Here is a 271,413-nt window from a genome sequence, read left to right on the forward strand (position 1 = left end):
AAAGCAATCAATAGAAACTGACCAAAGTTCTTCTCTGTTTTGCTGTTGTACTCATTTAATCCAGTAGCAAAATCTTCTGGGAGATCATTACGTATTACCTAAAGAAAAACAAAATTGACATTTCTGTTTCTGAGCAGCCAGAAGAAAACATCAAACAGTATAATCAACTCAAATACAGTAACTGAAGATCAATATGATACAGCCAAAACAATCTAGCCAGTGCAGCTGCTGAGGAGCAGGGCCACTCCTGGCCGGTGGCACGGCTGAGCTGGCAATGCAGGGCAGAGCAGCAACCGTGCTGATGGGCACAGTCCCACTGTGCCAGAGGCCAGCAAGTGGGGCAGGGTGGTGACGGCAAAGGGGTCAAGTCAACAGCCCAGTCATCATCGGACAAAGTAAAAAGGCAAGGTCAACCCAGGAACCCCACACAGTAACTCAGGAACAAGGCCACAACAAGCCAGCTGCAACCAGACAGGGCTTAAATGGAGCCCCAGGGTTGGGGCAGAACAGGGGAGGGCTCCAGGTGAGGCTGGTCAGAGTGATTAACACCAATTGGTACACTCGGGTCCCTGACACTATCTGCCCTTAGGCTGAATTACTTTTCAAGCAAGTTTCAGTCTCTGTGTATTAACCTCCAAGAATCAAAGCTGACATAAAGCTAAGATCCATGTATTTTGCAGTTTTGAAGCACAGAATTTCAAAGCAAATCCATTCATCAGCTTCAGGATTATGCGGACACTTTTTTTTTGGTACTGTTTCTGGAGCTTACACTTGAACATGTGAGTTGGTACCTTCCTGACCTTGCAAATCTAGCGAAAGAGTACTTCAGAAAATGTGAATGTGTCTTCTATGCTGTGTGTTTCTTACTGATTACATAGGGAAGATGTTACTCCTCATTTCAGAAACTTATCATATGCTCAGTGAGAACAGTGTTAGACAGAATATCTTGGACTATGGTCCCTTTGTCATTGGTGATTGAGTGCTGGGAACTGTCTGGATTTTTAGACATTGTGTTCAAGAAAGCAGAAAGACAACACAATGGATCTGTTCCTAATATTACTTTCCTTATCTTATCTTTACAGATAAATATTTCTTACAGGAAAAAATCCTTTAGTACATGAGAAAAATCCTTAGGCTGTTGTCCATATTTTGTGAAATTTTGGCACGGGCTTCTAGCTGTTGTAGAAGCTCTTACTCTTTCAGAAAAGTGATATGCTTTCAAAGGACTCAAATACCTTCAAGGGATCATCGACTTATATGGTTTACATCTGAGAATATATTCTGAATCAACAGTTATGAGCACAGTTGCTGTCATGCTGACACTCTCAGTGATAAAATAATGTTGGATGTCTCTTGTCAGATTTCCAGCTATCATGTACTATCACGTAATCCACCTCTATTTGCTTTCCTTTATCGTAATCTTTAACACACTGTTAAAACATAATGGTGGTGTTAGGATGGTGATATTACAACTTACTGTCTATCTGATAATGTGGAATTCCTGACCTGCAAAGGAAATACAGCATTAACCTTAACCTTCTTTGAGAAAGATGTCAAATAAAGCACATGGGGGGGGGGGGAGCAGGGGGGGAAGAAAGTGCTAATTAGTAAATATTTAATCTCTATTCACCATTCAGCATTTCTGATGCAATTGAAGCACATGGAAAGTGACGTACATGGAAAATTTGGGGCCTGAACATCACAACTGGAAAGCTTTTGGACAGTAAAAGCAGTAACAACCAGTACAGCTTGACACGCAGTGATACAAGCTAAATGGCATAACATATTTGAAAAGGAATTAACCCTGCAAAGAACTCTGCATGATAGATATTTGTGCACAGATAGTATGTTGGGGCCACAAGAGTGTAAATGTAGAAATAATCCATTTGGTTATAGAAGAGAAATATGATGAAGACTTACCTCTTTCATAAAAAAATGCACAGAAAACAAAAAAGTAGTTTTAACATCTCTAAGCCTTTGGCTGTTTGAAGAACATAAATGAATGCTTCAGCAGTGACAAAACCTTGGAGAGAAAAATGCCTTAAATAATCTATCTCTAAAAAGTCTAAACAGATCATCCGCTAGTAATTAGCTGTTAGTTGTACAGTGATGATTTTCAGATGTCAGGGGAAAAGAAAAATAAAGTGAAAGATTGGGAAGGAGTGTCTTTTTTCCCTCTTCTCTTTCTATTTGGAACAGGGAGCATTATTCTGCAAACATAAATGAGATGAGAACCTCATGGATGATGGTGGTATAAGCTATACCACCTTTAAGCTATAAAGACAGTTATATACTTTTTTCTTATACAGTAGAAACCACCTTATCTTTTTGCCTAGCATTACAGTCTTCTCCCCTCCTTCCTCCTGAACAAGTAACTGAAGATATTTTTCCTGAATAGAGCTCTCGGTGAGCACTTCAAGTAAATAATAGAAAGCAAACAGGCGTGTTACACAGAATACAGAATGGAGAAAGAAAAATATAACCATTTTTGATCATTTAATGTATCAGGAATGCTATTTTTTATCTGTTTACTGAAAACAGGATGCATATTTTTCAGTTTGCCAAAAATATAAACACATTTATTTGAGATTTAAAAAATACATTTAGCTAAAAGATACAGAATCCATTCTCAAAATAAGAAACAAAACTATACCATATACTTTTGCTTTTGCCTCTGCCTAGTCATTAGCTTTGGCAAAACACAGCATGAGCCTCAGTACCAACATGATACTCAGCAGAAATTGGCCTGCCAGTGGCATACACTGGATTTTACAAGTTTTCTTATTTGGGGCAGTGGAATGTTATAGAAAATCATATTTCCCATCATATCTAGTCCATGCCGTCCAGCCCATCCAGATATCTGAAAAGAAGGGTTCAAAAATACAATTTGATTTCATTTTCTATCCTAGCAAAAAGTCATTTCAGTAATATTCAGGACTATGCCTTAAAGTGAAGTGTGTTGTCAGAAGGGTCTTGGGTACATAAAGGTACACTGAATCAATGAGACGACAGTGTAACTTATGGATGTTAGTACTTCCAGGAGAGTAGATAGCATCTGAGACATCAATGAAGTGGAGAAAATTTTGGCACTGTTTGACAGCACCCCAAGATTATAGTCCAGACAGAAAAACAGACTGAGATGGAAAAAGAAAATAAAAAAGTGTTTAAGTGAATCAAACTATTCCTTCATCAAATTTTCTGTATTAGATGTATTGATATTATGCTACCTAGTATTAAGACATTTTTAAATCAGTGCATTACACATCTCTTCTGACTCTCAGACAGCCACCTCAGCTCTGGTCATTTGGGATGCGACTAGGTAAAAAGAAAGACTTCAGAGATGTGAGAACCCTGTGTTATGCTACTTTCCTCCACATCAATATTTTACTGTGAGATGCCTCATGTTATAATTAAATTAAACCTTTTAAAACAGTCAGTCAAGAGAAAAGCAGAGGCAAACCAGTTCGTGCCCCTATTCAGACTGTATTTTATGCTGTGCAGAGTAGGCATACAGGACCATACTCGGTTGTTAAAGGAAGGAAGCATAAAGAAAGTATGTTGAGTTTTTTCAAGTGTTTCAAATAATGATGTTTTGCCACTTTCACTAGCTAAACATTTGTAAAAAATCAGGATTGGAGATGTGAAGTGTAAATGGAGTTTACATGCTGTTACTGGAATAACAGGAGTTTACATGTTGTTATTGTAAGTATAAATTGTTTCTTAAAGGGATGCTTATTCTTCCAGTGTTTACGACAGGACACAGCCCTTTGTTCCTCCTCTCTGTTCATACACTTTTTATCAGCAGACCACATCCAATGTAAAGACTTAAAATTCTCTTGGTTTTTATGATTTACAGATCCATTTATCCATGCCTAATTTTCATCTATCCATCCAGTTCTACATTTCATCCTGCCTCTGTGACACACAGGAAAAATGTCAGTTTCAGCACTATATGACAAAACTAATGAACCCAAGAATTGCAGTTTGAGCTCTTTTTACAACACAGGCTGCAGACGTGCTTACCCAAGGCAGCCAGGGAACCACAAACCTCCCTTTATATTTTCTGAACATTGGTACATGCTAGGCTGGGTTTTCTTGCTTGTAACCAGGCAAGTATACATAAGAAAATATGTTGATTTATAACTGTGTCTAATATGTACACATTGATACACATGAACTTCATATGTTCAGTATGAGTGTCATGCTGCTTGTGTATTTCCTACCTGTCTTTCGTTCAGACCATCCAAGTAACAGAGGTCTGTAAAAAGACAACAGATTTACATGCACATTGATTACTAAAGCCAATGTCTTAGTAGCTGTAACAATCTAAAAAAAAAAAAAAACAACCAAAAAATGGTGCAAATTTATCTTTCTAATCAGAAATTTCCACTTTGAAAATCAAAATTTTTGAAGCACAAAATTTACAAAATCAAATGTCTCTTTTCCTTAATCTCTTCAGGTGCAGGCAAGACACACAAGTGCTTCACCCCTAGAACAAAGGACTTGTAACGTGAGATCTTCCACAATCAAGGTGGTTTTTCTGTTTAAATGATGAATGTTTTAGAGTGATCATTAAAATTCTACATGTCTCTTCATTACAGTTTGGTGTGACTATTTGTTCCACTTTAGTAAAAGCTACTGGAATACCTCCCCCATCAACAATAACATCTTTACTGCAGCTAACAAACCCTTTTCAATTAGCAGTCAGGAAAAAGGGGATGTAAGATAGCTTATCATGGTTGTCTTCATATGCATAAAATCTTTGAAAGGAAAAGATCTGTAGAAATCCTTTTCTGAACAGCATCTCTACCAACTTACACCTGTCCTATGAGGAAAGTCTGAGAGATTTGGAGCTGTTCAGTCTGGAGAAGAGAAGGCTCTGGGGAGACCTTACAGCAGCCTTTCAGTAGTTAAAGGGGGCTTGTAAGACGGGAACAGACTTTAGCAGTGCCTGTTGCAATACGACAAGGGGTAATGGTTTTAAACTAAAAAAGGGTAGATTTAGATTGGATATAAGGAAGAAATGTTTTACAGTGAGGGTGATGAAACACTGCAACAGGTTGTCCAGAAGTGTGGTAGGTGCCCCATTCTGGGAAACATTCCAGGCCGGGTTGGACAGGGCTCTGAGCAGTCTGGTCTAGTTGAAGACGTCCCTGCTCACTGCAGGGGGTTTGGGCTGGATGAACTCTCAAGGTCCCTTCCAATCTGAAGCATTCTATGATTCTATGAACTGTCTTCCTTCGTCGTCTATAGCATCATGATGATATTCAAATCCTCTCCACATGGGTGTCTGAAGTGATTTGTTGCATTTCATTGACTGTGTTCAATCAATCAACTTCTGCAGAATCTATGCTAAATAATAATTAAAATAAATGGTCTTCTTCCATATGACATTTGCAAGTTCAGTGCCAAAATATCAAAATTATGTTTAATAGCCTTTGAGGACCATGGCTGACAACCTTACTGGTTAGATACAGTGGTACTTGACAATGTATCAGTAAGAATGGAGAATAGACAAATTTCCCAGGGGGTCAAAGAAAGTACAAATAGAGCTAAGGAATGTCATAAACTCCTCATTTTTACTTAAAATTCATTACTTTTTCTTGTGTCTTACTGTACAGAGGAGAAGCACATATCCAAGGATAGGCATTGTCCAAAAAAAGAAAACACAGAACTGGAATAATATCCTGGATGTTTCTTTTTTTTTTTTTTTCTCCTGTAAAGAGGAAAATTGTAATTGCATATGATGGATATTAGTTCTATACCTCAGAGCAGTACCAGAACCTGACAACATATCATGGTAGTAAGAACAAGAGAAAACACATGTAAAATAATATCTTTTGCAAAGTCTTCATATAATACAAAAAGAAAGCATCGGCAATTTTTTTTTCTCACCTCTGTATTGGCAGCTTGGCAGTTTCCCTATGTGCAGTCAGGAACAATTCTAGTAATTCTCAAGTGTTTGCTGCATGTGTTGCTGTTCAGCTTCGGTGACTGTCCTTTTTATGACACTGTACAAAGTCAATATGATTATTAGCTTGAATCTTTACCTAAGAAAGCAATGGACTGAAAATTTCTTGAGTTCATTAGAATTTATATTGGTATCTAATTTCTTTTTTACTTAATAAACTTCTACCCAGACAGCTCTCCTGACTCACTCTATCTAACAGGGCAGACTACAGAGAACATTGTTTCTGTTGTTCAAAACTGGCTTTCACCAAAGCTCATGGAAGAAGTCCTACTGATGTTAAGAGAAGATCAATGAAAATAAATACCTTCTGGTATGGCTTTTCCAACTTCTACTTTTTACCCAACTTAAGTAAGACTGTGAGCTTAAAACCTGCTGACCACTGCAGACAGGTGAAAGCACTACAGTCTCTTGCGATTGGCTCACCTTTAGGTCTAGTATATACACAAACTATAATGTGTTCGTGGCAATGTTGTCATGTATGAGTAGGGGGAAATAAATAATGGGAAAACAGGATTCTTTGGCCTTAGAAAAGCAGCCAGGGACTTGGGGAAAATGAGACTAATTCTTGTTTAGAATGAACAAAAGAGTTTTCCATGTGAAGTGATTATTCTTGGTGGTTCTAATCACAGGTCAAAAATCTCAGACAGATCCTGGATGCATGAGCACATCTGGATATTTAGCCCCAGTCAAGTAGCCATATTATAATGCTTGGCAGAGAAAAGGCAGATTGGAAAAGGGAAGAATAAGGAGGAAGGTATCTGTAAGAATCCCTGCATCTTTTGAATCTTTTTTCTGAGATACAGAAAAATGCTTTGTGCTCCCGGCGAATGGAGGGGGAACCATGGATTATTTATACTTTAGAAAAGTTATTTGTATCTGTCGTCACCTAAGACCTGAACTTGGGAATATTTATGTTTCAGAAGAGCCAAGTGCAAATAATACTTACATGGTCTTCGTTTTTGTACTCTCGTTTTTTCCCATTTTGTTTGATAATGCTTTTACATGTTTATGTTTTGGCATTTGTTTACTCTTCTGCATTTCCTCCGGGTAGTTGTTTACATTCTCACCCCCTTGTTCCACCTTTCTAAGTTTGAATCTGAAAACAGATTTTGGAAATGAGCCAAAGCCAGATTCTTCAGATGTATTGCCTTGCACAGCCATCGATGCGATTTAAAGACCAAGTCTCTCTTGCAATTTCCAGTTCCAAGGTTTGTAGCAATAGTATCACAACTGATCTCCAAAGCAATGTAGTTAGGGGGTATTAGTGGAAGAGCCGAAGGCAGAATCTTCCACTGAATCCTGTGGGATCATTGTGGGATCTCATCTGCATAATAGTGGTTGGCAAGAAAGTACCTAGGAGTGAGGAACTTCATGAGGGACTTACTGAAACAGGAGGCTGTCAAGGAGTGATGACCACAGCCATTAACTGTAGCTTCAGTATTGCACAAAAAGATGAGGAAGCAGTCTTAAAACTGGACCAGTTCAGTGGACATATATATATATATTTTTCAGTAGCCCTGCATTTAGTCCTAGCTACAGTATAAACTTTCTCAGCTTATAACTCAGACCTTTACCTGATATGTTAAACAAGATGCATCATACATTCCAGTGCCACCTACAAGTTTACATAACAGCAACTACTTCATGTATGTTATATTCAATGTATTGTCACTCACAGATGTTCTGAAATTGTGAGGAAATGGAAGTTTTCCTTTTAATTTCAAATATTTCAGATTAATGAGACCTACACTAAGAATTGCATTTGCTATAAGATGTCTTAGATTCCAAGACACTTTGATTAAATGCAATACTCCTATATTCTAAAAGCTAGAAATTTTCTTCTTATTAATGTTGTAACTTACATAAAAATAATACAAGTAATTTATTAATTTCTCTCAGCTTTTCAACGAAGAGTAGAAAATGTCATTTCATTTTCTGAATATGCAATGACACAAGGTTGTAGCAAATCTAGCACCTTCTTAATCTAGAAACAGAAGAAATAGCTGCAGAAGAGTGTGGAGAATATATTCGACATGTTTTTCAATGACTCCACAACGCTCCTTCATCTAAAACAATACCCTTTCTCATATGCTCTTATCCTTAAGTCTGGAAAGTAAAATGAGTTCTTTGCATCTTTGTAATGAAGATATTTTGAAAGTCTTTTAAAACATTTAAAACATTTTAAAACATCGGTGGGTGTCAAGAAATGGGGCCAGACTCTTCAGTGGTGCCCAGCAATAGGACAAGGGGCAACGAGCACAAACTGAAGCAGAGGAAGTTCCATCTGAACACGAGGAAGAACTTCCTCACTCTGATGGTGATGGAGCACTGGAACAGGCTGCCCAAGGAGGTTGTGGAGTCTCCTCTGGAGATATTCAAAACCCACCTGGACGAGGTCCTCTGCAGTCTGCTCTAGGTGACCCTGCTTTGGCAGGTGGGTTGGACGAGATGATACACAGAGGTCCTTCCAACCCCGAACATTCTGTGATTCTGTGTCACAAGGAGAATGTAAGATAAAAGGAGATGTACAATACATACATGTATTTTAGGAATCAGAAATGCAAATAATTCCTTGTAACAACTGTTAATCCTAAAGAATTCATCATAAAGTAAAACCATGCTTCTTAAAACTGTTGAAATTACAGCTAGCTGCTTTATCTATATAACAAGATCGCAGTGTGCTATTGTAATATATTTCCTGATCTTTTTTTTATGATGATATTTGTCTCAATATAAAACTCAAGATTGTGTACCATACAAAAAAATATCAGCAACGTTATCATTATTCACAAATGAAGCAAGGACATTCTGCACAATTCTGTACATTTAAGAAAGGTTGTCATCAGAGTACAAAACCTTAAAATTAGCAGGAATCATATACATTTATTACCAAAAGAATGTCAAATGATGTCAAAATGTTGTGAATTAACTTTCTTGCTAGCAGAAGTAGACTTAATGATTTTGTATAAAATCTGATTTTCTAGTTTTACCTGAAGATGCTCACAGCAATTAACAAGTGCAATTACTTCTTCTTCTTTATTATGTGAAATCCAATTTTTCAGTTTCTCTTTTAATTAATTTTTATATTTGCATCTGTCTTTTTGATTACTGTGTTATTTTTAAAGCAGGCAAATTCCTCAGGATTCAGTTCCTTAAAAATGTGTAGAAAAGGTGAATGTGAAAATTCACTTACAAAACACCTGCTCCAGCTAACTGTAGAAATAATAGCAATGTCTACTTACATGGGTCCTTGGCCAGTTTGTTCTGACTTTTACCATTGTGTCATACAATAAAAGACTTTCTTGTGGTGACAAAACAAGGTCTGAAGGGAAGCCATATTTTCAATCTACTATTCCAAAGAAAAAACGGCAAAAAAAAGAACAGAAATACTTTTTTACTATTATGATTTTTTTCACTCTTATGCCTTAAGAAATTTTTTCCAATCTGATACTTACACCTCTGGCTTTGATGCCTGCAATTCAGCATGCATTTTAAAGTAGGAAATAGAGAAAATTTCTATTTAATACTTGTGTCCATCAAAATACTCTGATTTTGAACTCTGCTCCAAATGATACAGGAATGTTCATCATTGGGAATCTTAACAATTTGTTTACATAACATTCCTGCATTTGACAATCTAAGCAGGAAACCTATTTTGGTCATGAAACGACTTAAAAATACATTTTCTAACCTTACTACATTTTAGTTCTGTTTACTTTTGCTATTTAACTTACATGCTTCACAGTTAAAGCCAGTACATGGATGGTAGTGGTGGATGACAAAATTACCATCCTCCAAGGAACACACACCCTTTACTAAATCACTGTACCTCTCTCCATAGTGCAGTGTGAACACATTTAGGGTTTCAAATCTGAATATTAAAAGCCAACATTTGAATACAGACATGTTTAAATATATAGATTACCACCTAAAAAGCACTTCTTGGGCTTTGCTCTGACCTGGATCACTGACCAACACAAAGTTAAACATAAGCAGCCAAAAGAATAGGATTATTTTCAGCCTGGATCATGTCAGTGATCCATCCCCACAGTCTCGTACTGATGCAAGCCTGTGCAAGTTACACTTGCAGCTGCTGAGGACGAACAGAGCAGCAGAATGAGTGGGAGCCTCAATCTATATTCTCCACTGTACACCATGTATTTTGTAGTGAAGTACAAGTTAGTGTGACATGTGAGCTGATGACAGCTCATTGCAGCTGCTGGGAATATTTCCTTCTCTTAATACCTCTCCTTCAGCTCTCCTCTTTCACTCCTTTTCCACCCATTGCTCACTCTCAACCACATAGCCTCATCCCTTTCCTAGTTTTGTTTGTCACTCATTTGCTGATTCAGATGACTCAGATGGTAGAAAACTACTCACTTCTTTCTCGGCTTAGTTCTCTCCTGCATTGTCTCCATAAATGCACTCGCTGTGGAGCCAGACAAGTACCAGAGCCAGTGTGAGATGGGGTAGCTCACACAGCTGTGACAGGAGAGAAAAGAGAGTGGAGAAGGGGAGAAGGAAAACTAGGGTGGCCTTTATTGCCCCAGCAAACAGTTAGATCGGCTTGACTCAGGGCCTCTAATGGAACTTTTCAGAAATCTCCATATTTGCAAAGATGCTTACTTTCCTATTTATATCAATTGAATAGTACTAAGGATGCAGACGAACATGCCATTCAATTCTAAATACCGAATTAAGTGCCTAAACTTACATGTCTACATTTAAAAAACATAACTGTATTTTAAAAGAGACTAATATTTGAATTAAAGGTATTTTAGTTTCCCCTGCTTACCCAGTCTTCGTAGTTTTCTGTTTTCTCCTACCTTTTTGTTTGGAGTCTGTTAACAAACTGGAGGTTTCTTCTTTTTTCCTCTCAGCATGTTGCCAGCATCTCCTTACTGTCTGCAGCCCTCTTAAAAAAAAATTAAAATACAACGCATTGTATCACTTTTCTAGCAGATGTACTACAACTACACAAACTTGGAAAACTCTTCAAAACAGCAACAAGAACTAGTGCACAATCCACTGGTAAAAGGGCATGATTTTAGGTCGCTGAGGAACACATCTTTTATTTCCATTTGTCTAACAGCCATTGGGTGGCAGACAATGAACAGTATGTAAATGGCCTGCTGTGGGCCTAAGGGACTTCCTCATTTATGCAGTTTGTGCCTGACCACCCGCAGATTAGGTAGATCCATTGGCTTCTTGTGAGATGTACAGTTAGCAGCGCAGCAATATCCGAGAAGTTGCTGAACGGCTTTTTAGATAAAGCCCACAGATTCAACTTCTCAACTTTTTGAATACAATCCCAATACTGATTTGTATTATTTTACACACTTTTCCCCCAGGATTTATCATGATAGGCAATTTCTGACAAGGAGTTCCTCCTGGAACAAGTAAGTGGAAACTACAAATAGACAATTAGAAAGTAAGCAAACCTAACATGGTATTGTAGCCAATTATATGTATTTATTCATTTTCATAATACATAGAATGATTTTACTTTGTGCTTTTCTGTGCACCTGCATGTATATGCACGTATGTGTAGTTATTCGTCCACATGTGTATGTTTGGGTGTGTAAGTGTATGGATGTTAGTGCAAGAGGAAGGAAATTGCTTGCAGCAAAGCTCAAGACCCAGAACTCCGCAGGAGACAATGCCCAGTAACTTACATCTCCAGTTTCTGGGCTGGAATTCTACATCTTCCAGCTGGCACTTCAATGAAATAGTTACAGTAAGTGCTAAATCAGTGTCCATATGCATTCCTCAGTGAGACAACTGTGATGCTAATAACAGCATATTTTTCTACAATGTCAGCCTTTGTCCAACAGTGTCAGGTTTTGTATGTTCTTATTTCTTTGGTATTTCACAATTTAGAAGTAGAACTTTTTAATACTGATATAGCCACAAGTTTGAATAATCATATTTCTAAAAAGTAATTGAAATAATATAGCATACCTGACAGTCGAGAACATCATGGTGAAAATCCCATCTGAAAATGCCGTCCACTTCTAAGCCATCTGGGAGTGTTTTATTAGATCAATTACAAATAGTTGCCCATACTTGGTTAGTAAGAGCCTAAGATTTGAGAAAATGCACTATTTCAATAAGGAGTAAACAACAGTAAGATATTAAAAAGAGTAGACAAAGGTCTTGGTTCATCATCTGCCAGACGACACAAAACTAGGAGTGGCTGGTACATCAGAGGGTCATGCTGTGAGGGTGACTGAGCACTGGCACAGTTTGCCCAGGGAGGGTGTGGAGTCTCCATCCTTGTAGACACTACAGGTGGCCCTGCTTGAGCAGGCGGCTGGGCCAGACGACCTCCAGAGGTCCCTTCCAGCCTCAGCCATTCTGTGATTCTGTGATCAATGAACTGCCCACGCTATACTACTCTAACTACAGCAGTATACTACTGTATATTAAAGTCAGTTCAAAATACAATTTATAGAGATTAAGGATGTGGTATAATAGAAAACAACTCGGCATGCTAACTGTATCAGAAAATAATGATGACAAAAGGATTATACTGCAAGCAAGAAAGATTGCTAAAAATCAGATTAGCCCCATTGCAGAGGCCATATTAAACACCTGTCAACTTTTTTGCTGATTTCCATGTGAGTTTGGTCTTGTCTTTATTACATCCTGAAAACTAAGTATTTAACTCCAGCTAGCTAGATCATCAGCCTGCACAGGTCAGCTTAGCTTCAAAAAGTCCAATGTAACTGCACTACTACACACGTTGATGATACTGTAACACTGCAGTGAACTACTATTTTGTATTAAGCTACGCAAAGTAGTAAAGTGATACCTTTGTGGGAGCAACATACACAACTACCCCTTCATCACCTTCCTTCAGAACTTTTTCCATGCAGCAGTATGATGCATAGATTTTCCCTGATGAAGTACGGACAACAATAGCTGCAGACTTACTGTTATCATCTACAATATCAAGAATCTCTTGCTAAAAAGGGAGCAAATGGATGGCAGGTTAAGAAAACTTCTTGTGATAAGTCCAGAATTACACACAATTACAACGTTTCACTGATACAAGGTCAATTTTTTCTTCTTTTCTTCATCAATATTTTCTTTAAGGAAAGAATTTCCTTGTTAAAGGAAATTAATCTTTCCTTAATTGACATCATCCTGAATGTAGTATTACTAAAGCATGACACTGTGAATAAAGCTCCTAGTTCCTTCTATCAATCCTCATCAGTTTATCAGGTGTCACAGTACCTAAGCTTTAGAATATTTTTGCTTTCTTGTTCCAGAAAAAAATGAAGGTTTTTCTGAGATTGGAAATCCCTATTTTGTTTTTAGGTTCTCACTTCTGGTAGAAAATGCTTGAAAACATAATCTAGATATATCCCCAAGTTCTAAATAATATAAAATTAGGAAATTAATTTTAAAAATTGTTTTGATCTGATTATTTTTCATCCAATCCCATGATACTTGAGACCACTCTTGGTTTGAAATGAACAATGCTGAAATGAGAAAGTAGATTTCACTTTCACTCCTATCTTTGTTGAGCCTATTCAGATAACTATTGGCTCAAAAATGTCAGAGTACTTTTGTATCAATATCTCAAGATTATATTTGAATTTGATTTATTTCTTATAATACCAATGTCTTCCTGTGCACGCCCATAAACATAAGCATATTAAATAAAATTCACAGTGTATGGTATTACCTGCCATATATGTGGATAAAAATTTGAACCCTAGGATCTCTATCTCCCTCTCTTCTCATAACAAGTAATGGCCCATGTGCTGCAGTTGAAATCGAGTCATTCCCAGACCAACAGAAAATGTGGAGACCTGTGACTGCACTGAGGATACTGTAGACATTTAGTAAATTTTTAAGTTGCATCAAAGGACCCAGAAAATATTCTTGGCAGACTTTAATTCTTAAAGAAACGAAATCTTGATGAAGTGGGTAAAAAGTGCTAGATGCAAAATACATCCCAGCTTGACACAACTAACCACTTACTTGGAGAAATGCCATATAAACGATGTGGACATCTGTGTAGGAGAAGCTAAGCAAAATTTAAAAAAATAACTGCACAAACTGAGTGGACAGAAGAACAAGATGTGGCAGCAACATAAAGCAAATACTAATATAGCAGAAATTACCTGATACTCTGTTAAGGATTTCAGTTCACAAGCTTCGTACTTTTCCCAAATATGGATGCAGTGGCCTGCTTTCTTTTGAGAGGTACACCTACAAAATGCAAATTAATTCAAAAGGAGTACAATTTTTGCAACTTCAGACTGGTCTTCAAAGCAACTCAAAAAGCTATTAGGACATCACAAAAATATTGACATTGAAATTTGCATCCTCACAGGAGAAAAGAGACAAGACAACCTTCCATCCCGAATGGGAACCCCTAAGGATAAGATTAGATGATCAATCAGCTCAAACCTATTATGACCCGAAATTGCTGAATACCATGCTATCTAGTCTCAATTAAGATGCAGTGGCATACAATAACCCCGTGTATGTATCTTTATTAATAATGTTTGTCAATCACAAGTTTTAAAAGATACAAAAGCACAGCGGATGAGGTTGCCTTAAATCATACCTGCTTATCACTTCAACTAGCAGAAAAAGAATTTTACCACTCATTGACTGGAACAGTCTTAATTAGGCAAAAGAGTAAAGAAAATCACAGTTGGTCTGATAAAGTGGTATGTGCTCTGCAGAAAAAGAAGCATAACTTAGAGTATTATTGACCTCATAAGCTGGAAGTGAATGGGATTTCCCAAGAGTCATTTAAATCTGAACAAACTGCTGGAGGACACTGAGAAAGAAATTGATTATGAAAGCTTACACACTTCACAGAGAAAGTGCTTCTTAAGGTATCAAGCACCACTATCTCATATGCAGTCAACCATGCTGTGCTAGGCATTTGAGAACATTTGTAAATGGCAGCGATGTCACCGGTCTAGGTGTTAAAGCCTTGGTGATAATGTGCCATGGAGTCAGTCCCCTGTAATAAAATTTGTTCTTGCCTTTTTCCTTGTAAAGAATACAGAATTACATTTAAAATGCAAATCTTGCACTTTTCAAGCTCAGGAAAGACAATCTTAACTTTCACCCCATTTGCTTTCAACAGGTAGTACAGGCAATTATAAATAGTACCTCTCTGAACTTTACAGTTCTTGATTTTGCAATGTAAGTCACTGCTAATATTGTTGTTGCTTTAACTTACTATTTTGAGAAAAATAGTACCTACTATGCAGCAGCAAATATATTGGGGAAAAAATAGAAAAATGAAAAATTTTAATTATAGACATAATCTGTGGACAGTCCAGACTGTTTGCCAAATTCTGAAATCCAAAATATCTAAGGCATTTTGCAATCCACTGATAATCTGTTGTCTCCAGTAAATCATGTTATTTATCCAGTAGAGAATGGATTCTTCTCATTGTTTCAACAGCTGTTCTTAGATCTTTCACACTTCTGCATCGGGAAAAAAAAAAAAGCCAGTTGTAATGATTGTCACATCCAGTACCTATGCTTTTAAGAACCTTTCCCCTAACAGAATAAACTTCCAAAAATCAGGAGCCAGTGATTCTCACAGATTTCCCCATATGTACAGAAATCAGCATATGCCATACATGTACTCAGAAATGAAAATATACACATATTCTGTATGCAAATGTGTGGCATGCATTTTTCCCTAGTCTCTTGTATCATTCCAGACCTCCAACCCTGTAAACCTTAGAGGCACCTGCTGATCTGGGTTAAATAGTTACTGATGTCAGCCCACCCCTGACTGTTATCACCACTTCATTGCTAGGTGTTACACTCCCACTCATTCTACATTAACTGATGATATGTCAACCTTTATCTGGCAGGTGATCCAGCTTGAAAACAAAACAAAAATCAGCAATAAGAAGCTGTATGTGCAAGAATGGAAATGATTAGCCTCAAAAGGGTCAAACCAAAGGCTACTGCAAGATGCTTACAATTTCCTTTCACTCCCGGAGAGTTTATCAGTGGGCTCATCAAAATAGCTGAAATTGAGCAGCCTCAACATCCCAAACTAAATGGGTTGTGGGTCTGGGCAACAACAAAATAGCAATGCATCACCTGACGCAAGTACCAGAGTCCCTGGTTGACACTGTGGAGGGAGAGTATTAAGCAGAAGAGAGCCCATTACACCCAGTAGATGCGTACCTCACTCATGGGCCTTTTTACACCTTATGGTTTATCACCACTGCTATGAATTTAGTGGAAACAGAAATCAACTAAGATATACAAGCTTGACATAATAAAAACACCCTAAAAAGCACAATATGGGTCTATTGTGTGCTTCAGCAGGTTTCAAGCATTCTTTCCTCTTCTGTTACTCAGCTGGCCCAACCTAATCTGCAATACACTTTTCAAAAACTGCTTCTTGCAAAACTCAGATGATGCCAAGCTGATGAATTACTGCAATGCCTAGAAAACTCCTCAAATACAGAATACGCCTTTCCCACAAACTAATTTTGATGATTAGAGCTGCACACAAAACTCCGCTGTTAGTATTGAAACAGTGTGCCATTACAATAGGCAAAGTTTATTAGGATGTTCTTGATACATTTAATTCCTGCCATCCCCTCCAAAGAAACCACAAAAATATGTACGCTTACTTTTAGCTCGGGATTGCTCTTTCCACCGTTGAAGAGACATTCAAACCAGGCATTTCTGCAGTACATTTCACAGAATTACTTTGACATATTTCCAGGAAATCTTTCAACTTATTTATTCCAGACCTAAAATTCTGTTCAATTTGGTTGCCAATGCAAAGGCTTTTCCATTGTTTCCACTCTTTTTTTTCCTCTTTATCTTTCATCCTTTTCTGGTTTTCTTCAATGATTTTGTCTGCTTTTGAATTCTACCAATAAACCAAATTACATATAAAGTATTTGTGAAATTTTAGTTAAGAAATGCTAAATATCTTCCATAAATTCCATGTTCGTGGCTTTATAAATTTGATTTACATTTTGCATTTTCTCTCACATAAAATATTTTCAAAACAAAATCATAGTCAGTGCACATACCACTAGTAGTAACCCAGTGGGAATGAAACATACCCACATACAGAGAAGAAAACATTAAGGTTTTGAAAACTCGCTAATCTTTGTTCAGAGTAAGGGACACGTATGTACTTTACCATACATACAAGTTGGTTAATAAACAAACATAAAAAACAGCAATGATACTCAACTGACTACATCCCACGTTCAGACTAAATGCAACCTTTTTTTCTATTGTATTAGTCAAACTTTTTGAAACAAATTTATTTCTTTTCACTGTGTATCAGCTACTAGCCAAAATTATAATATTTCGAATAAACCACCTCTGTAAAAGAGTAATATTCACCACTCCTTTTCTAATTAAACTGTCTAATAAAAATACGAATACCTAGGACACTGATACCCTCATATGCCTTTGCCAGTCCTCTGCCCTGTCCCATTTTCCGTGTATTAGCCGGGAAACAAAATAATTGTTGTACACACACAAACAGTGTGAATGACCCTGCTTTTAGGCCTCTGTTCCCCATAAGAAATGCTCAAAAAAAGATGTGAGGGCTGCAAGCTCAATAAAGGACTAGTACCGACCCTCTATTTTCACCATGCATCACTAAACAAATGGCAGCTTGAAGAGATTTATCATGAAGTCTTGCTAACATTTTGAACCCATATTTTTGAGGAAATGTGTGTCTGAGTGTGTTAAATAACAGTCACTCAGATGCCAGTGTACTAGGCAGAACCTAAGAACCAAAGTAAACTTATAAGCATACATCGTATGATGTAACACTGGGCCATTCAACATACATCTGTGCAATTCTAAAAGTGAAACTCCAGAAAATCTTAGCAAACTGTCACAGGGATTATGCAATAATATTCACGTACCCCCGTATCCATGATGCAACATACAAGAATAACATTAACGCTGCAAAGCCAAGCATTCAGAGACCAGATAATAACAAAATGAAGTCTGCTAGCAGAAGGAAAATGAAAGCACATGGGAATTTAGGACAGGAATGGATGAACTACGTTAATTTCCTTCTGTCTTGTTCTTTCACAAAGTACTATGTCGTGTAAACCATATGCAGCCTCTATGAGACCCTAGCAGTAAGGCAACAGCCTGTACAAATGTGCAGTCTGCTTTCAAAGCTGTTACATTTAGGAACTCCAAAGCCTTGTGCAAAGACCGAAGTCTGTACATGAAAGGCATCAGTTCCTACTTGACTTACAGCTGACCGAAAATTAAGGTGTTTGGTTAAAACCAACATTTCCTAAATCATAAACTGTTACCTATCCATGTAGAATGCCGCTGAAGTATAAAAGCATAATAAACTTAAAAAAAAGAGAGTTTAGATTAAAGTACCTTCCTCAAACCATATGAAAGTTTGATAAACGCAGGAGAACTAACTTCTTACCTGGATTTCTGAAATCTTTTTTGTTAAACTCATTGACTGTCAATATCTGCTCTATTTCCTCTTTCTGAGAAACTGTATTTGAAAAAATCTCTACAGTCACTTTTATTTCGTCCTTGATCTTCAAAACATAGTAACTTTTCTTCACAGCTTTCAGCTGTGAGATTGTCATTATCATTTCCATTTTGAAAACAAACTGCAGATACCATCACTGTTGCCTTTCAACTTATATATGCCTACTAGGCAGAGGTGTTCTACCTCCATATATTACACTTCTGGATATCTCTAAGAAAAATAATATTTTTATAAGCTTTATTAGTTAAATAACTGTTCAAATGAAGTCAATGGAAGTTTGAAAGATGAAAGCTAACTATTGTTATAAGCTTTATTAAATCATATTTATTCATTTACTTCATTTTATTCATTTACTGGTTTCAAGTCAATGGACACCAACAACCCTAAGCATAGTCTCTACCATGCCTTCTGTGCAACTCCCAAAACTGCAAAGTCTCACTCACACCAGTACAAATCTCCAGGAAAATGAAGAGCGTCAAAACTGGCAATACAGCAAACCCTCTAGGCTTCACTGCTTGCTGGAATATTACACCATCCACTTAACATGCAGAAGAAAGGTAAGAAGAGTTCTTGGTCAAACATACCTAGATGTCTGCGAAGGACAGGTGGTAACTTCTATGGGCTTCTGAGGTAGTTCACCATGTGACTGAATACTCAGAGAGATCACGTCCCAAGGGGAACCTTTAAATTTCAGTTCCTGAGGCTTACTCACAAGACTGCTTTCAGTTTAGGATTTAAAACACATACTCCAGAATAATCCTGTTAAAAACAGAGATAAGAATACTGCAATGGCTTGTTTACATAGAAATTGTATATCCACTGATCACAAAACTGTGCAATATATATTCTCATACAGTAAGTGCAATTACCTCAAAACAATAAAACTTTTGTGTTAGCTAATTCCTCAACATTGTGTATCTACATACTGTAGTTGTACATGTATGTGTATCTTTTCATTTCAAAATACATAATTGTTACCCCAATTCCATATAAAAATTATCAAATTCCTTCTCTAAAACTGTCTGTATCAGCATAAACTTTCTAACTCTCCAGCCTGTTTGGATTATTTTAGGATTTGGGGGCAGCAACAAAGTGAATTAAACAGCCTGTTGTTTGGTTTGGTTTGTTTAGAGCACCACCCTCCCTCCCTCTCTTTATGGAAAGTAAAATGTAGATTGATTGGTTCTATTGGATCCTAATTCTGCATACCAGACCTGCTTCTATTGCTGTCTGTGCCACCTGTGCAATAACACAGTCAACACTATTGCAAAAGTTTTTCAGTAACAGATTTATTACCTAAATTCTGTGGGTTATAGCCAGGTTTTTACCCTTGCTCAGATTTCAAAGCAAGTAATACATGTATTAGATTGCTTATGTGGCATTTTAGAATTTCAGAGCCTTTTGTGAAAGTACCACAAAAAACTCCCATCTTTCATCTGCGGATTCTTTGGATCAAGTCAAGTTTTGATGACAAAGCCGGCAGTTGTATTCCAAGTAGTCTGAAGGTGGTGTTTCTAGTAATCCACTTGGGTGAATCACTGATTCAGTGGCTCCCTCAGCTGTCCCACTGACAGTTTTTAACTCTCACACACATATTTGCATCATCATTAAAGGGTGGCTGTCTTGGCTCTTCAGACTTGATTCCTCCCAGGTCCACATTCTTCCTCTGACTGGTTGAATATTTTGCATGATTGTCTGTAATATTTCACCTTTTAAAAAGAATTTTTTAGTTCAGTGATCAATTAGTCTGAGTCCCTTTTCTAGACTAATACTATCAGCTTCACATAAGGACCAGAAAGCCACTATATAAAGTATCATTGAAACTCAAATGACATTTCATTCAACAACTATGAAACACATGAATTTAGAACTAACTGTCCCTTCTTTGATAGGGGGTATCCAATACAAGGTGCACATCTGATGCCGTAGAATTTAAAGCATACAAAATACTTTAAAAATGCATATAAAATGTAGGTAACTGCATACTTTTCCTCTTTATCTTGATTCTATCCAAGGTATAAAACAGGGCAGGAAGGGAGGTGTGCATATCTTCTAATGCAATTTTCATGTTTGGCAGTGAATAGAACCTATCACGTTATGTCTGGAATATATTTTTACATAGCTTTTCATCACTGCCTTCTAAATGTATTCAAATCTTCTCTGCAATTTCTTAAAAATTTTAAGAATTTTGGACCTCCATTTTGCCAGTCCATCACAGTGGGACTGCACCCCCACAATATTTAGTCATTTGCTCTGAAGCTGTAATGCCTAAAGAGGGAAGTACTTACAAGTACAAAGTCAATACTCTGTCAAAACTCTAACTCTTGCTTTCGATAGAACCAGTGGATTCAGTTTGGGGGTCCAAGCTCTACAAATTGACTCCAAAGTGAAGAAATACAAGGATTCTCGGTGCCACCACACAAGCTTTCATTGACACTGAAAGGGTCCTGCTTTCTCCCAAGTTCTGAGGCTTACTTTATGTCATTTCTCAAATCACTTATTTTTAGAAGTAATTTGTTTGCTACATGATTTATCTCTAAAAGTAAATGATCCATTTATAATGCAAAATACATTTCTGTGTGAAGGACAACCGCACTTTAAACATAAAACATGTATTTGTAAATCAGAAGTATGTAGAACACTTCATCCTGAAAGAAAAAATATATGGTTTTACTTCTAAGCCACTGAACATGTGTTATGGCAGAATACACCATACTCAAACTGTAAACACACATTGTTGTATTCTCAACCAATATTATTCAGTGCTTTGTCTGACCTCTTCTCTTTTCACATCCCAAAGAGAGAAATGAAAAATTCTGTTACATTTTCACATGATACAGCCTATCATAAAACAAAAAGTAAGTTAACGTTGCCTGTCCATATGGTATTCACCATGTCTGGAATATTTCTGCCACCTCCTTTTTCAGCACCTGCCTCTTGGCCAATCAGAAAGAAGCAAATGGCCTGAAGTCTCTCCAACTCTACGGAAACTTTCCGAAAATACCCCCAAGCTAAGTGTCTCCCTAACAGAAGCTAGTGACTGACAAATCTCTCAGCAGTCCATTCTAAATAGCCAGCTGTGCTTTAACTGTTTTTTTAAATTTAGTCTTACTGAGGTTAACGGCGGAAGTAATCAGCTGTTCAGTGTTCCTCCTCCAGCATTCATTTCTCTCTCCAGAAGTATGGATGTCACATTCTTGCGCATTTGTCTTTGTTTAGTGCTCTGACTTCTGGCAGCAATACACAGCTGTCTACCCTTATCTTGCACCAGACGTGTTTCTAGGTGGCAGGCTGAGCCTGCTACAGACTGCAGGAATACATTCGGCGTAATCAAAAGACGGCTTGCAATAGCTGTTAAAAAAGTAAAGTAATGTAAAGCTGTATTATGATAAAAGGAAAGAGAGAGGTAAATATTTATTTTCCTAGAGATCAGCATTTCGCAGTTTGTTGAAAGAGGCACATTCCTTTTTCAAAGTTAATCCCCTTGTAAAGAAAGAGGCTTTAATCTGGTGTTGAACTTCAGCGCTGTCTGTGCCTGTTCAGATCAAACACATTTCACATGCCAAGAAGGAATCTGAGTACGTGACTGGCTGTGAATATAAACATGTAAAATATGCACTATAAGCTTGCAGCTAAAATTAATCTAATGGAGCTCATTTTCGTTATGAAGAGGAAAGTCTAACTGAGCTGCACTGACAAAGGTTTAGTACACACAACATAAAAAGATGCCATGTGATGCTATCAAGCATTTTTCTCACTGTCCAGCTATGAGTGTTTTAGGAGTGCAAACAGTTTTTATTAAAAAAAAAAAAATCTGATTTGCTTGAAATATATTTTTCACAAAGGTATACAGGTAACAGCTAATGTGGGTGGGACTGAAGCACATACTTAAAGTTAAGCAGGAGTTCCATACTACAAAGGGCATAGCGGCATGGATAGCTTTCCAGATATGGTACAGGGAGTGACAACAAGTGTAATTAATTTACAAAATAAAAGAAATGGTAAAGCCACATGAATATGACTAACATCTACAGAATACTGAAAAAAATCAACTTGGAGAAGAGTAACAGTTGAAGAAATTAAGTTAAACGAAACTAGACAAAATTACATCTAAGGTTTTGTATATGGACTCCTTAAAAGAAAACTCTTAAGAACCAGACTAGTGTTAACTCTGCTTTGCACAGCTGGGACACTGAAATTAACTACCTAACACTTAATGGTTTGCTTTTCTTCTTTCAAACAGTATGAGGTATCAGTCTGATTAAGTGAGAATGTTGCTTTTTCCCACTAGTGTTTTAGTTATAATTTGCCATTCTTACTTCCTTAGAAAATTATGTCAGACTACACTGAGCTAATACATTAAAAAGGGTGCTTAAACTTCTTCAATGTATCATATAATCTGAAATTTTTACATGCTAGACCACTACTCAGTTATATCGCCATGTGCTACGCTGCCAAATTTTACCCTTGCTTTGTCTACCTTTGTGAGATTGCATCAGTCCTGTCCTCTGTAACTTCCACTCCTTTCCTGCGTGTTTCTTAATTCAACATGAAATGGATTTCTTGAGGGTTTGTGCTTTAACAATATCTGCTCTATTACAGGCTTGTTTAAACCCTTATTTGTATACATTCCCACATACTAAAACCTGGCATAGCCTTCCTACTTAAACCACAGAAGGCTGACAATTCCACAGTTTGCCGATATCCCTTTTCTTGTCATTTAATGCTATTATATTATATGCCTTCAATATTTTGATGTGATTGGAAAGTGAAAAGGCCTTCTGCACAGATGCGAGCCTAGCCGATACAGATTTTTAAGGACTTTAATTACAAAAATACCAGTACCTGTAAACCAGATTGTCTATGTGTGTTCTCTGTTCTGAGGAAGAATTTCAATGCGAAATGTGTCAACAGCGCAGAGCCTAACGCACATGCTGCGCCCCTCGCCGAGAATTTTGACGGCACGCTCCACAGCCACACGCCCTCACAGCCGAGCCCGTCCTGCGGGCCTCCGCCGCGCCACCACACCTCCCCGGGGGTCGCCGCAGCCACACCGGGCGGTGGCTCCCCGCCCTCGCCTCGCCCCGCCGCGCCTTCCTTCCCCCTCGCCCGGAAGGGCGGCCGGGCTCCCTACCCCGCCGCACGCCGCCGCCCGCGACCTCTTCATCTCTGCCAGCGCCGCCCCGCCGCCGACCCCCTCCTCCCTCAGCGCCGACTCTGCCCCCCCCCCCGCCCTGCTCCCTCAGCGCCAGCACCTACCTCCCTGCCCGCCCCGCTCCCTCCGCGCCGACCCCCCCTTCCCGTCCCGCTCCCTCAGCGCCGGCACCGCACCTCCTTGCCCGCCCTTCTCCCTCAGCGCGGACTCCCCCCACCTTTCTCCCTGCTCCCTCAGCGCCGACCCCCCCTTCCCTTCCCGTCCCGCTCCCTCAGCGCCCGGCGTATGTGGGTCTGCGAGTGGAAGGGCGTCAGAAGGCGCAAGGCCGGCTCAGGCGCCGTGGGTGTGTGAGTTGCTTAGTAGCCTGCCTTTCCATTTTATGGTTTCCTTTCCTACTCACAGCTGTGGCAATTCTGGAAAGTTGTGATATTTTTAAGTTTATTGAATTGTTGTTACTTGCAGCCCCTCAGTGTCACTTTGTTGATGAAGTGTTCTGTAAAAGGCGGCTGTGAGTTATTACTGTCCTTTTAACAGTTTAACAACTGTTGTATTTCTTCCAGACCAAGTACCGGTACCACTGCTAGCAAAACTGAAGGTGTATGAGCTTTTCTGTTGCACTTCTACAGTTTCCTGCTAGGGAAATCCTCAGAGAAACTCTTCCAGAGACTTGGAAAAATGGTGTTTGGCTACCATTGACACTGCTTGACTATTTCACTATGTTTCACGCTTTCATATGTATACAACAGGTAGGTACTTCCAATGCACTCTATAAAAAACACAGATTAGCTCTAGTTATGTAACAAATTTATTTACAAATATATTTAGAAGTAAAATTAAGCATGTTTGCATGCTGAGGAAAGAAAATAAAGCTAAGTATGAAGAAATAAAGCTATGTATGGCATCAAACTACAGCAAGGCAGTGACCCAGTATTTTTAAGCACAAGTGACAAGATTTTTAGGGTTTTTTTAACTTTCAGAGGTGGACAAAAATGTCTGTTAGTGACTCAAAATAACTGGAGGATTCTGTGGCAACTGGTAAAGGGGGTTGTATCTGTCTCTGCTGGTTTAAACAGAAGCTCTGAAAGATTCTTATTTGAAGTTTACAGACTGGTATTTGACTTTAGCTCTTGGAAAGCAGATTGCGTATCTAGTTGTATTTTATCCTGTTGCTGTTCAGGCTAAGACACAAAATAACAGGGACCATAACAGGTTTTCTGCTTTCTCAGGTAAGTACATGAACTACTAAGGTGAAGAACCATGCTTGTTTATTTTGGTTTTAGCCCAATTAACAATGAAAATCTTTTGCACCATGTAACATCTTCATCAGGTGGAATGGAAAGCTTGTACAACCAGAATAGCTTTATAGCTTGTTCCATGAGGTTTTGAATGAGTCTGGCTGACTAGTATTAGAAAACTGTTATTAAGGTTTTGGGGGACCAGTCTAGCTATGCTTCATCAAATTTATTGGTAAAGTATTATCTCTGTGGAGTTCTGATCATCGGTTGAATTTGCCACAATACTGCAGTAGGGGTGGAGTGAACATATCAGGCATGATATCCTTTATCTTGTTTGTATGTTATTATTAATTTTTATATTTTATGTGTAAATGCTAAGTTGTTACATCATTGCAAGTTATTGCACATGTTTATCATTCAAAATGTCTAATTGTTCCAAAGTTTTGGTCTCTCTGGCATTTGCTTATAGTGATTTGCTTCTCTCTACCACCTTTGTAAAGGAGCATACACATTATTTTTGCAACAAAAATGGGAAGTCTTGGTCAAAAATTAAGTAAGTTTCCAAAAGATTCAGCATAGGTCAAAGAATGTAAGTATTCCCTAAATCCTATTAGAATGACATTGGGAAAAATTGTTCGTGGCTTAATACAGCTGTATAAAACCTTACCCTAAGAAGTTTGCAAGTTATGATGAGTATTTCATTAACACTTGAAGCTACTAAGAATAAGCTGAACACAGATCTTTCACTTTCTGGGCAAATGTTTCTATTATGCTGTACAAAAAGTAATAGGCATACCTGATTTACGCAAATCACCAGTGCAACTTATTCGTAAAAGATCAGTTCCTTTAAAAATTATCTTTGCAGGTGTCTCCAGGCAGATATATTTTCTTCCTAGAAGTGACAATTTAAACATACTATTCCGAGAACCAGGATTTCATCCACCCCCTCTCTGTAGAAAATGCTGAAGATAGCCCAAGGCAGTTTGTTGCTGTTTATATGCAAGCTATTTTTGGCTCGCATTCCAAGGTGGCTAACCCTTATGCATTTAGTGGAGAGGCCAGTGCCTGACACAGGGCCTGGATTCCACTCTGTGGGGTAACTGCTTAAAAATTAGGCATGCAGCGGTTAACTCTTCTATTACCAGCTCCTTTTTTTGTGTACCGTTGTAAGCCTGGAAATTTTAGAATGATGAGTCTGTTCTTATTTGACACACTGAAATTACTGTAAAATGACATAAATTAAAATCCTTTTTATTAATTTCATTACAACGTGGTAAGGATCCCAAGTCATCAGAAGGAAGTTTGTATACATTGTGAAGTGAGTAAGTGTTCCTACTCTAACAGTGAATCTGTTGAAGCTCTGAGTAGGGGATGGTAATTTCCTGTATGAAGATGCAAAGAAAGATACTTGATTAGTCACTGGAATAAAATGTGTGATACCAGCACTTGGTAATACCTAAAGATGCTCTGGGACCAATAGGGAGCTATGAGTCTCTTGTGCACTTCGGTCACAACAGTGGGTCTACTGTACTTCTGTTGTTGCCAAGGAATAAACTTCAGTAAAAAATGCAAGGCAGTATCTAGGAGACCTTGAGCTAAGAACAAGTGCCAGCCCACAAAATGAGATATCGGAGAGCAGATATAATGGATGCTGGCAGAAGGGATGGAGGTCCATAGCACCTATTTGGAGCTACAATTTGTCCTATGTCCTAAACCAGGACTAGACTAGAGAATTTGATTCTCAATAGGCTGCAATCTGGCAGAAACAATCTTACCCACATATTGCTTTTGTTTCTGGAAATTATGTGATAAACTCTGTAGATCAAACCAGCAGTATTCGTGTTTAGTTCTTCCTGTCGCTGATTATCAAAAGAAATGTTGTGCCTGAAAAGGCCCGAGGGTGCTCTTGGACAGAAAATTTTTCTTCCCTGAGACAAAATTCTCCCAGTTCTTAATGAGGTGAAAGCACTTCCTTAGCAAACCCTGTAAAAGAGAGTTGACTCATTACAGTCTACAAGGCTATTGAAACCAGAAATGCATTTTGATTCTTTCAGTGTTAATACATGTGTCAGAGTTGTGGGGTCTTTTTAAAGCATACATGTTTTCCAGGGATTTTGTGTGTCATTTCTGAGGGAGATAGTTCTTTTCTGATGATAGGATTGCTTCATATGAGATGTGAAAATTCAGTAGGTAAATGTATTTATACAGTGTAGTATATGATTACAGATTAGTAACTATCTATTCTTATGAAAAGATCTACCATTTCTGCTGACAACTCTAAAAATGTAAAGGGTCTTTTCCAACCTAAATGATTGTACGTTTCTATGCTTTTTTCTTTTCCTGGGAGATTTTAAGGTACACAAGGAAGCTATTAGTTTTAAACTACTTTTAGTAGAAAAAGTAAATTATTTTATTTCTTGTCATAAAAATAGTTAATTTTGTTAAAAAAATAAAAATCTGCTAAGACAAAAAGCATTTTTCAAAAATCAGTTACACACAGTGTTTTCTATGACCTGTGCAGGCAGGCCCTTTAATAATGATCAAAAATTACATCCTAAAATTCCAGAGTAAGATTTTAAAAGAGCCTAAAATGCTGTGTTAAATATAACAAAAATTGCTCATTTAGACGATTAGGTTCTCTGAATTACTGAGTAGTAAGTGCACAGAACTTTGTGCCACTTCCAGGCCTAACGTTGCTTCTACTGGAATTCCAGATAGTGGCAGTATGCTGAAACATGAGTTCAGTTACCAAATATAGATGAGTGGGGTAAGAATTACATAGTCACAGAGGACAGATGCAACGCACGGGCCACAGTCTTCTCGATGCTTACTGAGGACCAAGCAATCTGTAGTGAATAGCTGGAGCAACTTTAAGCCTACTTAGATAAAGAAGGAAAAAAGCAGCTTTACCTCCTGTTAATTATACTTGAGACTCTTCATATTGGCCTGTTTATTGTAAGGTTTGTTTTACATTTTCTACTAAATATAATTATTGTTCATTGGGGAGTAATTTTGCAGGATTTCAAAATTCAGAGGAAAAATATATGCCTTTTTTGTTTTAAAAAAATCTTACTAGATACATTTCTTCGTTCATATTATTCCTTTGAACAGATTTGCTTTAGGTCATATTTTTTTAAGTAATAATTTTTCATTGGACAGGTTCCACAAATTCAGGATGCTTATAGTTTTCCCAGAATGAGTCCTTTGATTTTCTGTGGTTTTCCATATTCCGTTATTTGTGACTTGAATACATTAATTTGATTAATTATTCAAATGTTTTCTGAGATTATTGTAATCCAGTACATTTTGAATTTACTATTTAATGTATTATTCCTTAGGGCATCTATATTATTTTCTGAACAAATATTTAAACAGTGGTGATATTAAAATGTGTGTTTACTTGTGAGTAATTTTAAAATATATAGCAAATATGACCCCATAAATAGTTTATAAGCAATAGTGCTGGAAGTATAGCTAAACACTGATCTGCATACAACATTGTATTTTATGTTGTGTCTTTAAATGATATAGTATATGGCTTTACAGGTTACCTAATGAGTAATGATGATGAAAACTGTTATAAATACATTGTAGTCTAACTTGGAGAAGCTAGAAATAGCTAATTATGATCTTATATGCTATTTGATAGGGTTACTGATACTTCACCTCCAGTTCACTGTGGTTACAAGTTGCTCTGAAAGAATGGTGGGTTTATGTATTACAGTGTGGCTGAGAAAAAGTCTTTATACTGGAAGCTTCCATTCAGCTGTCTAAAGCTAGACATATAAATCCATTTTTAGGTACCAGACCTTTCTCACCAAGAAAGTTTGCCAGCATTAGAAATTACCAATAACCAGCACATGTTTAAATTCATTGTCTTTGTCTAAATACCTAGGTACAGATTGATTTACCTTAATTTAGAAATTGGGCTTTGAAAATTATGACATATTGCAGCTATTATATTCTTCTAATGAGTGATAAAAGAGCGTAAAACTGAGTATTAGGAGATATGCTAATTCATAACACATTCATTTTAATCATTGTGTCACGTGGCTATCAATAGGCGATATTGTCCTCTGACCCATAACCCATTGAAACACCAGAGCAGCTTGATGTTGCAAGTCAGAGAAGTTTATCTGAGTATGTAATCTATCAGTTTCAGATGTGAGCCAGCTAGGAACTAGTGTGAATCAGACTTAAATAAAGATATAATTTGAAGCACAGGTATTTACAAGTTATCTAAATAGTAAACTAGAACCTTTGTTCATTTGAATACAAAGTTTTTTAAAAAAATTAAGATTAAGGAAGCAGAAACTCTCCAGGTTTAACCCTTGCTCCCCGGCATTCATCCAGTTTATGCCTTAACAGCTGAGCGTCTAGACCAACTGTTTGCTCGGCTTCTCAGATTCATTCTTTAAAGCTCCTATGTGGTAGTCAGTTATACTGTATATGCTTTTTTAGATTTTGTTGACAAGAGACTGGCACAGTTGGTAAATTTGTTGTCCTGTAAACACAAACAAAAGGAAAGAAAGATGTAATCCCAACAAAGAATATGCCTATCACTGTATTCTATAAAAGCATATATCAAATCCTAAAATGCTTTGGTTCACTTGTACTTCTCTTTTATGTGTTAAGTTGTAATCTATTGGCAAGACAAGCAGGCATATCAAGAGATGTGTATGTCAGGCCAAGAATTCCAATAATCTGTCAGTCAGTTAATGACTACATGCCGGGTAAGCCCTGGTGAAGTGACTAAAGGTAATTGGAGCTTGCACAAACTGATGTAAAATATATCCGAGTGCATCTCATGACTGCCAAGCCACCTATCTATCAGTGGAGAAATACTTTGGACTTTTAAAAGAAAATCTAATGTTTTTAAAAATATTGTGCAGAATTAATCTTACAGAAATTATCATAATAAGAAGATAATTTTCAAGGGTAATTAAAAACACTGATGTTCAGCTTAATTAAATGCTTCACAGGAGCAGCACTTACTATTAAGATCAGTTCACCTGCAATCCAGTGACCAGGAGGACAAATACATTTCAATAAGGAGAGTTTCAGGCAGATACTTCCCTTGGGAGAAGGGCGGTTTCCCTAATGTCTTGTTTCTTGCTGGCTTTGCAGAGGCAGAGCATGCTCATCCTCATTCTAAAATCACGTGGGAGAACTGGAGATGTATAGATTATTCTGTACTTGGTGAAACTGGTACAGAATATGTATTACACGCATGGTGCAGGATGATATATAGGTTGTGAAATCTATTTCTTTAGTATTTTACTTTTAGCATGTGCTAGTTTGATATTCCACTTATCAGTGTTGGGAGAAGTGCTACTAAATTGTACTGGAAGGTAGCAAGTTAAAAACATTAACCCAAGAAGTAAACTAATGTTAAAGATAGTATCAACAGTAAACAGAAAGGATAACTTAGAATTTCTAGTCCAAACATCCTTGTGTAGATTCTCCTGGTTTCAACTAGAATAGTGTTTTCCTCTTGAAATTTGATGGTTTAGTGTCTGAAAGGCAATGTTATGGGAAAGAGGAAAGTAAATGCATTCCCCAAATCACCATAAGCGTAAAACTGGAAAAAGTGAAATGTAATAGCATTAATGTGAAATAATAAATCGGATGTGAAATAATGAATCAGATTGGTCCAGTGGAATTGAACTTGTGCTAGGCAATGTACAGACGAAAGATGTCTTCATAGTTCTGAAGGAAGCCGCATGAGAAAAATGACTCCTAAGTGCTCTCATTTCCACCCAGACAATTTGTAGTCCTGGCCCATTCTAATAGAAATCAAGGTTTACAGTAAGTATTTCATGCACCATTGGGTTCTGCTCTTCTCCCAGTTTTGCATCTAGCTTATGGGAGCCAGGATATAACAGGATTTTTTTTATTGACAAATGTGTTTTTGTTAAGGAATTGTATCTGTGTCTTCCAGGATGCAAGACAGAAGCTGTGGCCAGGCATTGCCTCTTTCTTTAATGCTGAAGGAGGCTTACTGCGCAGAGAGAGGCATGAATAAGGGGTATCCTGAAAATATGTCAGAAGCTTCATCCTACCATAACTCTTTCTACAATTCCCTATCAGACATACAGAATGGGGAATTCTCAAATGAACTTTCTGCCTTTCTTACCCAGGAGGAGATATGTAAGAGCCTTGACATAGCTCGGGATGCCATTGCCAGTTCCATGAAGGAGGATCAGAATGTAGCACCAGACTTTACTCATTTCAACACCTCTCTTTCTAGCACTTCAGAAAATCCTTCTTTCAGGGATACTAAACTGCATGAGCAAGATGCTTTACAGAGGCCTCAAGCAAGCAGTCTGACTTCATCTGCTGCAAGTCATGTTCTCCAAGGGAATCAGAAAGAGCAATCCACTACACCTCAAACAGCAAGTAGTTTTGTCACAGTTTCCAGGAGGCAAGCAAGCACCTCACCTTTGCTAGCTGCTAGTCCCAGCTTCATCAGAAGCCTAAAACATTTGGAGAAGGATGGTCCAGCTGTGCCTAAGACAAGCCCAAAGTCCGAATCGGCATCCCAGGGAGAAGTTCCTTTCAGGAACAAGCTGTGTGACAAAGCTGCCACATTCATAGAGGAATTGTCATCTATATTTAGACAGGCAGCAAAGACAAGAGGCCGAAGTCCTGATGGGGACTCTTCTTCTCCAGACAGTGGATACCTGTCTCCTAAAAAGAAACAACCAACTTCAAGTACCTCAGTGAACCGGGAGTTTAACAAGCCATGTCAAGAGACTAAGCCTGAGGCAAAATTACCTGCGGTTCATCTGAATGGAGAACACTTTTCTAAAAGGGAGAGCGTCACTCAGAGTGAAATGGACCTTTGCCACCCCTTTATCAACATGGAAGAGAATCAGCCTTCACCACCTCAGTTCACTCAGAAGCTCCGGAGTCAGGAAGTTGCTGAAGGGAACAAAGTATTGCTGGAATGCAGAGTTGCTGGCAACCCAGTCCCTGATGTCAGGTAAATGTGTGCCTTTTAACTAAGTCACTGGGTATCATCATCTTCTGATCGTGGAAGGTACCTAAGGACAGGTATCACAGTGGACCTGCTTAGAAGTAGTCGCGTAAGAACGGTGGATCATGCAGTGGTTAGTAAGCATATGGAATAACAGATTCTGACCTCTGTAGTTCTCTTAGAGTGTTTTGTTGTTTTCTGCTTGGGAAATGAAGTTCTACTTGATTTAAGAGTGACATGGCACATTTCAAAACAGAACTGGCTCTAACGACGTTCTGTGTGACTGTTACCTCATTAATCTAGGTGAAAGAATTCCCACTTTGCCCCTGAAGAGCATGTATTGGGCAGTTGATACAGCTTTTACTGTCAATTAATTAGAATGTCTCCAAGCCCCATACCAACGGGTTTTGGGATTTATACTATGTGATAACCTAAATCAAGCCAAATAGCCTCGTGTAAGTCATTTCCAGAAGACATTAAGATGTTCCCCATTTCAAAATTTCTTTTGATACTTTGTAGTGAAATTTAGGTGCACTTGCTTTTGTTCAAAGACAAAACATAGAAGTAACTGCTGCATAAGTTTGTTTGTTTTAGGTTCCTTATTAACATGTGTTTATAACAATTATAAAAGCTACATTCGCAGTATCATTCACAGGGCTGTGTAACTCAGAATACTTTCCACTGTCTTCATTTCTTTCTAAAGTTGGTAGAAGTTAAGGTCAACCAGCACTGCATGGACAGTGTTTGCCACTTCACAGGGCTGAGCCTTACTGCTAATATGATTGCTTAACACACACAGAGATAGATTATACCTCTAGTTTAATAGTTCTTCACAGCTTACTTTGGTTTCAAGTCAACTGAGCATATTTAATATTCTCAAAGGACCATTTTGTCTAAAATGTCCTGTTTGGACAGGATAGGATTTGTAGTTCCCCATTCAGAACTTCCTGTAAGGTTCTTTAGTTACATCTGGAGACTACACAATTCTTTTAAAGTTCTCAACATTTACTTAAAGGAATGTAGCAATCACTTTTCTGTAATACTTGTTGTGCTTTAAATATGTTTATATCTTTTTCTGTGAAGTCTTTCAACACTTTAAAATTACTAATATTTTGTATTAAAGTACCCGTGATTGCTTGCAGATAGTCACATGTATAGGCCTTGCAACTATGCAAGGTTTGGAATTCACATCTGTCAGTAGTGTCTTCATACATACCATAATTGAACTTCTCCTTTGAAATCGGTCTTTAACGTACTTTTAAAATCTGTACCTTTTGGTACAGCTTTGCGGAGGGAATAAACAGAGCTTTCAGCTAGAAGATTTTAGATCTTTGTCATCAAGATGAAAAAAGTACAGCTTGAAAAGTGGTGTGATGGCTATATGTGCTTGTATAGGCTTTCATTCCACAGTGAAAAGTTACTTTGTATAAAATACCTCCAGAGGGTTTAATTTGTGACTGTTGAAGACAACAGTATTGCCTTTATCCTTCTCTGCATGTTCAGTGAAAATGTATCCCAGACAAGCTGAATGTTGAGATACTGAAATTTTTACAGGGTCAAAAGATCATTTATAGAGACATCAAGTATGTTCAGTTATTCTTGTATACAAAGTGGAAAAAGTTGTACCTCAACCCACTGAGTACATTGGTTATGTACTCAAGTTTAGGTTGTCGTACAAACTGAAGCCAACTGATCTAAACCAAGGCAAGCTGTGGATCTAAGTATGCTAAACAGGAATTACATCATGAGCCTTGCCGGCGGGTCAGGAAGTTTACCCCAAAAATATAATTGTAATGCCTAAATTGTAGTGCCTATCAAGCAATAAGACAGCCACATCATGTCATTAATAGTTGTTTAGTATTTTTATTTTTTTAAACATCTACTGGGAAAAAAAGACAAGAATCACAGTTAAGCGTGCAAAAGCCTTCCAGTTGTTCATTCTACTTCAGACTTCTATGAAGCAGGAAAGGGGAATTGTAGAAGTCACACAATTATGACAGCCAGGGAATCCTCCTCTTGTGCTGCTTCTCTTAGATTCTTCCTTTCCCCTCACTAAGATAATGCAGCCTGCCAGTGGTACTGATGTGGACACTAGTGCAATACAAGGTGTTAACTTCTATTAATTCTTTTGTTGTTGTTGGGTTAGGTAATGTGACAGCTAACATACTGTTACTGATACTTTTGAGTTGTAAAATAGAGTAACAGCAACAGACAGAGGCACCACCATTCAGGAAAATAAATAATTGTTATTAATTCATACTAAAGACTTTTCACCTTATTTTAACCACCTGTAGGTTAGGTATCTAACCTGACCAAGTCACCCTAGACTCCATCTGCAGTCACTAGAGAAGAACACCTACCAGGGGTGACCTGTTTGGTACATTGACAAGACTTTAAGCCAAATACTTCAGACTAAGCATATGTGAGGTGAGTTCCACCCATTCCCCCATCTCTATACAAACAGATGGCACAGGGAGAAAGAGTTGCTCTGCCAGCTCGTATCGACAGGTAATGCAGCTAGAAGAAAAAAAAACTAAACTGTCTTTCATACAGGTGAGAATTCATTATGATACATATTGCCTCAAAGACCTTATTTTTCCTAGTATTTTAATTTTAAAAACATCCATGCTTCCGTAAGTTGAACAGCAAACTTTCCCACAAAGTTTTTTGCTGAGAAAGCAAGAGACAATTTTTTATTAATAGAGTACTACTTATCAAGTCATTAATGAGACTACTAAGATACTGAGAGTCAGTCTATAGACAATAGTGTTTTACTAGAATGAAACACTGTTTCTGTTGGCAGAAGATATAGTTTAACCTACAATTTAATATAAAACTCTGTATGTTAAAGCATAATAGACTGATGGTGGTATCAGTCTATTATGCTTTGACATTTCAGTCCTACTGAGTTAAAAAAATCTGTTTTGTGGGGTGAAAATTATCTTGGAATAGGCAGCACACAGGCATGGAAGATCTCTAAAAACAGAATTATGAAACATCCACTACATAGAGCTTAGGGTCAACAGGCATTTACTTTCATAACACAGCAAAAAAACCTCACTGGTGCCATCAGACTCACATATTCTGTGTTTTCTGCCGTTGGTACAAGTACAGTTCTGTTCAGAACTGATTAGAAGTTGTTGATTTATTTTATGAGACACGGCATAGATAGCTTAAGTGAGTTTGACAGCAGCAATGAGGTTGCAGTGTTCTAATAGCAAGATGTGCTGCTGTAATGCTTCCGTATCTTGTTGCTCTGACTTTATCTGGCAGAACATCAGTCTACTTCAGTGATATGACTCCAGAACTATACGTAAATGTCAACTGAACTAGGAAGTTATGTACAAGCTATGGAGCTTTTTTTGCTTAGGTCTTTTACATCGTTGTTGTATTCATTTCAGAGGCTGCTAAGATCAAGATGTTTACAATAAATCTAGAAAAAAGCTTAATGTTCTTTAAATTTCAGTGCAAACTCTGCTTTTCTGAATCTTAACTCTTGCAGAATCATTAAATGAGAAGCCACATCTTAATCACTGAGCAGAAAGATTCATGAGAAACACAGCTGACATAGTAGTAGATGATTTTAAAATCAAGTCTACTTTTAAGTAATCTCATCAGTACCAATTAATTTGTAACTTTTGGTTTATTTCCCTTTTTGAAACCCATAATTGTGCTATGTTAATAGTCTGCAGATACAACCATTGCTGAATCACAGCAAATACGCTTCATGTCAGCTTCTCAGTCTCTTGCAAAGCTTGTTGGCAGTCAGTTTAATACACTTTCATGATCCAGCCTTGAATTGCTTTTATTTAATAATTAATAATTCTCCATCTGGCAACAACACACATTTGTGACTATACTTAAACAAAACAATTTGCTTACAGCAAATTACTTTTCCAAAGTTGCCACTAAAAATACATTTCCCCTTTAGTCTCCATTTCAGTGTGGATCTTCAAGAGAGGAAAACTATGACAGCTGTACCTCTATAACTATTCATTTTGGAAGTCAATACAATTTTGCACCGTAATTTTTCTGTAATGACGCTGACTTGGCTGAAGAGGTCACTCGCACACAACACGGGCAGGGTTCTCGCAGGCTGGATTTCTTCTGAGGGCCCAGCCGCGCAAGGGGGAAGTATAGAGCCCTTCGGCTACTGAGCGCTGTTGGGGAGCCCATACAACAAAAGCCAAGACTTACTCAGTGGTCAAGAGACTGTGCTGACTGTGTAACGACACACCAAGTACCTGCGTGCTGTTTGCGTGAGGCTTCAAATTCCCGTCTCAGAATCTTGGGGAAAGGAGGGGGTTCTGTCCTTTAGAAGATAAGAAAGCATGCAGAAAAAAAATTGTAGTGTATAGTAGACTATAATAACGTTACTAGGAACTTCTAAACAGTTTCATAATATCACCTATGCACATCACTTCCCCTCTTTCTGGAGCTGAAAGTTTTATGGTATGTACTGAATATCCAGTAAATAGCTAGTATACTGCAGTGGAAAAAGACATCCGATTTAAAACCATTGATGTATTGCAGAACAAGTGCAGAATGCTTGATGTTTCTGCCACTTTCAGGAACATTTCTGTAAATTTGAGTTTTATATTGTTTAAAAAAAAAAAACAAAAACACACCAGTGATACAATCAATACTAGTTGCCCATTTTCTTCTATTTTGGCAATAAAAAGAATCTAGTTTTCTAAAGCACTGTGCTTAGATAACTGTTTCTTTAGACTGAATTTCTGATTTGTAATACCTTTGAAAAAATCTTTGGAGCACGGTCATATGAATTGGAAAGATTTAAATACCTACAATTTTCTGAAGAAGCTGGCCAGCGGGAAAAAGGTGTAAATGTTATTAAACGTTTTGTGAAAACTGCTGAATAGGTAGAAACCAGAAATGGGTATGAATGTTATTGCCGAAACAAGAGCTATACAACAAGCTGAACTGTTACCCGGTCTCTGAGGCATAAGAGCCATCCACTTAACACCTGCAAAACTTCCTGAACAGGAGATGCAGACAGGGGCATGAGCCAGGATTACCATGATCTGTACATTTGCACATAGCAATAAAATCTGCAGAAATCAGGCTTCAGTTGTTCTGATTTTTTCCAGGAAAGCCAGTTTCAATAACATAGCCATTGCAAATAGTATTTTTGGAACTCTATGTGGTAAGAAAGAAGTAGAGAGCAACTGGGATTTTCATTTTTTTGTCTCATCTGCAAAGAAAATAAGCACAAACCATAGTTCCTAAAGTCATGATGAAATAACAATAGTTTAATAGTGACAAGAAAAGCACTCACAAATTGTTCTTTTTCCCAGCACCCAAGAAGTTGTCCAGCCTAGTAATGAGTACAGCTGAAATTTAGGCAGAATCAAGTACTGCTAGCCATGAATTCATCCAAGTGATCTACAGCAGAGCAAAAGACCTTCAAAAGAAACTACTTTGGTATTTCTGACTGTTTAGTGTGGTGGTTTTTTTTTTTCTACACATCACATATTATTCTGGATCCAAATAATCTTTATAACTGGCTTTACTCCCTTTTCATAGCTTTTTTTGGAGCTAAACTTTCCAAAATCCTCAACTTTTCCGAATTCCAGCTAGAATCCTGACTTAACCTGCTATGCTTCTTATAAGGCTAAGGATAACAAGGTTGTAGACTCTTATTATAAGCAAAGAAACCATCTAATGTGGTGTAAGGACAAGGTTTATATTTGAAGGTTATGTGACTATGAAGACCTTTTAAATTTTAAGTTCCTTGGATGTTTATAGCTGTGTCATACAGAAAGTAAAAACTGTAAGTATTATGGTTGGAGTGACAAAACTTGACCAAAGTAGCTTCGTTCTACAAGAATAAAGTAAATAACCTTTCACAGAAGGACTTATAACTAGAATCTTAGGGTTGAATCCCAAAAGATAACAATCAGTTAAATTTCAGGAACCACTACATTTCCTCAAAATTCAATGCCTAACTCACTAGTTCTACTAGCAGAAAATTAGATATCTAACAACGAAGATGTCAGTGGTCAGAACATTTGTAGCATTGCTGAACAACCCAAATTCTGACCTAAGAGCTTGCAAAGTATTGAATAGCTTGAGAAGTGCTTGATTATCTGTCATCTTTAGAAGGTCTAAGGCATATGAAATATAAGTTGAAACATAGATTTTTCTGTATTACTCTCAAAAGCATTGTATCGGTAAGTATCTCTCCTTCAAAGTGCATCAGCAGTCCAGTACTTAAAATACACGAGTTAGGACTGAGCTAGCTAAAGCAAATCCCTTCTGGGAACGACTTAGAGCTCTTCAGCATTTGCCTCACTACCTGAATATTTAAATGTTTCTGAGGTCTGCCCTCATCTGTAAGCTATGATTAAAGTATTTACAGATATTCACCCAGATTCTGTAGCACAAGTATTGAAATGTTTTGTGCAAAGTATATTCTCTTCCTTCTTCAACAGCAAATTGACTGAAAAAAAGAAAAAGAAAAAAATCCACATACTACATGGCAAGAACAAGGCTCCTTTCCTTTAAGGAATCTATTTGCTCTCATTATAACCCTTTTCTTCTCATTAGTGTTCTTTATCTAAATTTCACTGTAACAAGTACCCAAAATCCCCACCTAGAAACATTGCCTGCATATGTAATCCAGAACTGTTCTAAGACAATATAGAAACAAATGCGAAGTACAAAACTTAAATTTATAAAAAAAACCAAACTACCTTGATTTCTACAACTTCACAAAACTTATCTAGTTTTACAGACTTTAAAAGCTTTGAAGTCTAAAAACATGCAATAAACTATGCCTCCACCATACTCTTCCTTTATAGGAAGAGTATTTATTATTTTTTATTTATTATTATTTATTATTTATTATTTATTATTTATTATTAAAGGACATGGTCCCCCAGTACTCTGATCAAGCACAGCGGCAAAGAACATTGGGCATCAGATGAAGTAATGCTTAGCAGAGATCTACACAGCTGGGTGGGAATCCGGGTGTACAGGACAATAGTGACTGAACTAACTAGACAGCTGTTGGTAGATTTTTAAGTCTTAGGAATGTAAAGAGTGTTACAGAAGTTGTTTCTGCTTCTTTACTAGGCTTGACTCCAGGTAGGAAAATTGTGGTTTAGAAGTAGGATTTAGTTTTATTTCTTAAAGTCTCTCATTGTGTGAGTTTTGTAGTTGTAATGAAACAGTAGTGCCTTGGTGGGAGATACAGGTGTTCTACTAGATCTATAATGGCAAGACTTTAATACTACTTATTTTTTTATAAAGTATGAGTTTCTGTTTATGTATATGGGTTTATGGAAGCTATTTAACAACATATTTAACAAAAATGTTCCAAGAAAATCTGTTTCTTGGGTGTGTTCCTCACTGTTTTATATAAGCCCTTTCATAGTCATCTTGAGAACTGTTACTTACCCATTTGTAAAATCCTAACTGTTCAGGTTAGAGTTTAGAACCAGGTGGTTCAGGTCCTGCTTTTCAAGTATTTTCATAAGCTTAAATACATGCTTATGTTATTTGAGATGGAAACTTTAGTGAAGCTATTTTACTTGTTTAAACTGTTTGTTAACTCCATTCTTATTTCCTAGCCCAAGACTGAGGAAAGGCCCAAGAATTACACTTATTTCTCAACAGTGAGATGCTTAATGTGTCTTAACAACAGACTTTACTGGATTATAAGCATTATGGTAGCTACAGTGATTGCAGAAATACTTTATAAATTATTAAAAAGATTAATAGGTGCTTGTGTGGCAGGAGAGGGCCCTTGTGACTTGAAAATCATTAACAGCCACTTATTAATGCCACATCTATTATTCTTATACGGTAAAATTAAATATTTTATTGAAGTTTAATATGATTCTCATGTTGTTTCCTGTATGTGTGCTTTCAAATGAAGCTCACTAGTTTTTGAAAAAGGATAGAAACAGGCAACAATTCTGTTGCAGAAACTGAAGTTCTGCTTTGTTCTAGAGATAGTATTGACTATGTAAATGTTTTATTTCTGAATTTTTGCAATTTTTATTATTGATAATTGTCATTTAAATTTGTCAAGATTCATTACTAACACTGTAATTATAGCAAAGTTCCTCTTTTTTTTTTCTTTTGTTTTTTTTTTAACACATTCATCCCCTCACATGTTTCTCTAGGTGCTCTAGCATCCTTACAGCTTTATCAGAGGCCTGCTTGCATTAGTGGGTCTCTAATAGCTTTTATTCAGGTATTAATAGTTTTAGGATGAAGTGAAATTTTTAATTTAAACTCAAATAAATTCATACACAAACATATTTTAATAACCTTTAAGCACAGCAGTTCTATCATGTTTCACTTTTTCCTTTGCTCTGGTGGTCTACTGGACTTTCTATTTATTTTGTGCATTTATGGTTGTTTTACTTTAATTTCTTACCAAATGCAATATTTTTCAGTAAGAAACACTCTAAAAGACTTCCCTAACTTAGACAATAGTTTTTTATTCCATTAATTCACAGTGTTGTTATAAATGTTTATTAATGTTTAGAACAATGTGACAAGAAATAGTAGTTCTTTTTTGTTATGCAACCTTTTGTAAACAAGAAGTGTTTCCGGAATATTTTATGTTTATTTCCTAAGGGAGATAGTTTATTGAGTTAGTTGTTAAAGTGCTCCCAAATACAAACATTTTTCTTGCATTCTCCCCATAGTCTCACTGGTTTTCTTTATGAAACTGTTTTGCCCAATAAACATTTATTCAGGAATCTACAACAGTCTTCTATTAATCATTTCAGAGTAGAATCCCACTGATCTGTCTTCTTACTAGTCTTCTGCAAAGAGAGTGTAGTTAAGAATGGAGGATGATTTTTGCACAAAACAGTTCCTTGGGTCAAAAATGTTATCTTTGTAGATTTGGATGTTTTTCTGTGTATGGAGCATGAAGATCATCTGAAATTATAAGAAGCATGTGTAATATCGCTAAGTGTAAATAGAAAACTTGTTAGCCATTTTAATCTGGTTGTACATTCATTTCAGAAATCAGCTCAGCAGTAGCATGTTGTCATTTACTATTTTATTTGCATTCAGATCAAGATATAATATCTATGGATATGAAAACGATACATCAACATCCTCAATATTTTTGTCACAAGGATATTTTTTTTTCTTATACCTCCGTATGTCAATAATCTCTAATTTTGCCTTTTTTTTCCCTTTCATTTAGAAGTCAAAAGAATAGCTACTTGCAGTCTTGACCTTGTTATTCTTTTAGCCCTTCTTCCTTTCTAATTTATTTCCTTTTGTACTCTTGGTTTATTCAACAATGCTATGCTGTTCTTACGTCTTAAATTTTGTTTGCTTTCACGAAATTGAGATAAGGCCTGTCCATCTCCAGGCATCCCTGGAGTTGCATTTTCCTTCGGGTTGTATCTGGAATGTAATGTTGAAAGTCACATCAGTGACTTGTGAAACTGCTTCTTAATTCTGTTTGTCTTATAACAGTGCTCTGGACCAGTGGACTTTATTGGGGAAGCAAGGGTTTATACCCTAGCACAAATGGTTAAACTATTGCAGTGGCCTCCTGTAGTAATTTGTGCCCTGCATTTTTAGGTAGATAACATGCATCTTTCAAATATTTTCTTTTCCATTCTCCATTCATTTTGTGGCAATGAAAGTCCACACCGTCAGGATTTTCTGCATCTGGTGGAAAACTTACAGTGCAGTTAAGGCCTATTTGGATCATGGACCCATCTACTTCAAAACATAGCATGGCATGTCTGAGAAATGCTAGTAGTGCATGAGTTTTCTTAACTCGTAAGTAATACACCTTTTAGCTTAGAACCACAGGGATGTTAGAAAGAAGATTATTATTTGTCATCATGCTACTTAAGAACAGCATTTAGGAGACTCAGTGATAACCAAATGTTCTATTTGAATGGGGTTCTTTTTCTCTTGCTTTATTGTCTAAAACCATAGAGTACGGTATTTAAAATGGCTATCTGGAGAGCCACACTCTTTCCTAGGAGGTGGCTGGGGGGGGACATGAACTGTTTGCTTTTTTTTTTTTTTAAAGCCCCAAGGAGGAGCTATAGATCCTGGACACTGAGGTTATTCTTACATTTCGTGTATTTCTTGTCTCTGTAGAATAGTTTTGACTACATGATGTATGCATTTCCTCATCTTTGTTATACAGGCTCTGTGCATCACAGGCTCTCTTTCTTCAGAGCTGTGTTTAGTATTTTTCATGAACGCTGAAATAACTTTTGTAGTTTTTGTTTTAGAAAACTGCATACTTTCTTTTTGGTTTTCCATCTTGAAAACAGGAGGAATAAAGCCTGTTAGGTGCATGAAGACTGGTGTTATAAGAAGCAATTGTGAAAACAATGGGATAGTTGTTGAAATTAGGACTGCTCTTTCAAATTTGATTTAGGAAGAGAATTCCAGCTCTTTATTTTATACTTTATTTTTATTATTATTTATACTTTATTTTTCTCTGTCTATTCGTGAATACCAATATCTGTTTTGTTGTATTTCTGATTACATTACTGAAAGTTTAAAAGAACCTCAGTTCACTTTATTCTTTTGTTCTGCTTTGTCTGCCTGTCAGTAAAAAAAATGCAGATATAAAGTTCATTGTTAATGCTCCATGAATAAATAATGTATTAACTAGTGTTTATAAAAAGACTCAAAGGTTAGATGGAAATGTTATCAAAGTACATTTTAAACTGATTCTATGCTTGACGGCTAATGTGAAAAGCTTAAAAGTAAATTAATAAAAATTACTTTTCTAAAACAAGAAAAATGGTGCTGCTATCTGCATAATGAAAAGATATATATAAAGAACTTTTGCCTCTTATTTACATAGGAATTTAATGAGACTTGGATAAACTCTAAAATAACAAGGCACCACATGCCTTCAGAAAGCTCTTTCACTGCACTAGCTTTGTCCATGTTAAATATTTTTAGTTTAAAAACTAAGTTTAATTGAAGTAGTTTTAAAATACATATTTCCAACAAAAGTGGTGCTGAAACAGGGCCACAGGCAGTATTCTAAGAGGCTGCTTTTACTTCATGTTTGAGCATTTATTTGTACAAATCTTATATACTGTCTCTGGGCCTTTCCAGTATTATAGAAAGTATTAACAGCCAAGAAGTCTGACAGTGAGGAAATATATTAGCAATGTGCTTGTCATGGAGTGACTGAAAGTACCGATCTGTGAAAGTTAAAACTAAATCTAGAGGCTAAGCCGAACAGAGGTGGGAACAAATCCACATGTTTTAGGAGTGTGCTATTTTATTTATACTGAAATGTGAACAGCAATGGAGTAGTGACACTTTTCACAGAGAGGAGTGTTTGGAGTCAGTAGTTCTGGCATCATTACTTATCAATGCTCAACAGGTATGCAGTGCTATTCCAAATCTTATATAAAATATTATGCTTAAAAGTCTTTGACATGTTTGCTTATTTGCCTAAAGGCAATACCACATATTGGATTGTTTAAATTTCTTAAGAGTAATTACAGCAATTTAATAATGTTATTTAAACAGGACATACATTTTTTATATTTATTTTATAAATAAAAATTAAGTAAATACAATTACCACTTTGAAACTTGATGCTTTCAAAATTCTTTCCTAATACAAAACTTTGTCATGTTTGAAATATGCTCTGTAAATGCATTCTTGACAATGTGAAAGCTAACTTTAGAGATCTGGATGATGGAATTGAACAAATAGGACTTTTCTGCAGTCATAGCTGATGACTGAAAAAGTTAGACTTCAGTTCATGCAGTTAGAGTTGACAGCACTTTGAGGGAGGTAGAGAAGGCTATGGGCTAAAAGCTTATAATAGACCAAACATAGAAGAAACATTGTTAAACAGCAGTGAAAAATAAGCTTTTTTAAGTAGTTCTAGAACTCATCTGGAAAATGTGTTCTTTCTAATAGGTGTTACAGTTTGATAGGGCTTTGTTAAGTGAACTATAAACATGGGTCACTTAAATGCGCTTTAAGCCCATGGTAATGCAAGGAGTAAAAGAAATACCATTGCCCAGCTACTCCCTGTCACCTATAAAAATAAGAGAGTTAATCCTTCCCGTAATATCTGTATTTCCTTCCCTCAGCACGGAGATGTAAAGTGAACAGGAAAGTTAAGGAATTAGCAGTGCTTTGGTTTTATACCTTGTACAATTTCCTTACATTTTGAGGTAGACGGTGCAAGAACGGCAGGAAATAGACCTCTTATTTCTGTGAAGCCTCTGAAAAACATCCTTTCAGTGAAACCCGTCACTGTGATCAACAGTGAGGCTGGTAGAAAGAAAGAAAGAAATGGAAATCCTGGGTAGCTTTTTAGGGTATGTGGGAGATATGTTCAAGGGATATAATAGTGAAAGAAGCCTGTTGTTCCTGCTTTAGGCATAACTTTACAAAACCTCAGAACAGCTATGTTGTTTATGTCCAAGGCATTATAGTCGTTTCTCATCATGTTGCTTATTCACAAAACATTTTGTGTTGTCACAAGTTTATTTCTTGTCTCTGTAGAATAGTTTCGACTACACAAAGTATACATTTCCTCGTCTTTGTTATATAGGCTTTGTGCATCACCAGGCTGTCTTTCTTCAGAGCTGTATGTTTAGTATTTTTCACGAACATGTGCTTTAGGAAAGAAATAAAGATTTAAAGATTTTTTTTTTTTACACTTTTGGATATTAAAAATCAATCTACAGTAATGTAGTAAGGAGATAGCATTTCTTTAAAGATAGCAAAATGAACAGAATTTGGAAGTTTAGCTTTGCGCAGAATAAACCTACACTGGAGTGTTGCCCCCTTAGACACGTAAGTGTTTTTTAGCCTTTGTCCTCTAGAAAACTTTTACATGAATTAATGTAAGAAATAGACTTAATTGCTGCTTTGTGCCCCTGTCAGTTGCCGCATCTGAGGCGATTCACAAAAGGAGAATTGATCAGCAGGAATAGTGAAAAACTGCGAACAACTGAAATGATAAGGGATTTGACTAAGTGTTGAAATCTTGAATCAATATCCATATGACATATTTCTGTAAATCAGGAAATGAGCAGGCTTCTTAAATATACACCTAGGTAATCTGAGTAGAGATGCTATTTTATGAAATAAATCAAGGGGAATAATTCAACTAGAAAATTTCACCTGTATGTACAAAGATACATATAAGTTGCAGAAGGGGAAAATGTCTGTATAGAAGTATCTTATCTGATGTAGTGAAGTACTGCATGTCAGTGCTGACTATAGACCAGATACCAGGAACCTTATTTTCCTTAAGTAATATGCTACACTTAGCGTGATACTACTCAGTATAGATGATTACGCAACTGGTGATTAGTAGTGTGAACTCAAATAAGTCCGACTTCCTGTAGGAAAGGGTGGTAAGTTAAAATGCTTGGGGGTTGGAGGTAATTACCAGGTAGAATGACTCCTAAAACACTTGGGTTTCTTCAGCTACCTGCAGGTCAAAGCAAGTAGCGGACTAAAATTTTTGTGCAACAAGTCTGTTATGCAGACATGTTTCTTTTAGTCTGACACTAATATGCTGCTTCAAATCAAAGTGACTCATTTTTCCGTCTTATTAATAATGTATGCTTGCAGTGCGTGCATGCATTAATGTTTTAAAAGTAATTTATACTTTGCGCTTATGCGGTGCCTTTCATCTGAGCATTTCAATGGTTTATAAACAGCTTGTATAATATATGAACAGGTTTTGTTTATCTCCTCTTATTTGATAAGGTTGTGCTTTTCAGGTGGCCAAGGCAAAAAGATTAGACAAACAGAATCCATCTCCCATTTATGGTACAACTGACAGGTAACCATAGCTACGTATGAATTCTTCTAATATCACAGAAAATACGGCCACCAAGATAACACATGGCCCAACAGTAAATCAGTGCATATGGGAAGACCACTTAAATATTTGCCCTGTGAGTAACCGAGGCATGTATTTAACTGAACTAACATGAACTGAGGGCCTCCTACTCCTATAGACTAGTCTTGACAATTGCAAGTTGATAAAAAGCTTCGTAGAAGACTGTTTAACATTTGGCCATAATCTAGCATCCTTAGCATTTCACTCTTCCACTATCTGTTTTTTTCACCTGTGATGTATTAGTAAAATTTTTAAAGTATTAAAACACTGATAATTAGGGGTCACATATAGCATCAGATGCTGTCAGAACCTGTTATTCTTGTTGTATACTTTCCTCATAGCCATTTCTGAAGGGGAAGGTGGGTGTCTTTGGTCAAGTGTGTCCCTCGGTTATGACAGCTTTGCTTTTAAGAGACAGGGAAAAAAAACCCCACTCTAAAAACCTACAGTTGAGGCACACTTCCTCATGTAGGAAAGGAAGCTGTATTCAAATAAACTTTTCCAAGGGTGCTGCCTGCAATAGTCACGCAGTTTCCTCCTGGGAATAAGATAGCAAAGTGCAAACCAGTTCAACAAAAATATAAATTCTCTGTTGATTAGTTTAACAAGTACATTGACTTAACCAAAATGGGGCCAGTTACAATACAATGGCATTTTCTCAAATATCTGCAAAATCAATAAAATTCTTGTTCTCTCTTTTGTATATAGGCATGTATTCCTAATCATTGTCAAGTCAGAGAATATTGCAAAAAGAGATCTTGTGTTATCAGTCAGGCAAATAAATATTTTCGGTGTCTAAGACAAACAATCATCGTGTGATGTATAGAGGGAAGAAAAGGGGTATTTTGTTTGTTCTTTCATTGTTTTTTAAGGTAGAATTTCTCACAGTAACTCGTTGCTACAGTTAGATATTCTACATGCCTATGTTGGACTTTGAAGGCCATGAGTGGGCACAGAGATATTGTTTGTAATATCATACTTAAGCCCAGAGATAAGTAGAAACATGAATCTCTTAATCGCAATTATCCATAGTTAAAGCTTGAGTGTGAACTGACTTATTTTCCACCTTATTCTCCAAAGAAAACCCAAGTTATTTAAACAAAGATAATGCATTAAGTGGATTGACGTGCTTATTTTCAGCTAAAGCATAGTTCTGGATAAAAAAGAAGTAATGCAATATGCGTAGTTAGAGTTGTGTAAGTTAATTTTTATAAATTTTAAAGTCTTTGAAGAGTGAATTTCTGTTATTGTCCAGTATAGTCTGATTAGAAAGTGAGCTGGCTTGGAATTCTTGTTCCAGTATGAGATGTCCCACGTAGTAGAATGTGAAGCTCAAAAATCTTTTTCTGATTTGCTTCCTTCTTCCTGAAAATGTGTTTCTCTGCTAGTTCTGAATGTAAATACTTGCTGAAACAATTAGTTCAGAAAATAACAGGAATGAAATTATGTAACTAATTAAATTAACAAATGCAATGTAAGGTATAAAAGTGGCTTTTCATTTTTCCTGTTCTTAATATATAAAATCAGCTTCTTCTGTTAAATACTTACGGGCAAAATGCATTCTTAGTTCCAGTTAGATCCTTTCACTCAGAATTTTCTGCTTTTTAAACCGTGAAGACTTACATCAAGATAACTGACATAGCTATTTATCAAGTAGCCTGTTTACAAGCAGTATAAACCAAACTCTTAAAACCTGCAGTGACCAGTTGATATGTGCCTCAGGCAGATAATCAAAAGTTACTGAATGTATTAGTGTTTTTAAAAAAGAAAGAAAAATCATCCATGGAAGTTCTTATGGAGAATTGAAGATATTAGTAAAATGTGGGGAAATATGACTATTTTTTTTGGAAGGTCCTACCTTAATTCTGAATGACTAATCCACACATAATATAATTCTTACAGTTGCTGCGTGGACAGTCCTCAGAAAAATGAATTCCATGATAATCAATGAATGTGGTTTATGTTCCTAAATTCTTTGAGATCTCTCATGCACAAAGCTGAGATATCTAATTTCAATACTATGTATGATATAACACAGTTGAAAATTGGTATAATATTTCAAAATTATTTTTTAAAAAAGAGGAAATTCTCTCAATTTCTGTTTCTGCACTTTAACGGTTTTCTTAATTAGATGTGGATTTTTGTGTCTCCTAAACTGTGATTATACTTAACCAGTGATCAGTGAAGCAAATTTGGAAAGGAAAAAAGTCAAAGTGGAGAATATTTATTCTCTCTGTATTGGATAGTTTACCTAAGAATGCTTGTGAATTGCTGCTGCTAGGAGGAATTCTTCCGCAGATACTAATTTAGGGAAAGCCTGAATCCTAGTTAAGAGGCAGTATAACATAATCCCAACTAGAATGCTGACCTTCATTTTTTTAATGTGTCTTTCCCATACACTGCAGAAAGCATTTGTATGGTACAGTCTTTATTATCAATTAATATCGATATTAACTGGATCTAAAGATTTCAATAGAGATGGACAACGTAATTCTCAATTTATGATTTGCTTGAGAGGTTGCTACAGTGAATGTCTTGTGAAGTGAAGAATAAGGGAAAACACTTGTAGCCTTACAGAAGAAAACGTTACTGTATGTTTTCTGCTTTTTTTCCAAAACAGCATTGCTGCTGGTGAGGGCTTTCAAGTTTAATTAGGGAGGGTTGGGACAGAAGGAGAGTTGATTCTATCTGAGCTTCCTCAGGCTTGCCATATGGCCAGAAGGAATCTATAAAATTCTGCTTTCCACAAAACCCTTGAGAGGTAATTTTGAGGGACTTTACCTATAAAGGAAGTAGGTGGAGATGGTGATTTGCAGTTAACTGGGGAATTGTTACAGATGCCAGGCACTGCAATACTAGAACATGATACTGACTGCAAATTCAGAGTCTGGTGATTCAGAGTTTCGGCCTAGAATCTCCCTTTATTCTCAGAGGATTTGTAAATCACTGACTAAAGCCTCCCCTACCCTTTTTGAAAAAAACAAAACCAAACCTAAAACACAACCTAAATGACATTAATTTAATTAATCTCTTGTTGTATAGAGGAAGCGCCACTGTTACTGTAATCCAGGTAAGTGGCAACCTGAAAAGTGGATGCATGTGACCTTACATAGTGTGATATTACAGCCAAAGTCACTCCAGAACCCAGGGCTGGCAGAAGACCCACAGCAAATTCCTGTATAAACTGATGCAGAAACTGGCTTTCAGTGAAGGCCTTCCCTAGTTTAACAGTTACAGCAGGCCCACTGTATTATGTTCCTTCACAGCTTTTGTCCTCAAAAGGGCTGTTCTTCAGGTGTATGACATGAGGATAGAAATTACATGCTTTTGATTGAGAAGGAAGATGCAATATTCAAGTTTCCCTAGCCAGATGGTGTTGGATAGGTAACCTTTAGCTGAATGTAGTTATCATGCTTCAAAGCAGACTGTCTTACTCTGCCTCCTGCCTGCTTGAAAGATGGCTCTACTACATCAGCCTTCAGCAGAAGGTTGGACTGGACTTCTGTACTTTGCATTTTAAATACAGATCAAATTCATTAATTGCCACTTCTATTAACCATACAGTCTGCTCTGCTGATTTTAGTGTAGTGCAGTTTGACTGACTAAACGACATTATAGGTTTTTGCATGCAGCCTCTAGTATAGGTTTGGGTATTTTGCTTGATATTATATATTTAAAGGCTTCTACATTATGTAATGTCTAGATAGTTCAAGCCGCAACAAAAATGCGGCATGTACCTCTATGGCCATATTGATCCCAAGGATGATCCTGATTTGCTGCACTATTATTCATAGTATGACAACTGTTCACTTTTCTCTTGTTCTGGCATTCTCAACGATGAACTTGCTCACCTACAACTTAAATACGCCTTTCTAAATAGGGAACAGGAAAGGAGTTAAATGTTGACATGAAAGTGGATATTGCTGTCCCAACAAACATCTCTAGACTAAATGTATATAATGCTGTTGATAACATTTCTGCTTGCGGAAAGAACATTTATGTGATTTTGTGCAAATTTATGAGAATTTAAGCTTTAGACCCTTTGGAAAATGAACCAGTGCAAATTATAATAACCTCTCGGTTTAGAAAGAATCTGCAGTGGGTCTTCATGCTTATTTCAGACTTCACAGCAATTCTATAGGGTTTAGAGTGCAAATGAAAATTTTGACTTTAACGAACAGAGTTCTTCAGGAGCTTTGAAATTTGCTACTGAAGTCCAGTTGTCTATCTGGTTTTGTTGTACAAATGCGGGGTTAAGACAACTCAATGCTCTGCACGTGATAGAGCAAAGAGAATAACCAGGAGAATTTTGTTTGGCAGTCCTTTGGTTCCTCTCTTCCTTTACTTAATTCTGTAAAAATCTCTCATTTGGTAGTTCAGGTAATCTTTGGAAAAGTATCTATTTCTCACCTTTTTGTGGAAAAGGGAGTGTGAAAGTTGGATTGAAGGGAGGTATTGTCTCTAGTCATGTATTTTTATATTGCTGATGTAAAATGAGCATTGTTTAACAGTGGATTAATATTTAAGTTATAGAATGAATATCCAAAATCACAGGGGATCACACACTAAGAAGCGGGAAACAATCTACAAAAAGCACACTTGCTGAAAAACCTTCTTTGTATTCTCTGATTCCCTTCTTTGCCTTAAATATCTTAATAGAAAAACTGCAGTTCTTTTAATCTAAAAGGTTAATTTTTCTCCTAGAGCAAGGTATTCAATCTAGACTACTGGTTCTCCATTTTTAAGTGAGAGGAAGATAATTTATACTAATCTTTAAGAAAACAAAGTTCAACTTTGTTTTTCAGGAAAGGACCATCTTCACATAATTTCTGTAGTACGAGGTATGAATCTCCCACGAACTTCAGTGAAGTCTGTTTTCAAACTGAGACACATTGCCTGGCAAATCTACTGTTTACTCCAGTTTGTACAGCGCCTTGCCAATTCCCCTTATTCTGCACCAGCAATGAAACTAACAATTGCAGTAATCTCAGTTGACCTAAACATTTTCCATTTTTTTTAAAAAAAGGTATAATCCTAAAATTTGCAGCAGGGATTATTACAACCTGAAACCTGACTCAGTGTTGTAATAGGGTTTATACACCTAAAAGAAGCATGTGGCAAACCACAGCATAGTAGTCTAGATACAGAAGTCCTCACTTAAGTTTAAATTCTATTTAGACCCAGTTTACATGGTGTTCTATTAAGATTGCTTTTGCAGCCAGCAAGAATTTGAGACAAGCTGGAAGCAAAAAACTGTTGTTCTGGAAATAGCCCGGTTGCCCTTTGCTGCCTTAAGAAGTGCAGGGCTATTTCTAAGGTACGTAGATGAGAATAATGTTTTATCTAATTTACCACAATTCAGAGTGAAATGTCTGCTTTTAGTATTTACTGAAATTTGCATAGTGGTAGCTGGCAACATTGTAGCTGCACTTTTGGCAGCTTATCAGTGTTTTCCAATGAAGAGTACTGCATCAGCTTCCTTAGATAAGGAATGTCAGGGGTGAAATAAGAAGCCTTTGATTCCTTAGAAAGGCTCTCTTGACACACCTAATAAAGATTCTCGGAATGCAAATGTCTAACAGTGGAAGACATGAGGATCCACTGACCCTGTGCGTGGATCTTCCCATATATGCCCAAGGTATTCTGTGAATTGGCAGTGCAAGAAAACTACAGTACATGCAAACATACTATTTATGGGTGAAATGAAAGAACTGAAGAAACAGCCACTACTTAAGAATGTTAGAGAGGGGCCTTAGGCACTGCCCTTACTGGAATTTTTTTTTTTGCCAGTTCAATCTGGTTTTGACATCTCTTTAAGGACTCCCACTACTGTAGACAAAATCTTTTTCTTATCTCATGCTCATAAGTGACGAAACTGAGGTGTAAAGCTTCCCGGGAGAAAGCTTAGAAGCAATAATACAATCTGACTGGCTTTTGTGCCAACCACACGCTTACCTATTTTCTTTCAACAGAAATGTCCTTTACTTATTTCTACTAATTAAACTACAGCTAGAAAATTGTAGGGGAAGTGTGATGAACATCACATACAACAGAAGAGATGAAGTTGCTGGTGTTTTATCATATACTTTTTATCTATGTTTCTAAAGGGGAATTCTGCTTTAGAAATCAATTTTAGTAATTTACCTAAAAAAATCAAGTGATACCTGTGGAAGAACATTTAACACTACTATCTGTGCCTATCCCCTTTTCCTTTTTCTTAAAACCTGTATTTCAAGAAACAGCAATTTCTTTTCTTAGAAATGCAAGTATCTCTTTGAGAAATCAAGTGACTTTGTAATCCTTTGCATCTGTCTATGAAGAGTCTTCATCTCTCCCTACTTTTTCTTTGAGGTATACAGAAAGTTTTCTCTTTCACAGTATAAGATAGTCCCACTCATGAATAACATCCAGAATCTAACTGTAGGGATTTTTTCTTCCTCCGGTTCAGTCTGGTTTTAAAATATAACTTGGAGATCAAAGCAGGCTGTGGAAATGCAGCTGCAGGAGTGTCAGTTAGACAAGGGAAGTTCCTCAATGTGTTGCAAGGTATTTTACCAAGATGCTTATTATTCTTCCACTGGAATACAATGAAGAGTTTTGACTGGTTGTACCTCTTCTTTAGCCTCTTGCTATTATTGTCTTTTTTTTTGACTGCCTCACCTGAGCTAGTACATTTAGTTGTATGTAAGTTAAACTGTACTTCACTTCCATAGAACAATGCTCATTTATTGTCTTCCCACAAGTAGAACACGTCTGCCCTCAAACTGAAGTTCTTAACACATGAAATGTGTTAAGTCTTTCATCAAATTGCTGTTCTGTTGTACTTTAGAGTAACTCATTTTCTTTCTATTACTAATTAAATTTTCAACCTTTGAATTCTTTATTGAGTATTGTTTGGTGAATCGTACACTGGGAATAGATTCATACTTACCATTTTATTTTTGCCTTCCATGTTATATTTGATCTATTTTCTTATTTGATCATTTATGCTTTTTGAACAGTACAAAAACTATTTCTTAGTACTTTTTTCCCCCTGTACTCAAAATTGAAACCATCTAGTTAGTTATATAATCTCCTTCAAAATTGTTGGTCATGACCAAGTTAAAAGTCAGTAAAAATTAAGAGATTCAAGTGGGCATTAAGAATGGAAGTAGCAAAAACTTTGAATATTTGAACTTGAATCTCAAAGATATTGGAGTGTGGGGGCTGAGGGGTTTTTTTAACAGTATTCCATTACCCATTCCATGTGTATTAGGTGCATCTCTAAGATGGAAACATAGCACTGAACTTTTCATTCAAGTCTTGAAAAATGTAATGATAATTCTTTATACCTGTTATCTGAACTAGGAGGGGTTTCATTGGCGAGTTAACACAGATGTAAAATTTGATATAAAATAATTCTGTGCACCTTTGTTTAGGACTGACAGCAGGCTACTGAAAATGGAGTTTCTTTGTTGATTTCTTTGTTCTGCAGTGAATCAAGAGCTAGCATAATCTTCTCAGGAGGAAGGCACATGACTGTCAATCTAAAGGAATATCACTTGTGGTACCATAAAGAACTGTGCTTTGCTTTTCCTTATGTTAATTCAAATTAAAATAAACAGGAGTAATGCAGACAAATTGCATGACATATTGAACATTACTGAAACATACATGCTGGAAATTAAAATACAAGAGTAGTGTTTGACGTACTTGGGCATTTTTCTGCTAAATTTTGAGAAGATGCTATTTTTCCAGTTGTAAGACTCGATGTTTTTGTAAAGTCTTTAATTAGCCATTCTTCACATTTATTGCAGTGAGTGTAGGTTTGGTATTGTACTTAGTGTATCACCTATATTATTTGAGGCATTGTGCCTGTAAAACAAGATGTATGAATAACTGTGAATTAGACAGTCATCTATTTGAAGACCTGCAAAGCAGTTTCAAGAGCTACTGTGTTAAAAAAAAAAAAAAGTGAAAATGAACAGAACTGTCTAAACATACAGTATCAAATGCTCAATCTGGCTTATTTCATCTTGACTCCCCAAAACTGTGGGCCAAAGGGAGAGGGAGGAGGAGAACAGCTGAGTCTTCTGTAATGTTGCAGGCATCTGGTATTTTTCTAAAATTAAACTTTCTTGCATAAACTGAAGCAGGATAGTTTCAGCTCTAAGATCAATTAAATCAGTTGCTCTCTTAGGTTTCAGTGAATCCTACAGAACAAAACCAAATCGTTTCTCAGCTCGCTGAAGAATAAAATGCTAAAATCCTTCAGATTGACCATTTAGGCTGCAGGGAGATTAATTTCTGACAGATGCAGTCTTTCTACATAATAGCTCTGGGAAAGTTTTAAATTATTCTTAACATCACTAGTTTTGGGGTGGGACAAACATGGAGATCACGGTTTTAGTACTGCCCATAATGCAAGCTCTTGTACTAAAGTATTCACTTAAACCTAAAGTCCTGAATAAATAGAAAGGCACAATATGTAAAAAAGGACTCCATTCCAAAGGAAGTTGTTTAAAGCTGATGATAACTCTGTAGTCATATTTTGAAATTGCTTGCAAGTGTCCAATTCTCATTTGTTAGTTAACTGAAGCAAGAGGAGGTTGCATGTAAGCTGATTTTGAAGCACATCAGTGTTCAATGACAGCAAGCCAGGGACAGGAAGGCTCCTGAGTGTTATTTCAGTATCCTAACCATTTGTTAATACTTCTAAGCTTCAAGAAAGCAAGCATTTTGCACAACCAGTTCCGATTTCAAAGTACCCTTTATCATAAAGGCAGTGCACTAAACAGGAAGCTAGGAGACTGATTTCAAGAGTCTGACATATTAATGTACTTCCCACTTACTTCTCAAGTCTTAAACCTTTGTAATGAAACATGGGCATCAGTGAGAGATAATTGAGAGGCAGAACAAGCTGCTGGACAGAAAAGAGCTTGGCCTTCTATCTGATGTAACCAGGTTACAGAACTAAAGAAATCTGTGGTACAACAGACCTCATGAGATCCTTTGGTGACTCACTCTCCTCATACAACTCAAAGGTATCCTACGATGCAAACAAGGTGAGTATTGGTCAGGGATGTAACCGCAAGGCATATCTGAATGGATGGAGCTTAGAGCAAACTAAAAATATGATGATGATGATGATTATTATTATTATTTCCCCTGATCTAGTGGGAGTTTTGCAGTTTTCACTGGACTTGAGTTTTACTGCATTTGTGTAGCTCCACTACACCCCAACTGCAGCCACCTCTTATATGTTGTATAGATTTTCATGAAGTCACTCAGTAGTAGAGAATGACTGTGACAAGTCTGTACTTGGCTGTGGTGGTTGTAACCAGAGTATCATGTCCCATTCCAGAGCTACCATTAGAGTTCAGAACTCCTGAATCCTCTGTTCTGTTCCTTGTCAGCAAGTATGCATGTACCTGCTGAAATCTGTTCCACACATACAAACAGATATGGATTCTGAAAAAATGATAGTCTACTGTGGTTTCACAACACACCATAGCTCTCATGCAAACCCCTCCATTGGCTACGTAATGATAAAAAAACCCACCGCATTTCTTCCAGGAAGACAATTTATACATGCACTGTGTAACTTCAGTAAGGCCAGCAAGTCCTGTAGTGGTTCTCTTACCTTGTTTTGAAAACAGAATGGTGCTTTTTTTTGTTGCTTTTTGGTTGCTTTTCCACAGAAATCAGGAGAGGAATTTGAAGTGAGAAAATCAAACAGCAAATAATTGTTGCAAGGTTTTTAAATGTATCTGAATGTTTTTTCTTATTTGTATGTGATTATGTAATTTCTGTAAATGGCTCTTCTGGTATGTCTATTTTGGGTTGAGAAAAATAAAAGTATCCTTTCACCTAATATCTGAATCCTTTTCACTTTTCTCATTTTATGCTTCATGAAACCTTATAGCCTGAGAACCCTTTGAGGGTAGTCATCGTAGATCTAACAGAATACTTTCAATTTTTATCCCAGCATGAAGGCAAAATGAAGAAATGCAGAGATTCAGTGATGTTTTATTTCAGAGTAGCTACTTAAAAACATGATGGAAAAAATGTTGATTTGTGTTAGGGCCAAATATTGGCTGGAAAGGAAGTATTTTGATTACATTGTAATAGTATGAAATATAGCCTAGATAATGAAAGGCAAAAGGATATGGCCTCTTACTATACAATCTCTTTGGCCATCAGCCAGAGCAGGAAATTTTCTCTGGGAGAGTGAAGGTATTGGGTAACTTGAAAAGTAATATATTTTTAGAGACACTAGCTTCACTTCACACTGCTTTCTAGAATTTGATTGTCACCTTAGAGAACAGACTTCTTGTTTCAAAAGTGGTCTACAGTCTAACTCTTTTTCCGTATTTATTCAAAATATGCTTTAATTGGATGGGGAGAGAAGGGACAAACTACAGAATACCATTGTTTTAGGAAAGACCTTTATTACTAGTGAACAATAGTATAATGGAATATATACTAGAGAAATGCATATGCTATTCAGGACTTCGTAGTACAAATGTGTCACCGTAAAGGCAAACAGTAAAAGACAGGAAATTTGCAGTATTTCACTTAACAGAACTGCCTTTTGGCACAGTCAATGTCAGTAATAAATCCTGAAAAGTGCAGTGATGGGTCCTGCAATGGTAGTCTTCTACTCCTGTTTGTTATACCGAGCGAGCTTGTTCATTTTTTTCAGTCTTTGTGGGGATACCATTATATGCTTCTATATAGCACCAGGGCCGGTGGGGGAAGGGTTAGATGACTGGAGGGATTTCAAATCCCTTCAACCTTGAAATGATTTGGGTTACTTACAGACCTTTAAAAGAACCGTTATTTATTGTGCAGAGAAGGGTATGCTGCTGAAATTTGAACAATGAAATATGTTTTGCTCAAGATGATTGCAAACTGTTGATTGCCATTCTATTTGTGGGGGCAAAGCTCTCACAATATGTTATTACATACTAAATAACTACTATTTCAGAAAGTCAACTTCAGTTTATAATGCTTTTGAGATGTCACTACCTGTATTACATTTACCATATGAATTGTGATATTGATACTTCTTGTCTAAGTGAACGATTCAACAATTGCAATATTCACATAACTTAAAAAGGCACCAGTAGGATCCAGTGGGATGGGGGGAGCTGAGACTCAGACCCACAACCATTGTCTCCCATCAAGACAGTCTGATGCCATCTCTTGCTGGAGTAGCATGGATGTTGCAACAGAAGGTGTCATTGGAGGGAATGTGGGATTCCTTCTTTCTGCCAGTCCCATGCAGGAATTCTACAATGGATAGCATGGGAGAATCAGCATCAGTCATGTTAGTACTGCGTGGATTCTGATTCTTGATGCCAGATACTGTAATGACATCATATAGTAAATTATTTCTTTGGGGGCATCCGCACCTCCCTTAATTGTCTCTATCCTTTGAAGACCTGCTGACTACGGCTGCATTATCCGTTAACTTCAAAAGTCCCAACCAATTAAAAGGTTCTGGGAAGGATTTTGTGACAGCTAAGGGTGTGGGATTGTATTTTTTTTTGTCTTTTTAAGAGAGGAATGAGCGGAAAATTAGGTGTTTCATTTGCCTGAATTAAAAGAAAATGCTGCCCAGTAATATATGTATTATTGTGCCAGTTCTTTAGGGCATATTTTGAAATTTGATACAGGGCAACCTTTGTGCTAGAGATGTGCCTTTTGCCACTCCTATGAAAATCCACCAAGAGCTGTCCAAGTTGCAACCTGCAGTTCTTCCTGGGTTTATATGTGGTTCCATGATTGAGGAATTTTGCCCTAAAGCAAAGATTATGTTTGCACTGGCTATGTTCATCTTTGAAGCATAGTCCAAGCAGCCTAAAACCTTTGTGGGCTGGCAGACTTCTATGCTCTCCATCTCCATAGAGAGCATAGAGGCAAAGGAAACTGAGACAGTGTGAAGAGGAGCTTTGGTCAGGAATGTAGGGCACTTAGGATCAGCACTGATTGACCAAAGAGGTCACTCTTGGATGCTGTGAACAGACTGGGAGCTGATCAGACAAAAGCCCTTGAAAACTGGGGGAGGAGGGAGGGATGCAGTGCCTGAATAAGGAGTCTGCAGCTGTGGTCCAGTAGGGTTAGGTGGAAGGACTTAGAATACAAAGAAAACTAAATGAGAGGTCAGGATAACACTGGTCCTGTGGTGAGAAATATAAAGAACGTGGATTAGGGCTGCCTAGACAGAAAGCTGTAGATGTAGAAGGGATGGGACCAGGATGGGTGAGGACAACAGTGTTCAACTGTCTCGCTGGACATTTAGTAAGTCAGAAATTCTCATGGTAGACCTAAAAGGTTCTGATGCGATTCCGTACCTGTTTGTGATAGAACTTACCTTGTGAGCTTGTTGTAAGAAATGTAAAAATACTTTCCATTATAAAGAATTATTGAAGTTATAAAGTCAAGGACTCAAAATGTAGGAAATAAATTTGCACTGAAACAGTACGTGAGAGTATGTAATTATGTAATCACCTTTGCCTCCCACCACCCCGTCTTATTCATGAGATGAGGGGTACAATCAAGAAAGGATTTTTGTGGGATTCTTATCTTATTTTTGCTGAAACTGGAAAACATAATATCATACTAATATTGAAAATTAAGCATGTTATTCGAGGTGCTGAAGTCAGTGTTTTCAGCTGCAACTGAAATTAATAGAAATACTGTTCTAAATACATGCAGCACTATGTATTCTCTGAGAAAAACCTGCTCCTAAACATTTCAAAGTGTATTTTGCAATCCCATTTGCAAAGCAATGATAACACCTTTTATCTCATGGTATTAATTCTGAAAAGAAGTGGCTTATGAAGTATTCGTGTAGAAGGAAATAAAAAAGGCCGTAAGACATTAAAAATTGTCTGAAAAGGAGGTAGGCGTTGTGTAATAAAGAAGTGCAAATGTTGTTTGATGAAGGCAAGGTTATGGAAGAGATGGAACTAGAATGGGCATGGATGTATCAAGCTCAGGACAAATGAAGGAAGAACAGGTCACTTTCAGACTCTCAGATCTTTACTCTTGCCCTTCCTGTGGCATTAGCAAAGGTTGGTGAATCCTGCTAACAAACAGTCCCATCCTTGCTTCTCCCAAACACCGTTATCTGCTCAGTGAATTCTATCAAGAGTAGCTGTTCGCTATTAAACATTTCCCAACATTTGAGTGCTTAACTTCTTAGCAATGCTTTTTAACATATTAGACTTGTATGTAATGTCTTTTCTTTCCAAATATAATACTGAAAGCTCAGACCTCTTAATCATTATTCATGAGATGCATAAAATCAGCTTGTCAGACATCCAGCTGCTCCAGCTGACTTTAAAAAAAATAAATCATAAATTGTAAAACTGTTTGAGAATGATTATTTAACTCGTGAGTTGAAATGATTAAAATACTCAACAAATTCTGTGTACCCCTTGAAAAACATGAGGAATCAATCATTCTTCCAAATCAGCCAAAAAGCAAGACTCGCAAAGATGATATATAAATAAAAATTTCTGTTAAATGAGTGGTTGTAAGGCATGAGTTTAACATTCTTCAAGCACATAAAAACTATCAGTTTTACCTGTGGGGAGTATTTTATCAGCACATTTTATTCAAACAATAACCATTCTTATCAACCAGAACCAGGTTCAGTCTTGTTAACGGGATGAATTGGCAATGACTTCTGTCTACATAGCAACCAGCAAATATTGTTCCAGTGGTCTGGAGTGGCCAATGAGAGGCAGGGCACATTGGGGCAGTTTTGCTCATGCCAATAGCACCATACTGCAATTCCCCCTCCTGACAACCCCCTCGCCATTTCACTGATGTGAACTTTTTTAGAGTATGATCTCATCTGCAAATTGTAAATACTTGGCACTTTTATGACAGGAAAGTATTACAAAGTGCTGAGGCTTGCTTCATGAAGAATTTAGGTAGGAAGCGTTTTTAATTTTCTGTTATTAATGACTTACACATATTTACAAAAAAATTGTACTCTTAATTACGCTAACTTAATGGTAATTTCAGTAAGAATTCAGGTGTGCAGTATTTAGCATTTTATTTAAAGTCCTCGCTGTCTTTAGGGCCTCTTAGTGGAACTGCACTCAGCTGCCTTTTGTTGCTCATAATCAAGCAGTGACTGGAGAAAAAAACCTAAAACTCTTCACTACCCTTGTTTATAAGTTTTTAACATCTGCCACCTAATAACGCCTCTTTTAATTTTTCTTTTTGTTGCTAACATGTCTTTACTTCACTCTGGATAGAAGAATAAACTGTGAAAGATTATATTGCCTGCTTTTCCTTCTACATTTTCTTAATGTAGAATATGCTTCTTAATATAGAATATACTTAGAGCATCCAAAGAGACGAGCCATAGAAATATGTCATAAAGTATTTGGAATGTTAAACATGGGGGTTTTTTATAGGTGTCTTTCTTGTTTAATAGTGTTTTCTATGTAAATAGAATTTCTACTGTGGACAATTTCCTCTTCAGTTTAAACTCAGTATAATATATTTTGAGTAAATGTTGTAATATGTGTGTATTCCACTAGTGAATATGATAAAGAATAATATCTTGCAATTTTTGCATATATATTAAGGAATCTAGGTTTTAAGTGCTTGTTAATCATAAATATTACATTATTTTAATTTAGTTTTGTTTTTAGGAATAGGGTCATCTTAGGTTTTAAAGGTAGCGTTTCTGACTTGCAGAGACAGGTGAGATGACAGTATATGTGTCTAGTAACAAATGTCCAGAAATATCAAATGTCCAAAAGTAGCGTTTCCTCTTACATCTAAACTCAAAATTTAGTACAGCTCTTTTGAATCTAAAGAGCTACTAAAAATTTAAATTTTTTAGCATTCAGCGTAGCTGTCTGACTTTAAATTCAAGAAACAAAAAATGCCACTTTTTTTATATAGATTAAAACCAGTAGGACCATCTTTTCAAAAGTTGTAGACTGTAGACCACTTGGAAACAATATTGTGGAGTTATATTCTATCAGATCTAGTATCTTGAAGTCAGAAAGAATAGTTGTTCATATGTGCAGTGTTCATACAGAAATTATTGTTTATACAAATTGTTGATGCAAAAAATTGTTGATACAAAGCTATTTATTATGCCATAAACTGCTGCACTGTATATAGAGTATGTTCTTGTTCTGATTCCTGCTGATTGTGCAGATTTCGTAATGATTTCACAAGGTCACTTAAAATAATCTGCCACCTTCATCTGAAGACCAGAAAGGTCAGTGATATCATGGTTTCTGCACATGGTCCTTAAAGGTGAGCTGCAAAGTTAAATATAAAATTGGGTGGGATCCAAAAGTCTGAAACTCCAGTGCCCATGCTGTCCTCCTGACAAAGAATATTAAACAGATTTTTCAGTAAAATTTAAATGTTTGTAAGTGCAGGAATATACACATTGATTTTACTGGAATCTCTTGCCTGAAATGAATACTTCCCTTAAGTTTGATCTTTATTTGCATTGCAGTTTTTGCCTCTGTTGGTTCTATTCCTGATTTTAAAGTGAATCTGTATTTACCCTATATAGAAGCTCTTTTGTTTCAGGACTTGCCAACATTATTACACGTTCTGTGTAAGAGGAGTTATATAGATTGAAGCATTTTTTGATGCTTTTAGAGAGCACAGAAGTGGCAGAAAATTTAGGGTGTCTAAGATCTAATATGTATGCTTGCTATTTATCACAATTCAGTCATTAGACATTAATTCTCTTTCATAAGTTTCCCCATAATGATCTTGGCTATGTGGAGACAAATGAGAGAAATGAGTGTTTAAAGGCAAAGAAAATGAAGGATATGTAGAAAATGAGTCAGTAAGCTTTCTTGCAGGTAGAGTAAAAGCACTGGTCACAAAGCACTTTGTTCTTTCATATTCTTTCCTGGAGTACCCCTGTGAGGATAATCATGCTGCAGGTTATTTGTACCAGAATTGCATAAATACGGTCCCTACAAGACAGATGTTTGAAATAGCTCGAATTAAGTGACAAAACAGACTTAGTCTATGTGGTAGCAAGATATCAAGTGCTTCGTTTCATATGAAATGGGTGTCATCTTACAGCGGTAATTCTCCACCATTTCACTATGGCTATACAAAAATGGCATCATCGTATACTGCGTTTATACATGTTTGATCTTGACCTTTCCACAGAACGCTTACAGAAATTCAAGCCCTGAACTTCATGGCTTCCTTTGGCTACAAACTGAATTGTGTCATTTTAATTAACATTTGTAGTCTCTGATTTCCACATCTTGATGACAGATTAGCATACCAGCAGAGTGATAAAATGAGATTAAAAGGTAGACAAACTTCTATTTCTATTAAGCCTTGATGTTACGGAAGAAGAAAGGAATTTGATCATGGAATGTTCCTAGATTAAGTATCTTAATAACAAACTTCCATGGTATTTCTTTTAAGTTATTCATTGTTTACCTCTGTATTTGGATGCATTAGGAACTTAGATTATTGGCTTGTTATGAACCATTATAGTTTCATAGCTACAGAAAGGTCCAGCGCCATTGAAACCAAAAAAGGCAAGTCTCATTGCATACTTAAACATTCCTACTAAAGCCTTTTATGTTTTTTTTAAGTGAAAACATTCTCATTTGCTTTTTTTAAGCAAAGGCATAAATAGGGCTTGAAGGACTGCATCATTAAAATTGAGAGTTGATTCAGCTTATAAATGGGTAGTAAATTAACATCTCCCCTAGGCTCAGTAGAAACTACTAACAACTTCAGTCTTGGAAAAGACATGCAAAAGGAAAAATCCATAGTGGCTTCTTAGGTCTCTGTTTTTTAATGTAGTTTTTTACTTTCTGATTAAAACTATTTGTATTACATGCAATAGCGTCTCAGAATAAATGTTTACAGTCTTATAAACTAATTCAGCCAAACTAATTGCAGTGAATAAACTCAGCATACTTGAAGTAAACCTGTTGTTTGGAGCTGTTGACATTTACATGATTTGAGCATATATCATACTGCCATATTTGAAAATACAGGGAAAGCAGTACTTGAGCTTGAAAGGGAATTGGCAGATAGCTGTTATTATTTCTGGATATCCCCTCTGAGTAACGGTAGTAGCAGGTGCTAGTGAGCTCCAGTGATCTTATTCCTAGAAGGGCCTACATTCGTTGGGAAGAGCTGACTTACAGTCTCTGTGCTTTTGTTGGGAAGAAGCAGCCAAACACCACTGTTTAATATTGCTATCTAGGTGTTTCTTGCCTCTAATTTAGAAACAAGCAAACAAAAGCCTTCCTGTGGGGAGAAGTACGAGTAAACTTATAAAGTAATCTGAAATCCAGCTGATTATTAGAGGATATGTGGAACAGGCATTGCATGTCATAAAAATTGTCACTACTTTAAATTCATTTTTATTCCCAATTTTTGTTCTGTTGAAGGGAGAGCAACAAGAGATTCTAGCATCCACTTCATAGGATGCAGTCCATTACCCGAGAGGGGCCTAAGGCCTCACCTGGAAGGACGCTGCTGTGCCTTTTGTGTGTGTGATATTTTTAATACCAACATCTGTTATCTCTACTGAATATGTGAGAATTGTCTATTTCCTTGTTAGCTTTTTCGAAGTAGTAATGTGCACCTCATAAATATATCCCTCCTTTTTTCAGAGGAGATTGGAAGTCCCGCAGCATAGCTGGGCCTGAGGGGCTGTTTAAAGCTCTGCCTTCAGAAGGCCGCCAAGGAGGAAAGGCCACATCAGGTTCTGTGGGAGTACAGGGAGTAAGGGATATTGTTGACTTGGTTAACAGATATCGGCCAGATGTTACTTGCTTCGGCACTGTGTATTCATAGTAAACTGGATGCTCCTTTGTATGGATATATGTGTAGTTTTGTCTGGTAAGTACTTTTATAGTACAGTAAATGGTGTGTCAGATTCAGTGGCTGTTATATTCCTGGTCCTGCCCTGGTAATACAGGCTAGAAGTGTTTTCAAAACAGACTGCACAGACTGGTTGGGAAACTATTAGTCAGCAGTAACCATATCAATAGGCTTTTGAAAGCAGGTTTTGTTTTGTTTTTTTACCAATCCTACTAATCAAAATGCAATCTATGCAATGTAGGACTGGGGTCTTCTCTAGGGGTAAGAGGTGGCAGGAAAGTGGAATTATCAGCTATGGAAATAACTCTTGTAGAGACTCGTAACAAATTTTAAGATTGTTATGAATGAAGCATTTATTGAATGAACATTTGATTTTCATCATGCACAGCTGAGAAAAACATACTGAAATTTCATCTCAAGAACAAATGGAAAGCTGAAAAAAAGTGTTAATATGGTGCACTTTCTTCTGCAGTCGTGCTCCTATAGTAAGGAGCAAAAAACCCAAACTGTACCACCAACTCCATGTTGCACACCCAAATCACTGCAGCCAGGGTGGGAAAATACGATACTGTTTTTAGAATGGACATTATTTCAAACTTTTGAGGTAAAATACATTAATAAATACAATTAATATTGCAAATCTTAGCTAAGCAGGTCTTCTGACCATAGAACAGGATACATGACCTTGTTCTGTTATGGTGATGTATCTAATGCTTCACTGAAGCATCTCACAGCCTACAGCAAGTCACTGCAGGAAAAAACTGATTTGCCTATGCTGTGAATTAGTGAAGAACCTGTCTTACACTGAAAAACCTAAACACTGATGAAGAATAGGAAAGAAAATCAATAGACAAGAATGTAAAATAAAGTTCTGTTGGGCAGACTGTAGAAAAAGCTACATTGATGTAGCTGACCACTCCAGACAAAATGCATTTGAAATACTGGTTTGTATTTTATTTGACTGCTTTCTTGATTGTCACTTCTGATACTTCTCAAATGAGTATTTGAAGGTAATTCTAAATCCCTCACAAATTTTTGTTTTAAGATACATTTCTTTTTACATAATATTTTAAGTTTAACAATTTCAGGTGGCATTTTGCTCTAGTAGATTTAGGAGGATTCTTTCTCTTCCCTCCTTGAGTGAGCCAGGAAATTATGTGTTTTGAATATTTGCAGTTAAACGTTGAAATAATTTACAGGGCAAAGCTTATCAAGCAGATACACATTTGTGAATAACTTTTGTTGTCAAATTCTCCAATTAGTTTGCTGACAGAAGAAAATAAACCTTTTGTTTTAACAAATACCGTTAAATAATTGAGGTTAAATATAGGGTGCTCATTGCATCTTCGTGCACAGTTTATTTTCTTTGTGGGATAAGTAAGAGCATCTACCCAAAGTGACACCAGCAGAAATGAAATGCAAGTTGGTTATACTGTAATAACTGCTTAATGACCGTGGAGTTGCTTATTGTGAATATCATGGAGTCACACTTAACTGTCGAGGTTACAATGCTGTAACTGCTTCTTAGCCTCTTCTTAGGTAGAACTGTCATGTGTGCTCATAATTCAAGCAAAATGAGCCTGTGTGGATGGTTCCTTTGTGGGAGTTGAAGACACAGTTCCCATATCTCTTGTGGAAGTAGCTTACAGCCGGAGAAGGTGCCACTAATCCTTCATCCTCTATTTTTTCCCAAGGGTTTAGATTTGTCCTTTTTTTCTTTCAGGTATCCTTTGCAGTTGAAGGTGGTTATCTTTAGAGTCTCAATTTACAAAGACAGTTTACATCAGGGACAAATCAACTTGCTGCGGAGTTAGCATTTATGATGTAAGAACAGCAGATAACTTATGTAGCATTCTGATTTAGTGCCAAAGAATTTGTTGTCTGTGTCTTTCTCAACGGTGACATCTTTGTTTGATTGTATATTAACATTAGCAAGCCCCAAATTGCTACTCATTCCTAAACATGAGAGCACCCATTTCAAGGAGTACTTCAAGGATGTTAAAGAAAACTGTTGGTGTTCAATCCACAAGTTTAAAAGAACTTGTACAATGCACTAATTATTATATGTAGGTTCCACCACCTTGTATTAGAAAAAGAAGTCATTATGTGTTGTCACATTTCATATGATTACGCTTCTAGCTGATGTGGTATCAGCCTGTTTTCTTTCGGGCGATGACTGGAAAATGATAGTTCAAACTCTAGAATTATTATTGCCATTAGCTCATGCTATGAGAAGTACATGTACTAGATGACACCTCTTAGAAAGGAAAGCTACAAGCAGGTGTACCGAGTTTAGTTCAATTTTTAGTTTCATCCCGCTGTGTGTGTTTATTAGTTTATGTTCATTACTAAACTTGTGGGGAAAATTTTAATTAAAAAAAAAAGGAAAATGGAAAATGTCAGATTAGATTCTTTTGGTCAATTGTAAGAAGTCTTATCTTGGATGCTAATAGCAGAATATCTTAGGCAGAAAGCTTCTCAGCCCCTTGCAGTTCACCTATGCTCCTTATAGCCTTGATTTTGTGTTCTGCTTAGTGTATCTGTAGACATACTGATATCTATATCTAACCCCTTTTTTTAATTTCACTTGACTTGACTTTTAGAGACTTTTTGATATGATTTTGCCAGGTTGAAGGACTTGAGGCATAACACCTACATACCATACTGTTCTTGTTCAGCAGCAGGACACTACCTCAGATGCCTCTGTACGGTACTCTAGTGTATGGTCTGGATATTTCCCCTACTCTACTTTTTACAAAGTCCTTCCAAAATTCTGATGACTTTTGGATGCCTGTAGTCTTCCTCCCCTACACCCTTGGTTTTTGGTACAAAATGACAAGTATTAAAGCAAAATGTAATACTCCATGTTTTGCTTCCTCCTTTGGGAGGCACCATAGCTTGAAAGGAGGTTTTAGTGACTTCATCTGTGTTAGTAACTGGAACTTCGAACTTACTGTTTTCAGTTGTATGCTGATGCTTTCAGGAATCTAAAGCAGCTATTCAGAATTAGTCACCTGGAAGAAGAGTTCTCTATCTACCTACTTAGCTTTGAGCTAATGTTTGCCTGTACTTAGGTGCTTAGAAGGATCTGACATTTGGGTAACTTACCTGTGTATTTCTTTGACTAGGGAATAGTGCCGACTTTGCTGTGATGTTGAGCTGGGTTATCCAGAACGTTTGCATGAGAATCCATATTACAAAAGGGGTGCAAAATCTAATCGAAGACTGTGACTTCCAATGGAGATGGCTTTATGTGTGCCCGCAGTCTGTGTCAATCAATCAGGCTCCTGTATTTGTGAGCAAACTCTGTCCACAATGCAAAAAGCTGTTCAAAAATTAAACTAAATCCAAAGTAATCCTGTCTTTTCTCTAGTGGACACCTCAGAACATACATTTCTGTGTTGTAGCTAATTTTTTTTTCAGGTAACAAAAAGTGGGATTGCAAAAGAGAAAAGTTAAAGTTCTGTGTCAGCAGGAAAAGTCTTTATGCTCTGTTCCTGACAAGCAATGTGAATAGAAAGCCAGTGTCTTTTATTCCATATAAATATTTCAATCTTCTGTGCAATTTTACAAAGTTTACACATATTTGAAGGAAAAGTCTTGTCCTCCTTTTAAAAAGGAATGCAGCATTAACTATGAGCTGCTACCAAGAATTTGCTAGAGATACCCATTTTGCATTTCCATTTCAGCAGTTGCCTTGTGCAGAACGAATGTCAGTTGTAGCTGTAACATGAAACAAGTTCTTCAACATCTGACTTCATGATACGAGTTTAATAATGGATGTGAACTATCTGTCTTACCTATTGGTTTGCATATGTTCTGGTTTTTTCTGTTCGCTCTTTTCTGTTTTGAAGAACATGGAAAGGAAACCAGAAATGTTTCTTTGTTTTAAATGTATGTTTAGAGGGAAGGCCTGTCATATCTTAGTACACAGATGATATAAAGCTTGCAAAATTGAGACTGTGCAATTTGAGGTGCTTTACATGGATCATATAATGAGCTCTAAGTAGTTCAAAGTCTTTGTAGTCTTTTGTGCAGTACTTCAGTCGTACAGGTAGCTACTCTGATCTACTCTGATTTACCCAGCCAGCGTTGTATGTTGAAATGCATCCATTTTAATATAAATATGATTTTTTGTATGTACTAGCAATTTTTAGAAAAATACTGTTGTTCATGCTTGCGTTTATAGACTGCTTGCTCTTTAAATTAGAATACTAGTTCATGTCCCCAGTAACTTGTATTTTTAGCATCTTTCAGTTGACTCTCCTTGCCATTCAGCAGCTTGCCACTCTTCTGAAGAGCAGTAAAGTAAGTGGATATACAAAGTGATTGTCTATGAACCATCTAGATATGGCCAGGCTCATCCCCTCTTCTCAGAGTAGAAGGATGAATGCAGTTCGGCAAGTATCCTGGTTTTGGACCACGACAGCAAGCTATATGCTTGACGGGTTGTAGTTCTTTTTAAAATCATAGAATCATAGCTTGGAAAAGACCTCTAAGATCATCAAGTCCAACCGTCACCCCAACACCACCATGCCTACTAAACCATATCCGGAAGTGCCACGTCTACACATTAAAAAGGCCAGGTTTTCTTCCACAGACACTTCTGTTGACAGGTAGGTACTATGCAAGTCCTTCTACAGATAACCCATAAAACAAGACAGGTAATGCTTGCAAGATGCTGCCTTTGGAACAGAGAAGCTGTTGATGGAACCATGGTGGCACAGACAGACTTAACTTATCTTATTTGCACTTTTGACTATTGTACAAAGTAGATTAACTGCCCATAGACAATGGAGCACTGTTATCTAACAAGTTCTAATTTCTTTGTAAGGCTGGAGCATAGCAATATCTCTCTGCCTCCAGAAAGTCATGGTCCCCAGTGTTTAGAATTGTATAAATATATAGCAAGCGAGTAGGAGTAAATTTGTTTCTGTTCCCCACATGCATGGATCACTGTAACAAGTAGTAAAAAACCAATATTAATCATATCTATTATAGGAGTGTGCAGGGGTGAAGGGAAGGGAAAGGAATTATAAGTTTTGTGGCAATTTACTGCATGCTTAAAATAAGATGTCTTCCATTTTAAATAAGGAGTTGGCATTTTCAGTGGTATCCAAAGGGGAGGCTGTGAGTGAACTTTGGTAAGCACAGATGCTCTGTCTGTGTCCTGAGAGCTCTGACTGGCTTGTGGCAATAGGATGTTACTTGTGGCACTGTGTGGGCTTGATGATCTGCTGAGTCCCTGGCACACTGATCTGTGAGGCAAAGATCTGTGAAGACATCAAGGACTTGGCAGCACTGTGTGTATCTTAGCAATACAACAAGCCTCGATTTGCCAACAGGTATCACTGCATGAGTTCATTCACTGAATGCAGAAACAAAAGCCAGCTTTTCAGTGAGAGGGGAAAGAGAACTTCTTGCCAGCTGCATTACTCATTAGTCCTCTTAACCTAGCTTAACCCTTTTGTGCACAGTGAAGCTGTGAGGGATCAAGGAGTGTTCGAATGCTTTGTGGATGCTTTCTGCATTTGTTCATCAGCTGCTATAGAGCAGCTGGCCATTCTGCAAGAGTGAAACTTTAAGAATGTGTTTCCAGATCTGCTTGGGCAGTTTGCCCTCCAGTTTGTGAGGCTATTGATGAAGGTATGAAAAGATCACAGATATTGGACTGGAGAGCATCAGGATATCTGCTTAAGACATTTGGGATAGTGTAGGCATGGAGTATCTGTTCTTCACCGTAAATCCTGTTTGCCATGCAATTAGTTCAGAGCTTTTACTGTGGAATGATGTGAAATGTGATCAGGTTCTACCATGAAACACATATGCAGTCTCTCTGCTTTTATGTTTGTGTGCTGGTTAGTGGTGCTCATACCATACTGAGATATTTTTGCATATAAACAGAGTGCAACTACCCTGTTAAATAATATTGGACTGAAGTAAGAGAACATATCACTTCATCTCCAAATGCAAGCTGAAATTATATTTAGTATGTAGGATAGACAGTTAAAGAGCAGACCGTGGCCTCCAGGAGGGTACCTCCATTCTTCCTGCACAGTTCTCAGGGTCCCTGCCCTGGCTGCCAGTAGTGCTGTAACTTGCTCCCTAGCTCTCTACCAGGGCTGAGGAACAATCTTTAGGAGGCAGCATTACCTGCACTTTAGGTAAGCCCACCCAAATGAGGAAGTACCTTGCTGGGGAGTGGATGTGAGCAGGCGAGGAGGGCTCTGGGCTCTGTTTTAAAGGGCCATACTCTCTGTTAGGAAGAGGGTGCAGAGGGAGGGCTGGGTATGCTTCAGGCATAGCGCACTACAGCTAAGGCGTCTTGTCTTCTCCCAAAGCATGATCTCGTGCTTAGCCCTTGCTATGTCTATGACTGACTTCCAAGAAGTGGCCTTCTGTGGAAAAGACTGTCCTCATTTAAAAGCTTCATTTCAAAAAGCTCTTCCGATGTACAGTGTATATTAACTGCCTTTCCAGGTATCCTGAAACTTCCTTCTGTGTAAAACTTCGCAAATTCAGCTTAGTCATAGAGATACTTTACATGCAGTGAAGTTAGGAAAGCTTATCTCTTCAAAATGCAAAACCTATAACAATGACATAGCACTGTTCCTGTTTAAAAGGTTTTGTTTGTGGTTCTTTCATCTTGCCACCACCAAATATAAACACAAAACTCAAGTGAAAAGCCTCAGTTAAAAGAGCATGGAATTTGGAGTCGTAGAATCATAGAATGCTTTGGGTTGGAAGGGACGTTTAGAGATCATCTAGCCCAACTCCCCTGCAGTGAACAGGGATGTTTTTAACTAGATCAGGTTGCTCAGAGCCCCGTCCAACCTGGCCTTGAATGTTTCCAGAGATGGGGCCTCCACTACCTCTCCGGGCAACCTGTGCCAGTGTTTCACCACCCTCATTGTAAAAAATTTCTTCCTTATATGCAGTCTAAATTGCAATAAGGTCTCCCTGGAGCCTTCTCTTCTCCAGGCTGAGCAACCCCAAGTCTCTCAGCCTTTCCTCATAGGAGAGGTGCGCCAGCCATCATTTTTGTGGCCTCCTCTGGACCCGCTCCAACAGGTCTATGTCCTTATCGTGCTGAATTCTTGAATTTCAAGGGACTGGTAGAAAAAACCACCCCCAAGTTGCTAGCTCAATGTGAGAAAAACACTGGAAGTGTTTCAGCAGCAGAGGGTTAGACAGCCTTTTTCTGTAGAAGCCATGAGCTTGGAGAATCCCAGCTGTTCTTGAAAGCTTGCCTTCTGGATGTAGCTCCACCTCATTTGAAAGTGATCTCCTTGCTGTGGCCACACTCCAGTCCTGCTTGCTCTTCAGCTGAATACTTCTGCCTCTTTCTGGCATAATAACTGTTGAACTGGAGGCCAGTTTCAAACAGAATTTATTATAAGTAGAGATTTCAAAGCTAACTACTGAAACATTCTACTAAGATAAGAAACCAAACTTAATATATCTACTGAGCTTAAGGCTTCTTTGTTGATGCAAATCATTATGCAAAAGTATTATTTTGTTTGCCCAGCTGCCTGTTAAGTCAGCTTGTACGTAGCAGAGTAGAAGTATCGATTTCAACGCGGTGTATAATGTTTGGTAGCTAGGGGGCACAGAAGGGATTGAAAGGTGCAGATTTGAGGGTTGACACTGATGCTCTTGAGAGGAAGAGAAAGTGATTTGTGTAACACAGCTTTGTAACATGTTGAGGTGGAAAAAACATAAATTGTGCATATCTGTAAGAAATCATCCCTGAAGAATAGCCTGAGTTTTATTGCTTGTAAAATTAAAAAGTTTTATGTGTTAGGTTGATTGGATAGAGATAAGAAATCACTCCTTGAATTGGCCCGAATTAACTGGTAATGTTTAGGAAACATTTATAAAATAGTACTCTGTGCCACTGCAAGCGAAGTGAGCCTGAAGGGAAACTATATCCAGAATTTGGGATAATGTGGCTTTGCAAACAGGCACAAACTTTTTATGTGGAGGGCCTGGAAAGAAAAAAATCTCGAACCATTAGTAGCCCAGGGGTAGAGATAATACTTTATAAGCATAAACATTGTTAAAATTACTGCTAACTGCATGCTGGTGTTGCTTGGGAAAGGCAATATGCACCTGAAGAAGGGGCAGTGCAGATACATAAGTCTTCAACTGCAAATCCGTGTTCTTTGGGATAGTGGATTGGAAACTAGATATAACGTTTAAATGGCAAAAAATGACCTGCTATAAAAAAAATAGCTGTTTTGGAAGGTATACACAAGAAGCAGTCAGGTTGCCTAATACTCCAAATCAAAGCTGGGAAGATCAAAAAGTAATGGAAAAAAGTTGGGGCACAAGGTAACAACAAATAGCCTGTACACTGGAATATACATTTAAAATAAAAAAATGCAACAAACATAAGAATATCTTTTCCAAAACTGCTAAATATTTTATATATTTCAAAAATACTGTTTTGATGAGCAGAACCTTCTGGGTACTTGGTAACATAAAACATCTGAAGGTCTACAGAAAAACCTTGATTTTAAAATCCCATTAAAGACAGCAAAAAAAAAATCTTTCGTACAGCTTTGGTTACTATTGGCTAGAAACACTACCAAATCCGTGCACCAACGTTCACATGCACTCCCCTTTCTTCAAGGTTTCAGCAATGTGTTAGAAGGGGAATAGCATTGCATGTTAAGCATGACTATTTCTAGGTTTTTTTAATTTTATTTTTTAATCTACCTATGAGCTCATTTCCTGAACTGATTTTCCTCCATACTCAGGAATAGAAATATGTGGTTTACCTCAAGTTACTTTTGAAGAATTACTGCTGCACAGTTAATCTGCCTGAATAGCATTTTTAAGATTTTTTCAAATCATGAAAGGGGATTTGTCCCAGAAGTAGGTGAAGCAGGCAGCCTGGTAAAACTCAGCCTGCACTCCACAGCTATCCAAACAGCCAAAGCAAGCTTGATTCTATATAAAAAGCATTGATTGATGTTCAAGGGAGGCCCATTCCAGGCGATGCGTGAACTGGGACCCTCTCATGGTCCAGTCAGCAGTCTCTGCTAGGTGATCTATTGGGAAGTTTTCCCCCACCCGTCCTAATGCTCAGTGTTTGTGCCAAAATATCTTTTCTGGAAATCATTCTTAGAGACATTGCATAGTCTGTTTTAAAAATTTTTCTGTGTTGACTCGAAAGTGGAAGAATGTGTAAAGAAAATGTAAATGAAGAGGTTTCATAAAAAAAAAATTCAAGAATTAGATATACTTTTGACAGATTGTTTAAATGTACTTTTAATTTCATTTTTTGCTGATAACAATACTTCCTTTATGACAAATGTTAATTCCTAAGTTATTGCTAGTCCTTACTCTCTGTATCCAAATGTAGTTTCTTTTTTTCTGTTTCATTGACAAGAAGAATATTTTAACCTTCCAGAAAATTATAACTTTATAACATATAGTATCTCAAAATATAATGTTACAAAAGTCTGAGAGGGAAAAATTGTGGCCACCCTTGTAACTCGCTTATAAAAGAAAACACCTATAGTGATGGAAAGAGAAGATCCCTTTTTAAATAAGTAGACATACATATTGTTTGTGTCATCAGAGATGGACATGGATTTTTGGCTTATTTATTGCTAGTCTTGTCTAACATAAAGCATTTGTGCAAACAATGTACATTTTCTGTTAGCAGTAAACCAAAGAATCATAATGGTTTTTTGAAGACCAAGTCTCAATATCATGACTGTAAGAACTTTTCAAGTACTGATTAATTTAACATCAGAACCCAATACAAGGGTTTGTTTCTTCAATTTAGCTGCTTTCTTGATAAGAATTTATAAATGCTGGCTAACCATCAACTCTGCTGAATGCTTCTACTGCTTAGTAAACACATCTTGAAAAAATGCAGCATTTTTCACTTGTCTTAAACTAATCACTGTGTTTCATTTAAAGGAGGCTGTTCTTTCCTTTTTAAAGCTTTGTGGTTGCTGTTCTCAATCTGCTGTTTGCTGAGAATATAAGGATTAATTGTATGATGAGAAGGGCAGGATGGTTATAGTTTTGCATGGTTTGGTTGTAAAAAAATGTTACTTATTTTTTAATAACGGCTTTGTGGCTTTCAGGCGATGGCAGTTGCCTTGCTGTCAGTTAAAAACTTCATCAGAGTTCAAGAACTGAATGTTTAGGACACGAGAGAAAATAGGGGCTTTCCTTCCCAGCTTAGCTATACTTTATTTCATTCTATTTTTTTGCAAAATACTTGTTTCAATCTTAAAATATATTTTTATTTAAACAGAAATTGAGCAGTAGCTGGATTGCTTCATTTAATACTCCTTTCACTACTGGAGGCTGCAGAAATCTATTCTTTAAAAGCTCAACTTGAATGGGATAAGGTGATGACTATACTTTTAAAAAGCACTGTGGTTTTGAAAATAAACAAACAAAAACCCCCACCTTCAGAATATGAAATACATGGCTGGGCCCCACAACCGTCTTGTTGTATTGCTACTTTTTATTATTAAGCTCCTGATAGTTATTAGATCATAACATAGGATTTTGGCATTGTTGATATTAAAAAACGTATGTAAACTAAGCTAAGAATTAATATAAATAGTTCTTTCACAGACTGTGTTCTTCACAGATTCTTAGAATTGCAAATGAAGTAAGAAAAAAAAGTGTGTTGTACAGGATTTAGTGATTATGATGTTACTTTATGGAAACTGCCTTCTCTAAGTTTAAACTGACAGAAAAGTGTTTATGAGCTTCTTCTATCATTACTCTTTGACTTCTTGTTTCTTAGCTAAAATGGATTTGGTGGTCTGGCAGTAGCAGTGTCACCTGCTGACATCCTAGACATCAGTTTGCATAAAGAAAGACGTACTGGTAGTGCTGGAAGCTCAGTTTTAAGAATTAATAGCAGTTGCTCTGCTTTTTCAGAACATTAGAGTTGCATTGGTACTGGAGTCTGGTCAGTTGTCCCATCCTTTTGTCCTGTTTGCTTGGAGAGAAAGGCTGCTAGACAACTGTGGCTTCAGTTTCTTAAGTAATGTGGCCATGCTTTGTTAGAGCTTGCGTTTGTTTCTGGCATTCCTCACAGATTTTCTGTAGTAAATCTTAGCAGATAATGGCATGATATGAAATCAAGAAAAGAAAAAAAAGGAGAGAATAGGGGCAAAACTAGAAAGCATTCATAATGAAAATTATGTTACAAGAGTTGCAACATATTTTAGGTGTAGTTTGTTATTTTTTACAACTAAAACTGACAACTTTCTTTAGCCTTCTTATGAAAGGAGGAGTGTAATTTTCTTCAATAGCTTTCAAAGCATTCGCTTATTTGTGAAAATCTTCAGTTCTGGCTGAGAATATGTGCACTATCCAGAAACAATTACTTGGGTTTTACTTTCTGGCAGAATGTAATGGAGGATCATTACCCATTTCCACACTCTGGGTTTGTGTGTTCTCTCAACATGAGAATTAATGTGAACTGAAACTGCAGATAAATATATACATCAGAGGAGGCATGAGGTTCTCAGACTTGCTGGCAATTAAAAAGAATAATTCCTGTGAGCTATAGCCTCAAGCAGAATATTCCTAGAGTATGAATCATATGGGCAATACATGAATTAAACAAGTGGATGAGTTGAGTTTTAGAAATATTTGGTTCCACTCATCTCCACCCTACCATTATCCTAGTCCATGCATCCTTTTAAGGTGCTATTACATTTAATCGCTCAGCAATTTAAATGGAACCTATTTCAGGGCTGATTATTATATACTTATGCTGAGATTACAATGGATTCAATAAATAAGTAAAAGAAGTAGATGATTCTTTAACTCTGCGAACAAATACTTCAGCCATTTGACTTGTTTGAGCTTGGGATGCCTGCATGTATCCTCCCTAAAAGTAAACAATCTTTCATTGAAATCAGATGTAGCAACTGATTTGGAAAGTAATAGTTATTAAAATGGTTCTTGGGCTTTTCGATCTTTGGGGAATTCCTGTTGGCATCTAAATGAAAGATGCATATGCTGCAAGACTCCTACATTCTTCTAGCACTCAGGAATATCATTCACGTGTTTTGACTGACTTTCAGGCTTAAGTGCAGATGAGGAGGATTTTTATTTGTGTAATTGTAACAAATATGTATTTCTATCAGTTTGTGTTATGATGCAACTATAAAACCGTTGGAAAATCAAACATGTCTGAACGCATACTGTCAGTATGATACAGATACTGTATCTTGCTTGCTCTGAAAGGTATGATATTAATTCTGACCTTGGGTTATGTGGAAGAGATCACTTTAATTATTCTGAGATATCTGAACACATCCTTTCATATACACAGCCTATACAGCTGTTTCTAATACCTTGTTCTTCTGCATCTCTGCTGCTTTTGTATAAGTGAATTACGACAATTTGTAAATAGAAACACTAGAGACTCAAAAGACAGAATTACATATATTCTTTTTCCTTTCACATAAGAAAGTTTTGATGCAAGGAAAGAGTTATGAAAATTATCATTTCCTCTGATTTAGATCATATTTTGTGTAAAAGTTTATTCAAATTTTTTTGGGGAGGGGGGAGGTTCTATATCTCTTAAATACTGACTTACGTTGTTCCTCTAAGAGACAGAGAAGACTCTGGAGATATACAGTAAGGCTCACTTTCAAAAATGTCAACATGCTCTTTAGGCCCTTTTGATAATTAAATTTTGATATTAAATAATTTCAGAGCAAACAAATACTTCACACATTGTCTTTACAGAGAAAAAGCTCATCCCTAAACCTAGGTCACAGAACCACATACATTTTTTAAAAGAACACAAGTCTGTAGGAGCACTGGAGAGGGCAAAGGAGATCAGGAAAGAGTGTGCTTTGGGTCAGTAGTCATAGAAACCATGGAGAGGCTGTATGGACAGAACAAGCAAAACCTGTAAATATTTTATGAATCAAAGATAACTCAGCATGGTCATCATTTGAACAATTAGGGTATACTAAAACGAAAATGTTTGAGTTACGAAAATACAGATTGTCTGACCTCAGTGTTCTAACATTTTGCATTTTTCACTAGTCTTGTTTCTTTTATTAGATTACTGCCCTTGTCTTGCAAGTGCTCCCTACATCCAGACACTGTGTGACCTTTACTGCTGAATGCCAAATTTACATAGGCTATATTGGGAACACATTCATGTGTACAGAATACACGACACTGAAGTCGTTCAATGGCGTAATCTACCACAGCTTGTGTCTAGCAAGTGTTCAAAAGAAGCAAGTAAAATTTTTTTTCCTCTTAATGCATGGCTATTATTATATTATACTATTATTATATTATACTAATGTTCTGGAGAGAAAAAAAATTGAAATATAATGACTTCTTCACGTGAACAGTCCAGGAGGGTCTGCCATAACCTCTCTGAATGGGCCTTACCATACAGTAATATGAGAAAATCTTGCTTTTGAAGCTACTACCTGTAGTCAGCTCTGATATTACTTAGAACACTGATCACCCTTAAGGAATCTTTTAAATCTGTATTATTTTTTGCTGATTATAATTTCTGATGCATTTATCTAGTGCTTCAGAAATTACTGTAGCCATCTTGTCTGAGCAGCAACCTGTTTATGATGGCCATATCTTACCAGTCAAAGCATTACTCCCACAGTGTCTCATTTTTGTATGTAATGAGAATGAACTTTCAGTGAAAAACACTGTATCTTCTTTTCCTTCCTTACTTAACTAGAAATCAGAGCATCTGGAAAACAAACTGAATTATGATAAATGTTCATCAGAATTTGAAAATTGCAGCTGAATTGTTTGTGCACAAAAAGTAAGACATGTTACTTGGAGCAGATCAGCTGCAAATTAGCAAATGTACAGTTGTCATAAGTTTCCTAAATGTGACATGGTTACATTATATTTGAGTTAAATAAAAACAATATTAGTGTAGTAATTGTTTATGCAACTGAGACCCCTGAAAAAATAAATTTTTTAGTTCACTAATTACACAATAACAAATAATTCCAGGTATTTTTTTGGTGCTGCTTGTCTTTTTCATGTATGTAGACATCAGAGAATAACAAGAATGTAATATCTGTGCTAGTAATGATTTATTTGATGGATAAATGTTGTGGAATATCAGCTACTGAAATACTGAACCACTGAACCTTACTTTAGCATATCTTACTTGAGCTTTTGGTTGTCTGGGTTTCAAATTTTCTGAAGGTAGCATCATGGTTTGGGGTCTGGTTATGACAGCAATGTTCAGACAGAGGAAACCAGGTGACAGCTGCCCATTACTTTTTTGTTTGCTTCCTTTTTTTGTGTTCATGTTGTAATTTTATACTTTTGCTGAATTTGAATAATAGCAAACAAATTTGAATGTCTGGACTAAGACTGGGTTTTGGACTAAGTTCTTCCATCTGGAGACTCGATTGCAAATGAAACTACATGTGGGCTTATTGTTGTCCACTCAAGGTGTATGTTTTTCAAGTTAGAACTGTAATTAGCCAATTCAGCAAATTCAGTGCAGCTGATGTTCAAGACGGGATGAGGTGTGGGCTAAAAGCCCTCAGGTAATCTGACGTGTTCTTGATCTTTCCTTGCATGTGAAATTTGTCAGGTTAAGTTTGGGCTGGCAAAACTCAAGACAGCAAAGGAAGCCAAGCTCTATAATGCTAACAAGGAATAAAGTACCAGCAGAAACGTACATCACAGTAGGGCTCCATGAACTTCCTGATACAGAACGTGAATTTACTGTAACTTTTATGGCCCTACAATATATTGAAATTCAGTCTCTAGTGAATATGCAGGAAGGCAAACTTAAATCATTATAACTTCCTTTCATTCCAGATGGTTTCTATAGGCATCTGAGATTTACCTTCAACACAGAGTGTTTGTAGTTTTAAAATTTATCATAACAATTCTTTTTGCTACCAGCTTTGGAAAAACACTGTAATGTCTTTAATGTAATGGGAATATAGGGAAGTGTATTGTATCAGTTCTATAAAACCTAAGCTCCTATCCGAAGCTCCCTTAGTCTTACTAAAGGATAAAAAAAAAGGAAGTCCAGAAAAAGTATTGATCCTGGATATGGAAATCACTAGGTCTGACTTACACTGTCTTCCATACTGAGGAACAAAGTCTTGTGTAAACAGGTGGCTGGTTTATGGTGTTGCTGAAACTGGCACACTGGAGTCTAATTTCTCACTTCTTTCCCACTCTATTTCTGTTGTAAGAACTGGTATTTCAGAAGCTTTCATTGTGGAAATTGACCGGTTTTGCTTTTCTGAAATACCCAGTACCAGGTAACATACCTCAAAATCTTGGACTAAACTATTCTACACGAGATGAAATTAAATCCAAAATTGCTTTGACCTTCTTTATATTGTCATGTTTTAATTAAACCTTTTAAAAATTAATACTGCTCTCTGCGAAGTATTAGTCTTCACAGAGAGTAGTATGATAAAAGTATAAATTGTTTTGTGTTAGCTTGTAATATTTTGAGGGCACTTGCTTGAGCTTGAAGCCCAACTGGATACGATAAAGATGCTCCAGAAATGTTAATTAATCACAGAGACTGTTCTGGGTGTATAGGTAGTTTTAGTTGTCCTCAAATTTGTATGACAGAGTCCAGATTAAATACAAGTAATTAAAAAAGAAAGAGGCTATAAATAAGGATTTATTATTTTTCCTTAAATTTGTTTTTCACTTATTAATGACAATTTTTAAGATTTTTAAAAGCCCACAATTATTGGAACCGATATTCTAAAGCTTTTCACAAAAAAAGTGACAATAGTAGCTTCCGGATTATCCAGGAAGAAGGCCTTGATTTTTTTCGTTCTGTGGTGTTTTCTCATTTGTATTGTGTTGTGGGTGTTGATTTTCTTTTTGACAGAGTACTCTTCTGAATGTGGAATTTGTTTCTGAAAATTTCTGAAAAAGTAGGGCAAAATTAAGCTATATAGAGATTTTTATATCCCTATTTCTGCATTATATTGTAAACTTGCAATATTTGCTATTTTAAAAATCAACATTAATCAGTATCTATAAATACCTAGGGCTGGAATTTTGAAACTTCTGGAAAGGCAAATGTGATGCTATTTTTTCTGACACATAGTAAACTTCAATAGTAGTTTCTGTTTTTTCTCTCCAGTTTGCGAACAAATGCCCACAGTGTGAAATGCACTCTGGCTTCAGTATTATCAAGTTGATTGCTACTAAATCATGTGTTTCATGACGTGTCCTTGTAAGTGTAGAGCTCCTCAGTTACAGTTTAATAGCACAATCAAATGAGCTGCAAGTCACACTGGAATTTTTTCTCTACCTGCTTTTCAGATCAGAATCTTAGGGCAGAGACACTCAGTACATGCGATAAGAGGAGAGAACGAGGGGAGACGGATCGCTACGCTACTTCCTTCATGTTATTTTTGGATACGACTAGCATTCCTCCCCTTAAACACACCCTCTTTTTTCCCCAGCCCCCATCTCTTACATGCATTACAAGCTCATACAAACACTCTCACGTACTCTGAAGCAAAAGCAAGAGCAACAGTTGGACTGAAGCCAGAGGACTTAGACTCCCGCTTCCTCATTGCCAGCAGGCTTTGTTCTTTGGAATCGGTCAGAACTAGGGAGAACGTCTTTGTCGCCAATCGTGAGTGGTTGGAATTTGGCAACTCGGCTGCCTATTAATTTTTTCTGTGCTCTTCTACGAACTAGGCTGAATTTAAAGCAGCAAAGCTAAGAGCTGGGGATAGCCAAGAAATTAAGGATCCAGAGACCATCAGCTTCTTTGTGGGGGGCGGGGGTCCATCTGTTCTGTGACGGTAAGTGCCAGCATTAAATGTGTATAAAGATGCAAGAAACAATAAGGTACTTTAGCTGGTTTACTACAATAGAGGAGGGGAAAAAAGTACGTGAGTGAATCATACAGTGTGTGCTCAGTTACAGTGGTCTCGGAACAGTGCCTAGCAGTAAAATGTTCATTTCTCTCTTTCTGACAAACACTGTAAGAATGTATATATTTTAGCAAAATTCCTAACTACCTGTACAATTCCAGAAAGCTTTCCAAATGGCTTCATTATTGGGTTTTCTGCAAAGCTGTTTTGTTTTGAACTGTGTAGTATAGAGTAACTTTAACTAGCACGGTAACTCATTTGTTTTAAGTGTAAGAGCTGAACCTGGGAAGTAAGGATCTGTCACAGAGGATATGAAGAGAACTGAAGTTCAGAAGGATGGAGGAGTGAAAAGGGATGAGATACTTCCTAAGACTAGGTTATAGGAACCCAGAATAAATTTGTTTTAAACGACTGGCATTCATTCAGAGCACCCCGTCCTCCCCCTCCTCTCCCCAGCACCAGGAGCCAGGTGAATCTGTTTTCAGATTCTACAGAAGGCTTTGAGGGTGTGCTGTTCTGACGCATGCAAGTGAAAGCTAATGTACAGTGGAAAAGAGTGTACATTTGGATAAATGACTTGAGAGAGGACAGGAATTGCAAAAAGAAACTTCGTTTTCTACCACTGAGCAACATGATTTAGCTGTTCTTGCTTTATAAAAGTGTTAACGCTGCTGCCTTTGAAGTTTACTAGCAGAATGGATTGCTTTGTTACTAGGACTTTTTTCTTCATCTCCCTGTCCTGTCTTTAGGAAGAGTTTTATAATGATCAGCACAGCGGCAAGTTAATCCAAATGCCTTGCTTTCAGAAGTGCCATCTAGCTGTCAAAGGAAATTCACTGTAGGGACCCATTTGTTTTCAAGCTACTGATAAGCCCTGCTATCAGCATGCTATTATGTCTTACTACATGGATTGTGTTAATAATGTGATAAATAAGAAACCTTTGAAATCCAAGAGTTCACCTGTGTAATAAATTTGAGAAAGGGGGAAAGACCAAGTAATTGAATGTGCTTATGTACTTTAAAAAAAAAAAAAAAGTTGGGACAATACAACTTAAAAGAGGAAAGCTTACATTTCCCTTCCCTTGACTCTGGCTCCATCAACTACTTCAAGTGGTTATTCCCATATTTCTTGTTGACAAGGTGAGCGGTCCCTTCCCCCTGCCCCCTTATTAACTGCTGGTTAGCAGGGATTTGTGAAGGTGAATCTAGTCACAGGAAAAATATGCTGACTGGGCAAATGGGTAATTGTGCGAAATGTGCAACGTATAGCAGGCACGGTCAATTAACTGTTTGTTTGAGGTCTGTAAGTTTGTTTTTTCTAATTCAGAAACTTGTAACCAAAGCTCTCCCGTTCTGACTTCCACCATTCATTTGGAAGAATACTCGGCCTGGTGTGGTAATTGGTGAAAATGATCCGCTAAATTCTGTTACTACGGAATGACTGCAAAACAGTGCTCAGCAGGATAGTATGCAATATGTTAGGATGTTGGGGATGTTTAGTACACACTTTGTTTGCCATGTACTAAGGCACTTCTTTGTATAGCAGTTACTAGCTCTATTTATGGCAAGTTATTCACTGAACTGGAATCGCACACTAGAACTAGCAAAGATTCTTTTTCAGAGCTAAAAATGGAACAGTGTTTTCCTGAGTTGGGCTCCCCCCTGCCGATGGCACCACGTCAGGTTGCCTCAGCAGCTGCTTTCAGTTTCACAATTTCATGGGTGCTGTAATTACATTTTTTCTCATTGATGTGGTGGAAAAATCTGACATCTTTATGCTGTTTTTCCTGCTTTGATATGTTAAAGAATATTTTCTACTGACCGTGAGGTTTGGCAATGAGTGTTGAGTTCAGAGATGGGCCTGTACCAAAAACCTCTGGATTCCCACATCCATGAAGTATGAGAAGGTTAATAACTAGATCCAAACGTCTTGGCTCTGGTGTATTCCTGTTTTAAATGCACGTCACTTTGGCCACATGTTTAAATTGTTTTTTGAGGTGATTAAGACTGAAAAATCTTTCAGGCTGCAGACAGCCTTTTAAAGAGGAAGTGGCATTGAAGAATCTTACAGTTAGTTAAGCAAAGCTTGCTCATTTAGTGCTTAAACTTGACTTTTAGGAGCCCCCAAGGAATTACATTCGCTTTCCTCTATTATATCTTTAGATGTAAGTAATATTTTAGAACTCTTTCTGAGAAGTGCTGAGAAAGCTAAGGTGCTTTGTGCCTGTTTTTCCTACTTGCTTGAGTGGAGCAGTGGAGAAGGCTGGCAACATGCATCCAGGTAATGCAGGTACCTCAAAGGGTTTTTTTGATCCTAAGTGATCTGCCTAAAAGCTTTTAATAAAGTGCTATACACATACTCATCTGTGCAAAAAATTGTGGTAGCCCATGGTACGAAATACTGTAGTGCAGTGTAAGGGGGTGCACAGATTGTTCATGGTTGTTCTGCTTTTTAAATTGATCAACTTCTCCGAGTCTGGCTAGCTTAATAGCTTCAGTGGCTCTCTGTGAATATGATTACATACACATCAGCCAGCTGCTTGTGGTATCTCTGCTTCAGCAAGAAAAGCTGTTATTTGGCTGTGTTGGCTTGCTGTGGTTTGTGGCACACAGCACTGATTTATTAGGCAGTAGTTGCATTTTTTTCCTTTTTTCCTTGAATGATTGAACTGTGATGTCACCTTGCAAAGAACATTTTTTTTTTTGCTGCAGACTGTTCTCTTAACACTAGAGAAGTGGGAAACATCCCGATGTTCATTGCAGAGCAACTCTGTCTACCCTAGCACATTCCAGGGCCACCGAATCATTTGTGGTGAGAGTGATTCAGATCTGGTTAAGATGATTTAAAAGAGAGGTTATGGGCATACTGCAGTTGTGCATTTAAGAAAATACAGAGAGTTTTTTACTGCCTGATTGAGACCACATGGCTCCAACTTAGACTTTTTTTAACATGGAAATTGTTGGCTGGATGTACTCAAACGATTTTTTTTTTTTTAATTGCCTAGAGGCTAAGAGTTAGGATCACAGCATTTAATGGTAAGGTCAGGGTTAGAACAAATAGTTTTTAATGTTCCTTTGAAAAGGAGAAACGACTTCTTTGAATATTTTGCATAGAATACAAACATGCCTCTCTTAAATGAGAGCAAATGTATCTCAGGAATTCTTTTGGACATTACAGGGTAATTGGTGACCTGATTTGAGAGAGACAGAGAAGGACAGAGATAAGGGAAGATCCTCTTGTCATAAATCACAGTAAATATGTTACATTCCAAATACATTTTGCAAAGTATGAAAAGTGAAAAGGAAGGACAATGACCTTTTTATTGTATACAGTTTAATTGCTTGTTCTCAAAGTTAGCGTTTTGGGCTGCTCTTAAAAGGAGTGAAAAGTTTATATTATTAAACACTTTATTAAACTGTTGTAATTATTTAGAACAAAGTGTATCCCTAATCTGAAGGATGAGATTGTAATAATCTATATTGTAGGCACTTTCTAGTATTATATTATTTTTATGCATATTGTTTATTCTGAAATAGATACTCTTAATCAAATCTTGTTCTTCCCTCAGTACTCTCATAGTTCTTTCTTCTCAATTATATCCTTTCTCCCACAAACTGGTGCGTAGATTTTGATATAAGATTTTCATCCAAATCTCCTTCAAAACCGAGTATTAGATGGTGAATGTTTTTATACGGATGTGTTCTAAATGGAAGAACAAATCCATGGACTTCCAAATTTAGAAAACAGATCAAAAGGTATAGCATTGAAAAATACTGTTTATTCTTGCCTCTGGCTGGAAGGTCAAGTAAAGATGAAGAACAATTTCTACAGTAGTTCTGCATACATTGTAATTTATCTAGAAATAATATGTAAGTATTATTCTATGACACCAAATCCAGTAAACAATAGTTATAAGCTTTTTGCTATCTTCAAATATTGGGGTAGTAAATTTTGCTGGCAGAAATTGGGAAAAAAAAAAAAAAAGGTAACTGGTTATATAGCTGTGTACATCCTTTTGAACTAGTTTCGTCCTTAACATTAATTCTCTCTCTAATTTCCAGGACAAACATGTGCTTTGTTCTTAACTTAAAAAATGGATCAAAACTGAAAAAAACCCAGCCTTTAACCAGGATTCACAAATCACTGTTAGTTAATTTCTGCCTCATGTAAACTACAATGTAAATGTTTAAAAGTTATTTGCAGGTTTTTTTAACTTTGAAATGCACAATGCAGATGGTAAAGCTATTAGTATTTCTGAATAACTGCTGCGAGAATTAATCACAGGTCAAAATGTATCCTACAGCACCTTGAAATTCCTGCCTCTGATATGTTGGTGTTTTGTCAATGTTCAGTTTTACTGTGTTAATGCATACAAAATATGTAGAACTAACCTGAATTTGTTTTATACTAGACAATCCTAATTGTAGTGTAGATAAAACAGTACAGGTTTTCTACCAAAAAAAAAAAAAAACAACAAACAAAGGAAGCACAGACTTTATGGTGCCCAGTCTTAAAAGACGCATCTTGTGCCTGAAGTCTTTGACAAATTCCAGAGCCCCTTGGTGTTTTACAGATTGAGTGAAGCAGAGGTGGTAAGATTCTGCTGTGTAATATAGGTGGGAATATCTCTGTGTCTTCATATAAAGACCAGAATATTCTGTTCTTTGAGACATCTCTAGGTCAGCTTTGACAGGGCTGCTGAGGGTACACAGGTATTAATCTGTAACTAGATTGACATTTGTCATTCTTCCCAAACTAAATGACTACTTACATCTTTTTTCTGACTCTAATGCTGGTGCAATCTGCGTTTCACTGCTCATGTGTAAAATAGAACCCCTTGCTTTAGTTGGTGTTTCAAAAAGTGGAGAGAGGCATGATGGAAGAGGGCTGGAAATAAGGATCGAGGAATTCCAGGGTTTACATGGGCCACAGCAAGCCTATATAAATTCTGGTCATTGCGAGAAGGAGCAGACCTTAAAGCAGTCTTGAACGTCGACCCTGAACCTGTTGGATTCCTATGGAATTTTTTATTTTCCAGTAAAACCTGCTTTTGGTACTGCTTCATATTTCGGTTTTCATAATGGTTGTGAAAAATAAACACAATATGCTTTGAGGCATGGCTGGCTAGGCCACTGCATGTTGTTAGGTGGGAAGAATCTTGGAAACAGTGAACATTTGGAGCAAGCAGGCATTGGCCCCAGCTACGCAGATAGTGACCAAAGCACAAAGCAGGGGTACATGCACGCTGTTGGATCTTGCCATATTGAGGCTGGCAACTGTGCGTATAAGCTTGTTTCAGAAGGCTGAAACCAAAGTCTCAAGTGAGAGCCATGCTGTGTCTTTCAGCTAGTGAGAATGTGTGAAGGTGCTTTCACTGATGTCTGAGCAGATAGCAGAAGTTAATCATTATTTATCAGGCGAAGGTGATGCCTAGTCCTCAGATCTGGCTTAGGTGGTGAATGTAATCCTCCTCTAAAGAGAGTCCCTGTGGGTTTTGAAAGGCACAGTGTTCACAGAATCATAGAATAGTTTGGGTTGGAAGGGACCTTTAGAGGTCATCTAACTTCAAATAGAGCAGGTTGCTCAGAGCCCTGTGTTTCCAGGGATGGGGCATCTACCAGCTCTCTGGGCAGCCTGTTCCCATGTTTGACCAGAAATGCAGCAGTTAACCCTAATGACAGGTATCTACTTGAATAAACCAAGTAACTTGGTCAGATTTTGCCTTCTTCCTTCCCCACCCTTTCCTTCCTCTTATCTGCTCTTTCAACTAGACCCTTTCACATAGCACACTCTAAATCTGTGCTAGGACACCACAGATGTTATCTGGGAGTCCAAAGTCTTGAATCTTATTTTAGCTCTTTTAATGGGTAGCTTTTTGCTATGCCTGTTATTGTACTTACCTCCAAGATAGGATATAAGGAAACAGCATGCCAAAGAAAAGTGCAGTTACTTGTAAAGTTCACAGCTGTTACATAGAGATCAAGCCTTTTTATTTCCGCCAGCAACTGTGAAAAAAGTCTTTGATAATATTACTGTAAGAATCAGAACAGGTGTAATCAGTATTGCTGATGTGTTGTTTTGCTAGTTAATGTTGGAAATTAGTTCAGAAAGTTTCCAGTTTCAGTCCAGACCAGTAGGCTTAGAAACTATTTGTCATGTTACAAATGTGTGTTTGCAATGTGTCTGAAGTTCTCTCGCTCTTCTGGATATTAAACTATTATTGAAAGAAAGATAATTCTTAAATTGTTTGCTGCATTTCAATGTTTATACGGGTAACCTCAGATCTAGCTTTAATAATTTGCTTTCTTGAAGTTCTTTTTAAATAGTTTTCTCAAAATTTTCCTATTGTCCTTCCATAAAGACAGTAGTCAATGTCACTGAGTCTGAATTGCAAATTAAAGAATGCATGCAAGATAGCAAGCATTAGCTGTATGAGTGAAGGATACTTCATCACATTTGGCAAAGACTGCATCCATAAGTTGTGAACGAAATTTGACAAGAAAATTGGCTATTTACAAATAGTGCAAATTAGCTGCATCACTTCTGGGACTTGGTTATTGAACTCCTGTTGGCTTCTGGGATGTCAAGCAAATGTGAAAAATAATTTCTGCTTTTGCTCGCTGTTTCAGGCATTACTAAAGAAAAACATTCAAACCGCAAAATTGTCAAGACCCCAAAACAGCAGAATAATCTCAATTTACAAAGTTCTGGTTTTATTTATGATTGAAAAAGCAAACAAACCAAACCCCAAGAACCAGAGTATAAGTCGTTATTAATGATTTTATTTTTTTTTAACAGAACTCATGTGAATTTTTCAGAGATTTTGTTTGTATACATTGTTGGGTACCACACACAAAAACCACATTTCATTTTCCTGAGGGCACTTGCATGTGTACTTTGGTTTAGGTTTAGGAGATGAAGATTGTGGTGATCACTATCAGAAATGATTACATAGAGCTTTAAGCCGTATGCCACCAACTTCAGCCGCACCATCTCCTCTAACTATACGATTGCCGCTTTTGTTATCTGTAAATACATGAAACAGACTCAACTGTTGCAACAGTCTGTGAATACAGGTCATCCCAAGCTTGAGTGCTTCAGTGGTGGCGGTTTCCTCTGTTGGCATCCCAGCCATTCAAGACCTGCTGCTCATATTGAAAACTGTAGTCACTGGGCTGCTGAGGTGCTTGTTCTCTATATCCTGGAGAATCTAGGATGTAGATCGTCTGCAGAATGATGCTGATCTCTGCAGGCTGAGCGTCACTGAGTAAATTTGACTGCTGCCATACTTAATGCAAGGCACTGACAAAACTGCTGACAGCTTTCTTCCTTTGTTCTCAGCTACTAAGTTGCTGACCTGAGCTGCATGAATCAAGTGTTTTATCTTCTGGTCAACAAAGTTATATTTACTGACTCTACCTTGGCAGTGACTGGGAAGTAAGAAAAAGGGACATGATAGTAGGAACAGTGTCCATACAAGAATGAAACTGTTTTGTATTGGTTACGTAGGGTTTCATTTTGTTTTTAATCTGGTCTAGTTTAGCGAATGTTGCAGATGCAAATAAAAAGGTTTATCTATTCAGCTACAATAATATAGATAACAGTGTTCTGTAGGCATCACGTAATTGTGCGTATAAAAAGTACAGTGATTGCGATATATGTCACAGTTGATTTAATAACTTTCTACCTTTCATAACTCCAGAAAGATGTCTGCCAGTTTTGAAGGTAAACCTACAAGTTCCATAGTTGCCAATTCTGTGTTTTCAGTATGAATTAGACTACACACCCTGGGTGAGGGTTTCTTTTCACTTATTGTTGATTTGCAAGTTATTAGTGTTTCGTGACTGAATGTTCTTGTGGGTTTTCTTCTGCGAACTGGTGTGAGTGGTCTAAAATACTTATCAGCTTCTTCCGCTTTTTAGGTATTATAGTTCTGAGAAGTATTACTGCTTCATGTAAAATGTGTGTTGCCAGCCATCAACTTGCCACTAACTCACCACAATCATATCAAATGCAGTCTACCTTATATATAGAATTTAAACTGCATAAATGCAATTTTATCCTTATTCCGTCTTTTTCTTTACTTTTAACTTTTTGCAGTCCTTCCCTCAAAGTTCAAAATGTTATTCCACTGGAAGATTATGCCTGGCAGTTCTGGAAGAGATTCCCCTCCCCATGTAGGCAAAATAATGACAGCATGCTAGTTCAAAATCCGTTTCTGGTCAAAGGAGTATGCAGTTATAATGGATCACTAAGAGCGGCATTTCAGTTATAGATGGTATGCATTCCATTTCAGCTAGACAAGCAATCATGTTAATCCTACAAGCCTCAACAGTTCTTTGGGTCTGAAAAATGTTCAGCATTTTACATGTGATTATTAAATACTTAAATTTTTTAACCCGCTGTAACTGTCTTCACTGCTTTTAATTTTCTTTCTTTTCTTCCCTTCCGTGATCATGTTAGTTTCCTGTCAAATACCAGAAGTGGCAACTTGATGTAAGGCTAGGTCTGCGTAAGCCAAGGGATGGTATCTGCAATTTAAGTGGACATAGTTACAGTTATTTAGTGCAAGCACTGGAAACTGAGGTGCATAACTGCCCTTGGAGTTAATGGAAGGTGGCCACATAAAATCCTGCTGCAACAATAGGCAAACAGACCTCTGAGAGTGAAACTCCAGTACTTCACTGGCATGCAGTGCTGTGTAATAATTTACATCAATCTCTTCATTCTGATCTGCTAGCTTTTTGAAAGATTGAAGAATAAATTTTATGTCTAACAGTATGTGTGGTAATGCAAGGTCAGGATCTGCTCTTACTCTAGAGACCTGGTCAGCGCATGGAAGGTGATCTTAGAGTTAAGGTGGTGGAAGCTGAGTTCTGACCTGACCCTTGCCTTTCTTGGGTGACAGTGGACAAAGTGCTTAAGCTCAGTTTCAGTTATTTTCAATAATAAAACGTATCTAATTATCTCATGTTCGATTGCTGTTTCAGTGCTCACAGTCCTATTGATTGAGCTTTTCTTTAGAGAAACATTTTTGTTCAGGTACCTCAGACACAAGAATGTTCATTGTGCTATTGCCGACATTCAATGCAGAGCAGTGGGAACTGTTCTGAACCATTAGATCCTGTCTAGACTGTTGTTTATCAGGTGGGCCAACGCTTATGCTCAACAAGATGTGCCATGTGCTAGGCGCTCCGGAAAATTATGGTGAATGTTCTCACTGAAAATACACATGACGGTATCCACACCCTAACAGAATGGGAAAAATGGACGGGGGGAGGAAATGGTGGAATAAAATGAGGGAGACATAGTATGCTGCTCTAGTTGGCTCTTCCAGCGTGCTCTGAGGCAGAGAACAGTCCGTATGAAACCAGCAATGTTATCTGTGATACCATATGGGTGTTTTTTTCTGAAGCACTAAACTGTAACTCTGTTCTCATATGCTTCACCCACTGCCAGCTCTCAGTTACAGGGCTGGTTGCATTTGAAGACTACTTCTTAAAATGTATGGGATATCTTTCTATAACTTCGTTTAAACAAATATTTGAGGATATTCAACAGAAAATACAACAGGCAGAGTTTCCTGGATTATCTCTGGAGTCCATTTGGGAGAGAAAATTTGTGTGTATGTATTTCTATGTGTGGCAAAGCGTTCCTTTAGCCACAGGGTGAAAAATGTGGAGTGGCATCTCTACTTTGGAAATCTAATATTCTGATTTTTTGGGAAGAGATTATAATCTTTGCATGAAACAAAACAGCAAATAAATCAATTTTAGCTGGCACAACTACAGACACAAGCAGAAGGGGTCTGCCTGTCTTACTGACAAATGAATTAGTGAAACAATCAGAAATGCATATAATGTCTACCATACTTTGACTTTAGGGTAAGATGTTCCAGGCCCAAGAAGGAAGTTGTACAAAACCTGTCAATTTAATTACCTGTCGGAAAGAAAGAAATTATTGCTCAGTGTCTGGCATTTCATGCCCTTAGACTGTAGGGGCTCCTATATAGTAGCTAGTTAAATGCAAAAAGTACGTGTTTCAGGTGCTGGGTTTTTTCTTATGTTCAGTGCCGAATTCTGTGAAGAATGTTTCACAGTTCTGTGATAATCCTCTGAGAGTATAAAACTCTAAAAGTGTGGAAAATGAGGGGCTATATCTGGTAATTATTTAAACCTGAATTACATTAAAAAATTAATGAAAGCATCTACAATCATATTAGGGACAGAACTGCAGAGTCAGCTATTGTCAAGTTTCTGATGACTGCAGTTCCTCATTCTTCACATTAATAAACTGTTCCATCTTTGTGCTTTGATACATGGAACCAGCTTCCATGTTTATTGGCATTGGAGGCAAGCTGTTACTTGTACTGCAGTGGAGACTGAAATGTGTAAGCTATTTCAAAAGAAAAGAAAAATCTTCCAGCGAAATATGAAACCTAACGAGACAAAATGAGAAAGTTATATGGAATGTTAAGGAATTAAATCAATGTACTTTAGCTGTACGTACTCTGCCTGTTTTAATTTCAGCTTTGCTTCATTCTTCCTTTCACTTACTGCTCATAGCACCTAGTAATTTTAGCGTAAAGTCTGGTGAAATACCGGTAAATGTACCACAAAACTACTGCATGAGCATTCTTTTTCTGTATCTACTGTCCTGCTGCTTGGCTTTTGTTTAGTTTTTACTAACCCATCATGGAGAGAATTGCGTTTGTAGAGAAGTAAGAAGGCCAAAGAGTTTTCATTTTTAATGCATTTTAAATAATTTTGCAAATTGCAGACTAGAGTATGATCCATTAGTATTCACAGGTTTGGGTTTGTAATTTTTTTTCTTTTTTTGTTTCGTTTTTTTTTTTTTCCTTTTTTTAAACTCTCAAACCCAGGGAGGTTACAGATGGTTTTACTACTGTATTTATGAAACAAACAACCATTTTCCAAACCTAAGTGGTGTCATTTGGGGGCTAAGAACAAGAGGAAATTTGCAACCAATCTATTATTTTGCCATATCTTGTATTTAAAGATATTGAAAAACCTTATATATATATATTATATATTTTAAAAATGTATAAACTGTTGAGTTATTGCAGCTTGCTGTGATTTCCAGTCCAGTCTCCCTTTTCCCTCCTGATATTTGCAGGCTTTGATGATTAAGTTTTGGTGCCTTATATCTGAGGAAAATAGTTTTAATTGGAGGGAAGAGATTTTTCAGTCTTGGCCTTTAACAGCTTAGCCTCCGAAAGGTGAAGCTATTTTGTTGTGAGGCAGTATTGGCTTTGTTTTGAAGGAAATTTATTTCAACACGTAATGAGAGCTTGGAAAAATGACATATTGTCAAGCGCAGCCATCCAAGTTGTTGAGTGATTGCTTTCATTACAGAAATACAGAACTGTAATTGTAGTGGAGCAAAGAGTTCTTGTGACGCTTCAGTTGTGCCAGGAGGTGCCTACTCTGACTTTTGAGGAGAGTAGTAGTTTTCCCTGTGATTATTCCCATTTACTCTTCTTCAGTCTGGCTAACCTGTGAGACAGCAGAGTTATTTCTTAGGCACCTGCAAAAAAGCTCTAGCCATGTTTGCACAGACTGCACTTGATCTCAAAAGCCACTTTAGGAGATACATCTCAGATGTATGGCTGAGTTGTAAGTGGCTGTAGTACTCATGTATGTGCCAGCAACTCAGGCTTAATCAAATAAAAGGTTGTATAAAATATACTCCTGTAGACTTCAAGATGTTAGGTACAAAATAATGCTCCAGAAAATAGTGAAATGTGAAGAAGCTGTCCAAGAAGAGACGATGTAGGGAAATTGTTACATTAAATATTGTTAATCACTTGTTCTACAATAGGATTTCTGAATTTTCTGAAGACAATGACTGCTGTAAAGGATCTCATTAAATTAACCTGCAGTTGTCTAATGAGTCCAACAGCCCTCAAAAATGTCTTACAGAGCCTTAGTATCCTAAATTGCATACAAATTATTCTTGTTTTTTTATTCATGCCTTTTATTTACATATATGAACATGAACACATAATTTGTAAATTTATATATGCCTAAATTCACTAGTTACAGAAGTTACTCAGTGCAATGAGAAGGCATAGTTATTTTTAAATAACTAGCTGTATGAGTGGCAAATAATCAGCATGCTTGTTGTAAAAGGTGCTTTGCAGTTTGCACTACGTAATTGGTCCTTAAAATGCACAGTATTTTCTCTTTCTTGATTTGATGATTACCCAAATATAGAATAAACTGAATTATCTATCCACATCTATTTGTCAGTTAAATTGCTGCTTCTGAACGTGACACATTTATAGCACGGGCTTGTGCCCAAGTACGGAAAAGAAAGTTCTGTGTAAGGTTTCTGAAACTGTTTGTGAAATCCATGGGTTACACCTACACCCGGTCAATGCTTTTGTCTTCAGAAAACCTGCAGTTAGGATCAGGAGTAATAAGGTACTTTGTGTTTTGGTGGTGGACAAAGATAAGGAAGAAAGATAAATCTTTTGGAGCAAAGATGAATCAAAATAGGATATGAGGTAGATTTAAACTTTGGACTTCAGAAATGGAAAATAAATTATTCAGTGTACAGTTCACCATTCTGTTATGAAGGTTGACTAACGGAAGCAGTATTTTTTTTAGAAGAAATTTCTTTGTAAGCATAAGATATTTGTTCATTCTGGTTAGAGAAGAAAACATACAGTTTTTTCCTTTAATGTTGACTGCTTCTTTGGCCAGTTAAAGAAATATGATCTCCTTGCTGCTCTTTCTGAATAAATACAGCTGCACAGATGTCTGTGTTCTGTGTGATGAAACAGGATTACCTGAAATGTGATATCTCATTTGGATACCATTAGATGCATTTGTGAAATATTGTTTGCCCCAACACACAGTACTGTCAATAACAAGTCACTTCCCTGGTTTCTTTTACCATATGCTGTAAATGTACCTATGAGGCATTGAAGCCAGTTCAACTAGAAAGTTGCTAGATGCTTTTCGTTGTTCTTCTATTAAATATTTAGAAAATTTCTTTATAATCAGAGTTCTAAAAAGTAATAGTGATCATATCCAGTTTTTTAAAAAGTTACTCCTGCAAGAAGTGAGTAGCCAGTAGTGAACATTACCTTAACCTCCTGCACAGCCTGTTACGACAGAGATGTTTATTAATCACAAATAAATAGCTTTGGATTACATATCCAAATTAATCATACTGCAGGTGTCTATTTTCTATATGATATATTATCTCTAGTTTTATAAAGGAAGAATTAGCATTAAACTTCTTCATCATAGGCATGGAATGTAATTCAGTTTTATTAATTCTTTAAATCTCACCACTTTTTCCTTTATATCCAGAGATTTCATTGCTCCATCACATCACGAATATCTTCTAGACTTTTATAAGAAAGCAGGATTAACACAGAGCTGTCCAATTTATAACAAAGAAATTTTACTAATTTACAACATTTTTGCTTTATTAATTTATTCTTCTCTATGATTTTTGATAGTACGTAGTAAAATTATGATAAATGCAAAAAAAAATATTTGAATGACTGTTTATGCTTCTCCCACACCAAGGCCACACATCTGTAAGACTCAAAAAAAAAGTATGAATCTAAATTTAGATGTGAGCATTTCTTTGAAAAACAAACAAATTTTCATTTAGGGACAAATTTGTCCAGAACCTTTAGTTCAATGGAGAATTACCAAGACATGTAGTCAGTAATGCAAATATCTTTACTCATTTAGCTCATGTTATAATGCGCACAATTGTTTTGACTAGGGTGCTCCATTAAAGATAGCTTGTAACAAAAAGCTGAGGTAAAGCAGAAGAACCTTAGGAAGTAGGAGGTAGTTGCCTTGGTGGTAAATTTGTAGTAGGAGTAAATTTCAGCAAGTTCAATAACTTCAGCAAAATACACTTTGTGGCAAAATTTCCTATTGTGCCCAAGAATAATTTAGCAAGAACAGAGTTTAAATCAGTGGTGTGCATTATAGCACTGCCAGAGAAACGCAAAATAAGCAATGGTAACTGTCGAGCAAATGATTTAAAATTCTCTTTATCTAAAAAGTAAAATGAGCGTTGTCTAAAAGATTTAGTGTATGGCAAGTTAGACAATTATAAATCTTTGCTTTGCTCAGTGTTGTATTCAATTTCGTACTCTCTAGCATCAATTTTGTGTTTTCTTACATTAATTTCTCTGTCATTCAGGTAATTAAAAGCCTCCATCATAAATATATTTTTTCAGAGCTTCTATACTTGAAAGCTATTAAGTGAGGCCAACAATTGCAAAAACAGAGACAAGATACAATCTTAAAAAAATTTAAGATTTTTAAGCTAATCTTGTGATTTTAAGACAAAACAATTAGTTTTTAATCAAGTGTGGCAATACTGTTTCTCTTTTGTAATTAGCTGTGCACAGGTATGTAAGTCTGTGGGTCATTGCAGTACCCAGAGAGAATGATAGGAGCTACAGGCTGTAAGTCGGAGTGTCTTGTCTGCAGCTGTCAAAAGCTCAAGCTACCTTTCAGTTTATTTCCCCAGCCAAAATGCTGAAGCAGAGCAGAATCCTTGTCCCACAGGTAAAGTGAACGGAAAGAGACTTGGAAAACCTACACAAGAATGTATGGAAAGAATTTTCCTAATGACAGGAGTAAGCTAAAAAGATGATCTTTGGAGTTACTGCAGCCTGCAATCACCAACAGAGGCCATTGCTCACTGTTCTTGGAAGCTTTGTAGCCCATGGCTCAGCTGACCACATCTGTGATCTTCTGTACCCTGCCTTGCATCCTTGCACAGCGCCTGATTCAAAGCTTGACTTCAGAGGGAGCAGAATTAACTTGTAGGAAATGGCGGGCTCAAATGTTGATGAATGTCTTGAAAATACAGTCATTTTGGTATTCTTTTGCCTTTTTTTTATACTTTGAGAAGGCAATTTTGGTCCCCAAATACCTAATTGTACAATTTACTTAGCTGGATGTGAAGTCCTCATAGACATTTGTGAGAGCTTGGAGAACACCGTGCAATGCCTGAAGGATAAGTTAAATAATGAGTCAGTATATAATGTATACTGTTTATAATGTAACACACTTTTTCTTATAAAATCAGCTTCTGTGGTTTTCATCATATAGAGACATTTTTAAATTGCTTAACTGGAGGTTCAGGCAAAGGACCATCATCTATCATCGAATCATAGAATGGTTTGGGTTGGAAGGGACCTTTAGAGGTCATCCAGCCCAACCCCCCTGCAGTGAGCAGGGACATCTTCAGCTAGATCAGGTTGCTCAGAGCCCGGTCCAACCTGGCCTTAAATGTTTCCAGGGATGGGGCCTCCACTGCCTCTCTGGGCAACCTGTGCCAGTGTTTTACCACCCTCATTGTAAAAAATTTCTTCCTTATATCCACCCTAAATCAACCCTCCTTTAGTTTAAAACCTTTACCCCTTGTCCTGTCAGAAAATAACAACATACATATTTTAAATATTTATATTTTGTAATCTTAAAAAGAGAACGAAGATCTATATTCAGATCTACATTCAGATTTAAAGTATGTGTGTTGTTATTGGTAACTCTTTTATGCATTGCCTACAGAAATAATGAAATTATATAGAAGGCATAAAAATATTGCAGTTACGAGTTGCACAAAAATTGAGCAGTGTGCAAAGAACATAAGCATCTGAATAATGTGATTACTGCAGTGTACTCTAAATCTTACAAGGTGAAGTTGATTTATTTTAAAAATCAAGTTAAATGATTTAAGTATTAATGTTTTACAGTCTGGAAGTGTTGGACTGCTTAACTTGAATGGAGGAAAAACAAAATGGGAGTTACACGGTATTGTGATGGAAACGCTGACTCTGCCAGTGCAGGAACATCAGAATGTTTAATTTTAACTTTTCTTGCTGGACATACTTAACAACCACCAAGGATAAAATTACTTTTTAATTTACAACTTATCTCTCCACACTTTTTGTAGTGGTCAGAATTCCCTATTATAATTCTTCCCTAAGGCTATATCTTGAAGTTTCACTTCAGCTGCCATTTTAAATTAACTTTTAAGAGTGTGCAGAAAGGAAAACCTCTCTATTCCTCAGTGACTCTCAAAAAGCACAAGTTCCAGCAGGATTATGCATTAGAGAGAACCTTGAACTGTTTTTGTTAAAGCCCTGGTGCTTACTCAGCCAGTACTGTTCGACTCTGTTTATATTTTGTTCACAGTCATTAAAATCCCAGACACACGTGGTCATATGTGTTTCCATGCATGGGGGGTTCTGAGGGCATAAAGAAAAAAGAAAGATATATTGCATGAATTGCTACTTGATGTCAGTGTGCGTGAACTGCTGCTCGCCTGGCATCTGACTGTCCTTTTTTGTTTGCTGTTCTGCTTTTGCTGCCATACAATAATGTAGCCAGTGGAAAAGCAAAGTAGGCTTTGAGGCGTGAAAAGAGAGTATCTTAACCATTGTTCCTCTGCTTCCAAAATGCCTTCGGTTTGCTTCCTTGGGGTATTGACTTTCCAGGCCAGTGATTGTGTTTCAGTGTCTGCATTAAATACTTAATTGCTATTGTTTTAACAAACACTACATACAGTGTAGGTGAAAACTACGCTTAGTTGGAGAAAAGGCAAGGCAAAGAGTGGTACAGCGGAAACGCAGGCAGGAAGAGAAATTGAGGAAAGAAAATGAAGAAGAAAGTAGGAAAGAACAGAAAAATTCAGTGTAATTTGAAATTTGGCAAGATACTTAATGACTAATATCATGAATTATGGTTACATAAAATGTATATTCCTTTTAATTTATTTTTTTGCCAACCTTCATCTGACATCATTGCAGAGGTTTCTCTTCTCTTTGAAGGGGACAGTTCTCTACAAATTTGCATGAACACTAGCATGGCCTACAGAAATGCACCTAGGATGCAAGCTTGAGTTTTTATTCTGCGGGCTGATACATACACATGTATGCAAAACCTTTTGTTGGTCTCTCTGCCTGTTTTGTTTCTATCTGCACACTTTATGCAATATTGAGACCCTACAAGAAAGGGATAGGGAAATGAGTATATCATTTTTGTACTTTCAGTATCCAGAACCTGCAAGATAGATGTATTTTTAAACTAATGTTCTCTACACAAGGATTTCTCTTTTTCTCAAAGCATCTACAGTGCGTTTGTTCCATTGTGTTACTCTCTGTCTTTTGGTTTTGGTTTAGTTTGGATGTTTCTGGCTCTCCAGAAGCATTATTACCTACTCACAGCTAGACAGTAATCCTCTTTTCCCCAAGAGAATCAGTAGGCTGGAATAGACTGGATGTGAATTAATGCTGCCCCAGTTAGCATAAAGCTGGAATTTTCTTGTAAGACTTGCTTTGTGGCTGTTTTTCTGTGTCTAGCCATGAGTCTTTCTAGTTTTTTTGGCTCAGTCTCCATTTGATAGTGATTTGTTGCTTGCTTTGGTGATCCCTCTGCAGAAAGAGAGAATGCTTCAAAGATTTGACTTTGAACATTTTTCAGTTCTTAGGAACAGAAAATCCTCTCACCATGACTGTTCCAAGTGTAATGGCAGTAAGGCTGATGGGGCCTGTAGATAGCAGTTTTGTGCTCTGTAATAGCCCATACTATATAAAAGATGGAAAACTAAAAGTCAGTCTTTATTTGTGCAAAAAAACCTGCATATAGTTTTATTAGCAGGCCCTTTTTTTAATTCACAAACTTTCTTGAACTGAACTGGCGACTACCAAGTTATTGCCGGTTAAGTATTTCAGTTGAGTATGTTCTAATTCACTTAATTTTGATGTAATCCAAAATAAATTCATGTTAATTTATCCTCTCCTTCTATCACCATGTAGATAGACAAGAACAAAAATACAATTAGAAAATGAAAGACAATATGACTAAGTCTGTTCTGGTATTATTCATTTTAAGTAACTTTCCTCTTGCCCATTGTGAAGGTGAGTGCTTCTTTCCGCATTAAACAGTGCAGTCCAACATCAGGCCTGTTTACCATTCATCAAACATCACCTTAATGACAGCTGAGGTAATTTTGTATTGAATTGCTTATGTATGTCTTTTTTTCTGTGGCAGACAGTGTCTGATGTAGCAGGTCGGGACTCGTTTTCAGTGGTATGTCACTGATGGGATGCAATCAGTCTCAGTCCCAGCCAGCACTGAGGAATTGCTTCCACTGCTTGAGGCTGACTGTGTCTATGCAGAAATCAAGGGACAGTGTAGTATTTGTCCTCCTAGGAAAACAGTTTGCTTATTAAATGTCATCTGACAGAAGAATATAAATGTTTTTTTTTATTTTAGGTTCATATGTTTATCACAGTTTCTTAAACATTTTGTGAGCATGGAATTTGGGAGACAGTATAAAGCCATACAATTTGCACAAAACTAAAATGGGATCTATCTGAAAAAATAATTAGGCTTGGAGGAGAGGTTTTCCTTTGCAGGATGTTTCTGGAAAGGAAAGAAAAATAGAACTAATGGTTAAGTAGAGCCTCATATTACAGGCTCTTGTCTGTGATTGTCTAGAAATTGAATTAACCTCTCTCTTGTGCATATCGTTTAAAATGTAACTTGGGAAAGGCTGTACAGAGGTTAGGACTCTGAAGGGCTAATAAGCAGAAGTAGTAGCAGAGGTCCTCACACCAGGAGAAGGGAGGACTTGTGACAAGAGAGGAAAGGAGGGGAAGAAGGGGAAGAGAAATGTTAATTTTGGCAGTTGAGCTGACGGAATAGATTTGTCTCCAAGCCCAGTAGTTGTAAAAGTAGGCCAAAGGGGTCTACTGAGTAAACAAATGGAAGTTTGTTAGTTCCTTCCAGAAATGATACTTTCTGTGTGAAGTGTATGGGCACAACAGCAGGCGAAAAGGAAGTTGCTAGTCTTTCAATTACAGAAGACAATTACATATGGTTTTAATGCCACTATCAACATTTTTTTGCCTTCAGGAATAAAAAATCTATTGTTCATAAACACAGAGGGCTTGCCCACAGTTCTGGGTGTTATTAAGGGGAATTGTCTCATGTGTAAATCTGTTAGGTTTAACTCTGCATTCTGAAATAAGCATGAAATTTCAGTTTTACAATCTAATAGTTTCAGAAGAAAGTTTTGTAACATTTTTTATTTCTGTAAATTTCATGTAATTTACTAATAAGAAAAAACAGAGATAAAAGTGAGGCAGTTCATTTCTAAAGACTCCTCACTGATTCTTATCGTGCGGTATCTGTCGTCCTGTAGTGTTGCATGCTTGACCTAAATAGGTAGAGGTGTTCTGTAACTCTTTGGGGTTACTTTGTTTTGGTTTTGGGGGACAGAGGAAAGTCATCTGATAAGGAGGAAAAAAAAAAAGTTTAATTCTGAAGTACTACTGGTATGTAACTACAAAAAATTTTCTCATAAACATCTACAAACTAAAGGAAAAATACCAGGGTTTTTTGGTGGCAGATTTTAAGTCTTTTAAATTATTTTCAAAAATACCATCATCTTTTAATTTGAGTTTACTTTCCATAAATTTCTGTTGTTTGATTTTTGGTGTTTTTGTTTTTTTTTAATCCTAACTACAGTAGGAAACTGAAAGTGTATGGGGGTAAGAGAATGAAAGATCACTTTTCAAGCTTGCTGTCAATAATTGCTCATTTTGTCTTTATCCTCACCACAGCAAGATTTGAAATTTGGGGTGGCAGAGGAAGAAGAGGAAAAAGAGGCCAGAGAGAGAACATGGAAAATTGCAGATTAAGATTATGAGGTGAGAAGAAGGGAAGGAAGAGTAAAAAGACCAGAGTGAGTTTGTAGGACAGGAGCTCAGAAAGACTTGGCAAAATTTGTTTTCAAGACATAGTGAAAATTTGAGAATGGAAGAAGGCTGTTCCCTAATGATTTTGCTTTAGTGACTCACCGATCTACCATCCCTCGCAAAAATGCATAGCAGTCCCTGTAAAAAAAGAATTATCCACCTCTTGTACTTGCTGGGCTGCTAGAGATACACGTCTCAGGGAGCAGCCAGTGAGGTTAGGACTAGCTGATATGAGAAAATCAATCAGAAGAAAGATGGGAGCTGGTACCTTCATGGAAGCAACGTGGACTGAGAACATGGACTAGCTCTTCAGGCAGCCTGCACTGGAAAATGCTTGACTGACCCGACATCAACAAAAGAGGCTATACTTTTACCTAGTAATAAGTCACCCAGAGAAGTGTCCGTTTTGCCTGTACCTAAACCCAGCCCTTTTGTTGGGGCATACCTTTTGGTTAGTGGAACAAATATTATATACATACATAAATATCCAGAGCTAGAAAACCAGTTTATGTTCCTGATCTGAGGTAGGAGTAAACCTATTTAAAGTTTAGCAATATTGAACGTGTACCATGAGATTATATTAGGTTGGCTGGGCATGACAGACAAAAATCAAACATCCTGTGTGGAGAATCGGTGAGTATTAGGAAGAAGGGAGTAGAAAGTTAAACTGAAACAGATTAGACTGTGGTGAGAGCAAGCCAGTACATAAGATATGCAGAAAGTATTAATTCTACCAAACCGGGACAGGGAGTAGCTTTAAATGTAGGTGTGTACAATATTCTTAGCATTCAGAAATGTCTCACCACCTTTTAAAAATTTTATTCCAGCAAGCTTTTTCTTTGCGAATGCCATCAAACACTTCAAAGCACCATGTGCTGATTTCAGTAGCAATTTAGATTTTTGCAGCACAGTGTAATGTCTTCTTGTGTGCGATGAGCCCGAACCAATCTATTATGTTCTTTTTCTCTTTGTCTTTCTAAATGTGTGTGGGCTGCAGATGGTTCTGTGAAGGGAAAGAACTCCAGAATACCCCTGACATTCAGATCTGCTCTGGAAGTGGAGGACTTCATTCACTAATTATAGCAGAAGCCTTTGAAGACGATACTGGACGCTATACTTGTCTGGCTTCAAATTCCGTTGGTTCAGATAGTACATCAGCTGAAATATTCATTGAAGGTAAGACGTCAAATAATAAGATACTTGAAACATACAGGAAAAATAAGATGAAGTTTACTTTTGGTTCTGTATGTTAAGATTACACTTGCTTTGGTGGTATTTTTATGGTGTTCCTCTGCTTCCTTTTCATGCAGCACGTTTTGAACATCACATCATATGAGTTCAGGTGTTTCAAGGAATGTGGGTAGATTGCTATTTATTTATGGGACAAGTAAGACAAAGAATGGAACAGGAGGAACAAGCAGAGCCTTTGGCATATGGTTAGCTTCTATGTAGTACCCTCTGTAAATCAAAGATTTGGCTGGTGATACCAATAATGATTTTCACGATAGCAGTAATCCCCATCTCAGTTCTCAGCTTCCTTCTAGTGCAGCTAAATGTTGCTGCCCAGATGATTCTTCTTCAGTCATGGGTAAATGTATTATAATTCTTCATATTTGGTACGCTGACTTTAAGTCAGGTTAAAATTCAGTCATACTGGTTTTGTCCAGAATCTACTACTAGTAATTGACAAACTATTTCTTAACTTCTAAATCAGTCATAATTCAAGTAGTATTTTCTCTGAAGAAAGTTAATGACATGACCAGGAGTGAAATTACTGTAGACATTATCATGTTAATTGAATACTGATTTTTATTTTAATTCACGCACCTTTCAAACATTATGGTAATATGTATTCTTTTACCAGTTTAGTTTAAAATTAATTTAAATGGCTAACTGAAAGCATAAAACAAATTAATACAAGAAACACTCATAATAAATCTAAATAATACCATACCAAAATGATTAAATATCTTTTGATTAACAAAGCAATGAACTTTTCACTATAAATTAGCTAAATCGTGGCATAAGTGCATTTATAGGATTTCTTTCATTATTTTTTTTATTCTCAGAACTTTATTATCCCACAGTGGGATATAATAGCAAAATCCCCAAGGTTTTCTGAATCTTATGGACTCTAGGAAGACTTTTCTTTACAGAAGTAAACATGAGTTCAGAAATACTCAGGTATGGTACAGATATATAATACTGTGTGAAGTTATTATAACAGAAGCAACACTAAAAAAGAACTAAGTAGGTAGAGAGATACAGTTAATAAAACAATCACTTTTTTGAGATCTGGCAAAGTCTTGCTATGTGGAAGTGCTATCTTGAAGTTTTGCCACATGTAACTGAAACAGAGAGTTGTACATGTCATTAGGCTTCTCCTCTACAATCTTTAAAGAAACCAGATTGTCACACAAGCATTGCTTTGTACATTAATAGTCTTGATGACACTGATGCCCGCATACTTTCTTCTGTGCCGCAGGCCCAGCCACACAAGACCTGATTATCCTTTGCTCAAGAGAAATACTTCATGTAGACCCATTTGACTCCCTTGACATTGCTTATCTCTTCTTAACTTTTCTGTGCTACTGTTGCTTTGATTTTTGTAGTCTAAACCTTCTAAATAAATAGGGTACTTGGGTGCCTCAGTCCAGGATTTGCTTCATTGTAATCAGTCTACGCTATACTATGCATATTGATTATGAATTGAATATGATTTGTATTACAAATATAGATATGCGTGTGTATGCACAAACCCTTTGATGTACTGCATACAAGTCTAGAATAAATATTGCATGAAGTATGAGTTGTTAGGAAAAATTAAGACAAAGGGAATAAATGCCTTCGTATTTTTTTCTGTAAGTGAGTTCAGGGTATTGCCAAACACATACATTATATCAAGACTTCCACTGGCAAGAGATACGAGTACTAAATGTTGTTTATAGGTTTATATAAGTAGTCTGAACCATGGAGATGTGGGTAGCAAGTTTAGTCTGAAAATGTCTGGCTATACTGAATTGCTCTTGCTTAAGACTGAAGATTTGTTATCTGTGTATAAGCCATATATTTGCTTAAGCTTTAAGTTTTAACTTTCAAGTAAATAAAATTATACATTTCCAGTAGAGTAGTAGTAGTCAGCATTTTTTTTACTTTTTTGGCCATATTTGTTTCAGTATGAAGGAGGACAGCTAAGAGCCTAGGGAAAACAGTTTGTAGTTAAATTGGCATGGTTATGATTTCTGTAACTGTCTAAAGTACAGAGTTACAATCTTTTATCAGATAAGAAAAACTGCAACAGTTTATTACAGAGAGTTCTCGATTCTTGAAGTGAAACGCAAAAGTAGTGCTGTGTTTTCTTTCGAATGTAAACATTAAATCAATCAGTAAAAGGAGATGACTTTATTGAAAATGTTTTCTTTTCCAGGTGCCAGTTCCACAGATTCAGAGAGTGAAAGTTTAATTTTCAAATCAAAATCTGGAGCTATGCCACAGTAAGTGTGCAAAGGAGAACCACTGCTGTGGAAATGTTAATTAATGTGCTTATTCTGTCAAAGAAGTCTCGCCCTACCCTCATAGCTATTTTGTTGATATCAACTTTTCATATTCAGGAGTAACTTTAAGTTAACGAAGTCTTCATTTGTAATCAGCCAGCCCTGTGCCTCAAAAAAACCATGCAGAGGCCTACAATTAAAGAAACAAAATACAATTTAGTTTGTTTCTTAAATCATACTATTTATTGGGTGTGAAAGTGTAAATTAGCCAAAGATTAGATTCTACTCTAGCTTTCTCCAATGTTGACCTTTTTAGCTGATATTGACGTATTATCAGCTAAAATGATGTAGAAATGTAGATGTAGAAAATATAATGTGGCTGATCGGTTACAAACTAACGTATTCTGATTTCAGATCTTATAAAGTGCTTGCTATTTGCTTTTTTTTCAGGGCCCAAAAGAAAACCACCTCTGTTTCCTTGACAATAGGATCTTCTACACCGAAGTCAGGAGTCACCACAGCTGTAATTCAACCTATCTCTGTGCCCAGTCAGCAGGTATTTTTAGACAACAATTTTTAAAACAGTATAATTATTTTAAATTTTATTTCAAAATTTGGAAGTCCTGAAAACCTCTGCCATTCTGAGGAACTATATTATTGAACTATAAATTTAGCTTATTATGTTAAGAATGACAATTTTAAAAAATTAAGCATATGTCTAGTGAATGGGGCATAAAAGTAAACATGCATACAGATTCTTACACAGTATTTATCAACACAGCCTGTAAGCAGCTGACAACTCTGTTGATTATGAAAATTACAGAATATATCACTTAATAGTGACTGGGTCCAATTCCAAAACAATGTAATACAAATGAATGCCTACAATATATTTTAGCAAAAGTTTTAAATTTTATTATTAAATTAATATAATTAATTTAATTATCTGATCTTAGACCTAACTTCAAGTGCTTTGCTGCATCAAGGCCTAAATTTTCTCTGGGCCTTTTAGAGAAAATTAAATTTTACTGTCTAGAAGTTAAATGTAGAAAATCAACATTGATTAGTTTATACTAAGTTTTAATGCCACTGTGGATGACTCTAGATTTTGCATATAAATCATATAAATAAAATAAAAATTTCTGTTAAGCTGTATATGGTAAATTCTTTTCTGTTCCTTTGGCTAACCTTGATAAGCTTTTAGGTACCTGGATTTATTTGTTACTACATCAGTCAAGGTATGTAATAACAGGAGATGCAAAATGCTTCGGTGCAACAGACTTACCTGAATGATATTAACAGGAGTCAAACTTTCAAAACACTTCAAGGCAAAGACAGTCGGATACAAAATTCTCATGGGTAGTACAGCAGCCTTTACAGCTTGCATTTTGATTTCAGAAATGTAACAGATGTGAGATAGTGATGTCAGTAAAGAAGCATGCTAGAACGAGAACACCACAATAAGGCTCTGCATTTGAGAGTTTGCGTAGATATATGCAGGCCATATTATTGAAATAATATTCTTTCCATTTTTTAGCATGGTTGCATTGCTTTGCAGGTTCAAAGTCCTACTTCATATTTGCAACGTCTGGATGGACCTAAGCCTATCTCTTCTGCACCCATTTTTACAAAGGTATGGTTTATCTGTCATGGTTTTTATATCATACTCCTATAGTCCAGAAGGAAATATAACAATGATATATCCGAATGGAGGAATGTTTGAGTGTATTAAAACTTTTACAGTTTTCATTATCCTTTTCAGTATTAATGACTTCCTAAGAAAATAGTTTTCCACTGCAACAACTAAGTTCTTATGCCTTCTACCCTATTAAAATCGATAGTGGAATTACTTGAATATCCTATATGTGTTTGTCTTATGCCCGTGACTGTCCTGCATTGAGAAATCTTTATAAAATAAAACAAGGTAGGCATCAATTACACATCATAGTCATAATAAAGCCTCATTCACAATAATTTATCTACTGACAAGAACAAATAACACTTTTTTACTTTGTTTTAGAAAAAAAATCCATGCAAGCATGTTAGTTAGAAAAGCAGTTCAGATATTCTTCATTGGGATGTCTTGTAAAATGTAAGTCATGGACTTGCTGGAAAGGAAACTTTTATTCAGTAATTCTTAAGTAATTGTTTAAGTCAATGTTTATCCTGAGATTTATCCCAAATGAAACTTTGAAACTGGAAATTAGGTAACAGCAAAAAGAAGGACAGTGTATTTCCCTCATCTCTGAAATACACTTTTAATCAAAAATATTATTTTCGTTTTGCTTCAAACCATTATTTCCATAGCAGTAATTATTATTTAGTCACCATTTGTTGAAGTGAAAATGAAGAAAAGACAATATTTCTTGTTATGACTTCAGAAAGTCAGTTGCAAGTAGTTTTGCCTGGAGATAAGTGGGAGTAAGTCCTGTTCTCCACAACTGTCTAGGCTGGCTCCATCATATCCCTTTCTCATATCAGGAAAGGTCTGATTCTGTCCTTCATAATTCTGCACTGATACTGCAGATATCACTGGAGAGTGAATAGTGGAAGTACAAGGGGTTAGAGAATGTGATTACTGCACGGTAGGGAGGCAGGCAACTTCCTAGTGAGACTGGAAAATAGGAGAAATCCAGCCCTCATTCAGAAACTACCAAAGCAATCAAAACTCCACTGCTCTTTCTCAGTCCTTGTATCTCTTGTCCCTGAAATCCAACATTAACTGACTTAAGCCAAATCAAAACAACTTTAATTACGTAAGAAATGAACCAGATATGAACACCAAGAAACGTACTTATCCGGCTTCATGACACCAAATTCTTTCTATGCAAACTTCAGCGAACAACCCAAAGATTTTTAGGCTTCTGTGTAACAAAGTTCTTATGTATTTGGTTAACTAGAGATCTATGAACAGTAGCTAAGGATAACTCTGATCTTAGACCTAACTTCAAGTGCTTTGCTGCATCAAGGCCTAAAAGTTTCTTAATAAACTGGAAAGGGAATGAAACAGCCAGTACAGTTAAAAAGACTCTTTGATTTATAATTTTAAGATGGATAACAAAGGCAAAAATAGTGTCTGTCTCCTGTCAGTTCTGTTACTTGAAGTACTGTGCTCCTCTCTCACTGTAGTGCTTCATAAAAGGTTAGACTCATCCTGAATTTTTTCAGATGTATGTAAGAATTTATTACAGCTATAACACTGTCGCAGAAGCTATGCATATACAAGCTAATATATCCTAATCATGTTTGTGTCATCTACTTATGCCTGATTGGTTTTAAATGACTCAGAGGAAGAGCAACTCCACATTCTAGAGATTGACCTGAAAGCAGCCCAGCTACTCTCTCAGGACCAGGTCAATAAATGTGTAGCTAGCTGCAGTATTTTCATTTTATTTTGTGGAAGAAGGATGAAAAATCAAAGGTCAGACTGCAACTATCTGCTTGTGATCATCTGAGAAATTAAATACTAATATACCTTTTACTTTTTTGGTCCTGTTAAGAATGTATTTGAAAATAACCTACTCAGGCATTTTTAACTACATAGCTGATATTTGAAATTTAATCAGAGTGAAAATAGAGCTCACAGAAAATGTCTATTGCAAAAATGTAATGACACAATAAAATAAAGTTGAAATACAAGGGGAAGAAGAGACTATTTTTCAAGAATGTAAAATGCTCCTCGTTCACATGCATTGTGGTTGTTATATTTCAGGAGCTACAAAACTCCACAGCATCTGAGGGACAAGTCGTGGTATTGGAATGCAGGGTCAGAGGACCCCCTCCCATTCATGTTAAGTGGTTTCGACAGGGCGTTGAAATTCAAGATTCTCCAGACTTCAGAGTTCTCCAAAAGAGTAAGGCAATAATTGGAAGTGGCTACTTGTGATACAGGGCAGGGAAAGATTATGATGTTAGTCTGTCAGGGTTGAGTTTTGGATAGAGATCTCTCATCCTCACATTTCAGTGATTAGAATGGCTAGAAATAATAACTGAACTACTGCTACCAACAGGCAATTAAAGTAATTATTTTGTAATGTGTCTGCTCAGGCTCTGTACTTGTATACAGTATTTCAAAGTAACATGTTCATTCAGTATACTGTTGTTTATTGATGTGATCTCTAATACCATTTTTCTTGGTTTTTTCCCCTCCTTATGATGTGATATGCAGAGCCACGATCTGCAACTGAACCTGGTAAGAATCATATGAAAAAACAATTTCGTGATTCACTAACTCTTTGAGTTTGTGCTGGAGTCATAAATAGAAAAGTGTTTCTGCTGAGCATTGGTAATGTGAAACCCCCTTAAAGACAATGTTTCTTTATCACACCTTCCATGCTCTACACTGTCCTTTACATCAATTCCTTTATTAGTTAAACAGTAAATTCCATTTAGACCAGCAAGGAGAGTCTCACAGCTTAAACATTGAAGCAAACTTTGTTCTCAGAAGATGAGCAATTTGCATGCTACTGAGGAAAAAGAACAAATCCCACAAAATTCCATTACCCAAACTGTACTCATAAGAGTTTCACAACACCCAACCACTAAATGCTAGTTTTTCCAATTTAGCTTGGCAGATGTGAAGTGTCTTAAATGCAAGTAAAGGCTGATCCTCAAAAACAAGGGCACATCACTGAATTTTTCTAGCCTATTCACAAGATAAAAGTCCTGGATTTCACCAAGCAAAAAGTGTTCTTCCAAGCACAGGTTTTCTCTAGCTGCTTCATTTTCCCATTATATATTGTTACATGCTGTGGTAGTTTCCTGAATAATAAGTGGGTGCTAAAAGAGACAATGTTTGTTCTTTTCTTGAGTGTTACAAGCAACATGTACAAGAGAAGACTGAGCCTTGCTTTACGAGGGTGGCTGGTTGTGCTTGAATATGCTTGAATTTGGAGTGAGTTTTAATTATGGAGTAGGAAGATAAAACAGAAAAGTTTTCTAAGACCTGGATATTCCCAAAAAGTGTCTCTGAACTGAGGGACCTCAGTGATGGGGGGATGTTTCAGACTTTGAGGGGTCGTATTGGCAGTCTTTGACTCCTGGCAAAACAGACTTAACAGCTGAGTGTTGTTTGTAAAGTAGCGGGGTGGCTATGAGGATATGGAGTAGGAAAAAGCAGTGAAGCATTAATCCTAGTAGAAAAGCAGCTATCTCTTAGCTTTCATGGGAAGGTGAGGAGGTGAAGAGGGGAAAAGCTTCTGCTGTTCTTTGTCAGTTATTCACTAATTGTCTTACTGCTTCACAAAATTATTATATATCTATTTTACTTCATGACCATTATACATATACATACACACACACGTGTGTGTGCATGCGCACATACACATGCATGCTCTATCCTGACAGTTAATATTTTTGTGGTGTGTAGCATTACCACCTCTAGTAACAGCTGATGCCCAGAATGCATGTACCTGAATGATTTGATATATGGAGGCTTGCAATGTGAGCCATGTGAAGGAAAAAAAGAGTGCTTTAAAACTAAATTAACCTCTAATGAGGAATTAAAACATGTCTGAATGCTAACAACAGGCTATTGGTAGTTTGTAATCATAACCCAAACTTTACGGTTTAAAAATTGTAAGTTACAGTACAGAACACTTTGAGAAGAGTTTCAGTATTGCATCATGCCTTTGGATATGCAAAGAAATAAAGAATAGATTTGTGTTGAAATATGTTCAATTCTGTATCTTTCTTGGAACATTGTCCTGTAATAAATATCATAAAATAAATCTCCAACTTAGCTGTTTTCTTGATATCTTAGAAAAAAATCAGATCAATGGGTTGACTTTTTTCCCCTTCCCAAAGAAACTTATTTCCTGTCCAAGTAGTAACATCTTTTCTAGATTTAATCTACCAACACTATGAGAATAGTACCTAGTATATCTAGCTCACTGTTACTAGGAGATTCTTTCCTACAAAATCACCTGAGCTGCATTTAATCTCTCCTTTAACATGATAGACAGCATCTGAAAGGACTGAAACTTTATGCGTAAGCTTCTATGAAGTCTAAATTTACCAGCATATCTTAGGATTTTTCTTTTTAATATCTAATTTGAAAGTGTTCTGTCAAAACTCACAATCATGAATAATGTTTGCTTATTTTTGGTAATCTTTTTTTACACCTTTATGCTCTTTAGGCAACAGAATGTGTATAATGCTAGATCAATAAAATATTTAAGAGTAGGAATGTGGTGTTATCTGGTAGAAAGGAGAAGCACTTGTCTGCTTGAGACAAAAGGTTCAAATTCCACTGTGTAAATAGTTGAGTGCAAAGGAAATCAAGTATTATGCCTCTCGCTAGAAGATTTTTTTTTCATGGACAAATAAGTAATTTTCAGTATTGTTAGTTGCAAGTTTATATAGCCTATCTGACAGATATTGCTGTGGAATGAATGAGAATATTCATGATAGTTCACAAAGCTCACAATTACCTTTCATAGCTACTACCTGAAATGGGAAATAGAAGGTGGGATTCTGAGTCCAAAAAGATCATCACTTTGCCAGCCCTCTCACACACGTGTGCCATCATATTGATGGTGCTGAATGCTCTGCTTCCTGTATCTGGTTAGCTTGCAGACCCTGGGAGAAGATACCTGAAGCCTTCTAAAGAGTACTAGGGAATGGATCCTTACATGAAAGGTGCATTTCTTGAATTTCACAGGTAGAGAAAAGTTGTTTAATATCACAGTATCTCATACCACTCTCGGAGCAGGTGGCAAGGCAAGAGTAGGAAGGCACCTCAAAATACTAGTTTGATGTCTGTATTGTTGCGGTTATCAGACATAAGAGTAGTGAATGCCTGACAGCAGACTGTCTTCTTTTTTTTTCATGCTTGTGATTCTGTTGTAATATATATTTCTAAGCACCTTCCTGCTACCCAAAACTGATGAAAGAGTTTGAGTTTGGTATTTTGTTCTCCGTGGATTCACTGAGCTGAGTACTATCCCTGTAAGATTTGTGCATGTATCAGTTCCTACTAAGCCCTATTAAATAATGTGCAGTATCTTACTCTCCACTAAAATTAATGACAGTACACTTACTGGCTCATTTGTGTAGGAATTGACTCTGTGCATGCAAAGGGAATGTAAATAAAGTTTGGGCAAAATGTAAATATTTCCTGTTGGCATAAATGATGAGCAGTGTTTTGTGTATTAGTAGAAATACTGGTAATAAGTAACACTGTTTTTTAGGATGTCATGAAGGATCTTTAAATTTCTTCAACAGGAAGGTGGATGGGTACAAGAAACGTAATAGATAAAGGACTGGTTTGTGATGTAATTCATACTCTAAGGAGCCAGACAAAAGAAGGCCTCTGCCTTCCCGCAGAGGAAATTGTTCGTAAGCAAACACGCTACTGCTGTTCAGTGCAGATGGTGAATATGTGTGCAAGATTGATAGGGAAACCAACACGCCTATGCTAGAGAAGTATTCAGAATTTTGAAAGATGGGCATGATTTCTAAAAATTTTTCCAAGTGTACAACTTCCATGGAATTTTACATAAAGTGTTACAAGTTGTAGTGTGACCTTAATTCCTGGTTGTCAACCAAAGTCCAACTGTCACTAAACACTTTATAGTGCTCAAAAACATTGGCTATCCTTTCCTAGGTCAGTACTAATGATTTAAAAGAAAAACATTCCATGAAGTCACACAAGTAAAAACTTAAGAATTGGGGGGCGGGGGGGGTGACTACTTTTTTTGGGTACGTTCTATCTACACTAATGTGTTTTGCACTCCTTTTTCTGTCTAGACAGAAATCGGTATGCATCACAAATCTCTCCAGACTGCTTTGTGAATTAATAGCTAGTCAGATTACTTAAAGCCAACATCACAGTTTGTCAAATTACCTGCTCTGTACTTCTTTCTTGGATGTTTTGACTTTATACTGATTGAATCCTTCAAAGAACAGGCTGCCTGAAAATGAAAAATCCCATGGAGTCATTTGCCAGCTGTTGATATTTTGACCATTACTCAGCTGTCTGGAGGCAGCCACAAACTGTATTGAATTACGTTAAAACAATTGTCTAATAGCATGGAAGAAGAAAACTATATGAAGTAATTTTTCATAAATTGCAAGGGAATTGCCACATACACATGCTTTTTTTTTTTTCCTAAGCACAATACTGTGTATTTTCACTAAAACCATTGCAATAGTCATCACTTCTCTTGGACTGCGCTTTCTTGTTCCCTGTTTGGCTGCTGTGTTCCAGAGTTTCAACTCTAGTAAGTAACTCCCTTAGAAATCCCCCCCCTATTTCAGCATAATGTTTGAAACTGAAAATATATGGCAAATGTTACAGAAATCCTTACTGCCTCCCCGCACCAAGAAAATCAGCTTTCTGATAGCTGGTGAAATTCAAACACAGAAACTTCAGTAGGTCAGCACAGCATGTTGGACCCTTGCATTTTTTAGTGAAAACAAAAGAATTGTGACGAAGAGTCTGGCTCCCTCTTTCACTGCTGAGCAGCAAAGAAGAGCTTGAAGAGAGCAATCTCCAGTAAGCTATAGCTCAAGATGCCAAACGAAGATAAAAACTGAAAATAAGCTAAAATTATCCTGCACTAAGGTGGTCTGATCAACCTATGTGCTATTGCTTGTCAATCACATTTTCAGTTGTACTCTGCACTCCCAAGGTACCTACAGAAATCCGGTCCTGTCAGTGACCCTGTCTTAACTCTGACTGCTGCAACTGTCCTTGCCTGTTGATGCTTCCAAATTCAAAGTAAACCTCTGATCTTTTTTGCACTATGTGATTTAAAAAAAAAAAAATGGTGCTATTCCTCTTCATATTTATAAATATTTAAAGCTTATTGGGGTACATTAAGCATCACAGTTATGTTTCTGAATATGTTGATTTCAGCTTCATTGTATACACCTGACAACCTCAAACTAGCTGGCTTAGGCATCTACAGCATCATAACTGCCTTTCTTCTCGAAGCTGAACACTGCTTTATGGACTAAAGTCCTTGCTGCCACAGCAGTATTCCTATTTCTTGTGCCTGAACTGGCTAGACAGCAGCCATCTTGGCTATCGATTACATATGCTTAACCTAGGTTCTGTACCCTAAAACTGTATTATTTTGCCCACAATCACATTTGCTATTGTTCAGTGTTCTTCTCAGTATTTTGTAAGTGCTGTGTATTTTGTAAGTTCTGTATATTTTTTAAAAACTTGTCTTTTCATTTCTTGAGTGACATAAAGCCTATTAAATAACCCAGAATTGCTGCCTGACTGGGTAAAGGTGTAGACAATGGTGATCATCAGAAACAGGTAAACTAAATACTTTTTTCATTGTGTCATTGCAAATTAAGGCATCTACAGGTCTGCCATACTACCATCTATTGTGCTACTGTGCATATTCAGTTCTTCTCTACTTTCACACTTCCCCATTCTTGTTATATAAAAGATACAGAGATACCTAAATGAGCAGAAGTTACCTGGTCAGCATAGTGCTTTGCCATATAGCAGTAGTTAAACATCTGTTGGCTAGGGGAACAAGAGGGAGAACAGGAGACAAGTTGCCTGCAAGATGGCAGGGTTGTGTTTGGTTGGATTTTTACCAGGAATCCACTACTGTGACTACCTGCTGTCTTTGTGCAGCAGAAAACTTAACAGCTTTGAACCTACATCTACAGAAATAGCCCTGTTCGTTGCATCACAATGAGCAACTGCTAATAAAAGGCGGTAGTTGTTTCCCAGGACTGTGTGTGCGTTACAGTGGAGGAAGATAATGGTCACATTGGGAGATGAAGGTGCAGATACAAGAACTACTTTACCATTAATGTAATACATAGAAACATTCCAAAGAGAACACATCACCAATGATGAAACTTGATAAAATGCAACAGTTTTCTGTCTTACCGAAGATTATTCTTCCTAATGGACTCATGAACCATAAAGGGAAAGGATTACTCTGTAAAATGCAATCTTTCTTTCTAAATAACTGACAAAATAGTCAAGCACTTGCATGCCTAAGCATTTTACATGTTTCAGTGAACAGAATGCTTTTGTATTCATTTAGTCAAGTGTTAATTATGTTTTAAGGCCCTGAGAACAGTATTTCAGATCTGCTTTCTGGAAAGCATTTTTGTGATGAAATTATTTGTCAGCTGATGATTGCCAGGAAGTAGAACAGATGTTATTTACTTCAAATCGTCAGATTCTACTTAGCACAGTAACAGAAAGAAAAATAATTACGTAAGTCAGAATGTAAAGCTACAAAAATACTCAGAGCGCTATGTATCCAGAGTATGTTATGGAAATCTTTAAAGAACATTTCTTTTGTCAAAGTAGTGTTTTATTTCTATGCTTTCCACAGTAGTAAGCCTTTTAACAAGGACCTGGAGGTCAGTGATTCTTGGTTTGGGGGGAGTAAAATGAGTAAAGACAATGGGAGTGTGTTGCTCACACATGCTTTTGCCCAAGCTGCCTTTTGGTTAGTTCTTAGGTTTTTTTATGTTTTCATTTTAGCCAGTTTTCTCAGGAGTGGTCACAAATGTGTTGTAGTTTGCTCATCTAGCTGGGAAGACTGAGTTTTAAACTCTGGTTATTTTAATCACTAATTTATTTTCCATTTCTTTTACAAGGATTACTGCAATTTACCACGTATAATTTTCAAATATACCGCTTCAGTAAACAAACCATATTCTGACAGAATCCATTAGAATTCTTTTATCACTGAAGAATAAAGATCAGCTCTTCTCATATGATTGTTTTACATACTTAAAAACCTGAAAGAACATTATGTGTTAATCAGCTCTGCTGTTTGTTTGAAAAATAGGAATTCTGCTGCTTGTTATATTTTGTAGTACCTTTGCCCTCATTCAAGCAGCCATTCTCTGCATGCTGGCAGTGATTTTCTTTTGCAGTCCTGAAATACCTGGCTTTCAGAATTCTGCTGTTAAATGAACAGGAAACTGGTATGCTGCGTGTATCAGATTGCATCCCCAGAGTCGGTTCAGTCCAGGAGTACGCACGTGTGGTTAACAATATAGCTTCAGCTGCTTACGACACACCAAGACTCTAAAAAAAGCTGGTCTCAGTAGTTAAAAAACTAGCTTGTGTTACCCATTACTTTCCTGATAAGACCTTTCATGAGTCATTAATCTTCATCTGGGTCAGATAAGATCCAACGTGCTACAGTGTTATCAGACATGCCTCTTGCAGCTACACAGAATGACTGGTTTGTGTTGCCAAAAAAAGAAGCGTGTTCTGCTGTCTGAAGAACAACTCTGTGCCAAATCTTTAGTTAGTCATTCATTTTTAGCCCTTTTCCAGTACAGGAAGTTTTTTGATACATTGTCATATACAATTGGAAAAATTCTGTAACTTTTTTACTACCTGTTTAAATGAGATAGTAGTCTGCCATTCCACAATGAAAATTAAGAAAGAAAAAAAAATAACTATTAGAAAATGTTTTTCTTCTTTGACCTAAAAGAAGTGAAGCTTACCATACTGAACCTCTTCTACAGAATCATTTTCATGTGAAAATTGTTGGAGTCTGAAATATTTTTCCTCACTTTTCAGTTTGTTTTTATTAACTATATTCCATTGATTTTGTGATAATATGAGAGATTCTGTGTAAATGTCCAAAATGCAAAATGTTGTTTGGTTTTTTTTTAAATGAAACTGAAATCTATAAAACTTCCCTGGTTTTGAGACAAGAAAATGAGCATAATCAAAAGATACTCCATATTAACTAATGTAACATTGTCCAGGTCTAAAATTGTTTAGGTATGTTGTATAAATGCTAGAATTATTTACATTAGCTATCTTATGAATTTTTAAAAATATTAGAATAGTATCAAAAGTAGAGATAAAGTGACTTCTTTGAAGAATCTGTAAAAAATATGCCTAGATAATTAAATAGGCCCTTTATAAATGGATGGGATTGATTTAGAAACCATTACTGTGAGATACAGCATGAAATATGAACGGTTGAGCCTTCATAGCCTTCATACAATTTTTCTGACTGAGTCCCTGGTGTCATCAAAGCATATACTATGGCATATCGAAGTAGAATGAACAGATTTCAAACAGCCACAGAATACACCCATGTCACAGCATTCTGAAGAGCTTCTGGGGATGCTGTTTTGTCTTATATTTTAAATTTATCCATTCTCAGTGCTGTGCAGAGACAGAAATTATCTTCCCAAACTCTGCACAAGGGGAATGTTTATGAACCCAGGGGGTTTAATTCTGGTCAGTTTATACAGAAAAGTGAACTGGAAGGGATGAAAAAATACTTTCTGATGTTACTGGGAATGGGATTTGAGATAAAATGTTGCATTAAATACAGAAAATTTGAGGGAAAGAAGGAATGACATGACATTCATATTGGTGGTATTATTTAGAGACCCAAAAAGAGCTTGCAAGTATTAATTGTGTATGGAAACCAATACATTGATTTGTATGAATTAGTACTATCCTGCATAGAAATGAAAATATTGACTATGTAAAATGACTGTGCAGACTTCTGACTGCAAAATTACTGTTCAAGACAGGCCCCTTCTGAAAACTTTGCTTGGTGGATTTACTTGTTTTTGATACAAGGTGATTTTCATTAAAGCCATTTATGTTGGAAGCTCTTCTGCAGTTCTGCCAGCATTTCTTTGTATAAGGAGCACTTTCTAGTGTCCTTCTAACATACAATGCGAAAATATTGCCTGGTACTTTAAATAGTTTATGATGCACGTTATTTTTCTGTTTATTTCCAGAAGAGATATGTACCCTTGTAATTGCAGAAACTTTTCCTGAAGATTCAGGACTTTTCACATGCACAGCAACAAATGAACATGGTTCAGTAACAAGCAGTGCACAGCTAACTGTCTGCTCAGGTACGTGATGAAGGGAAATGGGAATTTTTAATCATCGATCTTAGATAATTCATTTATCTGTGAAGTTATCAGTCTACTTCACTTGTAGAAAAGGGCTGCTGTAAGATGGGTTTTCTCAACCTCAGAACATTCATATAAAGCAAACTGAATGTTTTTATTGGCTCATTTCCTAGTTTAATTTTTTGTGTGTGTGAAATACGTTTTTAAAGTGTCTGCCACAAGCCTGGCAGATTTTTAAGCATTAGGGTTCTAAGACTAGATGGCAGCAGAGGCAAAATGAAAGCAAATTAAAATTATGCTACCAAAGGTGGCATACGCCTTTTGTAAAATAAAAAACTGTGACACGGTATGTTTAGTTTTGTAATGTGTTTGCATACAGATTGTTGTGGAATGCACTAACCCAGCTGCCACTGCAAACATACCATGTATACATGCATCCTTCAGCATTTTTAAATGATTTGTTCGTAAATGATGCTGAGACTCCAGGAAGAGGAAATGCTGTTTCAGCGGTTGTTGTCTGTACTTGCCAGTCTCAGTTACTGGCTGGATTCCTGAATTAGATTTAGAGGGATCTATAAGATTCCTTAGTGTGCCTTTTGCATGGGGCAAAGTCAGAAAATGAATAGCCAGTCATGTATCTAATTCAGCATAAATTACCAACAAGAGGTCTAGAAAAATGTCTGCATGGAACCAGAGATGTCACCTTTAACAAACTGAAAATGCAGCATTTACGTACCATGTACCATGTGCTTTGTTTAAGACTTGTCAGAGAGACATTCTTTTTGACTTCTTTTAGCCAACTCAGAAAGCTCTAATCATGAATCCCTGACAAGAGAATCCAACAGTGATGATTTCCATCATTTCCCACCACTTCCTCCAGTCGAAATGAGCTCTCTTGAGGTTCCTCCTAAGAAACATACAGAGACCCACCAAGCAAATAACACTGAGATGAGATCTGGTTTTACAGCCCTTCAGCTACAACTCAATTCATCTGAGGAAAAAACAAATGGCATCCATCCCATTCATGGAGTAAATGGAATGATTAACAGCAAGCCAAACAGTAGTAAATCCATCCCACCTCCAGCTGACTTGCTTTCACCCACAAAGGAGCCACCACCTGTGCTTGCCAAACCAAAGCTGTGAGTATTTTTTATTTGGTTTTTTTGTTTCCTATAAACTTGATATTTGTTGAAAGCAAATTTTTGCCTGGAGCAATATAGTGTTAGACAATTAATGGGCAATGAATGTGCCTGTCCCTTGAACAGTCTTCTTACTGCTGTGATTTATGTCCCCGAGAGCTGAACTCAAGAGAGAACTGTGTTCTTTCTCGTAGTGCTACATCAAAGGGAGGTACATTATATATACCAAATTCTATAGAAAGATTTAAGATAAAGTCACAAAAAAGAAATAGGTGGTAGCGGCTGTTGCTCTGCGCTTTTTATTCTTAGTCACTGTACCTAAATGTCATAGCGGCCTGAGATTCTTGCATACTATTCCTGTTTAAACACTGTTAGCTATCTTTATTCTGAATATTCTAGGTTGTGTGTAGTCAGCAGATATTCTGGTGTGTGATATTTGTATTATTTCATATGTTATGTTTCTATGTAACATGTAACTCATTCTGCTGTCAGCCAGATTACCATGGCTCTTTTATAACTAAAAATCTGAAAATTAAAAGCATGTGAGAGGGATGCTATTACAAGAATCCTTTCAGTTGCTGATGTCCAGATTGATGACCTTGGAATTCCTACCACAATTACACTTGAATCCTATATTTCGCCATTAACAACACTTAATGTGCAAGAGACAGATCTTGATTGCAGTCAAGATACATGTTTTGCTTGGCCAAAGCCAGTGTAAGTCTATGCTGCTGTCAGAAATGGAAATCATGCCTTCCCCTCAGCCAAGTATTTTGCTCCCAAGCATAGTGATAGCGGAAGAAAGGCAAAGAGTGCTAACAGGAGGAGGAGAAGAGTGTCTGACTGCAGAGATTTGCAATCAGCTTTCAGCATTTGGGAAACTGCATCCCAAATCAAAGCTATCAAGATAATTGCATTAAAATTAGCTAAGTAATAAAGTAGCTATCATCTCAACCATGAAAGTGACTCCTCTTGAAGAGAACTCACCTATGGAGTTGTCTGTCCACAGAATATTAGTATTTGGTGACAGAAGCAGCATATATTAGCAGTGACATAACAGCATACTTGTTTATTGTAATCTTGATTTTTTAATTATTTAAAAATTTAAAGTAATGTTGGTTATGTAGGGAGTTTGAAGTTTCTGAATATCTTTAGTGAGTTTAATTTTTGATTAAGAATGGCTCCAACTTAAATTTCCTAAAGAACCTTTTCTTTTCTTTTCTAGCTTATCTTAACTCAGAAATTACTTAACAGGTTTATCTGTCTGTGAACTCTCTGAAAATAGTTTGTTCAGCCAGCATTGAAAGTAATAGCAAAGAATTTGGGAATGATGGGCTGGTTTTGGTTTAGTGGTTTTTTTATTACTCTTATTATTATTAGTTTAACAAGGAGAGACTGAGTACCTTCTTGAAGTATGAAATACATTTGTGCCATGGCAATGCAGCTGTAACCAATACCTATAAATAATAATTTACCACAATTCAGTCTAATGCAAGAGCTGGAATGCTACAGAGAGTTCCTGTAGTTGTTTTCAGGCTTGAAAAGTGTTTTTAAAGTCCTACAAAATGCTCAGTTTGTGGTTACAGACATTTAAGTAATCCTTAAGTCATAATATTAGTTGATGCCTCAGTCTGGTGTTGAGAATATTTAAAGCAGAGTTTAATGTGATATACTGAATTTTTTGGGAAAAGTGTATATGGAATTAACTGGGAAAGCTGTCAACAGCAGATATTTTTCTAACATGCAGTTTAGAAGACAATAATGTTAAATATGGTTAAAAGGCATAATATTTTATCGTGCCTTATTTGCAACATGAGTTTATGAAGACAAGAGAAGGACTGTTGAACTGAGACCAAAAAAACCCAGATTTCTGTAATTCCGATCTATGCTGCTGTCACCTATTTAAGGAGGCTGAGCTACTAGTGCGCATTGGAGTTTTCCAGGTGATATTGGTGTAGTGCACAGATGAGCTTTCAGAAGTGTACCCATAAGTGTATGGTATTTTCAGATACTTTGCATCTCTCAAAATTAGGCAAATAAGTGTTAATATTAATTTCAGTGTGTAGCCTGTGTGTGAAAGTGCTGCCTTAAACCCGGCCTGTGTGTGAAAGTGCTGCCTTAAACCCCTCATAATCCTTAGTCTGAATGTCTGCAAAAATTGCAGGACACTGTTCTGTAGAACTGTATATAACACGTCCATGGTTTCAAATGAAGAACTTCCATTCAAGTGGCTTAGTATTACTATTATGTTTCCATGTGTCTGTTAAGGCAGTAACAGAAAAGAAGTTGGTGTTCATATGGTTACTGGATGTAGCTACCTATGTGATGTTAGTTGTTTTTGCTACAGGCCATTGGTTCAAAGTTCATAGACTTCAAGTGACTACCATGTGGTACCAGAATTTCCTGACTGGAGAGCTTCTATTCACATAGCTACTGTCTTATCTTCTTTGTGTTGGAGTATTCTTCCAGTCTGTCATATACAATGATCAGAAGGGCTGTTAGCTTAGTGGGATGCTTCTCCCTTGCAGATGCAGAGAGCAACTGTAGGTATCAATAGCTTTCTTTCTATAGTTAATTCATTAACATAAAGTCAAAAGAAGCCAGTAGGAAGTGACATGTTTGACACCTTTAAAATTAGCACAGAAATACCTGCCCCTGTAGAATGTTCAACATTTTTTTCACTGCATCATCGTGAGAAGTAGTATTTTGCATGGGCATGCATCACACATGCTGTGAAGAAGATGAGTGGGCAGAATTCCTGAATTCTATCGATCATCTAATCCGATTGTCTTAGACAATGTTTTTTTGCAGTGAATATGAAAGGCAGGTATTAATTTTGTAAAAATAATACTTCTTAAAAGGGAAAAGCGGTAAGATATAATTTCTTGCAGTTTATGAAGTTGTTGATAATCGGTATTTCCTTCAACAGACATAACTATATTGTATCCTGTTTTTTCTGAGATTTGGGGTTTTTTTGAAATGTATTCAAAAAGTCTTAGTTTTTAAATAACACACAGAAGAAATTAATCATAAACATAATTTAAAAGATATGAATCAGTTTATCTGTAACATCAGTAAGGAAAATCTGAGATTATAATTAAAATTATTTCTTAAAGATGAGGAGTTAATCTGGTTGATATGGATCAAAATCACTGCTGTGTGAATTGATAGAACTTCCTTAACTAAAAACAGTTGTGTTCATGCTGGTTGTGACGCTACTTCCTGCACGGAGTTATTTGCCACTTCAGCCTCCATTCCTCAGCAGCCAAGTTTTCCGTCACAGTTTCTCCTGTTTGTAATTGATGCCTCAGACATTTGCAAAGATGCTAGTTCAGTCGTTTCTAGAATGTCTCTTACGCCCTTTATTAAAATGTTTATTTCACTGTTTTTCACTCATCACTGAAATTATTCTTAACTTGATCTTTCTGCTAGCAATACTTGTACTTCTGTCGTGTATGAGTGGTTTGGACTGCTTAAAGAATCGCTCTCAAAGGTATTTGCAAGGAGTGATTTTAATAGGAATTTATAAAAATGTGATTTAACAAAGTTTGATGGCAAGGTTCACTCTGTTACTTGTTAAATGCATGGAATACATAAAGGAAAAACTGAGATAGGATTGAGGTAGAACGATTTGTACAGAGATTGAAGAAAGAGGTAAGGGGTAAGGGAGACCCTCCCGATGAGTCACAAGGTTCAGAATGGATCCCCTTACTTTCTAAACTCTTTCTCAGAGAGGAGCCCGGGTGTGGCTGGATCCAGACCTGGCCTTAGACCACAACGGTTTATGTCTAAAGGACATGTCTAGCAGCAGTGTAAGTTTGCTCACAGTTAGAGAGAGAATCACAGGAACTTAACAGCAATTAATCGTTGGTTAATTTAGCATTTACAAAGTGATTAAAAAGGATTCACTACAATCACAATAGTAGGATATTATGATTTGAATCGATTCACACATATGCACACACGCACACAGAAAATATGCATATATAAAGATACCTGTTAAAAATCCCCCTCGAGTTCAGTGAAATACCTCAGATGACTTCTCAGTGGGTGAAGGTGGAGCCTCAAGGAGTGAGGGATCCCTGTAGTTCAGCCCAGGGTAAGTCAGCAGTGGTGACTTCAAACTTCAGAGTTTGCAGGCTCTGAGAGGTGTCCCGCTCAGAGGGAGATGCTGGTCACAGCCCGCTGCGGTCCAAGAGAGCTCAAAGGGCCTCAGTACCGCTGTTTATAGGGTCATGAGATGATTGACTTCAGTCATCGGTGGATTTCCATCCTGGCCACAATCAGTATGAGGTAGTTCTGGTATCATGAGAGCAACCATACAATTCCAGTACTTCCTAGAATGTACAGTTCTGATATTTACCAGTCAGGTATGATCCAAGCAGCAGAAGTTCCAGGTGCGGTCAGGGAGTGCCTGATCTGCCCAACTCACTGCTCTTCAACAAAGACAAGAACAGTGCCAAGTTGTCCCAGCTCACTGCTCTTGCAAGAAAGGCAAGAACACAATGTTGGCTCGTTCTGAGATTGCCAGGTGGCCCAGTGGGGGGGGCGTCCAATCGTATACATGCTATGATATTTGTAATGCTTATCCTGCCAGGCACCAAGTTTTAAAGAAATGGCAAGAATTTATTACTTCCTTAATAATTGTAGTTCATACATGCAAGGAGTAAGTCACTCCTTAGACAGTATTAGGAAGAGCTGGATAAAAGAGGAACTTATGAGAATAGCCAACAATCCGGTGATTAATGCCTTGGAATATATAAAAGTCAGGTATAAGTCCTTAGTCTGCCTAAGAAACCCCAGGCTGCTGAAGCCCAGAGAACAGACTCTTGTGCTGGGAGCTTTGAAGGCTTTGCATTTGTTCTTATGCAGAACAACAACATTCTAGAAATGTAGAGAAGACACGTGACATAGGAAAACTGTTTTCCATACAATTCTGCTAATGTATGTGTGAATATTATTTGCTTTAGCAGCCTAAATTAGGAAAGACTGGCCACAGAAATGCTGAACTTGAAAGTTAAACACTGATTTATGTAAGTATTTGCTTGAAGTTATTGCATCTCTTATATGTGATTCAACAATGAGCTATGTGTTAGGGGGTTTGCCATCTTTCTCCAAAAGTTAAGTTAAAAAACAAAAGCAGGTATTAATTTTGAATTAGAACTGTCAATCAGAAATATATACAGTCTATATTCAAGATTTATTTGCTCCCGCAAAAATGTGGAAAGTCAAAGCTTTGTCATTACAAACGTGCAAAGAGAAAAGGAAAACATGGCTATTGAAAAAAACCGTGAAGTTATGCAAACAATAATTTAAATCAAAAAGCAATAATTTAAAATTCCATGGAGTCTGAAAATTCACATTACAAATGTGTACTCTTATAGAGAGTAAGACACTGGTCAGCATCCCCTGTAATACTTTATGATCGAAAAAAGGCGTAATGTGTAATTGAGTTCTCATATTTCGTAAAGCTGAACAAAATTCAAAGTTGTAAACATTCATAGCATTTGATTTGGAAATGAACAAGACAATCTTCATCTGTATAAGAAAATTGTGACACACTTGTTTTGTCTAGGAGTCAGTGATCACAGTAAATATGGAATTTTGCATTCAGGAACAAAGGTCCATCCAGGTCCACTTCTTTAGTTTCATTTGCTGTGCTCTTTCAAGGTTGACAAGGACCTTTGAATCCCTATCTTGCTAATAAAGTCTACCCACAATAAAACTTTGATCTACACATATTTTCTACTGTAGTAGAAGTAACTTATGCTAAAAAAATTTGGTAAAATGTAAAGCAGAATAACGGCACACAAAGTTAATCACTTGATTATAGTACAAGTCCTGAGCGTTTTCTACATATTTCCACAATGAACTGTTCGTTCGTAGTGCTTTTGTTTCTCTCTCTTATTTCACACCAGTATTTTTTTAACAGGATTAGAGATAAACCAAGGAAAGCTTTTGTGAAGAATTTTCATTCCAATGGCTACTAATCAAACAGGCAGTTGTTGTACAAGGACTAGGATTTATGATTTACTAGTAACAAGTAATATATAAAAATAGAGAGGGCTTTATGAGAGAGTATACTAAGAAATAGGGGTTTGTCTCCATTTTCTCAGGCTGTTTGCTTACGCAAAAGTTGCAAATCCTGAGAAGGAACAAGAAGTATTTTAATGCCTCAAGGCATGCCTGTGGACTGAATGCAGTAGATTAGGCTAGTTTAAACCAAGATATTAGTTGACTTCCTTACTGGTCGTAGATCACTGTGAAAAACTCTGAGACCAATGAGAGATGGAGGAGAGGAAATGGGAAGTGTTCTGAAATATAGGTTGAAAGTCGCATTTATTTATCATGCTCTGTATCTCAGTGTTTTAAAGAACAAAGGGGGTATTGTTTAGTTTTTACCAAAAAAAGATAGATCAGTGGAACAAAGTTTCTGACCTTTTTGTGGTATATCTGACTGATGTTTGCAGGAAGGAGGCATGAAAAATTTCACAGGCGATAGGATGTTGCAGCAGTAGAGATAGCTACCTGTTGAAAAGGTATGCAGGGAAACCCAGTGAGAGGATGAGAATAAAAAATATCACTCTCTTTTCTTCAAATTATAACGATGCTAAATCCTAAATCTTCCTACAAATCTTTAAGCTGTTGTATCTTCATATCCTTATGACTAAATGACACTTCTAAAAGCATGGCTCTTTCTAGTGAACTGCAAACAATTTAGTCACCATTTTTCTCATGAGAGAGAAGACCCAATTTTGCTGAGAAAAGTAGATTGTCTGTACTTATTATGCTTAAAAAATATAACTATAAATATATCATACTTGTGTGAAAATGATGTAATTGAGTTGTATGAAGTTATATAAATTCTAATAGAACTGCATGAAGAGATATAAAACTATTCCAGTTCCACCTCAAAATTCTCTTAATTGCTGATCCGATGGATCTGATGCTGCATATTAATGATCCATTCATTCATATTATCCTAAATTCAGTTTTATGAGACAGTTCTAATCCCAGTAACTTTCATGATTCCTCATTGAGACACCTGCATTCACATGAAAATGTGTCAACAATTTATTTCATATTCCTCAAAATAGTCACAAATAACTTGAATATTGAAATGATGTGCTGGTAAGTCTGCTGTTAAAGGCAGCCTGCTCAGGCAGTAGAATATAGGGTTTTTTTCCAGTTCCTAAGGTGACTTTAATGAAAACTCAAGAATAGACAGTAACTTGAAAGTGAGTAAAAATTGTAAATAACTGTAAATAAAAATTAATCTGTTTTTTGTGCATATTCTGCTGTAATTGACTTTAAGTGCCTATGTCAGAACAAGGAAAAGCATGACCCAAAAACAGTGGCAGTTATTGCTGAGAAGTTTCCTTTTTACCGATGCCTTTGTTAACGTAATTTTAAAGGGTAATCATAAATGAACTTTAAGTCTTTTAAAATCTGCAGCAATAGAAGTCTGAATCTCTTTGTAACAATGGATATCAACAACAAGAAAGGTTAAACGTAGGTGAGAAATGCATTTTGTAGGTTTTTTCTTTCTTCATTTGGCACTGATGTTTTCTGACCTTTAGTAGATAGAGACAACTAACTGTACATCCTGCTTACATAAAAGCTAATCAGTATATTAACAGGAAAAGTCAAACATCCTTGAATCAGTTATAAAATATGTGTAGTGTGTGTGCCACCAGCATGATATGCACACAGGACTGCTGTGTTTTTCTAGGTTTTTATTTTAACGCTGAAAGTACTCCAGGTTGTAGGATAAGCAGGGAAATGGAGGAAAATGACCACACGTTCAGCCATTTGTTTGAGTCTGTGCATTTGAAGTTTTTAGTTACACACATGCTGTAAGCTTGTAAAAATCTTTAGTTACTCCAAGAGTGTTCTCCCGCTCTTTTCTGCCTGACTGTTGCTTCATAGCTCTGTTGCCTCTCTCATTCCTTTATTGCCAACTGTTACCCCCTGTTTTTATCAAGAGTAAGCTTTTTTCTAAGAAGCAAACAGAAACTAGAAGCTTGGCCTAAGTGCTAAGAACCTTCTTCATTTTCATTTGGTACTGGAAGTATATGGAATCATGCAGATGCACAAATAACCAGACAGTGTCACAGAGTAAAGACAGCAAAGGTTTAGGGAGTATGGGGCAGATCACGCGTTCAGAGTGGTTCGATTTTTCTTAACAAGGTTGAGTACATCAGTATGCCAGCAGTTTATGATGCACCTTTGAACCAGAAAATACAGGAGGAAACGTTGTACCATCCATCTGCAAACAGCTTATGGGAGTCTTATGATAATCGTAAACTAAAATCACTGAGATGAAACATTTTGACTTTTGAAATGTTTCTGTTGTTTTTTTGTTGATTTCCTTCCCACTGAAATAACTGGATAGTTTTAATGCTTGGAAATGATCAAGCAAAGCAAATCCAAGTGTTCTGTCCCGCTAATACGTAGCATTTTCTGAGAGGTTCTCAGTGTGGTTTTTGGATAGGGAGTCCCTGTAGAAATGTTCAAGGATTCCCTTGGTATCACAGGATAGGGTTCTCAAACCAACTGGTTAAATGCTTCCCTGCATGCTACTCCTTGCAGACTAATCATCATATGTACATACTCCATATTTACATGGCTTTGAAAGCGGCATGCAACAACACTTGCCTTGGTATTTTTTCATCCCTGACCTCGTAATTATCCAATCCACACATAATTTTGAAAGTGTAAAAACACCATCTTTTGCTGAGTAGAAGGAGGAAGGGGGGTGAGAGGGGGTATAGTTTTTGTTTTGCACTACCTTTGTGTTGCTCCGCCTCAATGCAGACAAATCCATTTTCCAGGACTGCTCACTTTGGCTGTAGCAGGTGCTGAAGCTTCAAAACTGAGACAGGTGCTGTTCATCATGATGTGTTTGGTTTGCAGGAAAGAGGAAAAGGGAAACGCTAAATTTTAAAACACCAGTAATAGTATGTCTGTCATTTTTGCCTTCTGAGTGACTTCCTAGAGGAAGGTCCCTTCTGGTTCACGCTAAGAACTTTTAACTAATGGGACAGAAGATCGCACTGCCACTTCCTCTGGCACCCAGGTCTATAGAGAAACAAAAAAACCCTCTGCATACAGCACTTAGTAGTCTAATTCAAAATGAGAAACTGGACATCCTTACTCATCCGATGACATGAAAGTTGAATAATATTAGAAAATACAATTTGCCTTTGAGAAAATCTGCTTGTACCTTTTGTACAGGTTTTGACGGTACTTTTTATCATGTTCTTTGCTGAGTATAAGATTGATCAAGAAATTGAAATGAAACCTCAACCAGTATCAGTTTAAGAGACTGAGAGAGGTCCAAAGCTAGTTCTGCCAATACTCATTTTGGTTGGAAAATGTGTGCGGTAGAGTCAGTGTAGATGAATACGCAGGTATGAAGTTCCTTTTGATAATACAAACTTTGAAGTATTATAGCCACTTGAGTAGTCCATGATAGGCACAAACATAATTACGTGAATGGTAGCTGGGGCAAACAGCAGGTATTCTGTTTGAATGGAATTTGGAATCTGTTTGACTTTGGCTTGAAATCTGTAACAATATGAGGACTGATTAGTAATTGCTCTATCATTCCTCCCTTTGAGAAATATGAAAAAGAAGGTAATTTGAGGATTCATTTAACAAGGATAGTTTCTGAATAGCTAATTTACTGCATACCTTTTTGTTTAATATATGTGCAAAAAGTAGCTAAACTGATTACAAGTTCAAGTGCTGGCTACTCTCAGACTCCCAGTATCTACTGTTAGGGTGTCGTTTTGTTTAAAAAACTTCTTGCTGGAACTTACCTTATCACAGAAACATCTAACATCTGCAATTAGTCCTACCCATCTACCTGCAGTTGGTCATGCCCATGCTTTAAAAAATGCTCTGCAGAAGTAAGAACTCACACTTGGGTAAGGAGAATTGTTGGACAGGATGCTACAGCTTATGAAGTTTAATCATAAACTCACATAGTTACAGAGCTACTTGTTTTTATTATTCTTCTATTCCCTCCTGACATATGCCAGAGGTTTTTTTTATTGAAGTGATATGATTGTCTGGTGGTTTCCATGCTTCTTCCAACTGCGATTATACTACCAAGTTTTCCTTGTATGTTATTTCAAGTTTTCTTCCTTGTCCTCAGGTTTATCTTCCATTATCTTTTGCATTTACTTACATTAACTGTGTTTTCATTTTCTGCCGCATGTTAAGAAATGTTTTCTGATGATAAAAACAGGAGGTTGGAACTCGGTGGTATTTGTTTCTTCTGGTTCAGTATGTGTTCCATAAAACTTTGGATAAAGAATTTCCATGTGCTAATTTTTTTGCTATATACAGAATCAATAGAGATGCCAGGTTTTAAAGATGCTAATATGTCAGTCAGTTAAAGCCACATTCCTAGTTTCTGTACTCAACTAGATGCCCAAACTAAATAGATTGGAGAAGACCTAAAAACTGCACAACCGCTGCAGATCCTTTTCCGTCAGCCTTATTAATGTTATCAAATATTTCTTGTCATGAGAGGCCTAATTGCTCTCACACAGACTTTTATGAAGGTAAGAACAGAAAAGTCTTGCCCAGTGGAGGGAGCTGTGTTGCTTGGGTAGATGTCTGTCAAGGAGACAGCTTGATGTTTTGTAGAATACTGAAAAAAGAATGTGATAAGAGCCAGGGGGGTGGACAACTTTCAGAGTCATAGAATCGTTTAGGTTGGAGACCTTCAAGATCATCGATTCCTGCTATTAACCTAACACTGTCAATTCCACTACTAAACCATATCCCTAAGCTCCCCATCTGTACGTCTTTTAAATACCTCCAGGGATGGTGTCTCAACCACTTCCCTGGGCAGCCTATTCTAATGCCTGACTGCTCTTTCAGTAAAGACATTTTTCCTAATATCCAATCTAACCTCCTCTGGTGCAACTTGACGCCATTTCCCCTTGTCCTATCGCCCGTTACTTGAAAGAAGAGACTGACACCTGCCTCCATTTGCTACAACCTCCATTCAGGTAGCTGTAGAGAGCAAGAAGGTCCCCCCTCAGCCTCCTTTGCTCCACACTAAACAATCCCAGTTCCCTCAGCCACTCCTCATCAGACTTGTTCTCTAGACCCTTCACCAGCCTCACTGCCCTTCTCTGGACACGCTCCAGCACCTCAATGTCCTTGCAGTGAGGGGCCCAAGACTGAACACAGTACTCGAGGTGCGGCATGATCACTGCCCTACTCCCACTGCCCACACTGTTGCTGATACAAGCCAGGATGCTCTTGGCCTTCTTGGCCACCTGGACACTCTGCTGGCTCATGTTCAGCCAGCTGTCAACCAGCACCCCCAGGGTCCTTTTCCTCTGGGCAGCTTTCCAGCCACTCTTCCCCAAGCCTGTAGCATTGCGTGGGGTTGTTGTGACTGAAGTGCAGGACTTGGCACTTGGCCTTGTTGAACCTCATACAGCTGACCTCAGCCCATCGATCCAGCCTGTCCAGATCCCTCTCCAGACCCTTCCTTCACTCGAGCAGATCGACACTCCCACCCAGCTTGGTGTCAGCTGCGAACTTACTGAGGGAGCAATCAATCCCCTCATCCAGATCATTGATAAAGCTGTTATCACTTTATCAGTGTTACCAGCTGTTAACACTGGCCCAGTGCTAAGCCCTGGGGGACGCCACTCGTGACTGGCCGCCAGCTGGATTTAACTCCATTCACCACCACTCTTTGGGCCCGGCCATCCAGCCAGTTTTTTACCCAGCAAAGTGTACAGCCATCCAAGCCATGAGCAGCCAGTTTCTCCAGGAGAATGCTGTGGGAAACAGTATCAAAGGCTTTGCTAAAGTCCAGTTAGATAATGTCCACAGCCTTTCCTTCATCCACTAGGCGGGTCACTTGGTCATAGGAGATCAGGTTAGTCAAGCAGGACCTGCCTTTCATAAACCCATCCTGACTGGGCCTGATCACCTGGTTGTCCTGTGTGTGCTGCGTGATGGCACTCAGGATGATCTGCTCCATAACCTTCCCCAGCACCGAGGTCAGGCTGACAGGCCGGTAGTTCCCCAGATCCTTTTTCTGGACCTTCTTGTAGATAGGCGTCACACTGGCTAACCTCCAGTCAACTGGGACCTCCTTGGTTAGCCAGGACTGCTGATGAATGGTGGAAAGTGTCTTGGTGAGCACTTCCGCCAGCTGCCTCAGTACCCCTGGGTGAATCCCATCCGGCCCCATAGACTTGTGTGTGTCTGTGTGGCATAGCAGTTCACTGACCATTTCCCCTTAGATTTTGGGGATTTCCTTCTGCTCCCCATCCCTGTCTTCCTGCTCAGGGGGCTGGGTGTCCAGAGAACAGAGACCTTGTTCATGCCCTAGCAGGAATACCAAGTTGGAAGCATGAGTCTAAAATTTGACTATGGAGGGAAAGTTGGTTATTGGTTCAAAACTAGTAGTAATGAAAGCAGAAAAGAGCTCAGTGCTTAGGACAGGACTCTAGCAGTGTTTACAAAGAACAGTTCAAAGACAAATGCATAAAAAGTCTCCAGGGGATGACAAAGCGCCGACCTTTGTATCAAGTACAACAGTTGTTTACTAGAGATGTAATCACCTTTTTGTCTTCTGGTAGACGGGATGATGTATAATATACATATATTTAGTGTGTGCGCATAAAGAAATATACTCATGAGAACCTAACAAGGTTGAGATCTGTGATGTTTTAAAACTCCTGCCTGTTACCTTGTGTCAGGCCTTTAGATATCCTCACCAACTGCTGTGGTGTATTTAGTCAGAAAAGTAATTAGCATATACGAAGCTAATGGAATTGGACCCCTAGTAAATGTCTCAAAATTTTGCTTCCAGGATGAGATCTAGGCAACGCTCAAAGGTGCTGCATTTTTGTTTCTTTTGACTAATTCTTTTTTACTGCTCATCACAGATTTAATAAATCAGATCTGTGTGATGTTTGTTAATATGCACTGTATAAAATATCTTCAGTTTTCAAGAATGTGAGGCCTCAGCTCAGTACAACTGGAAATCTGTGTATTTATCTTTACTCCACATGCTTTTACACAGGCAAATTATTAGTTTCTTGCATGTGCTTTGAGATTTATTTCTCTTATCTGCATTATCTGGATTCTGGAGTTCATCTGTGTTGAACTTGAAAACACTTTCCAAGTTCTTGTGCCTGTGTTTGAAAGACAGTTTTGCAAATTTTCAGAGTTTTTTCCTTCCTTCTCCCTCTCTCTTTGCTTCTCCCTTTCTCTAACTGTGTTGACCACTGTAGTGTTTCTGCTTATAGTTTCTTTTTGCTTTTGTAAACTATTTAAGAAACGTACACATTTTTTCATGTTTCACTCACAAGATTTTGTCCATCAAGATTTTGCTTACTATCTCTCTGTCCCACCTTTCTCACCTCTCTGTGGTAAATCACGTAAGCAATAGAAGTAGAACAGTCTTCAATTGTTTTATGATACGTAAGTTTTTTTTATTGCAGTTAGAGTCAGATAACTGGTGTGATAAGTGAATGTTATTAAACAGTGAGCTTAGGACAAAGTGAGATTTCCATGTGTATTTTTTTTTAAATATTCTTCCATTTAAAATTGTCTGTGAGACCCACAGAGCTTTCTGTATGCACTGTTCTTCAATAGCTCCAGCTTTTCCATTAGTAGTATACGTAAGGTTTTTAAAAAATTCTGTGTGCCCGTTTGTCAAAGGCTGATTGTTGCTGTCTCCATCAGTGAGTTCATAAGTTCTTGCGGTAGGAATGTAGCTTTTGTAGCTTTTTATGCCTTGGTTTTTTTGAGTCCAATTTAGATTGTATTTTCATCTTCTCAATTCAAAAACACTGGAGTTCAGGTTCAGCAGTGATGGGTTGCTTACTATAGAAGTGTGGAAGATACAGATTTTAGGTCCATGTTTAATCCCAATAAAGGTGTTTGATCCATCACCAACCGTGCTTGTAAAGATCATCAGCTGCTCTCCTTCTTCTCCACCTCTATGTCTGGCACAGCTGGACAAAGCAACTCCCCTTGAGATGGTCTTTCAGGGCCACCAAAATAAGATTCACCCCAAAATTAAGGAATCCCTTTCCCTTCAAGCCTTTTCAATAGGAGTGGTCCTTGGCTATTAATGATAAATGTATATGGACTCCTGAATTTTGCAAAAGAGACAGACTGTTGCTGTGTCAGGAACTATTCTAACCTTTGCTCTACTGTGCTTTCTATGAATCTTCATTTTTTCATGTTATTTTCTGATGGCATGACAAAAGCCATTGCCACATCATTTTCTTCACAAGTATTCTTGTACTGCACTGTATTTGCTCTCCAGGTTCTCCTTAGTTAGCTACATCACAATATTTAAATGTCACAAAATCCTTTCCTTCTAGTTCTATAGATGGGCTCACCTGTTCCTTTCTTACTCCTGTGTGGATTATGAATTTAGTAAATCATCGATTAGAAGTATCAGTCAATTGTTTTGTCTTTTATCACTTGCATTTGAAAACCTTATTTTGAGAATGATTGTAGTTTTTCCTAATTATTTGTTGTGCCTTCACTTTACTGCGTATATGTGTCTGTTAGATTTCTGAAGCTGTCCTTTTGTAGTTATTCTTAAACACATTTATGCAATTTGATATTAATTCTTCAAGACATCAGTTTCTAAATACCAAGCATTATCCTCTACTTTTCTGCTTCTGCTGTTCCATCTTTGTCTGCATTTATCTCCTATTGTCTTGTTTTCTACAACTTTTCCTCCTTTCCTAGCACCTTCGACATTCTTACTGTTTGATACATTAGATCTTTAGTCAGCCTTATTAACAGTAAACAAAATAAACTGGCTATCATGTATTAGTTCAAGTTGAGCCTATGCTCTAGGTCTGATTTCTTCTCTCTAACCTGATTTCTGGCTCACTGTAATCTACCTATAAGCTTAGTTACTAGCAGCTGTTGTTTGTGAGCTGAATACTAAGAAAAAACTGCATGTTTAGTTATTGACCATGAAAAGGTCCAAAAATCATGCTCGCTTTTCAGCAAGAAGGGGGCAGGGGTGCTTTTCAGTCCTTATATGATAACTGAAACACAAAGCAATAATATGCCTATGCAAACAAATATATTTTTTGGTGACTTCAGAATAACGGAAGCCAAATTGATCAGACGTAGAGGTTATCTGTTTCTCATGTGACTGAAAACACTGAACTCATAGGCATATTTTGAAGGTCACAGGTCCCAGATATGTAAAATATCTGGCGGCTGCAATGACATGTCAGAAAATAGTCTTACGTAAGTTTATTTTGGGTTTTCACTAGCTCTCAGGATTCATCAGAAATTTGAAGACTGTCTATAAAATTACAACCTAGTAAATGATGTGAAATGTTATAAGGAATATAGCGTCAGATGAGAAAAACATGTTTGCAAGTGAAAATATAATGAAAATAACCTTTGATTTGTTGACTCTCTACTCTCCAGTTCTCTATGGGACTGAGTGTCTGTATTTTTGCCTATTTTATACAGTTGATAAATATTAATCCATTATAATTATGCTGATTTGACATGCAGAGAATGATGGCAGCAGCTGAAAAATGTGTTTAGGAAAATGGGTAGAATGCCATTAAAATATGTTTAATATTTTCAGTAGCATCTGTCTTCTGCCTGTATTAGAGACTTTTACAGATTAGTCTCCAGAAACTAAGGGAAGGATATCACTTATGTTTAAAAAAACAGAAATATTTAAGACTGGGTGAAGAAGCTTACTCAGTTAAAATTGCTTGGTGAAGTTCACAACAATTTAAATTCGTAGTATTTTTAGTATATTAGTACTGAAAATTTACAAATATTTAGTATTTTCTTTCTGTCATTCATTTCATTAAAGTCAATTCTGTACAAGGGGTAGTAGTTTACTCAAATCCTGCTGCAGTTGATATATTCCTGCAGTGAAAAATGGAGATGGACAGATAGTAACAACAATCCAGAGGAAAAATTTCTCTTGCTTAGATTACTGCATAAAAAATCTTTTGCTTAAGAATTTTAAAAGTGCAATTAAAGGAAAGAGTTTCTTTATGTTACTCTTTTAAAAAGACTTTTGGTAAAATAATTGTAATTAAAAAAAAAAGTTAAAGTAACTAGAGCTCGAAGTAGCTTTTCCTTCATTCCCTTTCTCTCGCTTGCTGTGGCTCACGCACGCTCTCGCTCACATTTGCTCTCGCCTTCTCTCTCTCTCTCCCCATTTCTTTCATTCTGATGGAAAGCCTTCACAGTTCCAACACATGAACCACTATTAGCATAAGGTTCATCAATTCAGGCTAAGGACTGTTTTGCGTTAATTGCACTGTCAGGTTTTGACCAGGCCTCAAAGGCCTCTGAGCAGGGTCAGAGGAAAAACTCAGCAAATTTTCCATTTCAAAAACAATAATGTAAGAGTTGCTGTAGAAACTCCTTTTCTTCGCTGGGAGTTCTGGTTTATAATGTAGCTGTTGCATTCATTTTCCTGCTTGGAGAAATTAAATATTTGGGTGATCCTGACAGATGTATAAAATGCAGATCAAACTGTTTAAGTTCTCTGTGGGTGAAACCTTGCAGGGAAAGGCTAGAAGTCTGAATTTTTAATTTAAAAATTCTTACTAAAGAGGTTTCATTAAAGACACTATGGAAAATGTTTCTAGTGAACTGACAAGTTTTCCCATGTAATATTAAATAGTTATACAGGTCTGTTTTAACGGTACTGACATTACAAGGCTATATATTCAGTTTTCTAGAAATAATTGTGTTAACAACATACTTAGAGTTTGAATAATTAAGTCTTTTTTTTTTTTTTGTAGATTTGAGTGGGTAATGTGATATGTTTCTCGATATATCCCATCTATAGTGTTCTTACATAATCACATTCTGTTTTGTTGTTCTGATGTTCTCAGTTTGTGCAATTGCTTATAGTTTATCTTAATATTACATTTTTAATATATGTCTGTGAAACAGTTAATGTGTTGGCCTTCTAAAAAGAACCTATACTTGCAGCTTCAGAATTGATTGTATTCTGTTACAATTGCCTAGTATAAAAAACATCATGTAGCACCCATAAACTCTACTGCCTTTCGGAACTGCTTTACAGTGATTAAGACTTTGGCAAATGCAGCTCTTCCTCCATGCAGAACTGGATGTGATCGTAATGTACATACACAAAAGTATACCAGCAATTCTTATTTCATTGAATACCAAGTGAGACATTCTCTTGTTGATAAACTAGCCATTTCATCCAAGGACCTGCCATGCAAATGGTAAGCTGACAATAATTTGTGAATGTAGCAGAAGTGAGTTTAACATGCCAAGCCTTGGTTCTAGTTTTGGATATATGTAAATAGAGGTATTAAAATATTAGAAACATGTCTGAACCTGCAAGTGGTCAGTGGGATAATATTTAAAATTTCTGACTGATTGGAGAAGGATACTTTCTCATTATGTAATTCTCTGTTTATTCTGTGTGCTAAAGACTGGCCAGGAATCTGGAAGAAAGTACTCTTCTATAGTTTCCTACATGTGCACTATACTTGCCAAACATTAACAGGTAGTGATCTTATGGCAATTTATCTGAGTTTAAATCATGAACTTTCATAAAGTACTTTGCCAGTGAATGCATTGTGCAAGTCTTTTGGTGGTTTTTTCCCCCTTTCCTATCTGTACCCATTTCCTTTTTACATTTCCACCTGTAGCTGATTTCTTAAACTAAGGATTTCTGTGGTTTGTATTTGTGTTGGCAACTACAATCCATGTTCTTATTTTTTTTAGTTTGGAAGAGAATGAAGGAAGTGAACAAACTTTACTAAGTTTAAAGCCTCCAGAGTCCTATTGAGGACCTCCATTCAGAGTATTTGAGTGCCACCTCTTTCTAGTTCAGCTTCTGTAATACGAATTGGGTAAGCAAATCTTGTATCGCAGCAGAATCTTCTCAGGTGTTCAAGAATAGCAATAGGAATGCAAGTGGTGATCTGGTTGAAGAACCCAACCTTGTGGTTCAGTAGCAGTGTATTTCTCCCTGGTAGCTGAATAAATTTGAGCATCAACAGCACGTGCAGTTCCAAAAGGCAAAGCAGAATGGCATGCATTGCTGCTGTTGTAGTTTAGGGCAAGTTTAATGAATGCCAGGTAGCACATGTACTTTGAGAAAGTGACCTGCTAATTAAATACGGAGAGAAAGCTCAACCAACCCCAAGTGACATCAATTTTAACAGTTTTATTGCAGCAGTTTGTTTCTGGTTTTACCTAAAGGATGGAGGTATTTTATTTTCCATATTTCTGGGTTCAATAGTAACATCTTCTATAGTGGCACTTTTACAAAAAATGGTTTTTATTTTATTATAAATATTCAAAACCTGCAATACTGAAATCGCAAACATTATTGGAAAAGTCTGGATTTATTTTCTGACAACTGATTGCTGCAAAGATACATATTAATTACTTCTTTTAAAATTCAGTAAATTTTCATAACTGCTTACAGGATAAAATTGTCATTGGAGATTACACGGAAGTGAGAAGTCTTATTAAGTGCTTCATTTTATGTTTTTTTTAGATTAATTTTTGTGGTATTTTAAATACTTAGGAAATATTTGTATTGGCTTAGATGTTACTGGCTTCCTGAAATTGCTTAGAATCTTGAGTTGGATACACTTCAACTTTCGTTTACTTTTATAATGCTTACTGGGAATTAAACTCTTCCTCCCGAAAGTAATACAGGATAAACAGTGTTTTCTGTCAGAAACAGAAATTCGTAACTGCCCTTTTGGCCCCTTTACTAATCATGTTTACTTAACTCTTAACACAGTCTAAAATGGACTTCAGTGACATTTGCAGACTTTGTTATCTAGTAAATGCCTGAGTGAAACTGGCAAGTCCGCCCCTGAAGTCAGAACCATGTGCCTTCAGCTTCCATCAAAACACATAAACATGGTGCCAGTTATCAGCGAACACATAGCATAAAATACTCAATAAGCATGAACATCCTATCAGCATCCAAAGCTATTGGGATTGTGTAATAAGACTCATGCTGGCTTTGTCAAAGTCACAGAAGATTTTGACGATGTGCCACAGCAGAGGGCTGCATGTTGTGCGTCTAAAACACCTGCCTCAAAGCAAAATATTCACCATATAGGGTGGCGAGCGGGCAAAAAATCTTGCAGATGTCCACCCTGCCTGTTGCTGTAATCTAGGTAAACATATCTTCTTTTTTTTTCTAGTCTGTATTTTTGTGTAGATGAGAGGCTAAGAATTGCTAGCTTAAAGATAGCAGAGATGTTTAAGTCACTGAGATCGGACTCTGGAGTTCTAATCCTGATGTGTGTACCTTTTGTTCTGTCCAGCTTACTTTTCCTATGTGAATTCTTGTCCCTGGCATTAGAAAGACAAAAGACACAAAAGAACTTGACTTTTTCTGTCATTAATTCACAGGATTTCATAATAAACTGTAGTTGTAGTAATGTGTTCAATTGGAGAAAGCTAGACATGACTTTTTGAATTTTATGTTGTCCAAATATAATTTTTAATTTCATTACATCATGAAGTGCTAAATACCATTCTCACAATATTCCCAGGTTGAGGAAGATTGGAGGAAAAAACCCTTCTGGTCTTTGTAAGTGTAGGAACAGATAAAACAGCTTATTAGAGATACTGCTGCATTATCATCATCTACTTAAGGTATTCCACAGTATTTTCATGGCTAAGGTAAATATTTAAATTGTAGTCGTTCTGTGTTTCATCACACAAAAAAATCTGTAAAGCAATGGATAGTCCAGATTTTACTTGCACTCGGAATATTGCAGGGCTGTCTACCACGGCTTTTATAAACAAGCACGTTGCTTGTTCAAGTTTCCATATTGCTTACTAGTCACATTAGTTGCAGGCAGCGTCTGGCAGCAGATTCCGTTTTCTGTCAGAATCCTCTTACAGTAGGGTTATTAGCACCTCATTTAAGGCTCTATGCTGTAAGCTGTGGAGAGAAGACAGTTGTTAAGAGCTGTAGGACCATTATAGGAGAGTCATGTTTTATCCTCAACGCAGTCCAATTGCCAACATGTTATCAGCGTATAAAAGGTTCTGCAGCAGGACGATTTCATGAGAAGAACTCACCTGGGAATTTCAGGAAAACATGTCAGTTTAACTTCAGTCAGGGACAGAAGTTACCCAACACAGGGTAATATTCTGTGCTGATTGGTAAAGAAGTATTTTAAATATACTTGCCAATTCTCTGTTAGTATTAAAGATAAGACATTGAAAGAGGATCTGAATCGCCTTGCTATGTATTGTTCTACTGACAGAATGAAAATAGAGTTAATACTAGCAAGTTACTGACAAAAATAATTCTGTCTTTTCACAAAAATGTGAAAGACAGAATTAAATCATCTTAATTTAGGTTATCTAGCTGCTTTTCATAAATTTCTCAAACTGGAACTCAGAATGTTTGATATTTTGGATTGAAGACATGCTTTTGAAAATGAGCATGGGAACTTAAAGAAAATATTGAGACATGGTGTACTGCTTGGTTACTGTCTGTAAAATCTGCAAGAAATGTTAGGAGACGTAAAGTACAGTTCGTCAAAAGCAGCCAAAGGACAAGGAAAAGGGTTTCTAAAAAAAAAGCAAACTAAATATATGAGTGAATAAGCTTGCCGGGCTTTGATGTAGCAGGCTTTTTATTTGAGGTTTGTTCTGCCAGTTCTGAGCAGGAGAGAGCATGCATGTCAAATCCTTTTCCAAACAAGCCTTTCTGATTTCTGCCAGAGAATCAACCTTATTAAAGCAAGGCGAAGTTAACCTTTATTTAAGAAAAAAAATAGCTTTATGTAACTTGAAAGAAAGCAAAACATTGTAGCTCACTGGAATGATGCTTCTAACAATAGACGTGAATTTGGGCTGTTCGATAATTTACGTCATTGTTTCCAAAATGAGATAAGGCCAATTCAGAACAAACTTTCAAGTCACTAGAACAAATGGTAATTTCACAAATCATCAATTAACTTTTCTGAAAAAATATGTTAAAAATCAGTCAGCTATTAATGAATTTTGTAGCTGAACTCCCCCACCCCCAACTTGCTGGTAAAATGTGAGGTAGAAAAATGTGTTTCTTTATATTCTTTTACTACTACCATACAACTAATACTGGTATAGGTAATGGCATAAGCAGTAAAACTAAGAAAATAATTACCTCTTTGTTTTAAATATTGGTATAGTATGTTATGTCCTTTCTTTACAGCGAACAAAATTCAGAACAAAAGAACAGTTTTGAAAGATAAAATCTGATCCTCCTAAAAAAGGCATGCACATACTAAGAAACCCTGCTGAAGCCACATCTAAATCCCCACTTAAACAGTGAGAGAGCAAGCTCTGGACTTCCAGGCCTTATCAGGCAATATTTAAAAGGAAACATTGAGAATTGATGCTTTGGATAATGGTATTCTGCAAAGCTTTACAGATAGACATTAAAATGTAATAACAGATGAGTACTAGTACGATTTTAGTGTCTTATGAAACAAGTGACTGGGGTTTTGGACAACATGAATGTAACTTACTAAAGGAAATATTAAGGATAGCAAATGGCTGTTCGTATTCAACTTGTTGCATGCCACTTGTACATTTTATGTTTATGCACCCGTGGAATGTTTCAGAAAAACATTGGGAAACTACATCGACTTTTTGCCAAGGGTAAATGCAGTACAGGATTATTTAAGGATAGAATAACATTTTTAAGAGTCCAGATTTTAGACAGTAATTTTATCAGCTTTGTATGTTGGCTGTTGGTTGTTGACCTTGCTGAAAATATGTAGCGAATTCTTTGAGTTCTCTGTACCCATTTGCTCTTGCTTGTATGGGAATCCATATGCTTTTAAACTTTGTAACCTGTTCTAATTATTGCTTTTATACCACCTAGTATCCTCCATAAATCAGAATCTATTTTTAGATATGGTCAAAGGATTTGTCATAAGCCGTCAGGAAGAAGCTGGTTTACAGACCAAGTATTTTGCTTCTTTAATTTGTGGTTAGAAGGAAGGTTATTCTTCTTTCCCAATAGAGGGAGAAACACTTGAACGTCAGAAAAACTGAGTCAGAGAGAAATACTCTCTCTAAAACAAGAAAGAAGTATTATATACATAAAATACTGAGTATTCTGCCTCTGGTATAAATGCAAAAACAATTCTGAGAAGACAAAGGTATTTTTGTAAGTTTTGTTTTAGTAATCAAAATTTATAAGTAACCAAACCATAAACTTTCAAATCCCCATTTTCACTTGCAATGACCTGGCTCGGGTTTTTCTGGGCTTTACTGGAATATCCACTTAATACCCTTTGTGTGTGTAGCTTCTTGGAAACAGATTTTAAAACCCAGTAATACTGTAGATTGTTTTAGCCAGAAATTCAAATGGATTTTGCTCTTGTTTGATACCACTAAATCCTTTTCTGTTTTTGGCTGGAAAGGGATAGATTTTTGAAAGACCCTTTGAAATGAGCAATGTATGTTAACATGAAAGCAAGGAGAAGGGGTTTTTCAGATGCTAATAATTTCATCTCTTCTGAATATGTGCAGACCATAGTAATTATCTTTGTGTAAGTTCCTGAAATATACTTTAGTCTTGTGCTGGTTGGAGTAGAACTCAGCCACGTTCCTCACCAGTCCTCAGAGCAATGATATTTGACACATCTTCTAGAATGTGGAAATAATAGGGTTATCAAGTCCTTTCTTTTATGAACAAAAATTATGTAAAAAGTAAGTTGGTTAGGTCTGTGGGTAAGAGTGTATGGATTCCTATGATAATCCTTTTAAAAGATTCCTTTGCTTAAAAATATTTTCTAATACTCAAGAGGAAACCTCGATCTTACCAGTTTAGAAATTATATATGATAGTCATTACAGTAGGCATATGATATGCTGAATATAAGTTCACTTTTTATTTTGTGATATTTACCTGGAAAAGACTTTAACTGTCATTTTGGTTTGTTAAGGTCATTTTTGGTTGTTGCTATTGTTTTTCCCTTATTTGACAGTTGTGCTGAATATACATCCCTGAAGCTGGTTCTTGGTTTGTTGATGGACTAGATATAGCATACTGCTACTTCAAGAGTATTGGGATTTTGTGTGCCTCTAATTCTTCACAAATTCAGAATTATTGGCACTTGAGCTTTCTCTCTTGGCTTTGATTGCTAAGAACTGTGTTTACAACTACCTTCTTGATATCACTGTCTTCCAGGAGCAAACCTGAAGAACTCGCTGCGTCTCCACTCGGGTACACACAGTATCAATTTAACTGTACGGCTGGTTGATCAGGAGACCTACTAAGCTAAGGCCCAGACAGACTTGTTCCGTTAAATTATCAAAAATGGCTATATTCCTCCAGTGCAGGAAAATACTGGTTCCAGGTCAAGATACTGTTAGTTGCCAGATTAACTGCACGGGTTAGTTCCATCCTGTATGTAGGAGGAAACTGGAGCATCACTTAGAAGTCTGACACTTCTTTTGACGCTTCTCATGAGATTTTCACAGCTCACTTCATTTGATCAGTTAAGCTTTGGCATTGTTTATCTTCAGTGTGTCTTGAGTGTGCGTCTGACTGATGAGGCTGGTTTCACACGGTGATTTAGAGGTCAGTCTTCACACAGTCTTCACACAATCTGTTAGAAGTCAGTTTGTCGTCATCTAATGTAAGCTTGCTGAACTGGAGGCAACTTTTTCTTTCAATAAACATTATCTGTGACAAAATAAGGCTGCTAAAGCAGCACAAAAAATAGAAAACTGTGATGATGCATTTGCAATTTCTGCAGTGAAGTTACATTGTGTTGAGGTTTTTTGGCAGTGCGTAGTTGCAAGGTCACTTTTGTATGAGAATATTCTTAAACAAAACAAAAAATCTGTAGCGCTCGGTGCAAACTACATTCGATACACTCTCATTTTACCGAACTGTCAAAAGATGTTTCAGGTAAAGTAAAACTGTCCCTTTTAAACTGGTTTGTTCAGCCCAGTCAGTTTGAGACAGCCTGCTCACTGTTAACACGCCCTGGGAAGCAGAGAAGACAGTAGTTGTTTCTTGACCAATTAGTTACACGCTTTCAGTTACTGTTTTTAGTGGGTGGTTGTAATAACCCAATGACCCACAAATACTCCATGGAAAGCTTAGAAAAGTATTCTGTTTCAAGAACGTTTTTACTGTACAATATAGCTTTGTTCTTTTATAGAATTTTTAATGCTAAGAGTAATTTCAGAGCAAGAGATCCTGATCATGGCAAGTGAAGGAGGTGCTTTTAACCTAGCTGTAGCAAACGCATTTTTCTTAGATGGTTGGAAGCCTGAAAGGTTTCCAGCCTTCTGTAGCTTATATTGCTTTTTTTCAAAGGCTTTTTATGGATTCTCAGGAGTAGATAATACTAGTGATACACACTCCAGGAGTCCTCTTCTGCTTTGGCCTACTTTCAACATGCCAGTACTGAAAGATGAGAGAGGATTAGTTCAGGCTGTGGTCTCATGTATGCGCTTTCAACAAGCGTTAAGTCACTGCTGCTGTCCCCCTGTGCTGGCCGCCCCTCAGCCAGCCTAGCCCCATGGTGCCGCTTCCCTTGGAGCGGGCCAAGAACCAGCCCAGGGTGCCGTGCCGGGTGAGGAGGACTGAACGCAGCAGATGCCTGCATAAATGCTTGGGCTGGCATTAGGGTGGGGGCAGCGAGCAGCAAGTTCGTAACAGTAACAATTCAACTTCAAACATCTGTGTGTGAAGCTGTGGCTTCAGAATTCCTGCGGTTCCAGTGATAGTGGCCTCCTGCTCAATAACCCTACGGGGAGAAATCTTTCTGTGCTTTTTTTTTTTTCCTTTTCCAGGACAGTGCAATATAAATGGGTTTTAGTTTAACAGAAAGCACTTTTGGCCCAGGATCTTTGTCCATGAGTTCATTTGCTCCTTCTGTTGCTGTTTTTTATTTCTCATTGTGGATTTACAGTCCCTTGAGGTCACGTAAATGAAAAGACAAAGCTGCTAGAGTGAGTATCCTAGGAAATCAGACTCCAGAGAAACACCTGCAATTGATTTATACTCTGCTAGCGAGTTTCACCCCATGGAGCAGAAAAATACGAGGGAACGCTCACTCATTTGGAAAGGAGAGCTGTAGAAACTTCCACAGGGACTGAGCAGTGTAACCGCACTGTTCCTTTCCACTTTGTTGTCCTGTGTTGTTCCCTTTCCTGCCCATCCCATGTCCTGTCCCCCTCCCCTCAGTTCTTGTGTCTTCAAACATAGTGGCCTCTCCCCAAATTCCTTCGATTTTTCCACTGTTTACTCCAAGCCAGACAAACGCCCTAACTATGAAAATCAGCAAATACGGGTCTCTTTCGGGGTAAATTTATCTTTCCTGCTCTTGTACAGTGATAGTGCTAGTGGGAATCTTGCATTGTGTACTTTTAGTGTCAGTTATTGATCTCAAAATTTGTCAAATGCAACTGTGAATTTTGCTTCATAGATCAACTAGTAACTGATTTGGGAGAGAAGAACAAAAGATAAATTGTGTGTCTCTGACAAGACAGAAATAAATATTTGTCATTTAACAGAAATATTATTTCTGCCACCTCAGAATCTAGTTTCACAAGCAATTGTATTAGCAGAGAGGTGGGAAACTGGAGCAATGGTGCCTAGAGGGATGAAGAAGTAACCACATAGGAGGGGAAAAGACAAATTCCTAAAATTACTGATAGAAAAGGTTTCTGTTCCACTTAAAGTTTCCATCCTCTGTCAGCAGCCGCATGTTCATCTCTGTCAGGTTGTACCAACATCAACTATGTGTGTCTGAGACACAGAAACCTCTTTACAATGTAATGAAAACATCATCATCTGTGAACATGATACATGATAATAATTGATACAGAATTACGATGATTTCAGAGCCAGAAAGACACTTCACAAAATTTGTCACTGTTTTCAATTAAGGCTATTCAATCTTATATAAGGCATCAGATTATAAGGTGGAAATCACATCTAACAGTATAATTTACTCTTGATGTTACAATTCTTTTCCTACAACTTATATTTGGAGTGTTTTTCTCAGAATTAGAGAGAAGTAAACTAGATTGGATAAAGCAAGAATGCAGCCATCCCAGCATTTGATTGAAAGCCTGAAGCATGTGCAAAAATGTTTGGATTTTTTTTTTTGTTAGCTCTCGAAATTCCATCGCCAAGGGAGTTTTTGGTTTTAATGTCCGACACTGATATGCAATATCTTGAGCTTTTGAGGCCAGTGTCACAAACAGACGTGTATCTGTATCTGTTTTTTCTGATCATAGTTCTGTTTTTGGAAAGAAGGTACCAAATTTTTAAAAATTGTATATGTACAATTGCGTGTGGTGTTTATATCAGCACTTAGTCTAAACATCCATAAAAACGGTTGTAGGTTATCTGTGTTTGGATATTTGTGGGTGGCTGCAGTATGGACCCATGTGCACTGATACAAACTGTATACTGCAGCTGGTTTTTCTCATTTTAAAGATACGACCCTAAAACTGTTTACACAAAGCAAAAAAGTACAACTCTAAATACTCTTCCACAATGGCTTTCTTTTACTGAAGTAGCAATGTGAAAAAGGATTTTCCTGGGCAGATGAAGAACACTGGGTGCTCCAGACAGAATAATCAAGCATTTCAGAATGAATTATACCAACTTGCTGAACCAGACTCTTCTCCCTCTGGGCATGTATCTGTTTGCATATATTTATCAGTCTGCTTGGAAACAGAATGAGGAACACTCATGCATTGCCTTTTAGAGAAGAATCTGAATGGAACTTTTTTTTTTTTTTATTGTGTTAGGGAAAAAAAGCATCCTGGAGAAGACTGTAGCCACTTACTGTAAACTAGGAAGAGTCTTTAAAGGCTCTTCTTCCCACTGATTTTCACACAGCAGGAGTTGTTCATCTTTCCTTTATAAAATTCCAAGCTCCAGTTTAACAGTGAAGCATACTGTAGTTCCCTGTCTCCTAACTTAACCTCCTAAGGGAGGTAATTCAGGAAGCCCATACTTTCTTGTAATTTCTTCATTGTCAGGCTATTTTACTTCTTTATTTTTACTCATGACCACCCATGAAGCTCTTTAAACTTGATGTGATTGCTAGGACTTTAACAACAAGTTCAGATGCTTCCAGAATTAAAACAGTTCTCAAAATAATGGGCCGCTTACTACATTTAATATTTTAGTAGCCAAGTTCTCATAAAAAAAACTTACTGATTTGTTAAAGTCATGACCTCATGGCCTCAAAATCAGGTTAGGTCTGGTATTAACAGTGGCACTTCGCAGAGTACAGGTCTAGCTAGCAAGCACCACGCAGACCAATTACAGCTATTGACAAACTACTGGAATTCTTTTCCTTTGTGACAAGCTCTTTGTCCAGCAAAACCTGTTCCAACATTTGACATAAAGCAAGTGCTTACCAGTCACTGTGAAGAAGGTTGCTTGCAAAGAAGTATGGGTTGTTCACACTGCTTAATGCACACAAAGCAAGCTATATTAGGAGGCCTGGTGGGCATCATCTCCTATGTGGTTAGTAAGGGGGGAGCTCTTATAGGGGTTGTTTCAGATTATTGGTCTGCAGAACCCAGGAGCACTTCAATGTCCAGGTGGTCCATCAAACCATGTTATGATTTTATCTCATGAGAAGACTCAGGATGCATCATCCCCTCTTCTTAAATTTTGTTTCCACATCAAGGAAGCCTGGTTTTCTTTTTTTCCTTTTCCTTTTGACATCCTGGCAAATCAATGCTGTTGATCATTTGCTAGTTTCTAAGCTAGGTTGCTTATAGCTCCCACTCTTAGAATTCTGAACTGAAGATCAAAATACCAATACAGATAACTTTAGCATAGCTCATATCTCTCCTTCAAACGGTAATGATGTGAAAAGCCAATAATATTGCTGAATATGGTGAATTCATTATCCACATTTTCCATAACGAGGAAAATGTCATACTGTATGTTCTTTCAACAGTGTATTCAGGATCGATCTAGGAATATACCCTTTTCATTTAAAGCTCCCTTTCTTTTTGTGAAAAATGTATTAAGCAACTAGAATGGCAGTTCCACTGGTTTTGCTTATTTATGCTTACTTTCTAATTAATCTGACATAACCTACACATTCAAGATAAAGCTAGTGCCCATCTTGATTTATTGTGAATGTCTGCTTATATCTTCCAAGCATAAAGATTTAAAACAAGGCTGCTTGCTTTCTGTAGCTATTGAAATATATTGGCAGGAGTTTGGAAGTCTTGGGAAGAATCTAACCAATATGTCACAACCTCTTTTCAGTGAAAGCAGTCATTCACTTTCACCCACTATCTAGTAGATCATAAAAGCTGGTAGAACTTTTTAATAAGGAGCAATGCCAAACTACTAATTGGTGGAATCAGGTAATTAGGGAATAGCACAGTTTTTTAAAACCTCCACATCTGGATTTATTAACACTTTACAAACTAATCTGCAAATTTGCATTACAGGGAAATTGTAGATGTTTATTACAAATGGCAGTTGTAACCATAACACGCCATGATGATTTTCCTCTCTGTGCTTTGACTGTTCATTTTCAGGGCCACAGCAGTCTCACGACCATAACCTGTGAAGCATTTGATTTATTTTCATGTATTTCCCTTTCACTTTTTCCCCAGACTTGTTCTCTATACTAGGGATCAAGAAATGGTTCAGACTGAAAAGTATGAATCTGAGCTCCAGGAGAATTACAGAATCACAGAATCACAGAATGGTAGGGGTTGGAAGGGACCTCTGTGGGTCATCTAGTCCAACCCTCCTGCTGAAGCAGGGTCACCTACAGTAGGCTGTAGAGGACCTTGTCCAGGCGGGTCTTGAATATCTTCAGAGAAGGAGACTCCACAACCTCCCTAGGCAGCCTGTTCCAGTGCTCTGTCACCCTCAGAGGGAAGAAGTTCTTCCTCATGTTCAGACAGAACTTCCTGTGCTTCAGTTTGTGCCCATTGCCCGTTGTCCTGTCGCTGGGCACTACTGAAAGGAGCTTGGCCCCATCCTCCTGACACCCACCCTTCAGATATTTGTAAGTATATATTAGGTCCCCTCTCAACCTTCTCTTCTTCAGGCTGAATTCAGAGATTGGTGTTTGTTTCAGGCCCATCTTCAGCCATATGTAAGAATGACTAAAATCTCCTTCAGTTCTTTTTCATTGTTTAAAAAAAAACCACAGACATTTTGAAATTATGTAGCTCAGCCACGAGGTGGAAAGAGAGGAGATCTTCGGCTTACATCAGACAGAGAACTGAAAGTTAGGAAAGGAAGAATCTAAATAAGACGAGTGTTTGACAGTGTCCTGCAAAATATCAACACCTACATCACATCATTCTATGTTCTAGACCGAGTATGAAGCAATATCCCTGAAATTTATTTGTGGTCAGAATTACTCTCATGAACCGGCCCAGTATCATAATTTAGTCTTAGTATATCCTGAAGGGTTCTTTGCCAAGTAGTTGGAAAGGCTTGGGGAAGTTCTTGAAAGCCTTTCAAAATAGCTTCCCTTCCCCACCTCCCTCGCACTGAGACGTAACCTGTCTCATGGAAATTTAGCCAGACAGACTGCCTCACAGATCCCTTGGTCCAGTGACTTGAAGCTGAGATAACTGTGGTTTAGATTTAAGGCAGTTGCACACAAAGGAGCTTAGTTGCATGGTGGAGTTATATTTTTAAAGTTGAGATGAGCACTTTCAAACACAATCATATGTTTTAATTCATTACTGCATTCAGTAAGGATGGATTACAGACACAAGAGACTCAGTAGTGACTCTTTCTGGATGGAGCCTCCTGTTGCCTTATGCAGCTGACATTCCCAAACCTTGCAACTGGACTGCAAAGGACAGAGCTGGTGGTGCTGGTTGAGTAGAAAGGCAAGCATATATGTTGGGAGATTTCTCGCTGCCAGTGTAGTTAGCAGTGCACTCCCAAAGTGAAGGTCATTGCCAGTGAGGAAAGTTTGTTCAAATAGGTAGGGTAGTGGAAATTACCTCTCCCTCCAGTGACAGAAATGCAGAAACCAGGCTGTTTTGCCAAGTAGGAATCTGCTTCTACTCCTTGAACTGCTAGCTGAAAGATTAAAAAGTGAATGGTACCTTTGTGCTGCCCATATTTCACCGATGTCTTGTAGAAACGACAACGAAAATGTAGTATTTGAGAATATCATAGCCCTTTTTTTGGTATCCGTGCAGAGAAGAGTTTTAAAGGTACTGCTTATTGTTGTTCAAGAATGGCACTCATCCATGTTAATTCATGTGAGAAACAGTTTATAGAAAACAGTATTACTTAAATTCATATGTCTTCAAATGCTATTCATATCTGTCTCCCAAGTGTTATATATATGTGCTCTTCTAATCTTGACTTGCTCTGCTGTTTTCAAAAGTTCTTCTGAATTTTCACAACCATCAACATTCATGTAAGCATCTGAAAAATATTATCTACCTCTTTGGTTTTGATTTATGAATTGAATATATGATTAGTAACCTCTAATGTTTATTAAGTAAACCATTCTGCACCACTTCAGGTGGCACTACTAGATATAATGGAGCATGCATGCCCTTGCTGTCAGAAGGGCTTTATTTAGCTTTGCAAAGTAGGAACAGAGGGAAGTTGTATCAATACAGAGAGAAAAAAGTGTAAGAGAAGCATGCTCTGCTTGAGAAATTAACTGGCTTTCTTAATTAGGTGGAGTTCTGTCCTCTCGGTGAAATACCTGTAACCTGCTACTCAGTCAACTCACTATCCATTGAGTTTCACAGTTTCTTCTAAAAAGCATTTTACATATTCTCATTATACATTATTTGTCCAGTGTTGTTAGGTATGAAAGTTTATGATTTGTAACTCTCTTCATCTGCAGTCTCAGATACCACATAGGCCCTAGGCAGACAGGCGGATGAATTTAGTATCTTCATATTGTTTTTAGTGTGTAGTTTGTTGACTGCCTCATGCTGCACAAGGGCCATATTTTACTGCAAAAAGCATAAAGCTGTCTTTCCCAACCCTCACCTTATGACTTCTTCCCCTGTGAAGGCACCAGCCGTCATGCAGCCACATGGCCAGCTGAATTAGGTAGCTGATATAGTTGACAAGTAAGCAAAAAAACCCCAGTTTTTCAGTCAGATCACTACCCTTTCAGCATTAGCCCAAATTTAGATCAGCTTAAACTAACAGTGAAACTTCATGCTTCATGTGGAAGATGGCTTCAGTACACCTTTGATAAAAATCCTTTAAATGTTACGCTTGGTGTAGGGTATTTTAGACAAGGGGTTGTTGAAATGTAAACCTGTATGAGATATGACTCACTGTCCAGTGCAGTGATACAGAAGAAACCTTTCTTGTAAGAATGGCTCACTAGCAATACTTCATGGTAAGATTTACTGTGTTGATTCTGACAGGATTCCCTGCAGAATAAAAATCCTGACATTGATGAATGTCTTGAAAGGTTTCCAGGAATTCTTTAAAATTTGCACAGTGCAAGAAACTATACCAGAAAATTTAACCAAGATACATATTAGAAGAAAAGCAATGGGCAAAGAAACAGCTTAGAATTTCCCATTGTATTTTGGGCAGTGGTTTTCTGCCCAGTTCGTGGATGTTGACATGCTAATGTTACATTATTATGTGAAGGATTTACTGATCTTCATTAGCAAGTCTATTTGGACTTACGTGAAATATAACATTATTAAACTGATCAGAAGTATTAATGCCAGACTTTCAGAGTAGCAGAGTATGTTTTCTGTAGTACGGCTATGTCTAACTTCACTTCTTAAAGCCGTTTGTTTTGTAAAGCGCTTTCATACTTGGAGAATATTTTTCAAAGTTCCACTATCAGTACAGATGCACGGAATTCTTTCTTTGCATTTCCAGCTGCTCTATAATAAATTCCATCTGGTTTTTATCTATATTTGTATTGATTTTTCAGCTATGCTAGCTTATGTCTGTCCTCTGCCTTAGTGACCCTGAAGTCAACCAAAGTGGTGGGCGTACAGCCAATTTCAGATGGCATTTGGTTAGTTTACTCCCTTTTAAAGTAGTTTAGGAAATGTAACTCAAATATTTCTGTTATTTGACAAGCTTGTTTAACTTTTCCAGTTTTACCCCCTTTACTCTGAATTTCCTCCTTCGTAACATTTTCCAGTTCTAGAGAAAGGGGTTAGAAATGTACCTCACCTTTAGCTATTTTCATTGTACTTTTCTTTCTAAATTCCTAGTTTTGTTTGTCCAGCTATGGATTTTTTTCCTAATCCTGGGTTCATATATATTTTTGCTTTGTGCTACTGTGCATTTGTCTTTTAAGACATGGTTATATAACCCTGGCACATAGCCTAAACTCGTAATTACTTTAAAGGGAATTAGGGTGTGCAAGGTATGCAAGATGAGGCATATGGAAAATGGTCCAGTGGAGTTGCTTTTTTTTCCCTGTACAATAAGTATTTATCTTAAACAATTTCCATGACTCTTGGAAACTTATTTCATTTCTTCTCAGATAATATGTGTTCCATTAGCATTTTTTGGCCTGAAACCAGTTGATTCCTTCAGGCTTTGTTGAAGTGTGGGTTGCTTTTTTTCTTCTTTTTGTTAGGGTTGTGGTTTTTTTTTTCTTTTACCAGTTCCCTGTCTGAAATGATTCAGCTTTGACTTAGTGGCTATTGTGGTGTTGGGTTTTGGTGGCTTTTAGTCTCCCAGACCAGTGACTAGAATTGCAGTTCCTTGTTTCAAAAGTCCAGAGCTTTATTTATATGCTGTTTTATTGCAGAATATATGGGATGCTGTCCAGGTAATATCTGATTAAAGTAGGATAAAAAAGTGTATTTAGTGATCAGACTTATCAGACTTTTTCTATTTTTTGAGAATCACATCCCAGACTGTATGTCAAACCATACTACCAATAATACCATTCTACTGGCAGTATTATTTAGGGCATGTTTTTCTCTTAGCTTACTGGGAAGTTTAAAAAAATCCCACTGTATTACCTTTTACATATTCGTGGGACTGTTCCCTCACTTGACTGTGTGTTGTGTTCTTTGGAATGTGTACTGAAGTGAAGGAAGCTGTATAGTATTTCTTAGAGGAACAAGCCAGGAAATAGTGATGCAAGTAAGTCAGTCAAACAAGCACAGCTTTTTGAAGGTCCTAATAAAACATGAGCTAGTATAATTACCTAGCTGACTGTATCCAAAAAATAATTGCCTATTTTTCTGTAGGGTGGGCTGAGGGGGGCAAAATATCCTTAAAGCGTAAGACAGAAGATTCAAGAACAAGAAAGTAGCTGACGATAGTAATGAGATGCTGACTTCCTTGTGTACCAGTGGCAAGGCCAGCCAGGGGTAAGGGGAGGTTGTGTGCAGCAAGTAGTTCAGAGGTTAGTAACCATGCTAGACTTTCCTCCTTTATTCACTGAAAAGGTAAGACTCGTTTTGGTGTGGTTTGTTTTCTGTTGCTGGAGTTGTTAAAACATGTTTGGGTTTTTTTTGAAGTACAATACTCTTTAAGTACTGCGACATAAATCACACTTTGTTTTGAAGAAGCAAACGTGTATTGCGACAAACTTCTGAATTAGTCACAGGTGACGCTTCTTCTGATCTGAGTAGCAGCGTGGGAATAATCAAACTGGGGAATTTCCCTCTCCTGTTCTGCTACCCCTCTAAGAGTTAAAGGCCTGAGGACTTCCTCCCTTAGGGATACGCCTAATGGGATCCTAAGAAAGGACATTGGTACAGGTAGTGAAGTGGCCATGGTTGAGACACCTCTTGGTAGAAATCTGTTCATGTTTGTGCATGGCTTATGCTGAACTGATTCCAGTTGTCCCATTTTTAGAGATGCTGAACTGCTGGTTAAAACTGGTTCTGCAAAAATTAATTGAGGGAATCCAGCCTTACATGTCAACAAACTTTTAGCTGTGTTGTTACATCTGGATTGCCGTTCAGTTATTTTACAGCAGCATTCCCCACTAATTCCCCACTAATAAAGACTGCATGTGCTCAGTGAAGATATAAAATGTTTCTTGCATTATAAATAAAATATTCAATAAATAATTAGATTATTAATGTGACGCTGTTGCTACTTGAAATCTGGAAGCCTCTTGGGACAAACCCGAATGTTGAGTCTTTTTCCCTAGAGCACCCTGAACAATACCTGGGAATGAAATATGAGCTTTTCCATATTCTTCACAGCAGCAGCAGTTCCATGCAGTTCCTGGCTAGGCAAGGACTGCCTGCTGCCACCATAATTTTTCTTCTTTGAATCTTCTTACATTCCCATCTGTTTTAGTGGTATCAGCAAGTTGGCATAACAACCACACATCAGCCGGGAGCTCTTCCCCTGTGAGGCTAGAACAGTGCTGGGGGCATGTCATGAAGAGATTGAGCCATCCTTCAAAGTATTTGCCCAGCTACCTATAAATGAATACAGCTAAACCTTTTTCCATGACCACTCCTTTTTCCCCCCAGTGTTACTTATGTAAATGAATTCTGCAGAGGGTGATTGTTGTACAGCCATGGGGTGATTGAGCAAGAGATTTTGGTTATTTTATTTTTAAAGAACAAAACATTTGTAAAATATTTCTACAATAAAAAATAAAGTATTTAAATAATTTATGGGAACTGCAGTAAATCTAGTGAGAGGCTGTACAAAAAATATCATTACAGCTATAGACAACTGTTAGTTGGAATGCCTTTTTATTTTTGTAAGTCTATAAATATTCTGTTAGAGATACTTATAGTTAAGTTTGTTACTTTGAACAAGTCATCATAATGGGAGTTATGCTTAGAAATTTCTGTACAAGAAAGAATCATTCAGTTTAGAGACAGTGGTATTTTTCCTGGCCCAGACACTCTCAGACAATGGTCTTGACAGTATACCTATCATGTTATGAAGTATTTTCTGTAAGTGCTGATTTCGTATGTTAAACAATGTATTTTTCCAAAGTCTTCTAGCATGAACATCCTATAGCAAAATCCTGTAAACATCCTACAGCAAAATTCTAAATACTACACAATTTCAACTAAAACAGTGGAATATCTTAGAGAGAATTAAATACCCACTCCTTTCCTCATAAGAAGCTGCAGGAAGGGTAGGTTTTACAGAATGGCAGAGTGTAAAGTTGTAAAAGGAACACAGTGGTTCTTTCAGAACAGACTCTTCATGAACTGAACAGACCCCACAGCAACATAAACAGTGTGCCATTATACAAGATACCTATAGGGAGTTCTCATTATGCCAAACCCAGAAAACGATTTATTTTGGAATTGGCAAAGAAGTAATCCAAGAATACGTTTGGGGAACTGTCTTATTCTCCCCCCCTCCACCACCCTTATTGAATTCCTAGTGTTTGTGATTTTTTTTCCAGAAAAGATTCTGCTAGTTCTGTAAATTCAAGATAACCATAATAAAATGTAAGCCAACATATGTTAGTATATATTAATCGTAAGGGCTGTATTTTAACAGGAGGTGCCATGTTTCTCCAAATATGAACTATACATGTTACATGGTAGTGTAGCAAAAGCCTTGCTGCAAGTATATTATGTTTTTAGTTTAATCAAAATAGTAGAATTTTGAGGGAAAATATACAATCATCAGTCATTCTTTATTGGCACCCACGCATTGCTGGGGAAAAAAGAGGCCAAACTTGTGCTTAAAAGTCCAGTTTCGGTCAGTGAGTAAGGATTGGTTTAATGAATGGGAACTGTATGTCTCCAATGCAGTCCTTTTCCAGCCAGGAACATATTGTTCTTGTGATATGGAAAAATCCTCATTTGCTATGGGTTTGGGGGCCAGTTATTTTTTCATTTGTTTGTTTGGTGGTTGTGTGAGGGTTTTTTTTTTTTTGCTTTTCATCATACTATATGTAATAAATGGCGCTGAACTGCTTTTAAAATAACTCCTCTGGATAAGTGCAGTTGTTGGGCTATAAGATAAATTCGCTTCAAGAAATTTAAAAGACTCTCTAGTTATGCTTCCTAATCAGAGTAGATAACATCCATACTGTTGAGTATGAGTAGAATTAGAGAATATGCAGATGATCAGTCACCAACATAGCTGGCAGTACCATGAATTAAACTTCCTGCGCAAGAACCGCTGTCTGCTGCTGCTGCACTTCCTCTCACAATGGATACTTGTAGAAATCCACAAACCTTTTGGCATCCCATAGATTCCTGCCTAGGTCTGGCCTGCAATACTGCTCCCTTGGCACATCTCTCAAAGGAACTTTTACCTTTAAAAGTTACAGCATCCCTGACCATGAAGCACTTCTCAATCAAAACCTCACGTAACGGTCTTTGTCATGTTGCTCGAATACAAAAGTTGTGTGTAGTTTCGCTTTGTCAAAGCAGGGCTTTCTCCTGGCCTAACTAAAACTGTAAAAGGGAAAGTATCAGAGGCTGTTAGCACCTGTGTGTCATCGGTTAATAGATGTTATATGTCCACTCCATCCACATTCTTTTAGTCCACCATAATTTTAAAGCCTAGTTACAAGTTCAGGTAGGCTCTTAGAAACTAATACAACCATCTGAAAGTAAAATGTTGTTCATAAGGATTCATATAAGACAAAAAAAAAATCAATATTGTGATTTTTTACAGAGCATAGTCTTTTTAAACCACGGAAACTGCATACTTACAAAGTTGTTGTACCTATTGAAAACCTATGCAGATAAATAGAATTTCAATGCTTTTTAAAAAGTCTGTGTATCTGCTGCTTCATTGATTTTTCAGAATGTTTTATCACTGGCCATGGTACCTGTTGAACTTTGTTTTTAAAGAGACTTCCAGGATATTTTAATTTAGTTTTCACTTTTAATGATCAAAAATCCTCTTTTAGAAAAGAAAATTAACTGGAGAATGCTTCAGAATCTTCTGGATATCTGTGGATTGGTATTCTGTCCTACAAGAGAAATGTGGACATTTCATTGCATGTTTTAACTGAGTTTAAAGTGAAAACCACTATGTTTTTAATAGAATTTCATAGGGAGAGGGGTAAAATTTTAACCAAACTACAAGATGAAACAGCAGAAGTTTTGTTTTAATGTATGGTACAATCTGTTTACTGGTTCTTGTCCAAGTAATGAAAAAAATGAAAAAAATAAACCAAACCCCAGCATTCACTGGAAATTAGCAAAAATGTAGTGATAGCTGTGAAGTAGCTGAAGTGAAATGGCTGTAGTAATAGCTGTGAGATAGCTGGGGGTTGGACTAGATGTCTTTTAAAGGCCCCTTCCAACCCAAACTATTCTACGATTCTAAAAGTATTTTAGAGTAGAAGGTCATATACATCTTAGGGATGCATCAAAGCATGCAGTCTTTTATTACCCATCCACTTGCCCTGTCATCATCTTGAGCAAACGTCCTGCTCAGTCAGTAACAGTCCAGAGATCCAGTGTAGACCATCCTACATGTATGATCCATGGATTTCTGACTTAGTGGAAAAAAATCTGGCTGGAAATTCTGATGTCATACTGAGCATGTGCAAAGCTGAATTTTTGGTAGGAAGGGGTTTTGTTTGTTTACTTTTACATAAAACAGCTCATGATCTAGCCAAATGTAGGCATCATTTAGTGCAGAGAAAAAAGGCTTATTTCTGGCACTAGTAAGATCCTCTGCCAAGTAAATTAATTCTCTACAGAAGTGTTCACATGCTAGAACATCTTTAAGATGTAAGAAGCACATTCCCTTTTCATTAATTTCAGCTTCAAAACTTTAATTTCAAAGGCTCCTAAAAGTTCTTTGTGTAAAATTTAAAGAAGAGACAACAAAAATATTCTAATCAGATGTTTTCCATGGATTATTTCAGCACAAATGGAAATTTTGCAAAGCTGTAAGCAGCTGATTGCAGGTTCTTCTAGCAGTGTGCTGTGGACATCTTTAATGTTAAGACGATGCTATACTTTGAAAAGCATATTACTACTCACCAACAAACTGAACGTTTTCTCCTCTAACCATGGAAAATGCCCTGGTGGGTTTCACATGAACGTCTTTGGCAAAGGTGAGGGCTGTGTTGGTTTAGTGTCTCTTCGGCTGCCATACAGAGAGGACTTGCTGATGTGAGAAGTTTTGCTCTGCAAACAAAGTACTATACAATGGTGAAAAAGCTCTTTTAAAAAGCATTTTGATACAGGGTACAGTGTTGGAGCAGTTCGTGATCCACCAAGTAAGGAGAAGTGCCAGTCAACAGCTTTTCTGTGTACTTTAGAACAATTGCATTCCTTTTTCGAAGCCAAAACATAGCCGTCACCATTATATAAATGTAAATCTTTCTTGAGAAGTCTGGTTCTCTTCCTTCATTTCCTGTAGCATGTTAGATGCAGCCTATTTCAGACTGTTTTCTCTTAAGCTCCCAGAAAATGTAAACAGAGCATAAAAATCCTGTCCACAAATCTTCACACTAAGTCATTCTGAACTCCCAATAGGAGTACGTTACCCATAAGATCGTTTATTGCAAATTACTATTTAAGTCTTTTATTTTTCTTTAAATATGTTGTAATGTCTAGGAAGAAGAAACCTGGTTTCGAAAGGACAAAATAAAGTCTGTAACATGTTGTGCTTTGACAGTCCCACAGTTCGTGATGCATGTCATTTTGCTATACATTATAGAGGGTCTGGGTTGCTCAAAAGTTCTGTTCTTCTCCTGACCATCCGATAAACACGACTCCTACAAAGAAACAAGATCTCACTAGTACGGTGCACCAAGAGAGCTAACATAAAAATGATTTTGTATTGCTGAGTTAATTTTATTACAGTGCTGCTTTGTTCTCTGTTTAGCACTGTCTGATCTGTGGATCTCCTGTTTTGCCCAACAGACTGCGATGCGTTAAACTATGGAATAATGCCACAAAGTCTTCCATTATAGCCAGCTTCATTTTGTCATTTCTTAATTTCATTCTGCCACTCCTTACTGTAGTCTGTGCTTATTTACTATTTACCACTTGCAGGTATCACTAGTTATCATTTAACAAAGTAGTGCACCATATATTTCTCTAAAACCAGACTGGAGAGCGGTCATCTACTTGCAATTGACAGTGATTTCTGCTGCCAATCTGTGTATTATTTTCTCCAATTTGATGACAACATGTTGGCAAATGTTTGCCAGGCCTAAATACAATACAATGGGGCATGTCAGCCATACGCGTGCACATACCGCAGCACTTCCTATTCCCATGAATTTGTGCCCAGCTCTCTCATGCACGAGCATTGTCCTTGGCTGCTGCTCTAAATGTAAGTCAAATGTAGAACTTTTTACCACTCATAACTGCATTATATTTCAGAGTAGCTTTCATCCAGGTTTCCTCCAGGGTATATTTTAGTACTTCTGCACTGAAAGTTCTGGCAATACTATTTTGATGTGAATGCACATGGTTTTCATTCAGAGATATATATTGTTAATGTTGCTCACATGGGTCTGTAATCAGAAAAAGCACGCATTAAGATTAAATGAGAATTCAATTCAAACAATAAATTTATGTGCAGTAATTGGATATTGTCGACCAAAGTCTTGATGTTAAGTAAATGGTTTTGGTTTCAGTAAAAGATGGCATTTCTTTCGGAGTCCCACTTATATTTAGTAGAGAAAAATATGTGATACTTGGAAAAAAATTATTTTTTTTAGATGTGATAGTTAGAGCCTCATGAGAAGCCTTTCTGCACAGTCATGTTTAAATATTTAATGCTACACGGTAAGCTTAGGGATGTAGAGCATGGTGCAGAGTTCTTTTTCATATCAGCTGTCTGTTTTTCGTGGTGAAAATGCCAAGGTAGAGATGTCTTGTCTCCACCTTTCTTGTGATTCGTGCAAAAATATTTTAATGGTCAGCTAAACTGCACAGATTAATTTTAAACTGGGTCATAACCATTCTTTGCCTGTGTTTGTGTGGCTGCCTGTGGGCACCTATACACACAGATGTGTGCATTCCATATCTTTCCATGAAAGTTCTGGGAGAAATTTGCAGTAAGCAGTACTATCTTGGCTTCAATGCAGACATGTGTTTCTTTCAAGACCATCTAAAATGTTTAGAAAAAGAAAAATGTAGTAAGCCTACAGATCATATATTGGCAGAACAATTTGGGATGATACTTTGAAATAGTGTGTTTAGCTGATAAACGGAAGGCAGCAAAGATAGCACTGATTTTTAAAAAGACTCTTCAGGAAGTTTCAGGGAATTCTTGACTGATGAGCCCAGTATCTTTCAGGGGATTCTTGACTGATGAGCCCAGTATCTGAATAATTAGTAGATAATATAGAAATAATAGTTTGATCTAGAATAAAGAAATCAGAATAATAAGATCATGAACATAATGTGACACGTTGGAGAAAAATAATTTTGTAAATAGAAGTAGGACCTCACAAATCTACTTAAAGAGTCAGCAAGAACCACGTGGTTGAGTGAAGTCTGGTTCATACAGTCCACTGGATTTCCAAGGGTTTTCAACATATTCTGTTTTGAAAGGCTTCTGAAGAAATGAAGTAGGCAAGGGATAAAGGCTTGAAAACAATGTATCTTCTTGCCCAACTAAAATTAAGCATTTAAGTGAAAGTAGCCAAAAATAGAAGTAAACTGTCAATTCTCAAAAGAGCAGGAGTTAACCCGCTGAACTCCACACAGAACTGTGCTGAGTCTGGCACTGCTTGTCATATGTGCCTCTTTTTCTAGATCTCTTATGTTTTAAAAAACAAAACAAAACAAAGATTCCGTCCTCCAAAAAAAACACCAGTGTTCAGGTTCTGGGTTTTTAGGTACAATAGATCTGTAAAGAATTATTTTTATCAGTTAAGTCAATGTACATTTTCATACTTTGGCAGGAAATTTGTTGAAGTTCTGTATTAAAATATGTTATTATCAGTATGTGTATCTATACATCCACAATATTTTAAGATGTTAAGTCTGAGAAATAGATTATGAGTTATTGAATACACTTTACAATATTACTAGATGTTTAGCACTTATGTTACAATGCCAGTATTCTTATTACAAGGGTGAACACTAGTACAGAAATTCAGTTTTATTTTACTGAATAAAATGCTGAGGATTTGTGATTGTTTTCCTAATTCCTTTAGTAATAGTAAAGGATCTTGTAGTTTATGAATTCAGTGTTCTCCAGCAGCAGGTTGAAACAGTTGTTGCCAGTACGCTAAACCTGATAAATGGTTGTGCACCGGTACCTAATACCTTCATATTCAGATGATAAAACTACTCAAGCCCATTGGGTTAATGACTTGATCTTTCCTGGCACATTTCTATTCCACTGCTACTGCAGAGCCTGCTATGTTCTGACTACACGAAACTGCCTTAGTGTTGATGTGGGGCTGGACAGGACGAGCATGCTCTGTCAGAAGTGCAGGTGGGACAGCGTACAGTGCGGTTCTCTGAGGGCAGCGCTTCAAGCCTGTGACAAGGAGGCTGCCAGAGCTCCGTCTAGGTGCAGCTGTTGATTTGCTGCGTGCAGTGGAGTAGTTTGAGTGAGCAGGTTCGCTGGGGGAGGAGACGGAAAGATTCAGCTGTGGAAGCTCAAATTGGCAGCTACCAAAAGGAGAAGATGGCGTGGGGAACACATATGCTTTGCTTGTTGAAAGATAGCCACTGGGGTCAATGGTAGCAATTTAACTATGTGGAGTATTTAGAGAGAGAAAACCTGTATTTTGAAACCTGTTTGACCAGACAGAGAGAGGTCTGGAATTGGCATTGAAAGTCAGCTGAGTAGTGACTTCCAGATCTCTGGGAGATCATCCTTTCTGCAAGGGTAGAAGCCTAAGCTTTCATACACATTTATCGAAGTTTTTAGATAGCTTCCTTGAGAGCATTGCAAGTTCCTCATTCAGTAGAGACATACTCAGGTCAGTAGCCTGAACACCTGCTGGAGATGATGGATTTGTTCTGAAATAAACCAGTGCTGCTGGAGCCTTTAGCAGTGGAGAGAATGACCTCCATGAGATGACCCATTTTGTTTTAAATTACTATTTGACAGTCATGTGTCCTTTTGTTTATTTTTTTTCTTAAAGCATTTCTGTGTTTCAGATTTTAATTTTAGCATTTTCTTTGTTAGTTATGAATGTTTTAATTACATTCATCTCAAAACAGATAATTTGAAACCAGGAGATTTTTGTGGACATAAATTCTACTGAATTGTTCCTATACGTTTCTTATTTGTTTTAAGTTGTTTGGGTTTTTTTTTTTTCTGAGGTGAATTTTAGCGTGGTGGTTTATGTACATAATGTAAATATGATGTATTTCTTATTCTGCTATTCTTGTTATGCTGTTTCCTTAAGTTTTTTTTAGTTTGAGAGTTTCTCACAAGTAAACAGACTTGTTCAGGCCTCTGTTGACGGCAAGAATGCAATATAAAAATACCAGAGTCAGGTTTCTGCTGAGCTGAAAATACAACTGGCTTAATATGCTGGGTGCAGCTGAAGGAAGTGCTATGGAAGGTGATTATAAATGCACCTTTGTGCTCTCCCTAATTGTTTTTTTTCAGGCACTTGTGCCCAGGAGCAGTCACTACTGCCCTGCACATCAGTGATTTAAACCAGTGCTCTCTTTGTCCCGGTCTGCTGCTTGTTTTCTGCTTCACCCAGACATCCACAGGAGCTTGCAATAACGGAAGAACTTTCAGCATTACCTAAGGATTTCTTTTCACAACTGAATACTAAGGAACCATATTGAGGAATACGGGAATGCTCCCAGACTCCCAGACAGAGTTAGAAAGTTAGAGGTTCAGCTACAACTTCTTTAACTTGTTGCAAAATACCGTTTCTGGTCATGCTGCCTTACAGAGGGCTGTCTCGCAAGACTTCTACGAATTTTGAATCATTGCTTCGTGAAGGGTTTTCCTTTTAAGGAGTCACAGCTCAATAATTTCTTTAGTCAGATAGAGATATCTCTGCTCTGCATATCAACTTTCTGTTATGATTTTCACATTTAAATTTAAACATGTAAATCAGGATTCTTTGGTATTTATTTTCTGTAGGATTCCTTGGTATTTATTTTAAAAATGGCTATTGCGTGAATGCCTGTGATATTCCACTTCAGAAAGACTAAATCCCAAAGATGTGGACAAAACATACGGTGACCAGCAGGGCTCATTCTGTTGCTGAGGTGTTGTTGCTTGCTCGCTGTTGGGCTTGCACGTACACGTACAGTTAGAGTGTAAGTTCTTCCTTGTGAAGTACCTGATGCGCTACTAAAACTAGGTGTCCGGCGACAGTAGTAACAGTAGGGAGTGTTCAGCTAGCAAATTTACACCGACTGCCAGCAGGTAAGCTGCTCTTTGTGGTACTACTGAAGAGTTAGGGATAACCTGAGAGTAAAACTCGTCTCGCTTGCTTGCTTCACGTAGCGTCACGGAGCCGTCGCGCTTTAAACATGAGGCAGCGCTGCCGAGGGGCTCCGCTCTCTGCGCAGAGAGCGCCGGCCGAGTCCCCAGGGACGCGCCGTGACCTGCTCGAAAGAGCAATGAAAAACACGACAGGAATCCCCGAGTTCGTACGGCGGAACGCCGTAACTTCATTTTCCCTTGCCTTGTTGTGGGTTCGCACACCCGGCTGCGGCGGCTTCGGCAAAGGACCCTGCGCGGGAACCCGCCGGCTCTCGGCACGGCTGGAGGCGCGGCCGCTGCGGGGCCCGGGCCAGGAGCCCGTGGGTGGATGGATAGATGGATGGGTAGGTGGGTGGGTGCCCGCCGGAGGAAAGCCCGGCTGCCCGAGAGCGGCCGTGTGAGGGCTCGGCCCGCCCCGCCGAGCGCCCGGGAAAGCGGCTCCTTACATGGACACGGCCGCCGCCGCTCGCCCGGGTCCCGGGGGGGCCGCTGGGGCCGGGCTGGGGGCGGCGCGGCCCGCGGGGTTCAGCCAGACAAAGAACAGTCCCGGCAGCCAAATAAGGAAGTGGGAGCCGGCGGGTTTCAGAATAGGAGCAGGGCGGGGAGACGGTCGGGAAGCAGCCGTGCTGCAGGGAGCTGCTGTCTGCTGTTAACGGCGGAGGGGTGAATACGGGGCATCAAGGCTCGCGAACTTGTCGTTATCCTCCTGTAATCTTCTGCCAGCGCAGCTGATGGATTCAAGCTGTGTTTGTCATGTTTTCGCGTGTTTCTGAAAGCTTTTTATAAATTTTTGTTTATAAAGGAGGGGTCTCTGGCAGCCCTGTTGGTTAGCGCTTGAAGATAAATGAGTCTTCCTCTGCCAGGGGAAAAAGTCCCACTGTAGATAATTTCAAGTATTACAAAAATACATTATGAATTTTCGTCCACTTCAGTGTTCTAATGAAAACTTGGACATTCATCTAGAAAGGGCACATCTGCACCCCTGAGAGACGGAGGTGGCTTTGCAGTTGAGAGCCGTACTAGAGAAAGAGGGAGAAGAAATAAAATGAGTACTGAAAAAAACATCCTGACAATTCTGGCAGAAAAGCATTTAATAACAAATTGACTTGGTGGAAGAACATTCCAGGAGATCAGAAACGCAAGTAAGCTACTGTTTGAAACACAGGTATGGAATTCATACCCTGCGATCCTAATCCTTAGTGTCTTGGGCCTTTTTTGTTTTCTACTTATATGGGCTGAATTTAAAAGGTCTTGTTCCTGGTGGGAAAAGACACAGAACACCATTCACTTTTTCACTTCAGACATACTCAGAGCAGAAAGAATCAACACAACAGAAACATTCAGTAGATGAAGGAGCAGCTGTGATCTCTGCTGACTGTGTGAAAGCTGGAACAGAGAAAACTAAATAGCTGTGGGCACAAACTTCAGCAGTAATGTTTAACATACCGGCCTGGTTTGCTCTGGTTTCAAAACATTAGCAACAGAACGTCTCCTAAATTCACAGCCTTTATAGCAAAGAATTAAATGCACTATGAGCTTGACATCCTGATGAAAAAAGGTTAGTTATGCCTTGATCTTGAAATTGCGACCAGATCAGCTCATAAACAGCTACTGAAAAACATTTTAAATATTGTGGGGAAGCCTGACTCAGAAGAAACAGCTTTTTTATCTTTCCTGACAGGCCTTACAATTACAGCAGCTGTAAGTTACTAACGTGTAACTAATTGAAGATACAAGACACTCAGTATTAGCGTATCAGGAGTATTAAAGAAGAGAATGTAGTGTTGATATTTGGGTTGGAAACTGGGAAGGACTGATGGGTGACATCTGAATTGCTGTAACCACCTGTGACTTTATATAAGCCTACTAACAATTTAAGCATCTGAAGTGTAGGTAGACCTGTCATAGATCCATAGTGATGCTTGCAAATGTGATTTCAGTATTACAGCTGAAAAGCATTATGCCAGTTTTGCTGTGAAGTAAAGAAGAAACCATAGATACAATACTAACAAAACCACAGAGGGTGAGCCTTAGGCAAGGTTATTTTGCTATAGATGCTGGTATGTTGATTGAAAAAGAGTAGTATATTACAGATGCCTTTGTAATTTATTTTAGTAATAAAAAATAGAGAATCTGAGGAGAGTAGTAGAGTGAGGGACAATGAAAGTGCAAGGACAAGCTGCAAGAGCTGGGAAACAAATACAGGGCAGAACCAGCTGTGCTGCTTGGGAGGGAAAAGACATTGGACAAAAGCTTACAAAATAGTTGTCCTTTGTGGAGTTAGTGAAACTGGCAGCTTAACACAGGTGAAAATCCCTTTGAGTCTGAGGAGTGAATCGTTTTCCAGGTTATATTTTGTTATATTTAACATAGCTATTTCCAGAGCTCATACACATTGCTACACCAGTAGTTGTGCAGGCCAGGAAGTTCTCATGGGTTACTCATGGTCAAAACAGACTGAGAACGTGGATACCAAAGTATTGAGGTACTTTGAGAAAGCTATTGGGATGCTTGACTCCTCTGTATGCTCGTTGTTCAACCATCACTGTTCGGTTCCTTGTTAGAAAGTGCCTATGTAGTAGACCCACATTTTCTCTCCATGTCATCATAGGGGTTACACGGTAAGTCTAATACCTTTTAAACAGTTTTGTACCTGAAGACCTTTGCTATTTTGCTCCAAAAGGTGAAGTAATTAGTATTATAACAAAGAAGACTTAAGTAAGAGTCACTTCATCACCCTGTATATACACACGCATGTAAGTGTAAACGTATATGTCCATTAAAATGGTAATTGCCTTCTTATGAACATTGTCTCAGCAACAAGAACTTTTCGTTTTTGTTTTCCTCTATGTATAATTAGAAGTTTGGAAAAAGGACCTGTTTTCATTTTATTTTTGTTGATCATGTTTTAATAGATTAGAGACTTTGCAGTATGATTTGCTTTTAAATGTTGTCTCTGGCAGCAATGGTTTCTTCTTTGTAAAACACACAACTTTGAGGGAGCATATTGGCAGAATTGCAAGTGATGGGAAATGTTTGCTCAAATAATCTTGCTTGTAACAAGCATGTGATCCTTTATTTTGCAGAAGTGCTAAGAAAAACAGAAGCCACAAACAACTTGGTACTCCTAGTTTGGCATTGTGAATTTCACCAACAGGAAATAATACCAAACAAAGCACTTAACAGTTATGGCCTCAATGTCTGCCAGCACTGGCAAAGTAGCACAGGGTGCTTGTAATAACAGGATGCAAGAGACTTCTGAAATAGTGCTAAATGCTTGTCACTGGTATATGTTTGGCAATTGCCATTTCTGAGATACAGTTAGTCCCTTTTGTTTTTAGGAAAACCAAACTTTGCATTCTGGCTTTCTAAAGAAATCTCGAACTCTCATGCATTCCAAGAAAATCTGTGGCCTGTTCTGGCTTCGTAGTCCGCATTCAGAGCTTCTAAATGTTGTTGAGTACACTAGGGGAGGGGATGTGATTTTATTCAGATTTTTTTTGTTTCAAATAAAAATTTGAAAATCCACAATAGTTGGCATGTCAAACCTTATTTTGCATAGCTAGCATAAATGGGATGCGTTTCCTTTATGTAATTAAAACAGGGAGATTGATGAATTGGGCTCCATATATCATTGAATCCAGTCAGCTGCATATGAATCGGTTCGAAAGTTATAAACTCTTTCAGTTCCCTCTTCTACTCCTTCAATGACTGCCATTCCCATCTGAGCTTAACAATGTTTGAACTGTAATATGATGCAAAGCTTCATTGTGGCTAGCTGAATACTCTTTGAGTTGATTTACCGGCAGGCCTATGTTCTTGAATTAATTTCCAGTTTTTGAGCCCAGAAGAATCCCATGTCATGTGTCTGCCCCACGTAGAAAACACCATTCGAATCTCAATCACAACTTCTTAGACCTCAGAATTTTTTGTTTATCTGTTTTGTTTTCTTTTTGAAAAACATCATGGTTTGATTTAAAGAATTTGAGAGATCTGGTCTTAACTAGCATGATCAGAATTGCACACTCCAGTGAAGCTTTTAATGTCTTTGTTATTCACCAGCTCGGAGGCTAAAATTTTGCATATCATAATGAAGAAAAACCAAATAGGCGAACAGAAGAAAGGAAATAGAATTGTTTGTAGTATAGTAGTACCTGGAAACTAGCTGTTGTGGATGACGGTGTATGTACACTCAATTAAAACACACTTCCCTCCCTGAATATACGCTGGCATAAAAAGTGAATCTTCATTTTGTGATGATTCTCAGACTTCAAGTGAATGCTAGCCAAATAAGCTCACACGACTTCACGCAGTTTGGTGTTTGCCTGTTTTACTAATGGCGTTTATCATTACCTCCATTAGGTCACAGAAATTAATTGTTGGGTTTTTTACGGCATTTTTTCCAAAAACGGTTTGTTATAATTGTCATTACATTTCGAATGTTTCATTCAAATACTAGGACTTCATTGGGGTTGTATGCAGTTGTCTTTTTACATGTAAATTAGTACCCCTCATTTTAGTTTGCCAGTCGTGCTGTACATGTAGTTGGAAACTCATGAAAGTAGAAACAAATGTTCCTGGAGCTGGAATGATAGGCAAAGTTGTTTACAAGAAAGAATCACAGATCATATTAAGTTTTAAGTTAAGCATATGGTTTTGTTTCCTTGCTCTTTGGATCTTTATCTCACGTTGTGCCTCATGTTTGGTTCCCAGTAAGCTGAGCTTCATTTCACTTTCCATGCCTGGTTATGCTTGTGGAGTCACAGTGAAGCAAGTGTCTTGAGCTAAGCTGATGTGCACAAGCTGTCTTTTTGCTTTCATATTCCATCCCCATGAAATGAACAGAAGCATACATGCATAGACACAAAATTCTTCTCCAAAATTATTGGAACATGTGTGCAAAATATGTGCAATGTAAGAGCTGTGACAGAAGAAAATGTCAGAGAACTCGGTTTTCTTTACTGCAGTACTACCACTCTTATAATCAAAGGAGAAGGTGCAGTGAAGAGACGTGAAGTCCAGGTACTGTTGTTCTGTAATTCGCCTGCCCTACCGTACATCAGTCTGTTCTTTGTTGTGTCTGTGAGATTATCTGCAGCTGTTACTGGCTGAACAGTGTTCTGCTCGTTAGGTAAAGTACTATCCTTGACCAGCATACGTACCCGAAATCATATAGAGACGTGATGAGTGATGAGTAATACTCTTTTTTATCTTTGTGCCATCTGAATGCTATGTGTATGAGCTACCGTGCTTCTTCCCCTAGTCATGTACCAGCACTGGAAACTAACAAGTGTTAGTGCAGTGCCAGTCTCCTCGCTGCCAGGGCCTGGCCTGTCACTCTCTGTTCCAGCCGTGAGGAGACGCTGTATTTCCCCTCCCTTCTTCCTCGTTGACAGTCTTCTGCTGTTCTCCCTGTTACGTTCTGGGGCGACTGATCAAGCGACGTGGAGTGAGTTCCGAGTCCAAAAGAGTGCTGGATGGTGAAAAGGGGTGGAAGGGGTTGAGTAAGCAGGGGAAGTTTCAGTGCCGCCTTGTTCTGCATCATCCATCCTAGCATGAAATTTCTCAGGTACAGGTCCTGCTCATCTCGGGGGTTTGTGTCAGCTGCAGAAGTAGTCAGGATGGTGGTCTTGTGTACACCCAACAGCTCCTAGGCATCCAGAGCTGGACTATAACACACACTGGTTGGAAAGCAGAGCTAAAAGAAGAGAGAGGAACATCCTTACTTTCAGCTCCCCTGAAATCTCTTAGCTGTTGTCCGGGATGTTTAACAGTAATGAGATGAAAGGCAGCATGTTCATCCACATCTTTTGCTGCCCATGCTGTAGAAAATTCCAGTGATAGCACTGGTCACCTCTGTGGATTAACATGGATTTGAGGATAGAGGTCTTAGAGATGTGTCTTTTGAGATTGTCTGTCTTGTTTTAAGCAGGTGTTTAAATGGATGTTACTAGTGATTAGTTGCGTTCTGTGCTTACTTGTAAAACTGGCACGTAAGCTGTAAGGAAGCGCTGGATCCAGAGCAGGTGGGTTCCAGGAGGAAGGGCATGAACCAACAACAGAAAGCTGTTCTTCAGTCTTCAAATCCTTGTGGAAGAAAGAATTAGAACCAGAGGCATCTACCTCCAACTGATGCCCTTAGTGGAATATGCACTAGTGATTTATGTACTTGCAGTCACTGTTTGGCGCTCTGGATGGTTTTGCGTAATTAGACTGCAAAACAGCGTGATTTTTGTAACACGTAGTAAATGTTCTGCGGACTCTGATGCTGTTCTTTGACAAATGAAGAAGATGCAAGAGACTGTTTGCAAAACAGGTGACGAAAGTGCGCGATGAGCGATACAAGAGTTTTAAGTTCGGTGTAACCTGAAAACTCGGGGAGTTGGTAGCGATGAGTGCTGCCACAAGCGTTAACTGAGAAGGACAGAGAGAGGCACCGGGAAGCCTGGAGGAGCGGCCGGGGCCGCCGCTCCGGCAGCCCCGTGCTGAAGGGTGCAGCCGTCCCGCCGGCAGCCGGGGGAGCGGCGGAGGGCGGCGGAGCCTTGGGCTGCGGCCGCGGGGGGAGGCGATCCCGCCGGCCGTTGGCTGCGGGAAGGGCCCGTTCCCGCCGCCCCCCGCAGCCCGGCAACGCCTCCCGCAGGCGCCGGGGAGCGCCGGGTGGCCGCGGGACTCTTAACGTGAAGCCGCCGGAGTGGGCCGCGCCGGCGGAGGCTTCACGGAGGGCCGGCGGGCCCGCCCTATATAGCGGCGGGTACCTGCGGGCCCCGCTCCCGCCCGCTCCCGCGGCCCCTGGAGACGCGAGCGCTGCCGGGTAAGGTGGCGGGGTGCTCGCCTCGGTCCCTGCGCGGCAGAAGGCGGGATCGGTGGCGGGAAGCGAGCGGTCGGGTCGGGCTCTCTTTTCGGCGCGGCACTTGGGTGCCGTCCGCGGTCGCGTTCGGGCCCGGCCGCCGCGCTGGGTTCGGCGGCCCCGCCGCCCGCCCGGGGCTGGCGGATGCGGGAGGGATGTTGGCGGGGCGGCGGCGGCCGGGTGTCCCGCTGCAGCTGCGGGCTGGCGCGGTCAGCTGTGGGGAAGCGTGACAGGGCAGTGAAACGGGAGCGCTTTCACAGCCCGCCGCGTGGGAGACCGCTGCGGGAACCCGGTGGTGCTCCTGGGCGAAAAGAAAGTTGGTGATGGGCAGGAAGCGTGGAGGTGTTAGAAAACTCGCTGTGGCTTCTTACCAAAATTAAATCAAAATCCAACAGAAGATTGTTTTGGGGTTTTGTTTTTTTGTTCTGTGGAATTCATCAGTCTGTAAAGGAGACATATTTGGTGACCTAGCAATGATGTACCCCTGTAGCTAACTTTTTTGCCGAATGTTTATCGTTGAGTGTTGAAAGGAATTTGGTGTTACTTAGTAACTCTGTGACTTACAACAGTAACGGCTTTGGAGGTTTTTTCTTTTTTAAATTTTAATAGCAAAGACCAAAAAAAAAAAAACACCAACAGTGAAAGTTTCCTGGCAGCAGGCACGTAATTAGAAAGAAGGCTGGGAAAAGTAAGGCTGGCCTTCCTTATAATGATGTGTTTACAGAAACTTGGAAAGCGGAGATACGCATTGGCTATCAAGAGAAACCAATGTCTGCTGTTGGAACATTTGGGTCAGCCTTGTATTAAGGAATATGGCACTGCAGAGCATACATCTAAAAATAGGAGTGGACACATTTGATGTTTCATTAGGCTTTGAGGTCAAGAAACTCTTTTTCCATGTTACTCTGCGGCTGTATTAAACTAAAACCATGATTCCTGGGGCCAAACCTTGTATTTCTGAAATGAACTCCGTAAGATGTATTACATATTGTATGGAAAGTTTTATGACCACTCACAAGTCTGTGTGCACCAAAATACACTACAGTTCTGGGGTGGGGAAAGTCATGGTGATGTTCTTAAGGAAGCCCAGCAGATTCCAGGCATCCAGAGCTGGTCTGTGATTCACAATGCATACCAGACATAGAAGGATTAAGATATAGAACTGATAACAAGAGGATGGAAAAAAACATATAAAAGTTAAACGGCTCTCAGCCCACGTCTGTTGATTGCATCTAAACCACTTCGCTATGAAAAAGGGGGCAAATACTTGTGAGAACAGGATTCTGAGAGAGATTCTGTTGCATCCTGCTTTTGGATGGGGAACAAAACCTGCAAGAACTGACTGTCTGTGAAATAATATGCTAGTACTAATTTTCCTGGCCAGGAGGAGAAACCCTGTGGGAAAAGGTGGGGGCAAAGGGCAAAGAGTTTGAACAAAAGAAACTGGGAAGATTGGGTAGGAGGTGTACAGATATTCTTACAACTTTTGAAACTCTTAGGAGTATGCACGTAGGATTTTGTTGGAATTTGTACTGTCTCATTTGGATAAAAACATTTTTCTCATCTTTGAGACAGCAGAAATCTGATAATCACAAAGTCAGAATTTACCAAGTTGCCGTAGACTGCAGTCTGACATAGAAGTTTTCCTAAAATTGGAACAGCGGATGTATGGTAAAGGTTTGTTAGCAGTTGGCAGATGTATGTCACAGCTTTTCATGTAGCTTGGTGAGAGCCAAGCAATTTTCTTTTTCAGTGAAAAAACTATTCTGAAAACTTGAAGTGTGTTTTAAGTAACAATCAGCAGCCTGATGTATCAGAATTCCAGTAGAAAGCACTGCTGTGTTTATGTTCTCATACGTAATGAAGTCCTAGAAAATTCTCTATTGTCTTCAAATTGTTCTTCAATTTCGCTTTTTTTTTTTTTTTTTTGGTAAGAGCAGAACATTTACGTGTATTGTCCTGGCCAACCTCATCTTGCTGGACACTCATGCACCTATTATTGTGGGCCTGTTATTTTTGACTAGCCTCAGCCTACTGCTTTCTCTCTGCAGAGACTGCGTGATGATTGCAACATATAAAACTTTGCAAAGTGTTATTCTACAGTAATTAATGGGTTTGTACAATTACAATTTTTGTGAAGTAATTACTGAGATCTGTGGTTCCAGGTAACAGAAAGCAACGCGCTATTCTCTGCCCAGCACTGAAGAATTTTTTGCGCTTATGCAGCGGTTGTGGAGGGCATGCTAGTCTAACCGCTCCACAAACAGGAGCCGGGCTGCAGTTTTGTCATCCACTGTGTGGTCTGCATGACTGCAGCAGCCATTCCTAATAGCTATGTTAGAACAGCATGCCTCCATTTCTGTAAGCACGCAGTGGTAAATCTGATGAGTAATGTTCAGCTGTTGGGCTTTGGGCACTGGAAGACAAAGGAGTGGTCTGGCTGGAAGTGACCTGTGGGATGCTGGTCAGCCCACTTACATGGAGAAGTCCTTCTTTCTCTCCTGTACAGGATTTCTTTCTATTACTCTGTTTCAAAATGATCCGTGAGAGACTCACCTTATTTAAACTTACCTGGTTCTCAGCTGGACAGAGTAAAGTGATCTGACTTGTAAAATCATGTGTTTGATGGGAAATTACTGCATTCTTCGAACAGCAAATGAATTGCTCAGCCAGCTCTGCTATAAGTAGCTTATTTGTGATTTTACTCATGCCAACATTAATGTGGACCAATGTGCCTGGGAGCAGAGTAGAGCATCAATCAGTGTGATGTCATGTATATAGATTTTCTCTGTGTGTATAGCATCATTTCCCATAGATTATGAATAGAGGTAGGCACTAAACCTGAAAGATAAAGACCTTTGGTTTTAAAAAGCTGAGTTTCTAAGAAGAAAATATGTAGATAAGGGAACTGCATGGGGTGCAGTGAGGAGAAACTGTCTGAAAGATGAAGATAAGCACGTGGACTATTAGTTACATGAAATGTTTTATGTTATTGTCATATGTCTTTTCACTTGCTGTTTACTGTCCAAGAAAAGAGTTTTCAAGTATTTGGGGATCTACTGGACCTTGACTGACCTGAGAGGAGTTGGTGGCCCTAAGATTTTATTTTCCCAATGAAAATTTCAGAGTTATGTAGAACATATTAATTAATTGATAGTCCCGTATATTCTTGAGAACTTAATCATTGGCTGGAAATCTTTCATCCTGGGAATATTCTTTAATCAAAATATACCTATGGAATTTTGTATGCATGAATCATCTTCCGTCTTGGAAATATTCCCGTTTTCTTAACAGACAGCATTTCAGTGCTAGATTAAGTAATAAAGTTCCCTTTGTAGTGAAGCTCCCACTCAGTAATAGCAATACTGAGCAATGATTTCATAGTGACAATACATCCATTTGGAAGAATTAGGAAGAATACATACAGAGTAATTACTAACCAAGTTATAGTATGCTGAGAAGACTCATGTTAACGTCTTATTCTGCAGAAAGTGGAGAGTCTTTTGTGACCACAAGTGTCAGAACTTCTTGGAGATTTACAGACCATATAACATTTTGGTATTCATATAATTAAAAAAAAATTGCTTCCTGTGCCAGTGTAATTATCATAGAAGGAGAACCAATAATTAAGGCAGTTCTTTTTACATATGTGAAGGATACTTTCTGGATTAGCATACGAATAGAAAACTTAAGGAATACTGTTCCTCTGCATTGCTGTCTAGACACTTAACGTGGTCCTTCTCCCACCTGCTTGAGACATTCCAGCCCTTGCCAAGGCAGGAAGTTTGTATTTCCTTTATTGAAGCAGAAAGTGATTGTAATGAGTGTATTGTGAATGGCACTCCCCAGCACCTTCCTTTTCCACAAAGGGAAGGAGTTTAAGATAAACAGCATTTATTTTTATATAAATAAATAAATACAATGGGCTTAATTTATTGCTGGGCCTTCTTCTGCCTGGTGTACCTGTGCGGGATGAGCCAAGAAACAACCGAATCTGCTTTCCTTAGTTTGTATAGTGTCTGTATCTCTCCGGTGATGATTTGGGTAAGAAATCGTTCATTAACTTAGATTGTCTTAAACCATCGTTTTGCAGCAGTTACTCGGAATTCATTCCAGTCCTTCCCAGGGCATTCTTCTGAGACTGGGGAATTTTATTCCTTCACGTCACCAAAAAATGTTCCTTTTGAAATTCTTCCTAGAAATGGGCTCTGGGTTTTGTTTGTTACCAGTTTCAGAAGATGGTCTACATTATATGTGCTGGTCTAAAATAGAGGAGAAGAAGAAAACAATTCTTGTAATTCTTCTGTTTGAAGAAGCCAATCTTATATCATGGCTCACTACAGAATATTTCAAACAGAAAGTGGCATTGTGGGCTTGAGTTCATACTTCAGCCTTAAAACTGTGGAAGAGTTATTTAGTTGAAGGGTTGAGTCTGTGCGTCAGGAGATGCTATACTGCATGGCCACAGAATCCAAGTTTTGGTAAATGTTCGTAAGATGGCACATGTCTCATTTGTTCTTTTGGATTTGTGTAAAGTGAAGGCTTTCTAGAGAAAGACGATTATTTGCAGACATGGTGTGTCAGCCAGCAGAAATGTACAGGAGAAGATATTTTGGTTTTCGTTGGCAACATGGTTACGTTTTTTTTTCCAGGCTAAAACGTGAAAATAGATTGACACACAAAAGTCTGTTTTAGTGATGTTAACATTTATACTAACGAACTAACCCCATCATATTCACAGTGAAGAGTGATATTCTTGTCTTGTATGCTACTGTACACATTAAGGCAACACAGTACCTGAAGTGTGCATGTGAATAATGGGAAAACACAGGGAATTAGGTGTACAACATCAGTATTTAACTCCTTGCTTTTACGATCTTGGACGGGAATGTTTTAATCTCTGCATTTACAAGAAAATGACTGAATTTTGCTTTAAAAGCATTGAATTTACATGATGATTCAGTCAGCTGGATTTAATTTTTAAATTGCTATTTAAAAAGAATTCCTCTCCTATGAAGAAGAAGAATCCAGTTCAGAGAGCAAGAAATGCATGCAGGCAGTGTCTGGTGGGCTGGAGAAACTTCCTCAGGAGTTCCTTCCTGGGCTCTAGTGAATAGAAAAAGAGTGGGAATATTATGATTTTTTTGTGCTGCTTCTGCTACAGAATCATTTAAAAAGTATGACCCCAGTTCTTCAGCCACACTGAACATAGAAATCTGGTTTAAATCATGACCTGCATGTGTTACAGCAACTTTTCTCAGGAGAGCCAACCTGCTGGTTTTAGGCCGAGCTTTAAGCTGGGCTTGCTCGTACCCATTTTTGCACCTTATTCACAATTTGGAAGACTTATCCTTAAAAAGTACATTATATTATTTTTTGTAGCTGCATTTTTTTGTCTTTTTACTTTTTTTCTCCATGACTGAATGCATTCTTCTGAATAGTCTGAATCACAGTGTGAAAGTAGTCACTAGAAACACAATTGTTTCTTTCAGTTCTGTTTCAAAGACCACGTGCATACATACATGCAGATGTGTGTAAAAAGTATATTTCTGACTGCAAAGAACAGATAATGCAGATTTTTTTATAAGAGGAGATAATGCAATTCTGTTTCTGTGTGCATGTGAATGTAATGGTGTGTGAATATGTGTGTGTGTGTGTCCATACAAAGCATAAGTAAAAATCTGTATCTGACTCATGGGGATGGTTTGTTTAAAGCAGCTATTAAAGTGCAAACCAATTTTAATAGCCAACTTTGGCTAGTGGAGGAGATTCACCAAGGCAACATAGAAAGTTTTGCTCAAATGAGAGTTTCCTTGTGCAGAAACCCCGTTGTGCTGTATTTCCTCCAGCCTACCTCAATGTACTTGATTTGGCTCTGAAATATAAAGCCTTTCTTTTCAGTGTTTGAAGGTTTCAGCAGAACACCCTGATGTATGGCTGTATTTTGTAGTGACCGAAGATCTAGTGAATTTTTCAGTACAAGTGAGGCTTTGAAAACCCCAGAGGTGGTTATAATATTTTGTGGATGGAGTACTTTCATCTACTCTGTGTTTGTGTGTGATCTGTGTTTCCTGTCAAAACTTTTAGGGAATTAAATGAAAGCGTGAGTTACTTGGTATGGCGTTACTGATGGCGAGTCTGTTGCAAGATGATGCTGTTTAGTTCTGTGCAAATTTGAGGTGCCTAAAATCAGAATTACTTAAAGAAAATTTAAAGGAAGTATTGATATCCACACTGTCAGAGGTGTTGGTACGTAGCTGCTAATGTCTTTGAGACCTTTGCATGAACAGAGTGGCTGGGCTTCAGAAGTGTTCATCAGTATTACTCAACTGACAAGCCACCAGACTGTATTTTGGTCCATAACGTGCAGATGCTTTTCAGTGAGGAGTCAGAGACTTTTGTGTTTCCCATAGCAGACCTGTTTCCTCATCTGACATGGCCAAGTTCTATTGTTTTTCTGTTTCTAAGCTACCTGGTAATTTTCATATATCCATGATAGTTCTCACACGCCTAAGTTCAATGCCCTCACCAAATCACATGATTATTCTTTCATGTGTGACCTTTGTAGCCTATTTTTTCACGCATAAATAGTTTGCCATACTGCTTGACTATGTTCTAGGGGGGAAGTCTTGATTTCCAATAAATCTTCATAGTTTTTCTGTTTTTATAAAAATTTAGAGATCTGTATGGAACGTAAAAAAGAGAGACACCTCTTCTATCAGTTTCTGCAGACATATGAAATCCAATTTATAAAGTGAGACTACGGAAGTTCAAACTATATTGAAAGTACATTATGTTGTCTTATGAGTCTCTAGGATGTTACATGTGGTTTCCATTCTTTTATCTTTAGTCACTTTTGGAGTTTCTGCTGGAGATTCTGAGGTTATTAACTGTTTAATATTTTCTTAAGTTGTTCATCAGAAATTTCTCGAAAATGATTGCTTCCATTTTCTGCTTTGTATTAAAATACTCTCTAAACACCTTCTTTCTTTTTAAAAAAAGAAGAAAAAAAATTTTAATATCGATTGTGTTTCAGGAACATTTGTGCTTGTAGGACACAGCTTTCAGGGGATAAACACCCAATGTCAGAAGCTGCTTTCAAATATGTGCAACTGAATTAGATGAGTGTTGCATGCATATTTGTCCACATAGATGGAGAGAAAAAAGGAGTGCCTATTAACATAAAACCAAAGTCATATGTTAACATTTTCTCAGACAAAGAATGAACTTCCAGCTGCTGACTCTGAGGTTAGTTCTGTGGTTGTCTCTGGCCCATAAAACACAGCATCTTGAAGTGTTTCTGAGACTTTAGAAATAAGAATTATACAACTGATTCTAAAACTCTAGGTTCCTGTGTCCGGACTCTTTCGACATTTAGTGGTCGTGCTAATGGATAGGTATAAAAAGCCAGTTAATGTGAATGACATTTATCTGAATCTTGCGAAATACCCAGAAAAATGAGCAGAAGACTCAGAAATCAGGATCTCTTTGCCACGTTTCTTTGCTCTCCTACCAGTTGTATGGCTGCTGTCAGCAACCAGCTGCAAGCAACACGGGCCCTCTCTGCAGCCCTAGCTGGAGCATATTGCAGTAATCTAGTCTTGATGTCAAAGGCGCGTCATGTGGTACGCGGACCAGTCTGTGGTGGAACCATTCCCAGGATGGCGAAGCTCAGCACTGACCACATGCATCACAGTTCACCCAAGATCAAGGACCCGATTTCAACTCTGAGGAATCTTTTAAGGAGGGAAGCAATGCTTTCTGGAGCATGAGCTGTCATTTTAAAGGAACAGGGTTTTGCGATTGCCTGTCTATCTTCAGCATATCCAGCTGGTCTGTGATACCTCACTGGAAGTTTTCACAAACAAATCATAGCAGGGATTCTGCAGGTTCGTAGAAGTATCAAGAAATTCAGACCCCAGAAACATGCACTGAAGTAATGGATGTTTGTTACAGGCTGCAGTAATAAATCAGAGCAGTAACATGTGAGTGCAAATGTTATAAATTTGTTTCAGGTTCTTTTGCCACGCACATCTTGATATGAAGCCAGCCATTCCTACACTTTTTGCAAGGATCTGATTATTATCTATGGGCATGGCTCTTTTTGTGGTGAAATGTCTGGTTCAGAACAAGTATTGGTATTTTTAATGCTAGGTTTAGCATGTTGTTTTACTAAAAGGCAATAAAATAGCTCTGGTTTCATCCATGCATCTTCTGACTGCAGTCTGCTCCTCTTACTAACTGCCAGGCCAGGCTATTTCATCTCACTTTGAACACTTTGAAGACTGTTTTGTAGTACTTCTATGAATTTGTAAAGTTAACATTCCTGTTGGGTACAAACGTTGGACTTTTTTGGTGGTGGTGTGTAACTAGAAAAGAGGACTGACCTAGGGACAGTGATTTATAATGAATTACAAAAGAGCTACATTGGCCACTGAGGCCAGTTATCAGTTTGCAACTAAAACATGTTTGTGCTTTAGGTATTAATGCCTACAAATGCAAAAGACGGGCCCTGTTTACTGAGTGAGTTCTTGTATGAGTACGGAATTAGGGGAACTGTTTGCAATGCTAGTATTTGAAGTAACGTGCTCATTGCTAAAGAGCAGAGAAGAATAGAATTGGAATGCGTTTAAGCAGGAAGCTGATGTGTAGTAGATGAAAGTTTGGGGGGGTTAAGTGAGTTTGTACGAACGTACAAAGCTCTGGGATGCCTAATATTTTTACTAAGTATCCTCCTTTTTTCCAAAAAGGTTTGGCATGGCCACCAGAATTTCCAGTCCTGGCAGAACAATGTTGGTTAAGCAGAGTAATAAAGGATTGACTAACTAGAGTGAAACTGGGGTGTTTGGGAGACGTTTCTAAAACATGTGAATAGTACCTTTTTAATAAAGGGAAATGTTTAAAAAATGCCAGGGCCTCATATCGAGAGCGATACAAGACAGAAGCGGCTTGTCCAAGAGATTAAATTCTTCACAAAGCCATAATTAAGTAATATTTAATGTGCTTTTTGAGTTAGGGAAATTGTCTCTCTGTCATCATTGATGTTTTTTGTCATAGAGGAAGAATCACAGAAATCTGTTGTCAAGCTTTCTGAGTTACTGATACTAATCTTTGTGGCTGGTTGTTGAGATTATTCTCAACTGCTTCCTCTATTTAATTACCTCAAATTCATCAAGCTTTTTGTTATAGGTTGTCCACTGTTTTCCATGAAATTGAAAATGTCTTTGAGAAGAGTCACTTAAACAGGAGGGGCGTTACCAATACGATTAGTTTCTCAGTTAATTGCCCTTCCTTCGAGAAATGTAGAGTTTGCTAAAACCACTGACCACTGGCGAAGTCTGTAGAATAGTTTAAGCTGTCATGTGTGTTTCGTAGTTGGTAGAGGTAACAGCAGCACGCTGCATAAAGGATAGGAAAGAGGTGGTGAAGGCATCTTTTGGAACATGTGGGACTTGTGAAAAAGCCATTTCCCATTTGTTCCCCAGTAAAATTAGGATTACATTTACTGTTGTCGATCAGTTTACACACTGGCCTGAAAACTGAAGGATACGTAAGCAATCATAAATGATAGTGTTGTACATCATATTCAGGCTCTGCCAAGTCAGGCTGTGGCTGGGAATAGCATAAAGTTATAGAAGTCTCTAGGAAGTGTGAAGTTTAATTAGTTATACCTCATTAGCTCTAAACTTGGCTGTTTCTGTTCCAGAAGAAGTGTGTACACGTAAGTTGTCTGGAGTACCTGTTGCAGCAAGAGAATCTATTCTGGTACAATTCTGCCTATAGACCAGCCCAAATGACTCCTCCATCTCTAGTTTTCTAGTCCAAAACAGAGGGAAAAGCAGCATTTTTAAACTGTAGTACTGTAGGATAAGACTGCTGCAGGAAATTAGTACAAATGGTTGTTAACTAAAGCTGGTAATGGAGGCGATACCTTTTGATACCTTCAAGGCCAGGTTGGACGGGGTTCTGAGCAACCTGGTTTAGTTGAAGATGTCCCTGCTCACTGCAGGGGGGTTGGGCTAGATGGCCTCTAAAGGTCCCTTCCAACCCACAACGTTCTAGGATTCTGTTCTATGATTTCTATAGTATTTCTAGACATTTTAAACTGTTATTCACCTGATGGTGGTACAGTTTCTTCTGAAACTTCACCATGTGAGCTTTCTCAAGATCTAATTTATTTTGGCTTGCAGTCATCTTATGCTAGTTTTGCAATGCAGAATTCATATTTTAATTTAAAATTATTAATTTTTCTACAATTGTCTGTACAGGGAAGAGTTGGTATCTTTGTAGCTTTTCTGTAGCTCAGACAATCAAATCGTTAAGTAGCAGTAACGAAGTTTAGACAGTGTAAACCATAAAAGATGCCAAAATACAGCAATAGTACCTGAAACTCAGCTATTATAAATGTGTGTGAATCTTTGCAAGTTGCATATTATTGCCTTTTCCATGGTCATTTAGCTAAGAGGTTATTCTGAGCTCCTGAGAAATTCTGCCACACCCCTTAATGAGAAGGTTTTTCTGTTCCAATTTTTGAAGCAGATGATGTCATTCCTCACTGGTATTTGAATTACCTGGACTTGTATGCCATGATAAGTGTTCCCTGTGATCTGAATGTTTAATTAAAACTTGGAAAAGGCTCCAGGGTGACACCAGGGCACTGAGTTAACATCCACAAAAAACTTTCCATGCTCCTTTATGTATAGGAACATCTTCCAGGCATGAAAGAAATTTCTGTGTTTTCACTGCTAAAAACTGCTAATAAAGGTTGACATGAGAAGCAGTATATTTAGACTTCATGACAGCTTTTTCTGGTAAGAGAGTGGAGATTGACTCACTTCAATCACACTACCAAGTGCTAATCAGATGTTCTCCATTTCTGTCACTACTGATTGGACTTAACTGGGTGTGAAACCTTTGCAATCTCCAAGCATTTCTGTGCCATTTAAGTAAAGGCAAATTACCGAGATACTTAATTCACCTCTAAAAAATTACTCCTAAAGCACAAACTAAAATTTGAAACAAATTATTGTAATACATGGATGAATTTTCAAATGTAAATTTTCAATTTGTTTGAATGAAGTTAAATTGGTACAAAAAGTTGCCTGGTTTTCAGAGCTACTAATTACCGTTGCTCCCATTAGTTTCAGTGAAAAGTCTGTCTGCCTGAACGAATTGGCTGCTGGTGTGAATTGCTGAATTCATTTACACAAGTTTGGAAAGCTGTTGCAGCTTGTTTTTTCTGTGATAAAATAAAAAGATGATAGATTCAACATGTACATGCCCAGCTAGCATATCAGTTCCTCTTGTGGCTGCTATATATAGTAGGCTAACTTGCATAGTAACAGTGCTAGGATGGATGAGCAAGAGAGACTCGCAGCTGAATTTTTTCCATTACAGCTCATTTTAGCAGATGTTTTCTCTGTTTTCAAAATGACAGTGCAACACAGTACAATAGTTGAAACTTAACAGAGAATTGTAACTTATTTAGCAGGAATTGTGTCATCCAGTCAGCAGATTTTGGTGAAGTTTTATTGTAACTACGATTTGATTAATGTTAGGTAAGTATAGATGCCATATTATTTTAAATTGTGGTTTGAGTCTAACTTAATTCCTCTGCTTTCCCTGACCTTTTCGGAAAACTAGGCGTCAATTGAAACCACTGCTAAAATGATATTGTAGAAAATGAGCACTGGCTGATGCTAATAATTCTGCATATATTTGTAGAATAAAGAAAACCTACATATTTAGTAAGTAGTCAATTCACTGATCAACAAAAGTACACAAAGAGGAAACTGTTCAACAGAATATTGTTATTTATACCTTTGTCATTCAGGCAATCAAGTCTTAAGCTACATGTCTTCATTTTTAATGAAAGGAAGGCCTGCACTGTGTACTTGGAGAGTGTGTTAATGTTGCACAAATACCCTCCATTTGAAATCTTTAGATAGTTCCAGCAATGGAGGTGAAATTTACTTCAGTTATTCATTGTGCACACTAACCAGTTTAAAATCACTTTTCTCTGCTGTAACCTAAAAGTTGGCTTTACTTCCATTAAAGACTTCATTAATTTTAGGGCAGTTGAACTAAAACTGTCTATTAAAACACAAAGATCTTGTTCTTACACTGCCGTTCAGAAATCGAGTGGACATAGATGTTCCTTCTTATCCTTCACAGTTACACACTAAAGGTATGGCTTCACAAACCCTGCCTTGGAAGGGACTTCCTCACCAGCAGCATGAGCTGTGGGAAGCCCAGCTTGCAGGTGCTTGTTCCTGGACAAGCACCAGCCTTCTGTTGCACCTGCAGAACCCTTTGCATGACTGCTCTTTAATCTGAAGCAGTGAACAGATCCAAGTATAAAAAAACCCCAAAAAACCTCACCTGAAATCCCCCAAAGAAACCGAGAAAAAAATCTGACCGACAAACAAAATCACCAGTCCACTCAAATTCTAGGGTTACTTTCAACTTTTAACTCACTTGCCCCTTCTACTATAAGGGTCCTAAGTTGTTGTGCCGTCACAACTGGATGTGAAAGAACAGGGAGGGGCACACAGAAGTATTTGGGGGTGTCTTACTGAGTAAGGGAGACAGAGAACCCATCGTACTGTAAGACCATGTGATTCCTAAATCAGAGCAGTCACAGTGCTGCTGTTCAGTGTACTCCGTCTTACATTTATGTGCTGCATACCTTAACTTGATTAGCATTTTCTTTCCTGAGGGTCACTGATGTAAACATGGCAACATTTACTGTAAATTTTCAAAGAGAGTACGTTGCACAGCTGCAGCTACAGCGGTAGGAGCCACGCAGTGAACTCCTCTCAAACTTTTTTGGAAAAAGCAGAGGACAAAATGACCTACCCTGACTTTTTGTACTGTGGTAAATGCATTTTTGTGTTTTTGTGTGTGTGACAGTGCCTAAATAAATTGTGCTGTCCATAAAATTCCATGCCAGCAAATGCTGCTTGGAGACTTGAAGCAGGAGTTGGACTATTGCTCAGCAATTGCACATTAGAAATACAATAACTGGAATTTATGTTTACATTAATTATAGCATGGACATAAATTTCTCCAGACACTTTTATTCTTCATGTACTACGTTGATTGCTAGACTTTATTGTTTGTGTCATATACTGAGAGACGAAAAGCAATCTCAGTTACAGATGCAAAAAATTGAGTGCAAGGATTGTCTTCTTCTGGGGAAAAAAACTTGTATGTCCACTGGGTTTTACTCCACATTTAATTTATTTTTACTGTGTGCAATCAAGGAGTCCTATTGTTTCTGGTGAAAAGCTCGACATATACATGGGTGGTGACATCTGGCTCTTGGTAAAGGAATATCATATAATATTTTACAATAATTAACTAATTTCTTGAAAATAATGTCATACAAGAAAGGAGGGACGATACTGATGGTACCATAAAATAGAGGGTTTGTCTTTTTCTGGATCACGAAGAGTAAGCAGCAAATAAAGTTACAGTAGATGTTTGTCTCTCTGTCCTGCTTTTCACCAGTGGATTAAGCCCTCTCTTTTTAACTTCTTGCTTTCTGCAGTTCCTAGAGGAAATCCCGAGACTACTGAAGTCATAGGAATTAGAACTTCATCCTTTGCTTTTTAGTGGAATTATGTACATCTCACACATATCTTTTATTAGAGATTGAGACTCTTGCTCTGCAGCTGGTGACAACTTAAGGGTTGTTTTCATTAGCGGTTCTCTTTTCAACGTTGTAGCGGAAGCTCCAGCTCTGTGTTCTAGTCCTCTGGCCTTATATGATGATCCTCACTGAAGACTTTGTGGACACTTCTGAGTGTTTAAAGCAAGATGTTTAGTGGCAGAGAGGTTTCCTATTAAGGAAAAGTGATGTAATGTCAGTGGAATACTGCCAACTCCTCTCCACTCATTTTATTTATATTAGCTGCATACCAAAGAAAATGCCCCATAAAACATGAGTGCTCCTTGCTATATTTAGCCAAGCTAATTTACTAATACCAGAAGATTATGTTTATATGCAATGGAAATAATTATAAAAAGATTTTGGGGCATTTTATTGAAATAAAACAAGTTGAACTTGGGAAAAGTAAATACCATCTTTGCTCCATAGAAAGACTCTAGAGTATCTTTTAACATTTATACTTGCAACATATGTATTTCTGTGCTGAAAAGCATTGTTTAACATTTTAATTGAACTATTTTGCTGATTGTTTAAAGAACACAAAGTACAATCACGTTATTTACATTGATCTGAGTCTTTTTAGACTCAGCAATGCAGATGTCCTCACATTTAACCTATGTGACTAAAACCAATCTTACCATACACATTTCAGTCTGATCTTCTGGTCTCAAATGTTTGCATTCATCTTCACCCAGACTACAGTGCATTCCTGTGCTTTTGTTGTGATGTTTGAAATCAGTTTGGTATCTCTTTTGTTGATTACCTTCTCTGACTTTCCTTTAGGACTACATTTTAAATGTGTAAAGGAGTCCCTTTTTTTTTGCCTGGTTTATGTTCAACTCTTTGTTCTACAGCTGATGGTGTTGATAAATAATCACAAGATTTCTTCCTGTCTCTAACAATGTTACTTCATAATGCTGTTGAACAGTTTGACCTTTTCTGTTAATTTTGCTCCTATGTGGTGACCCTAGCTGGGCGTGGTAGTGTTGGAACTATGGATCCTCCCTGATACTACGTCCGCCTAAAAGAATATTCCCCACCACGGGTAGCTGAGTACAGTTGTTAGCTGCTGATCAGTAAGAGCTGTCATACTCATTAACTACATAATGCATATGAAAAAAAATGGTACTTTTAATAAAATAAACGTTAAGTCCAGTATTACTGTGAAACAGTGTGGTGTATTATGAGATCTGCATGTTGACTCATGAGCTACTAAGTTGTGGGCAGGGGCAAGAATTTTGCGTAGTGTTATTTTTATCTGCATTACTGAGGAAGTGTTGAACATTTTATGTGTGTTCTGCTCAAATCTGAGTCACCTGTCTTCATTTCGAAGCCTTTGCTTTACTGGGATGACTTCTAAAGATGCTTCTTTAAGAGGGTCTTCATACATTCTGACATTTAACATCTAATTTACACACTCTGAACTGCACTCTGGAGGTTTCACTGTCTAGGAGGCTGTACTACTACTCCTGTAAGTGAGATGCCAAAGATGAGATGAGAACATTTCCCTCTGTGTCTTCTTTCGACTAGAAGAATTAGAGCAACAAGACAGCAAACTGAAGTGCTGCAAGGCCAGAAGAAAAAGGCAAAGGATCTTTTAGACCTAGCACAAATCATGTGTCATTGTTTTACACAGCTGGAGCTTGTTTTGAAAATATAAAGCTATTTAATATATAGAGGATTTCAGAACGATTGCAAGATTCTGTTGCTATTTCCAAGTATGCAGACCTTTTCTCATTTGTCCTGAATGATTCATTAGGGAAGTAGATCATGCTGCTAAAAAATCATGAGAAAAAATTTTGAGTCAACTAAGGGTTGAAAAACATTTCCTGCAATTATGAAGTATGTTAATCAGGCTGGTCCTTCTGCCTTGCAGATTCCTCTTAATTTCAAATATCGGATTTTAAACACAAGACAGATTTAACCAAAACAAAAAACCTTGGATCATGAGAAGCCATTTCTAATATTAGGCTCTTGAGGACAAAAGTTCTCCCTAGTGTAGAAGATCAGACATAACTAATCTGTGAAGTATTGTTTGGACAGTGTACAGCAAGAATTATGTGCTATCAATTCTTGCTTAGCAAAGTTTATTTCCCTATTTTTAAAACTAAGGCATGGTGGATTAGTTTTTATTTAAATAATATTGAAGTCTCCAAATCCATTTGGAAAACTGCAGTCTCTGAAGGTTTATGAAATGACCAAAAAACGGACAGCTTCAGACAACATTGCCTTTAGGGCGTGAGAATGTAATTAGTGTGGTAAGTCTAAGTGTCTTGGCATGCAAAAGAGGATGACTGTAGGGAAGCGAACTTATTTTCCTCCAAACAAAAAACACTAAGCAGCTCAGTCTTTCTGCAAATTTGGGTGCTCACTTTTCCCTGATATATGGCACAAATCGTCACAGAACTTAAATGTCTTTGCCTTATTTTGCCCTGTAGGACGAAAACTGCAATATTTTAAGTGTTCTTTGGTGTCTCTGGCTTTCTGACTTCCATTTAATCATTCCTTGTTCTGCAAAAAATTCTCATCGTATTTTGTATGAATTGTCTAATCAATTAGCTGACCTCAAATAATCCATACGCTTTCGTTATTGTGTAACAATTCAGTTCCATGCTGTGAGGCTTCTCCCTGAAATGGAAAAGGAATAGAGGAATCCTTCCAATGAGAAACTGGATCAGTGTACTATTTAAGCTTTATTTGTGACTACAGAGTAGCTTTAGTAAACTGGCCCGGAGACACAAGGGTCTTGCTGGTTCTGACACCTAGAATAACTACCCTTTAGTTCACAGTAGAAAACTGTAGTAGACAAGAGTATTTTAGGCCAGTGTTTTCCAAAGAGTGAAGTATGCTTTTCTAGAGAAGCTAGCATATGAAGTGAGGTAGAAGGTCAAGTCATGAATTTTGGTATCGTACACCCTAGGTAGCCCTTCTGGAGCTCACAAGGGTTGGTGAAGAGGTGGTGATAGCCCAAGGGAAGAGTCAGGGAGACAGATGAGAAGGCAGCAGTTAGAGAGAGGGAGGTCAGTGAGAAGAAAAATGGAAGACGGAGCTGCATTGTACCACGATTTGAGTATTGCTGAGAGGAACAGAGGATCACATGGAATCTCATGGTTCACGGAGGAAGAATCATATGATCCATATGATGACTGTAGTACTACCAATTTTGGTATTGTCAAAATCCTTCTTCTTTAAAGTAACCTACGAGTCCAAAACTACATTTTCGATATGGAGCTATGGGGGTTGTATATTAAACCACAGCCAGATAAGATTTTTCTTTTTTCTCTCTCAGCTGTTTATGAGGTAGAGGATAGTTTGGAGTCCAAGTTGTTGTGGTACTTGAAGAGAAGGTTTTGCATACAAGTGCTGCTGACCTCAGCGTGAAAGATGTGTATTGCTACTTTTACATCTGAACTAAATTGACTCTCACTGTAGGGACAGATGAGCCGCTTCTCATGTCATCCGTTCTGGAATGTTCATTTTAACATAAATCTAATCTTAATAAATAAACGTAGGAAAAAAATAATTTGGGACCCTCAAATCAGTCAAGTGCTATTTCTAGGCCAATATTCCTTCTCCAAGAGTGTCCATTTCCAGGCTAAGAAGGTGCGTGAGTCATCAAAATAAGGAGTCTGTAAAGAGAAAATCTTCCTTCATAATTGTCAGGGTTTAAATCTTGAGGAATACACTTTTATTTGGAACTAGGTTTTTACGGACTACCCTGTGATCACACTGAAGACACAAGACATGTTTGTTTTGTCTGGGAGGTTTTTACTGCAGGGCAGAAGGAAGGAGTGCAAATAATTGAATTCTGGAGGTCAGCTGCAGGCAATCAAATAGTAAAATCTGTACTGCAACATAAAAAACAGTAAAACTGCTGTCTAGGATGGGTCCACACATTGTCTCTGAATGTGTAAATGTTAAATAATATGCATGATACCTTATTTTTTAATATATTATACGTCAGTATGCTGTACACTTAAAAAAACATTTCAAGAAACTATAAATAAAATGAAAAGATTAATTTTCAGCATATTTGTTTAGCAAGGTATGTGTTTAACTTGCCAGAAATTGAGACTTATGGAAAATATAAAGCCAGGATCTCTTGTGGTATACACTGCTGTTTTTAAATGCCTTCTAGCTTCCGTGGTTTAGCTAGACACCTCATGCTGGTTTATACATCTACTCTGTATGTACGGCCTATGTTAGCAAGTAGTACACAGAAACAAGAGTGGCCCTGAAGAGTGAAAAAACGTGCTGAGGGCATGATATCTACGCTACGTATTTCAGAGTCACTGAGTTTGGGGATTTGTTTTTTCACTTTGGACTAGCTCTAGCCTGCTCCAGCGGACTGAAGCCCGTTAGTGGCTGGACACTGTTACATTCGTTTCACCTGATGGGAAGTCAGTTCATGTTCTTGAGAGGCTTCTCCAGGAGGAGAACTGGAGAACAAGCAAGTGGGAACAGTTGGAGGTTTGCTTCAAAAGCACATTTCTCATCCAAGCTAAAGCACAAAAGCAGATGTGTCCTTCGTGTCCTCTTAGGAGAAAGGCCAGTCTATGTGGTTCCTTGTTTTTGGCCAGTCACCATGTTGGTTACGATTTTACTTGGGAAAACTGAAACTAGGTGCTTCCTCTTGTTTTCCCTGGGTAAGCAGGTTGACTCCTTTCAGCTGAGAGCTAAGCAATATTCAAAACAGTTTTAGAGAAGGGACCAGCCATTCAGAATCACTGGCCCAGTTTGTGGCTGTAACAAGTGTTTGTCATTACACAATTTACCCATTTGATTTCTTCTTTTTTATGATATAATACATCACATGAGGCACAGCTTAAGTCAGGGAAGAAGTCCTTACTGTATAGGTCTTTCACACTTGAGGTTACTTAATGTATTAAGAAATAAATAGTACTGGAAGTGAATCATCTTTATGGAATGTATTTTCACTCAAAAGTACAAAAGCAATTATTTGCTTTGTCATTTATATGTAAGGTATTCCATTTAAGCTTTTCAGCACAAGTGCAGAACATGTACTGTACAGTTAGCTAGCAGTTAAAAAGTGTTAAATTTTCACTGTAAAATCACTTTATTTACTAGGGAAATACTATTTAAATTTACGTGTTGCCAGCAGAAGAAGCTAATTCAAGTTGAGTGTCTGTGTCCCAATGTGCGTAATTTCAGGATACGTTGTTTCTCTGCATGGTGATAGGGAATGAGGTTAGTTCTGGTCAGGTCTGTTCAGTCAATTCAGGAACGGAATATATTCTGAATATTTAAAAATGTATTTTGACTGCAGTGACTTCTGTGTACTGTGGGTGGATTTTGCCTTTGCTCAGTAATTCTGCTGATAGGTATTAATTTTTTGTTTTATAACAAGCAATGGGGAAATTATGGTGAGATCTAGAATTCAGTCATGGAGTAAGGCTGCAAGTCAACTTAGTCCCTAGGACTTGCCTAAGATGTCTTCGTTATAATTATGTTTATCATGCAGTTGTAATAAGCAGTAGCTCTGCATATCTAAGGGTGCTTTAGGAACATTTTGAGTATCATAATTTTTCTTGTCTCTTTTATGCTTTGATGAAGATGACTTTTAAAACCAAAAAAACTGAACCCCCAAACTCACACTGCTGAAGTACATGTTTAGCTAGATAAGAACTGACAGTGCCCTATAAACTTTATTTTATTGTCAAAATTAGTCCAGCAAGATCAATGGAGATCCACATCTTAAAAGATTTTTCCTGATACAAAATATGTCACAGAGTTATTCCATCAGGCAAGTATCACTGCAATCAATGCAAGCTGCTGATTGGAAAAAAAATGTTTTAAGCTGATAAACCAAAAAGATGTTATCAGCCTATATGAGCAGATAAAGTTATGTCTACTGTTACAGCCAAGTCTACAAGGAGTTCTTTTCAGTCTTCTAAATGCAATAGCTGACATAAGGTACATCTGCCACACTGTCAAGTGTTTTCATTTTACTAAGATTTTCTGTTGCCGCTGTTTTGCTGGTGCTGCTGGAGTTTTTATTCTGCTCTGTGACGAGTATCGTCCACAGAGAGTCTGCTGGGCATGAAGAGATTGAGCATTTGCCAACTCTTTGCAGAAATATTTATATGCAATGCTACAACACGTGCAAACACTGAGACACTTCAGCTATTTTTTTTATTTCAGTTTCTTTGCAACGAAATGAATATTTCACTTAACCAGAGCTTTGTCTATCAGCTAGCCTGTTTGGGGAAGAAAGTTGAAGCAGTTTGTCCGTTCCTAAACAAGCTCTTAGCTGCAGCTGGAGCCAAGCAGCGGTGTAACGTGGAGGGGTAGTTCTTTGTTCCCTGTTTCAGGTGCCAGAGAACAACAGCAGGGAAGCAGTGAAAGGCTGTTGTTTCTTCAGTTAGTGCACGAGGTGGGCTTCACCAGTGCTTTTAAAAGGCAGCTAAGAGCGCATCTGGGAGGAAAAATTCTCCCAGTAGTTCTGGAAATGTCTCTGGATGATACCAATCCCTAATACGGCAGAAACTTCACATGCCCTGGGAAGTCTGCAGTGTGCAGAGACTACACAGTTATTCATGCTTTGAAGTATCTTTCTTTTCACTGCCGTGACTTTCATTGAGATTACAAACCTGGATTGCATGACAGGGATAGAGCATCCTGCACTGGACTGACCACTAGATATAATTGCGTTAGGATTGCATTAGTTGAATAAACATCACAAAAGTTGTGAGTAGTGCTGTAGTGTTATTTTCACTTTCTAATGCTCTTGAGAACCAGGCTGAAAAATTATTGCTGTCCTTAGCAGTTGCTGTTACTTGCTGGTGCATCTCCTTGTTCTACAAAAGTTAGCGTATGTGGTTGATGGGGTTATTTTTGCTTGTCTAGAAGGACTTCAGAAAGAATGGTATAGTACTAAAACTTTATGCTGCTAAGATGGTGCTGACACCTAAAGTAAGTCATATTGTCGTAGTGGGAGAATCTCAGATGTACATATTTATTTCATATAAATACCAGTTTTTATATATTGATTTCCAGTGGTTCCTTTTCATATGGTATTTTAAGAAGAGGATACCTCCAGTGAGTTTCAGTGACATAGACTATTGATGGGTCAGTTGGTAATATCCAAGCTTTACATGAGTCAGCGACCTGCTCAAACATTAGAACTGTTTGTGAATACAGAATGGCTGGTAAATGAGCCTAGAATTTAGGCTCAGAAACTACATAAATTTCTCCAAGTAGTTTTAAAACTTAGCTAAAGTTTTAATTTTCCTAAAACCACACTGACAGCACCTGTGTGCTCCCTTTAGTATCATGGCACCCAGTAGCTACACTATTTTTTTTTCTTTTTTAGTATGATATTTATTCTCCCTCATAATAATATCTTTTTCAATAGTACAAAGCAGTCATCTTTACGTATAACCCAACGAACAGACGCTTGACAGATACTGGAATGTTAATATTGAAAGCATGGAGGTCCAGTTTTATGCCCAGTGTGACTATTGGTGGGTAGGCATAAAAAGAAGCAAATCTCCTAACTTTGATGGCCAGTGGTAGATGAAGTGTGATGATTTATAGAGCATTTTGTTAACCAAATATATTAAATGTTAAATAAATAAATAAATAGACAACTGTGCATGCGCTGTTCCAGTGACAGCACTGAGAAAACGTATCCTACTACATCTAGAAGAAGAGGAGTGGCCATCCATCTTTTCTTCTGTTCACTCTTGATTTTAGGCTAGTAGTGTTTTTCAAACTTTGATATATATTTTTTCTCCCCATATTTTCTTTGAATATATACCAATCAGCACAGAATATAACTTGCCACATGGTACAGCACAATCAGATGCAGAAGACCTATTTGTCCATTTGCAGGCCAGTTCAATCCTGCATTCCGAGTCATGACTTCCTGCACTTTAGGCCAATTCAGCTGTAAATTGGAACTTGTGTTGCTATTAATGCCTTGTTACAATTTACCTCTTAATAATATAACACTTTTTTGCTTCCTTTATCAATAAGACTTGTTACCTGTATCATTTTTTTCTGTGCGCTAGTTATGTACTGCTATTGCTTTATTAAGCCAGACAGATTCTTGACTACCAGACTAATTCGTATGAACTAACCAAACCAGATACGAAGTTTAGCCTTTTTGCTAAAGCTGTATTGTTTCTTTATGACTTTTGGGAACAATGAATGTGCACAGGAGCACAATTTCCTCTCTTTCTGTACCCAAGCTAAATGTGTTATCTCACTGGTGCATATTTTGAAAAATGTCCCTGCAGTGGTATAGAGAGATGAAAAATGGTTCCTGACTCTGAAAGAATTGCTTATGTTCTCTGAGTGCTGGCACTATCACCACTGTTGGTTTCCTTAGTACAGAACTTACCTTGATGTCTTTGACAGATAATCAAATCATAATGGAAAATGGGCACAGGTACAACTGCCACTTTTTAGTGTTTCCTCATGTTCAGACGGAACTTCCTCTGCTTCAGTTTGTGCCCGTTGCCCCTTGTCCTGTCACTGGGCACCACTGAAAAGAGTCTGGCCCCATCCTCCTGACACCCACCCTTGAGATATTTATAAACACTTATTAGGTCCCCTCGCAGCCTTCTCTTCTTCAGGCTGAACAAGCCCAGCTCCCTCAGCCTCTCCTCGTAGGACAGATGCTCCAGTCCCCTCATCATCCTCATAGGCCTCCGCTGGACTCTCTCCAGTAGCACTTCATCTTTCTTGAACTGGGGAGCCCAGAACTGGACACAGTACTCCAGATGGGGCCTCACTAGGGCAGTGTAGTACACTCTTGTATATTAACCTGAAACATGAAAAATATTATTTGTCCTAAATCTGCGTTCTCAAACTGTTAAGCTTTGGAGGGCAAATAAGAAAAACATTAAAGGATTGCAGCTGGTGGAGATGGTTCCTAGTTGTAGCGCTCTCATTATTCAGCATGAGGATTAAATTGTAGTGACAACCTGCATCCTCCCTGAAATCTGTTACTATAGGTGAAAAATATCTCTGAATATTTGCAGGGTAGAACAGAAAGTGATGCTGTTTTTTTGTCGTGTGTTCCCCCCCCCACCTCCAGTTTTTATGTTAACTGATAATTCCAGTCTTACATAAGCGTGAACCCTTGCAGGATTTAAAACAGTCCACATTTCTTTCTCACAATGTGAGGGATTGTTCATCATCAAGAAATTTAATGCTTGAGTAAACATATTTGTATTAATACAGCCTGAAGGCTGTCTGTGTGTTGAATACATTGTGGCTTTTGTAACAAGGGGCATCTGTTCTCCCTTTGCTTTATCTTCTTGCCTTGTCATACATGTACATTTTTAACATTTCTAAAAATTAGTAAATATTCCTTCAGTGGACAGTTTAGTTGGAATTACTTTTCTATTCTGAGTATATTTTTTCAGTACAGCTCTGAATTGTGCTAGCGTAAGTTGTGGTTTTCATTTTTAGCAACTCTCAACTATTCATGAATCTGGTGGAGAACTTTAAAATATATTAGGAATTTTGCTGGAGTACAATTCCAGATACCAGTGACTACTGTCAAATTTCAGATGAGTTGGTGTGTGTATTTCAGTCTCTTTAGTAACAATCAGAAGAAGTTTAGAAAATTAGTCATTTTCAACAGTACCATTTATACCAGAAAAATACAAGTATTATGGTTGTAGAAAGCAAATTAAATGGTGTGTTTAAGAGCTAGCTTAACAGCTACCTGGCAAGTCTGCAGTGCTAGCTCCCTAAGAGCCACAGATGCAGAAGTGCTGTGAATCTTACCTCGTGAGGGAACCACAGCAGCTCCCAAGCTCTCACCGCTTCCTGTTCTCCATTCCGTCTCTGCCTTCCTGCTGTCCAGTTGGGCTGCCAAGGAGCTAGAGATATAACTGTATGTTACAGATTCTGATTTGAATAAATTAATAAAATAGGAAAAAATATTCCATCCTGGATTTTATTGTACCAATACCTAAGTACACATATACATATATCTAAATGTATACATATAAAAATATATCTAAACATAGATGCTTGCTGACATGGAGGTCAGTGTTACCTGAGAAGAGCCCTTGCCTTTTCATGCAGCATGATGGTGACTGTTTCCCTTTTGGTAGAGCTCTGGCATGATTCTGAAGCAGGCATACGGAGTTAGAAGCTAGGCTTTCATTGGAAGGTAGATTTCATGGAGGTGAATTGTTACCCCAAAATACAAATACAGAGGTTTTCTGGCATTGGTTTCAAATCTGAGTTTAGAAAACTAGCTCAAGCTTTTAAAGTTGTGGTTAATTCTGATTATTATCATTCAAAATATTCCTGTACTTTCATTTCAGAGGTATGTTTTGTATATTGCTGTAGAACTGCACCATCTGTTTCTCAAAGGGCAGATTGCTGGTAGGATTGTGAAGGGGCTAGTCTGCTTTTGCTCAGGAATGACTTGAGACAGAAATGAGCCCATTATTCTTCTATACATGAGATAGAGAGGACTCTTTCTTTCAAAGAAAAATTGCTTTTCTTTGTCTGCTTTCCATTTGCTCCTTTTGTTTAGATCAGGAGGGCCAAAATCAGGAATTTAAAAAAAGTTATAACATAGAAAATGTCATTTAGTCTTGGTTCTTTATCTGTGGCGATTTATTTCAATCTACTTCGTATATTGTGTTGTAAAACACTGAATAAACTTCAGTGCCCTTACCACACTTTGTGGTAGACCCTGCCTGGACAGGGTTCGTTTTGTGTATGACATATTCCCTCAAGGCTTGGACAGCGTCCCCCTACCTTTGGAGAACCTCACCCTCCAAGACAGGTAGTCTGGATAGAGGAGCTTCCATAAGAACCTTTGGGTTTAGAAGGTACGCAGACTGGGTTATACTGAGGAGTTGATGATTAAACTGCAAATAATAGGGTGGTTCCCAGAAGAGGGACGTTGTTCCTCTAAACAAATTATTTTTATGCTCTTCACAAACCCAGAGATATAAGAGAAAAACAAAGCTGGTACATATCCTAATACTGGGAACTTGCGAGTGAGCCTGACAGAGACGTTTCAGTATGAAGGATTTATTGCACCCCCGAAAATGCCATCTGCTGTAATGTCCTCTGCAATCCAGTAGCCAGTTCCTATTGAGACTTTCAGAGATGTGGAACCATCTACCCGTCTCTGCTCCTCCATAGAACTGTGTGCAGGCACTTGGAGTTACGGTTCCTGATAGTGGCTTTTAGAAGTTCAGTTCTCAAAGTCGAGGACTGCTCTGTTAGTTTTTCAAAACAATGTGATACAAAGAAGGTGACAGGAAGATAAAACATTATGAAAATGGGATAAAAAGATAAAATAGCCTATTATAATCTAAATTCAGTACATAGAACATGAATTTTTGAGTAACTAAAATATGCTGTGTGTATTGGCATCCTTCAAGAAAATTGTGATCGTCTTTGTCCACGATTTTCTCATATTATCAGCGTGGTTTGCTTTTGAAAAGATAGTATTCTGTAGTTGCCCACCATGAAACGCAACATCTCTAGTCTTCCCTTCGAACTTCTGTTTTCAAGTGCTTCTCACTATCATTTAGCTCTGAAAGTCGTCACCCGACTGAGCAGGTTCCACGTGCCCAGAACCAAACCTGTGCACACAGTGGTTCTCACAGGCAGCGCAGGCCAGAAACCTCACGTCTGTTGCAACTAATGTCTGCTTCCATTAAAATATTACTGCTTTATTGTTTGCATTTCTTTAACTGTTTTAGCATACCTATTAGAACATCTGAAAATGTATAGAAAAATCTTGGTTAAGAATATCTTGTATTGAAAAAAAAATCACAAATACTGAACTGGACATTTTGAAAAAATTTATGTGCTACTAGGCCTGCTTTTCACAGAATCACAGAATAGTAGGGGTTGGAAGGGACCTCTGTGGGTCATCTAGTCCAACCCCCCTGTCGAAGCAGGGTCACCTACAGCAGGCTGCACAGGACCTTGTCCAGGCGGGTCTTGAATATCTCCAGAGAAGGAGATTCCACCACCTCCCTGGGCAGCCTGTTCCAGTGCTCCGTCACCCTCAGAGGGAAGAAGTTCTTCCTCATGTTCAGACGGAAGAGTTGATGAAATTTCTCAATATTAGCTTTACCCTAGTTATGATGTTTTTAATTTCTTTTGCCATTTACTGACTGAATTTTACTAAAAAATTACTTTAAAATGTTCATTCTTACATTGTTACATTTAATTATTTGGCAAAACCAAAAATTGTACAGGAGAAAATAAGTCTTCATTTTCTATTGTTTAAACGAGCTTGATGCGTTCCCTGAAAGCATGTGTGCCCTTTCGAACACTGGGATTACAAAATGTATTTCAGCTAATTGGAAAGAGGATGTAATTACAATTAAACTAATTTTTCCTGTAATCTCATCTAAAACCTGAACTCTTTTTAGTTCCCTTCTTTGTTTTCCTACTGATGAGGGCAACACAGCTGACATTTTCTTGAATAGTTTTGACTGCTGGGTGCTCTGTATCTGTAGCACAGCAGTGTTACCTTTCAGGGACCTACCTATGTGGAGCTTCCACCACTGTCACTGTCATTGCAAAGGAACATTTGTGAATTGACTGTTCTTTTTGTTTCTTCTTCATAATGACGCATCCCTAGGATACACCTGCTCAAGAAATTAAAAAGTATAGGGCAGTATCTGCTGTTAAAAGAATAGCTCTGAAGTGGAGAACATTCCTTTGCAGACAAGGATTGTGCATTTCTACCACTGGAATGAAAATTTGCTCTGAGAAGGTCTTTATGGTTTTTTGCTACGTGGACTGATGTGATAATGATTATGTCTGTATGTTATTTTTCAAGCAGACATGCAGTTGCTTTGTCTAGACCCTAAGCTGATCAAAAGCTTTGCAAATGGAATTAGTGCTGTTGTGAGCTAATGAACCCTGACTTTCAGGCATGTATATTCCTGTGGCCTCAAGTCAAGCTTAGTTTGAGAGCAGAGCAACCTTGCATTTGCCAACCTTTTGTAGAGATCTCCTGAATCTGGTCTTCCCTTCTGCCTGGCTTGGTGCAGCAGCAGTTCAGTGGCAGGCGCTGTAGTAGTATGCTTACCGTTGTCAGGGCCATAGATGGTCATTTGTGCTATGCTGCTGGCTGGGCACGTCGCCGTGTGACTTGGCAATGAAAATAAAAAGTCCCAAGACAAGACACTCTGACAGCACATGTTGGGTAAACACAGGAGTGTTGGAGACACCTAAGTTTCTTCTATATTCAACACACCATTTACAATACTGAAGTTCCCCCACTTTTTTTTTAACCCTAGCCTCCCTGTAATAAATAAAAATACTATTGGGGGTGCTTATGAAGGAAAATAAAATAAGCATGAGTTGTAAATAATTTTAGATGTGTTGGACAGTAAGTCTGCAAATAGTCAGACTAAAGATACAGAATAAGCTGAAAGCAGTAATCTTGCAGGATTTTGTCTTTCCAGTTAGAGGTGACCTGAAGTATTTCTTCATCAGCCAAGAAATTCAAATGATGGGAACTAAAATTGTGTTGCTTTAGCCCATTTAGGGAAAGCAGACTTTTATGTAATCTAGCAAAAATCGAAGAATAAGGTTCAGCCCATGTCCTGTGGAGTGAAAAGTTGAACTGATAGGGATTTAGAGTCTCTATTGTCAACATTAAAAAATTAATTATAAAATCTGCAAGTGAACTGCAGCATTTCAGTGTTCCTGTTGCTGATTTAATTAAAAAGGAAAATGCAGTCTCCTTTTAAATACTGAAGTGTGTATTGTTGGTGAGATGACTGATGTTGCTAGAATGGAACCATCTTTATGACAAAAAAAGAAAAAGCAAACTGTTCAATGTACATAACTGATTTTTCAGTTTTTCTGTCCTAAACAAGCTTGCTCCCCTTTTTTTTTATCTAAACAATCTCTTTTGGCCTGAGATCATAAGCAGAATTATTGTCAGAAAACATTTGCTGGGAAATGTGGATGGTTGGAATATCAAAATTAATCTTAGAGTGGAAAATATGATAATATTACCATTTCTAATTTTGTTGCTACCAACAGAAGTATATTGTTGTGCCAAAATCATGCACTCATATGCCATGCATTAAGCAGACAGCTTCTAAAATTTCTGCTTAAATGACGTGAATTATATATAAACAATGACACACTTGTATATAATGAAGTATTTATATATTAAATATACAGAAAAGGTATATGTTCATATGCTGAAACTTTGTGGACATCTGGAGTATTGAGATAAAGTTATGATTTCCAGCTGGAACACAACAATTCTTAAGCAAGTCAGTCTGATGTATTTTAAGATGATAGACCACACAGTTAATTTTTATCTCAGTGTGATTCAAACAACCATATTGTGGACAAAAAAAAGCCAGTGCATGGTCTGGTTTGCTTCACTGCTAAAAGTTTTGCTTTTTTTTTTTTTAAAAAAAAACTTAATTAACAATTTTGACTTTTCCTGCATATTAGTTTTTTAGTCTTTATTGTTCTGCTAGCGAATGTCTTCATTTCTAAAAGAAATTCTCATTTCCAGTACTGCAATTAGTAATTCCTCAGAACTGTATTCAGTATCTAAGATATGTCTCAGGGCCTACAGTTAAGAATAAAGCCTGGAAAAACAGGTGGGACTAAAGACACGTGGAAGCTCAGCTCACCATTTCCTTAGGTTACAAATGTTTCTTGGAAGTCTTTGCTTATCTACACATACATGGATGGTTATAACACATAAGTTGGTCCCTTGTCTCCAAGTACCTTGTTACAAGTACAGCAGTAATTAGGTCCCTCTGATCGGCCCACAGAGGCTACAGCACAAATCAAGGCAGAAGTTGTCACTGGGTAAATATCTGAGGCTTATTATTGAAACAGGACAATTGAATGAAATAGGCAAGAAATGAAAAGAAACCTTGTTAAGAACTTACATTTTTACTGTTACTTGTATATCTGGATTGCTCCTTTAAAATATCCTAAGCGCTTTGAAATTGTCTTATAATTTACTTTTCCGAAGAGTTGAAGATTCTGTTAACTTCTATTATGCATATACTTTTTTTCTCCCTTCTTGAGCTCAGAAAACAGACTCCTGTAGCAATGTTTTAACTCTGAAGAAATAGGGCTATTCAAGATATGCAAATGCTTTGGACTTTCCCTGCCTTCTGACTTTCTTAGACCGTAGATCAGTGGAACTTTTACCTCATCGCCAACCAGCACTGCACGTCTGATCATCTTTTTGTCTATTTTTCCTTCCTGCAGGGACCCTATAAAAATACAGCAGCTGCAGAACCAAATTCGTCTGGAGCAAGAAAGCGGCCAGTGGTATCGTCACCAACAGCAACCTGATCATCAGCAGCACCATCCCCCTTCTCCTTCCTTTCCTCCTCCCCCCTCCTTCCAGGAGCTTGAGTCCAGCCAGTCTGTCACCTCTCCTGTGCCAATGAGTATTCTTAATTCTCATACTTCCCCAACCATGCAGTCTTCCAGCTCCTTCAACTATGCTCGGCCTAAGCAGTTCATCGCTGCTCAGAACATCAGCCCTGCTTCAGGTTATGTGACTCCATCTTCAGGATCATCTACATCCAGCCTGCCTTCTCCTATGTCTCCAACTGCTTCTCAGAAACAGTTTGGGAGAGTGCCTGTTCCCCCTTTCTCTCAGCAGTTTGCTCCAGAAGGGGAGTACGCCTGGTCTCCTTCTTCTCCATCCCCTCCTCCCCCGCCTCCACCTGTCTTTAGTCCAACCTCAACATATCCGGTGTGTGATTCCTTTCCACTTCCACCTCCCCCACCTCCTCCTCTCCCTTCGCTTTCTTCACCTTCCCACAGCCTGTCTCCAACTCCCAGATTTCCTAATTCCGGCCAGTCTCCAGCAGCTTTTCTCAGCTCCATGCTGCCATCCCAGCCGCCACCCATTTCTGTCAACGCATTAGGCCTCCCGAAAGGAGTGACACCTCCGTAAGTATCACCTAATGAGCTCCTTGAGTTTGACTGTACTGAAGATAGTACGGAAGATTATTGCACTTGCTTCAGCTTATGCTGTTCTAGGATCTTTTGCTGTCACTTGCTACCAGAGGGGGAGAGATATATGAAGTATTTGCAAATGCCTCTGTGATAGAGATGAGATATAGTTTTCTAACCTTCACAGAAATGAGATTCTGAAAGAGTCCTACAGTAGGAACAGAAAAGAGGAGAAGATAAAGATTTAAATAGGAGTTGATGAAAATATGAAAGCAGCAGCAAAAGGCTCTGCATGCCCAGGGTGGTGGAAAGAGATCCAAGAAAACCCTTCTCGTGACCCAGTTCTTTTAAAGTCACATATTTAGTGACATTTGCAGTCCATGTTCCTATTACGTCTGCAGGTAGAGAAATATCAAGTAAAGAGAGCAATGTTAGAAGTCACTATAGCTTTGTGATACTCAAAATATAAGGTATTAAAGTATACGTGTGACAACAAAGAGGTCATAATGATATATTGAATTTTGGCTAGAGTTTTTGTTCTGAGGAAGTTTGGAAGAGGGTTTAGGAGGGGATTTAGAAAAGCAGTGCGTAAAAACAAACAGAATCCCTCCCCCTAACAACTCCACATACTTATTTTCCCCTTTTGTCTTCTCTAAAGGCCAAAATAGTATTTTGGAGCATGTCAGCTCCCATCATAGATCAGTTTGTCTTTCCACTGGCACTAGACTCTCATTCCATCCTTAGAGAACAAAGAGACATGCTGAAGAACAAAAATGAGAATAGCTGTATCCAAGGCTCATTTATAACTTTGTCTAGAAGTTTTGTCTAAACATATCTGCGGTATCTAGGTGACTTGCTCAGCTACATACTGCTGTGGTGGGAACTTCTGTTATGTCAGTCCAAGATATGAAAAGGAAGAGAAGGAAGAAAGTGGAAATTATCAAATTAATAAATCGTGTATATGCTTTAAAAGGCATTTGTTTATCTTCATTTCTGTCATATGGCTCATTATGGAGTCTGGCCATAAAGGAGATTTAGGACAAAAATGGATAAATAGTACAGTTTGCCCTTGCACTCATAATAATTGTGATTTTCTGTCTTACTGTGTCCTTTGCACTGGCTGAGTTTCTCTATTGATACTGACTGCTGAAAGTTGCATGATTAATTTACTGACAGTTTGACGGGTAAGCACAGCCCATAAAAGTGTGCGATTACCCCAGTTTTCCAGGAAAGGCTCTCGTACAGCTATATAGTTCTGGATAGGAACTGGATTCTCTTCCAAGTTGCTTTCTGTGTGCTGTGAGGGTGACAGCAGCAGCTCGAGCCTCTGCTGTGTCCATCTTTCGCTGTTATGCTATGTTCATGCACACATGTTCTCACTTTAGGTATTAGCTGTGTTATTTCTCAGTCCCTTCGATCTTCAGACAGAGAGACAACTCCCCCTTCCCCATGCCCCTCACTTCCCCCAGCCCCGCAGCCAGGCTGGGTGTGCACGTGCATGGAGTGTCTGTGCCCCCCGGGACAAGGCAGCCGCCTCAGGCTCTGAGCTGAGCATGAAGTGCTTGGCTGCGTGGCCTGCGTTCCCTCAGGAAATGGCGTCCAGATGGGACCTGGCTCGTGTTAACCAGACTGAACGTATGTGTGTTGTGGTAGAGCGTGAGACTCTAAATCCCAGGGTCGTGGGTTCGTGCCCCACATTGGGTGACAAATTTAATGTTGTAGTTTGGCCGTGGCTGGCAACAAAGGGCCACGCGGTCACTCTATCGCCCCTCCCCCCGCTGGGGTGGGGAGGAGAACGGAAAGAAACAGGCAAAAACTGGTGGGTCGGGATAAGGGCAGTTTAACAGAACAGCAAACAAAGCAAACAGTAAGAACAACAGTACTGAAAAGGAGAATACACAAAATAAACTGCAAAATGCCCAGAGCAACTCCCACTGCTCGGTGCCCCACGCACTCCTGAGCCCCGACCCCACTTCCCCCCCGGCCAGCTCCCCCACCCAGAACCCAGCATGGCAGCACATGGTATGGAATACCCTGTTCTGTTTGGCCAGGTTGGTTCAGCCCGCCTGGCTGTGTCCCCTCCTGGCTTCTGGTGAAAATTAACCCTGTCCTGGCCAAACCCAGGACATGATGTGTATAATTTATGTATATGTATATATACATATGTGTGTATATCTATATATATACACAAGAAGCATTTGTCATCTGAATTACAACATTAAAACATGTTAAGAGATGTGCTGCATGATGAAAAAAAAAAAACCCACCTATTGTTATGTATCATTGATGGCAATTTTTCCCTGGCCTCTCCTTTTCCATTTAACTGTGTAGGTTACTAATATCTGGTGTGTCTTGCTGAATAAATCATTCTGTTTCCCATCATTCTTGTACCACTCCTGAGCTATTCTTCCCCTTGCCTCCCTTCCCCCCACTGCTTTTGGTCTCTTCTGCTTGGTGCTATAATCTCAGTTCTTTTTTCCCCCCACCTTCATTTTTTGCTTCTTTTCCCTTGCCTTTTGCTCCATCCTTACAAATCATATTTTCTTCAACACATTTGCCTTTCTGAGATGTTGTAGTTTTCGATCCGGTCAGAGTATTCTGTAACCTCAGCCTATAGTCTCACCATGCACTCCATATGTCTCCAGGATCCACTGATGGAAAAGCGTGATACTGTTTGCTGACCGTGTTTCTGTACTGACTGGGTGCAGGGAATGGGTTGGAGCATTCTAAATTTTGCTTTAGCTCAGCATCTAAAATGCTAGTCAAGCCATGTAGCTTTTGTCTCTGTTTCTTGGTCAGTCATATAGTGATGATATTGAAAATATGATAGTGGGTTGCTGAAAGTGAACTAGGCAGCGTTGGAAATACCCTTCATGGAAAGGAGATAGATTTTTTACTAGTGACTCCAAATACAGTGTTTGAAGTGGTAGGATTTCCTCTTTAGATGATAACTTTATGATTTATTATTATATTGTAACATCAGTGGAAGTAGACTTGGACCTGTCACTGCATTCAGATATTTCAACACTTTCATGTTAAGTGCCTCTAGCAGATAAAATGCTCTTGAAAGAGTTTTCCAGTCTGCTTTCAGTTTTTTCATGGCTCTTTTCTCTTGCCTCTCTTTTTTGTGTGTGTATTTCAGGGTTGGTAATTCACTGTTCATATTTTGATTATATGGTCCTTTTACCATAGTTGCTTACTCTCTTCTCACCCAGGCATGGGTACTGTGACACTGATAGCCAAATATCTGAAAGAAAACAATAATTATTTAGCCTTCTCAGAGTCTCTTGTAATTACCAAAAACCAGTGTTTGACAGAGTAAGAAATTCTGCAGACTGGTTTTGTAATTTACGCATTTCGATATATTGTGGAATTTATTGAATAATTGTTTAATTTTTCATACATTTCAATGAGTTTTTCATTACTAAATTTTAGGACAATTACAGATCTGCTCCTCAGAATCAGTACTTAGTAGGCATCATTCTTGTTTTCTTCAGATTACTTTTGTGGTAGGAATAGAATAAAGGTAAAGTAATAAACATTGCAGGCGGTGGTAATTATCTTTGGAGATGGTCAAAGACAGCATCAGTGAAGTTTTCTGTAAAATGGAAGACACAGTGGTTGTATGCAAACCAACAAGAGTCTTCATTTCTCCTCATGGAGTCACACCTTCCCTCCATCAGCTTTCTTCAGGCGTTAGCTTTCCAGTGTATGCATCATCTCTGTTCTACTTAAAAAAGAAATTAATCCAAAGAGGTGTTGTGCCTCTTGTTGTAGAAGAGGTCAGACAAAACATTTCTAACTCGCTTTTCCATGCTTGTATTCTGTGAGCCCATGAGCAGTAAATATCACGCTAATGTTTCAGTGAAGGGTTGACATTTTCCTTGGTTTTGGACCCTGAGACTCTGCGGAAGTGACAGCATTATCTAAACTAGTTTGATCAAATGAATATTCTTTCCAGTTGATAGATTTGGAAACATTGCACTGCATTTTCTTGTTTGTTTGAGGTGGCTTTTTTTGTTGTTTTTTAAGAATAAGTAGTCTTACAGCCTTGCCTGCATCATGGGAACAGCCACTTGTGAATGCATTACATTTTATTTGGACATCTGAAATGTGGAAAGCAGCTTTGTGTCATTAGTACCTACTAATTCACCTTTAAATATTTTAAGCATTTATTTGCCACAATTGTATGGTAAATGTTTCAGTTGAATAAAATATATCTCATCCTTCCAGTAAGCTCTAGCCACTTTGAAGTTACGAGCATTTTCAAGCTGTGACTGTGGCAGTGTTAGCTGAGCAAGCTTTGGGAGTAACCTTTTTTTTTTTATTAATGGGGCTGATTTGATAAATTCATGTCTTGCCAGAGCATTATGTTATTAAGCAAGAAGAGAAGTGCTGGTGGAACTGTGTAGCTAATTAAGTACTTACTGGAATTTTAAGCACTCATCAGTTATTTCTGAGGTAAACCTTGGCTGGAGTAATACTGTTGGATACTGTTCTCAAAAATCTCAGTGCTTTCTTTCTTTCTTTACCTAAAGAAAACTCTGGGGTGGGTGGATGTGTTGAACTCAGGTTAGTTTTCGGTTACAAAAGACTTGCAGGGAGCAGAGTTAATGTGATAGAAACCTAGAACTGAGGGGGGTTTGGTCCATGGTTAAATCTGTAGAAGCTAGAATCTGGTCTTCACTGTTCATAGAAAAAAACAAGTTATATATGTATGAAAAGAAATAAGTATACTTAACAAATTCTAGGTAATCACATACATTGGTAAGTTTACCAATGGAGAAATGGAATCTCTTTCTAAGTACAAAAACCATGTATTGTCAGCTTTACATGTATCCTTTTGAAAGCAGCTTCAAAAATTACAGTAGACATTAAAGTAGCCTTTTTCTTAAAGTAGATATCTTCAGTATTATTACCTTATTCACAAACAAAAAACAAATCTTACTGTAGAGAATTGATGAAAGAACATGACTCTAGATTTACCACTTTCTGGAAAAGAATGGAAAAGAAAACATTGTTTTGAAGTCAAGATTGTCCAAATTATCTTGTAAAATGTAATTAAATAAGCTGCTTTTATCACTGTACATAATAAATTGTATTGCATTTTCAAGGATCGATAGAACCTTAAATCCAAATCTTAAAGGAGATTCTATGGGAATCGTAAGAATAGCAACATCAGAGAGAGAGATCTGCACTTTTTATTCCCCTTGGATTCAGAGCTGCTGGTCTGTTCTTGCAGCTGTGTACTGTGACTTGTCCATTGAATTCTGTCTTCAAACAGCACTGAGGCAAATATTTTAGTAATCCTTATATTCCTTGAGTGAGTTAGTAATGATGGTGACCACTCTGAGGAAAAGCTACACTTCCCCACCTTTTTATCTTACAGCTTTCAACAGTCTCTCAGTATAAATGCCAGCTTTCATTTTAGAATGAACTGTGTTGCTGTCCTACGTAGACTGGACATTTACTTTTCCCATTTCTATAAGTTATGTCTGTCACAACTGTAAAAAATAGAGGTTATCTACAGTGTGATTGATGTGAAAATAGTAGGAGGAAGTACCTTGATTAAGAATTCCAACATCAAACTGAGGAGAAAGGTTACGGTGTTTTCTTGCTTCTGAGGGAGCTGTCTTCATCTCTGTATGCTAGCTGTTCAGTCATACCTGGAGTTATCACTGGATCTTGGGAAAATATGTCTTAAGACAAGTGTTTCTGTGGCTGGAAAATTTCTAGCAAATATTAGGGTTTGCATTTATTCCCAACTCCCAATTTTCTTAAGCTATTGCTCCTGTCCGTCAGACCATTTTTGTTAGAAGTTTCTTGATTTATTTTGTTGAACCTCTTCCCATGGCTTGGATACTACTTGTGGCTGTTAGACCAACACCCGAGTGGTTTATCCGTGATATCAGATCACTTCTTGTTGATTGTGCTGAGAAACAGCTCATGCTGGGGGCTTTGTTTTTGCACAATATAATACCTTGTTATTACGTACATGCACATGATTGTCATAAAATACATATCCGTATCAGCTTTTTTGATATATGATGAATGCATGTTTGTTCCACTTGAAATTTGAAATCCAGGTTGTACCCCAGATTCAATCAATTAAAGTTGCTTAAAAGTAGAGATCAAGGGTTTAACATAGAGGCACACAGAGCAGCCAAAGTAACTGACCTATGTATCCTGACAATCATTGCATCTGGAAGTCTTACTTTTCAGGATGGTTTTATCCAGTTCTTTTTCTAAATGGTGTTTGCAGATGCTTAAGAACGTTGTAAGATGACAAGTGAACTTAACTAAGAGAATTAGTACATCTGCCTCTCTGTTGAAAAGAGAGAGACACTGTCTGCAGCATTGCTTTGCAGCTTTTTTTGATCTGCAACTTTTTTTTCTTCAGAGGAATTAATTTTATAACTTCCTTATTTTAAGCAGATCTGAATGCCACAGAAATGTCTGTGAATGTGAAAGACAGTGCTTGATAGCTGCGGAGACCTTAACCGGTAGCATTTCATCAACTGGAGTAAACGTTCATTTTGGATGTGTCACCTTTTCTCAGTCCAGTGTAGGTTTTTCTTCATATGCTTCTGGCAGTTACCTGTTCTTCTGGAGATTTCAGGACTATGAGGACTGTGCCAGCCTTTTCTACATTCAGGAGCGGTCAGTGCTTTAGTGATTCCTTGTTGACCATCAGTTCTAGCATAATGCTGGTAACAATCAGAAATGCAGATAAGGTTACTGGTTACAAAATAGGTAGTATTTTTAAAATTGATGTCCAAATATGTGAACATGTTTTGAAAAGCAAATGGTACTTAGGTATTATGGTAACCAGTGCAGCATGAGGCAGAGGGTAACTTGCTCAGGTGGGGAAGGAACTTAACAGGAGAATGACAAAGTAGTAATTCTTTTAATGAGTAAAAATGCATTTTTAAAGATAAGCCTTAGAAAAATAAATTTTTGGTGGTAGGCATGCGGTTTGTAGGTGAGTTGTTCTCTGTGTTATCTTAATCATTAGGAAGGATCAGACTTGCTCAGAAATATACATTATTCATATCAATCTTGATCCTATCCAATGCTGAGGCATGATTTATTTTTTTCAACTACAATTTCATAACCTTTTCTTGGGTGGTAGAAATAATTGAACTTTTGTTACCTTTGTTTCACTTAGTGCAAATCACCCTTAGTCAGGCCTTTGCCTCAGGCACTCCCTTGATTCAGATGCATGTAACATCACATTACTGAGCAGAGCTGACTCCTGGTCTCCACGGCGTGCATGACAAGATCAGACTAAACTGATTTTACTATGCAGCTGCAGCTTCAAAGTTTGTGACCTGTAACAGTTCTTGTAGTAATTTTATTCTTACAGTAAGTGAAAAATGTGTGAAGTGGGCAGGAATTAGCTGTATACTTGGAAGGCTTTAGTTTTAAAGGAAAAATTAAGTTACCGTTCATTACCTCAGTACCAGAGAATTGATTTAGGATTTCTGTGAAACTGAGCCATGTTGGCTGCAAATAGGAATTTGTTCTTGGAAAGATAACAGCAGCCAGCCTGTTACCCTTGTTTACACTGTAAAAGGTACATAGGAAAAGAGGGAATCACATCCAGCGTGCACTCAGTGTAATTAAAACATGAAAAGTAGTACTGCTGCTTTGGCCTTCTTTCTAAACAAATGTTAGGGCAAATGTTCAAAACTAAGAGGAGCCAAGCAGAGGTTGCAAAAATCTCTGTGTGAATTCAGATGACTGAATTTTGGCAATTCTGTTGCACCCTTTCTGACCAAAAGAGTTCAGATTTGCGTGCTTTTGTCTCTGTACTCAGGCCCTCGGTGACTGAAGTGATGCATGTTTCAGAGGTGCTTAAAATCGATGTGAATTGCAGCCGGATTCTCAAAGGCTGATAGTTTCTTTGCACATTTGTGCTGGTGGTTGTGTGCTCCAGACTAATGATGTAAATATCTTGAAATATGCCTTCTTCAGCTATCTCCTGCTACTTTAATACTCACAATATAATCTGAAAATTGCCTCAGGCAAAGAATGAATGCACAAATACACAAATGAATTTGCTTGGTATTACCCCTGAGAAAAGATGAAAAGAAAGCCGGTGAGTCACTAAGGAGGACACTAATCTTAGGAACTTTATACATCCAGATAAGGGCATGTAAGGATGGTGAAAAATATTTGCAAAAGCAGCTGAAGAAAATTTGCTGCCAGGCTGTCTTGACACGTAATCCATCTTTCAAGCTGAGTGGATCAGCGCTTCAGAAACAGATTTACCAAGGACCTTCTATTTGTTGCCATTCTCCTGTAGCCATTCTGAAATTAATCTCAAGAACGTATGTCTTAAGAGCTAACTTGGGGGGGGGGGGTGTATATATATATTTATGTACATATTTTAAAGTGTATATATCTAGAGAAATAAAGAGGGGTACGTATTTTAAAGTGTATATATCTAGAGAAATAAAGAGGGGGTGGAAATAGAGCGTCTGCAGGAAGAATTGCATTTCCCTGTACACCTCTTCTTTTTTTTGTCCCAGTTTAAAATAGTCCTGAGAGAGAGTCTAAAGGCATTTGAAGAAATTTTGACTGACACTCATTTTTATAGTTACATTTTTAAACCATTTCCTTGCTTAAAGACTCATTTGTAAATGCAAGAGAAGAGAAGAGAATCTATTTTTCAGGCAAGTTGCCTTGACCGGGTCTTGGATGACACTTCCACACCCACCATGCGAAGCTCAGGATGTGCTGGCATATAACCAGAGATCTGGAAGGTTGTTAGGCAGTCTGCCTCTCCTGTTAAAAGCTACCAGGGATCCCCAGGCCATATGCATACCTTGTTCTTGAATAAAATCCCTTAGCTTCCCTACATGATTTGTTCCAGTGTTTAACTGTCACTGTTGGAGGGTGGAGAGAGGAGAGTTCTACATTGGTTTTGATTAAGCGACGCCTGTCATGACATGGAGAATCTTTGAATGTCAGCTATTCTTTCAAGTTTTACATTTGATTCACCTCTCTATCTTCGTTCTCCTCATTTCCAGACTACATAAACAAGATATTTGTGTGTGTGTGTGTTTGTGATGTAGCTTGTCACAAAAGCTATGCTTTTAAAACCATGTGACAGTTTTCTTGTTCTGAAACTTTCCAGTTTGCTGTACTTATCTTAAAGTGCAGTGGTAAAACTGGATTCAGCGACCAACAGCAAGGAATAAAGGAAAGCAATGAAGTTTCATGTCTTATGCATATGTGTCCTAGAATTATATTTCTTTCCTTTTGAAATAATGGTGTTCTTGTCCAAGTTTTAATCTCTCAGGTTCTTGAGAGATGCTTGATGTGTTAGTGCTAATTTTCCATTTGTATTGCTGTCATGCTTTGAACATTTTTCCTGAGTTTCATCATCATTAGAGCATCTCTAGACTAATGATGAAGATTATTGTAAATGACAGTTGTTACCTGCAAATGAGCTGCAAGCTCTGCAAGTTCAGTGTCATCAGCCAATTTGAAAAATCTGCTTTTTTATTTCACTATTCCAGTTGTTAAGGTTGGACTGTGAAGTACTGAACTTAATATACGCAGACCTTTGAAAGACCTCATTGGTCTGTATTCTTCCAATTTGATAGAAACAAAATCATTGCTACTCTCTGAATAGCTTTTTTGGACAGTTATGCAGCCATATAATAGAAATTTCAGCCGGATTCTGTTTCCGATTTACAGGGGAAGCTACTGCAGCTCCTGAAGGCTTACTCAGAAACCATAAACTGAAGTGTATCAAAGCTACTTCTTTTTGCCTATCTGTATACCCTTCAACGTGACAGAGAAAGAAATTAGTGAGGCTTGATAGGATTAATTTTTCATTTCCTTATTATCATACATTGTTTTGCAATGGACTGTAATATTTTTTTCTTATGTTTAGTATGGACATTGATCTTACTGACTTGTAATTCTCTCGGTACTCCTTCCCCTTTTAAAAGTGGGTGTGTTTGCTTAGGGGTTTTTGTTTTCAGAAATAGCTGATAATGTTTCAGAAAATGCTTTCACTTGTTACTTGAAATCCACTGCAGACTACTTGGCTCATCCCCCTTTTTTCATGTACTGTTGTGACTTTCTTGGTAAACTGTACATTTTACCTTTACACCCTATCGATTGCCAGGCATCAGCAGGCCTTTTCCTGCGAAGACTCTTTTTCTCATTGAAGTATGAGATTTGTCAGGATGAAAGGAAAACTGTATTTCTTAGTGTATCACTAGGAATTTTCAAGGTAGGATGTATGTCTCCATTAAAAGCTGGTACAAAGGTTTCTTCAAGGTGAAGCCAAATTTGGAATTTGCTGCCTTGAAGTTGGCTGGATTGTTTTTTTTTAATGTGTGTGTCCTTATCCAAAAGGTGAGAAAATTCGGTTCCATGGCAGTGCTGGGCTGGGTGGGGTAGGAGGCTGGAAGGTGAAGGGAGAGACTGTGAGGAGAGAGACTGTGCCGCCTTTCCACCAGCCTCCCAACAGCAGGTCCAGCCTTCCCGAGGGACATTACCATCTGATCCCCTCTTCCCACCTTCTCCTGTCCATTTTCCTTCCATATCTTCCTTTACATTCACTGTCCCCAATTTCTTGACTTCTTGAAGCTCATCTTTCTTGAAGAGACCTTACACCTTACTCTTAGCATTCTGTTGCTGCCCTGTAGAAGGGATAGTTTTCCTGACTTCCCCAAGACACAGTGGAGCAGACTTTGTTTGTTGCTTGTGACTGAGAACATGCCCAGCCAAATGCTGAGGGAATTATTCTGCTTGGTGAGTGAGATCTCCAGCTAACGGCTGAATATTTCTGTGGTGAGGGATGTTGTTCTCTGGCTCTTTGTGTCTTTAGGCAAATGTCTGCTCTTCTGCTGTGATTTAATGTGAAAATGCAGTTCTTTTTACAAGAACTTCACAATTTTCCCACTTTAAATTTACTTGCAGTGACAGAATATGGAATGTCTTAGGAATTTAGGCAGAAATGTTTCTAATTATTGTCTTCGCCATCTATTAATTTAATTCCTTTTTGGCTTTTGACAGTATGTATGTATAGTTTCATTTTAACTAATGCTAAAAATTACTATTGAAAACACTTGCTGAAGAACACATTTTCTCTAACCATGTTATAGAAACGTGGTACTAAACAATAACCAACAAAATTTGTTATCTCTGTATGATTCTTTTTTTACATTTTGGTGCTGGTAATTAAATTATTAAGTTGTGTATTGGAAAGATGTTTACCCCGTACATGCTGGTCTGATTTTTTCTATCTGTGTCATCTATGAGTTTGACAATTTAACTGATTCAGTTCCATATTTTTCATAAGTCATTCCCATGTAATGGGCTTATTCAGTCAATGAAGTTAAAAAAAAACCCACAAAACTAATATTGAGTCAGTATTGGTGTTTTAAAGGATAATGTGTGACTTCACTGGAGAAACCAGGTGTGCCACAAGTTTCAAATACCGATAGCAATGTTGATTTCTTCACAACTGTGTAAGAACAGCTGATCTCCAGTTGAAACTACTATTGCTGGGCATTTCCAGCAATAGAGCCATCGTAACATTACTGAAAATTGTTAAATATTAGTGTAGGCTGGAAAAAAAATTTCCTGTGCCATTCCTGAAAAGGGGAGCGAGACATCCTGAAAGTGCAATCATAATTTGTAGGCTGGTGTGAGGAATAGCTTAGCGCTGTGAATGCAAACTGCTAAATGGTTGCTGTTCCACTGTGAAACCCTGCTGCTGAAAACTGCTTTGCAGGGATGATTTTTCTTTTTTCCAGTGTAACCTAGACTCTGTGAGTGGTGGTTCTTTCAGAAACAACATTTACATGTTGCCTTCTGGGTATGTGCTCACAGAGATATGAAGAATAAACATGAAGTTATGCCTCGTGTATTGAAAAGCTGTAACAAGGAATCAGTTAATAAATTATAAAGGAGATTAATAATTAACTGCCTTGTCTTACATCTTTCTGATCTTAATCCAGCTGGTACTTCATAGCAACATAATATACCTTCCATCCCCACTTATCTAGTCATGCTTTCTCTTTCATGTTTCTCTACTTTGCTTTATTGCCATTGCTCATCAATTTCCTCTCCGAGTGTATGGTGTTTACAGTCCCCGCTATATAATCCTGAGACCTATTTTAACTAATGCATGAATAAACCATAGTTTCAACTTTCTCCTTAAACAAACCATTTAGTTTAACATATGATGTGAGTTAGAAGGGACAGCATAGTAAGTAAGATGCCAGACCTCTAATTTCAAAGACACAGTGTCATTTTCTTTACTAATAGCAGTGATTCCATATAAATTCCTAAACATTAATGATTTCAGGAGACCTCATGAATTTTCCTGTACTGTTTTGCAGAGGATTTCCCAAGAAAACAGGCAGAACTGCTAGGATAGCATCAGATGAAGAGATTCAAGGGTCAAAAGATGCTGTAATTCAGGATCTGGAAAGAAAACTTCGCTTCAAGGAAGACCTTTTGAACAACGGGCAACCGGTATAAAAACATAATTTACCCTGGGGAATGGGAGTGGGCATCATGGGTAGCTTCTCAGATAAGCTGCATCTACAGTAATTGCTGTAGATTATTTTTATATTTTGTATTTATTATTTTTACTTGCATTTCCAAAGTTGCATTTCCATAAGGAATGATAGCATGAATTTTGGCTTATCATTCCTTCTACTGTTTGACAATTTTACTTGGACTTAACAAAGCAATGGAGGTCTCAAAGATGATGAATTCACATAAGAAGCCTGCACAGTCTGTAACTTGAGGGCTTCTTCAGCCTCAGAGGCTACTTGCTTTTGACTGTTCATCACTGAGTGGCTGGCCAGTAAGCACATGTATAGCTCTTGATCAGTCCAGGCTCATTCTGCCTTTTGCCCAGATATTGGACAATGAAAGGGAAACAATAGGTGGCAAGTGGACATCAGAGGGGGACAAAGCAGCTCATCATGAGAAACAACCCTAACTCTAACTCCAAGAAGGCCAGTGGTATCCTGGGATGCATCAAGAGGAGTGTGGCCAGCAGCTTGAGGGAGGTTCTCCTCCCTCTCTACTCTGCCCTGGTGAGGCCCCATCTGGAGTACTGTGTCGAGTTCTGGGCTTCCCAGCTCAAGAAAGACGAGGAACTACTGGAGAGAGTCTTATCAGAGGGCTGCGAGGATGATGAGGGGACTGGAGCATCTCTCCTACAAGGAAAGACTGAGGGAGCTGGACTTCTTTAGCCTGAAGAAGAGAAGGCTGAGAGGGGACCTTATAAATGCTTATAAATATCTCAAGGGTGGATGTCAAGAAGATGGGGCCAGACTCTTTTCAGTGGTGCCCAGCGACAGGACAAGGGGCAGCGGGCACAAGCTGAAGCATAAGAACATTCATCTGAACATGAGGAAGAACTTCTTCACTCTGAGGATGATGGAGCCCTGGAACAGGCTGCCCAGGGAGGTTGTGGAATCTCCTTCTCTGGAGATGTTCAAAACCCACCTGGATGAGGTCCTGTGCAGCCTGCTGTAGGTGACCCTACTTCAGCAGGAGGTTTGGACTAGATGGTCCCCAGAGGTCCCTTCCAACCCCAAACATTCTGTGATTCTGTGAATCAGGCATCATTAGGTCCTGCAGCTGTGGGACTTTTTTGACCAATAGAATACAAAATAACCTATAGTACTAACGTACGGACTTTATCAGGAGTTAATGACCTGCTTGAGGAGTCAAGAAATGAGGTAAAATGGGCATATCAAACAATTTAAATGCACAGCTGCAAAGTTCTCCATTAATTTTTGTGCATTTTAAGATATGCATAAAAGATAAAATACCAAATTCTTCCTGCTCAGAGCTGGTGAGAAGCAACTCTCCTAAGACTTGATTACAGTTATTAAGGCATTGATTTAAATGTCTTTGAAGCAGGAATCTCTTTTAAGAGGAAAGTAATTTTTAAAATGTAGACTGTCACCCCTGTTTTGTTGATGAAATGTTTTCAAAAACATCTGAATGCCTTGGGATACCTTGGTGTCACTGAAAGGTAGTATGCTTTGGGTTTCTCAGGACCATGCTCTGAAGTTTGCTAAGTCTGCTGCTGTGTCTGAGACATGGACTGTGGTGTAGTAGTTCGAGACAGCCTATTGTGTCAGACTATCTAGTCCACAGCTGCCAGATTCTGGTTCTTAATAAGGTTAATGGAGTGAAGTAGGGAAAATGTTCAGAGTGACCAGCGCTTCTGTACTTACCTTTCTCCATTGACTGCGCAGGGCTTGGCAGTTTTCTGTAGCAGTTAAGCAGGATCACTCACAGGGTAGAAGTCCCCATTTTTTCATAGGAGGTGGGCTGAGCATGACTGTCAATGCCTATTTTGGAAAGTGAGAGAGGTGTTTGGCCTGGACAAATGAATGGAATGTCCTGAGAAAGCCCACATGGCCCGAGGGGAAAAAAAAAAAACCAAACCCTGTGATCAGATGATGTGGGAGCTTGAACCAAGTAAACTCTGGTTTTGCTCTTGCCTTGAGGCTTTTGCCTTGCAGATTTTTGTCTTGGGTGATTCTGTTTGTGTAATCATGGCTGTGGGCACTTGGAGTAATCACAGAAGAAACTGAAGTGAAGAAAAGTTCATGACTTGTTTAGACATTGGTAAGCAAGCCAAGATTGATCCCTAGTTTTCATGAGTCTCAGCCTGCTGATTTAGCCTCAATTGTGACATCTTTTAAAAATCAATTTGAATAAGCTTTTTTTAAAATGGAAGCATGAAGTAGATGTAATATTTTACAATTTCCATACTTTTTTTCATTTTTCTGTTTAAATGAGGCATTTCACCATGTAACGCATTTGCCTTTCATTCACTGGCATTTTTTTGCAATGTTGATTTGTAAGAAAGTGTCTAAGTGCCTGAAATGCGTTCTTGAACGTAGAAGGAAAAATAATAATGAAATAATTGAGTTGTACGCATGAGGTTTTCTTTTAACTTGCTTTACCTTCTGAGTGTAAATTGTCTTTTAGAAGCTGTCTCCTTAACTTCTGAAAGAGTAAGAAGAAATATAAATAAAAACCCTTAAGGAATATATTTTTCTATAAAGCTGTCGTATTTTTGACAAAATAATCAGGTAGTGTAGTATCTCCTTTGCATTTTGGCAGAGTTTTCTGCCGTGTGGTTCTAATGTAAAAATTGAGCAGGACAACTAGGAGTAAGATCTGGGATGATTTGACATGCACTTTTTTGATGACCGTGCTGATTTAAGCAGTTCCTATTGCTCATTCCTGCCCAAGTTCCTGGCAAGAGGGTGGAAACAAATGGCAGAGTCAGGGCAAGGGTTGCTTAAGCCAGAAGAGTCACTTGTAATGCAAAAAAAATGCATTACAAACTGCGGTAGAAAATTTCTGTTAGAAATACATTGCTGCTCTCTTTTGTTAGCATTACTTACAGCATTGCTAACTGTCTAACGGCCTTGTAGTTCTTAATGAGAAATAAGAAGTTTTCTTTCTCCTTTTCCCTCCTCCTCATCCCACTTTTATTTTTTGTTTAGAGATTAACATACGAGGAGAAAATGGCTCGTCGATTGCTGGGAGCAGACAGTGCTGCAACTGTCTTCAATATACAGGAACCAGAAGAAGAGCCTGCTATACAGGTGCCACGTAACTCTACAATTTCATAGGAAAATGAAAAAATTATTTCAAATTTTCTTTTTCACAGGCTGTGATTCTCTTAAAAAAAGTCCTACATAAGACAATAAATACACACAAGATAGCACAGTTTTGACTACAGAAGTCGTATGTCGTGTATCAGTGAAGTAAACCGGAGGATCACATGTCTATTGCTCGGTTTTTCCGTACTGAATAAGGTTGAGAGTTCTCAAATGTCTGCTCTCTGCTTTAAACTCTTCCATTTATCCTATTCTGTCCTGACCTTTAAGTCTCTCAAGGAAAAAATACATCTACTATCTTGAAACCGTCTTCTCTTTATGTGTGTAATCTGCACTTTTTGGATGCAGACCAAAAACATAACAGAAGGTCTGCTTGAAAGGCCAGGTACACGTTCTCCATTGTTCAGATGCCAGAGTTGCTATTCGGAAATGTGTAGCATTCGTTTGCTTATATTACCACATAAAGTATGTTCTCCTGATAAAATCTCTGAGAAACTGTCATGGATGCCTCTTGGTCTTCTTTCTGCCTCTTGATCTTTTTTTCTACCCTTGCAGGAAGCTCGCTCTGTTGGTGCTTGTGTAGTGAGTCCTGTGGATATTCAAAAGGTTAACGTTTTCACCTTTTCCTGTCTTGCCTTTTTGTCCGTTGATTTTTTTTTTCTCTGTTATCTTTGCCCTTTCCCTTCTACTGCTCTTGATTAATAACAAGAGGTCACCTAGCATTAATACCTGGGGAGAGTTGGGCTGCACTCCCTTCAAGGCATTAAAGTTGTTCTATAAGCCTAATTGTCTGAGTGCAGGCAGCTTAACCACAGTAACGGCGTGCTCCAGTATCTTTCTGCCGTAATGTTAACATGCACTGATACTAACCACCTTGCATCCAGATCAGCTGCTCTTTATATATACCACATGTACTCCATATTTACTTTTATGATAAACTTTCAGGGAACTAAGATATTTTTTAAATGTCTGCAGTTTACAGAGTATATACAGAGTATTTCTCTCTTCTTCCATTTTTTACCATTATTGATGGTTATGATTAGTTCTGTAACCAGTCAGTAGAAAGGCTACATGTCATTCCTAGACCAGAGACAGGGGTAGAGGATGAGCATGTGAAAGGGGGCTTTATATTAGGCGTGTTTTATTGTAAGTAAAATAAGGGTCAGAGACAATGGCCAAAGGTTATTCGAAAGAGTGCCTGAATTTCTGCTGGCTGAGAAGAACATTGCCTAATAAAGATTGATTTTTTTTTTTAATTTTTTTTTTTCCTGCTTCTGAGCTGTCTTACATTCTGGCATTATCTTTGTTATCACTAGTACAGAACTCTGTATATCACAGTAACGTTTCTGATATTCAGATACTATGCACTATTCAGTATCTGAATAGCAAATTTAAACAAGCGGTAGTGTTTTATATTGGATGAAACTTTCCACTCTTCTTTCTGTATCTTGAATACTGTTGGGACAAATTTTATTTTTAACGAAGAAGTGATGCTTTTGGCCAGGCAAAGGGGACCGTGGCAACAGGAGTAAAGGGAGGCAGCGGTCATGGACAGCCAGTGTTGCCATTTTCTCTTTTTTTCTTTTTTTTCCTCATTTTTACAAGCAACTGTAAACAAAACCATTTTAGCCTTCTGGTGCTGCCTGTGGTACAGTTCTATGCAAACAGCAGATGTGAACCATATGGCTTTCTGGCCATCTGGAAACAAAACCCACCCTTAAATCTGCCTGTACCCTCAAGGAGATATTAGCGTGTGTCTTTTGTCTTTATGAACCGCTTCAGAATACTTTTATTCTTATAGGCTTTTTAAAAAAAAATGGAAAAAAGCAACCAGTGACTTTCCTTCCTCTTATAAATTAGACCCTAAGATAACATGAAATACAATTTTTGCCTTATACCAGATGTCTTCATCGTTTATAGGGAAGTTATTGGAGGCATGGATTATAATGTTTTTCTTCAACAAGATACAGTTTCCTTCTATATGTAAAACCTTAATGGATTGTCAAAGATCAGTAGAATAAAAAAACCCATTAGGAACGCATCTTGCTGAGCAATGTGTTGAAGCTGGATGCTAATATGTACCTTTCTTGTTTGACAGGAGTATAAAGTCTCCAGCTTTGAGCAACGATTGATAACTGAAATTGAATACAGGCTGGAGAGATCTCCTGTGGAAGAATCAGATGACGAGGTGCAACATGGAGATGAACCTATTGATAACAGTATGTCACCATATTTTGAGATAAAGCTGAAGCATTACAAAATCTTTGAGGGAATGCCAGTCACATTTACATGCAAAGTGGCAGGAAATCCAAAGCCAAAGGTAAGAAAAGTGGATAAATGTTTCCAGAAACACTCTGAAGAGTTCTATATTGGTACCTTACAGTCAGCCCCTGTATCTTACAGGAACAGCAGACATTCTTTCTTGACAAGAGACTCCTAGCTGGTATAAACTGTCAAATCTCTTTTGGCATCACTGGAATTTATTTAGATTTTTACCAGGAAAAATTCCTGCTATGAGGCTTCAGCTCTTAGGTACTCTCTCCCGTGACTTCATCTCAATTATTTTACCTAGAAGTAATACTTCTGTCATTTTTCAGAGTTACCTTCAGGGTACATCTGTACCGCAGAATGCAGTGCAGTGCTAGAAAACCCCATGTGAGCTGGCACAGTAGTCCCAAAAGCAGCCTTGTCAGGTTAACATGGGTAATTAGCTCAGGCACAGCAACATGCTAATGCAAAAATATGCTGTCTCTGATTCAGGAGCCAGTGTGGCATCTCTGCATTCTTCAGTGTTGCAGAGTTTATATCTACACAACCTAACACGACTAAATTTTACTGAAAGTTAGAGGAAAGCGTAACAAAATACCATAAGCTCCCATATATCCCAACAGCAAGATGAGACATGACAGTGAGGTTTTAATGATGAGCTTCTGAGGGAGGGTTGGGCTTGGGAAGCATTTCCTTTTAGCAAATGTAAAAGTACCAGTTGCATGATGTCAGTAGTCTGGAAGAATGCCTTCCTTTGGTAGGTTGTGTTTAACCATTTCAAAAACTGTTTGGCAATCGACTGACTCATTATGCAGCAGGCAAACAGCAGTAGCTTCTTCAGCTTCTTTGCCAAAGCCAGTATCTTCCCCCTGTGGTCCTGGCAGCTCTTACAGTGACCTCTTGTGGACAGGGACTCGTTTCTTCTTAGACAAGATCAGAGATGTCTGCTCTCTTAGATAAGATTTTCACAGCAGCAGCCACATCCAAGTCTCTCATCTAGTGTAGATTTGACAGGTATTTAGGATTTTGAACAGACATAAATGCAAATGACTTTACATGTCCAGTGATATAGGTGTGTGATACTGCACAAACTGTAAAAAGAAAAATGGACATTGTCAGGTAGCAGAGAAACAACGGAGAACTAGGGCAACACCTACATTAACAAGTAGTGCAGACCAGAAGAAGCAAATCTGTGGAATGAGATATCCATCCCTGCACGCATTTCAGGAGGTTTTACTTCAGGCTAGCTCTAATCTCGTCCCACAGACTGAAGCAGATGCAGCACGTTAGATGTGTTCTTGGAGCACATTTTCTGGCTCGGTTTCATCTGAAAGGAATCCCAATTCTGTGCTCCAAGACCACAACACGATGTGAACCACTGCAAAGTAAGTGGGGCTGATCGGTATAGTCATATCAAAAAAGCACTCCTGCTGCAAACTGAAGACAGACACAGAGAAGATTAGCCCGGTCTGACTGAAACCAAAGCTTTGATGTCCTGCAGTACTTTTGAGATGACCGTACAGAAGAGTCTGTGTGCTGAATAAGGGTGGAAGACAAAGGCGTTCGTTGGTGTTAGAGGTGCAGTGTGCTGGAGATGTCATCTTTTTGCCTGAGGCTTATGACTTAGCTGCTGGATCACCTATTATGAGTCAGCCTTAGTCAACTTAGCCATTCCTTAATTTTCACAGTTTTCAATTAAGGTGTAGTTTCACAGTCACCTTAATCTGATTTAAGGCAGATGAAAGAGGATGTCTCCTTTCCCTCACTCTCCTTGTTTTGGCATTAGGGATTGCAGAGCCAAGAAACCACGGTGTTAGTACTTCCTCTAAAGCAGGGCATTGTGAAGGAGTATCTGATGTGCATGTACTCTGATTCAGATACGGTGCTGTGTTTTTCTGCAGCGTCAAAGCACGCGCATCAAGAAGTGATTTGCTCTTGCACCTGGGACTATGACTCTTTATTCCATTCACTTGCAGATGCTTTGTGCGATTTGTTAAGTTGCTTGGGATGGAACCAATTTCAGTCCTGTTGGATGGCTACTTGTCAGCTGGGCTTTGCAAATGTCAAAGGCTGCAGAAGATACAGCTCCCTCTTCTGCCAGAGCACGCCAAGATAGAAATTTTGAAATGCTTGATGGCTGAAGGCTGCCCTTCTGCTGTCATTTTTGAAGCTGGAAGCGTTGCCCCTGAACAAATTCTTTACTTTGGCAAATGAAAAGCTGGAAATAATTTACTAAGTTGAAGCTCCTCCCTTCTCAGTGTTCTGTCAGCTCTGCCAAGGAATGGCTTTGGGAAGGACTGTAGTGTTTCTAAAATCTGGCATTCATTACAAGAGATTTTTCTGAGCAGGGTTATTGGCCTGATTATTTTTTCCCCTGAACATGCCATGTAAATTGAATACCGATGTGCAAATTCTGTCTTCATAAATACGACTTTTAAAATCTGAGTCTACTTTTGTTATAACCTTCAGTGTAATATAAAACTATTTCCTCATTAAAATGAGAACCAGTGGTGATACAGGAGGGATGGTGGAACTTCTTTTTAAGGGATACTTCTCTTCAGAATTAGGACAACGCCTTACAAAAGGTTAATTGAGACACGAATGTTGCACACAGCTCGTAGGGCTTGCTCTTCACATGGCTGAATGTAATTCTGAGTGATTCAAAATGCCTGTGCTGCGCAAGATCAAAAACCCTTTTGTACTGTGTGTCCCATTGTATTTCTAGTCATTACACAGTGGTTTCTGAAAATCCGGTGCAAATAAAAGAAATCCAGATGCAGTGTTCGGTGCTTACGTAGTTTAATGGTACATTTATTAAAAGGGATCCTAGAAAGAAAGCAGTGCGCTGCAAGGGCCATTGTCTCCAGCAGTGGTAGTGTTTTACTTATTAACTCCACGTCAGGTAAAGGTAATACTAAGAATTTACTACTCATAAGTAAAACGGAGTGATGCCAATGCTTTTAAACTTAGTGGAATTAAGTATTGAACAATACATGCACGATGTTTGGATAGCTGGTTCAGTTAATATTTGCATGTGTTTCCATGTAATAATTCCTGGCACGTCTCCTGATATTTCTGATAAGTGCATTGTGATTAAATAATTACTACTTAATGCAGTAGATTTCCAAGCAACATTATGAGACATGTAAAGCGTGCAAGTTAAAACTCATTTTTTGCAGCTATGTTGTTACCAGCATCCATTAGCATGTGTATATAAGTGATCAAATATCTTTTGCGTCTCCAGTAAGTGCTCTGTCAGCAGATGAGAAGACATGACTAAATCTTTTGTTAGCACCGCCGAGTCTCTGCAAGGCTGCTGACAGACAAAATGGGGAACAAGTATAACCAGCTATTGAGGAAATGAAATCATTGCTAGTTACACATAGTGCTTGTTAATATAAAAACCATACATGGTAATTAATTTTTAAGGGAAATTTCCGTTCGTTCCCTCAAAAACATTCTCCATTGTCTTTTTGTGAAATTTAAAATTATATCCCTAACTTTTCCCCCCTCAAGTGAATTGATTTAGAGCTTTGCAATGTTGGCACGTATGAAGAAGCTGGCACTTTAAACTCTATCAGGATTTGTGCTTTGCGTTGTCACTTCATCTTTACTGGAAAGCCGGCACCCTTTCCTCACTGTAAGACCTAAATTCCCACTTCAGGAATTGGACTGAGGAAAAAGTGTGTGTTTTCCTCATGGTAAATAGTCCCAGCAGTCATGTGACCAGGACGAATACATTTGTTCTACTTTGCATGAGTTAACCTCGTAAAAATTGTGTACGTATCTGCACAAGTGGCTTCAGAATTGCTGAACACCACTGATCTTACGCAGTAACACACGCTTCAGAAATGACAGGTAAATAATGTTCAACTCAAATATTGGTTTGGGAGCTAACTACAGCCTTCCTAGTATAAATTTTTTCACATATTCCCGTGTATGTTTTCATGCATACACCATGTATGTCTTTTGATTCCAGCAGATTTCAGTTTGTAGGGGGAAAAAAAAAGCTAGGTCAAAATATTTGAATATTTTTTCACCTCAAGTTTGAGGCATTAAAAGCACATACATGTTTTTTGTGTAATTTATGTATTACTATAAGATATTATTCTGCATACGTCATTTTTTTTGGCTGACTGAAAGTAGATCTTGGGTCAGCCAGAGAATAAAATTATGTATCAAATGTAATGGACAAGACCTCTGATAGATAATGTAACTGTTCTGTACAACTTGGAACTATGCTGGTGTTGTCACACAATGATTAAAGGCTATCTGTGCTGACTTGCTGTGAAGTATTTCCTATTCCTTTGTAAAGCTGTCCGTTTCTGTAGATGTCTGTCACATTGGGGTGACGCTGTTGGTTTCAGTCACACTGAGCGGGCCCGTTCGCTTACCGCACTGCTCATTGCCAGCGTGAGCGGCCGAATCCCCTGCTGGCTTTTCGGTCCAGTCAGTGTTATGGGTATGAGATGAAACCAGTGTTTCAGAAGTGAGACCATTACTTCTATTTTATCCATTGCTGAACTAATTACTCCTATAATCACCTTGGTTTGTTTTTATTTTCTGAAAAGAGAGCAATAGCGTTCTTTCTCGAACTTCATATTTAAGTGAAATAAAGATTTTAAATTAGTAACCTTCTCTGAAATAGAACTTTTCTTTGTAATGACTTTTATTTTCAGTTCTTGATATGTTCAGCCACTGTGCTGTGCTTGGGATGGGTACAGCCCTTACGCACCTGAAATATCTTTGTAAATGTTCATGCTGCCGTCTTTCTCTTCGAACAATTGCTGATCGGCAGCTTGTCTTTTAGCGAAAGTGATTCATGGAGTGTGGTTCTGCACTTTTACTAGTTGATCAAACCAGTTTTCTTTTAATGCTTACAGAGAGATTTTCAGCAGTCAAGATTCGTTAGAGCTATTAATTGTGCAATTACGACAATGAGCACCCACCTCTTATCAGCCGTGCCTTGTTTTATTCCTGCAGATTTATTGGTTTAAAGATGGGAAGCAAATTTCTAAACGAAGTGATCACTACCGAATTCAAAGAGAACCTGATGGAACTTGCTCCCTGCATACTGCAGCCTCCACCCTGGATGATGATGGGAATTACACTATTATGGCTGCTAACCCACAGGTAAATGAAGGTTTGGCTCCAGAGCAAACACGCTTCTGGACATAAATCTGCAGAAAACTATCTCATCTTACGTATGCATGATTTAATTAAATGATGAAGTCACCATAAAGTATGTAAGCTAGATTTCTGTTTTCATCTTGCATCAGTAGGGTGGGACCTTTCTATCTCCAAGAGATTAGCAACTCAACAGCAGGTTTTTTCCTATGGTTTGAGGTTTCAGAGGGGAGGGGTGTTGTTTCTTAATCACTCTTCTACCATTTGTTTCAGCTGATAACATCTCAGTATCCGAACTGAGCACGGATAGCATACGTACTCTAAAGGGAGAAAAAAACCCAGCAGAAGTAACCCAGTCCAGCGATTTCATTTTTATTCTGTTGACACTGCTTACTGACTGAGGCCAACTTTTTGAAATGAGTAGGAGTATACCACACCTCAACATGTTTACACTAGGCAGTGATTGAAATTCCGGGAGGCAAAAAATTCTAGCACCTATTATGTAGGGGAGGGGGGTGTCTTCTGCATTGATCCCGTAGTCTTCAACAGTGTTCTTCTGAAACACAGTGTGTTACTGGTTTTGTAATATTGTTTGTGCTTCGCAGACCCCAATACAAGAGCTGTGGTGTCCATTGGACATGGCTAAACTTACAGTTCACGCATCCTTTTGAAGTCACTTTTTCAACCCACTTTTCCTACAGCACAGCAAATTGAGGGGCCAGATTTGCATGTGAGAAACCACAGCAGTAACATAACCTTGGGGATGTAACGAATTGCTTCCTTCTGTAGCACCGAATATCTTGCCAAAACCAGGCCTGCAAGCAGAATCACACTGTAAAATAACAAACTGTATCACTGAGACAGAGTTCAGTCTCCACAGGAGTGTTGTGCTCTGTTATGAGTGTTGCTAGGTTACTTAGCATGACGCTGCCATTTTTGCCTTGCTCTTTGTCAGTCCTGCTCATACTGCAGCGTGCTTGTGAATGTATGGCATTGTACGCACGGACAACACACAAGTAGCAGTCTTAGGCTAGATTCTACAAATCGCAGTGCTTAAATCTAGGTAGTTTAAACGTTATTTCTACATATACAAATAACAGAAATTAAGAAATAATAAAGAAAATAGCACAAGGCCAAGGGAATTCTGCAAGCTGGGAGCTTTTACACATAGATGACCATTGTATTATAACATTTGGTACCATTTCAATTGTGGAAGCTCACAGCAGGTATAAAAATTATAAATAAATACATGCATGCTCAAGGTAGGAAGCAAATCCTGTTCATCTTCCTGGAAGTGTTGTGTTAGTGCATGTAGAGTTTCCCGATGTAGCGTTACTGCGTGATCCAAAATCTTAAGAGAACTTCACAAATAAACTGCCTTTGTGTCTGGGCACTGTACTCTGTCCCTGAATATTTAGGGGCTACTTTTTAGCACTTGTTATTCTGCATAATGCTCGTTCAGTGACACAGCCGTGACCTAGGTTATCAGCTCTGATCGTTGACGACACTAGTTTGTTAGCGGGTTTCTAGATGCACTAAAATGAGCTGGGTTTGTATTGTTCCTAGTTTGGGGATTGAAAAACAGTTTTGTTAAATGATAAAATTCTGTGTCTGTGCTTTTTTCCCCTCTTTGGAGAAGAACCAGAAGCATCCTCCTCTGGCTCCCCTGAACAAAACATCTGTCTGTTTCACCAAGCCCATTCTATTCTTTCTTCACAGTGTAATTCCCCAGCAAACATACTTATCTCTTCCACTGTTTGCTTGCTTTTACTATGCATTTAACAGTACAATGGAGGCACAGAAAGGCTATGAGTTAATGTACGAGCCTTTCACACTCAAAGATCTGGATTCCAATTCTTTTAAGTCATCCTGAGTGGAAATAATTTTGGCATAGCTTCCTCAATTCTAATGGAAAGTTGTCCACATCTCAAAGCTGTCACAAACTTAGGCAAATTTGGCAGCCTTTCCTCCAGAAAAGTGAAATACATAAATATAAGGGAGCCTGCACCAGGATTCTGAGGGACTGGTAGATATTTGCTAGGCTGTTGCTGTGTTTTGGTCCTTGCTATTGGAGCAACCCAACTACAAAGCAGAAAGGCATATTCTTAGTTGATATAAATTTATTTTTGTTAAAACAAAGGATTCATTCAGTTCATTAAAGCTCTGCCAGTTTATGCCATGTCGTGATCTGGACTAATATTACAGGATTTATGTATGTGAAGTGACTTGCTGACACCTTGGAAATCGTCCGTGGTAGTTAACGCGGGAGGCACCATTGCCCGCCATGTAAAGCGCAGAGGTCTGGCATTTAGGTTTTAACGCACCTCTGGGGTTTGCAGTAAAATTTGCCTTAGAGCTTGATCCAGAGCAAACTGAGCCCGGGCCTAGACACACACAAAACCTTGCCTGTTTCAGGCCTGTAGTTACAGGTTACGTCCCTTAACTGAGTTGTTTCCAGGAGTTGTACGGGCTCAAGCCGAGGTCTTATTTTCACCTTCTTTCCTTTTATCCCATTCTCTCCACTTCTTTGCACTATGCACCCACAGTCCTCAGTCTGGATTTCCCTTATTTTCTAGGCTATCTTCTCCTGAGTCACTTCCCACTCATCGCTTCCTTCCCGTTCATCCCATGACTTTTCCAAATCCTTGGCTTCCTGCTTGTTCTTCCCTATCCGAACTCCTTACTGTCCTTTGTGTTTCCATTTGTGATGCCTTCATGTATTGAGATAGACAGAAAGGATCCCAAAATGTGTTAATTCATCACTTGCCAGTAAAGGTTAATGTGCAGTGGTGTCTAAAATAGAAATGTATTTGTTCCAGATGTTTTTAATGGTAACACACACACAAAAAAAAAATCTTTTGCTTAAGAAATTGCTTCAGGTCATGCAGAATGGCTTATTTTAACACAAGTATTTTTCTTGTGGACTAAATGGGTCATGGGAATAAAAGTGGGACACAGAGATTTCATCTCTAACAGTCCAGCAGGAACACAGAGGTTGTTGCCATTAGAAGGCTGCTTGTTACCCCAGTGAAATTCTTTTCCGTGGGCTTTGGCCAGTTGTTAATGAACAGCTACTTGCATCCCCCGAATTACTGGGACAAAAATATCTGTCACTTTTATGCTGACAGACTTGAGTGCGGAGCTCACAGCATAGAACTCAGATACACTGCAGAGCTGATACGGATGTTGCCTTACTGCTACCAGTCCAGGGCAGAGAGACAGATGTACGTCTTCCGTACATTTATCAAATAGCTATTTAAAGCTATCATTTTGCAAAAGTTATGAAAATTGTTACACTCCTATATAAAAGTATACAAACTTTTAATACAGTATTATTTTTATACATAGCTTTGATATTTGTATCTATTGTGTACATTTATTAAAACCACCAGATGTTTTTGTCCTTTATACAGTGAATTTTACAGAGCCCTGGCTGTCAGCAGTTCTGGCTGCAGGCAGCCCCATCCCAAATTTATTACCAGCAGTGCTTCTGGTGGACAGACTGCCTTCTAAAAAACAAAGTAAAACAAAAAAGGGGACCAAATACAACAGAGCCCACTTTTTATTTATCATTCACTGAAAATAACCCAAGATGACTGAACTGTCACCAACGTCCACCAGTGCAGTTGTGTGCTGCGATGCGATTCCTGCCCCCAGAGCAGGCTCGCTCTTTAGAGAGGACCCTTTAAGCACTTGGACGGTTCTTTTGTTTTTTGCGTTCATGGGGTTTCTCTGGGCCATGACCCCACCAGATCAAGTGGGTCAGTCCACTTTGGAGGCAGCAGCCCTGTCGTTAACCTCCAACACTTTCCAAGCGCCATGTTCAAGAGTGGCTGATCCTGAATTAGCTGTCCTGTCTTTCTGTCCACTTGCCGTACACAGAGAAACCTCCCACCTGCCTCGATTACCTACTCAATATCCTGTGGTAAGGATTTAATTGCCAGTGGTACTACTAATCATTTTTGAAAGAAGAACATCAAGGTGGAACGTTGTAACCACGACTGTGTTAGAGTCACAATTATGCCAGTCTGTTCTGTGTTAGATTGGAAGCTGGTAGAACAGTTTAGTATCAGCAGGTATCTTGACAAATGTTTTTCAATGACTTGGTGAAAGAAGAGATGTGTTACAGACTCTACAACAGGTGGGCAAAAAGGAAGAGATCAGGGCGAACATTTGATAAAATTACGTGCTTTGAGTATTTTAATGTTCCTCCTCTCCATCACCCTAACAGGGCAGAGTGAGTTGCACGGGCAGGCTGATGGTTCAGGCTGTAAATCAAAGAGGCCGCAGTCCTTGGTCACCTTCTGGTCAGCCGCATATGAGAAGGTACTTCATGCTTTTTTTTTTTTTTTCTTTTAATAATAAATGTTTTGCAAAATTATTGTGGTAAGATAAAGAATGTGAAGTAACAATGGAAATTAAAAGTAGGGCATGCAGGAAGAAATGTGACCTCTGCTGTCTAAAAATTTCTGCAAAGCATGCGCACTCGGAAGTATGAGCAACCTCTGAAATGAGGTGACTTTTAAGTATCTTTAATTTTGCCTGTCTCCTCCTCCTTCCTTTGTGAGGTTCACTAATTACTCCTTATCTCAATTACACTATCAACTGTTGGGAAGGACCTTGTCACTTAGATGATTTTTTCAAACATCTCACCTGACTAGGATTCTACCAGGAACCTGTACTTTCTGCAGCTTTTATAAGGACTCATTTAAAGAAACAGCAGAAATAACTGAATGCCAAAGAAGTTTAGTAGATTTACATTAGAAATGTTTTAGTATTTCAGTGATTTCAGTTCAGGTTCTTATAAGGAATTATGAGTCAGAAATAAAGTATTAAACTTATCTTTGGTGAGTTTACAATTATTCACGTAGGAAACTTTGGTTTATGTTTCTGGACCATATAAGGGAATTTTTCCTTCCAGTACTTTTTTTTTTTTCATTACCCAAAGCATTTATGAGGCTATTTAGCACAGCTTAGACATCTTTAGATGATACAAAAAAAAAATCATTTTGGTTACCCAGACAGAACTGCTTTCAAGGGAGTAAAAGGGCTCCAGTTCCGGATTTTGCTGTGATGAGGCATGTGTTAATGTGCTGAATGGTCACAATGGCCACAGAATCTCAGTGTTGCCCAGCTGTAATATACAGAATAGATGTAATTATATACAGCCAATGTGCAATAAAGAAATGATTCCTGTAACAATTAGTAGTGGCAGTAGCATGTACTGTAGAACTGGTGCATGCAAAACAGGCTGTATTCGCCCCTCTGGTAGCTAGAAAGTATCAGGAAGCAGGGTTGGTTGTTGCAGAGATCTTGTGAGCCTTCGTCCTGCACGGAACAGATTTGGCTTCCTGCAGTCCTGAAGGCGTTTCCCACCATCGCTGGGGTGCCCGACCAACCCCCTCCAACGCTTCCCGTTTCGGCCTGTTGCGCCCGAAGCTCAGCCTGCGGATGGAGGGGAGCAGCCCAGAAATGCTGGGGCCATCTGGCGTAGCCTGTCCAGTAAATATAGCACTTGACACCTGCAAATAATGGGGGAAAATGAAAAGTCTATGTTAATCCCTGCAGGAAAAAGCTGCCAGGCAGAGTCAGGTTTCAGCTGAATCCAGTCAGTGCACCCAGGGTGAGAAAGGGGAAACACCTCTGAAAACGGGGACAGGAGAAAGAAGACAGGGATGGGTAGTGAGCGGCAGCGAGCAGCAGACACTTCGGCATCCTTCTGCAGGATAAAACGGGGGTCTCCCTCTTCTGCGACGGGCAGAACCCTCGCGTAGTAACAGAGGAGGCTCCTTTTTTCAGTCTCTCCAAATGGAGTCGAAGTCTGAGGCTGCTTGGGGCTGGTATTTTATTTTCTAATTGAGACAAGCACTCAGGCAGCCACTATTGCTTTGGTTGGGTGTCCAGAAGAGTAACAAATTATAAATAAGAGATTTCCATATAGCTGTGTAATTAAAATTAGGGCAATTATTGGGGATTTTTATTTCCTGTAAAATTACCACATGTGAAGGGCTCATGCGGATAGGTTCACTTGTGGAAGCTCTGGTTCTGCTACGCGTTCAGCACACCACCATTTCTGCCCGGTGCCTTTCCCACCGCGGCCGTTGGGCAGCTCTCCCTGAGACGGGTGAGATGGGGGCGTGTAAACCCTTCCTCGGACAGACGCCCGCCGTCGGCCTTTCTGATGTGACACACCACAACACTGTGCTCCCCCGTACGCTGCGGTATTTGTCACGTGTATGGCCATACACTTTGGATATGTAACACTCCTGTGGCATTGCAATGTTATTTCTATAAGCTTTTCTACTTGAGAGCAACCAAACCTTTTTTTTTTTTTTAACAACTGTAATTATTAGCTTAATGAACTTTATGACTTGTTACGCTGCTGACAGGCTTTTTCCTGAAGAATTTTTAACCTTTTACAGAATGTGTTCTGGTAGAACTCTGATTTTTGTCACATGCTGCATCACAGACATTTTAAAACACTCTTTGTAGTTATTTCATTTTTAATGTGTTTTTCTGAAATATGCTTAGCTTGTAACCAATACCTTCTGAGCACTACTGGGGGAGTGGGGGGGAGGACTTTTGAATTGTCTGACGTGTACAAAGCTTGGGCTCAATCCTGTAGACAACATGGTGCTCAACACTGTAGCACCTGAGCTATCCTCCCAGAGCCCCAAATAAAGCACCTTAAAATGCAGGGAAGGTTTTAAAAAAGAAATATTCCTATTGCTCCTGCTCTCAGTTAGAGGATTAACTTGATCTCCTTTATCCCAAATCAGTGATCATTATCATATGGTCAGTCATAAAGTCCTCCCCAGCTTCTTGCTCGCTGAAATCCCTGGTGCACACCAGCCCCCGAGTCTCACCCTTAGTACGTGCTGTCAGTGTGGCCAAAACTAAGCTTTGCAATTTGATGCCCGCACCACAACTCTAAGGAACCCACAACTAACCCACGGGTATTCCGCTCTATTGCGATCTGTCATTCCTAGGCAGCTGAAGTACTTCATTATTTCTTTAAAACCACAAAGTGCTTTAGTATCAAAATAACTCGAGTTTCACCCCTCCAAGGTAGAGGCTTAAAAGTAGTCTGCAATTTTAGAGGTAAATTTACAGAGGTAAAAAGGAATGCATTATTTATTTTATTTAACACCCTCCCCCCCCAGTTTTGACCAGTGCTGCCTTTTCATGCAGCGGCAGCAGCGCGGTGCGGCTCTCAGAAGGCCGCTCACCCGTCGGTGCTGCTAGCTGGCCTGGTTGGCTCGGCCTTGCGAGACCCTCAGCAGCACCAGTTGCTTCTACGTTATTGGCGTCCTATCCACAGCACCTAAAGAGGATGCGCGTGAATACTCTGAAGGCAGATTTTGCGTGGGCTGCTTGCGCTGTGGAGCGCTCGCTCGCCTAGATACCATCATTTCTAGTCGGTCTTGTAGAAGCAGAACTCCCAGAAGATCGGAGTACAGTTTTTCTTCATTACCATCCAGGCTTCGTCCCATCTGCGTGCACATGAGGCGCGTACATCTGCAAAACCGGCTCGGAGCCCGCCAGCTCGACCGCAGAGCTGCTCACGAGCTGCGGCGCAGGGGCTGCTGGAGTAGCTTTAGGCACGTTCAAGTGGCAAAACGTAGTCGGTGCCTGAGGCCTGGATGTAGCACCCGAAGGGTCACGTGAGCTTTCAGTGCGTGCGCAGAGGTCAGTCCGTGTGCCCCGCTTCAGTATCTGTTCCTACATCAACAAGCAGCACAGGCTAGATTTCGCCCACACACACCTTTGCCTTTGATGATCATTAAAAAGTCAAAATTTCTCTCTTTATGACAGGTGATACTGTAGCCAAAGGGATGACTGCTCAGACTTCAAACAGAGTGATAATAGAGAGGAGGGCAGCAATAGGCAAGGACAAAATAAGCAAAATTCAAACAACTGCAATTAAACTTAACCTCAGTGGTACAGAGCGTGCAGATACAGTGTTTATCTTCCATACAGTGGTACAGCAGCTTGTTTTCCAGATGTAACTGCTGGGGGTTTTAAGCTTTTTTTTGTTATTAAGTATTTAACCTAAAGAAACACCCATGGGCAGCAGAAAATGCAGTACAGCCACGTCCACTGCAGCATGTATACTGCAGGCACTGGCCAGAACAGAAACACTGGCAAAAGCTAACAGAAAATGGAATTCAGAAGAGAGAATTTCACTGTGTCAGTGTCACTGATAGAAGTTGTCGAGGGGGATATTTGACCAGCCCCTCCTCCCTGCAGCAGGACGTTACTGCAGGCAGCAGCTGGCTCCAGAATGGAACCCCTTGGAGCTGATCAGGCAAGGAGAAAAACTGATCTAAAATCATGTTTCAGTTACAAGTTTCTTTGATTACTAAATCACACAAATGGAACAATGCTAATTTCAACTGGAAAAAAATCCAGTTAAATGAGGAAACACTTAGAAAGAGATTCTATAGATTTAATTAACAGGCAAGAATGGGCAATGCTGAAAATGGCTTAAATGATATCGTGGAACCTTATGGTGACTGACGCTGCTTCTGACACCTGCTCTTTCTGGTGTAGTCAGCAACAGTGAAGGGATTAAATACACAGGCTAAGGCCTGCTGACCTATTGTATTTGTATTTCAGTCTACTGTTCGTTAATTATGTTTACCTTTCAGAAAATAACAACAGCTAAAAGCTGACTCGTCTCAGATAAGACTTTTCACATCAGACTTATATTTCATCTTCTCTTATTCTGCACTACTGAAGGCCATACAGAAAATTCTGTGGATTGAAGTGCTGTGGATATTTATTCCTCATTTAGACTAATGCTAAACAAAAATACTATCGTGCATAAACAAGTGATAATTACAAGCAATTATTCTGTAGCAAGATTGTTTCCTAGATCATATTTTGCCACAACATGTGAATTAAATGAAAGTAATTAATAAGTACAGTGTCATAATTAACTCAGTCTGAGCCAAATGCTACCAGTGTATGTGTGTAAATATGGAGTGATGATTATGGTATAGTTCAAAGAAGTGATTTAAAATTCAAAGCAGTCTTGTAAGCAGTTTTGGTTCTTCTGTTTTAGCAGAGAAAAAAAATAATTTACCTTTATTTCATGTTATTTTAAGACCACGATCTCGATCAAGGGACAGTGGTGATGAAAATGAACCAATTCAGGAACGATTCTTCCGGCCTCATTTTCTGCAGGCTCCTGGTGACCTGACTGTTCAAGAAGGAAAACTGTGCAGAATGGACTGCAAGGCAAGTGTCACGCAAAGGGCAGCACGGCCTCGCGATAACCGTAGCTGACTCAAAACCCACGTTAGTTTCTTCCTGAAGCTGTCTTGCCTCTTGGCGGTTTCAGCAGCCGGCAGCAGGCTAATTGATCTCACCGCTTATGAGTAAGCAGACAACAAAAGTTTGCCTCCTCTCCAGTGGCAGCAAACCTTACAGCTCACAGGAATCCGATTTTCAGGATTCAGCTGTGCTGGGGTGTGGAGGGAAGCAGCACACGCTACAGAGACAGCGCGCTTCTCCTTTTTAAGTCCTTTTACTGCTTGAGTTTCGATCCCCCATTAAGGTTTCAAACAATATAATCCTGATTTATGACTTTGCCTAACAGAATTAATTAAGGCTTTGATGACTTCTGTTTGCTTTATGCTGATCTATTTGGGAGAAGCTATTTGTTTTCCAGCAGTACCCACAGCAAATGTTGCAGCTTTCAAAAGCAGGAGCCTTGTTCGCACAGCCCAAGCATGAGGTGGAGCAGGCGGTGCTGTCACTAGTGACACCTAAGCCGAATGGAACTTGGAGTTCAACGATTAGTCAGCTAACAGCTTTTCGTCTGCAAGTTTGCCACGCGAAGTTAATCTAGAAAGGAGTATCTTCTCATTCCATGTGAAGAGCAAACAGTAAAATAAAAAAAAAGACAAAAGGTGTCACCCTGCCTTTTGTTTTGCAATGTAGTATCATTTAGCTTCCAGCCTATCTAAACACCGATCTTTTTCCAGTCACGCCCGTAAGACACGGTGGAATTCAGGGAGTTGGCCAGAAAGTAACTAAATGAATACAACTGAGTCAGTGTGTACTTCAGGACAGAATTAGACCTTTAAGTCTTGTGGTACACCTGCAGCAGCAAACCAACCCAAACATCTCTGAAGTAACAAGTCAGGACTCCTCCAGTGTTCCACATGGCTGAGACCATTTCCCATTGCTCTGTTTACACTTCAGGTCAGTGGGTTACCGACTCCAGATTTAAGCTGGCAACTTAACGGAAGACCAATTCGCCCTGACAGCTCTCACAAAATGCTGGTGCGTGAGAACGGTGTGCACTCCCTGATCATAGAACCAGTCACAGCCAGAGACGCTGGAATCTACACGTGCGTTGCCAGCAATCGAGCTGGTGAAAATACATTCAGCCTGGAGCTCGTTGTTGCAGGTAACATCTTCATGCTAAGCTTCCACCCTGAGCACCGTCAGGATAGTGTGAAAGGGAAGATGCAGGTGCCGTGGCGTGACGTGGGTGAGGGGTGAGAAGAGGGAACCTGGCAGTAACAGAACTCTGCTATAGTTACAGGTGATCCATTTATGGTACGTTGTGGCACAGGGTGACTGGCTGGTAACCTCCGTGCACACGGTGAAGCCAAGAGGGCTGCCACCACAGCTGAGGCCCCAGACCAGGCTATTTACTTGCCTGGGGTTTTATTGGCAACTTGTGCAGATGCGGATCTGCCACTGGGTAGCTACTGTGACGTGACTTGTGTGCTTCACAGCGCATCAGCCTAATGCCGTGCCAGCCTTCCGGTAGAGCAGTTGCTTTTGTAATTAAAAGCCCACCCTTTGGCGGCGTGTGACGGAGCACTGGTTATCAAGCACCGTGCTGCCCGTTTATCAAGTGTTCACGCTCCACATTTCAGTTATTTCAGTGAGGCAGGGGGCAAACTGCTCAGCTCTACTAGTGCTCCCTTCTTCCCTGTTAACATCCTGATGTGCCTGTTCTCTTCAGCTGAGCCAGGACTGGACTTTGTGATTCATGACGGTGACACTTCGGTTGCCTGCCACGTCCATTGTTCAGGATTGGTGTTTAGCGTATTGCTGAAAGGCGGTTACATTTTCACAGCCCAGTGTCAACAGGACTGCAATCTTTATTTTTCACAGCCAAGGAAGTACACAAAGCACCTGTGTTTATAGAGAAGCTACAAAACACCGGTGTGACTGAGGGATTCCCAGTGCGACTGGAGTGTCGAATCTCAGGGGAGCCATCTCCGCAGATCTTTTGGAAGAAAGAGAACGAGTCACTCACGTACAACACCGACCGAGTGAGGTTAGCCTGAGCAGAATAATCTCCCCGTGTGTAACCTCACTGACAATTTATCCTGTAACACCAATGAAAACCTAGAAGGTCCCAAGAATGCTTTGTGTGAACAGCTCATAAATATTAAATAGTTACTGTAATAATTTATGACTTTTACTCAGACTTGCAGCCAGCCTGGTGGCCAAGCCAGAATTAAAATCATAGAGTCATAGAACGGTTTGGGTTGGAAGGGACCTTACAGATCACCTAGTTCCAACCCCCCTGCCAAGGCCAGGGACACCTTCCACCAGACCAGGCTGCTCAAAGCCAAAAAGTCAGGGTAAGTCCTGGTGTCCCTGCTAAAATCAGATTTCCAAATGTCTTAATCTATAATTGTGAAAGAGAAGTTACTTTATGCATTTTTGCTCTTAGTTTTCAATACAGGAAATTAAACTACCAAATTGTCAAGGATACTCAAGGTTTTTTCCACTCGCTGATTTCAGAGGAAGTTCCATATTAATTAAAAGCGGACTATAATTAATCTGTAACTAAGACTGGGTCTGTTCACACTGTAAAATAGCCTACACTGTTTTGCAGTGTAAATAGTAATTTTCTACTTTTCTTTTCTTTAGCATGCACCAGGATAACTATGGCTACATTTGCCTGCTTATTCAGGGAGCTACAAAGGAGGACGCTGGTTGGTACACCGTGTCAGCGAAGAATGAGGCTGGGATTGTGTCTTGCACTGCCAGGTTGGATGTTTATAGTAAGTGACTTCAGTTTTCACAATCACATTACTCCCCCCAAAAGCAACAAGTTCTGTAAGTTTCGGTTTGTTCACCGAATGGTTTACTTTGCTCTCTCTTTCTTTTGTTTGTAGTTTCTCCTCAATAATAACGATCCACATCAAGACAACAAATGCTCTGTCAAAGTACATTTCGCCATCTTTCAGATACCTAAAGCAAAACAAGCATGCTTGTTTTCTGGTTTTGCTTAGTATATTAAATATAGCTACTTAACAACAGATAACAGCATGATTACATTATTTTTGTGGATCATTATTACTATTGCTCTGCTAGCACTTTCCTAACCCTTTATATTCTTTTGTACATTAGTCTGTACTACACCTGTGACAGCTACCAGAAGCACAGTAGATATTTTACGGCTTTCTGCTTAACTATTCAGTTTGTTCCAAAGCAGCTCCTTACGTAGTAATTGATTTCTTAGAGCAAAATCTCTCACCGGTCTTCTCGTAACAAGAATAAACAGGGGGGTGGGGTGGAGACAGACTGGAAACATGAAGGATGGTTTCTGTGGTGGCAGTGGGACTTGTCAGTTAGAGCTGTGGCTCAGCGTTCTTCAGCATGCGAGGGGTGGCAGCGCCAACCAGCTGATTTCCTTCTGTATCCAGCAGTCCGCCCCTGAACAGGCTGCCGCTGTAACTGTAGCGCACGGAAACAAGCCCCTTGCTGTTACCCTTCTCAGTGGCACAGGGAAAGGCAGAAAGCCGTGCCAAAATGGCCAAGTAACACACACAGACACTCTTGTTTTTACTTACCACATCTAAAGGTGAAACTAGACCCTGAGGGGGGAAAAAAAATGCTAAGGTCTGAAACAAACTTACCTCTGACATAATGGTTTTCTGCTGCTCGGAAATCAGTGTCTCCTTTACAAAGGGTTGACTGCGCACCCGGCGTGCTTTGTGGCACAGCTCCAGATGGCTCAAGTTTTTCCTTTCCTTTCTCATCTACAGCTCAGTGGCAACAACCACCTCAGACAACCAAGCCAAAGAAGGTGCGGCCCTCCACCAGCCGATACGCTGCACTGTGTGACCAAGGACTAGACATCAGAGCGGCTTTCCAGCCTGAAGCAAACCCAGTCCACCTGACGATGCAGTCTGGCTTGGTAGAGAGCGACGATCTGTAGATCCAGCTGCCGCTTCCATCGTTTTCTTTCGAAGCAGAAACACTGAAAGCCATTGCCTTGACCAATGATACTCCTATGTCACTTTATGCAAAGGCAGACACCTTCAAGTACAAAAGATAAACAACAAACACAATAACCGTATATTCCTTAATCATTATACCAAATTAGAAGAATAGATAGATTATTAATAGAAACGTACACATTGCACAACAAATCACAGTCACCAGTTCCTTATACCTAAGTTGCTTCAGCTCTTACGAACAACCCTTTTCATAAAGCCCAAAATAGACCTGAGAGACAGATTTTTCAGAGGAGAACACTACTTGTCACTCCACGCCTGCATACGCGGGAAGTAGATGCTGCAAGATGTTTTACCTGAGGCCGTTAGACTCTGTGGTTATCCGCGGTCCTAAAACGGCAATGCATTCTGACAGCGACAGTGAACAAGTGCAATACCGTAAGCATCAAACAGGAAGGGACGGGGAAGAGAAACGTAAGCAAAGGCTGTATCTCTGCACACTGCCTTCTGTTCTACAACGAAAAAGAAATCTTGCCTTAAATGCTGTTAGCACGGACAATTCTGCAAATCAGCATCAACACCGTGATTTAAAATGCTTCTGTATTTTTCCTTTTTGCCATCTAGGCGGAGGCTTACTTACAAACGTACAGCAGAGACAGTTTCAGCATAAGTAATTTAACCTCTGCAAGACAATGAAGAAAAAGCGCTGGCACATAACAACAGTCTGCTCCAGACCATAAATATTGGTAACTAGACAGGAGAAAAATGCCAGGGGTCTGAACCACTGCAGTGGGTTACTGCAGGGGGTGGGGGGGGACAGGCAAGAGGCTGAAACGCTCTTTGGATCTCCTGAAGACAGCCTGCAGCCTCCTGATCCTCCCGTTCAGGAATCTGAAATGCCCAGGCGAGCTGAAAACTAGGGAGCGTATGGATGGAACGCGCGACTGCTTAACGCTTGCGTGAGGTGTATGAGGATCTTGGAAATGCACAGTAAGTGAGAAGTGGGTTGAGACTGCAATATGACTTTAAATGACAAGGACACACCACAGGTGAGAAGCTTGCAGATCTGAGGAAGTAGAAGATGAAGATGGACAAAAGCAACACCAAATTTGCGCGCTTTTTTTTTTCTTCTTCACATAGCACGTGTCGCTGGTAGATTTCATTTATTTTCTTCCGATCGCAGACAAATGACAGCTCTTTTACCGGGTGGAGTCTGTGCGCCGCAGATGGGAAGCCTGACGGCCACTTCCAGAATGCAAATCCACGTCAGACCGGAGCCCCGCCCAAGTCAGAGCTGACTGGGTAGTTTTAAATTAGAGCCAAATGAATTCCAGATGAAGGGGAGGGAGGGATGGGAGAATTACCAGGCCTGACCAGAAAAAGGAGCATTCGATGGTACGAGCTACAATACTTTGCTATGAAAGGAAAACACTGTATTCCTTATATGAAGCACATATATGGTATCTTTCATTATTTATAATAAAAGTGTTGAAATCTTTTATCTCAGTTCAGTTATTCAGAAGTCCTGTACTTAGGGGTTGTTGTTTTTTTTAATTTTGTAATTGTGTACACCATATATTGCATTACTGCTATACGTGTATTGCTTTGTAAGTACACAAGGTTTGTTTTGTTTTTTAGCGACTAATAAACTTTAGGACGTAAGGTAGTGCTATTCTGGTGCAGGATATGACCAGTTATGGGGATCGTTAATCTAGATTAACGGCATAGTCTGTCATCTGGGAATAATCTGATTCTATTCTAGAAGAAGAACGTCATATCATTTGCCAAATTTTTCTTGACTGTGACATGCTAATTTACTTTTTTGTTTAGCTTCACTAGCATTATTTTGCCACCTTGTATTTATAAAAAATGTATTATCATTACTTTGGATTGTTGTGCTGATATAATGTGGGTTTAACATCAATAAATATTACACAAATAGAAAGTTTTCTTTCTGGTAAAGACTATGAACTGTTTCAGTACAAGCATGAAGCATGCAAGGATAAGATTTAGAAATTTTAATTATTATGAATACAGATTAAATGAGGGCTACATGCAGCATCTAAACATGACTAGGCTTTGTCAGGACATTCTGCTTGTGACCTGGAATCTTGTTTGAACAAAAGAGAGGAATGTGACCCATAAATTCTGAGAAGCCTTGCCAAAGAAAAGTACTTGAAGGTGCTTGTTTGAATAGGTTGGAAAATATGCAGGTCTATTTTGTGTGTCTAGTAACTGCAACATGGCATCACGACTGAGTCGAAGTAAAAAGCATGGTCCAAGCGCTGGTACATTCGTTAAAGAACAGTCTGCTACCAAGGCAATATCAAAATTAAAAAAATAAAAAGTGAAGATTTACTTGTAAAATCCTGAATATTAACCAGCTTCTCCTTCTTTCCTTTCTGTGCAAAGATACCGGGAAAGATGCAAGATAATACATTTTTTCCTTTTAGGTTTACATTTCAAGCGCTGATCACTCCGAACAGCATCACCGCAGCAGTTCAGTGAGCGCTGACGCTGAATCAGTGGAGCGCTGCCTGCTTACAGCAAAGCTGTCTTTGGCTCAGAGACTGAAAAGCTGAGGCTGCTCTTGTGCGCTGGTTTAAGATGAGGTCATCATCACTTTCTGCCTCTGTGTAGATGTACAGACGCACGCTTAAGCAGTAAATCACATCTCCAGGCAGCACAGTTGTTTTTATGAAAACACTCAGCTGTGCTGTTACTTAGTTACTGGGACTGTTTGGGTTTACAAATGCAGAGATAGAAGCGTGGCACAAGGAAACGACAGACTTTTCATGCAAAAAAGCTGAAATTCTTGGAAGCATCACAGTGACTTTCAGCAGCTTCATCTCCCTCCATAAATTCCAAAGATAGACATCATAACCTGAAAGTGTACTTCTGTCATTTTATAAGGCTAAAAACCAAAGTCCTAACTTTTTGCAAGCCTTCAGGTTTAGCTGTCCTCGGAGAACTTCAGCTTACTGAGGGAGCTGCTCAGTCCCAAGTGTATCCAAAGCACAGGCAGACTCAGAGCAGCTACGTTCAGGGTGACGACAGAAACCTCTGTCCAGAGCACCCACAGTGAGATGCAAGATCCCACACGCACGGAGGTTTCTCCAGCTGGTGGTGCACCTTACCACACAATGCCTTTATCCTGCAGCTTCATGACAACGATGACAATTAGTTAACATACATGATTTTTTTTCGATCATCACAGCCAAATGGGTGCCAGGGATCAAACCCGAGCTACAGTCCAGCTTGAGACCCTAGTTTAGCAATCACAGGTTCCATCCATGTTACCACTGTCAAAGACCTTCTGAAGTCACTTGGGTTGTGCGCCAATGAAAGCCTTGATTCCCCACATGTGGACAACGGCATCCTTATCTCTGCAAGCAGCCCAGACAGATGCACCATGTGAGCGTGTGCTTCCACGAGATCGCGCCAGCCACTCGGTCACAGCGCGGCGGGGCTCAGCTGCGTGCTCCGGCCGCACCGCCCGGCTGCCGAGCCCACACCACGCCACACAGCCGGGTTAACGCACCGCTGGCAGCAGCCCCGCTTCACCGCCTCGCAGCCCGGCTGTACAGGCGTGGGGCAGAACCTGCTGCCGTTCAGCTCCTTCTCCTGCACTGGCTAAAAGACAAAGCCCTCCCCCTGCAGAGCTGTTTGGGCTGAACGGAACCAAGAGCACGTAGGACGTACCGGGCAGATGAAAACACAGCTCCTGCCCCAAGAAATTTACAGTCGATCTCAGACAGCACACGGTATTTTTTTAATGTGTCCTAAAGCTTGCAACTTTAATTCAGAATTAAGCCACTATTTGCATCCTGTTACAAAAGTGATTAAGACACAAAATAATCTCACGCTGCACTGAATTGCTAATAAGAGTGTCAGTGTTTGGAACTCAATGCTCCACTCCAGCTTGGAGAAGAAAAGCCGGACTACAAGCGACAGTACCTGGACAGCCGCAATTCCAGCAGCTGTACTGAAGAGGAAGACAAACAAATGCCAGTCCAACATCACCAGGCAGGAGAAATTTCTTGCTCTGTAAACAACTGCAGTGCAACACGTAAACCTGGGGAAGGGCCAAGCCTTGCAGCCACCGTCCCTTTCTAGTCCTGCACTAGCACAAATGGTCCAGAAACAGCTGCGGAACAAGAACAGAGGAAAAAATAACAGGACATGGCCACTACTCGGAACGATTCTGTCACTTATGGCAGCAGCTCTACAAACCTCGTCATACTGAAGGGCTTAGAGTTTGGTTTTGGGTTTGTGTGTTTTTTTGCCTGAAACTGTTCTGTGTGTCTGTTAAACACAACCAACCATATTGTCAGGATTTTTCCGGCCAACTCTTGGCGCAGACACCACAGAGTGTTCCTGCAAAGCACCGAGGGCACAAAAACACACTGCCAAGAACAGGACCTGTCCAAGCTACTGCAAAAGGTGCTGAAAATGCCCCCTGTAAGATCAGACTTCCCACACAGCAGGCAACACACCTCCACATCATTGCAGACTGAAAACTAGTGGGTTCTGGAGATGGCTTTTACCTACAGCATTTGTCTGAGCAGCTGCTGGAGTCAGTGGTAGGAAAGGGCCTGTCTAAAAGCAAGCCTGTTTTACCCCACTATTCTGTAGTATAATGCACAATTCTGCTGCTTATTAATGCATTCACTTACTTCCTCCAGCAATGCTTCAGAATCAGATTCACTGAACATTTTTGTGATACACTGTTAATCTACAATAAAAGTTTTACCTTTCTTAAATTCTGGACTAACTTCAGCTGTACAGCCTCTGATCATTTACTAATTAATGTTTAATAATGCCTAATAAGCAACAAACCTAAAACCAAATGTAATTCTTCCATCAGCACAACGGTTAGTAAACCCAAAGATGTAGAACTGTGCGTGAATGGCGTCATTTCAGGTATGGAACAGCAGCAGCTTTCAAGAATTGAACTTTGTAAAGTTCCAGACCCACTCTCCACTAGGAAAAAAAGTGTAATTATGTAATGTAGATTTCAAAATCTAAAATAGGCTCTGTTAGTTGTTGCCCTCAAAGCCCTGTATATGAAAAGCATAGCACAGTTAAAAATCTTGATAGAAGAATGAAGTAATTTTTAAATTATTTTTAAGCTTTTTCTGAGCAGCAAATCCATTACACGACAAACTTCATAAAAGCAGAACAAAGTTTCCATTTGTGATTATTAGTGTTTTCTTGCAACATGTAAAAATGGTTGTAAGAAAAGGCAGCGCTACCACGAGTAGCCATCATTCTAAAAAAAAGCATTTCAGGTCAGCCTGAACATCCTAAAAGCGGAGACGGAGCGTCACTGGGTTTCCAAAGGCGAATTCCACGGACGAAGACATCCGCCATCTGTCTTTGCCCAGGGCAAGAGGCATCCAAGCCTAAGGCGAAGCAGAAAGAGCACAGCACCTTAAAGGAGGTGGGGAAACAAACGCTGACGATCAGCGCGTCTCCACTGCCCTCATGTCAGAGTTCAGCTCTGCCCTGCCTGCTCTGGCTGAGCTCGGGACCCAACTCCCAGTAAGCGTGGCCGAGTGCAGTGTGGAGGTCGGAGGAAGGCGACAAAGCCACAGCAGAACGCTAATCAGCAGGTAGTGCGGCACAAATATAGTTCCTATTCACAAAAGATAATACCGTAAGGGGAGCTCGGAGGAGTTGCCCTTTTCAGGGGCAAACCTAAGCTCATAACTTTGGCAGTGCAAGTACCTCTTCAAGGACAGCTTCAGCTGAATGCGTCTGAATAAGTCACCTCTGAGGAAGAAAACTCACCTCACATACTCATCACCGAGCGTATTTGCTTCTCCCCCAAATGGAAAGACACTACCTTAAAGAATCAACGACAGATACAGGTGCATGATAACCCTTACAGGAGGCCAGGTAACGCAGCACGAGGAAGAAAGGCATCGTGGTGCTAGCAGAAACAGTGATTTTACAGAAAACTTAGTAAACGGCTTTGCAAAACCCCGTAGTAAATTAGCCTCGCTAAGCTAATATTCGCAGATCGACTGAATATGGCTTCACTGCATAGCAGGAAGCTTAGCACGGCCTCCACTCCGATGCCTGAAAATGATGGCAAACTATGAAACCACAGGCGCTCCCCGCTCTGGGCGCCTCCCGACAGAAGGGCTGCCAGAACCTGCGGCGACGGGATGCAGCTCCAGCCTACTGCTGGCAGAGCCGCCTCGCCACCACACTGAAGGGCATCTCTACAAACACAGGCAGTGACGACACTGTTTCGCTGCTCTGGGGTTGCAGGGAGTTTTCAGCAGAAATCTACCAATTACATGAAAAAATAGGATAAAAAGACCGACAGCAGCAGGAAGTAACCCACTGTAGCTCAGAGCTTTTACCAGCTCTTCCCTGTATGGGTGGGGATCTGTTGACCACCCAGCCTCCAACACAGAGCTGCAAGGTGCACTTTTAGTGCGTTTAGCGTTAGGAGGACGGAGCTGGGAGATCTGCAAGCTAGAACTCACCAACCATCCCACTGCATCACTAACGCGCCTCAGCAATCCCACCCGGTCAGCTTGCGCTTATCCCGAAACCAACTGCTCGAAGCAGCGCAGCAGCTTCAAGGCCGCGCAGGCGCCACACCGCAGGGCCCCCCAGCAGCGTCAGCCGGCAGCCCCCCCGCAGCCCCCCGCTCCCGCTGACGGCACCCTGCTGCGCCTGCGTCCGCACCAAGGAGGATTCGGTGGCTTTCGCTTGTGCGTTGCCTCAACACGTTTGACATCGTCATACCCAAACCAGCTGCTTGTTACCAGATCTCCAAGCAGCCAAAGCAATTTTGGCTTTAACAACTATGACAGAAAGATTCATTTGTGTTTCAGAATATGAGACGATAATGATGCAGTACACGACAGAAAAAAAGGAGAAAAAAGTAGTAGAACTGGATCTGATGTATTTAAAAATGAGTGAAGAAAACACGATTGTGGGTTTCAATGTTGTATTTTGTTGTATGACGTGAACAAAAAATATCCCAAATCTTAACAGATATGAGCTGTTAATAAGAAGAATAAAAGCATAAAATACTAGAACACTTATCGCAGCCATAGTCGTGCTGATCTAAAGGTGCCTGGCAGGTACAGGCAATATTTGTTGGTAACTCAACAGACAGAGCTACAGCTCAAAGGAGCCTTCAGCACAGGGTCTGCAGCCGAACACAACACGTGGGAGAAAATGAAATGGGATCTGCAGTGTCAGCAGAGTTCTTCTCCAGGTGATGAGCACAGCCCATGGTCTTTAAAGACTTCTCTCCAGCACTACATTTGCCCTGTCTCTTCAAACACTGAATTCAGTGGGTGTACCTGGTCTGGAAAAGTTTAGTTTTCATTGCTTTACTTACACGAACTACACTATGCTTCAAAAAAAAAAAAAGCAGTCACATAATTGCAACGGGCAAACGAAGTTTCAGTGTCATGCAACACAACCTGTCACACTATGCAACACATCAAAGGGGGAAAATTTGTCTAACAGCAATAGATAATCATAACAATCTAAGTTTTAACTGTAGATAATAATGTAACAAAGAGATTTTGAAGGTTGACCTTTAGCTATCCACTTTCTATCCAAATTTCACTGAAGTCAGTACTGAAAAACTTTCCATCTTTAAAAATCATAGAATCATAGGCTGGAAAAGGCCTCTAAGATCATTGAGTCCAACCATCCACCCAACACCACCATGCCTGCTAAGCCATGCCCTGAAGTGCCACATCTACACGTTTTTTGAACACCTCCAGGGATGAGGACTCCACCACCTCCCTGGGCAGCCTGTTCCAATGCCTGACCACTCTTTCAGCAAAGAAATTTTTCCTAATATCTAATCTAAACCTCCCCTGATGCAACTTGAGGCCATTGCCTCTTGTCCTATCGCTAGTTACCTGGGAGAAGAGGCCAACACCTGCCTCACTACAACCTCCTTTCAGGTAGTTGTAGAGAGCAAAAAGATGCCCCCTTCAGCCTCCTCTTCTCCAGACTGAACAACCCCAGCTCCCTCAGCCACTCCTCATAGGACTTGTTCTCTAGACCCTTCAACAGCCTCATTGCCCTTCTCTGGACACGCTCCAGCACCTCAATGTCCTTCTTGTAGTGAGGAGCCCAAAACTGAACACAGTACTCCAGGTGAGGCCTCACCAGTGCCCAGTACAGGGGCACGATCACCTCCCTATCCTGCTGGCCACACTATTCCTGATACAAGCCAGGATGCTGACAAAAACTCCTGCCTCACATCCCCAAGCAGCTCACGATACATGGATCTGGACTTCACAAAACCGGTAACAGCAACGCCACCTATCCACTCTGCAGCCACACAGGCAGCTCCACTTCCCTGAAGTTGTACCACGACCAACACAATCCTGCCTTAGGATAGACTGCCCTCAGGAGGCCACGGTGGAATCTCTCCACGGGACGAACACTTTGCACACTCCTGTTACCAAAAAAGAAAGTTTGCGAAAGCTGTTCCTCGCGACAGCTCCTACCTACAGCAGCAATATTTAAAAAAAAACAAACCAAACCACTTCACATTGTATGTGTCCAACTAGAAACTTCTGCTGACGGTGATCAACTGCAATATGTGCCTCAGCAGCAGAAGACCAACACAGTGAGCTCACTACAGCAAGTTCTAAGTTACAAACACGTTTCTTCAGAGCTAAGCAGAAGCAAGGCTCCAATGACACATCTAGGACAAATGAAGAGCAAGAGTAGTCCATCATCTTCCCAAACACTAAAAAAACGCAGAGGAGAGATACAACACAACTAACTTTCTAGGCCTACCACATGCTCCAGCTAAAGGCCAGAACGGGCAAACCACACCACCTACGAAGTTTAAACTGAATCAAATGTAAAGTCAACAGAAGAACAGTTTTAGATTTCCCAACTTGGCAGTGACAAGGCAGGGCACATAAATGAGTAAATACTGCAATACACAATCTTCTTTTAGCGAGCATTTGCTTTCTGCAGCAGGAACCCAGCGGAGTGAACAAAACAAAGCTGTAACGATGGGCGAGTCAGAAAGGGGGTTGCTGTACAAGAGGACTGCATGTTGAATTAAACGACAGCTGGAAAAGTCAGACATTGTTCTATAGCCATGAAAATAACTGGATAAACATACTGAGGAAAGTCAGAGATGCTTTTGCAAAGGAAAGTCATGTCTGACAAACATTTTAGAGTTCTGCTAAAGGCTAAAAAGAGGTGAGAGTAAGGAGATCTAATACAGCATGCTTGAAATTCTAAAAGGCATCTGACACATTCCCTTGCCAAAAACCATTAAACTGCTGTGCTGCCAAGAGAAAAAGTTGTCCTATCAGTAAATTGTTTGAAGATAAAAGAGAAAGGGTATGAATCAGCAGTCAATCTTTCCTAAGGACATGGGCTGCCAACAGACCACCAGAGGCACCTGTGATGGGGCTAGCAAAGTGCAACCTGTGCGCAAGGGTTCTGACACAGCCATTTCCGAAGGCCACAGCATGTTCCAGTAACACCACGTTACTCCGAGTAACACAGGGATACAGGAATTAGACAAAAAATTGCAGAACCATTTCACGGAGGAAATAGATGTTAAAACCTATTAGCAGACTAAATTCACTGCAGATAAATGAGAACAATTCATGCTGGGGAAAATACAAACAAACAGACCTAAATACCTGTATAAGGAAATGGTCTCCCAGTTGACCATTAATTATTCAGGACTGAGTTATTATTCTTATATAGCTTCTGAAAACATAAGTGTAAAGGTTAGGAAAAGGTAAAACAATTGGGCATTATTTTTGGAACCAACATAAAACAAAACACAAAAAAATAGCCTTTTTTTTTTTTTTTTTTTTAAGATAACTCCACAGTGAATACGGTGAGCAGTTCTACCTGCTCCTCCCTCCTTGACAAACTGGAAAAGTAAAGCAAAGGACAACAAAGATGACGTGAGGTACAAAAGAGCTTTTCAGCAACAAGCAACTAAAAGAAATGCGGCTCTGTGGTCTGAAACAGCAAGAGCCGAGGCTGGCAGGATACCCCAGAGGCCTACAAACCCCAGAGCGACGCAGAGAGCACGGGAGGGGTGTCACAGTGCAAGAACCCGCAGGCCTCAGCCACAGCTGTCAAAGGGCAGATGACAAGATAACTGCTGGAGGTACAAGAGGCTGCCAAGCAGACACCAGCGCACGCTCGACCCGTCACCTATCCTACGCGTTCGCTGCTTCCACTCTCCGAGATGTCACACCAGCCCAGACAGAACCCGAGGCTGACGAACAGATACTACTTCTTAAAGTAGGTGTACGCAGGAAATGCTGAAATGCATTACTGTTTTTAACCGGTTTTCAGTTCTAATTTACTAGTTTGAAGAAAAGGGAAAAAAAGGTCTTACAAAAATATGACTTTAAGGCTACCAACACTTCAGTCTGGTCCTATAGCAACAGTGTTAATAAAAACATAGCATGTATTGCAACATCTTCTAAAAAATTACTTAGCAGCATGCTGAGATTCTACTGAGAATGTTAGTCCAGGTTTTAGTCACAAATACAAACTAAAAATGCCACTGCTAGTAACTTATTTAACAGTTCCCTTGACCCACAAAGCAACAGATAATGATAATTATGGTCAGAACTCACCAAGAAGAAACTATTTTTAGTTTCCTAAGTTTAGCTTCTGGTCAAGATATGTCACAGAGGCTTTGCCTGTAAAATACTATGAACAGGCACGGGCAGCAGCCAAGTTACTGACATATTACTACTTGACTAGTAAAAATGGGAGTACCAGCTGTCCTTCCTCACCTTCAGTGCCCTCAGAAAAAAACATCTATTCTCTGGCCAATTCCCTCCATTAAAGAGAAACATAATTAGCAATTACATTTTTGGTGCAAAGACACATATGACACATTACTTTTCACAGCAAATAACACTGCCTCTTTACAAAGAGATAACAGTAAGATAAGGCCTCCTGAAAGGACTATCTTCAGTGGTATTTTATATTGCAAAGCGAGCAACACAACCAGCTGTAAAATCCCCTGAGCATACAACCATTCCCTGGATGATTTCTCAATACGTACCTGTGAGAAGCTTGAACATGCACTGTTTACTGGCATGAAGACAAAATTTCTCAGCTGCACAAATGAAGATCTCGGACTTTAAAGACTCAAAGTTATCATCAGTGAGATCTCTTCTTTCCGTACTTCGGTTTGTGCCAAGACGGGAAGTAATTTCAAAAGCTGAATCAACATCTGGATCGTGATGCAATGAACACCGGGGCTAAGAAGCGAAGGTCCTAAACCACATTCATAGTTTTCTTCAGAGACAATACAAACATCAATTACCAAAAATTACTTGATCTCAATAGAAAAGCCTGAGGTCAAATTTTTGGTAGTTTTTTCAGCAAGAGAGGAACCCTCAGGATCATTTACAGCTGAATAATTACTCTGCTTCAGAAAACTGCTTTGAATAAAATAAATGGCTATTTTGTTGACTATATGTACGTATTAAAGGGCATCAGCTTAACGGCTGAACTAAGCATTCAAGAAGACACAGAGCAGAACACCTTGAGTTCACACTATGGAAGTGATACGTGTTTTCTAAACCATCTCCTGAGTCACCGAAAAGTCTTTTATGTGGCAAGGTCTTCAACTGCACTGTTCACCAGCGCATGCGCAGCTCAAACTCAGACCATTACAGAATTAGGAACTCCAACGACCAAGCAACAGTCCTTCAATGTATACACACAAGTGCTATGGGACTAAATGAGTGCTGTACATACATTCAAGAATGGAACTGAGCAGGTTTTGTCTTTATAAAAACACACGGCATGTGATTAAACCTCCTAAAGGCAATTCAGATGTGCTGAAGATCTAGAAACTCCTAGCTTTGTAGTGTTAGCTACAAACAAACAAAACCCAAAGGAAGCTCCTTGCCACTCTGTAGGGACTAACTGAGAAGAATAAAAAAATTACACAGCTCGCAGTCTTCGCCCTACATGAGAAACTTGACGCAATCATACTTGCCAACCAATAAACATGCCTCCACACTTTATTAACCTTTGTGCAACATGATCATTTGAATAAAATCTCCACTCTATCCCAGATCGGAAAACGTGACTTCATAAAAATATAGTGCTTTAAAAATGTATCAATATGTTACTTAAGACTATCACCGTACCAAACCCAGGTCTTTTTCAAATTGTTACATACGCAGACTTCATGATACCAAGTGGATGCCTTCAGGTAGCTAAACATCCACGCTGGACTTCACCGCTGCTGAATTTCTCCTCTGACTAAACAATATCAAGTCAATTACACACATCAATCTTTTCCACCCCTCTCCCTTTAATTAGTATGTATTTATATACTGCCATCATGACATAAAAGTACTTTCCAGGCAGTATTTAAGTCTGAAGCTGCAAGCCTCCATCTACAACTAGAGTACTCCCTGTAACATAAGGGGACTCTAGAAGAAAGACAACAGCTTGTGCAACTTCACGAGGCTCTCCAAATCTTCCAAGGAGAATTCCTTTCTTCAGCTGATCTTCTTCCAAATGAGCAGTCATCTCTGTGTGAATAAAGCCTAAGAGAGGAGAGATATTTGAAGAGTTACCCAACCTTCAACAAAATTTCTCTAGATTTTCCCTGGAATCCTCCAAAGGCAGAGATCTACAGAAGTCCATTACCAAAAAAAAAAAAAAAAGTTAACTAAAATTGGGTCCCCAAACCGTATTTAGTACCACTTTTCTGAAAGACAATATACACTCATTTCACCAAAACATTCTCAATACAAACACGAGTATGAAATCTCTGGCAAGGAACCTCCACAGCTTGCAAGTGTTTCCATTATACTTTAGAACTTCTGACAGCACTTGCATGATTTCTATTACAGCACTCATTTGAAGAATATTTCTTGACGTTTTTGAAGGACATTTATTTCATTTATCTGAGATTCAGTTTTCCCACTGCTGCACTTCCTTTCACATAAGCTGCAGCTTTGTAAAGAGCTCACTTTACCTGCTTTCTAGCTGCCAAGAAGGGAATCACAGAATCACAGAATGGTAGGGGTTGGAAGGGACCTCTGTGGGTCACCTAGTCCAACCCCCTGCCGAAGCAGGGTCACCTACAGCAGGCTGCACAGGATCTTGTCCAGGCGGGTCTTGAATATCTCCAGAGAAGGAGACTCCACAACCTCCCTGGGCAGCCTGTTCCAGTGCTCCGTCACCCTCAGAGGGAAGAAGTTCTTCCTCATGTTCAGACGGAACTTCCTGTGCCTCAGTTTGTGCCCATTGCCCCTTGTCCTGTCACTGGCCACCACTGAAAAGAGCTTGGCCCCATCCTCCTGACATCCACCCTTCAGATATTTGTAAGTATATATTAGGTCCCCTCGCAGCCTTCTCTTCTTCAGGCTGAACAAGCCCAGCTCCCTCAGCCTCTCCTCGTAGGGGAGATGTTCCAGTCCCCTCATCATCCTCGTAGCCCTCCGCTGGACTCTCTCCAGTAGCTCTTCATCTTTCTTGAACTGGGGAGCCCAGAACTGGACACAGTACTCCAGATGGGGCCCCACCAGGGCAGTGTAGAGGGGAAGGAGAACCTCCCTCGTCCTGCTGGCCACACTCTTCTTGATGCACCCCAGGATTCCATTGGCTTTCTTGGCAGCCAGGGCACACTGCTGGCTCATGGTTAACCTGTCATCCACCAGGACACCCAGGTCCCTCTCAACAGAGTTGCACTCCAGCAGGTCCGTCCCAAGCCTGTACTGGTGCATGAGGTTGTTCCTCCCCAGGTGCAGGACCCTGCATTTGCCTTTGTTGAACCTCATCAGGTTCCTCTCTGCCCAGCTTTCCAGCCTATCCAGGTCATGCTGAATGGCAGCACAGCCTTCTGGTGTATCTACCACATCTCCCAGTTTGGTGTCATCAGCAAACTTGCTGAGGGTACATTCTAACTCTTCATCCAGGTCGTTGATGAAGAAGTTAAACAAGACTGGGCCCGGTACTGACCCCTGGGGGACACCACTAGTTACCGGCCTCCAACTAGACTCAGTCTCGGTTGTGCTTTCTACGGTAGAACCCTGCCTCTTTACGATGGCTCTGCACCCTTCAGTGAGCTGCTCAACTCACTAAACAATAAAAAGTCTTTTTCCTGCCTATTTTACAAGCTGAACTGGTTCATGCAGAGGTCTGAAAGGCCTCAGAGCTAGCACAAGGTGTGCAGCAGAGCGCACAGCTAGGAGTGGGAAAAGTCAGAAAAGACAGAAGGGATTTTTCCTTAAGGGTGGTGGTTTCCCTGGACTAGATTGTCTTTTGACATCACAGCCTGGTCCTCACAGAACTTTCTTTCCAAACTCTCTCCTTTCCTACAGGGATAGCCAGCTTCTCATGGACTTTCGTGTTTCTCTAACAACAAATAAGCATCCTGTAGCAGGAGACAAGGGTAGCTGTCTGTCTATAATTAGTTCTCATCCTTCCATCTGCAAGGACAGCAGGTTTTGACAGAGCAACAAAGAAAAAAAGACATTTATTATGTAATAACGGATAGAGAAACAAGTAGACACACTCTTCCAAATTTCTCAGTGTTCCCTTAAAAAGACTGAAGGCTTTGTGAAAGAATGTATTGTGCTTAAAACTGAAACAAAAGAGATTTACAACATTTACTTACAAAAGTTGAAGAAAGTAATAGAAATTTTTCTTAAGTTACTTTCAGAGTACAGAAAATATCCAGCGGTCTGGACAATCATATATGCAACAGTCAAGGATGTAGCTATTTCCCAAAAACTAACCTGGAGCAACCACGTTGACTCGAATTTGCTTTTTTGCTACTTCTTTAGCAAGAGAGCGTGAAAATCCAACTAATCCTGCTTTGGTAGCACTGTATACACTTTGACCAGAGTTGCCTTTAAGTCCTACAACACTTCCTAAAATAAAGACACATCAAAGAGAAGAAAAGATTTAATTACTAATTTGAAACTTACACTAGCTTTATCATTTTAGTTTTAAATTTGGAATGGAAAGTGATACTAAAAGAAAAGTAATTAAAAGTATATTAGTAAATGTACTTTACAGCCTACTGCTGGGATAAGCAAATCCCTCAATTCTCTGTGATTTTTGTGTAATCCATATATCTATGTTGACTAACAGGCACCAGGAGAGTAAAATGAAGAGCTTTCCAAAAAATTTATCCTTGCACAGGAAAAAAAAAACAAAAAACAGCTGTACCTATTCGATTCTTAGCTAATAACTAGCAGCTAGTAGATTTAAGCTAGTAGATTTACATACTGACAGAGCTGACAAAGAATGGCAAAATTCACTCTGAGGTGTTTATTACTGAAACAAGATGGTTTTGCATTTAGAAGTTGCTGAAATTACATAAAAGAATAAGCATTCATACAGAAATGCTAAATACAGAATATCTGAATACAAATAAAATGGTCAATTTACACCTGCGAAAACTTTCTGGAAACCAATTACATCGAATTCCACTGGATTAGATGAGCAACTTACCTATATTGACAATAGCACCTCCTTGCTGTTGAATCATGCTTCTTACAGCAGCTTTGCATGTCAGCATTGTTCCCAAAAGGTTAGTGTGAATCTGGGCTATCATGTCTTCAGTCTTGGTTCTCAGTAACAAACTATCCCTGACAAACAGACCAAATCACCCCAAAGAACTCACTGAACAACGCCAACGATCACATGCACTCATAATAAAACATGACTGATTAACAGAATATTAACAGGCATTTCTATGGTTCTATACATTCCAGCATTCAAAATGATGACACTGCAAGCACGACACAAAGCAAGAAAAAAATTCAGCTGTGCTTCTGGCAACAAAGCCTGCTTTGCAGAGAGGCATCCAACATTGGTTTGGACTATTTCAGGGTGAAGAAGTGGAAGAGAGAGGAGTAGAGGGGGAACTCAAACTCCGAATGCAGACACTATACTGAAAGCTGTATCACGTTAGAATTTTCCCTTCATCAGTGTGAATGCTTGAGTGCTTGTGGTGGTTTAGCACTAGCCGGCAACTGAGTACCATGTGGCCACTTGCTCACTCCTCCCCCCACGTCCCGGTGGGATGGCGAGGAAAATCAGAGGAAAAAGGTAAAACTCATGGGCTGGGATAAAGACAGTTTAACATGACAGCAAAGGAAAAGAAAAAAATAACAACAATAACACTAATAAAAGAATATACAAAGCGAGCGATGCACAACACAATTTTCTCACCACCCACAAACCCGATGCCCGTCCCGTCCCCGAGCAGCGATCCCTGCTCCCCAGCCAACTCCCCCTGCTAGACACTGAGCACCACGCCATATGGTATCAAATGTCCCCTGTCAGCTGTCCAGGCTGTGTCCCCTCCCAGCCTCCCGTGAAAATTAACTCCGTCCCAGCCAAAACCAGGACAGCGCTTAACACTGCTCTGAGACGTGCTCAGTAACAATACTCCTACTAAATGCAAAGGCTCTCAGCACCCTGTAGTAAGATGCTGTCATCTAGAATTACACACAATCTTGTAAGGAATAACTAACCTGTTGATCCCAGCCGCATTCACCAAGTAGTTAACAGGACCTAAATTCCTCTGCATCTCCTCAAAAGTATTTTGGACTTCTTGTTCACTGGATACATCACAGCTAAGTGCCAGATGTCCTGCTGTATTGAAATAAAGGCACATCATAAGAACAGTAAAACACTGTATACCATTCATAAACCTTCTTCAGAATTTATCAAGCCAATTGCTAAAACAGATGTTGAACTAATTGTAGCTTGAGGAACCCATTTAATCTCCAGTGAATTAAATAAGGACAATTTCCAAGTACTGTATTGATCAGTTCTGTGACAATTTCTTGCTTTATATTTTAGCCTTTTGAAATCAGAAGTTCAGCATGAGCAGACTGGTCTCAGTTCTGGCTCGGTCACGAGCCAAGGATGACTAAATTCATACCACCTCCCCGTTGTGACCTTGAACAATTCCTTCCATCTTACCCATTCTATCTGCAAGATGTGAACTGTAACATACTTAACTTTTCCAAAGGATACTGTGAAAAGCAAATTGTACTGAGAGAGCTTTTCTTTTAAATTTCTCAGCTTTTACTTTCATTTTCATCTAGTTAAACAATGAGATTTATTTTATGACTTAGTACTCGTAACATTTAGCTAAGCATTGGACAGTGAAGAACGTATTGCAAAGCAGCATACATACCACCAAGATTACGTGCAGTAGTCTGGGCTAATTCCAGATTTCTAGCAATAATCGCCAGGCGGCAGCCTTTCTGTGCCAGTAACTCTGCGACAGCTTTTCCTATTCCTCGGGATCCTCCAAAAATGGCGCAAACCTTGCCCATCTTCAAAAATAATTCACAAATTGCAAATAAGCTATGAATTTCAGGTCCAGTATAGCAGAAAATAACCACTGTTCTTATCAACATCACGGCCCTTACTAGTCTGCAGCATTTTGTAACATCAGATTATAGAATTATTCATCTGTTAATTTTTTATTCACCAAAAAATAAATAACTGAACTAGACACCAATTCTACAAATACAAGTCAATTCTTAATGATTTCTGAACTAGTAAAAAAACTGTGCGTGTAATCTAGCATTTCAATACTAGTGTTACGATAACTCCTATTCAGTTGATGAAATAAGTGATTTACTTATCTAAAGGCCACCATGCATTGTTCAGCTGTTCATTCAAAGCCAGTGTAGTAGTTGTAATGATACTGTTCCTGCAAGCACTATTCTTGTACTAAAGCCTGAAGGCCTCACTCCACCCTCAGCATCTGTGCTGGACATCCACACTGCAGACTCTACTGAGCCTGACACTGTTGTATTTACACTAGTTTATACTAAGTTACACTATATAATACTATGTTTTACCACTAGCCTTAGGTTTTTTTGTTTCTGCTTTTGAAGACAAAAAAGCTTTCTGAAACGTGCAAGGATTCCGAAGTAGCTAGTTGAAATGTCTACAAAGGAGTGTAAGAAGAAAGTACTTCTGTAGAACGCTCTTTTATTCTGAAACCTCTAGAAACCAGTCAGCTGGTTTGGAATTTCCTGAGGAGCCACAGGCAGAATCCAAGCAACTGTAATGAACCTCTTTTCCATACATGCCAATAAATCCTTTTTGAACTCAATTATACTTTGTCTCCGTAACATCCTGAGGCAACAAGCTTCATTCTTTGCAGAAAAGTACTTCCCTTTGCTCTTCATCTGCTTTCTGATTAGAGAACACTACGCGTTTCTCCTCGTACCTTGCCCTTGCTGTTTGTAACTTCAGAGGCTACTCTTCCGCACTTGACCCTTCCCCTGTATCCTCTTTCAGGTCTAGTTACTTTTACCCTTATAGAAGCCATTCCGTATGTCACTAAAGACTGTCCAAGCTCTCAATCCTGCCAGCCTACCTTTGCCTGCCTTAGGCCTGTTACACCCTTTTGGATGTGTAGTGACCAGGAGAGCACACGGTGTTAAGCACACAAGGACACCATCCACTCACACAATGGCAGAACGATTTTGGTCTTCCTTGACAGGGCCTGGAAGAGCAGACGGTCCTTTTCTGTAACAAAGTAAGCACAAGTGCTTGAAATCAACCCGTGTTTCTGCTTCCGCTGGCAAGTTTAAATCAGCTTCCTAGGAGTAGGAAGAGGATTAAACACTTGTATCTCAGGTGGTGGCCCTTTCAAAAGAACAGGTACAAAAAGATGTCCTGCATGAAGACCATTCCTCAGTGACAAACCCAGGCACCACTGCCTCACCAGAAAGACTCGTCTTTTTAGTAGTCCTCATTAGGCAGCTAGACTGCAAGAGACGAACGAACCCAGAGGTCTTGCACCCTGGTAACTACAGCTCCTGCTGTCTTAGCAGACTAAAGGCACAGCCTGCATTTTGTTGACAAATTTTTTTGTTAGAAGCAAAGTCTCAGTCTGCCTTCTCCATCGTGACTGATCTCGTCTTTCACAGAATTATCCACACTGACTTTTGGAAGTTCTTACCTACTTGTTGCAGCAGTGTTGTACTAGGATTTCTCCCCCCGTATTTTGTTCTTACCAGCACTGAGCATACCTACTCTCTTATTTTTATTTGAAACATGGAATACTACAGGAGGGATCTCTGGAAGTCACCTCATCTAAGTCCTCGACCCCTGAGCAATGTCAAGTGAACCATCTTACGCTGCAAGTGCTGCCAGACCTATATGTATTTCCCAAATAATTCCACACGTGCTTAGCTACGCAGGACCCAAACAGCTGCCCGTGGGGTGAGAACTCCTTTCGAACCTATCCTCCTACCCTTCCTGGTCTCCGAGCAAAATCTCCGCGTACCCTACCGCTCTCGGGAAGAACAGGGCAAGTCCCTGGAGCGTTGACCAGGGCCGTGCAGGGGCAGCAGCAATGCACCATTCGTGTTTTAGCACAACAGAGCCGCGCAGACCCTCTGAAGTTGTGACTTCAGAGAAAAAAACGGCAGCAGGAGGAACCACCCCGCGCCCCCCGGCTGAAGACAGACGGGGAAACCCAGCGTCCGCCCAGCAACGGGCTCTTGGGGCCGCCACGCCGCGCACCCGGCCGCCGGTGCCACCTTCGGCCCGCGGCCCTGCTCTCCCCGGAGCAAGGCCCTCGCCCCGTGCCGCCCCGGGCTCCGGCGGCACCGCTGCCCGCCGCCTCACGCCGCAGCCAGACGGGCCGGGCCGCCCCGCCGCCGCGCCCACCCGTGCGCCCGCAGCCGCGGCCCACGCCCCCCGCCGGGACACCGGCCCAGCCCCGACCCCCTCCGCAAACCTCTCGGGGGAGGGCGCGGGGGTAGACGCGGGGTCCCGCCGGCCTCCTCCGGCCCGGGGCGGCGCTCGCGTCCCTCCCTCGCGGCCCACCGCAGCCCCTCACGGCCCACGGCGGGAGGCCGCCCCCAGGCCCCCCCGCGCCTCGTCCCCGGGGCGCAGGGCGGGAGCGAAGGGCAGAGGCAGGGCCCCGCGGCTCGGCTCGGCGGCCGGGCTCAAGGGGGAGCCCGCGGCACAGACAGCGGGGCGCCGGGAGCCGTAGCCCGGCCAGGAGCGCGCCCACCCGCCGCGGGGCATGCCGGGAGCCGTAGTCCGGCCGGGAGACCGGCGCGGGGCATGCCGGGAGCCGTAGTCCGGCCGGGAGACCGCCGCGGGGCATGCCGGGAGCCGTAGTCCCCGCGCGGCGGCGGTGCCACGGTGGCGGGGCGGCCGCGTCCCGACGGCGTCGTGTCCACCCCCCCCGCCTTGTCAGGGCCTGAGGCGAGGGCGTGTCCTTCCACGTGTCCTTCAGCTGACCTTCTGGCGGTGTCCGCCTTCCTTCCCGGGGCTTTCCTTAGCCCACCGCGGGCGTCGGGAGGTGACCGGACGACGTGACCCCCCCCTCTGCAGAAGCCCTGGATGCTGGCAGCAGCTGGAAAGGGAGCGGGGAGCTGCTGGGGCCTGCGCTGCGCCCGCGGCGGGGCCTGGGCAGGGCGCAGCTCCCTACGGTGAGGGGGAGAGCTGCCATGGTGGGTGGGCCTCGGCCCCGCGTGTGCCTCCCGGCGCCTCGGAGCCCCCCTGCGAGCAGCCCTTCTGCCTGCAGGGTGGGTCAGGGGAGGTTCAGGTTGGGCATCAGGAAAAATATCTCTACTGAAAGTGTGGTCAGGCATTGGAACAGGCTGCCCAGGGAGGTGGTGGAGTCGCCATCCCTGGAGGGGTTCAAAACACATGTAGATGTGGCACTTCGGGCCATGGCTTAGCAGGCAGGGTGGTGTTGGGGTGACGGTTGGACTTCATGGTCTTAGAGGTCTTTTCCAACCTTAATGGCTCTATGATTCACTTCACATGTTGCAGTTTTAAACTTACATCGAGGTATCTGCACAACCTCCATCTTTGCCACTGGTACTGCGCTTCCCACCCAGCCCCAGCACTCGTTGCCGGAATTCACATGGGGCACGAAGTAGCTGCCTCGCCATGAACGGAGATCTCTGCCCGGCCCTTGTCTCCCCCTCCCTGTACAAAAAGGTGTTTTATATGTAGACACCTACATGCAGATGAACAAGGATTTTGCCTCTTCTATTCTCACATTTCCTTGCCTGAAAATCCCTAGGAGCATGTGTGAGGCATTCCTATACCAGTAAATCAGTTAAAACCAGTTAAAATGGAAACAGCTGAAGGCAGATAAACCCAAAACGCAGAAATACTTGTGAGAGTTCCTGTTTAGCAACCAAAATAAACTTCATGATCTGCAATTAAACTAATACAAAAAACTGCTATAACAGTAATGCTGTGAACATTTATGTCCAACGAAATGTATGCTAGCGGGGTTTCTGCGGAGTCTTAAGTCACACATACCAGGTAAATTTTTTCACCTGAGAAACAAGAAGAAAATCGGTCACAATCGTGTACAAGAGTAAACTTTTGAAATTTTTTTGAGAAAAATAACTATTAAAAGGTTTTGCAAGGTACCAAAGGTCAAAAAGACACTGGAGTTTCTCTGAGCTCGGCATACTGTACTTCGTACAGTTCTTGCTTTTGACTTGAAGGCTATTACTCAGGATTTCAGACTAAATGTTTCCAGGGGAGCTGTAAAGAGCTTAATAACCTTACCTGTATTCATGTAGGATTCTTTTTCCACGGATCATTATTTACACATAGCAAATTTAGGCATTGCTGAAGAGATGAGTTCATCTGTAAGAAAAAAAATCTTTAAGAAAAGCTGTTATGCAAAATCAGTTTCTTTTAGCAGGTATATTTATATTGCAAGCTGGTCCTGTTTTCAAAAGAATAAATGAGATTTTGTGATCCAATGCCATTTCAGAATATGCCATATTCTGGAAATATAGGCCATATTCTGAAAAGCCAGAGGTCCCAGTGATGAATGAGAAAAGGCACAGAGACCTGAGACTGTGACTCAGAGTAGTCTCAGACCAAGACTTTTGGTCTCTAGCATAACTAAGGATCAGGATTCACAGGGGAAAATTAGGGCTTTGTTTTTCAAGTGACACACAGAGGGGGAAAAAAATTGTCCTTAGTGACATGGCATGTTTTCTGAAGATGCGTAGACTACAAAGAGAATAACTGTGAGCACCATATTGTGCAAGGACAGCAGCAGGCAGATTGTATGTGAAAATGGTATTAGTAATTACGACATTAACCTATTTGTGACCTGTGTCCCCATCCAGAGAGCTGACCCCTCCTGGTAAGAAAGTTAAAGAAAAGCTGATCTTTGCTGTACTGTTAGAACTTTGCTGACAGAGTAAGCAGGGGTTTCACTGTATTTTTTAAAACTCTGTGTTATAGTTGACAAAGTAAAATATCCTTCTCCAAAGTTCAGACCAGATTGTGTTCAATTCTTGTTCATTAACTGAGTGCTTAAAACAAGAGGTGTGTTCATTCATTGGCCAAAGTGGCATTAGCCTTTTTCCTCCGGACGCCTGGGTAAGCCATGAGATCAGATAGTCTGAGCAGCGTTCGTGTGAGCCAGTTCACTCACACAGATTCCCCATTAAAGCAAGATGAGCTGGCAGAGTCCAAGAGAGAAATCAGCGCCATACTGAATACCTTGCCTTTCTAGGGGACAGTAGCGGCTACGTGAACTTGATGTGATAGACCTGCTCCATCCATCACGTCCAGGTCTGCAACAGCCAGTTCAGTACCGGCCTGGCTTACTATAAATGAGGAATCCTCAGCTAGTCATTCTCGCACGGCTCTGTGTGACCATGTACACACACATCGGGAACCTGTTCATGATACATAAAGCGATGCAGCTGTCTTTCCTGAAGACGCATTCAGGCGTTAAAAACACCCTTCCTAAGAGAGTTTTTTATTCTTTTTTTAAAACATTTCAATCATTCTTCCACACAATAGAGATGCTGTTTTCAAATAAGCATTTCTCTATTAACAGAGGAAAACCACAATATCCTCATACAGGAAAGGATATTTAATGTATCTAAAAGCATAAAACGCAAATCAAAGCATAGCATCACAAAACAGGGGCCACAAGCCATTCCTGTAACTGACATCCCCTCTATCAGCTATTTCAAATTCCCCTTGGTATTGGATTTGAAGCTAAATTTACAAAGGAACTTGAGTGCTAATCATTAACCACACTGGTGCTCAGATCTGTGGTCCCTTACGTTTCTGCCAAGAGTCACACATGAAAGAGTCGTGCTGCTCAAAGGTCCAGGAGCATTTTCATACTGGTCCCTATACTGCCTGTGAAAGCACACCTACCACATTACACGTTTTTTGTGTAAGGCCAGAGATAAAGCAACTGCAGAACTGGCCTGCACGTCCAGGTCAGGCCCATTTTCAACAAAAGCCTGCTGTTTGGAGCACTTGGCTAAAGGAAAAGCTGTTTTCAAATCTTCTGTCTTACTGGAAACACGGTCACTAACTCCAGTGTCTCACAATCAAACAAGCATCTCATAACCATCAGTCTGAAGCAGTTTCAGTTTATAGGAACAACAACAAAACATTGAAGTAAGCCACAGGGATTTGACTCTACAGCCAGATGATTACTACAGAGAGGTCCAAGCTTGGGGATTAATCAGCTATTGAAATCAACAGTTCATTCAAGAAACTGTTTCACTTTTCAGCTGGCATATTAAAAATGACCTGTCTAGGTTAAGCAAATCTGATGATGAGGGCACATAGCTGGAATACAGGAGTCATACGCGTAAAGAGAATTACGGCAGTGAAGAGTTTGAAACCAGAGGTTTCCTTCTTTCTAGGCCAGACAACACCTGGGTGGCAGGCCCCACAGTCAGTACACTGCTACGCATTTCCTCCTGTAAAAACAAGGGCGTAACTGGACCAGGTGCCTCCGTCTGGGTGAGCTCTTCTCTAGACCCCAGAGGAAAACCGTCCTCAGGGCTCCTCATCGTTTTCTACTTTGCCTCAGCGGCTCGGCACTGAGGTTGCCAACTCCTCCTGTTCCTGTCAAGCCTAAATCACCCCTTTCATCAGAGGTGCGCTTGTCATTTGCACTGGGGAAAATCAGGTCTAGTTACTAATTATATACACACACACATATATAATATATCAATTATATAACTAACAAGTTACACATTGCAATTTCCAAATCTCTTTGATATGGCCTCAGCCTTCTAGGCAAGTGATACAAAGCCTGAGACGAACTGCCGAGGTAAAAAACAACCATGTAGTTGTCTGACAGAAAAACACTCCCCTCTCCTCCCGGTATTTTGCAACTTGGCAAACTTTTCCCAACCACACCAGTTCAGATATGTAAGTGGCCAAATTACCATACTTTTGTTCTTAAGTGATATTTTTTTTATGACGCTGCAAGTCTGTTTTGTTTTTTCTAGACTATCCAAAATCCCTGCAATATTTGTTATTGTAAGAGTGAACTTTTGTCACGCCAACATTACGTGGGTTTGTACAATTTCGATGTACTTTTTCAACAAATATGTGCGCAAACTTTTTGCTCTTAAGAAACTTATGTCCAGTATCCCTGTGTAGTCTTTCCTCTTAAAAAAGCAAAACCAAAACAGAACAAAACAAAGCCATCAGAGGCTTTGCCAAATCACCTAATGTTTGCATATCCTCCTGGCTAAACAGGTTTCCCCGCTACTACTCCTACTGTTTCACACTTCAGCGTGAGGCCCGTGTTTAAGTTAGCAGTCACTGAACTGCTGCTGCTGCCAGTAAGCAGTCAGCCGCACCACGGAGGCAACGGAGAGAAGCTGGTATTACTGCGGCTTAATCTGTTGCTAAAATCAAACACTTCGCTTCCAGTAGTACCTTAGACATTAAAAGAAGACAACCCCACCATCTCCCACGCCCCATAAAGATATCTGCAGGAAACAGAAGCTGTCTTTGTCACACATTCAGCCTCTGTCCACCACTCCAGTCTGATCAGAGGCACCGGCCACCCCTACCGCCTATCAGCGGACTTTGGACCGAAGAGACAGAAACGTGGATGTCGGCGTCTCTTGAATTCTCCTGCTTCTCTCCATATGTCCGGCTGCCCATTTAAGGAGCACATGGCCACCAGTGTTTAGCTCGCGAGCTCAAGCTGGTGAGGGCTGGGAGCGAGGAGGAAATAAACAGCTCGGCCATCCAGAAAGTAAATTCGCCGCTTTCTGTACAGCACCTTTTCCACAGACAGCTTTTCAAAACCACAAAGAGCATCACGCAGAGCAGTCATCATCTCCCAGCAAGGTCATCTGGAAAACAAGCAAAACTGACAACACCACAGCAGGACATGTCTTGCTCCCAGCAGTCACTGCTGACCGCTTTGTACAGAACGGGTGTTTGTTGTGTATTGCATATTTTGTAAGAGCTATGAGTCTCCGCTGGAAGTCTGGTACAATGACATCCAAGAGCTCTGCAGAAGTGTCTGAATGGCCATGACTGAATAACTCTCCTCCTGTTCTCTTAGAGGCAATTTACTTTTAATTGTATCCAATATACTCAAATAGAGAAAATAAACAGTCTCAGGAACAGCACTTAAAAATAGGTAAATGCCATTTATAAAAGTCCACTCAAGACCCTGCATAATGTACGGGGTTTTCTGCCTTTCATAGTCCCATCCCTCCTCCCATTCAGTACATATTTATATAAGCAAAATAAGATCCATGGCCAAGCATTTCAAGAATTTATTTATCCTGTAACAATCTGTTTGGAAATTATTACAACTGCAATTGGAAATTATTACAATTATAAAAAGGGGTATTTTGGTAAGAATTTATCAGCAAACGTAGCTGAGTTTTAGCTCATAAACATACATAAAACTGCTCTCAGCATTAAGACTAACAGCAAAAAGCTCTAAACAGCCAAAATTTCCTTCACATTATGATGGAGCAAGTGGTTGTCCTGCCCTAACACATCACTAATCACAGTCTCAGGTTTTGAACCTCCACGAATGGGATGGGCAACTCCCCATTGTCACACACTTTGGCCCTGGGATGCAGCCTTCTGGAAATTCACTGCATCTACTCGTATTTACATTAACTGTGTCTTAAAGTTTGTTTTGTTGGAGAAAGGGAAGAAAGCGGGGTGTTGGGAGAAGATGACAAGAAAGGGGCAAAGTCAGAAAGAAGGGCGGAGGGGAATAGAGATGGAAAGATTCTACCGAATGATTTGGACTGAACTCGTTAGGGTAAGAAAATTCAGCTAAAGGCCTACACTGCAGGAGTAGTAAAACATAGTTAATAAGCAACATGAGTTGGTCTTTCACCTCCCTTCTCATGAGAAGCTCTAAGAACTTATACAAGCAAAGTCTTTGTTTTATAAACACAGCAATTAGCCTCCAGGAAACAGCAGACCTGAAACACATGGAAGTGAAATACTCCTGTGATTCCCCCTAATATGTACTTTGAAATCCGTAACATTTATGAAAAGGAAGAAACCAAAAGCTGTTTGAAGCAGGAAACTGAAGGCATATCCACAAGCATTAAACTGTTTTTATAGCCTTACCTATTTTAGCGTATGTTCATTATGTGACCATGAATACGTTTTCAAGGTTAGCCCTAACGAGGCACAGATTTACTGAGGACAGGAATACCAACTTCATGTAGCCCCTCTACTTACTGACCGAGCGCAGCCAGTTGAGGGACCGTGTAGTCATCCCCCCAGAACTGCAAATGGCTGGGATCCTGAACACTAGGACTTCGGCTGGCAAAACTTCAGCTGATGATGTGCCAGCAACGAGTGTTGAACACAGTCCATAATAAATGGCAACCGTGATAGCGATAGTGACAATCAGTCGTATCTCATAGGCTGCTCACCCCCTTTATCTTCACCAGCATTATAGGAAATGTCAAAAACAATATTCTTTACAGCTGTTACCCATTTTGCAGCCTGAAACACATACAGTAATACTTGGAGAGCTTTCAAGGAACTCAACCCCCAACATTTTCTCTATCAGATTGTCCTAAATAAATCTAGTTTCATATCGCATCTCCCTATGCAGAAATACTTTGCTGTCACTTCATCCTGCTCATGTACTTAACTGAGAAGCTGAAGACTTCATCTTGTGACACACAGAAGCCCTTACTGTTGTATGTCCTTCCAACGATTGAGCATTAAAGTAGTAAATCATAGTAATACCCAATCAGCTGGCTTAATGAGGTAGGAATTAGGTTATTAAACATGAGAAGAGGTATTTTCAAATGATTGCTTACATCATTTTTAAATTTATCTACCACAGTGAATATTTTCCTTCAAAAATTATCAGAAGTGATTAGCATCCTTGGAAACAATTAACTATCGCTCGTGCCAGACTACATCAGATTTGTCTGATTATATAAAATGCATGCCTTATTTCCAGAGTTTCATTTTTTAATCATTCCTCATAGGTTTTGATTTTCAAGAGCACAGTTGATGATGAGATTCTGCTGGACGTTCAACATTTTTCTAGCTCCCTGTAAGGGTCTGGTAACCACTCCTGCCTGACCACACATCATTAACAGTGTGGCTTACAGAAACCCAGGATGGCACAAGCCACTGTCTCTAAAGTCTGGAAGAGAATTTTGTTATGAATCCTGTATATTTACTTTATTAAAAAGACAATATTTACTGCAAAGGGGGGAGGGGGAAGAGCCATTTAGAAGACGAGTCTCAAAGGTGTGTATTTTACCACACTATGACTATACTGGCTATGAAAATGCAAAAGCAATGAACAACTCTCTGGATTCAAAACCACGTGATGCAGGTTGATACAGCTGTAGGGTGCTACAGGAGCCTGTTGAGTTTCTTTTTTTCAGAACAGGAAAAAGTCACATATGTATTTTAAATACGCTTTTTTGGTTTTATCCTCACTTGCCTAAATCTTCTCTATAATGTTATGTACTGTTTCTATAATGAACATACAGAATATACTGTATTCTGCACATTGCAGTGGTAGATTATCCCCAGCCTGCTGTGGACAAGCTCCCCTTTCTGTCAGAGTTCAGCCTCTCTTTATCCACTTTCTACACATCATGTTCTTTCTTCTTGACAAAAAACACTCTCTCTCCCTCTCCCCACCCAAGTTCTTTCAACAGACACAAAACTCAAATACCATTGCTTGAGCGGGTTCTTTTTTTTTTTTAAAGGGTACTATACATTTCCCAAAAATATCAGTTCTGAAGAGCACTGAAAATTGCACAGAAAAAAAGTCATGAATAAAATTTAGGAATGAAGTACATCTGTCCGTATTTGATTTTTTTTTAAAGAAAAGCTAGAGGCTGACTTTTTCAGAGAGTTATTTAACTGAACCACTGAATATCCTGAGATTTCAAGCTAGTATTTCCCTCCTAATTTTCACAGTTTAGCTACTAAACTGGAGAAGATGCAGAAGTGCAGACCAAGCATTTATCGAAGACCCTGCTACTTTCCCAAAACCAGATAGCTGGCTTCTCCTCCCCGCTGCCTCTCTGCAGCAGGAGGTTCATTAGGCACGACTTTTTAAACTGTACTTCCAGCTCCAAGCAATCTTAACTAGAATAACAGAGTCCATTGCTTTTATGTTTTTCCTTCTTCTCCACAGTTATTCCCTTTGTGTTTTTCTCTCTTCCTAGTAGATAAAAGGAGGAAGAATGCTTCTCTCTTTCCATCATATAAGAAAAAGAAACAATCATCTTTATTGTCTCCAGCCATAGCCTTTTCCATAATATTGGCCACAAACTGAAGATTTTCAAGCACAATTGCCTGAATCTGGACTTCAGTGACAAGCATTGCATAATACCACACTGCATCATGCATTTCAGATCATAATTATTTTAGGCAACCTACACAAGTGGGTTACATTTCTGCAGAGTGTGCAGCGTTTACATAGCAGAATTCATTTCTGTTTACTTCACTGAATCATTGTTGAATTTGAGGATGCCTTTCATAAACAATTATTCTGCTCTAATAGTAACAAGTAACACATTTGCTTTACAGGCACCTCAGTGAAGCACTCCTGTCAACATGAGTTGTCTGTCGCGTGCTTTAAACTGTTCTGAAAAAAATATGGTATGCCATCTGGCTCCCAAACGCTCATTAAATCCATTGGAATATGAGTGTCTAAGGAAGCTAACATCACATGATGCCAACACAGCAAGAAAGCAAGCAAGCAAGCAAGAATTTATAGAGGATACAAACAAGAAGAAAGGAAGTGGTTAAATTTTGTTTATAATTTACTTTCCTACAACTAAGAACATGCCAGCCATTTCAGAGAATAAAGACAGACGTCAGCTCCTGTTCCCAGGAGGTTATGGTCCAAGTTTATTTTCCGAGTGACATGAAGAAGGGAAAAAAATCTAGCAGGAAAATGGGATGCTAAAGCCATAGACTATTTCTGTTTCTCAGGGGAAGGATGTCCCTATGAACTGAGATTCAGAGGGCATGCTCGAAGTTTCTTTTAAGACCAGCCAAGTCACTTAGTTTTTCCCCTCCAAATCTCAGTTCTCCCATCTTTAACTGAGGCTAATGGTTGTCAACTTCCACTGCTGGCACAGCCCTGGGGAGAGCTCTCCTGCTGTACAGGAAGCTTCTGTGGAAGCACTTTTAGGCCTTTACGTAGAAAGAGGACTGCACCTGAAAAAACTGCATTACCAGCTACAAGCCTTAAACCCCATTTGGAAAGGCATCGTCTTTTATTAGGGGAGTCGCTCAATTCATTGTTCATGGGAAACTCAAAAAATAGATAGATTAGGGAAGGTTGGAGGAGTTTCCAAAAAATTTTGAGTGTTTAATTTAAAAAAAACAGGTTTGACATTAAGTCTGTATTTCCTTTAATTTGTCAAATAAGTTTTATCCTATTTACTAAAAACTGCTAGACTTTCATTTGCTGGAATAAGCAAGTGTTTTACAAAACCAGAGGTTTTTTTGTGGTAATGTGCATTTAGATTCAAAAGCTGTTAAATATATGTAAATAAACAATCTGATACATACCTGTTAAGAAATTCTTCTTATGACACATCGGCTCATTGCCTGATGACAATGATGCAAGAGAAAAGAACAAGCTGCAATCCTGCAGAAAATAGCCCAGGGAATAAAAGGAAGGAGAACAGCAAATAACAAAATGGGATAAGAAGGGAAAAAACCAGTCAGGCCTCATCCAGTAGACAGCAGGACACTATCTCCTAAATAACAAGGACTAATGGCGGATGTATTTTCTCCATTATAAGAACCTGGTAATGTTGTGCCGACTGGCCTTACCCAGCCTCTCTGCTTTTTCTCAACTCTATGCATAGCTATTTTTAGCAGCAGAACTCTGCAGAATGTTTTATAACCCATTTTGGCTGTAACGCTGCATCCAGTTGCAACATCCTGCATAGCTTGTAACTAACCAAGGCTTGCTATTTTGTTAAGCAGTTGAGGAAAAACGATACACCGGGAAATAAATAAGGCCTTGAACTCCACTACTTGGCTGCACAGGGAAGCCTTTTGCTCTAAGACTTCTGTACCTTCCACACTCAGAATTTACGATGGCCAAGACAAGTCTGTCAATGAAGGGTGGTGGCTGTAAACAAATACACTTGCTGCCACGCTCTTGTGTTTCGCCATCTGGAACTTTGCAACACAGCAGGAGGTTTCAAAACAAGATTCTAGTAAGTTAATAAATCTGTTACACTGACAAGAGGGTCATTCTGTTTTTGATCAGACAGGCTGCTCCCTGAGGGATGAGAAAGCCCATGTACGTGGAATTAACGTGCTCTGTCTGTGCTGGCAAATTTATGTGAACACAAGACAAGTCACTGCTGGGCAGCAGTTCCTAACGAGCCTCCCTGGGCATGTGCAGGGCGGCCATCCAGAGATACATCTGTTGATAAAACGGATACGCTATGAAGAGCAGGATGCAGTCGGTATTCAACTCAAAAAGCAGCACACGTTTGAAGATCTTTATAGCAGCTGAGAAACCACATCTGTCACTAACACTAATTATTTCTGTGTATTTTATCAGCCTCGCAAGTAAATTAGGAGTTCATTTCTTCTGTCAAAAGTAAAAAACATACAGGACAGTATGCTACCTAATGGTACCAGCATTCCAAGTATTTCCAAACTTGGGAGAGTTACACCTGTGTGTAAATGAAAAGTGCAAAACAAAGCCCCGTTCTACCACCTGACTAAAGCGCCCTCACAGTACCACTACTGTTTGCATCTCTTGTGCCTCTACCTGTAATTGTTTCATAAGTAAGAATTTTCCAGGTTTATTTTTTATGTATATATGCATTATGCAAAGCACACACAAGTTGATAGAAGAATTTTTAGGTGAAACAGACACCATCAGCCTGTATCACAGCTACATCCATAGCTCTCTTTTCTATAAAGAAATCCATTTATTCCGCTACAGCATGTTTCAGTCCTTTCAGAAGAACACCCACGTTAACACATGAATGGCAACTACAGACACACAAATACTAATTATGGCACAGTATTCATCCATGTAGCATCCTTTGGAGGACAAGGTGTTGCAGTGCTACAGGTCCCAACTCCTCCTTACAGCATCATTTGAAAGGCACATCTTTTTTGCAGGCACTAACATTCACAAGTTACACATTTGCCTTAACTTTCATACCTTCATCACATCCTGTCACCATAAATCTTGTAGCTCATAGTGTGCAGCCATTCAATTCCTAGGCACGGTGATTTTGTCAAGTTCTTGCAGCCCTTCCTGCAGCTGGTATCCAGCACTGGTACCGGTGCCAATCCCAGCATTAGTGCTTCCCCTCACCGGTACACTTCCAGTTCCAGTTTGCTTGTAAGGCGAGGAATCACAGTTACATCACTCTTTCCTTTCCCCAAAGCAAATGCTTTGTTTTTTAAAAAGAGCAAAGAAAGGACGAAAGAAAAGCATGTGCTTTAGTGTCACAGTCCCCAACCCTTTGAACATACTACCCTGAAGTAAAGAGCTTCCCACATCTCTTTTACAAGACGACGTCCCTCTCCCACCTCCCACTATTGAATGTTCATTCTTCAAGTTGTCAGCACAGGTAACGCTCGATTTACTTTTCCTTCACAGCTTGGGTATGTAGTTCCCCCAGGTACCACTGACGTTGCCCTCCTGCCACCAGAACCAAACCTACGCACCGAAACTACAGATATCTGATCCAATGTCCAGCTTACACTTCTCATTGTACTTCTTTTCCTTAAAGAGAAAGCATTAGCTCTCTGCACTTCTAACTCTGCATCTACAAATTTCTCATCACAGGCTTCAGCAGTTTTCCAGCAGCAGTGAGAGGAGTCTCCACACGACTACTGCTACACACACAAGAAGCAGATCGATTTTTTTGTCAGCACTGCCAGGATTTCTTGGAGCAAGCCTCGGTCCATGTGCCGAGCTGCCCGAGTACAGCAACTGAAGGCTTTGCCCTATACTTGCTTTCAGCAGAGACATGCACTGCTCTCAGCGTCTGTGTCAGCAGACTTGTTTAAAATATCCAGTTGGTGAAGTCTCTGGGATTATTTGCTTAAGCATGGTCCAAGGCATAATTTAACTCCCTGATTCAGCAAAACTCACAAGCACCTGAAACTCCCACTGAGGTCAGTATAGCTGTAGTGCATCCACCAAAGGGCTACAGCAAATCACAGCCATGGTGACTAATGCACAGTGTGGGAGGAAGGCGGAGAGCATATTCTAGGCCAATTCAGCAAGCCACGACGATTAAATCTCAAACTTGAAAATAGAAAACATTTCCCGAGCTCTCCAAAGTGCTGTATTTTCCCCCCATATCAAAGTGTTACAGCACCCAAGAAACCAATTTCAGGTTTGAAATGTCAATTTAATTTATTTTTGCTGGATTAGAAAAGTATAAATTACTTCTATTTGTAAGTAACATTGATTTTTCCCCCCCCCCCGCCCCGAACCATGCCACTTTATTTCCAGGATGGTCCAGAGGGAAAAAACCCTACGATTGAGCAAAACACTTCATCACATATTTAACTTTTAAGATCACATTTAAATCCATTCCTGTTCTGTAAAGTGCTTAACAGCACTTTTTTGTCTGCTTTTTTGTTTAGTAGGAGTCAAATGTACTTACTCTTTTACGAAGCGAAGGCCTAGCAGGTTAAGCGGTGCATGTGAGAAAGAGGAGGAGGTGGTTGGACGTAACATCAGGCTACATTATAATTAGCCACTAGACATGCTAGTTCTAGCTATAAAAAAATAATTTAAAGTTAAAAGCAAGACATTATATTCATGCCTCAGGGACCTCTTTTATATTTGGAATCACTGTTTCAGCATCTAATAGCTTTTCCAAAAGGACTCTATTGTGTTACTAAATATAGCAGGAAGAGAACATAAGCCAGCTAGAAGCTACTGTACATTTGTCAATAGTGCTTTTAGTTACAAGAACATGGGCTTTTTATTTGTGTTTTTTCCAATAGACACACTGACAGCTTTAAGAAAAAACATCAACCAGAAGCTCACCAGAATCTAGTACTTCCCCTTGAAAAAACATACTATTTCAATAAAAAACGTTGCTTTTGACAGAATTGTTGAAGAGAAATCATGCAGACAGATCTTCAGACACACACAAATAACTAGAAAGAGTTCCAGCCTCTGCTAGCACTATCTGATGATAAAGTCCAAAAAGTTCAAAAGTACAGGTTTGCTAATTTTTCTCTAAACTAGCTCTTGTACTTGAGAGCAGATACTTCTTGTACTGGTGGGTTTAGCCATTACTCCATAAAAACAGGGCTGTAGGCTAATGAAATCACAGCGGCGCGAGCACGCTCTGCTCCTGTCAGCTATAGCAGCGTGGTACTTCACAGTCAGAACCAAACCTGTTACACACATCGGCAAAAGCGCTAAGAGAGCAGATGGAAAAATTCCCACATCGTCTCGTTCGTCAGTAACACGCTCAACGCAGGGTCCACACAACAAAGGTTTGCCAACACAAATATGTTACAATGCAAAGACAGATGCATCCTACTGACTGATCTTTTTCCACCAGCACGACCTCTGAAGAGACGCAACTGCTCCGGGAGCAGCCGGTTTTCGCAGCTTGGTTTAGCTGTCTGAGGCGGTCGTGCAGCTCCGACAGCAGCTCCCGCACCGGGGGGCACTGGCAATGCAGCTACCACCACAGAGGCCACACAGACACATAACGAGCCAAGTTCTCTTGTGGTCCTCACCTCCCAGACATCCAAACGCTTGGTCACATCCAGTAACAAACCTCACCAACCTACTGTGGGAAAGGAGCATCGGCATCATTTACTGAGGGATAGCTTAGCGTCAAAAAAAGAAATAGCTGTGGTTGGACCAGACAGTGTTTCACTGATCTCTCTAATTACAGGGCTGTTTCTCCTCCCACCCCTTCCCCACTGGCACATACACTGCTGACATGTCAATCTTTACTACGAGAACTGCTGCAACTTTCCCAGACTCAGAGACTGACGTTCAAGCCTGGCTGATCCCGTGCTGTGGAGGACAGCTGAGAAACATTACCCACAGCATTTCATATTTTAGTATTTCATTTCTCTTGTATGATCTAAGTGTTCACTAACACTACCAAATCAGAGAAACCAAATTACAAGAGCACTGTTGTGTTTCACCATTATGGCCAAATTTTATCTGCATTTGACACCAAGTTAACGGGGATTTCCTTATCAAGGAGTATTCTAGGTAAGAAAAAGAACAAAGGGGGAATATTGTCTGCCATTTTCTTGAGCCCAGCTTTAGCAGACCTCAAAACGGCAATGTGGTTGTGGCATGCAGAGCTGGATGACTAAAAGTTGGTCCTGAGCCAGTCTCTGGTTCTTCAGACAGAATTAAAAGGTCATCTCCTTCTTGCTCTCTTTCTCCTATTTACTGCAGACAACAGAAACGCTCCAGCTTTCTGAGAATTAAGTCTGGCATTCTGTGGCAGAAGTCACCAACTAAGTATTAAGGAATATGCAATAGGTGCAAGAAATCAAAACACTGAATGCCTAGGCAGGATGAATGCTCATTTTGTTAAGTTTTAAAACATTTATCTCTGCATGTGTTCTGATCCTCCATACAAAGCTGCATCTTTACAAAGCCCAGTATTATTTTATTTTAAAAAGCTATTAAATTTCATCCTTGTAAAAAAGCTACACTGTGTATCAGAGATTTTACATTATTGAATGCAAAGAATTTCAGTGATATGCAGAGGGAAATAGTTACTTGCGTACTATAAACTTAGAAGTTGGACAGAGGCTTACAGTAAACCTTTGACAAGGAGCAAAAAAAGAGCAGATTTTCCTGATCTGTGTGTTTTCAAAAGACACACTGAGATTGCCTACCAGAAGAGTGGAGAAAAATCCTTTGAACTGTAAACTTTTTAGAGCTAGCATTCTTCAGCTTACTGAGAAGTTCAACCAGCTGAAATAAGAAATTTGACCTAGGGCACGTCCCTTGTTGTGGAGAACAAAGTCAATGACCACTTTAAAGTCATTCTGCTGCTGACTCATCTTCTCTCCCAAGGATCCACAGATATACCATGAGAAAATACGGCAACAACTAACCACAAAAGATTTTGGGGCTAGCAGCTGTTAGCAAACCAAAGTCTACTCTGCAATTGTGGATCTGAAAATTTATAGGTTTGATGGCAAAGTGAACAAGCCTTCCATGCTTTACAGCGCTGCTAAACGGCGTCATCTTTGATCTAGTGCCTTAGCCGTACCAATGGGACAAACATTTTTTGAGAAAAGGATAACACTGCCCGAACAGCTCTGTATTTTCCAAGTACGAAAATCATCCAGCTCAGTTTCTTTCAGAGATATATTCATTCCTCTAGGGCAGATATTTTCTTTCACTATTTAACAGTAGGGGGCATATTCAGTGTATGCCAGCAAAGTTTAATGAAATCAGTGAAGTAGCACTGATTTGCAGTAATTGAGAGTCCAACCATGTGTTGTAATGCCAAAGAATCTGGATATTTTAAAGCCTTATATTGCCTTCCTTTCTGGGAAGGGGGGGTGGAATCAAAGTCCAATTGCTTTGTGGAATGGGGGCCCATCTAAGATAGCAGGGACAAGACCACACCTGTACATATATTTTAAAATCCTGACATTTTTCATTTTGCCTTTCATAATTAAAGTGTATTTTTTTCTTGCTGTGCTAGCCAAATTTCCACCCTCTACACTCCTATGCAGGCTGTTCCCACCACTCTGAAGTTAGAATGTAGCTGGTGTTGGGACACATCTTGTGAATTGGTTTTGATCTAAAGGATTACTACATGCAAACATCGGGAAGCATTTGGCTTCTGCATGCCACATAAACAGAACCATAACACAGGCACTAGAGCTGGCTGCAGCGTGCAGCCAAGGGCGATTCATTTACATGTGCTAAGAGGAATTTTTACAAGCTATTTATAACTGTAAATAATTGAAATCTCGGGCTAATGTTACTGTGTTTACATTGTCTTTACTCCACTGAGTAGGAATGGCAGAGAAGTTAACTGACTTTGCCACTTCTCTTTTCAGCAAAATAATACAGCGGATAAGAAAGAATACGGTAGAAAGAACAGATCAATAGCAATTTCTGACATCTACTAATATTATGTTCAGTGTAACTGCTATTTGATAGGCATGCAGGAAATGCTCATTATGTTACATTTTGAATGGCTTTTGCATATTGCAGATTGGATATAGTGAATTCATTATTGTTTTGTTCCTTGTATCAGGCTGATTCTGATCAAAGTGCTCTTCAGCTGTTCAAATGGGCCAGCTCAGTCTCTCACCCACAGAAATCAGTCTCTAGGAGACCTCTCTAGGGGAAGGGTTTAGATGTTCCAGCTGCTGACTGTATTTGGAGACAGGTCTAATCCATTGGAATCTATTTGCAAATTCATGAAAACCAGTCCACCTTTACTTTCAAAACAAGTTTTACATCACATACCTCTCCAGAACAGGAGTCATCAGTTTGGCAAATCAGGGAACTGAGGCTCATAAAGGCGAGACCTCAGGTTTTCAAGAGCAGCTGCTAACTTCAAGGCTCTCAACAAGTTTGTCTCCTAGAAAGTAAGAGCAATTTGGGTAACACTGTGGAAGGAGAATGCACTGCATCCATACCATTTCCCGAGAGAGCTCTCTAATATTAGTGCTACTGCACAGACTAGAGTAAGAAGTGGACACTACCTCTGTTTATTAATGCAAACCTGCAACTCCTGTTTTTTATCTTTGTTTAACTGAGTACTCAGTGTGATATATATATTCTCAAAGCACACCCACCATATCAAGCCTTTCAGGTAATTCAGGGACACAGATGCCTAGTTCGGGATTTCAGATGTGTTTTGACATGAGAAGGATGATGCAGCTCGGGCCTACAAAACAGCAGTTGTTCTAGACACAAGCAGCAAACAAATACAAACTTAAAAGACTAGATAAAGGACTGAGGGCTGCATTCTCAGCCTTAGACATCCAAGATAGTCTTAGGTCCTTTCACAGAACTGGACTCTGGTAACTGAGATAAGATCACAAATAAGTTAGCTAAGATTCAGGTCCCATATACAGGTCCTCCAAACCCTTTTCTCTTTCCCATTTTTTCCCCATATTTAATGTCCATGTCCTCACCATGCACTATCACCATCCTCAGCTCTTTTGTTTCTGTATACAAATATTTCAAGTATGCCAGCTTATGAATGATTAAGTCATTCAAAAGAATTATGATACTGGTTTTGCTGAAGTCAAACTTGAAATCTGCTTAAGCTTTACCATTCTCCACGCACTCTGGTAAGTGGTTCAAGCACATGAAGAGTGACTGGAGAAGTACAGATATTGCAGATTTATTATAGGAATCCAAAGAAAATGGGTGCATTGGGCATGTCCTACAGAAACCAGCGGCACCACTGTTTATTGTGCACATATATGAAA

General features: G+C 39.0%; 2 protein-coding genes across 11 annotated transcripts; one reads left to right on the plus strand and one right to left on the minus strand.

Moving 5' to 3' along the window:
* The first annotated feature begins 24,318 nt into the window (after positions 1-24,318).
* Positions 24,319-236,071, plus strand: PALLD (palladin, cytoskeletal associated protein). Of its 8 annotated transcripts, none has more exons than XM_075421678.1 (22): positions 24,319-24,380; positions 30,811-31,854; positions 101,212-101,390; positions 103,642-103,708; positions 104,159-104,264; positions 105,267-105,341; positions 107,421-107,562; positions 107,877-107,900; positions 116,426-116,545; positions 117,342-117,684; positions 196,740-197,435; positions 209,810-209,945; positions 212,960-213,061; positions 213,632-213,682; positions 215,175-215,396; positions 220,328-220,477; positions 224,703-224,797; positions 229,582-229,714; positions 230,684-230,891; positions 231,611-231,776; positions 232,379-232,512; positions 233,500-236,071. In XM_075421678.1, exons 2-22 carry the CDS (start codon positions 30,812-30,814, stop codon positions 233,670-233,672), a joined length of 4,365 nt encoding a protein of 1,454 aa, XP_075277793.1. In that variant the 5' UTR covers positions 24,319-24,380; position 30,811; the 3' UTR covers positions 233,673-236,071. The 8 variants fall into 8 exon arrangements, with proteins under 8 accessions (XP_075277793.1, XP_075277791.1, XP_075277792.1 ...); XM_075421676.1 differs by lacking the exon at positions 24,319-24,380 and adding an exon at positions 27,690-27,829; XM_075421677.1 differs by lacking the exon at positions 24,319-24,380 and adding an exon at positions 27,690-27,824.
* Positions 236,072-245,705: 9,634 nt separating this feature from the next.
* CBR4 (carbonyl reductase 4) lies at positions 245,706-253,648 on the minus strand. Of its 3 annotated transcripts, none has more exons than XM_075421685.1 (7): positions 253,448-253,648; positions 252,169-252,228; positions 250,877-251,018; positions 250,206-250,326; positions 249,178-249,314; positions 248,457-248,591; positions 245,706-246,257 (listed from the first exon to the last, which is right to left on the minus strand). In XM_075421685.1, the coding sequence occupies exons 3-7, from the start codon at positions 251,016-251,018 to the stop codon at positions 246,079-246,081; spliced, it is 714 nt and encodes a 237-aa protein (XP_075277800.1). In that variant the 5' UTR covers positions 252,169-252,228; positions 253,448-253,648; the 3' UTR covers positions 245,706-246,078. The 3 variants fall into 3 exon arrangements, with proteins under 3 accessions (XP_075277800.1, XP_075277799.1, XP_075277801.1); XM_075421684.1 differs by having other exon boundaries at positions 252,077-252,228; positions 253,448-253,647; XM_075421686.1 differs by lacking the exon at positions 252,169-252,228.
* Positions 253,649-271,413: the final 17,765 nt, after the last annotated feature.

This window comes from Opisthocomus hoazin, chromosome 5, assembly GCF_030867145.1.
Source record: "Opisthocomus hoazin isolate bOpiHoa1 chromosome 5, bOpiHoa1.hap1, whole genome shotgun sequence".
Taxonomy (NCBI): Eukaryota; Metazoa; Chordata; class Aves; order Opisthocomiformes; family Opisthocomidae; genus Opisthocomus; species Opisthocomus hoazin.

Coding starts and splice junctions, on each gene's coding strand:
- PALLD (XM_075421678.1), top strand. CDS start 30,812: ATGCAAGACAGAAGCTGTGGCCAGGCATTGCCTCTTTCTTTAATGCTG. Junction 31,855..101,211: donor AACCCAGTCCCTGATGTCAG/GTAAATGTGTGC, acceptor TGTGGGCTGCAG/ATGGTTCTGTGAAGGGAAAG. Junction 232,513..233,499: donor TGCCAGGTTGGATGTTTATA/GTAAGTGACTTC, acceptor TCTCATCTACAG/CTCAGTGGCAACAACCACCT.
- CBR4 (XM_075421686.1), bottom strand. CDS start 251,018: ATGGGCAAGGTTTGCGCCATTTTTGGAGGATCCCGAGGAATAGGAAAA. Junction 248,592..249,177: donor AGGTGCTATTGTCAATATAG/GTAAGTTGCTCA, acceptor TCTTTATTTTAG/GAAGTGTTGTAGGACTTAAA. Junction 246,258..248,456: donor AGTCAACGTGGTTGCTCCAG/GTTAGTTTTTGG, acceptor CTCCTCTCTTAG/GCTTTATTCACACAGAGATG.